This window comes from Manis pentadactyla (assembly GCF_030020395.1).
Source record: "Manis pentadactyla isolate mManPen7 chromosome 15 unlocalized genomic scaffold, mManPen7.hap1 SUPER_15_unloc_1, whole genome shotgun sequence".
Classification (NCBI taxonomy): Eukaryota; Metazoa; Chordata; class Mammalia; order Pholidota; family Manidae; genus Manis; species Manis pentadactyla.
Window position 1 is genome coordinate 4,344,579 of NW_026644588.1, and position 288,358 is coordinate 4,632,936.

Genomic DNA, 288,358 nt, shown 5'->3' on the forward strand with positions numbered 1-288,358 from the left:
TTTGTTTTCTTCTTATGGCTGAATAATATTCCATTGTGTATATGTACCACATCTTCTTTATCCACTCATCTACTGATGGACACTTAGGTTGCTTCCATATCTTGGCTATTGTAAATAGTGCTGCAATAAATATAGGGGTGCATCTGTCTTTTTGAATCTGACATCTTTCTTGCTTCAGGGAAACTCCTAGGAGTGGGATTCCTGGGTCAAATGTATTTCTTTTTCTTTTATTAGGGTATTATTGATATACACTCTTATGAATGTTTCATATGAAGTACAATGTGGTTACTACATTCACCGATATTGTCAAGTACCCCCCATGCCCCAATGCTGTCACTGTCCATCAGTGTAGTAAGATGCCACAGATTCGCTATTTGCCTTCTCTGTGCTACACTGTCTTCCCCGTGAACCCCCCCACACCATGTGTACTAAACAATACCCCTCAATCCCCTTCTCCCCCTCCCCACCCAGCCTCCCCACCCCTCCCTTTGGTAACTGCTAGTTCCTCCTTGGGGTCTGTGAGTGTGCCGCTGTGTTGTTCCTTCAGCTTTGCTTGTTGTTATTCACCACAAACGTTCCTCTGGAGAATTTGCCTTGTAGCCGACTACAGTCTTTGTCTTCTCTCACTGACACTTGGAGCAGTTCTTGTTGGCATTCTATGCCTGTCAGGGTGTAGATTCAGCCCGTGTCTGCACCCCTTAAGCTCCTCCATGCCCACTCGTCTCGTGGACCCCGTTGGGCACCTCATGGGAGTGCACCCAGCGGTCCACTTCCTTCCAGCCACCTGATCCTGGAAGGGGGTTTTTGTGATGTGCATTGTCCTAATTTAAGTGCCCCTTAAATTCCCAGACTGTTTTCTGTATGGCTCTACCCCACATGGGTGTTCTTTAATAGTCCAGTTTTCTCTTGCCCATTGATCTGACCACATAACCAACCTACTAGCTACAGTGTGGGTCAGTAAATATCTAAACATAGAGACTTTTATCATGTTAAATTCTTAATTCACAACCAGGAACACAGCATGCAGTCCAGCCCACTGAGCTGATTTGTTCTCTTTCTCCACCAGTCTTGCCATTTGCTGGTCTTAGGGCAGCAGCTTTCCAAATGACTGTCCTTTCTTCTTGGAACTGCCATCTGTAAACCAAGCAGCTCTGCTGTTCCACCGAGAGCTGTTCACAGGGCATGGCCCATGTAGTATCGGTTCTGCCATCACATCAGGGGGCTCCGTTGTCAGTCCTGGAGGGAAAGAGGCCGCCCGCTCATGCACTTGGTGTGGGCCTCCTTGCATTCCCCCAGCAGCCTCATCCTGTACAAACCATTTCCATTTCTCTATGGAACTCTTCCGAGCACTGCCTGCCTTATTAGAGCATTTCTCTGACATCACCCAAGATATTGTGGATATGTCAGGCTTCAGGATTATTTTATGTCCTTCAGTCAGGCAGTCTGAATTAATGCCCAATAACATGCTAGTAACTGTCTCTCAGGTAGCATGTACGGGCAGCAGCATTTGGGAATGTTCTTGTCCAAAATCCCAATGGTTGCTGCTGTCTGGGGATTATAGGCTTTTTAATAAGCTCCAACCTGCATGGGTTTGGGTGGCAGATACTTCCAGAATCATTCGTGAGTGGTGGTCATAGGGGACCAAACGTGTCAAGTGCATGACTGCCTTTTGTACTTCAGACATGGTTTGCTTTTTTTCAGGTCCCCACTCAAATACAGATTTCCTTCAGTTAGTCTTATAGTTGGGAGCAAGCATGTTCCCAGGTGTGGAGCAAGCATTCTTAATTATGTTAATGCTCTTGATACCAGTAAGAAGCATCCAGGGAAGCTGAGATAACAAATAAGGTGTCTGGAACTTTTTTGATTTTCTAGCAGTAACATTACAGGGGTTCCATGTAATGGGCCCCCTCAATCACAGCATCACCATAACCTGAGTGACAGGAATATGCAGTGGGTGAGTATCTTGGTTGTCATAAAGCCAATCCCACATGGCCAGCGTTCAAAGCATGTCAGCCGCTTCATCTGGGGTGTGGTATTTCGCATTTATATGGGGAGTCAGGCAAACCCACTTCACGGGATAAACCTTATTCTGGCTTTTATCCATTTCACCAGGCTGGCTGTTCCCATCTGTGACTGTCCAATAGTGACCTGTGGGTCCTGTATCAGCCCAAACATGCTCTCTGGTCTGAAACATTTGAAACCAAAGATAGAGCCCTCAAACTGGTCATTCTCACAATCCACTTTAGCAAAAGTTCTTCAGGAAGCTGGCGATGCTGATCTACAAAATGAGCTATTTCCTTCACACTATATCCCCTGGTTTCACTTCCTCATGTATTAACGTTTTTGTGACCAGTGGTCTTAGATGTACTTCCTGTTTTTTGACAATTTCCCCTTTCCAGACGGCTTTGAGGGTGATGGCCATAGCTCAGGTTGATCCAAGTTCAAGTTTGGTTCAGCATCAAGCCCTTACCCAGCTCTCAATTTTATTTTCAATTTAGCTATTAACAAGAATATATTCCAGCATGTAGGATGCCTTTTTGTTCTGCTATGGTGTCCTTTGCTGTACAGAAGCTTTTTATTTGATGTAATCCTGTTTGTTCATTTTGCTTTTGTTTCCCTTGCCCGAGAAGTGTTTAGGTAAAAGTTGCTCATATTTATATTCAAGCGATTTTTGCCTGTTTTTTTCTGTGAGTCTTATGGTTTCGTGACTTACATTCAGGTGTTTGATCCATACTGAGTTTACTTCTGTGTATGTCACACAATAATCCAGTTTCATTTTCTCTCTGTAGCTGTCCAGCTGTGCCAAGACTGGTTGTTGAAGAGGCTCTCTTTCTCTCATTGTGTATCATGGCCCCTTTATCACACTGGCCATGTATGTGTGGGTTTATATCTGAGCTCTTATTCTGTCCCACTGATCTATGGGTCTGTTCTTGTTCCAATACCAGTTGTCTTGATTACTGTGGCTTTGTAGTAGAGCTTGGAGTCGGGGAGCATAATCCCCCCAGCTTTATTCTTCCTTCTCAGGATTGCTCTGGCAATTTGGGGTCTTTTGTGGTTCCATATGAATTTTAGAACCGTTTGTTCTAGTTTATTGAAGAATGCTGATGGTGTTTTGATAGGGAGAGCATTGAATCTGTAAATGGCTTTAGGCAGGATGGCCTTTTTGACAATATTGTTCTGATCCTTGGACTCAGGATGTCTTTCCCATTTATTGGTGTCTAAATTCTCACATGAGTGTCTTGTAGTTTTCTGAGTAGAGATCTTTCACCTCCTTAGGTTTATTCCTAGGTATTCCATTCTTTCAGATGCAATTGTAAATGGAGTTGTTTTCCTGATTTTTTTCCTGCTAATTCATTGTTCATATATAGGAATGCAATATCCTGCATTCTGTGTCCTGCAACTTTGCTGAATTCAGTTGTTCTAATACTTTTTTGGTTGATTCTTTAGGATTATCTGCAAACAGTGACAGTTTACCTTCTTCCTTACCAATTTGGATGCCTTTTCTTTCTTTCTGTTATCTAATTGCCATGTCTAGGACCTCCAGTACTATGTTGAATAAAAGTGGTGAGAGTGGATATCCTTGTCTTGTTCCTAATCTTAGAGGAAAAGCTTTCAGCTTTTTTGCTGTTAAGTATGATGATAGCTGTTGGTTTGTCGTATATGGCCTTTATTACATTAAGGTATGTACCCTTTATACCCGTTTTTTTTTTAGAGTTTTTATCATGAAAGGTGTTGAATTTTGTCAAATGCTTTTTCAGCATCTATTGACACAATCATGTGATTTTTGTTCTTTTTGTTGATGTTGGTAGATGATAATGGATTTTCTACTATTTTACCATCCTTGCATCCCTGGAATGAATCCCACTTTGTCATGATGGGTGATCTTTTTGATGTGTTTTTGAATGCAGTTTGCAAATATGTTGTTGAGGATTTTTCATGCTAGATTTTAACATACCTATTGTTCTTTATCATGCCTGCCCTGATAGGGTTATATGGTACATGAATATTCTACCTTATCCCTAACTGTTGCACCTGTTCTTGTAATTCATGTTCCATGAAGTGGGTGCCTTTATCAGTCTCAGTCACCCACAGTCTGCCATAGGCTGCAAGGACATGCTTCAGCCCTCTTTTGGTTGTCTGCTCAACTGCATGATGTACAGGAAAAGCAATCAAAAGTCCAGTAACTGTGCCATTGATGCCTTTCTGATCTGATAAGCCAGTGTGGAATCTGGTCAGAAAGTTCCATTTTCCCCACATTTAGTCTTCATCCACAGTTCCTAAAACTACTGCAGTCTTGAAGGTGATATCAGTGTCTTGTCATGTTAAGACTTTTGGACCCACCCAATGGTTCCAGCTAGAGGTTATACCAACTAACATCCATTAATGTTGTCAGTCAGTGAAGCCCTCACAAAAACACAAAAAGAGCTTATCACTCTAAGATACTGCTTCCGATTTGGAGAGAGCTTCTGTGCTTGGGGAACCAGAATCCCTCCACGTGCCACTGTGCTAGGCCCTAACCCCCACAAGGACAGAGCTTGTTAATATGAGATGTTGCCCTATGCGTCGCTTCAACTGGCTGTAACTTGTTTCTTTTACGATAGCCTTTATTAAACTATTAAATGTATTTTCCTGAGTTGTGAGCCACTATAGGAAATTAACTGAACCCTAGCTGAAGTTCATGGGAACCTCCAACCCATACTTGGTAGGTCAGAAGCACATGTAACTGCCTGGGTCTTGTGACTGGCATACGCAGTGGACGGCAGTCTCGTAGGACAGAACTTTTCACCTGTCTAACCTGGAGCTGATCCAGGCAGGCAGCATCAGAACTGTCACTGTGCAGGTGTTCAAGAACAGCTTGGTGTTGTCTGTGGGGGAAGACCTCACTGCCCCACACACACATTGGTATTCCGTCTGGGAACCTGAAGGGAGTTAAGCTATCCCATCTCATTTGCTTTCACCATAGTGGGATTTTCTAGTCCAGCCCAGGCTAATACAAATCTGTTTTTTTGAAGAGAAAGAATGAAAGGGTAGGAGATAAGGAAACTTAAATGCCTGGGTGGCTACCTAGTCATTAGTTTTATGAAAGATCAGCAAAGCAATCGTTTACTAAAGGTAAAAGTTGCCAGTGGAATTTAGAAATGGCAGTGGACACAACTCCAGTGGAGTTGGCTCATTGGGTATGTAAGGAAAGGGCAACTAATGTGAACCAAGTAAACTATTCCCTGGTTATTTGTAAATGACTCATATAATAAAGGGTTAACATTGAAGATGTATAAAGAACTGACATGTCTGAACACCCAAAAAACAACTGAAGGGAAGGGTTTGAACAAACACTTCTTTAAAGAAATAAAAATGGCCAACAGGCACATGAAAAGATGCTCCACATTGCCAATCATCAGGGGAATGGAAATTAAAGCCACAGTGAGGTATCACCACACTAGTTAGGATGGCCACCCTCCAAAAGACGAATAAGAAATGCTGGTGAGGATGCAGAGAAAGGGGAACCCTCCTATACTGCTGGTGGGATTGTAAATTTGTCTAACAGTTGGGAAGCTATATAGAGGTTCCTCAAAAAACTAAAAATAGAAATGCCACTTAACCCAGGAATTCAATTCACAGGTTATCATGCTCTGAAAAATTAGCCAGGTGGATAAAGACAAGTACCAAATAACTTCACTCATATGTACAGTATAAAAATGAAACAAATCTGAAGGAACAAAACAGCAGCAGACTCACAGACTCCGAGAAGGGACTAGTGGTTACCAAAGGGGTGGGGTTGGGGAGGGTGTGGAGGGGTGAAGATGGGGATCAGAGGCCCTGTAATTCACCATCACCATATAGGTAGGTCACAGGGAAGGCAGTACAGTATGGAGAAGACAAGTAATGACTAGCATCTTATATGTTGGTGGACAGTAACTGCAATGGGTGGGAAGGACTAGGAACACATTTCTGTTTTAAAACTGCCTGGTTTCTGGTAGTTTGTTTTTCATAGCCTTAACAGGCTAAGACAAAAATTAGTCTTCAGAAGTGAGGTTAAGCCTTTAAACAAAATAAAACCCAGAGGTACGGATGCAGCCTTGGAACTCTTCAGTGGGTGGAGGCCTGGTGGCGGGAGGGGGAGTTGGACATGCGTCCTAGAGAAAGCCTTCATTGCCGTAAAACCAGGCTGGTGAGAGCTCTCAGAAGGCCCAGCCCTCTTACTGAATACCGGTGGATACAACGAGCATGTTGGAAGTAGACAGTGAGGGGCATTCTGATGGGGTGTCAGGCAGAAATGACCACATTCGGGAAACTTGAAGTGTGCTCACTGTTCCAATGACAGGCATTCACTGCAACTGTGTCCCTGTCCTAGCAGTTTGGGCAGATAGACCTGAGCAATGAAGTTGAATCCTTACCTGAGGATATGTCTTAACGATTTAATAGAGAGATTTCTGTTGAAAGTTACTCTAAAACATAAAAACATTTTAAATATGGACATGGCCATCAAAGGGGAAGCAAAACATCAAAATCTGTAGAATTTAAGGTCATCCATCCTGATAAAGTGAAAAGGCCTGTCAGGGGCAACCCGCGGAGCCTGTGGCCAGCATCGGTGAGGGTTGCAGTGGGCCTGCTATCTCAGCAGAGGCCGGGAGCTTTTCTTCAGGAGGAGGGAAAGGTGAATCAGCCATCCGATCAGAAACGGCCTATTGTCCACGACACGACACGGAAAGAACTGCCCAGACAGCGATCTGGTGACCTGTGGCCTTTCCCACACTGTCTAGGCATGTAAGACTCGCTAGACCTCACTCTCCATCCAATGACTTTTAGACTGTGTTAGTCCTCCATGTCCGTCCTGTGCACGTTGGGCCCCCCCGTGCCTGTGAAAGGCCTCTCCCCCAGCACCAGCGCTCCCAGCCCAACCCTTCCCACCTTCCATGAGCTCTGCAGCCCCGCCGTCCAGCCGCTCCTTCCTGACCCTGATACCCACACATTCCAGTGACTAGTCCATTTCTTGTGTCCTCAATGACCAGTCCTCAAATGCACCCACCAGAGTGTCTGTCCGCAGCGTCCCTGCAGCCGCACCCCAAACCCTACAGTCCCTGACCCTCTCTTCCTGGCCTTTTTATCCCTCATACCGTGTCCTCCCTGGTCCCCTTCCTCACCCACTCCCCACTTTATCACCCTGCATCTGTTACGTCTCACCCTTCCTCTCAGGACACAATAGTTATTCCCCTCGCACCGTTACGTCCTCTGAACTCGGAGGCATTGTGAGTTCTGTGTCTTCTACCTGGGCTTGCCTCCTGGCCGCCTCTGCTGGTTGACTTGCTGTAGTAATAATGAGTTAAAAGAATATGTATTTGGTCACTGATACATATTTCTCAGGTATATTTCATCTTCATCCACAGTTCCTGGAAACAGCGGCAAGTCTGAAAAGTGAAATGGGTGTCTGGTCATGTTAATGAGACTTCTGGACCCCCACCCAAGGGCGGGGGCTGGAGGGTGGACCCGCCAATGGCCAATGATTTAGTCAGGCGGAGCTGTGGCATGAAGCCCTCACAAAAACCCCTGAGAAGAGCTCGCCACTCTCTTGGAACCTGCTTCTCAGTCTGACAGGTTCTGTGCTCGGGCAGCCAGACCACCTCCAGGTGCCACCGAGCCAGCCCTCAATCTCCATGAGGATAGAAGCTCCTTTATTTGGGACCTTGGCCTATGCATCTCTTCATCTGGCTGTTAACTTGTGTCCTTTAGGATACCTTTTATGAAACAGGTAAATGAGTTTTCCTGAGTTCTGTGAGCAGTTCTACTGAATTAATTGAACCTAAGGTAGAGGTTGTGGGAGCCTCCAATCTGTAGTCAGTGGGTCAGAAGCTCACAACCTGCCTGGGGCTTGTGATCAGGGTCTGGAGTCGGGGTCGGAGGTCAGTACTGTGGGTCAGAGCCCTTCACCTGGGGGATCGGTGCTATCCCTGGTCAGGCAGCATCAGGATTTAGTTGGGATCTAGGACACCCTGCTGGGGTTTGGGATTGTTACATGTGTGGGAAGATCCCTCCAACCCTTCCCCTGCCACACATTAGCATCTGGTCTGAGAACCCAAAAGGAATTATAACTCTTGTTACTGTTGCATAACCCTATTGTTTATATATGTGAAGGAAAACCATCACAGTCCCGTCTCCATTATCCCCTGCATTCCACTGTCCTCTCAACACAGGCTGTCTCCCGTACTTGCGCTGTTAGTAGGCCTTGCAAGCACTCACCCCGCTAAAGTGTAGTTACATTTTGCCTGTTGTGGGATGAATTGTGTGTCTCAAATATGCACAAATCCTAACCCCTGTTACCCACACATTGACCTTTACTTGGAGAGAGGGTCTTAGCAGATGTGATCAAATTAAAATGGTGTCACAGTTTACAGAATGGACCCTGCACCAGTGGTGACGGCCCCTCTAGGAAGAGGCAGATCTGGACATACTGAAATATGTCCATAGAGAAATGCTTGTGATGTGGAAGTAAAGATTAGAGCAATGAGTCTACCAGTGAGGGAGGACCAGGGACAGCTGGAAACGATGGAAGTTAGGAAGAGGGAAGAGAAGATTACCCTGAGACCTTTGGGTAGGGCACATCCTGCCATCACCTCGATTTTAGAGTTCTCCATTCCATAACCATGAGAGAAGACATTTGCATTGTTGCTAAAGCCACTTGTATTGATGGAAATTTGTTAGAGCAACTCTTGGGAAGTCATACGGACCCTCTGTGCTGTCTGTTACCCCGGGCCCTGGGCCCACTGGAGTTCCCCTCAATCCTCTGACGCCTTTTCACTGTGCTCTCTTGTATGCTGTGCTGTATTACTTACGTACTGTCACTTGTGCAAACATGACAAGTTCTGGGCCATGTGCCTCAGCTCATGTCGTGCTCATGGCAATTTTTGTGTTCAGCATGTTGGAAACAGTTTCCGCGTGGGCCGTTGCAGTGTAGATGCAGTGTGAAAGATGGAGGGGCGTCCGCAGTCAGGCGTCCAGACGACTGTGCTCAGCACTCTTTTTCCGTATATGCGCACCTTACTGAGATGCGCTCATTCCCGGTGATTGTTTATGAGCCTGAGTGTGACTGTGGGCTCAGTCATTGTGAGTGAGTGTCGTGGCCATGTGTGAATGTGAGCATGAGTATGTATGTGGTGAGTGTGTGACTGGGAGTGGGCGTGTATAAGCTTTGAGTATGTGATGGGGCACTTAAGAGAGTGTATCCATGCTGTGTGTGTCTGCACCTTTGGTGCATGTACAGTTGTGGGATGTGGGTGTTCTGTGCACAGTGCGGCTTCACCACCACCTCATGGGCTCTTTTTTGATGGAATGTCTCCTGTAATCTGATTCTTAGTTAAGATCTGGAACTATTCATTTGTCAGATGAAAAACCCCAAATATTTCTCCATAATGGTTACATTGTTTCAGGACACACAGTTTTATACTGCAGAGTCCTTGAACTTCTCTTTATCAAAGCTGTGAGCATTGATAAGATTCAACTGTGTGTCTGTACATGATAAATGCATACATTTCACTTACAAACACCATTACCATTTCCTGTTTATTACTGGGGCAGAAGTCCCATCTGTCTTGGTCTCACTACTTGCTTATAATGTGGGTTCTTTACAATGGACTTAGGACTCTATGAGAAGGGTAAAATAAATGTAATACTGTGATAATATACAGTTTACATTGTTGTGATAATTGGAGGGCAGTTTCTATTGGGTACACAGGCAAAGGGCCTGGATACTCTAGAAGTCTTTTGAGTGGTCAGACCCCCTTTGTGATGGGGCTGGCAGTGAAAAAAAACAAAAGTTAATTTTTCCTAACTGCTGGAGTGATTGCACATCTGCTCGCATAATTCCCATGAAATTTAACTGGAAAAGAGGACTGAATCTTTGTGTGATCAGCCTTACCTACTGGCAATAAAGGAACCTTCTAGACAGGGTGACAGAGGCTGATGTCTAACTTTCCAACAGATGTCACCTATAGAGTGACAACACTGTCCTCAGGGTAGAGGCGAATGACCTTTGTCTTCACTCACCTACTGACGGCAGATGTCAGGGGTGCTTGTGTCACTGACACTCCCTACCTTCACCTCCCCTGGAGAATGTGGATAAGTACAGAATCTCATACAAGTAGTGATGGCTGTGGAAAATGGTACAAACATTTTGAGGAATATTTGGAAGGATTGATGGAAGCTGAAGAGGCATAAGCCTATGACCCATGAAATTCATGACTAGATAAGCACCAAGAGAAATTTGTAAAAGTGTCATCAAAACACAAGTTCTAGAATTTACATTGCAGTCATTTTCATAACAACACCAGAGTGAAAACTCCCCACATGTGCATCAAGAGTGGAATGATTGAATTGTTAGATATTCACATGATGGAATCCTGTTCAACTCAATTTTAGAATTAACATAGTGGAACTATTGCTAAAATGACTCCCAACATGTGATGTTAAAGAAATTCACAAATGACATGTAGAATGGAAAAAAGGCAAATGTACATTTCACTCTGTAGTTACCATTTATATGAAGGACCAGATAAGTGATCAATACCGTTTGATGCCACGTTACTGTTTACTCGGGGTTAGTGACCAGGAAGGGCACAAGTCAGCATTGGGGGGCTGGCAACATTTTCTCTCCTCACTCGGGGATGGATAAAATGTATTCAGTTTGTGACATTGTGCTGCTTGCTTAAGACGTACTGTGTTTTTAAAGTTTAAAAAAAATACTTATCAATTTTTATTTTCAGGCGAATGCAGTTAGATTAATGTTAAGAGATGTTACAGATATAAAATTACACTCTAATTTGCTTTTAAATTTGCACTGAAATTTCTAGGTTAAAAACAAAAGATAGAGTGAGTATAAGACCTCCTAAAAGGGGGGTAAGATGCAGAATTATTTTAAAATAGGCATAGAAACTATTATACAGAAAGGAAGAAACCAGACCAGGGTTAATGAAGAAAATACAGTAAGTTGGCTGGTCTGTTATTTATGCCCTCTCTCCCCACCTCCTGAAAGTACAGCTTACACTGGATGGAATGTGTAGAATGTAGGCATGCAGCCGAATGTAAATACTGGTGGAAGTGCCCCTACCCCCTTCATGTCTGCCATTTAGCCAGTTTAAGTAGACCGTATTTTGTAGTGAGAAAGTACTTAATATGTTCTAGAATGGCTAAAATTAAAATACCTCGATCACACCAAATTTTGGTAAGAATATTGAGGAATGAGACTTCTCATGTATTACTAATAGGAGTGTAAAAAGTACATTAATTTTAGATAGTTTTTGGCATTTAAATATAAAATTCAACATTTCCCTACTGAAAAAGGAGCAAAACTCTCACCCAAAACATGTCCTTTTGGAATAAGGATTATTTTAGGCCGGTTATTTTTAAGAAACAACAGATGTACCTAGGATAAGCTCAGAAAACCAAGCAGGAGTTTCACTTTTACAAGAGACAGTTGTGTTTTAGAAGGGAAATTTTCACTAAGCGGGAGGAGCAGGTCTTATTAACCTCCATAAACTTCATTAGCGGGCACAGCATGGGGGAGGAGAGGGTCAAAACCTCCATAAACTCTTATCAATGGGGATAGCATGGACTTGAATCCGTGTAACACCCCATTCTTGACTCAAGTGCTAGCCCCAAACCGACCCCAACCCCAGCGTCTTTGGTCTTCCGGAAGAGATGGGATTGGAAGGGGGGACTCAGGCTAGTTCCGGGAAGTACTCAGTTTGCCTGGGTCTCTCCCATATCTTAGGATGTGTCTGTGTTAATAAGCATGTTTTCTTTTTTCCTGTTGATCTCCCTCTTATGGGAGAAGAGAAGACTGGGAAGTCCGAGTAGAAGGGGTTCCCAGGTCAGGGAACGGCGGTTCCAGAGGTTAGGAATCGGTGAGGGTGTCAACACAGGATGCAAAGGGTTGAAAGCAAAGGAATGAGACACTTCCGCTGAGACGGAAACACCTTGGTTGCCTGGGGTTTAACGCCCGGCGGGCAGTGTCAGCCCCCCTAGGGTCACCGCTACAGACCCAGACCCCGGACAGCGCCCGTCACTGACGGCCTGAGCCTCCCCGGCGCCCCGCCCTCCCTCAAACCTCAGGGGGCGGAGCCCCAGGTCGCTTTCGGGGCCTCGAGTGCGCGGGGAGACGCCGGCCCTGCTGCTCGGGCGTCCTGGCCCCGCCCCCGCGGGGAGGGCGGGTCCCGCTCCTGCTTCCGGACGGCGCGGCGGCGGGAGGCGTGGGTCCCGCGGTCGGGGCGGCGCGACTATGGGGCCTCTTCCCGGGGCTTCCCCTCCGCGCGCCCGGTGAGCTCGCCTGTCCCCGCGGGCCCCCGCCGGGTGCCGGGCCTGTGCACAGTTCCAGCTCCCTGCGGGGCGGAGCCGGTGCCCGCGGTCCCTGAGCCCCGCGCTCCCGCGTCCGTCCTGAGACCCGGGCCCGGAGGGCGGCCCGCGCCCCGTGTCAGGGTCCTGCCCGCGGCCGGCTGTCCGCGCATCGTCTCCGGGGCCGTGAGCCGTGTCCGCACAGCGCCCGGTGGGGGAGGAGCCCGAGCAGCCCGAGGCCGAGGCGGAGATGGCGGCCGCCCAGGTGAGGGTGCGTCCGGCCGGGGCTGGGCCCGCGTTTCCCCCTGAGCTGCTCTGCGTTTAGAACTGGCGCTCGGTTCCTTCTCTGCTTCTGACGTCCTGCCTTCCCAGTGTGCTCACCTGCTCTGAAACCTCTTTTAAAAATGCAACTCAGGCTTAGGTGTGTACAAGGGTCGGCCACCCCAAGATGTGCCATTGGGACAAAATGAGTAGTTTATGAGTTGCAAAACCATCAGGGCACGAAAGACTCAGAATGAATCTTTGACCTCCCACCCACAACTGCGTGAAAAGAATTTAGCTGGACGCATTACTCCAGGAGGAGGGCTGTCACCTAGATAGTTGTACCTACATAACGTAACCTGGGAGGGATGCGGGTGAGTCTGATCAGGAGCCAGATAATGTGTTTAAAACCTCATTGCTGCCGTTTACTGCCTGTTTGGCAAAATAATTTCATAAGAGAATATGCTTCTTACAGATAATTTTCGTTTTCTTGTATTAATTTATGAAAAGCTGTTAGAATGATGTAACTAGTAAATGTTCACTAAGGAGTATGTCCATTTTATTGGTATTATATTAGAATCTGAAATTGCCAGGAAAATGTTTCACAAGGGTTCTTTCACTGGAGTTCTCCCTCTTTGTTATTCAAAACGGAACCGGAGTTCTGGGCTAAGGCCTTCTTAGAAAAGCAGGCTCAAAGCCCATCCCAGAAATCCTGAATAAGCAGCTGCATTTTTAGATGTCCAGTTCCCTGTAGTGAAATTCTAATTCACGTTGGAATGTGAGGAGTGCATTTCTAAGTTACCTAAACTTTCCATCTAAGACAAATACACAAGTATTCTGTAGGCTCTAAACACAGTTCTCAACACTGTGTATGCCTGTGTCGGTGCCTGTAATGTGTAATTGATGTTGCGGAAAGACAGTCTTTGATGTAGTTCTGTGGGTCATAGGTCATATTCCCTGAGATTCACACAACACACTTCAGGGCGTCTTACTGTGCTGGGAATGGTCTCATGGGATAAAGCTGGACATTGACCTCGGTCAGAGCAAGTTTTTCTTGCTCTGTCTTCTCACCTTAGGAAAGATTATGACCTCTGGTGTTATCCACTCGGTAACTTATCTCACCTTCATGGTTGTGGCCGTAGAATTCTCCCAGGAGGAGTGGGAATGCCTGAACCCTGGTCAGCAGGAATTGCAACCAGGGATTATAGCTCTGAATTCTGGGGGGGAAAATATAGATTTGGAGAACTGTGGTCATCATCCAGTGCTTGTGAATTAAGTTGCACCGGCTTCTCTGACAGTTAAAAGTAGAACAAAATCTCTTTTAGATTTGACCTTCATCCTTTTGTGTTTTTCCCCTATGAACACTGTTCTGTTTCTACTTCTGGTCATGAGTGGGGTGTCAGCATTTGCTTATGTTTACTTGTTACAAAATATCTGTACCTGTTGGCACTGAATTGTGCAGATGAATCAAATTTAAGTGAAGCTGGGTTGTGTAAATCAGTCCACTGAAGTAGTGTAAACTATTGGTAGCATGTTCTAACTTCTACTTGAATCTCTCTGAAAATCCTGCTCAGGAGGTTCAGTTGTCTGCTGGTTAGAGTAGGCGGTTAGCAAGATACAAGCAGCAGAGAAAAAGGGAGACTTGGAAGCCAATGCCCTTCCTAGGTGGGCTTATACCTACCCTTTGCCTAAAGGGAAAAGGAGAACAGAGCTGGGAAATCCCGAAGCTGACATCCGAGCAAATGACACCAAGACTTGGGTGAGAATGACCTTTGCTCGTTCACTTGATCAGTAGAATTCCACACACACACACAGCCGCCCCCGTGGGTTTTCCTGTCTGCACTAGAGTCAGAGCCTGCACAGACCCGAGCAGTGATCTGATCTGAACCTGCTAACCCCGCCCTCCCACTTCCTGTAAAACCGAGCGTTCAGATAAGCGGGGCTGGGCCTGGCCCCCCGGCTGCCTGCACAGCGCACTGTCCCCTTGCTCAGTGACTCTCTCTCCTGGCCCTCCTCGCTTTGTGTCCTTGTCCGAGGCTGTGGAGGAGGGGGAGAAAGACCCCTTCCGGGACCTCGCTCAACTTAAATGTAGGAGCAGCTCAGAAGCCTGAAGGTCGGGAAGCCCCCACTCTGCTCGGTCACGTGACTCCTCCTGGAGGTTCTGGGAGGGGCCGTGAGACCCGCCTGCTGTGCTCCCGCCCCTCGGCCCAGCGCTCACTGTGCTGCTCACTTTGTGACAGGGTTGCCACGACTGTCCTCACACGGGTCACTTTCAGGTGTGTCCGCCTGCAGGATCCTGGAGAAAGGGTCACAAACACTCCAAAGGGCCCCGTGGAGAAGCTCCCTAGAAGCTTGTGATGGTTTTGTTTTTTTTGTAATTAGCAACTGAAAAAGGCTCTCTGAAGGTGTCCCCCCTAAGCCCGCGCTCCCTTAGCTGCTGTAGGGGAAGGGGCGGTGAGGTCACAGGATCCCGAGGCCTGGCTCTGCGTTTGCCCTGGGCACTTGCCCTTCCGAGGAGCTGGGCGTCCCCACAGCAGGAAAGAGGGGCTGTTTTGTATTTCTGCTGGAGAGGCGGGGTCTGTGATGAGAGCAGGGCTGTCAGGAGTCTGGTTCACTGATCCTGTTGGAAAGAAGTGATGCTCCCGGGTGTGAGCTCAGTCCAGTATCAAAGCCACGCAGGAAGGAGGAATAATTGCAGAGGCATGAGCTGAGCTAACAAGGCAGTTGGGGTCCCTCACCTCACACCCTTTTGAGATGGTTCCTAATGTGATTTCATATCATTGACAAGACAGTTTGGTGTTTAATCAACATGATAATGAAACCTGATTTTTAAGGGACGCAGAAAGGAATGCAGTTCTGAGATGAATGTCCTTGTCCAGCCGCCTTACAGGAATCAAAAACTAAATTTCAGGATTCCTAACTTTGTGCTTACAACCCGTTCATGCTTGTGATAAAAAGCAGGATGACTGTTTGGATCCTGTCATCCTGTGCAGAATCAGCGCATTTGAGTTCCTGCTGCCAGACTAGAAACGTTTTCTCTAACTCTGGACATGTTGTGATTAAGGGAGACACTAATTGTGGTCATGCTGAAAATCCCTGTAGCCTGTAAATTTGGGTCTGTTGACCCTCCTGAAGTTAGGGAAACAGCATGTGTAGAAAAGGTAACTTTCTGAGTTTCAGACAATAGCTGTTGGGATTGAATGGATCTTGTGATAATACATTTGGTTTAAAAATAGTCTAATACCAATTCACAAAAATCTGCAGATCATAAAACAACACCAGATTTCATGCTCTGGAGATACAATGTTGTGCATGGGTCACATTTTAATATCTTTTATAAGGCAATCATCATTGCTGTTTTCACATATTTGGATTCAAATTATGACTGACTATTGTTCTTGTTTTACACAATATCACAGCAGTGATGTGATCTGTGGGCCTCGGGCAGGTAATCACAGTTTGTGCTATTTGTATGTTGAACATCTGTCCACTTGGCTCAGGGGCTCTGTGCCATATCCTCCTGTTAGTAATTTCCCACTTGTCATTAAGGATCTCAGAGAATTTGCTGAGAGATGTTCACAAACCACCCTATTTAGTCTAGAAAACTCCATTTTCTTCTCAGTTTCACTGCACTTGTAGTTTGCTTTGGAAAATGAAGGGGGTCTCCTTTGCTCCCTGTTGATTTTGGCTCAAGTGGGGGTCTCCACCAGGCAGCCTGGGTTGTGCAAGTTTGCTTTTCATGCCCCACTCCTGTCACAGACCTACTGTTTCTTATTATATTTTGCATTTTCAAAAAGAAAAGAACATATATATCATATACTTAACATATGTATTAGTGTCTTCAAATTCTAAAACATAACTGGGCACCTATGATAAATGTAGCAAAAAGATTCAAGGAAATAGAAGAGTCAGAAACAGTAGCTTTAATTTTAGTTTTTATCATTTGTCTGGGTTTCCTTTATTTAAAGATAGAAAAAGCATCATCCATAAATGATAAATGGATTTGCAAATGAATATATGTCTTATTTTCTGACAGAATTTTTGGCCTTCTTAGTTTTAACTTGCATACTTAGGTTTTAATATAGGGATGTGTGTTCAAATGTAGAAGTTACTAGGTCAAGTCTGTGCTGGTTGGTTCGTTTGTGTCTGTTCCTCTCAGTTTAGGAAACTGCTGTGAGCCTCCTTTCAGGTTGATGACAATACTCATCTGTGTATTCCTCTTGATAAATTCTAGGTTGGATAAAGTGGGTTAAAACCAGGCTCTACTATTTACTGTGTGTTTAAAAAAATATCCTCATATGTCAGTGAGATTAATGTTCTTGTGGATTATTTTTGAGTACTGTGCATCAGTTCATGAAGAGCTGTTAGAGTACCATCTAGCATATAGTAAATGTCCTAAGTGGATTGTGGGTGCCCTTCTTGCTGTGATTTAAGAGACCCCTTTTGCCATAAAATGTTTAGTTCAGTGCTACTTATGAATATTTTCCCCATGGTATTTCACTGCTTTGTAATTCAAAAATGTGGCCCTTGGAGGGAGAGTTCTTAGCCTCACTGGTGAGCCTGCTGGAAATGCAGAAACTGAGGAACCAGGCAGAATACCTGAATCATTCTCTGCATTTTAAAATCAGGAGATCTTCATTGTTCTACATATTAAATTTGATAGGTAAACTTCTAGTGGACCATGACTGCCATTGAGAAATATATACAATTTAATAGGTACGTTATTGACTTGGTACTTAAAAATGTACATGCCTGTATTGATTCCTCAATTATATGCCTTATCTCCCATATAATTATAGTGTCTACAGTGGTTTTGTGGATTTACATCATCCTCTTTCCTCAACGTTAAAGGAACATTATAGAATATTGTTTTGTTGAAAATCCTTCCGGTCACTCACCCAGGCCCAGACCAGTTCTCTTACCTCTCACTGTCACTTTGACTCAGCTTGTGACTCTGTTTATAGCCACTTGGTAAACGTGGTTATTTTTGTTCCTTTGTTCTTTACACATCAGGGACTGTTGACCTTCGGGGACGTGGCCGTCAGGTTCTCCCAGGAGGAGTGGGAATGCCTGGCGCCTGCCCAGCGGGCCTTGTACAGGAGCGTGATGCAGGAGAACTACAGGAACCTGGTGTCTGTGGGTGAGAAATTGGATTAGGAATTGGGGTGTGGAGGTTGGAGGGGCAACTTCATGTCCTGGATGGAGGAAGACAAGGAGGTAAAGAATTACCTACTGGCCTTAACAGGCTGAGCTCCTTCAGTAACATTTTGTTGACTAACTTACTGGTGCCTCCAGGGGAAATGACCTGTGGTCCCTCATAACTGCCCATCTCTGTAAAGTGCCTTCTGACACTTTATTTTATTCTTATGGTTCCTGTTTGGTTGACAGTTGCCCTATTACTTTAATGATCAGTAACTTGTAAAGAATGTTTCTGGCCTATTTCAAGGGGCCCTGTTGAACATTATGTCCCCAGAAGTTAATTCGCATTATACTTGGGAATTGGTCATTTTAGTGTCCCCATTCCCCCCTCTCTCCGCCCACTGCAGCACCTGGCAACTACCAGTCTGTCCTGTTCCTTCGGGTTTGTTTTTTTTTAATATTCCACGTATGAGTGAGAACATGTGGTATTTCTGTTTCTCTGACTGACTTCATTTATCTCCAAGACCTCAAGATTTATCCACATGTGTGCAAATGGCTGGCTTTCCTCCTTGATGACTAAATAGGATTCCACTGTGTGTGTGTATGTGTGTGTAGATCTATGTCGCACACTTGATTTACCCATTGATGGACACTTGGCTTGTTTCCACGCCTTGGTTAATGTAAACAACAGTGCGGGGCATTATGGATGCATACATTTCTTTGCAATCCTGATTTTATCACCTTCAGATACACACCCAGAAGTGGAATTGCTGGATTACATGGTAGTTGTGTTTTTAATTTGTGAAGAGACCTCGTAACTCTTTTCCAAAGTCACTGCTACAGTTTGTAGTTCTGCAACACTACACAGGTTCCCTTTTTCTTTTTTTCTTTTTTTTTTTTGCGTCCTCACCAGCCCTTGTACCGCTCTCTGATAGGTACATTCTGACAGGTATGAAGGGAGAGTTACTGTGGGTTGGACGGGCATTTCCCTGATGAGCAGCAGTGTTGATCATCTTTTCATGTGTTTGTTGGTCATTCGAAATCTGTCTTGAAAAACGACTATTTGGGTCTTTTGCCCATTTTTTATCAGATTATTTTTTACCTATAGACTTATATGAAATCCTGTATTTGCTACTAAGCCCTTATCAGATACTTGGTCAGCCAATATTTTCTTCCATCCTGTAGGTTGCCTATTCATTTTTTTATTGTTTCTTTAGCTGTTGGGTAGCTTTTAATTCACTAGTTCGATGTCCTGTTGGTTTTTTCTTAGGAAGTCTGTGCTTTTGGTGCCATATCTGAAAACTCATTGCCGAGACCAGTATCAGAGAACATTCTCCAAATCTTTTCTTGTAGGAGTTTTGTTTTTTCACATCTTAAATTTAAGTCTTCAGTACATCTCAAGATAAATTTTTCGTGAGTAGGGGAGCTCCAGTTGCATTCTTTTGCATATGGTTATCCAGTTTTCCCATGGTATTTATTGAAGAGACTCTTTTTTTTCTTCATTGAATATTTTGCATCCTTTGTCAAATATTAGTTGAGTGTCTACACGCAGCCTTATGTTTGGGCCTTCAGTTCAGTTCCATTGGCATGTGTGTGTTTTCAAGGGTTGACATGACGTATGTCACTATTCCTTTGAGGTGTACAGCAGGTTGGTTTCACTGATATATGTTGTGAAATGATGAGCACATTTTCAACTAACAGCCATCTTTAATAGATGCAGTAAAAAGAAAAGAAGAAGAAAGAAAAAAATTGTCCTCCTGTGATGACCTCGCTTGGTACTTCGTCTCTGATCTCTCCTGTCTGTCACTGAGCAGTGTGGGCAGAAGGCCTCATGCTGTACGTTTTCTACCTAGTATTCATTTTTCATACAGCTGGAAGTTCTTAGCTTTTGACCACTTTCCCCTATTTCCCCCTCCTCCTATCCATTGTGTCCAGTCACCACAAGTCTTGTCTCTTTTTCTTTGAGTTTGTTTTTTTAATCCCACTGATAAGTGAGATCATATAGTATTTGTGTTTGACTGACTCACTGACTCCACTTAGCCTGTAACACCTTCACGGTCCAACTACGTTATTGCCAGGGCTAGGATTCCTTTTTAAGTTGCTGAGTAACATTCCATTTTATATATGTACTACAACATCTTCATCCGCACATCCGTCAGTGGACATTAGGTTCTTTCCATGTGTAGTCTGCTGTAAATAATGCTGCTGTTAACATGGGGTGGTGCTGATGCTTATGAATTTGCGGTTTATTTATTTATTTTTTTGTATATATTCCCAGAAGTACAATTTCTGGGTGATGATAGCTGTTCTCTTAATTTTTTAGGAATCCTTCCAATTGTTTCATAATGGCTGTAAGAGTTTACAGTCCCACCAACAGTCAACAAGAGCCCCCTTCACATCCATAGTAGCACGAGGTGTCTTTTGCCTGATGATGATGTTCCAACAGGCATGAGGTGCTGTTTATTGTGGTGTTGATCTGCATTTCCCTTCCCTAAGGACTACTGATGTTCAGCATGTTTTCTTATACCTTCTAGACTTTTCTAAATCTTTGGAGAAATGTCTGTTCAGGTCCTTTGCCTATTTTTTAATTGGGTCATTTCTCATTTTGCTTTTGAGTTGTATGGTTTCTTTATGTATTTTGGATATTGAACCCTTATCAAATAGAATGTTTGCAAATAGTTTTTCTCATTCCATATGTTTTCTTTTTACTTTGTTGCTATTTTCTTTTGCTGTGGAGATGCTTTTTCATGGGATGTAGTCTCATTTGTTTATTTTTGTGTTTGTTGCTTATGCTTCATGTGTCATATCCAAAAAATCACCAAGACCCAAGTCAAAGAGCATCATTCCTATGTTTTGTAACAGGAGTTATATGGTCTTTTTTTTTCCTTTTTTTAAAATTTTTTGTTTCGGTATCATTAATATACAATTACATGAGCAGCATTATGGTTACTAGACTCCCCCCATCATCAAGTCCCCACCACCTACCACATTACAGTCACTGTCCATCAGCGTAGTAAGATGCTATAGAATCACTACTTGTCTTCTCTGTGTTGCACAGCCCTCCCTGTGCCCCCCCCACATTATACATGCTAATCATAATGCCCCTTTTTCCCACTTATCCCTCCCTTCCCACCCACCCTCCCCAGTCCCTTTCCCTTTGGTAACTGTTAGTCCATTCTTGGGTTCTGTGAGTCTGCTGCTGTTTTGTTCCTTCAGTTTTTTTCTTTGTTCTTATACTCCACAGATGAGTGAAATCATTTGATACTTGTCTTTCTCTGCCTGGCTTATTTCACTGAGCATAATACCCTCTATCTCCACCCATGTTGTTGCAAATGGTAGGATTTGTTTTCTTCTTATGGCTGAATAATATTCCATTGTGTATATGTACCACATCTTCTTTATCCATTCATCTACTGATGGACACTTAGGTTGCTTCCATTTCTTGGCTATTGTAAATAGTGCTGCGATAAACATAGGGGTGATTCTGTCTTTTTGAATCTGGGATCCCGCATTCTTAGGGTAAATTCCTAGGAGTGGGATTCCTGGGTCAAATGGTATTTCTATTTTTAGTTTTTGAGGAACCGCCATACTGCTTTCCACAATGGTTGAACTAATTTACATTCCCACCAGCAATGTTAGGAGGGTTCCCCTTTCTCCACATCCTTGCCAACATTTGTTGTTGTTTGCTGGCACTATTTCTTGAAGATTGTCTTATCTCTGCTGAATATTCCTGGCACCTTTGTCAAATAATAGTTGATGCAGTATGATTCCATTTATTTCTGGGCTCTGTATTTTGGTTTATTGGTCTGTTTGTCTGTTTCCCTGCAAGTACCATATTGGTTTGATGACTAGCTTTATTGTACACCTTGAAGTCAGAGTGTGGTGCCTCTTAATTAGTGTTTCTCAGGATTTCTTTGGCTATTTGGGATCTTTTTTGTGGCTTCATGTAAATTTCAGGATTGTCTTTTCTAATTATGTAAATAATACCACTGGCATCTCTATAGGGATTGCATTGAAAATATAGATGGTGTATTGGAAGTACTGACATATTAATAATATCAGTCCTTCCAATCCATGAACATCGGATACTACTCCATTTATTCTTATCTTAGATTTCTTTCATCAATTGTTTTATTAGAGTTTTCAGAAAAGAGATCTTTGACCTCTTCAGTTTAATTTATTCTTAAGTATTTTATTGTTTTTGATGCTGTCATAAATGGGAGCAGGTCATTTTCTTTTCAGAAGACTCATTGTCCATGTATAGAAATTCTATTGATTTTTTTCTTTGTTGATTTTACATACTGCAACCTTACCAGATTCATTGACTAGAGCTAGGAGTTTGTTGGTTGAACCTTCAGAATTTTCTCTCTAAAATCATGTCATCTGCAAGTACAGAAAGTTCTTCCCTTCTAAACCTGATAACTTTTATTACTTCTTCCTAAAACTTGGACTTCCAGTAACTATTGGTAGGAATCCTATTCCAGTAGGATTGGTAGGAATGGGAAGGCTCCTTTTGTTCCTGATCTTAGAGGAAAAGGTTTCAACCTTTTACTATGGAGTATGTTACTGAGAACTTGGCAAATATGGCCTTTTATTATGAGATATGTTCCTTCTAGGCCTAATTTGTTAAGAGTTTTTATTATGAGTGGATGTTGAATTTTATCAAATGCTATTCTGTACCTATTGAGATAATCATAATGATGCTTTTTATTTTATTTTTCCATTAATGGAATCTATTACATCATTTGCCCATGTTGAACTATTCTTATGTTCCAGAATAAGTCCCACTTGATCATCGTGAAAGATCCATTTAATGAACTGCTGAATTCAGTTCAGCAATATTCTGTTGGGAATTTTCACATCTGTGTTGGTCGGTGATAATTGGCTTATACATTCTTTTCTTTTTTTTTTTTTTTTTTTTTTTATTGAAGGGTAGTTGACAACAGCATTGCATTACATTAGTTTCAGGTGTACAACACAGCGACTCAACATTTATATACATGATAGTTCTAGGTACCAGGTATCACCATACCAAGTTGTTACAATATTTTGACTATATTCCTTATGCTATACATTACATCCCGGTTACTTATTTATTTTACAATTGGAAGTGTGTTTATATATATATATATATATATATATATATATATATATTGTGAGGGCATCTCTCATATTTATTGATCAAATAGTTGTTAACCACAATAAATTTCTGTATAGGGGGGTCAATACTCAATGCACAATCATTAATCCACCCCAAGCCTAATTTTCGTCAGTCTCCAATCTTCTGATGCATAACGAACAAATTCTTACCTGGAGTACAAATTCTTACATAGTGAATAAGTTACATGGTGAACAGTGCAAGGGCAGTCATCACAGAAGCTTTCGGTTTTGTTAATGCATTATGAACTATACACAGTCAGTTCAAATATGAATATTCATTTGATTTTTAAACTTGATTTATATGTGGATACCACATTTCTCTATTATTATTATTTTTATATACATTCTTTTCTATAGTGTCCTTTCCTAGTTTTGGAGTCAGGGTGATGCTGGCCTGGCCAAGTGAATTTGGGTGGGTTTCTTCCTTTGTGATTTTTTGGAAGAGCGCAGAGGACTACTGTTAAGTCTTAAATGTTTGGTAAAATTTACCACTGAAGGCATCTGTTGCTGATCTTTGCTCTTTTGGAAGATTTTTTACTACTGAATCACTCTCCTTACTCTAGTAACTGATCTATTCAGATTTTGTATTTCTTACTGATTCAGTCTTGGTTATTGTATATTTTGAGAATTTTTCCACTTCTTCTAGGTTGTTTAATTTGTTGGTGTATAGTTGTTCATAGAGGCCGTTTTTCATCCCTTGAATATCTGTGGTGTCAGGAGGCACCTTTGTCATGTCCCGTTGTGTTGATTTGGTCCCTTCTCTATTTTGTTGGTCAGTGTGACAAATGGTTTCTCAATATTGTTCACCCAGGCAGTGAAACAAGTCTTACTTTCATTAATCCTTCCTGTTACTTATTTCTGTTTTTGATCTTTATTTCCTCCTTCTGCTAACTCTGGGCTCATTTTGTTCTTTTTTCTAGTTCCTTAAGGTGTAGAATTAGGTTGTGCATTTGAGATCTTTTTAATATGGGTCATTATTGTTATGAATTACCTTTTAGAACTGGTCTCATTACAACCTGTAAGGTGACAGATATGCCTCCTTTTTTGTCTCAAGGAACTTACTAATTTCCTCTCTTAATTTCTTCAGTCCCTGGGTTGTTGAAGAGTGTTGTTTAAGTTCCATGTGTTGGCGAATATTCTGGTTTTCCTCTTGTTTATTTCTAGTTTTATGCTCTTGTGATCAGAGAAGATAATCTGTATGACTACAGTCTTCTTTGATTTACTAAGACTTGTTTCCTGGCATAACATATATCATCTATCCTAGAGAATATTCTGTATGCACTTGAGGAAGCATATGGATTCTGCTGTTGTTGGGTGGGATGTTCCGTGTGTTTCTCTGAGGTCCGTTTGTTCTGTAGTGCTGTTCAGTTCCACTGTTGCCTTTATGATTCTGTGGATGATGCGTCCCTCTTTGAGAGTGCAGTATTCATGTCCCCAGTGTTGTATTTTTTAATACAATAATGTCTGTTAAATTTTGCTTTATATGTTTAGTTGCTCTAATGTTTGGTGCATATATATATAATTTTTGATGATCTTGATGTATTTACCTCTTTATCATAATGTAATGACCTTCTCTGTGTCTCTACCATTTTTAGTTTATGATCTATTTTGTCTGATAAAAACTACTTATCTGTCTTTTTGTTTTGCACACCATTTGCTTGAAATGTCTTTTCCCATCACTTCCGTCAGTCCATGAGTGCTTTTATAAGACAAAAGTGAATTTCTTCTGGCTGGCATATTCCTGACCTTGTCTGTCTTTTTATCCACTCAGCCTTTCTGTATCTTTTTAACTGGATATGAATCCCTTTGTGTTTAAAGTAACTGTTGATAGATAAGCCCTTAATATTGCCATTTCATAATTGCTTTGTGTACCTGTTGTCCTTGTTTCTTATCCTGCTGCCTTTTTTTCTGTTCTGATGTCTTTTCATATCCTATTGGCTGTGCCTTCTAATCTTTTGGGTAATTACTATAGCAGGTTCCCTCGTGTTCACCATGAGGCTTAGGTAAAATGCCTTGAATGCATAGCGCCTTATTTGAAGGTGATAATCACTTAAATTAGATGGAATATACAAACTTTACATTTCTCTTGTCTCCCTACTCATATTTTAGCTTTTTGGTGTTAATATCTATGTTTTTTAATATCATATATCTAGTAATAAATTGTTATGGTCAAGACTATTTTAATTTATTGTAAGTTTGGTGTGTCTTGCCAATGGGTTTCAGTCCCAGGCAAGTTCACTGTGGATTCAGTGTGACCAAAGAAAATGACAGCAAAACATTCTTGGGGATGAAAGGGTTATACCCAACTTTATTTCCAGGTGGCAGGTCAGTCACTAGAATCCCACTCACTCAGAGTGAGTCTGCATACAGCAAGCCCGTCTCTGCCTCTGGGTCCCTCTGTCCTCACAGCCGTCCCGCACATTTGCCCCACACAGCCATCCTCTGGGCCTCTGTCCTTGACGCTGCCACCACTCCAGCCTCTGCTCTGCTCTCCTGCAGCCTTGCAGCCGTGCCACCGCGTCGCACCCAGAGCACTGGGTGGAGCTCTTTTTATAGAGTCAACAGCCATGTATTGCCCACAGGTGTGCAGTGAGCCAGTCAACCAGGGCCAGGTGAGAATCCTGGCCACAGGAACCCTCATTTTATCCACAGATCTATAGGTGTAAAGGACACAACCACCATTACAATATTAGAGAATCTAACTTTGAGTATATATTTACCATGAGAAGTGAGTTTTTTTACACATTCGTATTTTTACACTTAGTATCTTTATTTCCACTTGAAGAATACTGGAAGAAGCGAGAAACTTTCTGTTCAGAAAACTGCCGTGTCAGAGAAAGACAAGTACCAAATGATTTCCCCTATTTCTAGAGTATAACAACGAAGCAAAACTGAAGGAACAAAACAGAGTAAAACCCCTTTACCAAAGTGGAGGGGTGTGGGAGGGCAGGTGGGGAGGGAGGGAGAAGGGGACTGAGGGGTGTTATGATTAGTACACATGGTGTGGGGGGGTCACGGGGAAGACAGTGCAGCACAGAGAGGACAAGTAGGAACTCTGTGGCATCTTACTACACTGATGGGCAGTGACTGCAATGGGGTGTGGGGGGGTGGGACTCAATAATATGGGTGAATGTAGTAACCACAGTGTTTTTCATGTGAAACCTTCATAAGTGTGTATATCAATGATACCTTAATAAAAAATAAAGAATACCAAAAATAAAAAGAGAGAGAAAGGGAAAACTGCCATGTATTTGGAATCGCTTGTACATGGTGAGTCAACTTCTCTTGATCCTTTCAAAATTTTTTGTTTCTTTTTGACTTTTGATAATTTAATTATAATGATTGTCAATCTTTTTGGATTTAACTTAAAGGGGGCCCCTTGTTGCTCAAGAATCTGTATGTACATTTTTCTCCCCAAGTTCGGGAAGTTCTCGCCCATCATGCCTAAAATAGCTTCTTGTTGTTTTGTCTTTCTCTTCCTCTGGGATTCCTAGAATGCATGTTTTTTTCTTTTGCTGAGTTTTGAGTCCTGTAAATTTTCTTGTCTTTTTTGTTCTTTTTGCTCTTAGTCTCTGACTCAGAAATTTCAAATTATCTCTCTTCTAATTCACCAATTCTTTTCTTTTGTTTGGTTAAGTCTAACGTTGAATTTGAGTTCACTTGCTGCAATCTCCAGCTCTAAGATTTGTGTGTGCGTGTGTGTGTGCGAGAGAGACAGGAAGAAATAATTTCTACTCCTTTACTGAACTTCTTGTTAGTTCATGCACTGTTTCCTAATTTCATGTAGTTGTCTATGTGGTTGGAGTTCACTGAACTTTTTTAATAAGAGAATTCTGGATTACTTGTCAGAAAGTTTCTGTATCTCTATGTCTAGGATTAGGTATTGGAGCATTAAGCATTTCCATTGGTGTCGTGATTGTCTCTACATGATCATTGATTCCTTGAATTAATATCAGTACACTTGCGGAAGTGGTTTTCTCTTCGACATTAAATAGTTCACTTCACCAGGAATAGACCTTCACCAGTCAGAACAGCTTGGGGTAATGGATGGCCCTTCTGAGAGTGTCCCTGGGCAGGCAGTGCTTGGTATCAGTTCCCTGTTTAGCCATTGCCTGGCCTCTGCAATCAGGATTGTAGCTGGGCGGCCCCGGGGTTGCACTCCTGCAGTCAGGGCCCCGGGTCAGCGCCCCTCCTGGGTGGGGGGTGTGCTCGCTGTGCTCTGTGACCAGGGAGCCGTTATCTGGGCCCTGCAGGCCTCACTGCTCTGGCTGGTCCCAGGCTGCCTGCTCAAGCAGGACGGGGCCACTGGGTGTACGTGATGCTTGGGCAGGAAGGGCTGGGCCCTGCAGGCCCTCGGGTCTGACGGGTGCCTGAGCAGACGGTGCCCCCGGCTGGATTCTGTGTCCAGGCCGGGCTGCAGGCCGGGCTTTGTGGTCAGAGAAGGCCGCTGTGTTCTGCTGTAGGACAAGGGCACCAGCTGTGCTGTCACTATAGAAGGGGGCCCCCAGCTGTGTCCCGAAGTTGGGTGGGGGTAGAAATGATGGTCCAGGGTCAGTCATGGATGCTGTCAGGGCCTCCTTGTTGTTTGAGTCCACGGGCTCTGCTCATGACGGTGGGGTTCCTGGCTGGTCTGTCTGCCTGGATGAGGCCGCGGATTGTGTTCCACGCTCAGAAAGTATTGATCTGGGCTCCGTCGTGGGTGGGGCGGTAGGCTGGGCTCCAGGGCTGGGTGGTGCCCTCTGCGTGGTACCAAGGCTGTCCAGGGTTACTGTTCAGGATCCCTGGGCATGTGGCCTCAGAGACTCTCCTGAACGGTTGGGCAGCACTGCCGGCCTGGCTCTGCGTCCGTGAGTGGCTGCAGGAAGGGCCCTTCAGCTCCCCGGGTTCTCTGCTCACGTGGGTCTGGGGGCTCCCTCAGCAGGTGGATGTGGCTGTGAGCTTGCCTGTCTGCCCAGGGAGGGGTAAGAAATGGTTTCCAGAGCCAGCCCAGCTCGTGGACTGTGGGCCCACAGGAGGCAGAAGTGCCACCTCTGCTCGTGGCCAGGTGGGGTCCTGGCTCGTCCCTGAATGTGCACAGAACCTGTGGTGTGTCTCTGCAGACAGTAGCATCGGGGTCCTGGTGCTTGTGAACTGTGCTCCCTTCTCTGTCTGACCCCACAGTCAGGCCTCAGGGATCCCGTGGTGATTTATGGGAGGAGCAATCTGAGTGGGCTTCCTGATCAATATGCAGCAGTGTTGGGGGGCAGGGTGTCCACCTGAGGCTCTTGTTCCCACTGAAGAGTCTGCAGGTCTGGGGGTCCTGCATGGTGGGCTGCCCAGTGCGGCCACTCCCCTCCCCCTTCTAATGCCACCCTCCCAGGCTCTGGGGTCGGGTCCTGAGCTCCCCCTGCCCAGACCACATGGTGTCTAGTCTGAGATGTTTAACTGGTCCATCTTCTTGTGAAGGGGATTGAAGTTTGGAATAACCCATGTCTCTGTCTTGATCTTGTCACTCCTCCAGATGACAGTGTTAAATTCAATATGTCTTAAGTAACTATGGAGGTGGATTTGTTCAGATATAATCAAACGTAGGTGTACTGCCAATAAACTGAGGTATGTAATTGTGTGACTGTGCCTGTCAACCCTATTTTGTTAATACCTTGTATTAACAATAGTTGATGGTTGTTTCAAAGTGGGTAAATACATTGGAAGTAGTCTTAATTCACCTCTATTTGTTTATCAATCTATATTCTCTGTGTGAGAGAAACACTTTTGTGTGATAGTTTCACTTTTCTAAGTCATATTTATTTTGTAATCCATAATGAGTTGATTTCTGTATAAGGAAATGTTATAAGGAAATTGTCCTACTTCATTTTTCCCATGACCAGAATTGATAAAAAAATCGTTTGCTTTGTGTACCATCGGCCCTCTTGTCACAGCTCACTTGACAGGACACGGGCATTTAATTCTGGCCTTTCTCCTTCAGTTAGTCTCTGTGTCTGCTTATGCAAGTCCTAGTCTCTCTGTGTTACTGTCACCTTCTTACATATTTGGGATTGACTGGAAGCCTTACGCCAACATCCTTGAAGTTTGTACTGACTATCCCTGGTCTCCAGATTTTCATGCATTTTAGGATTTGTTTTGTATTTCTGAGGGAAGAATGTCATTGAGATGATACGGGGACTGCATTGAATCTGATCAATGGTTTTGCTACTAAGGGCATCTTAACTATTCTCCCTATCCATGAATATGGGATGTCTTCCCTTTTATTCATGTCATTTTATTCCTTCTGCATAATTGGGTAAATTTTGTTTTTATTACCGAAAATTGTTTTGCTTTGGCCTTCCAGCGGTATGTTGAAAAGATGCAGTGAAAGAGTGAATCCTTCCTGTTCCTGAGTGAAAAGGAAAATCTTTGTTTCCACAGTTGAGTATAATGTTTGCCTTAGGCTTTACACATATAACCTTTATGATGTTGAGGTAGTTTACTTCTCTTCCTCCCTTGATAAGTGTTTTTATCTTTAAAAGATTGTTAAACTTCTCAAAAGCCTTCTCTACATCAGTTGAGATAATCACGTATTTTTCTTCCTGTCCTTCTTGTGCTGTAGTATAAGGGTTATTTTTTTCTTCTCTGTTGAAACATTCTGTACGTCAGGAATGACTCCCGCATTGTCCTGCTGCCTGAGCCTGCACTGTGCCATCCGATTGTGTGCTTGGATTTCTTGAGGGATTTTGCATCCGTAGTCATCAGAAGCTTTGAGTCACTTTCTGTTCTGGTTGTGTCTTGGCTCTGGTGCCAGTGTCACATTGGCCTTATAGGAAAGGGTTTGGAAATACTCCTGCCTTTTAAGTTACGGAATATTTTAGGGAGAATGGGTTTAATTTTTCTCTGTCAGTGTTAGGATTAACAGGGGAGGCCATCTCCAGTGCAAAAGGGCTCTTTTGGGAGCTGCTTTTAATCTCTTTTTCTAGTATATTCATGTCTTCAAGTTTAAATATTGGTATATTGTTTTTAGAATTTACCCATTTCTTCTACAAATCCAATTTCGTCTACATATCCAATTTTTTGGCATATTGTTTTTCTAAAAAAAAAATCTGTTGTCCATTTTAATTTTGCATCTGTTGTATTGTCTCATCTTTAACCTCGGATTTTGGTTGAGTCTTCTCCAGTTTTTTTTTGTTAATTTATATAAGGATTCTCAGTATTGATTTTTTTCCAAACAAGCACTATTCGATTCACTGAATATATTTTTCTCCTATTTATTTTCTATTTTCCATTTAATTTATTTCTGCCCTTATTTTATTTATTGTGGTAAATTTGGACTTAGTAATTATTATTTTTGTAGTTCGTAATGTATAAATTTTGGTTGTTGATTTGAGATGTTTGTCATTGCTTGATATAAGCACCCATTGGTATAAATTACCCTTTTTAATACTGCTTTCTGTTTATCCCAAATGTTTTGGTACATTGTGTGTTTGCTTTTGTTTGTCTCAAATGTGTTCTAATTTTCTTTGCCTGTGTCATCTCTGAACATTGGTGTTGTAAGATTGTGTAGTTTACTTACTGCAGTTTTTTTTACTTTCCTTCTTTTTGTTATTGTTTCTGGTTTCAAACCATCGTGATGAGAACTGATACTTTTTCTATAATTTCAAGTTTCTACCTTTCTATCCCCTTTTCCTATTTCACACATACACGTTCTGCCACCCCTGCAAAGGATACCAGCAGTCTATTGTCTCTGTTTTGGGGGCTACTTCTGTTTTATTTCTTCCATTCCACATAAAATTGAAATCCTAAGGTCATTGTCTTTCTATGTCTGGCTTACTAGTTAACATGATGTCCTCTTCATCCATCTATGTTGTTGTAAGTGGCAAGATTTTCTTTTTCATACCTGAGTAATACTCCATTATAAATATACTGCATAATTTTATCCATTTATTTATTATTGGATATAGGTAGCTATCATATCTTGGTTATTGTTAAAGTTGGAGATTTTCTTGTCTTCTCTAGATGCCCAGTAGTGGAATTAATGTTCATTAAGTGTTTTTTGTCATTAGTTTTTGAGAAGTCTCCAAACTTCTGTCAGTCACAGCCAGAACAGTTTACAATTCCACCAGAAGTGTAGGAGGTTCCCTTCCCCCACATCCTCACCACCACCTATTATGTCTTATATTTTTGATGTTATCCATTCTGACTGTTGTGAAGTGATAGCCCTGTTGATTAGTGAAGTTGAGCATCTTTTCATGTGTCTTTTTTGGAAAAACGTCTATTACAGTCCTTTGACCATTCTCTAGTTGGATTATTTCTTTTGCTGACCTTGATTTGTGTGAATTTATTCTACCTGTGGGTATTAGCCTCATAGGAGACAAATCATTTGCAAATACATAGTCCTACCCAGTACATCTTCCTTTAATTTGGTTGACTTCTTTTCCTTTTGCTCCTCAGAACCTTTAAGTCATCCCACTTTTTAATTTTTCTTTTGTTTTCCCTTTCCTGGACATAACATACCAAGAAAAAAAATTTGTAATGACTGTGTTGAAGAGTTAACTGCTCTGTTCTCTTCTGGTAATTCTATGGTTTCAGGTCACATATTTGAGTCTTTTAATCTCGCTTCAGTTTAGTTTTTGAGTGGTATACAACAATTATGTAGATTCATTCTCTTTTGCATGTACTGTCCAGCTTTTACAACAGTGTTTATTGGAGACTGTCTCTTCTCCATAGTATATTCCTGCTTCTTCTGTTTATTAATCAACCATATAAGTAACAGTTATGAGATGAAAAGACAGCATAGAGAATATAGCCAGTAAATACTCTAGTAACTTGGTTTGGTAACTGATGGAAACTACGCCACCATGGTGAGCATTTAGTTATGTCTAAACTGGTCCAATCACTCTGTTGTACACCTGAATCCAATGTGATATTACATATCAACTATACTTCAGTGAAAAGATCCAAAAAAGAAATGATACTTTGTAAGATGTACGTTTTCCTAAAACTGCTTACACTTGTTTTATGGGCTAGTGTGTCATCTGTTCTCTATCATATGCCATTTGTTTATTAAGATTGTTTTTTCTGTTGTTTGGTGAGTGTTCAGCATATTTATTATATCTCAATTACCTCTTCACCTTATTGATCTTCCTCCAGGTGTTCTATCCATTACTGATTGTGAGATATTGAGTTTTCCTCTTGTTATTTTGTTGCCGTTTTTCAATACTGTCACTATTTGTTTCCTTTATGTAGGAGCTCTGATATTGGATGCAGAAATACACAGTATTTCAGTAGTTTTCTGTGAGGGTCTCATTGATCATTATGTCATGGTTATCATTGTGTGCTTCATAGTGTTTCACAAAGTCCAGTTTAACTGGAATGGCCACTCCTACTACCTCATGGTTACCTTTCGTATTGACCATCATTTTCACTGTCAGCTTCTGTGTTTCTAGATCTGCAGTGAGTCCCTTGTCGACAGGCTTGCAGTTGGTCCTTGTCTTTTTAATCCACACAGCCTCTCTCCTCTTTTCCATGGGAGTTTAATCCCTTTTAAACTTAGTGAATGGGAAGGCAAGCATTGTCCATTGCTTTTCTGTAAAACTTTCTGTGTGTTTTCTGGTATCTGTTCCACATGGTCATCTCCCTCTGCGGTCCTTTGTGTTTAGTGATTTTTCCATGATTGTGCATTCTTTTCTTTATTGTTTCCCTTTGAGTGTCTTCTATGTGTATTTTCTTGGATATTACATAAAACATGTTAAATTTATAACAATCTCTTAAAAGTTGACAACAATTTCAGGTCGTAAAACTACTCCTGCATATGTGCAGCTCATCACTTAATGCTGTTGATGGCACATTATACCTTCTTATTGTAAGTTCATTAAGTGATCATGAGTATTAAACTCCATGCCAGTATTAAAAATATTTTCTGCTCAAGTAATATTAGAAGCTTCAATGTGTGTGTATCTATTTACCATCAGTAGAGTGACTTTTAAATTGAACTACAGTTGATGTACGTTACTTTGTTCAGGTGTAAAACACTTATGTAGATTACTAAATTCACTACAATACATGTATAGTATTAATTTTTACATAGATCTTTAAAGTTACATGTACCTGGTTCTTGTGGGATAATTTGATTTTCTTATATATTTCAGCAGTTTCTTCTCATTCCAAAACAGCCTTGTTACCCCAGCATGCCATAAAAGACTCCTTCCAAACAGTGCCACCTGGAAGATCTGGGAGCTGTGTCCATGGGCATTTACACCTAAGGGCATGCTGGAAAAGTGAGGCTGAGCGTGGAGGGCAGGACGGCCGTCACGGAGGAGTGCAGAGCCACGGGAGGAGCCCCCGGAACAAGCTCCTCCCTGTCTGTGGGGACCCGCATCCTGGGGTGACTCAGGACACCACCCAGTGCAAGTCAGTTACTGTTGTAGCACAGTATGTTACTGTGAATAAATGTCATCATCTAGTTTTGAAACCTAAATTATCTCAGAAAGAAAACTTGGAAAATCTTAAAATTGAGGACTACCATTGTGCAAATAATCATTTCAGCCATTTTAAATATAGCAGTACATTAGATATTCAGTCATATAATCCTCAGGACCAACTATACAATGAAGAAAAAATGTGCAAATACGTTGAAATTGAAAATACCTTAAAGAAGGATTCATTTTTCCTCTGTGAACCAGTAATGCCCACTCATGCTAAAACCTACAGATTTGATAACTATCAGAGAGACTCTCTCCACCCAACATTGCTTAGTGAATGTCAGTGTCTAGACAGTGAAGAAGAACCTTCCACATATAATAAAAATAAGCAGGCCTTTAGTAAGTGCTCTAAATTAAATAATTGCCAAGGTATTTACATTAAAGAGAGAACACATCAATCCAAAGAACCTGAAATAAATTATAACAGAGGATCAATCCATAGAGAACATCAGAGAGCTCAGATTCCAGAAAACCATTACCCATGTAGTAAATGTGGACAAGTCTTTGAGGAATGGTCAGACTTTATTGTGCATCAGGGAATCCACATTGGAGAGAAGCCTCCCAGATACAAAAGATGTGGGAAAACATTCAAACGTTTCCCAAAAGTGTTTAAGCATCACAGAATTCACACTGGTGAGAAAGCTTGCAAATGTAAAGACTATGGGAAAGCCTTTAGTGAATCTTCCCATTTAAATAGTCAAGAGAAAATCCATCCTGGAAAGCAACCGTACCAAGGTAAAGAATGCGAGGAATCCTTAACTTGTTCCTCAGTTCTTACTGTGCACGAGAGAATCAATACAGGAGAGAAACCTTACAAGTGTAAAGAATGTGGCAAATCGTTTAAGTGGGCCTCACACCTTACTCGGCATCAAAGAATTCATTCTGGTCAGAAACCTTACAAATGTAGAGAATGCAGGAAGTCCTTTGCTTGTCCATCAAGTCTCACTGTGCACCAGAGGATTCATACAGGAGACAAGCCTTACAAGTGTAAAGAATGTGGCAAAGCCTTTAAGCAGGGCTCACAACGTACTCGACATCAGAGAATTCATACTGGGCAGAAACCTTACAAATGCAAAGAATGCAGCAAATCCTTTACTTATTCCTCATATCTTACTGTGCATCATAGAATTCATACAGGTGAGAAACCTTACAAGTGTAAAGAATGCAGTAAATCGTTTACTTGTTCCTCAAGTCTTAATGTGCATGGGAGAATTCATACTGAAGAGAAGCCTTTCAAGTGTAAGGAATGTGGGAAAGCCTTCAAGGGGGCCAAACTACTTAATCGACACCAGATAGTTCATTCGGGACAGAAACCTTATAAATGTACAGAATGCAGCAAATCCTTTACTTGGTGCTCAAATCTTACTGTGCACTATCGAATTCATACTGGAGAGAAGCCTTACAAGTGTAAAGACTGTGGCAAAGCGTTTAAGCGGGGCTCACATCTTAATCGGCATCAGAGAATTCATTCTGGAGAGAAGCCTTACAAGTGTAAAGAATGCAGCAAGTCCTTTACTTGTTCCTCAAGTCTCACTGCACATAATAGAATTCATACTGGAGAGAAGCCTTACAAGTGTAAGGAATGTGGCAAAGCCTTTAAGTGGGGCTCACACCTTACTGAACATCAGAGAATTCATTCTGGAGAGAAACCTTTCAAGTGCAAAGAATGCAACAAATCCTTTACTTGTTCCTCAAGTCTTTCTGTGCATCACAGAGTGCATACAGGAGAGAAGCCGTACAAGTGTACGGAATGCAGCAAATATTTTACTTGTTCCTCAAGTCTTAGTGTGCATGAGAGAATTCATACAGGAGAGAAGCCTTACAAGTGTAAAGAATGTGGAAAAGCCTTTAAGCGGGACTCACATCTTTATCGACATCAGAGGATTCATTCTGGACAGAAACCTTATAAATGTACAGAATGCAGCAAATCCTTCACTTCTTCCTCAAATCTTACTGTGCATCATAGAATTCATACAGGAGAGAAACCTTACAAGTGTAAAGAATGTGGGAAAGCCTTTAAGCGACGCTCACACCTTACTCGGCATCAGAGAATTCATTCTGAACAGAAACCTTAACAAATGTAAAGAATGCAACAAATCCTTCTTCCTCACATGTTACTGCACATGAGAGATTTCATACAGAAGAGAAGCCTTACAAGTGTAAGGAATGTGGCAAAGCCTTTAAGTTGATCTCACTCTGTACCGAATATCAGAATTAATTCTTCGCAGAAACCTTGCAAATGTAAAGAATGCTTCAAATCCTTGTTCCTCAGGTCTTTCTGTGCACCATAGAATTCATACAGGAGAGAGACTTTACAAGTATAAAGAATGTGGTACAACCTTTTCTCTGAGCTTATGTCTTATTACACATCAGAGAATTCATTGTGGACAGAAAACTTACAAATGTAAAGAATGCAGCAAATCCTTTACTTCTCCCTCAATTCTTAATGTGCATGAGAGTTTGTATTGGAGAGAAGCCTTACAATTGCAAGGAGTGTGGCAAAGGCTTTAAGCTGTGCTCAAGCCTGTCTGCACGCCAGAAAACTCATATTAATTGAAAGTTGATAGACCCACTCATATAGGAATGAGTTTTGTGTATACTGTAAATATAGGGTAATGAAGGTTTTCAGATGGGAGAGAGAAAAAAATCTCCAAATGGAAGACCATGGCAAAGCTGTCAACATTTCCTCACATATTGTACCTAAGAAAATATATAGTAGAGAGAAAACATACCAGTATGATTAATATGGAAACACCATTGTCCAAGACACAACACCGTAAAAACATGACAGTCATCATAATGGAAAGTAACTTTACAGGTGCAACATATGTTAAAAATTATTTAAGTGAAAATCTAACCAGGGAAGTTTTTTGTAAGAAAGCACTAAGACACTAACTTTTTTGAGGTTACTCTCAGAGTATTTGTTATAAAAATGATCCGAATTAGTAGCAATCAGATAAGTGACTTGGTACTTTGTGTTAATCTAAAAAGGGATGTATTTTGGGTGAAATATAGTGCCCTCCGCCCCCACTCCAGATGCCGGGTTGCCAGCCCCAGGCACTTAACCTGCACTTCTGATCTGCCAGCTACAGTTTGGAGGTTCCCTCGTCTCCCCTTTCGGGTTGATTAATTTGCTAGTGTGGCTCACAACAGAGGAAAACACTTATGTTTACCAATTTATTGAAGGATATCATAAAGGGTACAAGTTAACACAGATGAAGAGCTAATAGGGTCAGGTCCTAAATAAAGAAGCTTCTATCCTCATGGAGTTGGGGGGCTAGCTCAGTGACAGGAAGGCATCTGGGTTCCCCAAGCTTAGAAGCTCTCTCAGACTGAAGGCCGAGACCCAAGAGAGAGGAGACAGCGACAAGCGCGTGCGGATTTTCGTGAGGGCTTCCTTCTATCGTCATGATTGGCTGAATTGGTGGCCATTGTCCGGTCAGCCTCCAGTCCCTGTCCTTGGGTCCAAAAGTCTCATTAACATGACAAAATACCCATTTCACCTTTTAAGACTGCCTTATTTTCAGGAACTATGGATGAACACCAAATATACTTGGGAAATACATATTTGTTGATGTGACTAACCAAATATGTATTTCTTACCACTCATTATATCAGTTTTCAAATACAGATTCCTTTCAGCAAAATGGTCATGCCTGTCGTCGCACGTACGTCTGGTATGGTATTTACACAGTAGAGCAGTAGGACCAGTGCAAGTAGGCTTAACATTTACTGAAGCCAGTGTGGGGTGGGGACAGTTTTAAAGAGGCAACTCATTTGTCCTATAAAGACTTATGACCGAATATTCTCCCAGAGCGATGTATCTCCAGCTTGCAGGCTGTCGGTCAACACTGTCTTGTTCCCAAAGGCAGAGGTCGTCTTGACACACACAGCGTCACCCCTCTGGGCGTCTGGCATGCTTTTGCTAAGAGGTAATTTATTCTCTTGCTCTGAGCCTCCCTCAAGGCATTAATAAAATGTTAGATTTCTCTCATTGCATAACCCTCTTATCCATCCCACCACCATCAGCTGTAATTTCTCCCTCTATCCATTTGTCACTTACCTTTACCCAGACTTTTCCCCCTGTGGGAGGGACATTAGGTTCAGCTACTCTGCTGGTCCCGTGTGCTGGCAGCAGTACCAATCTGGGAAGTGCCTCCCCGCCCCGCAGTCCGCCCCGCAGTCCGCCCCCGCTCACGTGAGGTACGGTTACACAGGAGCAGAGCTAGCGGGCTGTCCCGGCCCCTGGCAGCACAGCTGTGCTCACTGTCAGCCGCGACCTGGCCAGATGGGAGGAAGGCACAACCCACCCCGTCAGGCCCTTAGGGATTCTGACGTAAAGAGTTACGGTGGTGGTTACAGTTCCTTGCTTAGTAGTCTTCCCTGCTTCTGGTACCTGCGTATGCAGTCCTGGATTTGGGACCACTGCGTCCGGCAGGAAAAAAGCAAGTTGTGATGTTCTGAAGAATTGTATAGTCGCACTAGCATCTTCCCCCACTTGCCTTCCTCAAGTCCGCCAGCAAAGTAGAAAACTACCTAGCGGAGACCCTTCCTTAACAGGCCCATATGCCGAGCGCAAACGATAGCATGTAAGTCAGCCCTTAGTGCTTTTATGTGCCTCCCCCATCGGTTTTAGACAACAAATGTTTCCACGGCACATTCCTTTTTTATTAAACCACTGCTCTGAGGATTATATGCAGCAAGGTGCATCCATCTGGTGTGATGTTTCTTGGCCCCCTGTTGGACAGCATGGCTGTAAAGCATGTCCCTTGGTCTGAAGAGAGAGAACTTGCTGGGCTAAATTGGTACAGTATCTTTCATTTCAGTCATTTAGTGGTCCTTTGAGCATTTGCATCTCCGACTGGGTATGCAAAGCCCAGTCGAGAACAATTGTCTGTTCCAGTTAGGATCCATTTATAGCCCACAGGGGCTACTGGCATTCGTCCAATATAATCCACTTGCCAGCTTGTGTGGGGCTTTCCCCTTGGGGGATTTTTCCTATAGCCAGCTGCAGTCCTTGTCTCTCTCGTTGACAGAACTGTTCTTGTTGGCGTTTGGTGCCTCACAGTGCAAGAGGAATATGTCCGGATTCAGCCCATCTCTGCACTGCTGCAGCCACGTGTCCTGGACCCTGTTGGTCACCTCGTGGGAGCGCACCCACAGGTCTGCTTGATCCCAGTCACCTGATCCTGAAGGGGGTTCCTGTGATGGGCATTGACGTGCTGTGATTTAATTCCCACACCCGCACAGGCATTCTTTAATAGTCCCCTTTTCTCTTGCCCATCTACCTGACCGTGTAACCAAGCCATTACTTACAGCCTGCGAGTCAGTAAAAATCTAAACAAGGAGCTTCTAGCATTGTTCATTTCCTCCTGTCACTGCCAGGAACACAGCACCCATTCTGCCCACTGAGCTGATTTTTTCTTAACCTTCCTGTTGCCATGCCCTGGTCTTAAGGCAGCAGGTTTCCAAACAGGATATTGTCCATTCATCTTGGAACTGCCATGCGTAAACCAAGGAGTTCTTTGCTCAGCTGAGAGCTGTTCACGGGGCACAGTCGGTTCTTCGAACTCTTCAGGGGGCTTCAGTGTCAGCCCCGGAGGAGGAGGCTGCCTGCTCACAGCTGTGGTGCGGGTCTGCCTGCACTTCCCCGGCAGCCTGCCCCCGCAGGAACCATTTCCAGGCTGTGGAACACTTCCGGGCTCTGCCTGCCGTATTAGACTGCTTCTCTGGCCTCACCCAAGACCCGGGTATCTCGGTTTTCAAGATTATATTACATCCTTCGGTCAGTGAGGCAGTTTCAATGCCCAGTAGCGTACGTAAGATTGTCTTTCAAATGGTGTGTACTGGGTAGGAGCATCTGGGAGTTTTCTGGCCCCAAATCCCAACTGTTGCTGCTGGGAGGCGCTCATGGGCTTTTGCCACAGCCCCCCGTCTGCACGGGGACAGGTGGCAGATTCTTCCAAAATCATATCTGAATGGGGGTCATTAGGGCCCAGAGATGTCACGAGCACAGCTGCCTTTTACACCTCAGACGTGGCTTGCTTTTTTGTTCAGGTCCCCACTCAAATAGAGCTCTCTTTCATGCAGTGTTACAGGTAAGAGCTAACAGTATTCCCGGGTGTGGCATATGCGTCCTCCAATATGCAAAGAAGCCAGCCAAACACTGGGCTTCTTACTTCGTTCCAGGAGCGAGTAGTGACAGCAGTTTATTCTTTGTCACTTGTGGAATATCCCGGGTGGCTCCTGCCCATGTTACTCCTGAGAATCTCACTTTTTCAGCAGGCCCTTGGACTTTTGCTGGATTTATTAACTAGTCCTAGTTGGTCAGGTGCGTCACTGCCATGTTCAAACTAGTCCTCGCCTGCTCTTCTGTGTTCTGATGTTAACATCATCAATATGCTGTATTATCACACTGGAGACCTGCATCAGGTCCAAATCCCTCCTGACCAACTTGTGGCAATAGGCTTGTGAGTTCAGATACCCCTGCGTCAGCGTGGTAAACGCAAAATGGGGTCATTACCGCGTAAAGGTAAACTGTGGTTGGGTCTTTTCAGAGAGAAGAGCATTTGCAAGGTCCGTCACTGAGTACCAGCCTCCTTCAGCCTGCTGTTATTCTCTGTAGGGTTGAGACCATGTCTGGAACTACTGAGACTTCAGGCGATACAACCTTATTTAAACCACAAGTCTGCTGTTAGTGTCTGAGCCATCCTCCCTTTCCCAGGCCACCCAGGGCTACTGTACAGTGAATTCTTCGGCGCCAGCACTCCAGCTTGTAGCATGTCGGTAACTGAAGCACGTATCCTGTATTGCTTGAAGTTAGCCACCTGGATGGTCTCAGGCAGTTCATGAGGTCCCCACTTAGCATGACCGAGCAAAACCAGCCTGAGAGCGGGCTTACATTGCCTTCCGTCTTACAGTGCTAGGGAGGGGGAGCAACCCCCACTCGGACATAACATCCATCCCAAGAATACATACAGGTAAAGGGGATGCAGCCACCTCACACAAAAATCTCAATCCAATTTTCATCCAAAAGTTCACTTCAATCCCATCAACCACTGAATCTCCATATGCTCCCAATCTAACCGTAGCCCCTGATAAGTCATCACCAACAGGTTTTGGAGTCACTGCATTTGGGGTCCCGAAACAAGGAGTCCCAGGAAAGTTTCTTCCCATCCTTTGCCATTTTACCATTATATGTGCACATGGCCTCAGGTCCCCAGTTGGGCTTGTGGCCAGAAGACCCCGGTCCTTTTCTCCATCTAATCTGGATTAGCCCACCTGACCAATGGCCCAAGGGGTTCCTGGTCAAGGTTTTCATTGTGATCTTGACCTTGAGGCTTTTTCAATTCCTCCAAACTGGAGTAAATAGAGTGGGCTTGTTTGGGCCTCTGTAATGCTTGGGAGGGCATCGAAGGATCTCGTCATCCCACCCAGTCTCCAGTAGTGCTGCATTAACACTTGTTTCAAAACCATCAAGATCTGCTTTATTCATCCCACTTTTCAATACCATCTGAACCCTTCTACTCTGTTGGGCCAAGTCTCTTGACTTTCTGCTTTGACCCTCCCCATTTTCTTAATTCCATTCATGCTCTTGTTAGTGATGAGACTCATCAAAGGGAAGCTGAGATAACAGTTCTTGTAAAGGCTTCTCAAACTGTTTGATTTTGTAGCAGTAAAGTTAAATGGGGTGCCCACGTAACAGGTCCCCCTAATCACAGTATTCACCATAACCTGCTAACAAGAATATCCAGTGTGTATCTCAGTTACCATAAAGCCAGTCCCACATTGCCTGCATACAAAGCATATAAGGTGCTTCATGTGGGCTGTTCCATCTGGCATTGATAGGGGAAGATGGACAGTCCGTCTTCATAGGAGAGGCAGAGCTCACAGTGGCACTATTTATCCAGGCCACCAGGCGGGCTGTTCATCAGGAATAACCTCCCATGTGTCTGTGATAGTTCAGTAGTTACATGGGTCCTGCATCAGCCCAGATATGCTCTTCCTCTTGGAAATATTCAAAATCAAAGACACAGCGCCCAAACTGGTTATTCTCACAATTCACTGTAGTTAAGGGTTTTCGGGAAGCTGGTGATGCTCATCTACAAAATGGGCCAGTTCCCACTGTACATTGCGTTTCCTGGTTTTCACCTTTTTACATTAACTATCATCTTTATGACCAGAGGTCTTAGGGGTACTTTGTGTTTTTTGCATATAATATTTCCCTTTCTTGGCAGCTTTGAGGCTAATGACAAAGCTCAGGTTAGCACAAATTCAAGCTTGGTTTAGCATCAAGCCCTGACCCAGTTCTTTATTTCCGGTTCTGCTATTATAGGTAACCAGGAAATGGTGTATTTTACTTGCTTTGTATTAGTTTGCATTTTATTACAAACCCAATGAGTGGTAACTTGTACCATTAGTAACTGATTGCAGTGCATACCAATGATGACTAGGTATCCAGGCATTAAAATTATTGTATCTCCTGCTGTTTCATTCTCTCCAGAAACCATACACTTGCCTGAGCCTGCACTGGTCCAGCAAATCTCACTATTCTAACAAATGAGATGAGGTAGTTTAACTCCTTTCAGGTTCCCAGACCCAATACCAGTGTGTGTAGGGGGAGGATGATATGCCAACCCCTAGGGTTCATTTAATTTGCTTGAGTGGCTCACAGAACTCAGGAAAACATGTTTACCAGTTTAATGAAGGATACTGTAAAGGGCACAAGGTAACATTTGAGATACATAGGGCAAGGTCCCAAATAAACTTTTATACTGGTGGAGTTCAGGTGCTGGCTCGGTGGCATGTGGAGGGGTTGTGGTTCACTCTGAAGCGGGATCCCAGGGAGCAGAGAGAGATAATCTTTTCCTGGGTTTTTGTGAGTGTTTCGTTGCACTATCATGATTGCCTATATTATTGGTTATTGGCTAGTTCAACTTCCAGTGCATACCATTCATTCATCCAAGTCTCATTAACATGACAAAACACCCATTTCACTTTGAAGACTGCAGTTTTTTTAGGAACTGTGGAGGAAAGCCAAATGTGGGGAGAATGGAACTTTCTGACCTGATGCACTATTGGCATTAATAGGGTCGATTTTGTGTATAATAAGAGCATATTGCACATCTATGAGATGGGTACGAATGACAAAGCAGTCGGTCAGCCCCTGGATTGCCAGTCCAGGTCAGGGTGGAGAAGAAACACCCATTCCCTCCTCTGTTCTGTTCCTGGTTCATAATTGGTAAGGTGCTCTCCACTCACCAGGGACCCGCACAGTGTCCCCTCGGCGTGGCAGGGGGCTGGAGGGGGTCTGCAGCCAGGAGCCTGGGAGCCGTGCGGGAGGGGGTCTCCAGCAGTGCCCGAGATAGCTGCAGGTGTGAGCGTAAACCCTTTAATTCACAACTGCCTGCGCTTAGTTTCCTTCAGTCTCAGTGAATTCACAGGGAGATGAAGGCAGGTGGCGAAGCCCATTCTTGGTGCACCCAGCATGATAGGGTGAACTCAGAAGGCTGCCGTTGTGGCCTCAGAGCTTCAGTGAGCTGCCCTTGTGGGTGGTCGGGAGACGCGGGTATGCACCTGGGGATGGTGGGGACACCCCCAGGGATCCCCCAGTGGGGGTTTAGTCTGTGGTGGCTTCCTCCATAGAGGAGTGGGCTCCTCCGTGGAACGGGGAGGGGTGAGGATGCCTGAGGCGGTGGAGTTGGCCTTCCACAAAATAGGGGACTCGGGGGCTGAGTGCCCGTGCGGTGGCGGGCACTGTGGGTTGGATATTTCTCAGCACTCAGAAGGGCTACTGAGGAGAGCTGTGCTTCTGCAGGAAGGTGGACAGGAATGCAACTTGGGGGATTCTGTGCGGAGGCAAAATAAGGTGTTTTTAAAAACAGTGCTGCTGAGACGTGCTAATAGTACAGGAAGGGGCAGTAGATGGACGCTGGCTGTGAGATCCCATGATGGAGGTGACGGAAGGTGGGCCGTTCAGCCCGGAAATGGTAGAAACGTCGGGACGAGGAGCTCAGGAAGGATGGGGGGGCGGGGCCAAGGGCGTGGGAGCTGCCGGTCCGAGGCACGAGCCCCTCCCAGGTGAGAGCCGGTTGAAAGCCACACTTGTAGTTAAGGAAGTAAAAGTGCAACCACAGTGCGTGCCTCAGTGAGGGATGCAGCCCCCTCCCCAGGCCGTGGAGCGCTGATGCTCCACGTCTATATCCATGCTGAACTGGTGGACTTGAGCTCCCCGATGTCTGCAGGATCTCTCGGAGCCTATGTCAGCTGCCTTTTGTGCCTTTGGGACTCAGGAGTAGATGGAATTATTCCATCTGGGTCAGAAGTGGGGAAGCCGGCTTCCCTGACGACTGACGCCCCCGTCTGGCAGAGTTTGCACGGTGCTGCTCAGACCCCAGGGAGCCACAGCATTCTCAGTGGGAAGACACTGCTCAGAACCGGGCGGCCTGATCACAGTGGCTGCCATCTTTCCCTCTAGATGGAAGATGTGTGCTGAGCTCCTGCAGGTGTTATAGGAGTTGAGCATAAAGAATGTCCTTAATAACATGGAGCATCAGGGTCCAGATGAGTTATTCACCATAAGAATGAGAAATCTGGCCCTTCAAACAGCTCGTGCATCGCTCTTTAGGTCCCTTGTGGCTATTCTTGCCCCTCACTTAGGGAGACTCATAAATGAGGTCCCTGGTAGTGCAGCAGGTCTGGGAGAGCTTGAAACAATGAGCATGGAAGGAAATATGGTCTGCTGTTGATGCCGGGGTTCTTGTTTGCGGAGTCGAAGAATGAACTTAGCGAACACCCAAGGTAGGAGAGCCACGGCGAGGCTTTTATTTAGAAATAAAGGGAGAGGAAAGAGCTCCTGGCTCATGCCAGGAGGGGACAAGAGAGCCCGGGGTGGTGCCTTGTCTAGGGGATTTATAGGCAGTTGAGGATTTGGGGGAACTGAGGGCTTACGGTGTGGACTTGTACCACCTGCCCTGCCCTCAAGGTGGGCTGGGTTATGTCTGTTTGCCAGGGCTGTTTACAGTGAAGTCACTGGTTATGCTGAGATACCCTTGCGGAACACTCAAACATTCCAGGCCAAGTTGCTCCCGGCCTTCTGACCTTTAACTGATGTCACTGAAGATGTCTGTATTCCTAGTCTGGTATCTTTACCCTAGAGAATTAGTGTGACCTTGACTTTGCATAATGCTGAACACAGTGTTTCGACAGGGACTTTACATTGTTACATTGCTCTGACTGTAAATATCCTGCCTCGCTTTTTCCAGAGGCCCTCACCCTACTCTGTCTTAAGTTCATGGTCCCTGTCTTACTATGGAGAGAGAAGGTTTAATGGGTCTGTGAAATTCTCAAGGACTCAGATGTGGGTCGATTTGATAAAGGTGGCTGCAGTAAAAGGAATTAGAAGGGCAGCCCAATAAAGTCTTTCTAGAGCTCTGGCAACAATTAAAGCCAGAGCAGCGGCTCCATCCACCGAGGTGCAAGACTTGGAAGATGGAGGCAAAGCCGCATGCGTGTGTGCCTGCAGGGCCGCCGGAGGAGAGCGCTCGGACCCTGCCAGACACACACGGGAAGACGGGTGGGCGTTTCAGTCTGGGCACAGTATCAAGGCCCCTCCTGGTGGGACATGTTGGGAACCCGAGGCCACATGTTGAATTGGTATTTCATCAGTCCCCAGCGAACGTGCAATGTGTCCTGTCCCTGGTGGACCCCGGAGCTGAATGCTCTCTGGTCATGGGAACCCTGGGTGGGTTCCTGGGCCCTCCTGCCCCCACCGCTGTAATCGTTGGCTATGGGGGTAAGGCAATCAGAATGAAGAAATCCCATTGACAATAGGGCATCTGCTCTGAAGGGAGTATCCTGTGTGTCTCTCTCCCATCCCTGATTGTATCTTGGGGTGGACATCCTGCAGGGCCTGTGGTTACAAACACTGCAGGTGAGTTCAGACGGAGGGTACATGGGGTAAAGGCAGTTGTGAGGTGACATGCTGACCACCCACCCATAGTTCTGCCTGTGTCTCAGCAGGTGACAAATACTAAGCAGTATAAATTGCCTGGGGGACATAAATAAATTGGAGAAAGGCTCCAGGAGCTGGAGAAGGTGGACGTTATAAAGACCACTCACAGTCCTTTTAATTCCTTGGTGTGGCCAATGAGATGGGTCATTACTCGTCTCAGGGACAGATTTGCCTGGAATGGGACAATAATCCTTCAGGGCTCTGAGCCCCTCCTGTGGCTTTAGGGAAAGGACGGAGTGGGAGGCGGAGGTAGAGAGCTTCGGGCCGGCAGTTCTGACGGGAGAGGATGGCGAGGGGGCCTGGGGGAGGGTCGGCACCTTTGCAGCCTGGCCGGCTTCGGCTGCTCCTCTCAACTCTGAGAGCCTCAAGCAAGGTCTTACTAATTCCTCGCAGGGAAATGACGGTCATTTGCCCTTTGGATGCCTCTGAATACAAGTGGGAGCCGGCATCCCGGTGCGGCCGTGTATCCCACAAGCAGCTCTAGCTAATTGCACATGCAGAAGTACTAGCCTGGGCGAGTCGCAAGTGCCCCTCGTGGCCATTTCCGGGTGCAGCAGCCCCCTTCGGTGACCGTCCCGTTTAGGGAGCCACTTCCGCGTGTGAGCTCCGTCCGTATCACACGGACACCCTGCAGGGGCGCCGGCTGGAAGGCGGTCGGTTGGGTCCCAGAGGTGTTCGGCCCCAGGAGGCTGGTCTCCCATTCTGGTTCAGGAAACAAAGCTGGTGTAAGTGATTTGGGCCAGAACAGACTGCTTCCCAAAGCCGCGGAGCACGCTCTTCTGTGCCTCAGTTTCTCCACGGACAGCCTGAAACTACCGTGGGGCCCAGAGCACTGGATGACCCGCCCTTATGTGCATGTGCCCCGGTGAACCAGTTACTTGAGCGTAGTGGACGCCCCTGCGGGGTGCTGCCCATCGCGAGGATTAGACCTTCGACGTCTCCCCCAGAACGGCAGAGGGAGCGCGTGTCCCTTACCTTCGTCACCAGCTGGCGGGCTCCGAGTCCGCACACGGTCCCAGGTGGTCTCAGGCGGGCGGTTCTGGGTTCCTGCTGCTCACCAGCACTGCCGACTGAAGTCCACACAGACATTCCGAAAGAGACTCTCTCCGGAGTCTTAACAGGGCCGTGACCTGACATGACAGTTGGTCAGAGAGTTCTGATCACACTGCTCTGTCCTTTGTATGAAAACGTTTCATATGAGTTTATAGCAGGGGATAGGTGCTGGGAAGAAGTTACATTAATGAGTTCATCAGAGCACTGTATTAGGATACATTAGATTTAGTGACCTAAAAAGTACTCACAGTGCACATTCTGGTGCTGTCAGTGTGTGAGGGGTGCCAGGGGTTCAGACTGGTCACTGTTTCCTAAAGAATTCTTTCAAGTACATGAGCCTGACTCCCATTCAGTTCTGTTTCCTTTGGTCATTGGGGACCTTTTCTTGCTTGGCCCTGGGTGGGGGGCCGAAGGGTTGCAGAGCATCTTCCCAGCGCAGGAGGGGCTGTCCTGGCTGGCTCAGGGTCTCAGCAGCACACAAAGCTCTGCACATGTAGTCACTATTTTCCTCATAAAGCTATGCAGCAGGTACTACTATTCCTTTCATTACACAGATGAGGGGAGCATAGAAACACAGAGGGTAAGTATTTATTTTTTAAGTCACATGTCGTTTAAGGGAAAGATAGGGAATTTCCTCTGGCTATGCTGATTGCAAAGACTGAGAGTTTAGCCATCATACTATACTAAGAAAGCCACTTAATTCCATTCTTTGAATAATCCAAAGATAGTTTTGTTTTTATGTCTTGTCATTTTAATTAATATCACTGGCATGTTATTTTTCAGTTTTGATTGTAAGAAATTCCTGTTTATGTGTAAAGGCTTATTCTGTGGAAAATATCAATTATGCATGAAGATTAAGAGATCTTAGGAAAATGTAGAGGCACTGATCACAGTGTAAAATACTGGGATCCTGCCTGTTACTCCTGGAGGAGGGGGTTCCCCACCCAAGGCAAGTCTGCTATGAGCTCACTGAGACTGAATAGAGGGAAGGGAACGAGGTTGGGGGGTTTAACAAGGTACCAAGTTCATTCTCAGAGCTGTAGGTCTCAGTCCCTCCTGTCTCTGGTGCTGCCCCCTCTGCTCCCCAATATGAGCTGATCCAGCCCAAGCACCAGGGCTCTGTGGCTTCATTCTGCCGGCCACCGTTCTCTATGAGGTCTCCCTCCAGGCTTCCCCTCTCCACTCCCCAAGCTCTGCACCCATGTGCCCACCACCCAATCCCAGCTCTCCTGCTCTCTACCTCCCTGCCTCTAGCCCAAGGAGGAACTCTCTGGGCAGGTCCCTGGTGACGGGCAGACCCCTGACCAGTTACATAGCAGGAACCGAGGAGAGGAGAGAATGGGCGTTCCCTCCCCACCCCTCCTCTGAGCTGGTACTCCTGTGACTGACCACCCACTCTGTCCACAGTAAACATCCCATAGATGTGCAAACAGGCTCATATATATACACAATGGGTGCTACTAAGGCCAGGTGGGAATCCGGGTCAGAAATGCCCATTTTCCCCACACTCCAACCTTCCCCAGTTCTTGCCTCACAGTCTGTGTGCCCATAATCTATTGTTATGGTCTCCATGCAAGAAAGCTGGAGCACTGCAACCAGATTCCACATTAACAATGTATAAATGACAATGGAAATTATGATAAAGATAACAACAAAACCATGACAGTCCTCAAGCCTGAGGATCAAGCTGTGCTCAGACCAGTCCTCAGATGAGTCCATGACTCACACTCTCCATGCGAGGCCAGTATCCGAGCTGGCTGGGAGCTCTGTTAGCAAGCAGCAGCTGATAGGGGGGTCTGCCCAATCCACAGGGACTGGAGAGGAGATTAACCTTAAGGGCAATTAGGCATGTCTTAATGATACCAACATAGGCAAATCTTATCCATCACATAGGGTGCATGCAAGAGAGTGGTCCTGTCCTGTTCTAGTATATCAGACCTTCACCCCTCTCCCTGTGGGAGTTACTCATAGGTCTGTATGCAGCGCTACTGGAGGCACATGCAATGGCCACAATGATAAAACAAAACTATCCAGTAAGATGCTCTTACCTTCCGGCCATTTAGGGTGTACTACCATAGTCTTCAGGGGCCACTCTGCTGTTAGTCCAGGAACACACAGGAAGCCTGATTTCAGACCTTCTCTGCAAGGTGCTAGTAGGGCCAGACATCGCTGGTCCATGTGTCAAAATGTCCAAGGCCACATCCACTACCAGAGTTTCCTGTGTTTCCGTGGGACTCAGTCACACAATGCAGTGCTGCCAGGCTCTGCTGACTTCTTCACAGGTCAAAGGCAGGCCCCACCAATGGGCTACAACCTACATTGTCTTCTGCCCCAAGGCAGGCTGTCTTTCTAGCCAATGCATCTGCTTCATCATTTCCTGGGGATGTCAAAGGCAAATAATGTGGAAGTCACTGCCAGGAATCCAGCCACAACTATCTTCAGTCACACGGACGTCCAGCTCATGGCCTTAATGGATCTCTCTCACTCAAGGACTCCATTGTCTTTACTGTGCATTTTGCAACAGGAAAGGCAAATGAACAAGTTTCATCCCAGCCCCACTGGATGTCCGTTCATACCAAATGGCATAAGGGCCTCAGAATTTATGCCAAATGCAGGAATACACTGCCCAGTAGCCTTTAAGACACATAACCTCTTGCAATAATGCCATATTTATCTGTAGGAGAGTCAAAAGTAAGTATAACATCATACGTAGTATAGTCCTTTGGGAGTAGATGTACTAGTCCCAATGGGGTTTGGGCTTTCTTCACTCTAATAGTCTTATCCCATACCCAGTGATCAGAGTAGGGGTCCCAGGAAGCCACTCAGGGTTACCATAAGGCAGAGAGCAGTCAGCTCCTGTATCCATCAATGCAAGGACATGTTGCACATCCCCTGGGGACCAATGAATTGATAGTATAACATGTGGCTTCTGGTCCCCACCATGTCTGCCAAGGCGGGGAGTCTTGACCCTCCCTTCAGTCAAACCACAAAGCCCAGTCCTCTTCCTGTGAGGGTCCAGGTGGGGTCAGTTTACTCTCCCTCAGGAAGTCCGGTAGACACTCAGGCCAGATTTGTGACATTGTCTCCAGCTTACATTTCCGGGTCCTTAGCATCCAGAATTGCTGCTCCAGCTCAATTGCTGCCACAGCTCCAGCAAGATTTTATTTGACTTTCCATCCAATTTCTCTTTACTTCTTCTGCCTTTATCAGATGAACCCACATCTGGGTCCTTGTGACCTTCACAGGGCCTTTATACTCTCTCTCAGCGGATCACACTTTCTTCCACCCCCTCATTGCCTGTCTCTCCAATATCTGCTACACTGCATATAACCTCATTATGACTTGCCCTATGTGAGGGGCAAGAATAGCCATGAGGGACTCAGAAGGAGGGGGAGCTGTTTGAAGTACCAGATTCCTCATCCCCACTGTAAGCAGCTCCTCATCCAGGGCATGATGTTCTGGGTTATAAAAATCATTCTTCATGTAAAACTCCCAAAACACCTGTTGGAGTCAACATACATTTACCATCTAGCAGGGAAAGACATCAAATCACCGTTAGGCCATACTGCACGAAGAGCAGCCACAATGAATCAAGGAGGGAGTGGTTCCCCAGGGTCTGCTAAGCATGTTCTGATCTCTGCTGGAGGGCAGGATGGGTCATCAGGAAAGCCAGCTTCACCATTTCTGACTCAGACATGATAATTCCTTCCACCTTTAGGTGCCAAAGGCACAAAAGCCACGCTGACATAGGCTCTGAGGACTTCTCTTCAAATCCATGACCTCAGCCTGTGTATAGAGGTGGAGGATGGGGTGCTCTACAGCCTGTGGATGGGGCTGCATCTCTACCTGAGGAACCGCTGTTGTTGTGTCTACTTTTTAACTACAACTGGGCAGGCTTTCAGTAAGGGAGGGGCTGGTGTTTCCAGTGGAACTGATAACAGCCCCACCCTCATCCCTCCCCAGCTCCTCTGACCTCCCTTGTACCATTTCTGGAGCTGAGGTCACCACCACTTCCTTCACCTCCCCCAAGGCCGCTCCCAGCCTGTGTTCTCCTGCTCCCCTTCCCATGGCCCTGGCACATCATCCAGAAGCAATATCTCCGTCTTTGCCAACTTTCCTCCCTTCCTCATAGCATCTCATAACTCTCATTCCAGTTCCACCACTTCCTGCAGATGTGTGTCTGTCCCCACGGTAACACTTCCCAAAGCTGTGAGGAACATGCAGCCCACAGTTCCCCCAAGGAGCCCCTATTTTGCTGACACCAGCTGCAGTGCCTCAGGCATCGTGACCAGCTCCCAGCCCTTGGAAGGGGCCCAGTGCTCCTGGAGGTGAGCCACCCAAAGTCAGATCACCATGGGGGGCTTCCTAGGGGCGGCCACTGAAGCATCCCTGCCATTGGGTCAGTTCTTCAGTCTCAACACATCCTGCCAACGATGGCAATAATGTTGCTTGAGGAGGAGGGGGTTCCCCACCGGAGGCAAGTTCCCTATGAAATTGCTGAGACCAAATAAAGGCAAGGGCAAGAAGATGGAGGGTTTGAAAGGGATACCACACTTCCTCACATAGCAGGTGGTCTCAGGCCCTCATAACTCTGTTGCTGCTCCGTCTGGCTCCCCAGCAAGGGCTTACTCCTCTCCTGGCCCTGGGGCTCCATGGCTTCCCTCCGCCAGCCCACCAGGCTTCCCTTCTCCAAGCTCTCTGCCAGGTGCTCACATTGCTCTCAGCTTGCAATCCTGGCTCCCTGCCTCCCTGCCCCCAGCCTGAGGAGGAGCTCTGTGGGCTTGTCCCTGGTGACTGGTGGATGCCAGGCCAATTATATACCAGGAACCAAGGGGAGGAGACAATGGGGGACTCCTCTCCTCCCCTTCCCAGGTCTGGTACCCCCGTGACTGACATAGATGTGCAGACCAGTTTATATACATGTACAGTGGGTGCTATTAAAGCCGGGCAGGAATCCTGGTCCGAAATTTCTATTTTCTCCACACTGCCCCATGACAAGCTGGATTTAATGAATTCAAGTATTGCTCAGTATTAGGATGGCAAGAGAAAGATGTGTTTGCCTTCACACCAGGAAGAAGCATGCAGTGACAACTGTCACAGGAATTATGGGTCAGTCTCATGTCTTGCTTTAAAGTATGGGGCCAAACACTTGGTCTTTCAATGACCAAAATGCATTTCTCTGACATATTTGGTCTTTGTCCCCGGTTCCTGAAAACGCTCCAGAACCACAGAGATGAAATGGGCGTCTTGTCATGTTCATGAAACTTTTGGTCCCCGACCAAGTGCAGGGGCTGGTCGCCAGGGGGCCAGCCCTGTGGCTAGAGGGTGAGAGCTCTCGCCCCTCCTGAACCCCTGGGAGGGGAGAGGGCAGGTTGAGCCACCCAGTGGCCAACAGCTTAGTCAGTGATGACTGTGTAAATGAAGTCCTCAGAAAAATGCATGAGACCCCATTTTGGCCGTTTTCCCCTTTTTCCCTACTCAGGGAGCTACCAGGCTTGGGGAACAAGGACACATCCACCAGGGAGCCGGGCCCCAAGCTCCCCAAGGACAGAAGCTCCTTTATCTGGGACCTCACCCTACGCATCTCTTCATCTGGCTATTAACCTGTATCCTTTCAGTGTCCTTGACTGAACTGGTACATGTGTTTTCCTGAGTTCTGTGAGCGCCTCTAGCAAGTGAATCAGACCTGAAGAGGAGCTAATGGGAACCTGTCATCTACAGCTCGTTGGGTCAGAAGCACAGGTAACTGCCTGGGGCCTGCGACCTGCATCTGGCATGTGGGGTGGAGGGAAGTCTTGTAGAAAAGAGCCCTTCACTTGGGGAATTAGGTGCCGTCTCTGGGCATAAAGTATGAGAATTGGGCTGGATTCTTGGGCATCCTTGGGTGTCAGGGAATTTCTTCCCTTTGTGCATGGGGGAACCTTGCACTCCGTCCCCTGAAACACACTGAAATCTGGTCTGGGATCCCTAAGGAGCTGGGCACGGAACTCTGTGTATATAGTTACATTCTTTTAGTCCTTTAGGGCCATGGCTTCACTGTTTCTCACTTGCGTTATTTCCAGCGTTAACTTGGGGCACCCCGTCCTCATCATTGTTCTTCTGTATGGAACAAGTACTTTCTTTGGCTGGCTTTTAGATTTTTCTCCTTAAAAATATTTTTTATTGTAATAGTGTAAACTGATCTTGTTTCTTATGCTTGTTGAAATTCTTAAATCTGTGGATTTTATACTTTACATTAGGTTCATAATGCTTTCTGCCTCTATTTCTTCAGATATATTTTAGTGTCCCCCTCACCCTGCTGTCTCTTTTATGGAATCCAGTTATCCATATAGTAGTTTTCCAATATTTCATTGCTGTTCTTTTTGTTATTGTGGATTATTTTGTCTCTGAGTTTTGTTTTACATAGTTTTTCTGCCGTGCTTTCAAGTGGCTAATTTTGTTGTCTTGCAGTGTCAAATTAGCCATTGATCTCATCTAGAGTACTCTTCATCTCAGGAATTGTGCTTTTCATCTCTAAAAGTTGAACTTGAGTGACACTCAGGCACCGTCACTGAACATACAGGTGAAGTAATAATTGCACTTCTGTGGAAAACTGAGGTCACTGAGTCACACACCCATATCATGGGGTCTGGTGCCTTCCTCCCACACAAACAGGGGCTCATGAATGTCACACTAGGCCCATCATCCTGGCAGCAGAAAGAATTCAGTATTTTTCTATTTCAATCTGAGACACAGATTATGCACAGGACTAAGCCATACCAGGGTCTGCATAAATGCTTCTGTCTAGGAAAGGGATTTTTCTGGGGCAGAAATTGGTTTGGTGACATTCCCCACTCAGGAAGGAACCATTCATGAGGTCTAGGCTGACCTTGTGGACAGAGACGGGAGGTCTGAGACGCTACACTGATTTCTAATCATGTCTAATGAATTTTGATATAATCCTCACTGATTACAACTACTGGCATTTGATCTGAGCATTAATGGAGTATGGTCTTTATGATCCTTAAGACTGTACTTCTAGTCTGTAGAAATCACAGAGAAATTTCCACGATTTTTACTGTAGTTACTTCAGTGAAAGTCGCATGCACAGGAGAGTGAGTATGTTGGCCCTCGCTGCATCGCTCAGCCCTGTATAAACAACAGCATCAAGTCACATTTGCTGAGCTATAATTGCTCCTCTGTTACTTAGGTTTGATGTGTTTGATGGAGGTGCTGATTATGTCCCTTCTGGAAATGCTCACAGTCTGATGATCAAGAAGGGACGATTGTCCTTCACACAGTCAGGGAAGGCGCCGTAACCTGAAGGGCGCAGGTAGCAGTCAGCTAAGGCCTTAGCAGTTTTCCGCCTCAAAAGTGCCTTCTGACATTTCCAATGGATTTACAATGACCTAATGTCATTTTCAGGTTCATCCTTGTGTTTCCCCTGTTTGAATGTATTCAGTGCACAAGATTTTATGTCTCAAGTTCCATTTTGCATACTTATTTTATAGTTTATTACATAAAGACTAATTTAGACAAAATACTCAAAAATATTTTGTTATGTTTGCTTATGGGGAAAAAATCCCATTTTATCTAATAATTTGCATAGTTGATATCAACAGAAAAATAAATGCTACTCATTTTGTTGCCATCCCCATATTGACTCAATACCTGTCACTCGGTTTCATGATGGGGAATTATTTAGTGCACCTGCATTTTATGAAGATTCTTGAATAGTCATTCATAAGTGATATTAGTCAAAAGACTAAATAATAAAACATAATTAGCACAATTAAGCAAAAGGTACAAGTTTAAAATATGACAACGTGTATTTGGATTATTTACAGAACACAAGATATGAGAAAACACAATAGTAAATAGCAGTGTCACTGCAACCAGGCTGCTTGGGTTCAGACCTGACTCTATTGTCATTTATTTGAACCTTTAAGCCTTTTCAGCATAATTCTACCTGGCTGTACTAGACAAAATGGATATCTATGCCGGGATTGCTCACCTGGCTTTAATACCACCCATTATAGACCGGAAAGAGACTATTTTCATATCGATGGGATGTTTACTGGGACCGAGCCCCTGGCCAGTCAACAAGGGTACCAGCCTTGGGGAGGGGCGGGGAGGAAACAGCCGCTCTCCCACCCTTCACCATCGAGGCTGCTCTCAGAACCCCTCCCTGGGCGGGGTGCCCGGAAGTGGAGAGCAGAGGGGCTGGGGGAGGGGGCGGCAGCGGGAGCCCCGCAGGCCTGGGCCGGTCGGGGGAAGGGTTGAGCCCCTGCTGGGAAGCAGCCGGGGGGGCGGCGCTGAGGGGCAGAGCCTGTAGGTGCCCTGGGGAACGTGTTGGGGCTCGCCGCCTGCACACGGCTGGGTGACCACTACGGGAATGAACATGGATGAGCCCCTTTAAAACCCCCAGCTGCTTGCCCTTGCCTTTAGTGGTCTCTGGGAATTCACAGGGAACGGGCCTGCGGTGGGGAACCCCCTTCTCCCGGAGCAACACCATAAAAGGAGAATAATGTTAACTCAGAGAGTTGTAAATATTAAGTATGTTATCAGTAAAGCATTAACAAGTGACCCAACCATTTTAAATTTTATGTAAAGAAATACATCACACTTGGAAAATCTCCTAATCTCTTAACAAAAGAAAAATACATATTAGAAACAAGCCTATCAGGAGAACTAATAGTACATGCAGATTTGTCAATTTAATTCTAACTGAAAATTGTAACCCACACACGTCTCCATGCAGAATCCATGCAAGTATAAATATTGAGCCCTGGAAACTACTGAAAGGCCTCTGTGAATTTGAATATTGCAATAATCTTCCTGGTCCGGAATATCACTGGGATTATGGATAATTTCTCGCTCACATCATTACATGTCCCTGTACTTCAGCGGAGGCGGGGCACGTCCTGCAGGTCTGGTTCTCAGGTACTAACTATAGCCAACTCCCTGGTCATTCTACCAAGAGGAGCCCCAGAGACCATGGCAGCTTTGGGTGAGATGTTTTCTCAGTGACTTTGGATGCAAACTTTTTTGTGTTCACAGAGTGTTCTGGGGCATGTCCGCTAACCACCTGTCCCTTGAGTGTCTTCCAGGCCATGAGCATCAGCCCCAGGGGCTCCGGGTGGGCAGAGCTTAGAGTGAAGGTCCTGAAGCCCACCGGCCCCTCCGCCACCCTGTGCCAGGGGCTCCACGTGCTGGGGGACCTCACAGTGCCTCTGCGTGTGATTTAAACTATGTTCATCTCTGTTTTACAACAAAGGCACATACCTACTGTGTGCAGTGTCCGTGTCTGCCCCTGATGTCCCGTGTTTGGGGCTCACGCTCTGGGCCGGCGGCTCCGTGGTTTCCCTCCAGCTCAGGCACCCGCAGCGGGTCCTGCACATTCATAGGAACGGGCTCCCCAAGAGCCCCCCTGAGACCAGAGCCGCCCGCACCGTCCTGGCCCTGCTGATGCCTTTCTATCTTTTTTCCCCTCTCCCCCACCATTCACACTTATTTTTCTCATTTTGCTAATCCACTTGGTGGCCAGTGAGCTCCTCTGCCTTCCTCAGGGCACGTTCCCCACTGTCAGCCCCTTTGTGCCCTTGAGTTGTGAGCCTGTGTGTCCAGGTGCTTCTGTGCTCGTGCTGGAAGAAATGCACGGTGCTCTCACCTCATCCGAAATTAGAAATTGTGTGTTTCTCACCGTGTCACACCCACCGTGATGCCCTCGTTCTCAGTGGGATCTTAACAATCGCAGGCCAGTCACACTGCAGATGCGGGCAGGGGGCAAAGCATGAAGAAACCATATTGAAATAACTCCCGTTACATAAACACATATCCACAGTAAAATTAAGCAGGCACTTTATATAATGGTTGTAGATCTTAATTTGTTAAATTTAAGATACTAGTATTTATAAACACATGTGTTTCATACTTTTCTCACAGTCAATGTCCCATGAGGAAAAACCATATTCTATGTTAGATCTTGCACTTGGTGGAAAATCTCATTTTCCCAGTGAATGTGAGTGGCAGGCAGAAAACATACAAACATCAGAAAGAAAAGTGGTTTTGGACACTGTCTGGCTTCGTTTCCTCAGGAAGTCTTAAACTTACTATTCGCATTGCTGAAGTCCATCCGTGTGGGGCTCATGCTCTGGGCCAGCAGCTCAGTGGTCTTCCTCCTGCACAGGCACCAGCAGAGCGTCCAGCACGTCCACAGGACAGGTGCCTGCCCCACATCCTCCCCGGGACGAGAGCTCCCAAACCGTCCTCGGCCCGTGAGCACCGCCCTGTGTTTACCGTGTTCTCCTCCATCATCCAAGTTTGTCCGGCTGTTTTGCATAATCCCCGCAGGTTGCTCACTACTTCTCTGCCTTAATTGCTGTGCTTCCCAACTACCCGTGCCTTTTCAAGTGTGTGTAAGATTTCCCATGTTTCTTGTGGAAGGAGTAACTGTACCCTTAATCACATCAAAAACAAAAATAAAAATGAGTACTGCCTGTTCTGCACGGTGCCGACTCACAGATGCGCTCAGCTACTGTCGTTCCCCCCAAATGCCGGGGAGGCATGTTGAACCCTCGGCCCTGCTCCTTTAATTTCCTGTTTATAACTTGATTAAAAAGACTCCCTAGCCATCTCCTCTCCTCCCCTATGACCCAGAAAGTCTCATCCTGAAACTCCCTAAGCCCCCCTCTGCTCTTCACACCAGGTTTTTATCAGCTCTCGGTGTGGGAAAGTTACAGTCCTGCAGCCGGTTCACGGGAGCATCGCTTTGGGAACTTTCTCTGGGAACCTCGGCTCAAGCTGTTGGTAAATATTCCTGCATGTGCGTCAGCTCTGAGTTTGATGACTAGTGAGGACACCTCATACCTTGCGTGGTCACCTGACACACGAGCCAGACGAAGCTGCTGAATCTTGCGAACTTTTTGAAGTTAAATCTCGGGAGTCGGCAGTGAGGTCCGGGGCTCTGCGTGGAAGCTCTCTGCCCCCTGTGGCGGGTCCAAGGCGTAGTTCTTTTTGTGATTTGCACCGTTTGTCCCCAGGGGTCCCCTCCTGCCCGTGCTTCCTCTGCTGCCCTAGTCCCGTCTCCCAACCTCTCTCGGGGCGATGAATCCCAGAATGATCCCCTTTCCACAATAACGGTCCCCCTTCCTCTGTCTGGGGTGGTGACAGCACGTTCACAGGGCAGGGTCTCACCTGCGTGGCCCGAGTGCAGAGCTGCCCACTCCATCCTTGTCGTGGTGAGCACCACTGTATGTTTCCATATCCTGTCCTTCATTTACACACTTCTTGGGCAGGGGTTGTAAATTAGTAAAAACGGGACAAGGCTTGTTTATGCAGCCTTCTCAGACTGAATTCCCTGCATCTGGTGCTAAGGGTGTCTGTCTTCCTCCAGGTGCACAGGAGACCTATTTCCTATTTTCCTGAGGACACAGGTGTGTCAGAGTGTCCTTCTTGTACTGGCCACTTCTTCAGTCTCTTTAATTCAGAGTAATCAACATGCCATGGTGACACATCTTGGGGATGTTGATCCTAGGTCCCCACAGCTGTTAAGAATAAAATAGTTTCTAAGATAATTGCACCAGAAAACTGTTTACATTAAGTTGCTGGTTAATTTAGGTAAAGGGAACTCAAACAGCATGGCAGTTTTTCTGCTTGGCAAAGTTAGGAAGACACACCTGTGACCAGCACAGAGACATGGAGAGCAGAAGCTCCATGTCGTCTCTTGCCGCAGCCTTACCCACACCCACCCGCCTCTATGGCTGTGTCCAGGGGCAGGGCCCCTCCTCCCCTGCATCCTCCCATCACTGAACAAAAAGAGGCGGTAAGAGGTTTGTTTGGCTGCTCCTCCCACATCTCAGTCATTATTGAGGCAAATGTTGCTGAAGCCCAAAAGCAGATATACGGGACCACAGAGCTGTTTGTTTTGGTGACTTAATTTGTCTTTGTCATTGAGCTCAGCCCATCCAGCACCCTGCTGTCTGTTCTGCAGATCCAGTAGTTGCTCAAGGTTTACAAAGGAAACATGCATGTACATGGTGAAATGACTGCCATGGTCAAGCTAATTAATGGGTCATCTCACATGGTTCAGATTTTTTTAATGATGATGTTACTGGACCGTTGGCCTCTTCCCCGTCTCCGACCCGCAGACAAAGGAGGCGACGCGATGAGATAACGAAGACCTGAGTGGGCCAGCCAGGGGACTCGAGGCACACCAGCTCAAGAGCGGTGCCGGAAAGGCACCTCTCATATTTATTGATCAGGCATCACGTTCCTGAGTGGGTTAACAAGTTTCTAGACACAATGATTAACATGCTTTACTCCAGGAATGTAATTGCCCCCAGGTCGCTGGGGCAAGTCGTCCCTGGCACCAGGCAATGAGGGGGTAGAGATAACAAGAAACAGATCTCACTTTAGATTTAGTGAGCTGCAGCATGCACCACAGATAACAAGGAAGGCAAACAATTCCCATAGAAACAGAATCATCTATGGATGGCAACTTACACTGGACAGTGGCCCACTTCCAAACCCAAATTTAGTTCCTTGACTCTGGAGATGCAAGATCAAGAGACAAGTATTGGTGCAAAGAAAGTCGGCTTTACTCAGGAAGCCGGCCACCGAGCTGACGGGGACCAGCCTCCCAGGAACACCTATGCAGCACTGTTCAGAGGGAGAACGTTTGGAAGGGGAACTTCATGGGAACAGGAGGGGCTACAGGCAGAACTGACAGTTAATCAGTGTCTGCACCAGCCTGAGGGCAGATTGCTGGCGTCTAGGAAACTGTGCTTCAAAACTGCCACTTTTCTGTGGTTTCCAGGCATCCTGGGTGGATTCCTGAAACTCAGAGATGTCTGATTAGTGTTTTGTAAGACCCCAGAAGAGAGCATGGAAGAGGTTTGACTTCTTAGCTTATTTTTAAATGAATTGAATTAAGGTTTGTTAGGGCCTTTAATACTGAGAACTCTTAAGATACACTGTCTGAAATGTCAAGTGTCCGATACACTCATTAACTAGTTACCATGCTGTACATTAGATCTCCAGAATTTATTCATCCTCCGTAAGTAACCTTTTCAACATTTGACCCACTTGTCTCCGTTTCCCCCACCCACAGCCAGTGGCACCCAGCACTCTAATCTTCATCTTTATGAGTTCAACTTTTTTAGACCCACACATGTGTGATTTCATACAGCATCAGCTTATATCACTGAGCATGTTCCATTCATCCTCATTGTCTCAAATGGAAGGATTTCCTTGTTTTTTAAGGCTGGGTTATGTACTATTGCACTTTCTTTATTCATTTGATAGGGAGCAGAATAAATGCCCCCAAGACATGTTACTTTACAGGTGGGTTGTTTTGAGCTGGTTCAGAAAACGTATTTTTACTTACTTGCCTTAGGGGTCAAGGGCAGACTGCCCCCTAATGTGCCACTTTGGGGTATTGATGTCTTTGTATTAAAGCTAACAGAGAAAAAGCAGGTGCAAGAAGAACTCTCTGACCCTCCTGTTCCCCTGAAACCAGGAAATAAATCTCCCACAGGAAATATACCCTCCCTGTACCAGGAGGGTAGAAGGATCCTGATCACCAGAGACAGAAATTCAGAGCTGAGAAGTCTTCTTAAACCTATCTTATTACTTGTTTACTAATGTACTACACCACACCAAATGCCGATTAGAATTGCTTACTAATCTAAGCTCCCAAATTTCTTTGCCATGTCAATCTCTCTCAGATTTATTGTGCCTTTTTCTAAGATGTATATAAGCTGCCTGCGTGGGTCATTTCCTTGGGATTCAGTTTCATTATTGGGCCTCAATGTGTGTAATTAAACATTGGCTTTTTATCTCCTCTTAATTTGTCTCGTGTCAGTTTGACTCTTAAAACAGCTCAAAGAAACTTGCAAGGTAGAGGAAAAACTTCCTCCCCTACACTGCCTAAAATCATTTAGAGAGGGGGGCCTGCAGCAGGAAGTGACCTCATAGCAGAGATAGGTTCAGGGAAGTACTCAGTTTGCCTGGGTCTCTCCCATATCATCGGATGTTTCTGTGTTAATAAGCATCTGTTTTCTTTTCTCCTGTTAATCGCCCGCTTATGTAAGAGGAGGAGAAGACAGGGAAGGTCCGAGTAGGAGGGGTACCCAGGACGGAACAAAGGTTCAAGAGGTTAGGAATTGGTGAGGGTGTCAACACAGGATGCAAAGGGTTAAAAGCAAAGGAGTCGGAGAGTCCAGCTGACACCGACACACCTTGGTTGCCTGGGGTTTAACGCCCGGGCGGGCAGTGTCAGACCCCCTAGGGTCACCGCTACACACCCCGGACCCTGGACAGCGCCGGTCACTGATGGACCTGAGCCTCCCCGGCGCCCCGCCCTCCCTTAAACCTCAGGGGGCGGAGCCCCAGGCCGCTTCCGTGGCCGCTGGTGCGCGGAGAGACGCCGGCCCTGCTGCGCCTGCGCGGCTGCTACGTCCCGCGGGGAGGGCGGGTCCCGCTTCTGCTTCCGGGCGGCGGGAGGCGCGTGTCCCGCAGTGGGGGCGGTGCGGCCGTGGGGCCTCTTCCCGGGGCTCCCCTTCCGCGCGCCCGGTGAGCTCGTTTGTCCCCGCGGGCCCCCGCCGGGTGCCGAGCCTGTGCGCAGTCCCAGCCCCCTGCGGGGCGGAGCCGGTGCCCACGGTCCCTGAGCCCCGCGTCCCCGCGTCCGTTCTGAGAGCCGGGGGAGGCCCTGCCGCCGGCTGTCCGCGCATCTTCTCCGGGGCCGTGAGCCGTCTCCGCACAGCGCCCGGTGGGGGAGGAGCCCGAGCAGCCCGAGGCCGAGGCGGAGATGGCGGCCGCCCAGGTGAGGGTGCGTCCGGCCGGGGCTGGGCCCGCGTTTCCCCCTGAGCTGTTCTGCGTTTAGAACTGGCGCTCGGTTCCTTCTCTGCTTCTGCCGTCCTGTCTTCCATGTGTGCTCATTTGATTTGAAACCTCTTTAAAAAATGGATCTCAGGCTTAGCTGTGTAGGGACTGAGGGTCGGCCACCGCAAGATGTGCCATTGGGACATGCAGATAATTTCAGTTGCAAAACCATCAGGCACAAAAGACGCAGGAAGAATCTTTGACCTCCCACCCCAGAACTGGGTGAAAGGAATTTAGCTAGAGTGTTAGGAGGAAAATAGGTATGAGCGGGTGGAAAAAGAATAAAGTCAGGAAAGCCCACTGAAAAAGATCCAAAGTTAATGAGTTAATCACTTAAAGCTAAAAAACGAGGAGTAACCTCTTTAAAAAATGCAACTCAAGCTTAGCTGTGTAGGGACCAAGGGTCGGTCACCGCAATATGAGCCATTGGGACATGCAGATTATTTTCAGTTGCAAAAGCATCAGGGCACAAAGGTCTCGGGAAGAATCTTTGACCTCCACCGAACAACTTTGTGAAAAGAATTTAGCTAGAGGCATTACTCCTGGAGGAGAGATGACACCGTAGATGGCTGTACGTAGTGTAACCTGGGAGGGACGTGGGTGAGTCTGATGATGAGCCCGATAATCTGGTTAAAACCTCATTGCTGCCGTTTACTGCCTGTGTGAAAAAATTTTTTCTTAATATATTCTTCGTATATTTGTGCGTCTTCTTGCATTAATATATGAAAAGCACTTAGATTGATGTGTTTTAATAGTAAATGTTTACCAGGTATTGTTTCCGTTCTTGGTATTATGTTACAATCTGAAATTGCCAGAAAACTGTTTCAAAGTGTTCCCAGGATTCTTTCCCTGGAGTTACTAAAAAATGTACCAGCGGCCCAGGGCTAAGGTGTTGATATAAATGCACACTCAGGTTCCAGCCCAGAGCTCCTGAATTAACAGCTGCTTGTTAATAAGATCTCCAGTTTCCCGTAGTGAAATTCTAACTCACATTGGAATGTGAGTACATTTCTAACTCACCAAAACTTTCCCTATTGTACACAAGTAAATCTGTAGGCTCTAAACACAGCACTCAAAACTGCGTGTGCCTGTGTTGATACCTGTAATGTGTAACTGATCTTGAGGAGACACAGGTTTGCCGTGTGTCTGTGGGTCATAGGTCATATTCCCTGAAATGCATCCATACACTCAGGGCATTTTACTGTGCTGAGAATGGTCTTATGGGATAAAGCTGGGGATTGATCTCTGTCAGACCCATTTCTCCTAACATTTTTTAACCTTAGGAAAGATTATGACCTCTGCTGATGGCCACTTAGTAACTTATTTATTTCAGGGACTGCTCACCTTGAAGGCTGTGATCATAGAATTTTCTCAGGAGGCGTGGGAATGCCTGGACCTTGCTCAGCAGAAATTGCAACCAGGGCTTATTGCTCAAACTTCTGGGAAAAAAAATAGATTTTGAGGTCTGTGGTCATCATTCTGTGCTTCTGAATTAAATTGCACTGGCTTCTCTTACAATTAAAAGTAGAGGAAATTCTGCATCTTAGAATTTACCCTCATCCTTTTATTTGTGTTCTTCCCCCTGTGGACCCTGTTCTGTTCCTACTTCTGGTCATGGGTGGGGTGTCAGTATTTGCTTATGTTTACTTTCCTGCAAAATATCTCCCATCTGTTCGGTTTGAATTGTGCAGATGAGTCAAATTTAAGTGAAGCTGGGTTGTGTAAATCAGCCTACTGAACTACTGTAAAATATTGGTAGCATGTTCTTCCCTCTTGAATCTCTCTGAAAACCCTGCTCAGGAGATTTAGGTGTCTGCTGGTTAGAGTAGGCGGTTAGTAAGATATGAGTGGCTGAAAGGAAGGGAGACATGGAAGTGGTATTCTTTCTAGGTGGATTTATACCCGCCCTTTGCCTAAAGGGAAAAAGAAGACACATTCGGGAAATCCCCAAGCAGATGACACCAGTACTTCGGTGAGAATGACTTTTGCCAGTCAGGTGATAGTTAGAATTCCACCGCCCGTCCATGGCTTTTCTTGTCTCCATTGTGAGTCAGCCTGCACAGAGCTGGAGCAGTGAGCTGATCTGAACCTGCTAACCCGGCCCTCCCACTTCCTGTAAAACCCAGTGTTCAGATAAGCGGGGCTGGGCCTGGCGCCCCCCCCTGCTGGAGGTTCTGGGAGGGGCCGTGAGACCCGCCTGCTGCGCTCCCGCCCCTCCGCTCAGCGCTCACTGTCCTCACTTTGTGGCAGGGTCGCCACAACTGTCCTCACACGGGTCACTTTGAGAAGTGTCTGCCTCCAGGGTCATGGAGAAAGCGTCACAAACCTTCCAGAGGGCCCCAGGAGAAGCTCCCTAGAAGCTTGTGATGGCTGTTAATTTCTTTGTAATTACCAACCGAAAAAGGCTCTCAGAAGGTGTTCCCCCCAAGCCCGCGCTCCCTTAGCTGCTGTAGGGGAAGGGGCGTTGCAGCCCCGGGGGGGGCGGTGAGGTCACAGGATCCCGGAGGCCTGTCTCTGCATTCGCCCTGGGCGCCTGCCCTTCCCAGGAGCTGGGCGTCAGCAGGGAGGAGGGGCTGTTTTGTATTTCTGCTGGAGAGGCGGGTCTGTGATGAGAACAGGGCTGTCAGGAGTCTGGGTCAGTGATCCTGTTGGAAAAAAGTGATGCTCCCGGGTGAGAACTCAGTCCATTACCAAAGCCACACAGGAAGGAGGAATAATTGCAGAGGTGTGAGCTGAGGTAATAAAAAGGCAGATGGGGTCCCACACCTCACACCCATTGAGATGGCTCCTAATGTGATTTCATGTCATTGACACTGACAGTTTGGTGTTTAATCAATGTGATCATGAAACCGGATTTTTAAGGTCTCAGGAAGGACTGGTTCTGAAATGAATCTGCTTGTCCAACTACCTTACAGGAATTACAAACTAAATTTTAGGATTCCTGACTTTTTTCTTACAATGTGTGTGTGTTTGTGACAAAGAGGAGGATGAGTCTATTTGGATCATATAGTCCTGTGCAGAATCAGTGCATTTGAGTTACAACTGCCAGACTAGAAAAGTTTTCTCTAACTCTGGGCATGTGATGCAATTAATTGTGACATACTAATTGTGGTCATACTGAAAATATGTCTGGCCTGTAGATTTGGGTCTGTTTTCCCTCCTGAAGTGAGGGAAACAGCATGTGTGGAAAAGGTAGCTTTCTAGCTGAGTTTCACAGAATAGCTGTCAGAATTGAATCGATCTTGTGGGTTTAAAAGTAGTCTAATATCAATTCAGAAAAATCTGCAGATTATCAAATAAACAAGATTTCATGCTCTGGAGATATAATCTGCATATGTTAGTTACATTTTAATATCTTTTATAAACCATGCATTACTGCTGTTTTCTTATAATTGGATTCAGATAATGATTGACTATTGTTGTTCTGCCCACAGTATCACAGCGGCCGTGTGACCTGTGGGCCTCAGGCAGCTAATCTGCCATTATGGTCAGATGTTCACGTCTGTCCACTTGGCTCTGGGGCTCTGTGCCAGATCCTCCTGTTAGTAATTTCCCAGTTATCTTTCAGGATATTGGGTGATTTGCTGAGAGATGTTCACGAACCACCTCATTTATCTAGAAACTCCTTTGTCTTCTAGGTTTCCTATTGCTTGTAGTTTGCTCTGTACAGTGCAGGGCGTCTCCTGTGCCCCCGGAGGCTCTGGGCTGTGCAGATGGAGGGTTCCGTCAGGCAGCCTGGGCTGTGGGTTTGCCTTTCATTCCCCACTCCCGCCACAGACCTGCTGCTCCTTAGAACATTTTGCATCTTCAGAAAGATAAAGCAAGAACGAAATAATTACTATATATCTTAGTGTGTTATAATTCTAAAATGTAACTCAGCACCTGCAATAAATGTAGCAGAAAATTTCAAGGAAATAGAAGACTCCGAAACAATAGTTTTTATTTTAGTTTTTATCATGTGTTTGGATTTCCATAGTGTATTTAAAAAACAGAAAAAGCGTCATCTAGAAATGATTAATGGCTAATGCAATTGAAAATAAAATTTTCAACTGTAAATTTTAACGTGTGTAGTTACATTTAACATACAGATGTGTGTGTAAAATGTAGAAGTTACTAGATCAAGTCTGTGTTTTTTTTTTGTTTCTGCTACTCTCCTCAGTTTATGAAATGCTGTGAGCCTCCTTTCAGGTTGTCTACAATGCTGATCTGTGTATTCTTGTTGAATAAACTCTAGGTTAGATCACCTAGGTTAAAGCCCAGACTCTACCCTTTACAGGATGTTTACCAAAATATTCACATAAATGAGAAAAAGTAATATTAAAAAGAATATGGAGGTGTGAGAGGAGAGACAGAAACCGCCTCCGAAAACCATGTATAATATGAAAATATAGCAAATAAATAAAATTCTGAAAGCAACAGGAAAGTAGGCTGCGGCAGACTGTCTACACCTGGGGAAACGAGCAGACCTCAAGGAAAAGGGTAAAGTATCCAAGCCATGATCGGGAGGGACCAAAGCCCTTCCCCCACCCAAGCTTGCCGGAGGGAGGAAGAGAAATGGAGTGTGGAGGGGGTGGAGGCCTAGGACTGCTGAACACCCAGCCCTGGAGATTTGCTCAGGGAGCATGAAACTACATTGCATGGTGCTCTGGAGACTAGTGGGGTTGGAAAGCTAAGGCAGGCAGAATTCTTGGTGATTCTGAGATTTCAGCTGTTTGTGGAGGACAGGGATTCACATCCGGCTGCTCTGGGACAAAAGAAAGGCAGGCACTCTGAGAGACTTCCTAACAGCGAGAGAGCTGCTAAAGGGGCATGGATGGCACAGAGCTTGCTGCTCAGAAAAAAGGACAGGTGGAAAAAATTGTTCAGGTGCACTCTGCCCAGCACGTTGGGAAGTGTCAGGAGCTGCAGGCGCTCCATCCTCCTGGCTGGCAGCATATCTGTGAGGCTCCCAACCATGATATGCAGCCTGCTGCGCCTTCCAGCCAGCACCAGCTCGCAAACAGGCTGCCCCTGCCATTGCTCCAGGCCAGCCAGAGGGCCCCGCCTATGGCAGCTATAAGTGCAAAGTATACAGGCTTCTCTCTGTGCTCGTCCCACTGGCCCTGGCAGTGGGGACAGACCCTGCAGCCGGTAAACAGGAAAGAACTTTTCCCCTCCGTAGACACCAGTGCCGATCACCTGTGGCCACCATCATCACTCCAGGGGCTGAGCAGCTCCAGAGAATAGAGGTCCTGGGCACTAGAAGGTGCAACCTACAAATATGAAACGTCAAAGGAACCTGGTTGAAACCCAAATACCAGAAAGAGGGCCAAGGGAAACTGAACTCATCAATCTTCCTGAAAGAGATTTGAAAATGAAAATCATAAACATGCTTATGGTGCTACAGAAACATACTCAAGAGCACAGGAAAGAATTCAGGAATGAGAGACAAATGTTCAAGAATACAATATCTGAAATGAAACATACAGTGGAGGAATTTAAAAGCAAATTAGATGAAGTAGAGGAGACAGTAAATGAAATAGAAATTAGGGAACAGAAATACAAAGACGCCGAGACACAGAAAAAAAGGATCTCTAGGAATGAAAGAATACTGAGAAAATTGTGTGACCCATCCAAATGGAACAATATTCACATTATAGGGGGTATCAGAAGAAGAAAAGGAGAGAAACAGGGGTAGAAAGTGTCTTTGAGGAGGTAATTACTGAAACCTTCCCCAGTTTGGGGAAGGAGATAGCCTCTCAGGCCATGGAAGTACACAGATCTCGCAACACAAGGGACCCAAGGAAGAAAATACCGATACATAATAATTAAAATGCCAAAGATCAAGGATAAGGACAGAGTATTAAAAATAGCCAGGGAGAGAAAAAAGATCACATACAAAGGAAAACCCATCAGGCTATCATCAGACTTCTCAACAAAAAACATGACAGGACAGAAGGGAGGGGCATGATATATTTAACGCAGTGAAACAGCAGGGCCTTCAACCAAAAATACTCTACCCAGCAAGGTTATCATTTAAATTTGAAGCAGGGATTAAACAATTTCCAGATAAGCAAAAGCTGAGAGAATTTACCTCTTGCAAATAATCTCTGCAGTGTATTTTGGAGGGACTGCTATAGATGGCTAAGGCTAAATCACTGTCACCAGAGGAAATAAAACCACAGTAGACCAATTAATTGCTGAGCAGATGCAAAATCATATCAACTACCCCCAAAGTCAGTCAAGGCATAGACAGTACAGAATACAATACCTAATATATAAACAATGGAGGAGGAAGAAAAGGGGGAAAAAAAGAACCTTTAGATTGTGTTTGTCATGGCATACAAAGTGAGTTAAACTAGACTTTCGATAGTAAGAAAGTTATCCTTGGCCCTTTTGTAACCACGAATTTAAAGCCTACATTGGCAATAAGTACATACCTATCGATAATCACCCTAAATGTAAATGGACTGAACGCACCAATCAAAAGACACAGAGTCACTGAATGGATAAAAAACAAGACCCGTCTATATGCTGCCTACAAGAAACTCACTTCAAACCTGAAGACATACACAGACTAAAAGTGAAGGGATGGAAAAATATATTTCATGCAAGTAATAGGGAGAAGAATCAGGAGTTGCAGTACTTGTATTAGACAAAATAGACTTCAAAACAAAGAAAGTAGCAAGAGACAAGGTCATTGCATAATGATAAAGGGTTCAGTCCAACAAGAGGATATAACTATTGTAAATATGCACCCAAGACAAGGGCACCTACATATGTGAAACAAATACTAAAAAAAGGGTGAAATGGAATGCAATGCATTCATTTTAGGCGACTTCAACACACCACTCACTCCAAAGGACAGATAACCAGACAGAAAATAGGAGACAGAAGCACTGAACAACACATTAGAACAGATGGACCTAACAGACATCTACAGAACTCTCCACCCAAAAGCAGCAGGGTACACATAATTCTCAAATGCACATGGAACATTTTCAAGAATAGATCATATACTAGGCCACAAAAAGATCCTCAGTAAATTCAAAAACATTGAAATTGTACCAACCAACTTCTCAGACCACAAAGATATGAGACTAGAAATAAATTATTCAAAGAAAAGAAAAAAGCCCACAAACACATGGAGGCTTAATGAGATGCTACTAAATAATCAATGGATCAGTGACCAAATAAAAACAGAGATCAAGCAATATATGGAGATAAATCACAACAATAACTCAACACAGCAAAATCTGTGGGGTGCAGCCAAGGCTGTGCTAAGGGGGAAGTTTACTGCCTGTAATACAGGCTTACCTCAGGAAAGAAGAACAATCCTACATGAACAGTCTGAACTCACACTTAATGAAACTAGAAAAAGAAGAACAAATGAGGCCCAAAGTCAGTACAAGGAGGGACATAATAAAGATTAGAGCAGAAATAAATAAAATCGAAGAATAAAACAATAGAAAGAATAAATGAATGCAGGAGCCGGTTCTTTGAGAAAATAAACAAAATAGATAAACCCCTAACCTGACTTACTAAGAAAAAAAGAGTCTACACACATAAACAGAATTGGAAATGAGAAAGGGAAATCACTAAAGACACCAAAGAAATACAAAGAATTATTAGAGAATGCTGTGAAAAGTTATATTCTAACTAAGTGAATAACCTAGAAGACATGGACAACTTTCTAGAAAAATACAACTTTCCAAGGCTGACCCAGGAAGAAACAGAAAATGTGAACAGATCAGTTACCAGCAACAAAATTAAATGGGTAATAAAAAACTACCTAAGAACAAAATGCCTGGACCAGATGGCTTCACTGATGGTCTTTATCAAACATTTGGTGAAGACCTAATACCCATCCTCCTTAAAGTTTTCTAAAATATAAAAGAGGAATACTCCCAAACTCATTCTATGAGACCAGTATCACTCTACTACAAAACCAGACAAAGATACCACAAGAAAAAATTACAGACCAATATTCCCGATGAACCATAGATGCAAAAATACTCAACAAAATATTAGCAAACAATTCAAAAATACATCAAAAAGTTGATCCATTATGATCAAGTAGGATTTATTCCAGTGATGCAAGGATGGTATACTATTCGAAAATCCATCAACATCATCCACCACATCAACAAAAAGATGGACAAAAACCACATGATCATCTCCATAGATGCTGAAAAAGTATTCAACAACATTCAACATCCATTCATGATAAATACTCTTAACAAAATGGGTACAGAGGGCAAGTACCTCAACAAAATAAAGGCCATATATGACAAATCCACAGCGAGCATTATACTGAAAGCTTTTCCTTTAAGATCGGGAACAAGACAAGGATGCCCAGTCTCCCAGTTTTATTCAACATAGTTCTGGGGGTCCTAGCCTTGTCAATCAGAAAACACAAAGAAATAAAAGGCGTCCAGATTGGTAAGGAAGAAGTTAAACTCACTGTTTTCAGGTGACATGATATTGTACATTAAAAACCCTAAAGAATCCACCCCAAAACTATTAGAACTAATATTTGAATTCAGCAAAGCTGCAGGATACAGAATTAATACACAGAAATCTGTGGCATTCCTATATACTACTGATGAACTAGGAGAAAGAGAAATCAGGAAAACAGTTCCATTCACGATTGCAACAAAAAGAATAAAATTTCTAGGAATAAACCTAACCAAGGAAGTGAAAGACCTATACCCTGAAAACTACAAGATGCTCATGAGAGAAATTAAAGAAGACAACAATAAATGGGCATACATCCCATGCTCATGGATAGGAAGTATAGTATTGTCAAAATGGCCATCCTGCCTAAAGCAATGTACAGATTCAATGCAATCCCAATCGAAATACCAAGGGCATTTTTCAGTGAACTAGAGGAAATAGTTCTCAAATTCATATGGAACCACAGAAGACCCCATAGCCAAAGCAATCCTGAGAAGGAAGTGTAAAGCTGGAGGGATTACACTCCCTGCCTTCAAGCACTACTACAAAACCACAGTAATCAAGACAGTTTGGTACTGACAGAAGAACAGACTCATACATCAAAGGAACAGAATAGAGAGCCCAGATATAAATGCAAGATATATGGTCAATTAATATACGATAAACTAGCCATGGATATACAATGGGGAAATGACAGCCTCTTCAACAACTGGTGTTGGCAAAACTGGACAGCTACATGCAGGAGAATGAAACTAGATTATTGTCTAACCCCATATACAAAAGTAAACTCAAAATGGATCAAAGACCTAAACGTAAGACATGATACCGTAAAACTCTTAGAAGAAAACATAGGCAAAAATCTCTTGAATATAAATATGAGCAACTTTTTACTGAACTCATCTCCTCAGGCAAGGGAAACAAAATAAAAAATGAACAAATGGGACTACATCAAGCTAAAAGCTTCTGTACAGCAAAGGATACTATCAGCATAACAGAAAGGCATCCTACAGTATGGGAGGATATATTTGTAAATGACATATCTGACAAGGGGTTAACATCCAAAATATATAAAGAACTCACATGCCCCAAAACCCAAAAAGCAAATAACCCGATTAAAAAATGGGCAGAGGGTATGAACAGACAGTTCTCCAAAGAAGAAATTCAGATGGCCAACAGACACATGAAAAGATGCTCCACATCACTAATCATCAGGAAAATGCAAATTAAAACCACAATGAGATATCACCTCGCACCAGTTAGGGTGGTCAACATCAAAAATACTAGGAACAACAAATGCTGGCAAGGATGCAGAGAATAGGGAACCCTCTTATACTGCTTGTGGTAATATAAATTAGTTCAACCGTTGTGGAACGGAATATGGAGGTTCCTTAAAAAACTAAAAATAGAAATACCTTTTCATTCAGGAATTCCACTGCTAGGAATTTACCCAAAGAAAGAAAGATCTCAGATTCAAAAAGATTATGCACCCCTATGTTTATTGCAGCACTATTTACGATAGCCAAGATATGGAAGCAACCTAAGTGTCCATCAGTAGATGAATGGATAAATTAGAGGTGGTACATATACACAATGAAGTAGTATTCAGCCATAAGAAGAAAACAAGTCCTACCATTTGCAACAACATGGACGGAGCTAGAGGGTATTATGCTCAGTGACATAAGCCAGGCGGAGAAAGACAAGCACCGAATGATTTCACTCATATGTGGAGTATAACAATGAAGCAAAACTGAAGGAACAGAACAGCAGCAGAATCACAGACTCCAAGAAGCGACTAGCAGTTACCAAAGGGGAGGGATGGGGAGCGGGGGGAGAAGGGGATTGGGGGGTATTATGATTAGTACACATAGTGTCAGGGAATCATGGGGAAGACAGTGTAGCACAGAGAAGGCAAATAGGGACTCTGTGGCATCTTACTACACTGATGGACAGTGACTGTGATGGGGTAAGGGAGGGACTTGGTAATATAGGTGAATGTAGTGACCACAATGTTTTTCATGTGAAACCTTCATAAGAGTGTGTATCAATGATACCTTAATAAAAATATATACATATGTGCCTGTATTGATTCCTCGGTTATGTATTTCATCTCCCATACAATCAAAGTGTCTGTAGTGGTTTTGTGGATTTACCTCATCCTCTTTCCTCAGCATTCAGGGAATGTATACAGAGCAGTGCTTGGGTTGAAAGCGATGCAGTCACTCCCCCAGGTCCTGACCAGTTCCCTAGCTTTCTCTCTTTATTTTGGATCAGATTATGACCTGTGTTCCTAGCCAGTTGGTAACTTTGGTTGTTTTCCTTTTTTTTTTTTTCAACATTTCAGGGACTGTTGACCTTCGGGGACGTGGCAGTCAGGTTCTCGCAGGACGAGTGGGAATGCCTGGCGCCTGCCCAGCGGGCCTTGTACAGGAGCGTGATGCAGGAGAACTACAGGAACCTGGTCTCTGTGGGTGAGGATAAGGCTTCATTCCAGAACACAGAATCAATCCTCAAAATTTTTGTTTTCTTAGTTTGCAGAATGTCTCCTGGAAGCTTCTGCTTTGTAGGACATTATGTCAGATCCATGATTTTAAGGGAAAAATCAGGCATTTGTTGGTGTAGAAACAGTCTTCCTCATTTTGTGTTTTGACTTTAACCTCCCCTGTCTGCAGCGATGTGCATCCTTCACCCTAGGTTTGTGGTACTTCTAGAATTTCCGTGGCATAGAATAGGGTAGATTCCATCTTCAATTCTGAAATCTCCACTGTGGACTGAGAAAAGCAGACAAAACTGAAAAAAGAAAAGCCTTTATTTCGGGTCTTAAGACTTGCAATTTGGGGAGCACAGATAGAGCAGCAATGAGAAAGGGTGTCTTAGCTGTGCAGGGAAGCGGGGACTAGTTATGAGAAAGAGTAGATGGGGGTTAGGGGGGCAATTTCATGACCTGGATGGAGGAAGACAAGGAGAAAAAGAATTATCTACTGGCACTAACAGCCTGAGCTGCTTCCTTGACAGTTTGTGGACTAATTTCCTGGTGCGCCAAGTGAAAGCAGGCCTGCTGTTCCCTCCTTAACTGCCCATCTCTGTAAAATGCATCCTGACAGTTTGTTATTTTGTCTTTGTAGTGCCTGTTTGGGTGACCCTTGCCCTGTTAATTTTATGAGTAGTAACTTGTAAAAAGTCTTTTTCTGGCCCATTTCAAAGGGTCCTGTTGAACATTATGTTCCTGGAAATTAATTCTTCTTACACTTGGGAGTTGGTACAGTTTTAATATCCCCCTTCCTCCTCCCTGTCACCCCCTGCTCCTCCTGGCAGCTACCCGTCTGTTCTGTTTCTTCAGGTTTTTATTTTTTTAATCTCATATACATGAGAGCATGTCATATTTGTACCTCTCTGGCTTACTCTGCTTAGCATGAAGATCTCAAGATTCATCTATGTGGTTGCAAATGGCTGACTTCTTCCTTGATGACTAAATAGGATCCCATTGTATGTGTGCATGTGTGTGTGGAGATAATCTCATTTCATGTATCTATTGATGGGCACTTGAATTTTTAACATGTCTTGGTTAGTTTAAAACAACACTGTAGTGAAAATGGGGACCCATACATTTATTTGCAATCCTGATTTCATTACCTTCAGATACACACCCAGAAGTGGAATTGCTGGCTTGCACGGCTGTTCTGCTTTTAGTTTCTGAAGAGTCCTCATAACATTTCTAGCGTGACTATAACTTTTTACGTTTTTGAAACACTGTATGGGTTCCCTTCTTCCTTTTTATTTTCTTTTCATCCTTACTAGTCCATCTACCTCTCTTTGATAGGAGCCATTCAGTTAGATAGGAAGAGATATTTTACAGTGGTTTGGATGGGCATTTCCCTGATGAGCAGCGCTGTTGAACATCTTTCCATGCATTCATCGGTCATTCAAAATCTCTCTTGGAAAAAGGACTTTTTGAGCTTTTGCCCCCTTATGACTAAGATTTTTTTTGCTGTTGACTGATGTGAAATCCTGTATTTTGGATATTAACCCGTTATCAGGTATGTGGTCTGCCAGTATTTTTCAAATGCCATAGGTTGCCTATTCATTTTATTGACTGTTTCCTTAGCTGTTGGGTAGCTACAGTTTGATGTGGTCCTTCTTGTCTATTTTTAGTTAAATAGCTTGTGCTTTCAGTGGCATATCTGAAAAGTTATTGCCAAGACCACTATCAAAAATTTTTCTCCAAATATTTTCTTCCAGGACTTTTAAGGTTACCCATCTTAAATTTAAGTCTTCAGTACATCTGAACATAAATTTTTTGTAAGTAGGGTAAGATAGGGCTCCATTTGCATTCTTTTGCATGTGAACATCCAGTTTTCCCAGTGGCATTTATTGAAGATATTTTTTCTTCATTGAGTATTTTTCGTCCCTTGCCAAATATTAGTTGACTGTCTGCGCACAGGCTTATATTTGGGCTTTCAATTAGGTTCCATCAGTGTGTGCGTGTTTTCCAGTTTTCATGAGATAATTGACATACATCACTGTATTTGTTGAAGGTGTACAGCAGGATGGTTTTATTGATAAATATTTATTCATTTATTAATTTTCTTACTGATAAATATTGTGAAATGATTAGCACATGTTCAGCTAACATCCATTTTTAATAGATACAATAAAAAGAAAAGAATAAAGAAAACAGTGTTCCTCCTGTGGTGAGCACTCTCCACTTCCTCGCATACTCTCCTGTCCATCGTTCAGCAGTGTGAGCTGTAGGCCTCACGTTGTACGTTTCATCCCTGGTACTCATTTATCTTATGACTGGACGTGTGTAACTTCTGGCCACCTTCCCCAGTTTCCTCTGCCACTGTCCTTTGTCTCGTCACCACAAGTCTGTTCTCTTTTTCTGTGAGTTTGTTTTTTTACTTCCACTGAAAAGTGAGATCGTATATTATTAGTGTTTGTCTGACATAGTTCACTTAGTATAATGGCTTCAAGGTCCATCCACATTATTGCAAATGCTAGGATTTCCTTTTTTAAAAAACCAGTTTAGTATTCTATTGTATATATACACCACAACTTCTTCATCCATACATCCATTGATGGACATTTACATTTTTTCCATGCATAGTCTGTTGTAAATAATGCTGCTATTAACATGGGGTGGTGCCAATATTTAGGAATTAGTGTTTTTCTTTTGTATATGTTCCCAGAAGTGGAATTGCTGGGTGATACGGTAGTTCTATTAATATTTTAAGAATCCTCCATCATATTTTTTCCATAATGGCCATAAGAGTTTAGAATCCCACCAACAATGTGCAAGAATCCCTGTCCTCACATCCATGCCACCCTGTGCTAGCTCCTGACTCCCTGATGACCTTCTAACAGCCTGCGGTACCTACTGTCTCATGATGGTGTTCATCTGCACTTCCCCAGTAACCGGTGATGTTCAGCTTCTTGTCTTTTACCTGTAGGCCTTTTCTAAATCTTTGGAGAAAGGTCTTCAGTTTCTTGCCTACTTTTTAATTGGGTTATTTCTCTTCTTGCTGTTGAGTTGTAGGGGTTCTTTATGTATTTTGGATATTGACATCTTATCAGAGTGTTTGCCAATAGTTATTCTCATTCAGTAGGTTGTTCTTTTGCTTTGTTGCTGATTCTTTTGCTGTGGAGATACTTCTTCATGGGATGCAGTCTCACTTGTGTATTTTTGGTTTTGTTGCTTGTGTTTTAGGTGTCGTATCCAAAAATCACCAAGACCCATGTCAGGAAGTATCATTCCTATATTTTCTTACAGGAGTTTCATAGTCTAAGGCCTCATGTTTAAGTATTTAATCCATTTTAAGTTAATTTTTGTGAGTGGGATGAGGTATGGGTCTAGTTTCATTCTTTCACACAGGAATATCCAAGTAGCTTGGTGCCATTTCCTGAGAACTGTCTTTTCTCTGTTGAGTTTACCTGGCACCCTTGTTAAATACTAGTCGAGCCAGTGTGCTGCTGTTTATTTCTGGGCTCTGGACTCTGGTTCATTGGTCTTTTTGTCTGTTTCCCTGCCAATACTATGTTGGTTTTTGATAACTAGCTTTATCATACACCTTGAAATCAGAGTGTGGTGCCTCCTAATTAGTTTTTCTTTTTTGGGATTTCTTTGGTTATTTGGGGTCTTTTGTGGCTTCATATGAATTTTAAGAATGTCTTTTCTAATTATGAAAAAAGAATCACTAGAATCTCCGTAGGGATTGCGTTGAATATGTATATGGCACTTTGGAAGTACTGACATTTTAACAATATTAATCCTTCCAATCCATGAACATGCGATACTGTTCCATTTATCTGTGTCTTCAGTTTCTTTCATCAATTTTGTTAGTTTTCAGAATAGTTTTTTGACTTCCTCAGTTAAATTTATTCCTAAGAGTTTTACTGTTTTTGATTCTGTTATGTGTGGGATCAATTTATTACTTTTTCAGAAAATTCGCTGTTAGTATGTAGAAATACTTTTGACTTTTTTGTGTGTTGATTTTATATCCCCTTACTTTACTGAATTCATTGATTAGAGCTAAGAGTTCTTTGGTTAAGTCTTCAGGATTTTCTCTATAAAATCATGTCATCTGCAAATAGAGATACTTTAACTTCTTCCTCCTAAATTTGATGACTTTTATTTGTTCTTCCTGTAGCTAGGACTTCCAGTAACTATGTTGCATAGGAGTGGTAGGAATGGACACACGACCTTTGTTCCTGATCTTAGAGGAAAAGTTTTCAACCTTTTACCGTGGACTGTGTTAATGAGAACTTGGCATATATGGCCTTTTATTATGTTGAGATATGCTCCTCATAGGCCTAATTTGTTATGTTTTTACCATGAGTGGACATCACATTTCATAAAATGCTATTTCTGCATCTATTGAGATGATCATAATGTTGCTTTTTATTATTTTATTTTCTATTAATGGAATCTATCACATTGATTGATTTTGCCCATGGTGAACCATCCTTGCATTTCAGGAGGAAGTTCCACTTAATCATGCTGAATAGTGAATCCCTTTAGTTTCATTGAGAATTTTTGCATCTGTAGTGATCAGTGATGACTGGCTTATAGTTTCTTTCCTACAGTGACCTTCTCAGGACGATGCCGAGCCGGCTCAGTGAATTAGGGAGTATTACTTCCTTTTAGTTTTTTGGAAGAGGAAGGAAGTCTGGTGTTAAGTCTTCCCCAAATTTGGTAAAATTCACCTGTGAATGCATCTGTTTCTGGGCTTTTCTTTTTTGGCAGATTTCTGACTACTGATTCTTTCTCCTTACTCTAGTAATTGATCTACTCATATTTTGTATTTCTTCCCATTCTGTTTGGGTATTAATATGTTTTGAAATTTTTTCCATTTCTTCGAACTGGTTTAATTTGTTGGTGTCTAGTTGTTCATAGTACCATCCTCTCATCCCTTGAATTTCTGTGGTGTCAGTTATGAGGCTCCTTTGTCATGTCCAGTTGTGTTTATTTGTTCCTTTCTGTGTTTTCTTGGTTAGTCTAACAAGGGCTTCTCAAATTTGCTGACCTTGACAAAGAAACAACTCTTTCTTTGGTTGGTCCTTCCCATTACTTATTTCTGCTCTCGATATTTATTATTTCCTCCTTCTGCTTTGAGCTCAATTTGTTCTTTTTCTAGTTCTTAAGGCATAGAGTTAGGTTGTGTTCCAGATTTTTAAAATATGGGTCATTATTTTGAATTAGCCCTTTGAACTTCTCTTGTTGAGACCTATAAGTTCTGATTATGTTTTCATTTTTCTTTGTGTAAATAAACTTTTGTGACTTCATTTCTTTGATCCCTTGGGTGATCAAGAGAATTGTTTAATTTCCATTTGCTCGAGAATATTCCAGTTTTCCTCTTGTTTCCAGTTTTATGCCATTGTGATCACAGGAGATAGTCTGGGATCACAGTCTTCTTTGATTTGCCGAGACTTGTTTTCTGGCCTGACGTATGGTCTATCTCAGAAAATACTCCATGTGCCCTTGAGGAAGAATATGGATTCTCCTGTTTTTGGGTGGGATGTTCTGTATGTTTATATTAGGTCCATTTGGTCTATAATGCTGTTCCGTTCCACTGTTTCTTTTATGATTCTCTGGACAATGTATCCCTCCTGGAGAGTGCAGTATTTGAGTCCCCCGATTGTTGTGTTTTAAAGATTGTAAATATTACATCTGTCAGATTTTGCTTTATGTATTCAGTTGCTGTGATGTTGGGTACATATATATAATTGTTACATCATCTTGATGTATTGACCTCTTTGTCATTATGTAATGACCTTCTCTGTCTATTTTTACCATTTTTAGTTGATTACCTTTTTTGTCTCTTGTCTGATAAAGGTTTAGTTATCCTTGTCTTTTTTTCCATACCATTCTCTTGAAATGTCTTTTTCCATCCCTCACTCAGTCCATGAGTGCATTAATACTAAGACTAAAGTGAATCTCTTAGAGGTGGCCTATTGCTGAACTTCTTTTTATCCATTTAGTTCTTTCTTTATCTTCTTTATACAAATCATTTTGTTTAAAGTAATTGTTATAGATAAGCCCTTAATATTGCCATTTTCTAGTTGCTTTTTGGACCTATTCTCCCTGTTTCTTATCATGCTGCCTTTTTTTGTTGTTCTGATGTATTTTCATATCAGTAGTTGTGCCTTCTTAATTACAATATTTTGTGTAATTACTGTAGCAACTTCCCTTGTGGTTACCCTGAGGCTTAGGGAAAATATTTTAAATGTATAATGACACCTTATTTGAAGGTGATAATAACTTAAATTAGGTAGCATGTAGAAACTACAGTTTTACTTGTCCTCACTCAAATTTTACCGTTTGATGTCAAAATGCACATTTTTTTATATTGTGTATCTAGTAACACATTGTTATGGTTAAGGCTACTTTTAATGTATTGTATGTTTTGATCTGGAGGTATAAAGAACACAACCACCATTACAATATTAGACATGCAGACTTTGAATATATACTTACCACTGGAAGTGAGCTTTACACATTTATACTTTTATACTTTATTAGTATCTTTATTTCCACTTGAAGAATACTATTTAGCATTTGTTGTAAGGCAGATCTAGTGATGAAGTCACTTTGCTTTTGTTGGTTTGGGACAACCCTTATCTCAACTTTATCTCTGAAGGACAACTTTGCTGAGAATGGTATTCTTAGTGGACAGGTTTGTTCTTTCGATATTTTGAATGTCTGCCTACTCTCTCCCCTGGCCTGCAAACTTTCTGTTCAGAAAACTGCCGTGTATTTGGGATCATTTGTATGTGGTGAGTCAACTTTTCTCTTCATTCTTTCAAAGTCTTCTGTTTCTTTTTGACTTTTGACAATTTAATTATAATGATTCCCAGTGTAGCCTTTTTCAATGTAACTTAAAGAGGCTCCGTGTGCCTTAACTCTTGAGTTGATACACATCACCCAGATTTGGAATTACCTGTGTGACCGTCTTGAATTTCTCATTCCTCCAGATGACAGTGTTCAACTCAGTACACTTTAAGGGTGGTGCTGAATTCATTCAAATATGGTCAGACAGGTCTGTTGCCAATAAACTGAGGTATGTAATTGTGTGCCTGTGTGACTACCCTCTTTTGTTAATACCTTATAATATACTTATCGTAGCTGATGGTTGTTTCAGACTGGGTGTATACACTGGAAGTAGTCTTAATTCACCTCTGTTTGTTTATCAGTCTATATTCTGTGTAAGAGAAGCACTTCATATGATTGAAAGAGTTTTTTTGATTTGAAGGTATTATTTGAAAAGCTGTATGCCTTTCTTTCAGGCTTTATAAAAATTGCCTAATTGTGCAAAGAATACGTTGGAAAATTTGCCATGTTAACCATTTCAAGAGTATAGTGCAGTCACGCTGACCATATTCACCTTGCCGTGCACTGCCTCCCTAGAAATTTTTCTTCTTACAATAGTCACACCCAGCACCCATTAGAATAGCTGTCCCGTCCCCTCTCCTCCCGTCCCAGGGAAACGTCATTCCCTTTCCCTGGGGTTGACTTTAAACGCCCCACGTGTGGAATCATGGCATATCTGCCTCTTTGTGGCTGGTTATTTCAGTTTCTGTGATGTTCTCCGACTGGCTCCAAGGTGTAGTACATGAGGATATTTTCTCCTCCCTGTAGACGGAGGAATGGTCCATGGTGTGTGCGCCCCATTTTCCTCATGCATTCATCCTGGTGGTGGATGTGCGGACGGTGTCCTCCCCGGGCTGTTGTGAGAACTCTGCTGAGGACGGGGTCACAAGGGCACCATCATGTCTGGCCTTGATTGTTTGGGATGTGTATCAGGAGGTGGGATTGCTGGTCAGAGCAGTTCTGTTTGTAATTTTTCTCAGGCCTCCACACTGTTTTCCCTAGTGACTGAGCCTCTTTGTGTCACCACCCGTCCTGCACAAACGTTCCAGTTCCTGTACCTCCTCACAAGCATTGGTCATTTTGTTTGTTTGCTAGAAGCCAACCTAGTGGACACGAGCTAACTCATTCTGGTTTTCATTTGCATTTATCTAATGATTGGTGGTTTCAGCATCTTCTCATATGCTGGTTACCTGTTTGTACATTTTCCTTGATGCTATTTCTGTTCAGTCCTATGCCCTTCGTCTAATTTGGGGTAGTTTTTTGGGTTTTGAGTCTTAGATTTTAAGGTTGATCACTATAGACACTTGATAGAAATGCCACATGTCCTGTCTTTCTGTGGGTGACCTTTTCACGCTGGTGATTGTTTTCTCTGATGTGCAGACGTCTCTCAGGGAGATGTGGGCCCATTCATGGACTTTGGCTTTGTTCTCTTTCATTTTGTTCTTATATCCAAGAAATCAATGCAAAATGCAATGTTGTAAATCTCTACACCATGATTTCTACTAGTAGTTTTATTGTTACAAGTCTCAGGTATTTAATTTTTAAATCATACTGAGTTGATTTTTGTATGAGGAGAAGGTATAAGAAATGTGTCCTACTTACTGAGTTCTTTTGCATGTGGACATTTATCGAATCACCTGAGTTTATAAAAGACTCTTTTCTGTTATGTATGCTTCGTGCTCTTGTCAAGGCTCATGTGATCTGGACGTGGGGGGTTAATTCTGGCCTGTTTTCAGTTAGTCTGTATCACTGTTTAAGCAAGTCCTAGTCTCTTTGGGTTTCTGTCACCTTGTTATATATTTGAAATGAAGTAGATGACTTATAATAATGTCCTTTGAAGTTTCTGTCCACAATCCCTGGTCACCAGATTTTCATGCATTTTAGGATTTTTTCATTCCGTATTTTTGGTGGAAAATGTCATCGAGTTAAGAATTCCATTGAATCTGATCACCAGTTTTGCTAATAGGTGTCTTAGCTATTAATTCTTCCAATCTATGAATGTGGGATGTATTTCCTTTCATTCATGTCATCTTTAGTTTGTTTAAAAAATATTACTAATTTTCATTAAAAAAGGTTTTCACAAAATTGGTTGTTTATTGTTAAATGACTATTTGGAGTCTATTTTAAGTGCAATTGTCTTAATTCTGTTTTTGGAGAAGTGATGTTTTGTGTATGGATTTTTCTTCCGCTTCCTTTGCTGAATGTGCTTAGTAGACCTAATAGTGATTGTGTATTTGTGTAAATATTAGAATTTTTATTTATAATGCCATGTGTTCTGCCAACAGTGATACATAATTATATTATTCCTGCTACATAATTGGGTGAATTTTGTTTGTTTTTATTACCTAATTCTGCTTTGGGCCTCTGGCAATGTTGAGTAGATGTGATGAAATAGCGAATCCTTCCTGTTCCTGAGTGAGAAGGAAAATCTTTGTTTCCACAGTCGAGTATAATGTTTGCCTTGGGCTTTCCATGTATAACCTTTATGATGTTGAGGTAGTTTACTTCTCTTCCTTCCTTATTGACTGTTTCTATCTTAAAAGAATGTTGAACTTCTTAAATGCCGTCCATATGTCGGTTGGTATAATCAGGTATTTTTCTTCCTGTTTTATTTTAATGTTGTGAAGTGTAGCTGGGTATTTTTTCTTCTATGTTGAAACATTCTCCGTGTCAGGAATGACTCCCGCATTGTCCTGTTGCCTGAGCCTGCACTCTGCTGTCTAACTGTGTGCTTGGATTTCTTGTGGGATTTTGCATCCGCAGTCATCAGAAGTAGTGTGTCACTTTCTGTTCTGATCGTGTCTTTCTCTGACTGGTGTCAGTGGCACGTTGGCCTTCTAGGAAACGGTCTGGATGTATTCCCTCCCTTTTGTTATGGAAGTCATGAGGGAGGGCAAAGGGGTTTAATTTCTGTGCCAGTGTTTGTAGTGTTATCTGGTGAAGGTGTCTGCAATGCAACAGGGCTTCTTTGGGAACTTTTGGGGGTGGCTTTTAAACTCTTTCTCTACTGTATTCATGTATTCATGTCTATAAGATTCAATCTTTGTATATTGTTGGTCTTTTGCATTTACCCATTTGTTCTAAGTATCCAATTATTTGGAATAAAGTTTTCCTTAAAAAAGTCACCATTGTCCACTTTTATTTTGCATCAGTTGTATTATCTCAAATTCTGATTTTGGTTGAGTCTTCTCTCTTTTATTTTTGTTAATTTATATAAGGATTCTCAGTATTCATCTTCTCTAGAAACCGCTAATAGATTCATTAATTTTTTTTCCTTCCTAGTGATTTTATATTTTGCATTTCATTTATTTCTACCCTAATTTTATTTATTTCCTTGTGGTAAATTTGGCCTTAGTTGTTTTTTTTTGTAGATCTCTGATGTATAAATTTAGATTGTTGATTTTAGATGCTCCTTGTTGCTTAATGTAAACACTCATTGCTCTGAGTTTCCCTGTTGAATACCGCTTTCTCTCCATCCATGTTTCTGTATGTTGTGCATTTGCTTTCACTTTTGTCAAAATGTGTTCTAATTTTCTTTGTCTAGGTCATCTCTGAAAATTGGTGATATAAGTGTGTGTAGTTCACTTCCTGCAATTTTTGTGACTTCCCCTTTTCTTTCTGTTACTGTCTCTAGTTTCAATCCATCGTGGTAGAAAATGATACTGCATTTTTTAATTTGAAGTTTCTACCTCTCTATTCCCTTCCCCTATTTCACCCATACAGGCATTCCTTCTCCCCACCCTCTTCATCCTGCAGAGGATACCAAGAGTCCATTGTCTCTCTTTTGGGGTCTACTTGTCTTATATTCCACATAAAACTGAAATCCTAAGGTAAGTGTCTTTCTCTGTTTGTCTTACTGCAGTTAGTATAATGCCTTCCTTATCCATCCATGTTGCAAATGGCAAGCTTTCGTTCTTTTTCACAGCCGAGTAATACTCCATTGTAAACATACTGCATCTGTATCTATTCATTTATTGATGGACGTAGGTTGCTTCTATACTTCATTATTGTTAATGATGCTGCCATAAACTAACAGATCCATGTATCTTTCCAAGTGGGTGATTTTTTTGTCTTCTGTAGATTCCCAGAGGTGAAATTGATAATTCATTTAGTGTTTTCTATCTTCCACGAGAACTGGAGGAGGCTTCCCTTCCCTTTGCATCCTTACCGCCCTTATTATGTCTTGTATCTTTGATGTTAGCCATTCTGACTGGAGTGAGGTGATCCCCTGATGGTTAGTGAGGTTGGGCATCTTTTCACGTGTCGCCGTCTGTGTGTCTGTCTGTGAAAACAGTGTGTCCGGTGCTGTGACCGTTCTCTAGCTGGATTATTCCTTCTTTTGGTCTTGACTTGTATGAGTTCGTTCCATGGTTTCGGTATTAGCCCCGTAGGAGGTAAATCATTTGCAAATATATAACCCGACCCATACGTTTTCTTTGAATTTGTTGACTTTCTTTTTTCCTTTGGCTGTTCCGAACCTTTTAGTCGCCCCTTTTTTATTTTTCCTTTTTTCCCTTGCCTGGAAGTAGCACATCCAGAAGAAACATGATTCTGTTTATGTTGAAGAGTTAACTGCTGTGTTCTCTCCTAGCAGTTTCATGGTTTCAGGTCATATATCTGAGTCTTTTACTCCAGTTTGAGTTTATTTTTTGTATGGCATGAAACAGGGATGTAGGTTCATTCTTTGCGTATAGCTGTCCAGGTTCCACAGCACCACTTCCTGGAGATACTGTTTCTTTCCCATAATGTATCCTTTCCTCCTCTGTGTGCTAACCAACCCTGTAAGTATCAGCTAGTTACAGGATGCACGTAAAGCAGAGATAATGGAGCCAATGAATAATGTAGTGTCTTGGTTTGGTGACTGAAAGAAACTATACTATGGTGGTGAGCATCTAGTCATGTTTATAATTGTAGATCATTCTGTTGTACATCTGAAGCCAATATAATATTGCATATTAGCTGTTCTTCACTAAAAATACTCCAGAAAGAAATGGTAGTTTGTAAGATGTACATTTTCCTAAATTTACTTAGACTTGTTTTGTGGGCTAGTGTCTTATCTGCTCTCCATCATGTGTCATCTCACATTGAGAAGATTATTTTTTTCTGCCATTTGGTGAGGATTCTGCATGTTCATTATGTCCAATTACTTTATTGTGTTAAGTAATTCTTCTATTTTCATACTCTCTTTTCTTTCCCACTGCTGTTTGAGTGTTTTCCATGTTTATTTTCTTTGATATTGCATAAAACATGTTAAATTTATCACAGTCTCTTTAAGGATGGGAACAACTTCATGTCACAAAACTGCTGCTCATCTCTTAATACTATTGATGGCACATTGTATCTTCTTATTGTAAATCCATTAAGTGATTTATGATTATTTGTATAATTGGTCTTTTAAAAACCATGCCTGCAGTATTTTTTGCTCAAATATGACAGTATTACAGGTTTTTACACCTGTGTAAATATTTACCATCAACGGAGTGACTTGTAAATCTATAGTTAATCTACTATGTTATTGCTTTCAGTTGTACAACATAATGATTTGACAATTGTGTCGATTTCTAAATGCTCACCATGATACATGTACAGTATAAAGTTTCACACAGATGTTAAAATAAGTATGTTTATGTTGTGTGTGTGGTCACAGCAAATACAGTGTAGCACAGAGAAGACAAATAGTGACTCTATGTCATCTTACTACACTGATGGACAGTGACTGCAGTGGGTTATGGGGGGGTCTCGATAATAAGGGTGAATGTAATAACCACATTGTTTTTCTTGTGAAACCTTTATAAGAGTGTATATCAATGATAAACACTTATTTTATTTTATTCTTTTTTTAAATTAAGTTATGTGATTGTTGTGGGGTAATTTTTTCTCCTTATATATTTCAGCGGTGTCTTCTCAGTATGAAAAAGCCTTGTTACCCGAGCAAGCCGTAAAAGACTCATTCCAAAGAGTGCTCCTGGGAAGATGTGGGAGCTGTGACCCTGGGGACTCACACCTGAGGACACACTGGGACGGGGAGGCTGAGCATGGAGGGCAGGACGGCCGTCACGGAGGAGTGCAGAGCCACGGGAGGAGCCCATGGGATAAGCCCTTTCCCGTCAGTCGGGACCCACATCCCGGGGTGACTCAGGACAAAACCCAGTTCAAGTCAGTTACTGTTACAGAAGAATGTGTTTCTGTGAGTAAATGTCATCATCCAGTTTTGAAACATAACTTTTCTCCAAAAGAAATTTCTCCAAAAGAAAACCTGGAAAATCTGAAAATTGAGGAGGGCCATGGTGCAAATTATCAGTTGAATCATTTTAAGTATAGCAATTCACTAGACATCAAGTCATACCATTTGGATGACCAAAGATACAATGAGGAAAAATTGTGTAAAGATGCTAAAATTGCAATTTCCTTGATAAAGGATTCATTATTCTGTCATGAACAAATAATACCTAGTTGTGCCGAAACCTACAGTTTTGAGAACTCTCAGAGAGATTCCATCTACCCATCATTTTTTAATGAATATCAGTGTATAGATAATGAGGAAGAACCTTACATGCATAATAATACTAGGCAGGCCTTTAGGATGGGCTCGCTATTAAGTAATTGCCAAGGTATTTACATTCAGAAGAGAGCATATCAATCTGCAGAACATGGAGTAAAGTATAACAGAGGATCACTCCACAGAGAACAGCAGAGGGCTCAGATTCCAGAAAACCGTTGCCCGTGCAGTAACTGTGGACAAGTCCTTGAGGAATCGTCAAACATTATCAGGCACGACGGTGTCCACATTGGAGAGATGACTTACAAATATAAGGAGATTGGGAAAACTTTTAAACATTTCTCGAAAGTGATTAAACATCGGAGAACTCACACTGGTGAGAAAGCTTGCAGATGTAAAGAATGTGGGAAAGCCTTCAGTCAGTCTTCGCCCCTAGATTATCATGAGAGGATCCATCCTGGACAGAAACCATATGAATGTACAGAATGCAGCAAATCCTTTACTTGTTTTTCAGGTCTTTCTATCCACCTGAGAATTCATACGGGAGAGAAACCTTACAAGTGTAAAGAATGTACCAAATCCTTTAGTTTTCGCACAAGTCTTATTGTGCACCAGAGAACTCATACGGGAGAGAAACCCTACAAATGTAAAGAATGTGGCAAAACCTTTAAGTGGGGTTCATGCGTTACAGAACATGAGAGAATTCATTCTGGACAGAAACCTTACAAATGTAAAGAATGCAGCAAATCTTTTACTCGTTCATCACATCTAACTGAGCACCTGAGAATTCATACAGGAGAGAAACCTTATAAGTGTCAGGAATGTGGCAAAGCTTTTAGGTGGAGCTCCAAACTTACTGAACATCAGAGAGTTCATTCTGGACAAAAACCTTACAAATGTGAAGAATGTGGCAAGTCCTTCACTTACTTCTCAAGTCTTTTTGAGCACAGGAGAATTCATACAGGAGAGAAACCTCACATGTGTGAATTATGTGGCAAAGCCTTTATATGCAGGTCACACCTTTCTCGGCATCGGAGAATTCATTCTGGACAGAAGCCTTACAAATGTGCAGAATGCAGCAAATCCTTTACTTGTTCCTCAAGTCTTACTGTGCACCTGAGAATTCATACAGGAGAGAAACCTTACAAATGTGAGGAATGTGGCAAAGCATTTATATGCAGGTCATTCCTTACTCAACATCAGAGAACTCATTCTGGACAGAATCCTTACAAATGTAAAGAATGCAGCAAATCCTTTGCTCGTTCCTCACGTCTTACTATGCACCAGAGTATTCATACAGGAGAGAAACCTTATAAGTGTAAAGAATGTGACAAAGCCTTTATATATTCATCATCTCTAAGTAAACATAAGAAAGTCCATACTGTATAGAAATATCACCACTGTGAAGAATGTAGCAAAGACTTTAGTTATTCATTATATCTAAATGCACATAAGAAAATCCATAGTGGTGAGAGACCTTATAAATGTAAAGAATGCAGAAAATCTTTTTATGTACCTCAAAACTTACTCTCCACCAGAGAATTTATACAAGACAGAAACCTTACAAATGTATGGAATGTGGCAAAGCCTTTAACCTGTTCTCAAGCCTTACTGCACACCAGAGAACGCAGCATATACTGGAGACATCCTTGATCTACCCACTGATGTAGAAGTTTTGTGTAAAGCATAAAATGTAGAGATCCTGGAAATTTCCCAATGGGAGAAAAGTACAAGTAGAGAGTGGGAAAGCTCTCACCCGTCCCTCAAATATTATTGTATATGAGAAAATTCACAGCGGAGAGAAAACACCTATATGATTTATGTCGGAAGACCTTGATCAAGACATTCACCATAAAAACATGAGAGTCTTCATCATGGAAAGAAACTACAGGAGCAGAATATGTGGGAAAATAGGGAAAATATTTAACTGAACATCTGAATTAACCTCAAATGATTTACATAAGAAAGGACTAAGACACCACATTTTTTTCAGAGGTGACTCAAAGTATTTATTACAAAATTGTCAGGTAATTGATTATAATTTGTGTCAGTGAGAGGATGGATTTTGGATAGTATAATATTAACATGTTTCTTGTTTTGACATTATCTGAGACTTTGAAAATCTGGTATTATGGATGTCGTTGACCACTCATTTCAGTTGTCACTGTGCACCCTCTCCTAATATTTGTGATCATGTGTTCCGGTTGTTGCCGAGGAGAGCGAGAGCCCCTCCTCTGCGAGGTGTGCATCATCCGTCATTTCTCTTCCCAGCAGTACCAATAACACTTCGGTGTAAAATGTGTTCAGGAAAGCTAAATAGAGGTGCTTTTCAAATGGTGAGTTTTCATGAGGTTTAAGTAAGTGTGAATTATACCATCAGGGAATCATTCTTATGTATTTAAGAAATATCTAAATTTCAGAAATGAATCGTTATACCTGTTTCTCATTAAGGACAGTCCACTGGCTATTCCTTTAAAATGCTGGGACAGGAGCCATGGTGACATGAGTACAACAGTGGAAATCTCCTCCCAAAAACATACATATTTTTGAAAATACAACAAATACAACTATTCGTAAAAGAGACCAGAAGATACAGGACAACATCCAGACCACATCCGCACCTGAGAGAACCCAGCGCCTGGTGAAGGGGGTAAGATACAAGCCCCGGCCCGGCAGGACCAGAGCACCCCTCCCCCCAGCTCCCAGCGGGAGGAGAGGAGTCGGAGCTGGAGGGAGACAGAGCCCAGGACTGCCGAACACCCAGCCCCCGCCATCCGGGCCAGAGCGCAGACACAGGGCGTGGTGTGCTGGATACTAGGGAAACAGGGCAGCAAGACCTGTGGGGGGTCCCTGCAGCCGGCACACCTGGGACAAAAAAAAGCGAGTGCTCTTTGAACGTCTTAAAGGGACAGGGGCCCCACAGCTGGACGGAAGCATCCTGGGACACTCAGCCTAGCAGCTGGGAATCCAGGGAAACCCTTGGTGCACTAACCCCGTGGGCGACAGGGCAGCTCTAGGGCCCCTCACGGTAATAAACAGCCTCCCGCCCCTCCCCCCTCTGGTGCGGCCTCGCCATAGCGAATAGCAGCCGGGGCTGGCCACGCCCACATCAGCCACACGCAGCTGCACAGCGGCCCCGGCAAGAATCAGACCCGGTCTGCACGCAGCTGCCCAGCACAAGCCGCTAGGGGTCGCCGTTCTCCCAGGAGAGGAACGCGAGGAGCCGGCAGGAAGGGGTTTTGTTCTCACAGCTGACGCGCACCGTCTGCCCATCGCCACGAAAAGGCAGGAAATTTTGATTCAGACCAGAATCACACAGACATCCTCCCCTGAGAGGGAACCTGGGGAGATAGACCTAAATATCTTCCTGAAAAATAATTCAAAGTAAAGGTCATAACCATGCTGATGGACTTGCAGAGAAATATGCAAGAGCTAAGGAGGGAGAATACAGAAATAAAACAAGCTCTGGAAGGACTTCGAAGCAGAATGGACGAGGTGCAAATGGCCATTGATGGAATATAAATCAGAGAACAGGAACGCAGAGAAGCTGATGCAGACAGAGATAAAAGGATCGACAGGAATGAAAGAATATTGAGAACTGTGACCAATCAAAACACAGCAATATCTGCATTATATGGGTACCAGGAAGAAGAAGAGAAAGAAAAAAGGGATAGAAAGTGTATTTGAAGAAATAATTGCTGAAAACTTTCTCAAACTGGGGGAGGAAAAAGCCTCTGAGACCACAGAAGCACACAGAACTCCCAACACAAGGGACCCAAGGAGAACAAAACCAAGACACATAATAATTAAAATGGCAAAGATCAAGGACAAGGACAGAGTATTAAAGGCAGCCAGAGAGAAAAAAGGTCACTTGCAAAGGAAAACCCATCAGGCTATCATCAGCCTTCTCAACAGAAACCTTACAGGCCAGAAGAGAATGGCATGATATATTTAATGCAATGAAACAGAAGGGCCTTGAAACAAGGGTACTGTATCTAGCAAGATTACCATTTAAATACAAAAGAGGGATTAAACAATTTCCAGACAAGCAAAAGTTGAGGGAATTTCCCTCCACAGACTGCCTCTACAGGGAATTTTAGAGGGATTGCTCTAGATGGGAGCACTCCTAAGGCTAAACAGATGTCACCAGAGAAAATAAAATCACAGCAAAGAAAGCGGAACAGTCAAATACTAACTAAAGGCAAAAAATAAAATCAACTACCCACAAAAGCAGTCAAAGGAAACACTAAAGAGCACAGAATAAAACACCCAACATATAAAGAATGGAGGAGGAGGAACAAGAAGGGAGAGAAATAATCATCAGACAGTGTTTATAATAGCCCAATCAGTGAGTTAAGTTAGATAGTAAGATAGTAAAGAAGCTAACCTTGAACCTTTGGTAACCATGAATCTAAAGCCTGCAATGGCAATAAGTACATAACTTTCAGTAATCACCATAAATGTAAATGGACTGAATGCACCAATCAAAAGACAGAGTAATAGAATGGATAAAAAAGCAAGACCCATCTATATGCTGCTTACAACTCACCTCAAAACCAAAGACATGCACAGACTAAAAGTGAAGGGATGGAAAAAAATACTTCATGCAAACAACAAGCACAAAAAAGCAGGTGTTGCAGTACTAGTATCAGACAAAGTAGACTTCAAAACGAAGAGAGTAACAAGAGATAAAGAATGACATTACATAATGATAAAGGGCTCAGTCCAAGAAGAGGATATAACCTTTATAAATATATATGCACCTAGTACAGGAGCACCAGCATATGTGAAACAAATACTAACAGAATTAAAGGAGGAAATAGAATGCAGTGCATTCATTCTGGGAGACTTCAACACACCACTCACTTCAAAGGACAGATCCACCAGACAGAAAATAGGTAAGGACACAGGCACTGAACAACACACTAGAACAGATGGACCTAATAGACATCTACAGAACTCTACATCCAAAAGCAACAGAATGTACATTATTCTCAAGGGCACATGGAACATTCTCCAGAATAGACGACATACTAGGCCACAAAAGGAGCCTCAGTAAATTCCAAAAGATTGAAATCCTACCAACAGCTTCTCAGACCACAAAGATATAAAAATAGAAAAAATTTTACAAAGCAACAAAAAGGCTCACAAACACATGGAGGCCTAACAACATGCTCCTAAATAATCAATGGATCAACGAACAAATCAAAATGGAGATCCAGCAATATATGGAAACAAATGACAACAACAACACAAAGCCCCAACTTCTGTGGGACACAGCAAAAGCAGTCTTAACAGGAAAGTACATAGCAATCCAGGCATATTTAAAGAAGGAAGAACAATCCCAAATGAATAGTCTAATGTCACAATTATCGAAATTGGAAAAAGAACAAATGAAGCCTAAGGTCAGCATATGGAGGGACATAATAAAGATCAGAGACGAAATAAATAAAATTGAGAAGAATAAAATAATAGAAAATATCAATGAAACCAAGAGATAATTCTTCGAGAAAATAAACAAAATAGATAAGCCTCTAGCCAGACTTATTAAGAGAAAAAGAGAGTCTACACACATCAACAGAATCAGAAATGAGAAAGGAAAAATCATGACGGACCCCACAGAAATACAAAGGATTGTTAGGGAATACTATGAAAACCTATATGCTAACAAGCTGGCAAACCTAGGAGAAATGGACAACTTCCTAGAAAAATACAACCTTCCAAGACTGACCCAGAAAGAAACAGAAAATCTAAACAGACCAATTCCCAGCAATGAAATTGAAGCAGTAATCAAAAAACTACTCAAGAACAAAACCCCCTGGCCAGATGGATTTACCTCAGAATTTTATCAGACATACAGAGAAGACATAATACCCATTCTCCTTAAAGTTTTCCAAAAAAGACAAGAAGAGGGAATACTTCCAGACTTATTCTATGATGCCAGCATCACCCTAATACCAAAACCAGGCAAGGACACCACCAAAAAATAATAAAACTACAGACCAATATCCCTGATGAACATAGATGCAAAAATACTCAACAAAATATTAGCAAGGTGAATTAAAAAATACATCAAGAGGATCATACACCATGACCAAGTGGGATTCATCCCAGGGATGCAAGGATGGTACAACATTAGAAAATCCATCAACATCATCCACCACATCAACAAAAAGGACAATAATCACATGATCATCTCCATAGATGGTGAAAAAGCATTCGACAAAATTCCACATCCATTCATGATAAAAACTTTCAGCAAAATGGATATAGAGGGCAAGTACCTTAACATAATAAAAGCTATATATGAAAAACCCACAGCCAACATCATATTGAACAGCGAGAAGCTGAAAGCATTTCCTCTGAGATCGGGAACAAGACAGGGATGCCCACTCTCCCCACTGTTACTCAACATAGTACTGGAGGTCCTAGCCATGGCAATCAGACAAAACAAACAAATACTAGGAATCCAGATTGGTAAAGCAGAAGTTAAACTGTCACTATTTGCAGATGACATGATATTGTACATAAAAAACCAACCCTAAAGACTCCACTCTAAAACTACTAGAACTGATACAGGAGTACAGCAAAGTTGCAGGATACAAAATTAACACACAGAAATCTGTAGCTTTCCTATACACTAACAGTGAACTAAGAGAAAGAGAAATCAGGAAAACAATTCCATTCACAGTAGAATCAAAAGAATAAAATACCTAGGAATAAACCTAACCAAGGAAGTGAAAGACCTATACCCTGAAAACTATAAGACACTCTTAAGAGAAATTAAAAGGTCACTAACAAATGGAAACTCATCCCATGCTCTTGACTAGGGAGAATTAATATCATCAAAATAGCTATCCTGCCTAAAGCTATATACAGATTTGATGCAATCCCTATCAAACTACCAACAGCATTCTTCAATGAACTGGAAGAAATAGTTCAAAAATTCATATGGAAACACCAAAGACCCTGAATAGCCAAAGCAATCCTGAGAAGGAAGAATAAAATGGGGGGGGGGTGATCTCTCTCCCCAACTTCAAGCTCTACTACAAAACCCTAGTAATCAAGACAGTTTGGTACTAGCACAAGAACAGAGCCACAGACCAGTGGAACAAAATAGAGTCTCCAAACATTAACCCAAACATATATGGTCAATTAATATACAATAAAGAAGCCATGGACATGAAATGGGAGAAATGACAGCCTCTTAAACAGCTGGTGTTGGCAAAACTGGACAGTTGCATGTAAGAGAATGAAACTAGATCTCTGTCTAACCCCATACAGAAAAGTAAATTCAAAATGGATCATAGACCTGGATGTAATTCATGAAACCATAAAACTCTTAGAAAAAAACATAGGCAAAAATCTCTTGGACATAAACATGAGTGACTTCTTCATGAACATATCTCCCCGGGCAAGGGAAACAAATGCAAAAGTGAACAAGTGGGACTATATTAAGCTGAAAAGCTTCTGTACAGCAAAGGACACCATCAATAGAACAAAAAGGCATCCTACAGTATGGGAGAATATATTCATAAATGACCTATCTGGTAAAGGGTTGACATCCAAAATACATAAAGAGCTCACTCACCTCAACAAACAAAAAGTGAACAATCCAATTAATAAATGTGCAGAGGAGCTGAACAGATAGTTCTCCAAAGAAGAAATTCAGATGGCCAACAGACACATGAAAAGATGCTCCACATCGCTTGTCATCAGAGAAATGCAAATTAAAACCACAATGAGATATCACCTCACATCAGTAAGGATGGTTACCATCCAAAAGACAAACAACAACAAATGTTGGCGAGGCTGTGGAGAAAGGGGAACCCTCCTACACTGCAGGTGGGAATGTAAATTAGTTCAACCATTGTGGAAAGCAGTATGGAGGTTCCTCAAAAAGCTCAAAATAGAAATATCATTTGACCCAGGAATCCCACTTCTCGGAATTTACCCTAAGAATGCAGCAGCCCAGTTTGAAAAAGACAGATGCACCCCTATGTTTATTGCTGCACTATTTACAATAGCCAAGAAATGGAAGCAACCTAAGTGTCCATCAGTAGATGAATGGATAAAGAAGATGTGGTACATACACACAATGGAATATTATTCAGCCATAAGAAGAAAACAAATCCTACCATTTGCAACAACATGGATGGCGCTAGAGGGTATTATGGTCAGTGAAGTAAGCCAGGCAGAGAGACAAGTACCAAATGATTTCACTCATATGTGGAGTATAAGAAAAGGAAAACTGAAGGAACAAAACAGGAGCAGAATGACAGAACCCAAGAATGGACTAACAGTTACCAAGGGGAAAGGGACTGGGGAGGATGGGTGGGAAGGGAGGGATAAGGGCAGGGAAAAAGAAAGGGGGCCTTACGATTAGCATGTATAATGGGGGGGCATGGGGAGGGCTGTGCAACACAGAGAAGAGAAGTAGTGAGTCTACAGCATCTTACTATGCTGATTTACAGTGATTGTAATTGGGTTTTTTGGGGGGACCTGGTGAAGGGGGAAGCCCAGTAAACATAATGTTTTTCATGTAATTTTAGATTAATGATATCAAAATTTATAAATAAAGGAGAATGAGTGTTTCCATCACTCCTCTGCACCTGTGTCTGACCAGCCACTGTGTCCCCAGTAATCAACCCATAGTTTTGCAAACAGGCTCATATATATATATATATATACACACATACATACACAATGGGGCTATGAAGGCCATGTGGGGATCCTGGCATTTTTTCCACACTCAGCTGCTCTGGGAGTCTCGCCTCACAGTCTGCGTGCCCACAGTCATCCCCAGTGGTCCCTGTGCAAAACCTGGAGCACTGTAAGCAGATTCCACAACCACATCTGATACTATTAACAACATACAAATAACTGGAAATTATGATAAAGGTAACAAAACCATGACAGTCCTGAAGCTTGAGGATCAAGCTCTCCTCAGTCCTATTCATATGAGTCCATGACTCACACTCTCCATGGGACGCCAGTAGCTAAGCTGGTTGGGAGCTCCATACATACTTAGCAAGCAGCAGCGGTTGCTGGGGGGGCATGCCCAATCCGCAAGGATTGCCGAGGAGATTAACTGTAAGGGCAGTAAGACACATTTTTTAATGATACCAACAAAGGGAAATCTTGTCCATCAGGATGCACTGAAGAGAGTGGTCCTGTAATAGGACTGTGTCAGGAAGGGCGTCCCCTCCTGGTCTAGTATACCAGACCTTCCCCCCATTTCCTGTGGGTGTTACTGAGGTGTCTGTATGGGGTCCTATTGGAGGCACATGCGCAAGCCACAATGATAAGACAAAACTCCCTGATGAGATGCTCTTAGCATTCTGGCCATTTAGGGTACACTACCATAATCTTTGGGAACCACTCTGCAGTAAACTCCAGGAACACACAAGAGGTCAGCCTCCAGGCCATGTCCCAGAATGGCCAGCCATCACTGCTCCGTGTGTCAAAATATCCAAGGCCATGTCCACTGAATGGAGTCTAAACGGGTTCCTGTTGTATTCAGTCCCACCATGCACTGCTTCCAGGCTCTGCTCACTTCTTCGAAGGTCAAAGGCAGGTCCCACCAATTGGCTAGAGCCCACATTTTATTCTGCCTCAAAGCAGGTTGTTCTAGCAAATGCCCCTGGCGCAATGCACTTTGATTATCATTTTCTGTGGATGCCAAGGGCAAATGGCCAGCAAGCTGCTGCCAGAGGCCCCAGCAACAGCCATCTTCAGTCACAGACATCCAGCTCACAGGTCCTCAGTGGGTCTGTCTCAGGGCCTTCACAGCCTTGACTCCATTTTGCAACAGCAAAGGCAAGTTAACATGTTTCATCTGAGCACCACCTGATGCCCTTTCATACCAAACAGCCTAAGTTCCTCAGAATTTATGCGAAGTGCAGGATAAACACCCTCTAGTAGCCTACAAGACCTAAATTCTCTTGCAATACCGATACATTTACATGTAAAAAAATCAGGCATAAACAAATAGCATAATATCTTTACCCACTACCCATCTATAACAGCTGGGTGCTCAGGAAACCACTCAGGGTTCACATAATCAGGGCATTCACCTATATCCACCAGTGACAGGACACATTGCACATTCACTGAGGACAAATGAATTGATAATCCAACATGCGCTCTCTGGGCACCATCATGTCCCCCAAGGTGGGGGCCTTGAACCTCCCCTCACACAGCAACGCCCAGTCATCTTGCTGTGAGGGTCCAGGTGGGGTTGGCTTCCTCTCCCAGAGGAAGTCCTGCAGGCACACATGCCGGATGTGTGGCTTTGTCTCTGGTTCCCATTTCATGGTCGTCAACTTCTGGAACTGCTTCTCTGGTTTCAATTGCTGACACAGATCCAGCAAGATTTTGACTTCACATCCAATTTCTCTTTATCCATCCCTGCCTTTATCCGATCAGCCCACATCTGGGTGCTACAGACCTTCACAGGACCCCCTTAAACTCTTCCTCTGAGCATATCGCTCTGTCTTTCACACCCTCATTGCCCCTGTCTCTCGCAGATCTGCTACAGTGCAAGTAATGTCATTTATGGGTTGTCCTAAGTGAGGGGCAACAATAGCCACTAGGAGAGGGATTTGGGTGCTGTTTGAAGAGCCAGATTCCTCATCCCCACTGTAAACAACTCACTGGGGTCCTGATGTTCTGGGTTATAAATGGCATTCTTCATGCCCAACTCCCACAACACCTGTTGGAGCTAAGCATATGTCTGCCATCTAGCAGGGAAAATGGCAAATCATCCTGATTAGGGTATACTGCTTGAAAAGCGGTCTTAATCTAATGAAGGAAGAAGTGGTTCCCCGGGGTCTCATAGCCTTTTGTAATCTGCTGGAGGTTGGGGTGAGTCATCAGGGAAGCCAGCTTCCACATTTGTGACCCAGACAAAATAATTCCATCCACCACTAGGTCCCAGAGTTTCAAAAGCCAAGCTGACATAGGCTCCAAAGCACTCTGCTAAAACTGGGAACTCAGATCCCCCAACTCAGCCTGAATCGCTGGGGAAAGGGCTGCATCTCTTCCTGAGTAACCTGCTGTTGTCGTGTCTTTGCTTTCTTGATTATAACAGGGCAGCCTGTCCATAGGGGAGAGGCTGGTGCCTCTGGTGGCAACAGAAATGGCACTGCCCTCAGCACTCCCACTCCTCCCTCCCCAGCTCCTCTTCCCCTGGCTCCTCGTCTGATGTCTGTTCTGTCATTTCCAGAGCTGAAGGCAGAACCATTTCCTTCATCTTCCCCATGGCATCTTCCAGCCTGCATTCTCCTGCTGCCCCTTCCTGTGTCACTGTCACATCCTTTAGCAGCGCTAGCTCAGTCTTTAACAACTTTTTTACTTCCTCAGAGCATCCCAAAACTACATTCCTGTTCTGCCACTTCCCATGGAAGCACGTCTCTCTCCACAGTAACCTTTTCCAACTGAGTGAGAAACTTCCAACCCACAGCTCCCTCTGCCTTCTGGATACTTAGTTCCCACGAGGAGTCCCATATTTTGCAGAGCACCAGCTCCGGTGCCCAAGACATGACCACCCGTCAGTCCTGGGGAGGGGTCCAGTCCTCTAGCAGGCAAGCCACCCTACAACAAATCCCCAAGATGACGTACCAAGGTGTCTCCCTGCCCATAGGGCAACCCACTGAAGCTGCCCTGCCATTCGGGCGGGTCAGGCTCCACGAATCCTGCGGACTATACCAGTGATGTCGCTCCAGCACGAGGGGGTTCCCCGCCCTGGGCAAGTTCTCTGTTAATCTGAGGAGACCAAATAAAGGTAAGGGCAAGAATTCGGGGGCTTAAAAGGGGGCCATGTTTATCCTCATGGCGCTAGAGCTCAGTCCGTCCTGGCTGTGATGCTGCCCCCTCCTGTGGCCCAGCACGGGCTTGATTCTCTCTGAGCACTGCAGCTCTGGCTTCCCTGTCAGCAGATGTTCTCTCCCAGTTCTCCCTCCAGGCTTCCCGTCTTCGCTCCCCGTACTCTCTGCACCCATGCCCACTGCTCTGTCCCCACTCTCCAGCTGTCTACCGTCCCACCCCAGCACTGGCAGGAACTCTCTGAGCGAGTCCCTCATGACTGGCAGATGCCTGAACAGTGACCCACCAGGAACTGAGGAGAGGAGATAATGGGTGTTTCCTCTCCACCCTTCCCGTGCGTCGTATTCCTGTGACTGGTCAGCCACTCTGTACCCAGTAAACATCCCATAGATATGTAAACAGGCTCGTGTGTGTGTGTGTGTGTGTGTGTGTGTGTGTGTGTGTGTGTGTGCGTGCGTGCGTGCGTGCGTGCGTGCGTGCGTGTAATGGGATCTATTAAAGCCAGCCAGGAATCCAGGCCAGAAATACCCATGTTCTCCACCATTATACTTGATTAAACTATTAGCAATGAGGCAAGATTTATGAAAAATATTAAGACAAGACACAAAATGGAAGATATAAGGGATGGTGTCTTTTGCATTTGATGTATTTAAATTTTAGGTTTTTGGACTTATTTTGGAATATTTTTAAACCAGAGAATAGATCACAAGGTTACTTACTGTCTTCCTTAAATGCTGTTTCCTTAACTTCAAGGAGAAAACAGTCTCACAAACATCAATAGACAATGGGTGTTTTCACTGGAGATACAGTTACTGCCTCCATTAGGCACGTCACACTCCCAGAGTTGCAAACATTTCTATTCCAGCAATTTCTGTCAAATACAGTATTTCTTCATTGTATTAAATGACTTCTTGGATTTCACCCTACTTTTTATTGTAAGCATGGAAGTGTTATAAGGTGTCCCTCTAGTTATTCCCTGGGTGTGAGTCCTCTTACCGGGGGGTTTGGTTTTATCATCATGGCCAGTGCGTGCACCTGCAGTAGTAGCACTGTATGTAGACCCCTCAGTAACCCCCGCGGAGGAGGGGTAAAGGTTTGGTACACTAGACCTGGACAGGACCCCCTTCCTGCCACAGTCCTATTGCAGGACTGCTCTCTTGCATGCCTCCTTCCTGATGGACTTGCCTATGTGGGTATCATTAAAACATGTGTTTTATTGCCCTTAAATTTAGTCTCCTCTAATTTCTGTGTGGATTGGGCATGCCCCCTAGCAAAAGCCGTTACTCACTGGGGTGCATGGAGCTCCCTATGAGTACCACTGCTGGCCTCCCATGGAAAGTGTGAACTGTGAACTGGGACTGGTTTGAATATAGCTGGGATGACCGCTTGGTGGAAATTGATCTCCTCAGGCTGAAGCCGACTATTATAATTACCATTTTTGCTGTTGCAAGGTTCCAGCTTTCTTGCACAGGGACCATTTCAGAAGATTGATTTCTCCCATAGAAAACACAAGTCATGAACTCATCTGAGTAGCAATTTCTTGAATACAGCTGGAATGACCTCAGCCTTGCAGATTATTATGATTTTTGTTATAATCTGTATGTTTTCTTTATGTGCTGTTGCTGTTGTGAAATCTGGTTACAATGCTCAGCTTTCCACAGGGACCATCAGGGAAGACTGAGGGTGTGTAGGTTTTGAGGTGATAATCCTGGAGGGGTTGAATGTGGAGAAAATGGAATTTCCTATGGTGAGGATGCTCCCCTGATCCAAACTACTTGATGATTGTAATTGGCCTACTGCTCGTCAGCATGACAGTAGGATAGGTGGTTATTACCTTCATTGGGGCTGTTTCAGTGATAGGATCTATAGTCAGCTAGGTGTGATACACGGCAGCTGATTGTTTCTCTATCGAAGTGTATCGTACTCTGCCCCTTTCCAGAGTTGTGACTAGAATCCAGTAGGTGGGCAAGTTCGTTCAAGCTGCTGCCAGAGACCCCAGCCATAACCGTCTTTGGTTACATGACCGTGCAGCTCACAGCGCCTTGACGGGTCTGTCACACTCAGTGCCTGCCTGGCTCTGACTGTCTGTTTGGTGGCAGAAAAGCAGACACATGTCTCAACCATACCCATAGGCAAAAAGCTGTTACTGACTATCCCCCTTGTTTTCTTGAAAAATCATTCTCAGGCCGTTGTACCCTTACATTTCTCTGTTAAGATCCTTCCTCATTTTGTAGCTCAGGAGCCTGAGGGTCAACAGACGATCATATTTTAAGGAGAGTGAGCTTGTCAGGGAAGTGCAGCATCCAGTTACATACACAGGCTCTCCTATGATTCTGTCATGTGTCAGATCTCAGTGTTTCTCTGTCCCCACCAAGGAGACTCTGCCTCCGAGGCCTACGGAAAAGAAAACCACCTTGAAAAGACTCAACTGGGCTCTTCAGAGATGCTCACTAGAATTAGCATTGTTTCTGGGAATTGGAAACTGGGAGAAAGTTTTTAAATGTTTTAATTAATTGTTAAATTAATATCAAATTGTTAGTATTAAATAGCATCAAATTATTAAATGATTAATATCAAATTATTAAAATCAGTATCTTAATATTAATTTCAACTGTCCAATCACATAATGTCACTCTAAGTAGAGGTAAGGTGATAATTGCATTTCTGTGTAGAACTGAGGCCACTGAATCGCACACCCATATCGGGGTCTGGCGCCTCCCTCCTGCACAAGCAGGGGCTGTCATGATTGTACCCCTAAGCCCATCGCCCTGGCAGCTGAAATAATTTAATATTTTTCTATTTCAATCTGAGACAGATTATCCACAGGACTGAGGCATAAGAGGGTGTGGGTAAATGCTTGTGTCTAGAAAGGGGATTTTTCTTGGGTGGAAATTGGTTCGGTGTTATTCTCACACAGGAAGGAGTCGTTCATGAGGCACAGGTCCACCTGTGGACAGAGACGGCGGTCTGAGACCCTGCGCCAGTTGCTGATCACTCCTAATGAATTTTGATGTAATCCTTGCTGTTGGCCTCTGTTGGCATTTGATCTAAATATTAATGGGTTCTGGTTTCTATAATCCTGAAGACTATAATTCTGCTCTCTGGAAATTACAGAGAAACTTGCATGATTTTTAGTGTAGTTATTTCAGTAAAAGTCATACGAATATGATAATGAGTTTTATGGAGTTCATTGAATCACTCATCCCTGTATAAACAACATGATCAAGTTACATTTCCTGAAATACAATTAATTTTCTGTTACTTTGGTTTGATGTATTTGATGGAGGTGCTAATGATGTCTCTTCTGAAAATGCTCATAGTCTGTCAATCAGGGTAGGACAATTTTCTTTACACAGTTCATGAAAGAGCCTTCATGGAAGAGGTGACGTGAAGGATTTGTTGGGGGAGCGTTGGGTATTTTCCTCTGTCCTTGTCCCCCACCCACAACAAAGATTTGAAGGGCAGAGACAATAGTGAAGCAGAGTAAAAGTTGTTTTTTTAATCTTTTTTTTCCAAAGAGAGTTTTTTCTTATTAAGGTATCATTGATATACACTCTTACGAAGGTTTCACAAGAAAAACAGTGTAGTTACTATATTCACCCATATTACTGAGTCCCCCTCACACCTCATTGCAGTCACTGTCCATCAGTGCAGTAAAGATGCCACAGAGTCCCTATCTGTCTGCAGAGTAAGTATTATTGAAGTTACTTAAAGAGAAAAAGTGCAGGCGAACTCAGGGAGGAGAGGCAACCTGAAAGGTCGGAGGGAGAAAGTTTAAAGTTAAAAGGTTACGCACTTAGAAAGTACATGCAACCTCAGAGAGAGGAGCGCCCTGAAAGGTTGGGGGCTCCCCATTTTAAGGATTGTTCAGGAATGTGACCAAGGGCTGGGGGTGTGGATTTGTTAATCGTCTCAGCCCTACAGGTAATTCTGTAGACCGCTTAACACAAGACATTTGCTGCTCGGGCGGCCCCCCTCCCAGGGTAGCAACTTCCTGGCCTGGGAGCCTATCAATCCAGACCGCCTGCCCCTCCTCCAAGGTGGGCTGGATTATTGTCTGTTGGCTAAAGAGTGTGTTAAGAATCTAACTTTATAACTTCTAGGGTTTTTAAAAATGTGATTGTGGCTTTAAGATGGAATCTTCCTGTCTTTATTATGCTGTTTATAGCTGGGCCTTTTAGCAGGCAGGCTAGAGTAAATCTTAGAATGGCACATGATCTAATTGACACAGCGAAGACATGGGCTGTGTTCAGATACTTTTCCTAATCTGGGGAATATTCACACATTCAAGGCCAAGTTGCTCCTGACTTTTGAGCTTTAACTGATTAACTCTGAGTCTTCTGGCTTTCTGGTTTTAACTGGTTAACTGAGTCCTTTTTAGTGGGCTTTACTGACCTTACTCTCTTTCCACCCCACTCATATCTATTTTCCTGCCTAACAGATTCAGAGAGCAAAGTCAACTAAGGGCTTAGCATTTGTCAGCTTCAAGTGTGCCTTCTGATATTTTCAATGGTTTACAATGATCGAGTGTCATTTTCAGGCTCATCCTTGTGTTTCTCCTGTTTGAATTTATTCAGTGCACAAGATTTTATGTTTCAAATTCCATTTTGAAAAAAATTTTTATATAAAGACTAGTTTACTTTATACCCCCAAAATATATTCCTATTTATAATTCAAATCCAATTGCTTAGGGGGGAAAAAATTCCATGTTATGTAATAATTTATGTAGTTGATATAATACATGGAAAAATACATAATATTCATTTTGTTCCATCCCCATATTGACTCAATATCCGTACACTCGGTTTGATCATGAGAAATTATTTAGTGCATCTACATTTTACTAAGACCTTTGAATGTTCGTTTATAAGTGATAATGATCAAAAGACTAAATAATAAATCATAATTAGCACAATTAAAAATAAAGTACAAGTTTAAAATATGACAATGTATTAAGTATATTTGGATTATTTAAAGAACACAAGATATACCAGAGAACCACAAATGTAAATGCCAGCGTCACTGCAACCAGGCTGCTTGGGTTCAAACCTGACTCTGTGTCATTTATTTGAACCTTTAAGCCTTTTCAGCATAATTCTACCTGGCTGTACTAGACAGAATGGATATCTATGCCGGGATTGCTCACCTGGCTTTAATACCACCCACTATAGACCGGAAAGAGACTATTTTCATATCGATGGGATGTTTACTGGGACCGAGCCCCTGGCCAGTCAACAAGGGTACCAGCCTTGGGGAGGGGCGGGGAGGAAACAGCCGCTCTCCCACCCTTCACCATCGAGGCTGCTCTCAGAACCCCTCCCTGGGCGGGGTGCCCGGAAGTGGAGAGCAGAGGGGCTGGGGGAGGGGGTGGCAGCGGGAGCCCCGCAGGCCTGGGCCGGTCGGGGGAAGGGTTGAGCCCCTGCTGGGAAGCAGCCGGGGGGGCGGCGCTGAGGGGCAGAGCCTGTAGGTGCCCTGGGGAACGTGTTGGGGCTCGCCGCCTGCACACGGCTGGGTGACCACTACGGGAATGAACATGGATGAGCCCCTTTAAAACCCCCAGCTGCTTGCCCTTGCCTTTAGTGGTCTCTGGGAATTCACAGGGAACGGGCCTGCGGTGGGGAACCCCCTTCTCCCAGAGCAACACTGTAAAAGGAGAATAATGTTAGGTCTTAATTCCAAGATTACTAAATATTACGTATGTTATAAATAACTCATTAAAAACAGTGACCCCTATATTTTAAATTCCATAAAAGCAAATACATCACACTTGGAAAATCTCCTTATCTCTTAAAAGAAAAATACATATTAGAAATAAACTATCAGAGGGAAAGTAATATTAAGTGCAGATTTGTCAATTTAATTCTAACTAAAAATTGTAACCCACACTCACGTCTCCATGCGGAATCCATTAAATGTGAATATTGAGCCCTGAAAAGTAATTGAAAGGCCTCTGTGAATTTGAAAATTGCAGTGATCTTCCTGGTCCAGAATATCCTTGGAATCCTGGGTAATTACTCGCTCACATCATTACACGTCCTCTTCCTTCAGTGGAGACGGGTCACGGCCCCCGGGTCTGGTTCTCAGGTACCGACTGCAGACAATTCCTGGGCTGTTCTCTCAGGAGGGGCCCTGGGAACCGGGGCAGCTTTGGAGGGACAGGTTTTCTTATGCATTTTGGACACAAACTAGTTTTCTATGTTCACAGAGTAACCTGGGGCATGTCCACTAACCACCTGTCCCTTGAGTGTCTTCCAGGCCATACGCATCAGTCCCAGGGGCTCTGGTTGGACAGAGCTTAGAGTGAAGGTCCTGAAGCCCACCGGCCCCTCCGCCACCCTGTGCCTGGGGCTCCACGTGCTGGGGGACCTCACAGTGCCTCTGCATGTGATGGGAAACGGAGTCACGGGAACATCACTACTCTAGATTTTAACTACATTCATCTGTGCTTCACAACAAAGGCACAGACCTACTGTGTGCAGTGTCCGTGTCTGCCCCTGATGTCCCGTGTTTGGGGCTCACGCTCTGGGCCGGCAGCTCCGTGGTTTCCCTCCAGCTCAGGCACCCGCAGCGGGTCCTGCACATTCATAGGAACGGGCTCCCCAAGAGCCCCCCTGAGACCAGAGCCGCCCGCACCGTCCTGGCCTGCTGACGCCTTTCTATCCTTTTTCCCCTCTCCCCCACCATTCACACTTATTTTTCTCATTTTGCTAATCCACTTGGTGGCCGGTGAGCTCCTCTGCCTTCCTCAGGGCACGTTCCCCACTGTCAGCCCCTTTGTGCCCTTGAGTTGTGAGCCTGTGTGTCCAGGCGCTTCTGTGCTCGTGCTGGAAGAAATGCACGGTGCTCTCACCTCATCCGAAATTAGAAATTGTGTGTTTCTCACCGTGTCACACCCACCGTGATGCCCTCGTTCTCAGTGGGATCTTAACAATCGCAGGCCAGTCACACTGCAGATGCGGGCAGGGGGCAAAGCATGAAGAAACCATATTGAAATAACTCCCGTTACATAAACACATATCCACAAAATGAAGCAGGATCGTGAATGGAATATTTTCAGACCTTGATTTATTAAATATAAGATACTAGCATTTATGAACAGACATATTTTATGCTTTCCTGATAGTCAGTGTCCAGTGAGGGAAAACCATCCACTCGATGTGCTTCCTGTGGGGGGAAAATGCTGAGGCAGCACTAAGATCAGCTCCTCTCCGCAGCCGCTCACCTGCCCCCTGGCAGCAAGGAGAGCCGGGGAAGGGGGAGGGCTGGGTCCGGCAAGTCGTGTCTGTATCTTCTTTAGAAACAGCCTTTCCCATGGATAATTATTCCACTATGTTGCCTTATATCACTTCTGTTCCATTTTTTAAATTTGTCAAAACATCTTATGTTTGCCTTAATAGAATTCTTTTGTGTAGACTTCTTAATGTGTATGTTTCTTTTAATTTAGTTTTGTTCTGGCATAAAAATATATGCTGTCACCATTCATAAGAGTTTCTGGAGGCTTAAACCCACTCCTACCCCAGGTACAGAGGGGGACACCCTAACAATTGGAGATTTCCCTTCTAAATACACCTTGTCTCTTACAAAAAGGGAACTTCTGCTTGGTTTTCAGAGCTCATCGGGGCACATCTGTTGGTTAATAAAACATTATGTGGCACTATAGGTTTCAGTATGAAATGTTTTGTGAACATGAATAATCTAAAATTTTAGAAATGGAAGAACCTTGAAGGGTAGAGGAAAATCTCTTCTTCCCCCATGCTGTCTATAATAATTTAGAGTGGGTGGCTTTGATTTGGAAGAGAGCTGATACCACAGGTAACTTTATATCAGAAAGGCTTAGCTGCACGGCATGGCAGCTACTTACCAACCCTCTGCTCTTCCATCTTCTTGTGAATTGTCTTCCTGCTGTTTGAATGCCCAGACATCTACCCTCTTCTTTGAGGATGACATGGAAACCTCAATTGTCTGGTGGTCTCAGAACCTCATATTTTTGGGGTCCTTGTATGTATGAAATTAAATTTGTTCTTCATCTCCTAATGTCATGTTAATTCAATCAATAGCCCAGCCAAAGAACCTGGAGGGGAAAATGGGGAAAGGTTTCCTCCCCAAAATATTCATCCCAGTTGCTACGAAAACTGTATGAGACTGTTACAGGGGACAGGTCCTCGGTCTCATCAGGGGTAAGAAATCAGGAATGGACACAAGAAGCAGTTCAGCATGAAGAGTTTGTCCGGAGACTACAGTGTTAGAGAAAAAGTGAGAGTGCACACCTGAGTGTGAGGCACAGGCAGACCCACAAGGGGTGTGCAGAGGAAAGGAGAGAGCATTTTCATGGAAAGGAGTATGGATATTCACTAAGAGAGATGAGGTTGTAAAGGAACAGGTGGGGTTTCTCCTAGTTTGGGCTTGCTCCACCTCATGTCCCCCAGGGGTACTATTGCCTGTGTCTGGTTGTCACTGGAACTGTCATGGTGCGGGGAGGCTTGATACTTACTAAGGTAATGAGTGTATCACGTGTTGTGGGATGGAACTTGGGTCAAGTACTTCTCCACGTTGGAACCAGCTGGTTTTGGCTGGTCTGTCATCCAAACTCTCACTCCCCACTTCCTGCAAGGCCAGCTTCCTCGGATGGAATGGGTAGAATGTAGGCATCAGGCCCAACGTAAACACTGCTGGAGTCCCGGTACTCTCGTCATGTCGGCTATTTAGCTCATATACTACTAACAGGAGCATAGAAAGTACATTAATTTTAGAGAATTTTTTGGCATGTAATTATAAAATTCGACATTTTGGAAAACGAGCAAAATTTCTCAGCCAAAATATGTCCCTTTGGCATAGGATTACTTCAGGCTCTTTATTTTTAAGGAACAACAGATGTACCCGGGATGAGCTCTGACAACCAAGCAGGAGTTTCCTTTTTGTAAGAGGTAAGGTGTATTTAGAAGGGAAATCTCCAATTCCAAGTGTCGGCCTCCTCCCCGTCTCCGACCCGCAGATAGAGGAGGCGACGCGATGACTTGTCGAACATTTTAATAGGCCGGCCAGGGGACTCAAGGCATAATCAGCTCGAGTGGTGCCGAGAGGGCACGTCTCGTATTTATTAGTCACACAAATACATCCAAGGACAATTGGTGATCTCATGCATACAACCATAGGCTCGTTGTGATCTCAGTGCACAACTCCCTTCACAAGGCTTCTCAACACAACACAATAGGGAAGATAATGTTGCGGGAACTGGCCTTGGTTAAGACACAACATTCATTTAAGGAACACATCACATTCCTCAAGGCACACATCACTGATTAATAGAGAAGAACAGTTGAGTCATGAAGTTTTAAGCCCACATATAAGGGTGCCCCCTCTGTGCCTGGGGTAGGAGTGGGTTTAAGCCTCCGGAAACTCTTATGAATGGGGACAGCTTGGAGTTGAATCTGCATAACAACCGCATTGCTGTCCCAAGTGCTTATTGTGATAACCGCCCCAAACCGACCCCATCCGCAGCGTCTTTGGTCTTCAGGTAGAGATGGGATTGGAGGGCCGGACTGAGGCCGTTTCAGGGGCCTGGTCAGTGTGCCTGGGTCTTAGGCTGTATCTGTGTTAACAAGCTTATGCTTTCCTTCTCCTGTTAATCTCCCTCTAATGGGAGAAGAGAAGACAGGGAGGGTCCGAGTGGGTGGGGTACCCAGGACAGGAAACAGTGTGAGAGGTTAGGAGTCGGTGAGGGTGTCAACATAGGGAAGCAAAGGGTTGAAAGCAAAGGAGTCGGAGAGTCCCGCTGACACCGAAACACCTTGGTTGCCTGGGGTTTAACGCCCGGGCGGGCAGTGTCAGCCCCCCTAAGGTCACCGCTACTGACCCCTGACCCATGACAGCGCCGGTCCCTAACAGACCCGAGCCTCCCCGGCGCCCCGCCCTCCATTAAACGTCAGGGGGCGGAGCCCCAGGCCGCTTCCGGAGCCGCGGGTGCGCGGGGAGACGCCGGCCCTGCTGCGCGTGCGCGCTGGCTCCGCCCGCGGGGAGGGCGGGTCCCGCTCCTGCTTCCGGGCAGCACGCGGTGGAAGGTGCGTGTCTCGCGGTCGGAGCAGCGCGGCCGTGGGTCCTCTTCCCGGGTCTCCCCTTCCGCGCGCCCGGTGAGCTCGCCTGTCCCCGCGGGTCCCCGCCACTTGCAGAGCCTGTGCTCAGTTCCAGCCCCCTGCGGGGCGGAGCCGGTGCCCGCGGTCGCCGCGCCACGCGCCCCTGCGTCCGTCCTGAGACCCGGGCCCTGAGGGCGGCCCGCGCCCCGTGTCAGGGCCCTGCCCGCGGCTGGCGGGCAGCCGGGGGTCCCTGCCGCCGCTGTCCGCGCATCTTCTCCGGGGCCGTGAGCCGTGTCCGCACAGCGCCCGGTGGTGGGAGGAGCCCGAGCAGCCCGAGGCCGAGGCGGAGATGGCGGCCGCCCAGGTGAGGGTGCGTCCGCCCGGGGCTGGGCCCGCGTTTCCCCCTGAGCTGCTCTGCGTTTAGAACTGGCGCTCGGTTCCTTCTCTGCTTCTGACGTCCTGTCTTCCGAGTGTGCTCACCTGCTCTGAAACCTTTAAAAAATACAGCTCAGGCTTAGCTGTGTGGGGACAGAGGTTCGGCCACCCCACGATGTGCCACTGGGACATGCAGATTGTTCTCAGTTGTAAAACCGTCAAGGCACAAAAGACGCAGGAAGAATCTTTGACCTCTCACCCCAGAACTGCGTGAAAAGAGTTTAGCTGGAGGCATCACTCCCGGAGGAGCGCGTCACCTTGGACGGCTGTATATGAAGTGACCAGGGAGGGATGCGGGTGAGTCTGGTGACGAGCCAGATAATCTGGTTAAAACCTCATTGCTGCCATTTAGTGAATGTTTGGCAGAATAGTTTGATAATGTGCTGCTTCTTATTCATAATTTCTGTGGGGTTTATTGTCTTAAATTAGGAAAAACTTAGAATGATACCTAGTAACTAGTAAATGTTTTCCATGGATTGTTTCTATTACTTTATTTTATTAGAAACTGAAATTGCCGGAAAACACTTTCAACGTCTTCCTCCTATTCTTTTCCTGGAGTCCTACCTCTTTGTCATTCACCAGTGGACTCCCGGCTTCGGGCACGGCCTTGTGAGAAATAGACCCAGAGCCCCTTAATGAGCAAGTTCATTTTGACAAGATCTCCAATTCCCTGTACTGAAATTGTAATTCACATTTTAATGTGACGAGTACATTTCTAAGTCACCAAAGCCTTCCATGTTGATGCCGGGGTTCTTGTTGGCGGATTCGAAGGAACTTAGCCAACAGTCAAGGCGGGAGAGCCTGGAAGAGGGTTTTATTTAGAGATACAGTGAGAGGACACAGCTCCGGGCTCATGCCGGGAAGGGACAGGAGAGCCGTAGTTGTGCGTTGTCTAGGGGGTTTATAGGCAGTTCTTGATCTTTGGAAACCGGATAAGGGGCTTAGGGCTGTGGACTTTGAATATTTAGAATTAACTTAACACAAGGAATTTCCTGCTCTGATGATTTCTCCCTGAGATACCAGAGTCTTGGTCTGAAAGCTCATCAAACAAGGCGGGTTGCCCATCCCCCAAGGTGGGCAGAGGTGGTGTTTGCTAGTTAAGAATCCTACTTCTTAACTTCCTGGGTGTTAAAATGCAATCTTATTTTTAAGGTGGAATCCTTCCTGCCTTTTACTACGTTGTTTATGGCTGGGCCTGCGTGCTGAATTAGTTGCTAAGTTTGCAGATCACCTTACCAGCACGTAGGCCTGGGCCTTTAGGCATGCTAAAGTGAATCTCACAGATGATTATAAATGATTAGCATAATAAAAACATGTGCTACTTTCTTTTATCTGGGGAATATTAACTGATCTCACTGAAGAATGACTCTAGAGCCGAATGTTTAGCACAGAGTTTTAGTAGGGGGTTTCCTTGCATGTAGGTACATTGCTCTGACTGCAAATATCCTGCCTTTTTTCTGGAGGCCCTCACCTTACTGTGACCACACCCCCCCTTCCTTGTCTCAATAATGAAACCTGATTTTTAAGGGACTCCGGAAGGAGTGTATTTCTGAGGTGAATTTGCTTCTACAGGTACCTTATACGAATCAAAAGGTAAATTTCAGGATTTCTAACTGTATTTACAACCTGTTCATGCTTATGATAAAGAGCAGGATGAATCTATTTGGATCATATCATCCTGTGCAGAATGAGTGCATTTGAGTTATAACTGCCAACTAGAAAAGTTTCCTGTAACTCTGGGTGTAGGATGCAATTAACGGAGACACTATCCATCGTCATACTGAAAATACTTGTGACCTGTAGATTTGGGTCTGTTTTCCCTCCTGAAGCTAGGGAAACACCGTGAATGGGAAAGGTAACTGTTATGCCCAGAATCCGTGATCCCCAAAGACTGCCAGGGATCCGAGTCCGGTGCAAAGGCAAAGAGCCTTTATTCGAGCTCTGTGTCCTTTGTGCACTGACACAGCGGCGAGATGCCGGAGACAGACCACGGTTCAAAAGCACAACGGTTTTATAGGGGTCTAGGGGCAGTTGGCGGGGTGAGGGTCGTGGCTTTAGCTGATTGGCTGGGGAAGGGTCAGGGCCCTGTTGCGCAGGTTGCCGGGTGTGGTTTGAGCGGGAATGGGGCCGTGTTGGGGACACAGTTACTCAACATGGAGGACAGAATAAAGTGGAGTCGGTCCCGGTTTGCTCTGTCAGTAATATTTTGAGTTTGGGACTATAGCTGATAGGATTAAATGGATCTGTGGTAATATTCTTGGTGTAAAATCAGTCTAATAATTCAGAAAAATCTCCAGTTCATAAAATACACAAGATTTTACACCCTGGAGGTACAGTTTTGTGCATATGTGCTTATATTTTAATATCTTTTATAAACCCTGCATCAGTGCTGTTTTCTCATAATTACGATTGACTGTTCTTTCCCCCACAGTATCAACAGTGGTGTGACCGGTGGTCTCAGGCAGCTGACAGCAGTTTGTGCCATTACAGAACTCTCATGTGTTCCCTTGGCTCTGGGGCTCAGTGCCCGATTCCTGTTAGTAATTTCCCAGTTATCATTAAGGATCTCAGAAGGATTTGCTGAGAATGTTCACAAACCACCTCATTTAGTCTAGAAACTCCCCTTTCTCCTCGGTTTCCCGCAGCGTGGAAGTGGCTTTGGGAAATGAAGTGGGTCTCCTTTGTCGCCTGGAGAGTCTGCGCGTGGGGGTTTCCGTCAGGCAGCGTGGGTCGTGGGAGTTTGCCTTTCATTCTCCACTCTAGTCACAGGTCTACTGCTTCTTATTTCATTTTGCATTTTCAGAAAAAGAAAACGAGAACCACATATTTAATGTATGTATTAGTGTCCTTAAATTCTAACACATAACTCAGTACCTATAATAAATGTAGCAAAAAATTTGAAGGAAATAGAAAACTCAGAAATGGTAGCTTTTATTATAGTTTTTATCATGCGTGTGGCTTTTGATAGCACATTTGGAGACAGAAAAAGCATCCGTATGTAATTAATGGATACGCAAATGAAAATTTTTTATTTTCTGAGAATAACATTTTCAACTCTATTAGTTTTAACATGCATATGTTTACATTTTAATAAATGGATGCATGTGTAAAATTACATGTAAAACTTACCAGATCAAGTGTGTGCTGTTTAGATCATTTGTTACTATTCCTCTGATAAGGAAACTGCTGTGAGCTTCCCTTCAGGTTGTCTAGAATGTTCATCATTGTGTCCCCTTGATACATTCTAGGTTATAAAGTGGGTTAAAACCGAGCCTCTTAGCATTTACTGGATGTTTAACAAAATATCCTCATAAATGAGATAAAATTGTATTCTCATGGATTATTTTTGTGTGTTGTGCGTCAGCCCATGAAAAGCTATTTGTAATATCTGGCAAATGTTCTAAATGGACTGTGTTTGCCCTTCTCGCTATGTTCTAAGGGACTGCATTTGCCATAAAAGTTTTAGTTCAAAACCACCCACGAATATTTCCCATGGCATTTCACTACTTTGTAATTAAAAAATGGGGCCCCTGGAGGAAGGGTCCTTAGCATCACCAGTGAGCCTGCTGGAAATGCAGAAACTCAGGACCCAGCCTAGAAAACCTGAATCCTCATCTGCACTTTGAAGGTCTCCAGTTCATTGCTGCACATATTAAATTGGAGAGGTACACTTCTGATGCACCATGCCTTTGCCATTGGGAACCATGGACAATTAACAGTTCAGCTATAAAATTAGTAGTTAAAAAATACAACCCTGTATTGATTCCTCAATTATATATTTTATCTCCCATATAATCATAGTGTCTCTAGTGGTTTTGTGGATTTCCGTCATCCTCTTTCCTCAGCACTAAGGGAACACTATAGAGTATTTGTGTTAAAAATGCTTCAGGTCACTGACCCAGGCCCAAAGCAGTTCTCTTACCTCCCACTCTTCATTTTGGGTCATATTACAAACTCTGTTCACAGCCACTGGGGAAACATCGTTATTTTTGTTTCTTTGTTTTTTTACACATCAGGGACTGTTGACCTTCGGGGACGTGGCCGTCAGGTTCTCCCAGGAGGAGTGGGAATGCCTGGCGCCTGCCCAGCGGGCCTTGTACAGGAGCGTGATGCAGGAGAACTACAGCAACCTGGTCTCTGTGGGTGAGGAAAAGAGCTTCTTTCCAGAATTCCTAATCCAAATTTCAAGCTTTTATTTTCTTAGTTGATGGAATGGCTCCCATAAACTTCAGCTTTGTATGAAAGTGTGTCAGATCCATGAATTCAAGGGAAAAATTGGGGATTGTTGGTGTAGAAACAATTCTCTTGATGTATTTTGACTTAGACCTCCCCTCTCTGCAGGGACCTGCATCCTTCACCCTAGGTTCCTAGTAGTTCCCGAGTTCAGGGGCATAAAGTATGTTCACCCCATGTTCAGTCCTGAAATCCACAGTGATGGAGAAGCCGCAGGAAAACCGAGAAAGAACAAGGTCTTATCTGGGGTCTTGGAATTGCCACTTGGGGAGCACAGATGGAGCAGCAACCAGAATAAGTGTCGCCCCTGTGCAGGGAAGCAAGGAATTTGTATGAGAAAGGAGTGGGTGGGGGGCATTTCATGACCTGGATGGAGGAAGACAAGGAGATAAGAGCTGCCTACTGCCCCTGAGAGGCTGAGCCGCTTCACCAATGCCTTGTTGACTAACTTACTGGTGCCTCCAGGGGAAACGACTCGTGGTCCCTCATAACTGCCCATCTCTGCAAAGTGCATTCTGACAGTTTGTTGTTTTGTTTTTATGGTTCCTGTTTGGTTGACTGTTGCCCTGTTAATTTCATGAGCAGTAACGTGTGAAAACTGTTTCTGGTCCAGTTGAAAAGGTCCTGTTGACCATTATGTCCCTGGAAGTTAATTCGTCTTACTCTTGGGAGTTGGTACAGTCTTAGTAGACCTTTCCTTCTTTTCTCACCCCCTGCGACCCCTGTCAACTACCGTCTGCTCTCTTACGGGGTTTTTTTTTTTCAATACTCCCACTCTTAAGTGAGATCATGTGGTATTTGTGGTTCTGTGACTTATTTTGCTTAGCGTAAACACCTCAAGATTTCTCCATGTGGTCGGGAATGGCAGAGTTCTCTCTCTGATGACTAAATAGGATTCCATTGTGTGTGTGCATGTGCGTGTGGAGGTATGTGACACACTTGATTTATCCAGTGATGGACACTTGGCTTGTTCCCAGGCCTTGGTTAATGTAAGCACAGTGCAGTGAATATGTGGATGCACATAATTCTTTGCAGTCCTGATTTTATCACCTTAAGATACACACCAGCGGTGGAATTGCTGGATGAAGTGGTAGTTTTGTTTTTACTTTGTCGAGAGTCCTCAGAAGTCTCTTCCAGTGTCCCTGTAACAGTTTGCATTCCTGCGCCATGGTAGGGATTCCCGTTTTCTTTTTTTTCATCCTCACCAGCCCTCGTACCTCTCTCTGATAGGTGCATTCTAGCAGGTATGGAAGGAGATTTTTACAATGGTTTGGACGCCATTTCCCTGATGAGTAGCCGTGTTGTGAACTTCTTTTCATGTGCTTCTTGGTCATTCAAAAATCCCTCTTTGGAAAAGGGCTTTTGGGTCATTAGCTCATTTTTTATTCAGATAGTTTTTTTCTTATAGGCTTACTTGAAATCCTATATTTTGGATGTTAACCCCTCATTACACATGTGGCCTGCCGATATTTTCTTCCCTGCTGTAGGTTGCCTATTCATTTCATCGATTCTTTAGCTGTTGGGCAGTGTTTCACTGACTAGTCTGATGTGGTCCTACTTGTCTATTTTTACTTAAGAAGCTGGTGCTTTTGGTGCTGTATCTGAAAAATCGTTACCAAGCCCAGTATCAAAGAACTTTCTCCAGATGTTTTCCTCTAGGAGTTATATGGTTGCAAGTCTTAAAGTTAAGTCTTCAGTACATCTCAAGGTAAATTCCTTAGTGAGTGGGGTAAGATAGAGCTCCAGGTTTCCATGTGGGATGTATTGAAAAGACTCTTTTGTTCTTCATTTGAGTATTTGGCATCCCTTGTGAAATACTAGTTGAGTGTCTACACACAGCCTTGTGTTTGGGCTTTCAGTTTTCCTCCCTTGACATGTGTGTGTTTTCCATTTTGTTGAAAAATAATTGATGTACATCACTGTGTTCATTTGAGTTGTTCAGCAGGATGGTTTTATTGATGTATTTTTTTTAAGTTATTAAAATGTTAGAGTCCCTAGTAAGAGGCAGGGATAATTTTTTTAAATTTTGGTATCATTAATATAAAATTACATGAGCGACATTCTGGTTAGTAGATTTCCCGCATTATCAAGTCCCCCCCACATACCCCATTACAGTCACTGTCCATCAGCGTAGTAAGATGCTATGGAGTCACTACTTGTCTTCTCCCTGCTGTACTTCCTCCTCCCTGCCCCCTGCCTACATTATGTCTGCTAATCTTAATGACCGTTTTTCCCCCTAACCCTCCCTTCCCACCCATCCTCCCCAGTGCCTTTCCTGTTGGTCACCGTCCATTCTTGGGTTCTGTGAATCTGCTGCTGTTTTGTTCCTTCAGTTTTTTCTTTGTTCTTATGCTCCACAGAGGACTGAATTCATTTGTCACTTGTCTTTCTCCACCTCGCTTATTTCACTGAACATAATACCCTCTAGCTCCGTCCATGTTGTTGCAAATGGTAGGATTTTTTTCTTTTTTTTGTTTGTCGGCTTTTTCATTTTCTTTGTGTTATTTATTTCTAGTTTCATGCTGTTGTTATCTGAGAAATTGGTTGGTAACAATTTCAATCTTTTTTAATTTACTGAGGCTCTTTTTGTGGCCCTGTATATGATCTATTCTTGAAAGTTCCATGTGCACTTGAGAAGAATGTGTATCCTGTTGCTTTTGGATGGAGTGTTCTGTAGATGTCCATCTGTTCTAATACATTGTTCAGTGCCTTTGTGTCCCTACTTATGTTCTGTCTGGTGGATCTGTCCTTTGGAGTGAGTGGTGTGTTGAAGTCTCCTAAAATGAATGTGTCGCATTCTATTTCCTCCTTTCATTCTGTTAGTATTTGTTTCACATATGCTGGTGCTCCAGTGTTGGGTGCATGGATATTTATAATGGTTATATCCTCTTGTTGGACTGACCCCGGTATCATTATTTAAAGTCCTTCTTTGTCTCTTGTTACTTTCTTTGTTTTGAAGTCTATTTTGTGTGATACAAGTACTGCAACACCTGCTTTTTTTCTCCCTGTTAATTTGCATGAAATATCTTTCTCCATCCCTTCATTTTTAGTCTGTGTATGTCTTTGGGTTTGAACTGAGTTTCTTGTAGGCAGCATATTGGTGGGTCTTGCTTATATCCATTCTATTAGTCTGTGTCTTCTGATTGGTATGTTCAGTCCATTTACATTTAGGGTGACTATTGTTAGATATGTACTTACTGTCATTGCAGGCTTTGGATTCATGGGTACCAGAGGTTCAAAGGCAGCTTCTTTACTATCTAACTGTCTAACTTAAGTCTCTTATGAAGCTGTTATAAAACACAGTCTGATGATTCTTTTTCATTTCTCTCCCTATTTTCCTTCCTCCTCCACTCTTTATATGTTACATGTTTTATTCTGTAATTTCTGTGTTTCCCTTGATTGATTTTGTGGATAGTTGATTTGATTTTGCCTTTAGTTAGTATTTCGTTGTTCTGTGTCATTTCCTGTGGTTTTATTTTCTCTGGTGACATCTTTTTAACCTTAGCAGTGCTCCCATCTAGAGCAGTCCCTTTAAATACCCTGTAGAGGTGGTTTGTGGGAGGCAAATTCCCTCAAATTTTGCTCGTCTGGGAATTGTTTAATCCCTCCTTCATATTTAAATGATAATCATGCTGGATACAGTATCCTTGGTTCAAGGCCCTTCTGTTTCATTGCATTAAATATATCATGCCATTCTCTTCTGGCCTGTAAGGTTTCTGTTGAGAAGTCTGATGATAGCTTGATAAGTTTTCCTTTGTCGGTGACCTTTTTTCTCTCTCTAGCTGCCTTTAAAGCTCTGTCATTGCCCTTGATCTTTGCCATTTTAATTATTATGTGTCTTGGTGTTGTCCTTCTTAGGTCCCTTCTGTTGGGAGTTCTGTGTACTTCCGTGGTCTGAACGAGTATTTACTTCCCCTGATTGGGGAAGCTTTCAGCAATTATTTCTTCAAAGACACCTTCTATCCCTTTTTCTCACTCTTCTTCTGGTTCCCCTATAATGCGAATATTGTTCCTTTTGGATTGGTCATACTGTTCTCTTAATATTGTTTCATTCCCGGAGATCAGTTTATCTCTCTCTGCATCAGCTTTAATGCATACCTGTTGTCTGGTTTCTATTCCATCAATGGCCTCTTGCATCTTATTCATTCTGCTTATAAATCCTTCCAGAGATTGTTTCATTTCTGTAATCTTCCAGACTTCATCCCTTATTAGCTCTTGCATATTTCTCTGCAGCTCCATCAGCATGATTATGACCTTTATTTTGAATTCTTTTACAGGGAGATTGGTTAGGTCTATCTCCCCAGATTCCTTCTCAGGGGAAGATGTCTGGGTTAGTCTGGTGTGTATCAAATTCTTCTGCCTTTTCATGGCCATAGAGGTTGTTGTGGGGAGCTGGGGCATGTGTTGGTTGGGAGAACGTCCCTTCTTGCTCGTTTGTGGCCTTCCTCTCCTGGGAGAATGGCGACCCCTAGCGGTTTTGGTGGGCAGCTGCTTGCAGACAGGGTCTCTGATTCTTGCCCCGCCGCTGTGCAGTTAACCTCCGGGATTGCTGTGGGTGTGGCTGGCTTCAGGCTGCTGCTCCACTATGGCGGAGCCACATCAGAGGGGAAACGGGCAGGAGGCTGCTTATCTCCGTGAGGGGCCTCCGAGCTGTGCTGCCACCCAGGGAGTTCGGGTGCCCGAAGTTCCCTGGGATTCCCAGCTGCTGGGCTAAGTGTCCCGGGACGCTTCCATCCGGTGGTGGGGTCCCTGTCCCTTTAACTCTTTCAAAAAGCACTCGTTTTTCTTTGTCTCAAGGGCACCGGCTGCGGATACCTGCTCACAGGTCTTACTGTCCTTTTTCCCTAGTTTTCGGCACCGCACGCACGCACTGTGTCTGCGCTCTGGCCCGGATGGCTGGGGCTGGGTGCTCGGCAGTCCTGGGCTCCCGCCCCCTCCTGCTCCGACTCCTCTCCTCTCGCCGGGAGCTGGGGGGAGGGGCGCTCGGGTCCCGCAGTTTGTATCTTACCCCCTTTGCGAGACTGGGTTCTCCCAGGTTTAGATGTAGCCTGTCTGTTGTCCTGTATCTTCTGGTCTCTCTTTTAGGGATAGTTGTTTTTGTTGTATTTTCAAAAATACATATGGTTTTGGGAGGAGTTTCTGCTGCTCTACTCACGCCGCCGTCTTGGCTCTGACTCTGCAGCAGTATACTTTCAATCCAGACACTGTGTCTTAAATCTTTTCTTTGGACATTTTGTCACATTAAACTTAATTAATGAAGGGGAAGGCAAGCTTTCTCTACTGCTTTTCTGTAAAACTTTTTTCTGTGTGAATTTGAGGTGTCTTTTCCATGTGTTTATCTGCCTATGTCTTCCTTTGTGTTTAGTGATTTTCTACTCTCCTGCTTTATTTTATTTCTCATTTCTCTTTAATTTTCTTAACATGTGTGTTTTCTTGGGTATTACATAATACTTGTTAAGTTTATAACAAACTCTTTAAAGATGGGAACAATTTCAGGTAGAAAAACGACTTCTTTATGTATGCTGCTCATCACTTGATGCTGCTGACGGCACATTGTATCTTATTGTAAATCCAGTAAGTGATTCAAGAGTATTGAACTTCATGCTTGTATTAAAAATATTTTCTGCTCGATTACAACAATACCACAAGTTTCAAAATTTGTGTTTACATTTACCAACAGCAGAGTGACATTTAAATTGAACTAGAGTTGATATACAATATTACTTCTTTCAAGCGTAAAACAATTTTGTAGGATACTGAATGTTCGCAATACTACATGTGCAGTATTACTTTTTATATAGATTTTTAAAGTATGTGTAACTGATTGTTGTGGGGTAACTTGATGTTTTTATGTATTTCAGCAGTGTCTTCTCATTACAAAAAAGCCTTGTTACCCCAGCAAGCCATAAAAGACTCATTCCAAACAGTGCTCCTGGAAAGATATGGGAGCTGTGACCTTGGGGACTCACACTCGAGTACACACCAGGATGGGGACGCTGAGCGTGGATGGCAGGACGGCTGTCACGAAGGAGTGCAGGGTCACGGAAAGTATCCCCGGGACAAGGCCCTCCGCATCTGTGGCATCCCACATCCTGGGGTGACTCAGGACACAACCCAGTTTGAGTCAGTTACTGCTGCAGAAGAATGTGCTTCTGTGAGTAGATGTCATCATCCAGTTTGGAAGCATAACTTTTCTCTTAAAGGACACTTGGAAAATCTCAGAATGCAGTATTGCTATGGTGTAGGTAAGAACTTCAATCATTTAAAATACATTACATTAGACACTCAGTCATATGATTCTGAGGACCAACGGTGTAATGAAGAAAAAATGTGTAAATATGTCAAAATTGAAAGTTCCTTGGTCAAGGATTTATTATTCTTACATGAACCAGTAACGCCCACTCATGCTGAAACCTACAGTTTTAAGAACTGTCAGAGAGACTGTCTCCACCCATCATTGCTTAGTGAATATAAGTGTACAGACAGTGAGCAAGAACCTTACATGTATAATAAAACTAAGCAGGCCTTTAGGAAGGGCTCTCTATTAAATGATTGGCAAGGTATTTACATTCGAGAGAGAACATACCCCTCTATGAAACTTGGAATAAATAATAACAAAGGATCAGTCCATCAACAACATCAGAGAACTGAGATTCCAGGAAACCACTACCAAAGCAGTAAATGTGGACAAGTCTTCAAGGAGTGGTCAAACGCTGTTACACCTCAGGATATCCACATTGGAGAGACACGTCACAAATACAAGGAATATGGCAAAACTTTTAAACATTTCGCAGAAGTGGTTGTGCATGACAGAATTCACACTGGTGAGAAAGCTTGCAAATACAAAGAATATGGGAAAGACTTTAGTGAATCTTCCCATCGAAGTAGTCACGAGAGAATCTGTACTGCAGAACAACCAAACAAATGTAAAGAATGTAGCATATCCTTTACTTATTCCTCAGGTCTTACTTTGAGCCAGAGAATTCATAAGGAAGAGAGGCCTTACAAGTGTAAAGAATGTGGCAAAGCCTTTAAGTGGGACTCATCTCTTAATCGGCATCAGACAGTTCATTCTGGACAGAGACCTTACAAATGTAAAGATTGCAGTAAGTCCTTTACCTGTTTCGCATACTTGACTCAGCACCGGAAAGTTCATACAGGACAGATGCCTTACAAGTGTAAAGAATGTGCAAAAGCCTTTAGGTGGTCCTCACACTTTATTCGGCATCACAGAAGTCATTCTGGACAGAGACCTTACAAATGTAAAGAATGTGGCAAATGCTTTTCTACATCCTCAATTCTTAAGAAGCATGAGACAATTCACACTGTAGAGAAGCCATACAAGTGTAAAGAATGTGGCAAAGCCTTTAAGTGGGGCTCATACTTGAATGAACATCTGAGAGTTCATTCTGGAGAGAAACCTTTCCAGTGTGAGGAATGTGGCAAAGCCTTTAAACGGGGCTCAACCCTTACTAAACATCAGAGAATTCATTCTGCTGAGCATTAGAGAATTCATTCTTGACAGAAACATTTCAAATGTGTAGAATGCAGCAGGTCCTTTTGTTGTTCCTCACGTCTAACTTTGAACCAGAGAATTCATACTGGAGAGAAGCCTTACAAGGGTGAAGAATGTGGGAATGACCTTACGTGGGGCTCATCTCTTACTCAGCATCAGAGAATTCATTCATGGCAGAGACATTGCAAATGTAAGAACTGCAGTGAGTCCTTTTCCTTATTGACTGAGCACCAGAGAGTTCATACAGGAGAGACGCCTTACAAGTGTACAGAATGTGGAAGAGCCTTTATGTGGTCCTCAAACTTTTCTTGGCATCAGAGAAGTCATTCTAGACAGAAGCCTTACAAATGTACAGAAGGTGGCAAGTCCTTTACTGCATCCTTAAATCTTAAGAAGCATGAGATAATTCATACTGTAGAGAAGCCTTAGAAGGGTAAGGAATGTGTCAATGCCTTTAAGTGCAATTTACATCTTACTGAACAGGAGAGAATTCATTCTGGACAGAAGCCTTAACAAATGCACAGTATGTAGCAACTCCTTTACTGGTTCCTCAAATCTTCCTGTGAATGAGAGAATTCATAGTGGAGAGGTGCTTACTAGTGTAAGCAATGTGGAAAAGGTTTTAGTAGTTCATCAAGTGTTAATAAACAGAAGAACATTGAAACTGGAGTGAAATTTTACAAGTGCAAACAATGTAACAGCATTTGCCCAGTCCTCAGTCCCTACTCCATATGAGGGAATTCACTCTGGAGAGAAACCTTACAAATGTAAAATAAAGAATGCAGGAAATGTGTTTCTTTGTGTAAAGTATAAATATAGGGAGCATGAAAGTTTTCAGATGGGAGAAAACAATCTACAAATTGAAAGACCGTGGCAAAGATGTCTAGAGTTTCTCACATATTGTATGTGAGAAATTCATTGTGGAGAGGAAACATACCAGTATAATGAATATGGAAAGACCAGTAGCTAAGAAATGCCCCTTAAAAACATGACAGACTTCATGATGTAAAGAATCTTAAGAGGTGCAAAGTAGTTTGGAAAATCTTTAATTGAAAATCTAAATTAGCCATGAAAGATTTATATGAGAAAGCACTAAGAGACCAACTTTTTTCAAGATTACTCTAAAAATATTTGTTACAAAAATGATCCAAATTAAGAAGGGATCTGATAATTGACTTGGTACTTTATGTCTGCCTAAAAGGGGATGTATTTTGCATAGTAGAGTGCCCTCCACCCCGCAGTTGAGGTGCCAGTTGTAAGCCCCAGGCAGTTAACCTGTGCTGCCAGTGACCTCCCCTTTCGGTTCGGTTAGTTTCCTAAACAGGCTCACTGAGCTCAGGCAAACACATTTACCCGTTTAATGAAGGACACCGTAGAGGATACACGTAACAGGCACATCAGGAGACACAGGACGAGGTCCCAAATAAAGGAACTCCTGTCCTTGTGGACCTTGGGGCGTGGTGGGGTGGCACGTGGAGGCGGTCTGGTTCCCCAAGCTTAGACGCTCTGACTGAGAAACAGGATGCAAGAGCAGACAAGAATCATAAGGTCGTCTCAGTTTTTTTGTTTTCTTGAGGGCACCATTCCATAGCCATAACTGATCAAATTATTGTTCATTGGCTGGTACACCCACCAGCCCCCATCAATATGAAGAGACACCCATTTCACCTGTTAGACTGCAGTGTCTTCAGGAGCTGTGGGTGAAGACCATATATATCTTGGAAATACATGCTCATGTGAATGACCAAATATGTATTTCTTAGGACTAATTATATCACAGTCCACCTCCTGTCTTCAAATACAGATCTATTACAGCAAAATGATTGTGCCGGTCAGAGCATTTGTATCTGGCATGGTATTTACACAACATAATAGGATCAGTTCAAATAGGTCTAACATTTCATGAAGCAAGTGTTTTTGACCTGATATCCTACCAGAGCGATGTAACTGCAGCTTGAAGGCTGTCAGTCAACTTGTCATGTTCCCAAAAGCAGAGGTGGTCTTGGAAAACATACATTCACCCTTGTGGGTGTCGGGTGTTCTTTTGCTAAGACATAATTAACATTCCATTGCCCTGAGCCTCTCTTGAGGTGTTAATAAAATGTTGGATTTCTGTCTTTGCATAACTGACTTACCCATCCTTTTACCTTCAGGTATAATTTCTCTGTCCATTTCTCATTTAACTTACCCAGACTTTTCCCCCTGTGGAAGGGACATTAGGTTCAGCTGCTGTGCTTGTGGTCCTGATTGGTCTAGAAAGTGTCTGCCCTGCAGTCCTCCTGCTCACATAAGCTGGGGTTACACAGGTGCAGAGCTAGTGGGCTGTCCCAGCCATGGGGCAGCACAGCCATGCTCACTGTCAGGCCCAACTTGGCAGATGGGGTGAAGGCCCAACCCACACCATCAGACCCTTAGGGATTCTGACAAAGATTCAAGGGTAAGGTTACAGTTTCTTGCTTAGTACTCTTGCCTGCTTCTGGTTCCCACAGTTGCAGCCCTGGACCTGGGACCACTGCGTCCGGGAGGAATAAAGGAAGTTGTGCTGGTGTTGATGAAGAACTGCATAGTTGAAGTAACATCCTCCCCAACCTCCTTCCACAAATGCTCCTGAAAAGTGGATTAATCTATCCAGTGGGACCCTCCTTCAACCTCTCTCATGTGAGCACATACTCTTAAAGGCGGGTAAACCAGCCCTTCATGCCTTTATCTCCCATTTTAGACTGACTGACTGAACTGCACATGCAGTGTTATTAAGTCACCGCTCTGAGGATGGCATGCACCGTGGTATGTCCGTGTCATGTTTCATAGCCCCCTGCTGGACTCCCTGGGCTTCTGTAAAGCAGGTCCCTTGGTCTGAAGAGATGTGAATTGCTGGTCTACATTTGTACTAAGTCTTTTTCCTACTCATTTAATAGTATTTTGAGCATTTGCATCTACCACTGGGTATGTAACGCCCAGTCCAGAATAATTGTCTATTCCAACTAGGACCCATTTATAGCCTCCAGGGGCTACTAACATTGGTCCAGTGTCATCCACTTGCCAGATTGTGCAGGGCATTTCCCTAGGGGAGTGTTTCCCATAGCCACCTGCAGTCTTTCTCTTTACTGACGACAATCCCTGCTGGCATTCTGTGCCTATAGGATGGAAGAGGGCTATGTCCAGATGAAGCCCATCTCTGCATTTCTGCTCTTCCATTCATTTCAAGGACTCAGGTGGCCACCAAATGGGAGCACACACAGGTCCCCTTGGTGGCTCCAGTCACCACCTGATCCTGGGTGGGGGTCCTGCTGGGCATCCATGTGTCCTACTTTAATGTGTACCTTCAATAACCGGAGATAATTCCATACAGTTGTACCCCACGTGGGCTTTCCTTTATTAGTCCAGTTTTCCCTGGCACATCTACCCAACCACACAGGTCATGGGCAACAGTGCCCATCAGTAAAGATTGAAACGCGGTTTCTATCATTGTTCACCTCTTCATCGTTGCCAGGAACACAGCATGCAGTTTATCCTACTAGCTGGATTTTTCTTACCTTTCAACCACTCTTGGCCATCTGCTGTTCTTAAAGCTTACATTTCTATACAGGTCATTCATCTTTCATGTGTCATCTCTAATCCAAGCAGCTCTGTTGTTCAACGGAGAGCTGTTCATAGGGCACAGCCTATGTAGCAATCAGTTCTTAAAACTCCAGGTAGCATTAATGTCACTTCCTTAATAGGGCGTTTATCTGTCATCATCCGAGACGTGAGTATCTCAGGCCTCAACGTTACTTATGTCCTTCAGTCAGTGAGGCAGTCTCAGTGCCCAAACACATGCTCGTAATCATCTCTCAAATGATGTGTACCAGGTAGCAGCGTCTGGAAATTCTCTGGTCCAAAATCCCAACAGTCCCTGCTGGGAGTGCTCTTGGGCTGTTGCCAGAATCTCCAGTCTGTGTGGGTACAGGTGGCAGATTCTTTCAAAGTATGTCTGAGTGGAGGTCTTAAGGGCCCAAAGGTGTACAGAGGGCAACTGTCTTTCTTAAGACATGGCTTCCTTTTGTTCAGGTCCCAGTCAAATAATAGCTCTTTCATGTAATAGATGGAATATAACAAGTGTCCTCAGGTGTGGCGTAGGCATCCTCCACAATCCAAGATAAGCCAACCGAATACTGGGCTGCTTGTTTGGGCCTTGGTGGGTAGTGACGGTTTATTTTTTGTCCCTTGTGGAAGATCCCGGTGCCTTTGCCCATTCCTAATAATTTTGCTGTTTGAGCAGGACCTCGGGTCTTTGCTGGATTCATTAACCAGCCCTGGTTGGTCATGTGTGTCACTATTGTGTTCAAGTCAATCCCAGCCTGCTCATGTGTTTCTGGTAGTATCATAATGTCATCAGTATAGTGTGTTACTACACTCAAGACCTGCATCATGTACAAATCACTCCTCACCAAGCAGTGACCACAAGGTGGTGAGTTCAGATACCGTTGTGTCAGCACGGTAAATATAAATTGGGGTCCCGATCACGTGAAGGAAAATTGGTTGACTCTTCAGACATGGAGATAGAGAAGAAAGCATTTTCAAGGACAGTGCCTGAGTACCACCCTCTTTCAGCCTGCTGTGTTTACTCTAGGGTTAAACCCTGTCTGGAACTGCTGGACGGTATAATGTTAAGCCACAGTATTCTGTGAGTGTCTCAGGCATCTGCCATTTCTCAGTGTACACAGGGCTATTATTGTATCGTGAATTCTTGGGCACCAGCAGTCCAGCTTGTAGCACATCAGTAATTAAATCAGTGTCTACAGTGCTTCAAATTAGCCACCCGTGTGTGCTCGGGCAAGTGATGGGGTTCCCACTCAGTATGCCAAGTAAAACGGGCCTGAGGGCAGGCTTACATACTTTCTGTGTTAGTGTGCTAGCGAGGGGGAGCGATCCCCTGTCAAACATAATATCCATCCTAATAATATATTCAGGTAAAGGAGATGCAACCACCTTGCACAAAATCTCAAAAACCCCAATTTTCACCCAAGCTTTCACTTTAAACCTGTGAACCATTGACTCTCCATATCCTCCAAATCTAACCTTAACCATTGTATAGTTGACAACAGGTTTTGGAATCGCTGTATATTGGTGTCCCAAAACAAGGAGTCCCAGGGAAGTCTCTAACCCTCCTTGGTGATTTTACGTTCCATGTGCAAATGGCTTCAGGTCCCTGTTGGGGATGTGGCCACAAGACAGCCATTTGTCCAATGGATTCCTAGGGGAATTTGCTCTGGGAGGATGACTGCCTATGAATCCGGGGAAACCAAGGGACGGCAAAGGGAAGGGCGCCTTGGGAGGAACCGTTTATATTGCTCACAGCTTGGCAGAATTCACTGCCTAGGCATGGTGCTACATTGCTCATGGCCAGGGTGCATGCTCACCAAGTCCTCGTCCACTGGCTCCTCCGTGCAAACACGCGCTGCGCACTCTTTTCCAGCAGCTGCAGCACGTTCTCTGCTTCCCTGCCTGCCCCTTCTAGGGGGAGCCCCACGGGCCATTCCTTGGTGGCTACAAGACGGCAGACCAATTACATGCCAGGAATGGAGGGGAAAGAGAGTGCCCATTTTCTGTGCCTCCTCCTAGCCGCTCAGGCTGAAGGCTGTAGAGTGGTAAACAATCATTGTTATGTAAATGGCTAGGCGAGATTCTGGAAATTGCCATTTACTGCGCAGCCACCCTCATGGGTGCAGAGCTTCAGCAGGCTGCCATTACGTATGGTTAGGAGACCCCTGAGGATCCCCGTAGGGATGGTGAGCAAACACCCTGGGATACCCCAGGGGGGATTCAGCGCGTGGTGTCTTGCCTCCTAGAGGATTGGGTGCCTCCCTAGTACTGGGGAGAGATGGGGATACCTGAGGCAGTGGAGTTGGCCCTGCACAAAATCGGGGGCTCCTTAGGGGAACTTGAGTGTCCATGAGGTGTTGGGAACGGTCACCGAGAGCGGGGAGGGGCTTTGGCAGGAACTGTCAGAACAGCAGGGCAAGTTGTGGGATACTAAGGGGAAGGGAAGGAAGGTACTGAGAACTGACCCGGTGCTGCTGAGAGAGAAACTAAAGGCAGAGGAAGTGGAAATGGGAGAAGAAGGCTCCAAGACGGCCTGGGGGAGGTGAAGGAAGGGCTGGGCCCTTCAGCCCCAGAAACGGTAGAAGAGACGTCGGGGGCGTAGGAGCTCGGGAAGAGGACGGTGTAGCAGCCGCTGGTGCCCGGAGGGCTGGACTGACCGCAGCCAGGCGCCCGCCCCGCCCATCTGAGAGCCTGCGCAGGCGCAGTTAAGTGACACAACAGCGGGTCCCGCAGGGGGAGAGGCTGCTTCCTCCGCCGGGTTGTGCAGCGCTCCACGATCTTATTTTTGCCTTCATGGAATTGTTTTGTGTGGACTTCTTAACGTGTATATTTGTTTTAATTTAGTTTTGTCCTGGCATAAGCATTTAAATATGCTATATCTTTACACATTGTCTGGCACTATAGGTTTCATTATGAAACGTTTTGTGAATACGAATATTCTAAAATTTTAGAAATGGAAGAACCTTGAAGGGTAGAGGAAACTCTCTTCTTCCCCCGTGCTGTCTATAATGATTTAGAGTGGGTGGCTTGGACCTGGAAGAGAGCTGATACCAGAGGAAACTTTATATCAGAAAGGCTTAGCTGCACGGCATGGCAGCTACTTACCAACCCTCTGCTCTTCCATCTTCTTGTGAATTGTCTTCTGCTGTTTGAATGCCCAGACATCTACCCTCTTCTTTGAGGATGACATGGAAACCTCAATTGTCTGGTGGTCTCAGAGCCTCATATTTTTGGGGTCCTTGTATGTATGAAATTAAATTTGTTCTTCATCTCCTAATGTCATGTTAATTCAATCAATAGCCCAGCCAAAGAACCTGGAGGGGAAAATGGGGAAAGGTTTCCTCCCCAAAATATTCATCCCAGTTGCTACGAAAACTGTATGAGACTGTTACAGGGGACAGGTCCTCGGTCTCATCAGGGGTAAGAAATCAGGAATGGACACAAGAAGCAGTTCAGCATGAAGAGTTTGTCCGGAGACTACAGTGTTAGAGAAAAAGTGAGAGTGCACACCTGAGTGTGAGGCACAGGCAGACCCACAAGGGGTGTGCAGAGGAAAGGAGAGAGCATTTTCATGGAAAGGAGTATGGATATTCACTAAGAGAGATGAGGTTGTAAAGGAACAGGTGGGGTTTCTCCTAGTTTGGGCTTGCTCCACCTCATGTCCCCCAGGGGTACTATTGCCTGTGTCTGGTTGTCACTGGAACTGTCATGGTGCGGGGAGGCTTGATACTTACTAAGGTAATGAGTGTATCACGTGTTGTGGGATGGAACTTGGGTCAAGTACTTCTCCACGTTGGAACCAGCTGGTTTTGGCTGGTCTGTCATCCAAACTCTCACTCCCCACTTCCTGCAAGGCCAGCTTCCATGGATGGAATGGGTAGAATGTAGGCATCCGGCCCAACGTAAACACTGCTGGAGTCCCGGTACCCTCTGTAAGATAAATTCTAGCCAAAATAAGCAGGCGACGAGTCATCAAAGCGCCAGGCAGTTTATTTGAGTGCAATTTCCGGGTGATATTCCCCCGTCTGCCTATCACAGGCCGTGGAAGTCACACAGCAGGGCAGGCAGTGAGTTTTTAAAGAAGGCAGGGGGAGGCAGAGCTTAGATTTACAGCAGCGCCAGGATTGGCTGGCCTAAGGCGCATTTTTTCAGGTTGGGAGGGGGCAGCAGCCGGGGACTTTTTCAGGTCATCAGTGTCTGACGTGCTCCCCCCTCCCCTCAGTGCCTTCAACCTTACATTCCAGCCTTTTGGTCATAATGGCGACAACTTGATCTTGCTTCTTTTGGCTGACAAGGGGCGTCATGGGGTGGGGTTTTCGTAGCATGTAGTTATATTGCTCTGACTGTAAATATCTTGCCTTGCTTTCTCCAGAGCCTCTCACTTTATTCTGTCTAAGCTTGTGGTCCCTGTCTCATTTTCCCCTCTACAGATAGAGCCTCTAGCTGCTGCCAGGGAAAAGGGGCAATGACCACTCTGGCTGCTTCATACTGAGAAGGGGCACAGTAAAGGGTGCAGCTAGGTTTCTGTCACTGGTCAGTTGAGAGGGCGTCAGAAAGTTGGCACTTCTATTCTGGAAGTACAAACTTGATTAGATTAAAAATGCATGGTTGAATATGAGAACTAGAAATATGAAGAGTCTAATTGAGAATCATAGCCAGGTATCATGGGGAAACTAAAATGTTGGATCGAGTTTACATCTCAATGACTAGTATTAGGATTTAGTATAGATAAGACTGCATTATTGAAACAATATTTTTCTCTAAAATCACCCTCTTTTTTATTACAAGTCACCGATTAAGAAAATAATTAACAGTTGGCTTGATTATTTGCATAAGTGCAGCAAGAAGAGCAATTGATTACATAGGCTCTTTTAAATGTGCTTTGCTGGAACTTTGTGTAAGGAATATCAGATTGAACTTTTAAAGGCCTCTTGAGGCCAGAAAGCCAAGTCAGACTTGCCATCAGGTTTTGCCTGCAGTACCTGTAGATTTGGGTGAATTCCTCTCTTCTCAAGGTCCTCAAGACATCTTGAGGTTCCTGCACCTGCCAGAAAGTGATCTTCCTTAGTCAACTGGTAAGGCTGCTGGGAACCCTGTAAGCAAGGTACCAGGCCAGTTCTTCCAAGGGGCTTTTTTGGCTTTATAAAGTTAATCTTAGTTTCTTAAAGTTGTCTGTTCATATCTGAGTTTACACACGTGTCCCTCAGGTATGATGTTCCAGTTAAAGCTTTTTAATATAACTAGTGTTTTTAATTGGTCTTCTTACAAGGAAAGCAGATTCTTATTGAACTTGTGCAAATAAACATTCTGCCATGAAATATAAAAATAGTCACTGAGAGTTTTTAAATTCTGGAGGGATCAGGTAGAGAGAAAGATAAATTTTCAGTTCTTCTTATAAAGGCTGTCATTTACTAAACTGTTGTCAGCTTAAGAGAAAAAGCTTAAAACACTTTGTCAACATTTGAAACAGAAAGCCACAAAATCATCTTCTTTAGTTTACTTAATCTTATGTATTTAATACTTGTTCTGCTGAAATCTAGTTCTTTACTAGCTTAAGAGTAATAAAACAGTGAATATAAATAATAAAAGACTTACAAAGGACAATGGTTAAAGATCTGATGAGAGCTTACTGTAAGACAGTTGACATAAGGAAATTCTGATATTTCTGTAACACAAAACATTCAGTAACAAAGTTTAGTATTATTCCTTTTGACAGTGCTTTCTAGGTAATTAAGTAGGTAATTATATATCAGATAAATAAGCTAAATTAGCCAAATACTTTCTCCAATAAGAAAATGTTCCTCTGACATGTTCCACGGGCCCTCTGGAAAATATCAGAGTTAACTAGAGGTAAAAAGTACCTTTTTGAATGTGATTTTGGGAGGCTGTTAAAAGTTTTAAGGCACTTGCTTAAATAGGATTATAGGTTGCTATGAAGCAATACTTATCTATTTAACCAGAATGACAACAAAATACCTCAAAGCAAATAAAGTTTACACAGTTTTTAGCAAACTTTTGCTTTTAATCTTTTTAATATTAAGATCTCATTTTCTTAAATACTCTGACAACTCATTGAGACTTTAAGCATGAGAAACTGCTTTGATAAAACAATTAGAGAACTTTTTGCAATCTTTCAATATTAAGAGCAGACTAACAGTTAAGAAAACTTTGTCTTTTTAACTGAAAACAAAATTCTAATTTTGCTGTGTACTTGATATCAAGACTCACTTGCTTTAATTTTATATAGCATGACCATATTAAATTCTTCCACAAACTTTCTACAACCTTTTTACATTTAGATTTCTCCCTCTAAATAAACTGTACTTTAGAACAAAGTTACTTTCTTTTATCAAAAGACACATTCTTTAGCATGCAGAAATGTTTTCCTTATTACTTTAAGTGGTTTTAATTAGAACTTAAAACTATTGGGTACCTTAATTTTTTGTGAACACTGAGAAGTAGGCTATCATAAACTGTTACACTAGAATTCTTTGGATTGACAAATTTATGAACATTTTATAATTTCTGTTAACCATGAGCTTTACAACACAATCTCTCACTAAGCACAAAGTATATCTTTTTGTTGTTGTTATCAGTAATCTACAATTACATGAAGAACATTATGTTTACTAGGCTCCCCCCTTCACCAAGTCCCCCCCACATACCCTTTCACAGTCACTGTCCATCTGCGTAGTAAGATGCTGTATAATCACTACTTGTCTTCTCTGTTGCGCAGCCCTCCCCATGCCCCCCAAATACTATACATGCTAATCATAATGTCCCCTTTCTTTTTCCCCGCCCTTATCCCTCCCTTTCCACCCACCCTCCCCAGTCCCTTTCCCTTTGGTAACTGTTAGTCCATTCTTGGGTTCTGTGATTCTGCTGCTGTTTTGTTCCTTCAGTTTTCCTTTGTTCTTATACTCCACATATGAGTAAAATCATTTGGTACTTGTCTTTCTCCGCCTGGCTTATTTCACTGAGCATAATACCCTCTTGTTCCATCCATGTTGTTGCGAATGGTAGAATCTGTTTTTTTCTTATGGCTGAATAATATTCCACTGTGTATATGTACCACATCTTCTTTATCCAGTCATCTACTGATGGACACTTAGGTTGCTTCCATATCTTGGCTATTGTAAATAGTGCAGCAATAAACATAGGGGTGCATATGTCTTTTTCAAACTGGGCTGCTGCATTCTTAGGGTAAATTCTTAGAAGTGGAATTCCTGGGTCAAATGGTATTTCCATTTTGAGCATTCTGAGGAACCTCCGTACTGCTTTCCACAATGGTTGAACTAATTTACATTCCCACCAGCAGTGTAGGAGGGTTCCCCTGTCTCCACAACCTCGCTAACATTTGTTGTTCTTTGTCTTTTGGATGATGGCGATCCTTACTGGTGTGAGGTGATATCTCATTGTGGTTTTAATTTGCATTTCTCTGATAATTAGCGATGTGGAGCATCTTTTCATGTGTCTGTTGGCCATCTGAATTTCTTTAGCGAACTGTCTATTCAGCTCCTCTGCCCATTTTTTAATTGGATTATTTGCTTTTCGTTTGTTGAGGTGTGTGAGCTCTTTATATATTTCGGATGTCAGTCCTTTATCGGATCTGTCATTTATGAATATATTCTCCCATACTGTAGGATGCCTTTTTGTTCTATTGATGGTGTCCTTTGCTGTACAGAAGCTTTTTAGCTTGATGTAGTCCCAATTGTTCATTTTTGCTTTTGTTTCCCTTGCCCAGGGAGATATGTTCATGAAGAAGTCACTCATGTTTATGTCCATGAGATTTTTGCCTATGTTTTTTTCTAATAAGAGTTTTATGGTTTCATGACTTACATTCAGGTCTTTGATCCATTTCGAATTTACTTTTGTGTATGGGGTTAGACAGCGATCTAGTTTCATTCTCTTACATGTAGCTGTCCAGTTTTGCCAGCACCATCTCATGAAGAGACTGTCATTTTCCCATTGTATGTCCATGGCTCCTTTATCATATATCAATTGGTCATATATGTTTGGGTTAATGTTTGGAGTGTCTATTCTGTTCCACTGGTCTGAGGCTCTGTTCTTGTGCCAGTACCAAATTGTCTTGATTACTGTGGCTTTGTAGTAGAGCTTGAAGTTGGGGAGTGAGATCCCCCCCACTTTATTCTTCCTTTTCAGGATTGTTTTGGCTATTCGGGGTCTTTGGTGGTTCCCTATGAATTTTTGAACTATTTGGTCCAATTCATTGAAGAATGCTGTTGGTAATTTGATAGGGATTGCATCGAATCTGTATATTGTTTGGGCAGGATGGTCATTTTGACGATATTAATTCTTCCTAGCCAGGAGCATGGGATGAGTTTCCATTTGTTAGTGTCCTCTTTAATTTCTCTTAAGAGTGTCTTGTAGTTTTCAGGGTATAGGTCTTTCACTACCTTGGTTAGGTTTAATCCTATGTATTTTATTCTTCTTGATACTATTGTGAGTGGAATTGTTTTCCTGATTTCTCTTTCTATTAGCTCATTGTTAGTCTATAGGAAAGCCACAGATTTCTGTGTGTTAATTTTGTATCCTGCAACTTTGTGAATTCCGATATTAGTTCTACTAGTTTTGGAGTGGAGTCTTTAGGGTTTTTTATGTACAATATCATGTTATCTGCAAATAGTGACAGTTTGACTTCTTCTTTACGAATCTGGACTCCTTGTATTTCTTTGTTTTGTCTAATTGCCATGACTAGGACCTCCAGTACTATGTTGAATAACAGTGGGGAGAGTGGGCATCCCTGTCTTGTTCTCGATCTCAGAGGAAAAGCTTTCAGCCTCTCACTGTTCATTATGATGTTAGTTGTGGGTTTATCATATATGGCCTTTATTATGTTGAGGTACTTGCCCTCTATGCCCATTTTGTTGAGAGTTTTTATCATGAATGGGTGTTGAATTTTGTCGAACACTTTTTCAGCATGTATGGAATGATCATGTGTTTTTTTATCTTGTTTTTGTTGATGTGGTGTATGATGTTGATGGATTTTCGAATGTTGTACCATCCTTGCATCCCTGGGATGAATCCCACTTGCTCATGGTGTATGATCCTTTTGATGTATTTTTAAATTCGGTTTGCTAATATTTTGTTGAGTATTTTTGCATCTATGTTCATCAGGGATAGTGGTCTGCAGTTTTCTTTTTTGGTGGGGTCTTTGCCTGGTTTTGGTATTAGGGTGATGTTTGGGAGTATTCCGTCCTCTTCTCTTTTTTGGAAAACTTTAAGGAGAATTGGTATTATGTCTTCTCTGTATGTCTGATAAAGTTCTGAGGTAAATCCATCTGGCCAGGGGGTTTTGTTCTTGGGTAGTTTTTTGATTACTGATTCAATTTCGTTGCTGGTAATTGGTCTGTTTAGCTTTTCTGTTTCTTTCTGGGTCAGTCTTGGCAGGTTGTATTTTTCTAGGAAGTTGTCCATTTCTCCTAGGTTTTCCAGCTTGTTATCAAGCTGTTTTCATAGTATTCTTTAATAATTCTTTTTATTTCTGTGGTTATACAAAGTGATTTTTTGTGGTTCCGTCATGATTTTTCCTTTCTCATTTCTGTTTCTGTTGATGTGTGTTAACTCTCTTTTTCTCTTAATAAGTCTGGCTGGAGGCTTATCTATTTTGTTTATTTTCTTGACGAACCAGCTCTTGGTTTCATTGATCATTTCTATTGTTTTATTCTTCTCAATTTTATTTTTTTCTTCTCTGATCTTTATTATGTCCCTTCGTCTGCTGACCTTAGGCCTCATTTGTTCTTCTTTTTTCAATTTTGATAATTGTGACATTAGACTATTCATTTGGGATTGTTCTTCCTTCTATAAATATGCCTGGATTGCTATACACTTTCCTCTTAAGACTGCTTTTACTGCATCCCACAGAAGTTGGGGCTTTGTGTTGTTGTCATTTGTTTTCATATATTGCTGGATCTGCATTTTAATTTGGTCGTTGATCCATTGATTATTTAGGTGCATGTTGTTAAGCCTCCATGTGCTTGTGATCCTTTTTGCTTTCTTTATACAGTTTATTTCTAGTTTTATACCTTTGTGGTCTGAAAAGTTGGTTGGTAGGATTTCAATCTTTTTGAATTTACTGAGGTTCTTTTTGTGGCCTTGCATGTGGTCTATTCTGGAGAATGTTCCATGTGCACTTGAGAAGAATGTGTATCCTGTTGCTTTTGGATGTAGAGTTCTACAGATGTCTGTTAGGTCCATCTGTTCTAGTGTGTTGTTCAGTGCCTCTGTGTCCTTACGTATTTTCTGTCTGGTGGATCTATCCTTTGGAGTGAGTGGTGTGTTAAAGTCTCCCAAAATGAATGCATTGCATTCTATTTCCTCCTTTAATTCTGTTACTATTTGTTTCACATATGTAGGTGCTCCTGTGTTGGGTGCATGGATATTTATAATGGTTATATCCTCTTGTTGGACTGACCCCCTTATTATTTAAAGTCCATCTTTGTCTCTTGTTACTTTCTTTGTTTTGAAGTCTATTTTGTTTGATACAAGTACTGCAACACCTGCTTTTTTCTCCCTATTGTTTACATGAAATATCGTTTTCCATCCCTTGACTTTTAGTCTGTGCATGTCTTTGGTTTTGAGGTGAGTTGTAAGCAGCATAGAGATGGGTCTTGCTTTTTTATCCATTCTATTACTCTGTGTCTTTTGATTGGTGCATTCAGTCCATTTACATTTAGGGTGATTATTGAAAGATATGTACTTATTGCCATTGCAGGCTTTAGATTCGTGGTTATGAAAGGTTCAAGGTTATCTTCTTTAGTATCTTACTGTCTAACTTAACTCACTTATTGAGCTATTATAAACACAGTCTGATGATTATTTCTCTCCCTTCTTTTTCCTCCTCCTCCATTCTTCATATGCTGGGTGTTCTGTGCTCTTTTTAGGAGTGCTCCCATCTAGAACAGTCCCTTTAAGATACCCTGTGAAGGTGGTTTGTGGGAGGCAAATTTCCTCAACTTTTCCTTGTCTTGATATTGTTTAATCCCTCCTTCATATTTAAATGATAATCATGCTGGATACAGTATCCTTGGTTCAAGGCCCTTCTGTTTCATTGCATTAAATATATCATGCCATTCTCTTCTGGCCTGTAAGGTTTCTGTTGAGAAGTCTGATGATAGCCTGAATGGGTTTTCCTTTATAGGTGACCGTTTTTCTCTCTCTGGCTGCCTTTAATACTCTGTCCTTGTCCTTGATCTTTGCCATTTTAATTATTATGTGTCTTGGTTTTGTCCTCTTTGGGTCCCATCTCTCAGGAGTTCTGTGTATTTCCGTAGTCTGAGCAACTATTTCCTCCCCCAGTTTGGGGAAGTTCTCAGCAATTATTTCTTCAAAGACACTTTCTATCCCTTTTTCTCTCTCTTCTTCCTCTGGTACCCCTATAATGCGGATATTGTTCCTTTTGGATTGGTCACACAGTTCTCTTAATATTGTTTCATTCCTGGAGATCATTTTATCTCTCTCTATGTCAGCTTCTATGCGTTCCTGTTCTCTGGTTTCTATCCATCAATGGCCTCTTGCATCCTATCCATTCTGCTTATAAACCCTTCCAGAGTTTGTTTCACTTCTGTGATCTCCCTCTGGATGTCATCCCTTAGCTCTTGCATATTTCTCTGCAGCTCTTTCAGCAAGTTTATGATTTTTATTTTGAATTCTTTTTCAGGGAGACTGGTTAGGTCTGCCTCTGTAGATCCTTTCTCAGGTGTAACTATCTTGGTCTGGTTCAGAATTTTTTGCCTTTTCATGGTGATTGCAGTGGCTGTAGGCAGGTTGCGGGTGTGTCAGCTGGGAGATGAAAGTCCTTTTCTGCTTGCTGGATGCCTTGTCCTTCTCTGCTGCCTGTGACCACTACCTGCACTCCTGGAGCAGCCACCAGGTTAATCCCCTAAGCTGAGGTGGGCGGGGTCTCCATCAGAGCTGTGGGGAGCCGTGCAGGGAGTGGCAGGCATGCCAGGTGCACTCCTCTGCAATAGCGGCGCCCCTGCCAGGCAGCTGTGTGTCAGCAGCGGTCTTTGGGTCTGGCCCAGGTGGCTATGCATTGGGTTGGGTTTCTGGTCGGCTGCTGGGAGCGCAGCTGCTCCCTCTGGCACTGCTGCAGGTGCTCATGGGCCTCTCCTGCGCAGAACTCTCCTGGGCTCCTCTGCCTCCATTGCTGCCAGCATCCGCGTGGGCCACATACGGGCTCTTCGATCGCCACCGTGGCGGGCTCGCACAAGTTGCTCCCGGTCCCCTCTTGTGTTGCCAGCGCACGTTATCTGCTCCTGGTCCCCTCCAGCACCGCTGCCCCTGGCGCGCGCTGGCAATGTCCCAGTACTGGGCCGGTGTGTCGGGGTCCAGACTCTTTGAGGAATGACTGGCAGGCTGCTTAGTGCTGTGAGGGACTTCAGAGCTGCGCTGCTGCCCCAAGGTTAAGGGTGCCTAATGTTCCCCGGGATTCCTAGCTGCTGGCTCAGTGTGCCAGGATGACTTCATCCAGCTGTGAGGTCCCTGTTTCTTTAAGAACTGCAGAAAGCACTCGCTTTTCTTTTTTCTTAGGGGCGCTGGTTGTGGGGACCTGCCCACAGGTTTTACTTTTCCGTTTCTCTAATATCCAGCACCCCGTGCACCTTGTGTCTGCGCTCCGGGTGTGGATTTCTGGAGCTGGTTGTTTAGCAGTCCTGGGCTTTCACTCCCTCCCCGTTGTGACTTGTTTCTTCCTGCCAGGTTCTGGGGTGGGGGAGCGTTCGGGTGCCGCCTGGCTGCAGCTTCGGGTGCCACCTGGCCGCGGCTTGTATCTTACCCCCTTCGTGTGATGTTGAGTTCTTGCAGATGTAGATGTATCCTGGCTGTTGTACTGTATCCACTGGTGTCTCTTTTAGGAATAGTTTGTATTTATTGTATTTTCATAAATATGTATGTTTTGGGGAGGAGATTTCCACTGAAGTACTCACGCTGCCATCTTCCCGTGATCCCAAAGTATATCCTTTTAACTTAGCAAAATTTTAAGGTTTTAGGTTACCACAAATATTTCTAGGCTGTAGATAGGTATACACACTGTAACACACAATTAAAAAGGTGTTCACTTGCCATACTTATTTATTTCACTCATTCATAACAACTATGCTAGATTACTTACAAGACCTTTACTGAATATTAGACAAAGCCAAGCCTTTAAGCATTTTATTCTTAAAAGTTTTAGCAGATAACATCAACTTAAATGACCTTAGGAAAACTTAGGCAGCTGATAACCACAAGGACATGCCTGCCTCAGCCAAAGTCAAATTAACATTAATGCTTAACATTTTTTATTAGATTTTCTGGAAGTTTTGGAATGCCCAATTTTCACAAGTGCTTGTTTTTAAATCAATTTTTATTAATACCATCTGGAGGTAGGAAAATATTTTTCATCTACACACCTAGACACACAAATATACAAACTGAGACACGACTACAGTCAGCAACACCTTCCACACAAAAACATATACACCGACAGACAAACCGATATAAAGACTTGAGTCACTGATATCGAATTGCTTTCTCTTCCTTCAACTTCCTGTCCGTGGCTTCCAGAACCAGAGGGTGGGAGGGGCGTGTTCTGGTGGGGGAAGCGGGCGGTGAAGGCGGAAGGAGAGGGGGAGGGGGTGGGGCAGCCACCGGAAGAGGAGAGCAGGACAACGGCATGGTTGAGAATGTAGGACTTTAAGATGGAGGCGACACGGGGGAGGACAAAGGATTAGAGATGGTGGTGGAGAGAGGGGGAGGGGATTGCGAGCTGAGGGAGGCGGGCGACTGAGGTCCTCCAGCAGATCTGAAAAGGAAGAAGGACTGGGCAGAGTAAGAGGCTGACAATCTTTAACTGGAGATCCGGCCAGGAGAACCTGGGTCATTGAACACTTAGCATAACGGTCTGGGTGGGAGGGCAAAGTTCAAAAAGTCTGCACATACGGGATTTCACTCCACCCTCTGCTCCAGTGGCAATATTTAATCAAGTCGGTGAGGAGGCGAAAATTGAAAGTTCCCTCAGGGAGCCATTAAGATTGATTGTCCAAGGGATACTGAGGCCCGGCCTCAGAGCAAAGAAAGACTAGCTTCTATTTGTGAACTTCCTGGGACAAATATAGAGTAGCCAGATTAGAAATGAGACACCACAGCAGGGTCTGAGCCTCTGCTTTTGAGGGCTGGTTCCCCATGTCTGTGTCACCCCCCAACTAATCCCGCTGAGAGAAGCGCCCAGCGTCCCATGTGTGCCAAGTCAGGGGAGACGTCCTGGGAGCCTGGGTGAGGGACGCCTCCCCCACTGCAGGGGGCCAGGGATGGGCTGGATGTCCGCAGAGGGTGGGCCGAATGCCCAGGGGCCGGGTGCCCCACTCTGGACGTAGCTACGATTTCTAATGGACCAGGTGAAATGGAGTTAGGGAGGGAAACAGACTGGGGGAAACTGAGGGACTCACTGGAAAATAGTCCACGCAGCGGAGAGCAGGCTGAGGTCCCAGTTTGGGGAAGGAGGGGTCAGGGCCACCGGTGGCCAGTCGGGGCCTGCGCTCACGCTCCTTCCCAGGATTTCGGCACCAAATGTAAGATAAATTCTAGCCCAAATAAGCAGTGACGAGAGGCAACAAAGGGCCAGGGAGTTTATTTGAGCGCAATTCCCGGGTGATATTCCCCCGTCTGGCTATCACAGGCTGGGGACTTCACACTCAGCAGGGCAGGCAGTGAGTTTTTAAAGAAGGCAGGGGAAGGCAGAGCTTAGATTTACAGCTGCGCCAGGATCGGCTAGCCTAAGGCACATTTTTTCAGGTTGGGAGGGGGCAGCAGCCGGGGACTTTCGCAGGTCATCAGTGTCTGTAGTGCTCCCCCCTCCCCTCAGTGCCTTCAACCTTACACCCTCCTCATGTCGGCTCTTTAGCTCCTATATTACTAACAGGAGCGTAGAAAGTACATTAATTTTAGAGGATTTTCGGCATTTAATTATAAAATTCAATATTTTGGAAAACGAGCAAAATTTGTCAGCCAAAATATGTCCCTTTGGCATAAGGATTACTTCATGCTGTTTATTTTTATGAAACAACAGATGTACCCGGGATGAGCTCTGAAAACCAAGCAGGAGTTTCCTTTTTGTAAGAGACAAGGTGTATTTAGAAGGGAAATCTCCAATTGTAAGGGTGTCCCCCTCTGTACCTGGGGTAGGGGTGGGTGTAAGCCTCCAGAAACTCTTATGAATGGGGACAGCATGGAGTTGAATCTGCGTAAGAACCGCATTCCTGACCCAAGTGCTTATTCTGATAACCGCCCCAAACCGACCGCATCCGCAGCGTCTGTGGTCTTCAGGTAGAGATGGGAGTGAAGGGGGGGTCTCAGGCCGTTTAGGGGCCTGGTCAGTGTGCCTGGGTCTTAGGCTGTATCTGTGTTAACAAGCTTATGCTTTCCTTTCTCCGAATCTCCCTCTTATGGGAGAATTGAAGACAAGAGGGTCCGAGTAGAAGGGGGGTACCCAAGACAGGGAACAGCGTGAGAGGTTAGGAATGAACAGTGGAATTACAGAATGCAGAGTTAAAAGCAAAGAAGTCAGTTCCGCTGAGATCGGAACACCTTGGTTGCCTGGGGTTTAACGCCTGGCGGGCAGTGTCAGCCCCCCTAGGGTCACCGCTACAGACCCCCGGCCCCGGACAGCGCCCGTCTCTGACGGACCCGAGCCTCCCCGGCGCCCCACACTTCCTCAAACCTCAGGGGGCGGAGCCGCAGGCCGCTTCCGGGGCCGCGGGTGCGCGGGGAGACGCCAGCCCTGCTGCGCGTGCGCCCTGGCCCCGTCCCGCGAGGAGGGCGGGTCCCGCTCCTGCTTCCGGGCGGCGCGGCGGCGGGAGGCGGGTGTCTCGCGTTTGGGGCCGTGCTGCCGTGGGGCCTCTTCCCGGGGCTCCCCCTCCGCGCGCCCGGTGAGCTCGCCTTTCCCCGCCGGGTGCCGGGCCTGTGCGCAGACCCAGCCCCTTGCAGGGCGGAGCCGGTGCCCGCGGTCCCCGAGTCCCGCGTCGGTCCTGAGACCCGGGCCCGGGGGGCGGCCTGGGCCCCGTGTCAGGGTCCTGCCCGCGGCCGGCGGGGAGCCGGGGGAGGCCCTGCCTCCGGCTGTCCACGCATCTTCTCCGGGGCCGTGAGCCGTGTCCGCACAGCGCCCGGTGGGGGAGGCGCCCGAGCAGCCCGAGGCCGAGGCGGAGATGGCGGCCGCCCAGGTGAGGGTGCGTCCGGCCGGGGCTGGGCCCGCGTTTCCCCCTGAGCTGCTCTGCGTTTAGAACTGGCACCCGGTTCCTTCTCTGCTTCTGACGTCCTGTCTTCCGAGTGTGCTCACCTGCTCTGAAACCTTTAAAAAATACAGCTCAGGCTTAGCTGTGTGGGGACCGAGGGTCGGCCACCCCAAGGTGAGCCTTTGGGACATGCAGATAATTTTCAGTTGCAAAACCATCAGGGCACAAAAGACTCAGGAAGAATCTTTCACCTCTCACCCCAAAACTGCGTGAAAAGAGTTTAGCTGGAGGCATCACTCCGGTGGGGGGGCACTGTCAACTTAGACGGCTGTACGTAGTGTAATCTGGGAGGGATGCTGGTGAGTCTGATGTTGAACCAGATAATCTGGTTAAAACCTCATTGCTGGTGTTTATGTTTGGCAAAATAATTTCATAAAAGAAGAGAATATACTTATAGGTAATTTTTGTGGGGTTTTTGGGCATAAATTTATGAAAAGCTTTTAGAATGATGTTTAGTAACATGCTTGTTTACATTCTTGATGTTGTTTTAAAACCTGAAATTGTCAGAAAACAGTCCTCCAAAGAATCTTAACCTAGATTTCTGTTAGGAGGGCGTTTTCTATTTTCTTCAGTTCTTGTCCGCACCGTAACAAAGAGACAGAGTAGTGAAGCAGAGTAAAAGTTTTTAAATTAATTTTTAATTTTTTAATTAAGGTGTCACTGATACGCACTCTTATGAAGGTGTCATATGAAAAACATTGTGGTTACTACATTCACCCTCATTATCGAGTCCTCCACCCCCATGCCCAATTGCATTCACTGCCCATTAGCATGTAAGGGGCCAGAGTCACTACTTGCCTTCTCTGATATAGTGCCTATCTTGTGGTTCCCCCTACAGCAAGTGTACTAATCACTATACACCTTCACCCTACCTCCCCACCCACTGCCTTTGGTTACTGCTTGGCCCTTCTTGGAGTCTGAGTCGCCTGCTGCTTTGTTCCTTCAGTTTTGCTTCATTGTTACCCTCCACAAAGTAGGGAAATCATTTGGCACTTGTCTTTCTACGCCTGGCTTATTTCACTGAGCATAATACCCTCTAGCTCCATCCATGTTGTTGCAAATGGTGGGATTTGTTTTCTTCTTATGGCTGAATAATATTCCATTGTGTATATGTACCACCTCTTCTTTATCCATTCATCTACTGAGGGACACTTAGGTTGCTTCCATTTCTTGGCTCTTGTAAATAGTGCTGCGATAAACATAGGGGTGCATCTGTCTTTTTCAAACTGGGTTGCTGCATTCTTAGGCAGGCTGTCATTTCCCCATTGCATATCCATGGCTCCTTTAGTGTATATTAATTGACCATATATCTGTGGGTGTATATCTGGGCTCTCTGTTCTGTTCCATTTATCTGTGGGTCTGTTCTGTGTCAGTACCAAGTTGTCTTGATTACTGTGGCTTTCTAGTAGAGCTTGAAGTCGGGGAGCATTAACCCCCAGCTTTATTCTTCATTTTCAGGATTGCTTTGGCTATTTGGGGTCTTTTGTGGTTCCGTATGAATTTTAGAACTATTTGCTCTAGTTTGTTGAAGAATGATGTTGGTATTTTGATAGGGATCACATTGAATCTGTAGATTGCTTTAGGCCGGATGGCCATTTTGACAATATTAGTTCTTCATTTCCATGAGCATGTGATGTATTTCCATTTATTGGTGTCTTCTTTAATTTCTGTCTTGAGTGTCTTGTAGTTTTCAGGGTACAGGTCTTCCATCTCCTTGGTTAGGTTTATATTCCTAGGTTTTTTATTCTTTTTGATGCAATTGTGAATGGAATTGTTTTTCTGATTTCTCTTTCTGCTAGTTCATCATTAGTATATAGGAATGCAACAGATTTCTGTCTATTAATTTTGTATCCTGCAACTTTGCTAAATTCAGCTATTCTAATAGTTTTGGGGTGGGTTCTTTAAGGTATTTTATGTACAATATCATTAATCTGCAAACAGTGACAGTTTAACTTTTTCTTACCTATCTGGATGCCTTTTATTTCTTTGTGTTGTCTATTGCTGTGGCTAGAACCCCCAGAAGTATGTTGAATAAAAGTGGGAAGACTGGGCATCCTTGTCTTCTTCCCAATATTAAAGGGAGAGCTTGCAGCTTATCACTGCTAAGTATGATATTGGCTGTGGGTTTGTCATATACGGCCTTTATTATGTTGAGGTACTTGCCCTCTATACCCATTTTGTTGAGAGTTTTTATCATGAATGGATGTTGAATTTTGTCACATGCTTTTTCAGCGTCTATGGAGATGATCATGTGGTTTTTGTCCTTTTTGATGATGTGGTTTATGATGTTGATGAATTTTTAAATATTGTACCATCCTTGCATTCCTGGAATAAATCCTACTTGATCATGATGGATGAACTTTTTGATGTATTTTGGAATTATATTTGCTTATATTTTGTTGAGTATTTTTGCATCTATGTTCATAAGGGATACTGGTCTGTAATTTCCTTTTATTGTTGTGTCTTTGACTGGTTTTGGTAGTAGAGTGATGCTGGCCTCATAGAATGACTTTGGAAGTATTCCCTCTGCTTCTACTTTTTAGAAAACTTTAAGGAGGATGGGTATTATGTCTTCACTAAATGTTTGATAAAATTCAGCAGTGAAGCCATCTGGTCCAGAGGTTTTGTTCTTAGATAGTTTTTTTATTATCAGTATGATTTCATTGCTGGAATTGGTCTGTTCAGATTTTCTGTTTCTTCCTTGGTCAGCCTTGGAAGGTTGTATTTTTCTAGAAAGTTTTCCATTTCTTCTGTGTTATCCAGTTTGTTAGCATATAATTTTTCATAGTATTCTCTAATAGTTCTTCGTATTTCTGTGGTGTATGTAGTGATTTTTCCTTTCTCATTTCTGATTCTGTTTATATGTGCAGACTCTCTTTTATTCTTGATCAGTCTGGCTAGGGGGTTATCTATTTTGTATATTTTCTCAAAGAACCAGCTCTTGCTTACTTTGATTCTTTCTATTGTTTTATTCCTCTCAATTTTATTTCTGCCCTAAGCTTTATTATGTTCCTCCTTCTACTGACTTTTGGCCTCATTTGTTCTTGTTTTTCTAGTTTTGTTAATTGTGAGTTTAGACTGTTCATATGGGATTGTTCTTCTTTCCTGAGGTAGGCCTAGGCCTGTGCTGCAATATACTTCCCTCTTAGCATGGCCCTCTCTGCATTCAACAGATTTTGCAGTGTTGGATTATTGTTGTCATTTGTCTCCATATACTGCTTGATTTCTGTTTTTGTTTGGTCATCGATCCATTGATTACTTAGGAGCATGTTGTTAAACCTCCATGTGTTTGTGGTCTTTTTTGTTTTCTTTGTGTAAATTATTTCTAGTTTCATACCTTTGTGGTCTGAGAAGCTGGTTGGTACAATTTCAATCTTTTTGAATTTACTGAGGCTCTTTTTGTGGCCTAGTATATGATCTGTTCTTGAAAATATTCCATGTGTATCCTGTTGCTTTTGGATAGAGTATTCTGTAAATGTCTGTTAAGTCCATCTGTTCTAATGTGTTGTTCAGTGCCTCTGTATCCTTACTTAATTTTCTGTCTGGTTGATCTGTCTTTTAGAGTGAGTGGAGTGTTGAAGTGTCCTAAAATGAATGCATTACATTCTATTTCCCCCTTCAATTCTGTTAGTATTTGTTACACATATGTTCGTGCTCCTGTGTTGGGTGCATATATGTTTATAATGGTTATATCCTCTTGTTGGACTGACTTTTCCAACTCCTGCTTTTTTCTCCCTATTAGTTCCATGAAATACCTTTTTCCATCCCTTCACTTTTAGTCTGTGTATGTCTTTGGGTTTAAAGTGAGTCTCTTGTAGGCAGCATATAGATGGGTCTTGTTTTTTTATCCATTCAGTGACTCTGTGTCTTTTGATTGGTGCATTTAGACTATTTACATTTAGGGTAATTATCAATAGGTATGTACTTATTGACATTGCTATTACTGGCTTTAGATTTGTGGTTTCCAAAGGTACAAGGTAAGTTCTTTGCTATCTAACAGTCTAACTTAACTCACTTAGTGCACTATTTCAAACACAATTTAAAGGGTTTTACTTTTAGTTCCTTTTTCTTCCTTCTCCATTCTTTATATATTAGCTGTCATATTCTGTACTCTGTCCATCCCTTGACTGACTTTGGGGGTAGTTGATTTAATTTTGCATTTGCTTAGTAATTAATTGGTCTTCTTTCTTTACTGTGGTTTTATTTTCTCTGCTGACAGCTATTTAGCCTCAGGACCACTTCCATCTATAAGCAGTCCCTCCAATATACACTGTAGAGATGGTTTCTAGGATGTAAATTCTTTCAGCTTTTGCTCATCTGCAAATGGTTTAGTCCCTGATTCAAATTTAAATGATAATCTTGCCAGGTAGAATATTCCTAGTTTGAGGCCCTTCTGTTTCATTGCATTAAATACATACATCATGCCACTTCCTTCTGGCCTGTAAGGTTTCTGTTTAGAAGTCTGATGATCGCCTGATGAGTTTTCCTTTGTATGTGATCTTTTTTCTCTCTTTAGCTGCTTTTAATACTCTTTCCTTATCCTTGATCTTTGCCATTTTAATTATTATATGTGTTGGTATTGTCTTCCTTGGGTCCCTTGTGTTTGGATATCTGTGTACCTCCATGGCTATCTCCTTCTCCAGATTGGGGAAGTTTTCAGCAATTACCTTCTCAAAGACAGTTTCTGTCCCTTTTTCTCTCTCTTCTCCTGTTACCCTGTAATACAAATATTGTTGCATTTTTATTGGTCCCACAATTCTCTCAATATTCTTTCATTCCTAGAGATCCTTTTTTCTCTCTGTGCCTCGGCGTCTTTGTATTCCTGTTCTCTAATTTCTATTTCATTTGCCATCTTGTCTACTTCATCTAATCTGCTTTTAAATCCCTCCATTTTATGTTTTATTTGAGATACTGTATTCTTGAATGTTTTTATCTTACTCCTGAATTCCTTCCTGAGGTCTTGATTGTTTTTCTGTAACTCTGGCATGTTTATTATTTTTATTTTGAAATCTCTTTCAGGAAGATTGGTGAGTTCAGTTTCACCTGGCCCTCTTTCTGGTGCTTGTGGGATTTTGGTTTGAACCAGGTTCCTTTGACGTTTCATATTTGTATGTGGCACTCTGTAGTGCCTGCAAGTTCTACTTTCTGGAGCTTCTCAGCCCCTGGAGCTATGGCCGGGGTCGCAGGTGAGTGGCAGTGGTGCCTGTCAGGAGGAAAGATCTCTTTCTTGCTTCCCGGCTGCAGTGCCTGCCTCCACTCCCAGGGCCAGTGGGCCAGTCATGCAGGGAGGAGGCTCAATGCTGTTGTAGCTCCTGTAAGCAGGGCCGCCCTGTGGTTGGCATGGCGCAGTTGTGGGGGCAGCCAGCTTGCAAGCCAGTGCTGGCAAGGACGAAGGAGCAGCAGTCTGCATATTGCACTGGGGGTCCTCACAGCTGCATTTCCAGCCAGGGGAATGGAGTACCTGAAGCTCCTGAAAGTTCCCAACGTACTGGGCTGTGTGTGCCAGGACAACTTAGTCCACCTGTCCTTTCTGCTGAGCAGCAAGCCCCATGCAATCCTTGCCTCTTTAACAGCCGTCTTGCTGTTGGGAAGTCTCTCAGAGTGCCTGCCTTTCTTTTATTCCAGAGCAGCCAGTTGTGGGTACCTGCTCTCCCCAAGCATCTGAAATCCCAGTCTTTCCAAGTATTCTGCCTGTCTTAGCTTTCCAACCACTCCAGTCTCCAGAGCCGCATGCTATTCAGGTTTGTGCTCCCAGAGCAGCTCTCCAGGGCTGGGTGTTCAGCAGTCCTAGGCCTCCACTCCCTGCTGTGTTTCTGTTCCTCCCTCTGGTGAGCTAGGGTGGGGGAGGGGCTCAGGTCCCACTGGATCATGGCTTTGGTACTTTATCCTTTTCCGTGATGTCTAATCTGTTCTCCAGGTGTAGGAAGCCTTCTTTCCTGTTGCTCTTTCAGGGTTAGTTGTATTTGCTATATTTTCACATCATATGTGTTTTGGGGAGAAAATTTCTGTCTCACCTCTCTTGTTGCCATCTTTAAGCCTCAGTAAAAGTTTTATTTAAAGTTATGCACTTAGAGAGAAGGTGTGGGTGAACTCAGGAGGTGACCCCTGAAAGGTTTGGGGTTCCCTCTTTTAAGGATTTTTCAGGACTGTTATAAAGGGCTAGGGGTATGGACTTTTTAAGTGGTCTCAATGTTTATCTTTGATGAGAGACATTATGTCTCTTCTGTTATCAGTCCTCCAGGTAATTCCGCAAAATTAACTTTACACAAATTTACTGATATGGTTCCTCCTCAGGATAGCAGCTGCCCTCTGGGAGCATATCAATCAAGATTGCCTGCCCTGCCTCCAAGGTGGGCTGAATTGTTTTCTGTTTGTTAAAGAATATATTAGGAATCTTCCTACCCCCCTGGGTTTTAAAATGCAATCTTAGCTTTAAGATGGAATCTGTCCTGTTTTTACTGTTCTGTTTATATCTGGGCTTGTTTGGAAAATGAATCATGATGGTTGTCTGCTGTCAAGGTTGCAGATGACTTGATTAGAGGCTGGAGGAGGAGGAAAACACAGCATATAGTTTAAGTTAAAGAATAAGCTGGGCCTTTTAGCTGGCTACAATAAATCTTACAATGCATGATGTAATTCACAGAGTGAAGACATGGGCTGTGCTCAGATACTTTTCTTCCTCTGGGGAATATCTGGACATTCCAAGTTGCTTCTGGCCTTTGGAGCTTCAATTGATTAGCTCATTAACTCTGAGTCTTTTCTGGCATTCTAGTTTTCACTGGTTAACTTTCGGAGGCCCTTTAGTGGTCTTTACTGGCCTTATTCTCTTTAGTTTTCACTCGTATCTATTTTTCTGCCTAACAGTTCTGCATTTTTGTTATTCAAAAATGGACCCATGGTCCTGGGCCAGGGCCTTGTTGGAAGTGCAGACTCAGCCCAACCCTGAGCCCCCGAATGAGCGGCTGCATCTTAACAAGATCTCCAATTCCTTGTACTCTAAATTCTGATTCACTTTCGAATGTTAGGAGTACATTTCTAACTCATCAAAACTCTCCATATAAGACATATACACAAGTAAATCTGTAGGCTGTAAATGCAGCACTCAGAACTGTATGTGCCTGTGTCCCTACCTGTAATGCATAATTGATCTTGAGGAAACAGCTTTTTCAGTGGTTCTGTGGGTCATAGGTCATCTTCCCTGAGAATCAGACAACACACTCAGGGCATCTTACTGTGCTGGGGGGGGTGTCTTTGGATAAATCTATAGATTACCCGCAGTTAGAGTCAGTTCTACTAACTGTGTCTTCTCACTTTAGGAAAGATTATGACCTCTGCTGAAGGCCAACCTGTAAATGCTATTTATTTCAGGGACTGCTCACCTTCAGGGTTGTGGCCACAGAATTCTCTCAATGCCTGGACCCTGCTCAGCAGGAATTGCATCCAGGGCTTATTGCTCAGAATTCAGGAAAAATAATAGATTTGAAGAACTATGGTCATCATTCAGTGCTTATGAATTAAGTTTTACCAGCTTCTCTGACAGTTAAACATAGAGCAAAAGCTGCCTCTTATATGTGACCTTCGTGCTTTTATTTGTGATCTTCCCCCTCCGGATGCTGTTCTGTTCCTACTGCTGGTCATGACTGGGGTGTCAGTATTTACTTATGTTTACTTTTCTACAGAATCATCTGTACCTGTTGGCATTGAATTGTGCAGGTGAGTCAAATTTAAGTGAAGCTGGGTTGTGTAAATCAGTCCACTGAACTAGTATAAAATTTTGGCAGCATTTTCTTCCTCTTACATGCATCTCTGAAAATCCTGCTCAGGAGATTTAGGTCTTTGCTTGTTAGAGTAGGCAGTAAGATACAAGCAGCAGAAAGGAAGGGAGAGGTGAAAGCCAGTAGCCATTCTAGGTAGGTTTACACCCTCTCTTTGCCTAAAAAGAAATGAAAGACATTTGGGAAATACCCAAGGGTGACTCCTGCTCAAAGGACACTGAGACTTAGTTTGCGAATGACCTTTCCTCATTCTCAGATCATTAAAATCTGCCCTGTCCCCGACGGTGGGTTTTCCTGTCTGCATTAGAGTCGGAGCCTGCACAGAGCCCGAGCAGTGAGCTGATTTGAACCTGCTAACCCGGCCCTTCCACTTCCTGTAAAACCGAGCGTTCAGATAAGCGGGGCTGGCCCACCCCCACCCCCACCCCGGATGCCCGCGCTCTCTGCACAGCGCACTGTCCCCTTGCTCAGCGACTCTCTCTCCTGTCCCTCCTCGCTTTGTGTCCTTGTCCGAGGGTGTGGAGGAGGGGGAGAAAGACCCCTCCCGGGACCTTGCTCATAACTTAATGTAGGAGTAGCTGTAAGTCCAGGGAGAGGAAATCCCGGGGCGAAATACCTTTAAAAACCAAAATCAGTCAAAGGGAGAAATAAAGTTTAAAAAAATCCGTTTATTGCTCACAAACTGCAGTCCTGGGCTTTCTCCTCTGTTCTGGAAGAAGCCAGCAAGCAAGCAAGCAAGCCCCCTCCTCTTAACCTCTCAGGTTCAGACGCGCCCTCGCCCTCGGTTGCCCAGGTAATTACCCATTGACATGGAGATGAACTTCTCTCCACCCTGGAGGATGTGCAGATGCAGTAAAGCCAAGTGAGATATTCTGGAAATGTAACAATTTTACCCACAGGCCACCCCTCCAGAAATCTCACTTTACAATCTACTCATTCCCCTCCTCCATCCAAACAAACATACAATAGCAACAGCAATAAAATCATGATAATCCTCAAGCCAGAGGATTCGTCCTATGCAAATTAAGTAAATGTACTTTACAGCACAATCTCTCATGAGAGCACAAAATATGTTTCTACACTTGTTTACACATTCCTAACAACCATGCTAGATTGCTTACAAAACTTTTACCAAACATTAGACAAAGTCAGGCCTCTCTTAAGCACTTTTTTCTTGACAAGAGCAACACAAACTAGAGGATTCAGCTAGGTTCAAAGTCCCATGAATTTGTTTGGACCATATTGTCTGAATAGAGTCAGTCAGTGCATTTGGGTTATAACTGCCAGACTAGAAAAGTTTTCTCTGATTGGACATGAGATGCAATTAATGGAGACATTTATTGTGGTCATACTGATTACACTTGTGGTCTGTAGATTTTTGTTTGACTTTTCCCTCCTGAATTTAGGGAAACAGCATTTATGGAAAAGGTAACTTTCTGAGTTTTATACAATAGGTGTCAGGATTGAATGGTTTTGTGATCATCTATTTGATTGAAAAATAGTCTAATATCAATTCAGAAAAATGTTAATGAAATATACAAGAATTTATGCCTTGGAGATTCAGTTTTGTGCATATGTCACTAATATTTTAATATCTTTCAAAAGCCATCATCATTGCTTATAATTTTATATATATGGGTATTAGGAAGCATGTGGTATACAATCTGAGAATAGTCATAATTTAATTTCTACCCTACACTATTTTATCATGCTGTATTGTTTCAGGTCTGTAACTTGGGATATGGCATGAGTTTATTCAATAGTTGCTATGATGGTTTCCAGTTCAAGTTTTTTCCTGGCGTCAATGCAAGTGAATCTTTTTACCCCCCTTCTCAGGTCAAGCCATTCTTCCCTTCATCAAGTTCATCTCAGTCTGGGGCAGGTTCCTGTAGTATTAAACTTTCAAACCATGCATCTGCATTTATTAAGGTTTCTAATTCTTCATCCATCATTGATTTTGGTCTATAGAACAAACCTATGCATATACATGGAACCTTGTTAAGTTCAAATTGTAAAATTATCACCAATCTAAAACCAAACAACAAAGCTATGACAAAGTATCAACACTAAATGCACATGTGTATCTGACAAGCTAGTTTAGGGACCAAGGGCAGGCTGCCCCAAGTTGTGCCGTTGTGACGTGCAGAGTATTTTGAGTTAAAAACTGTCAAGGCACAAAAGAATCTACAAGGTACCTTGACCTCCCTCCCTGTCCCCCAACAACTGCATAAAAAATGAGGTGGAGGAGGTGCCCCCGGAGGCGAGCTCACACCATGGACAGCTGCATTAGAATGTGAACTGGGCGGGTGGGCTGGGAAGCGTGTGCCTGAGTCTGGTTCTTAAAATTTCTCTCAGTACTCCACTAGTTCTGTGTGGCCTGTCAAGTATTTTGTTTACCAAATCTTTACTCTCTTCATAGCCCTGTGAACTGCTTCCCTTTTCCCTTGATGTCTCAGGCCCCTACCCGCTTCTGGGGTCAGGATGACGTACACCCCTCATTCTCCCTGACTGCAGTGGGACCCATATCTGTGGCTTCCCCAGACATAGGAAGCTAAACTTTGGCTCTTTTCCCCTGTTAATCTGTCTCAGTTTCATTCCTAGACCAGCTAGAATAACAGGGGTAGAGGAAATTTCTTCCTCCCCAACAGTGGCTAACAGGCTCCACTGTGTAGCTCACAGTCTCATGCACTGGTTTTGTACCAGCCAGGCATTTTCACATGCCATGTGCTGCCCCAGCCAGTACCGGAATTCAGGCAAATATTTTAACCCATCTGTGTCTAAGTTCCCTTTATATTTATAATGTAATGGTAGTTTGGGTGTCTAATTTATGAAGAATAAATAAGACACCACACATACAGTCTTCATAGCACTGATCGATACATTGTAAGTTCTCTCTGAAGGCTATGTATTCAACTTTTGAAAGTCTCTTAATAAACACAAAAAATTTAAAAACTATGAACAAATGGAGAATATTGGAATTCAGTTGGCACTCTGCATGGAGCCTGTGTCTCTTTTTTCCATGCAGGATCCCTTGGCTTTGAGGACAAGTATCAGTCACTGAGAGCTGACGGGATGGCTGCCCTGCCATGGGTGTGGCACTAGGGATGATCTTCTTTCCCAGCCTCTACTTGGAATCATGAGGAATTTCTCTCTTTACCATGATCTCTTCTGGCACCTCACTGGGGGCAGGATAAGATGCAAATCCTTTGTCATTCTCTCCAAATCTGAATTCTGCAGACAACGGCAGCTTTTGGGTTGAGACATTTCCCCAAAGACATTAGATACAGACTTCATTTCTGTGATGATCGTAGTGTGGCCAGGGCTGTGTCCATTGAAAGCACCTGCCTCCTGAGTGTCTCCCAGGCCATCACCCATCAGCCCCTGGACCCCCAGGTGGGCGGAGCTGAAGGGGAATGCCCCGGGTTGCATGGGCCCCTCCAGCATCCTGTGCTGGATTCTGACCATGCTGATCCACGCCATTTTCCCTGGTGGCGTGACTGGCAAGTGGATCAGCACGAGCATCACCAGGAAACGACAGTGTGGGCGCTGCTCTGTTGGACTGAAGGACAAGATCGGAGTCTCCCTGTTTACAGCATTGCTGCCACACCTGGACATTGTGTGTGTGGGGCTCGTGCTCTGGGCCAGAGGCTCCGTTGTTCTCACCCTGTACAGGGGCTGCCACACGTTCACAGGACAAATATCCCCTGCAGATCTTCCCCCGAGTCCAGAGCCACCTGGAGCATCCTTGCTCTGCTGAGGAAATCTGTAGCTTTTTACTCTAATTCTCTCATCTTTCACATACGCTGGGCTCTTATTTAATCATCCCATCGGGTGATAGTGAACATGTCTGCACTCTTTGCTCTGTTTTTTCCATGTCAGCCCCTTTGTGCTCGTGACCTGCAACTCTAGTGTATCCTGGTTCTGCTTTACCTGAATAAGGAATAAAAAAACACTCTCATCTTATCAGAAACATGAATATTGCATGTGTTTTCACAATATCCAGTTGTTGACTCACTCATTATGAGGCAGGGCTGGGATGTGGGACAAGCATCAGGATTAATTTTTCCTGTGTATGATGAAAAATGCTGGGATACAAACAGTATAGTAAGAACAGGAGGGACTCCATACTAAGGCTAAGATTCCATTTTAAAAACCAAGAAGTTAGGAAGTGAGATTCCTAACACATTTTATGGTCATCAGCCAATAACTGACCTCAGGCAGGGTGAGCAGTCCTAACTGATCTGTCCCCACTGCTTGAGGGGAACCACCATCTTGGGGAAGAACAGGATCAAGAAATCCCTGTGTTAAGTTTATCTTACAGAATATCTAGAGGACAGGCTGGATAATGACATAAATGTCTCTCACTGGAGAGAGACATCATGAGACCACATGTCAAAAATGTTTAAAATTACATGGAATGAATTTTTAACTTCCTACTTTAACTCTTACATTTTATTATGTGTCTTGAGAGTAATTGAATGTAGTCAAAACAATTGATTTTCACAGGAATGTTCAAGTTTATGTGTGTCTAGAATAACAATAAATATTTGGGATTGGATGTATTAACTCACTGTGTGCTCTTCACAGCACTGTTCTATTTCCTCATTTTGTTTTCTGTGTTAAGTTTTTAGATTATTGTTCAATCTATTTTTGGATGTTGTATTTTCTGTACCTCAAAGGTCTTAACCTAGATACTGCTGCATACTTTGAGAAACTGATCAGTGTGGAGTTATTTAGTACTTTTCACGATGCCTTGATAATATAAGAGAATAATTACATCTATTCACATCCCTCCAAATTTTTTTTTAATTGCTGACGTGTATTAAAAAAATGAATTGCTATGCATCAGTGGTCATCCGTGGAGGACTAGGTAAAATTCCACAGACTGAACTGCCTCTACACAATTCCTTTTCAAATAACGGGAGAGTGTTGGGCAGACAGCTCCTCCCAGTCACTGTCCTTAGGGTGGCTGATATTGTGACCCGGAACATCTAAATCTCTTACCCCTTTTCCAGTTCATATAAATGGAATCATAACATGAACCCTGCTATTTTGATTTCTGACACGTATTGTTTGTGATTTATTGGTGGTGGTGTTAGTGATCATTCATTCCTGTTGGTGGTTGAATCTCACTGTGAAGTCATGCAGTTGAGTCACACTGATGAAGCACATGTGAGTGATTTTCTGTTTGGCCCTGTTGTGAGCAGCGCTGTTTTGCAAGTGCTGGAATGTGTGTCGACTTGGTAGCACTTTCCCTTTGATCTATGCCCAGTTGTGGTGATGTTGGTTCTGAGGTTTACATCTGTTCAGCTTTAAGAGACAATTTTCCAAAAATGTGTGTGTTTGTTTCACACCCAGCAGCAGGTGATGATATTCTTGGTTTACTTGCCTCCTCATTCCCCTGTGATGTTCTCTGTCATTTCTGTTGTAGCATCGGGTGACTGTGCAGGGGTCCCTGGTGGTGGCTTTATTTGCACTTGCTTGATGAGTAAGGAACGTGAGCAGCCTTTCCCATGTCTATTAACCACTGGGTAAACCCTTCTTTTGAAGTGTCTGTTCATTTATTTCACCATTTTTTCCCAGTTGTGCCACCTGTCTTTCCCTTGTGATTTACAGGAGACACTCACATATGCAGACTGTGAGTCTATTCCTGGTGCCCGTTCCACCCCTCCGCCATGTGTCCAGCTAATACCTGTCTAGGTGCCTTTTGATGAGCACCAACTCTTAATTCTAATAGGATCAATTTGTCATTTCTTCTTTATGGTTAAGGTGTTTTGTTCTTTTGAAGAAGTCTTTTCCCATGCTAAGGTGACCCCGTGTCCTTGCCTGGCCGGCTCCTGCCGGAGACCCTCAGCCTGCCCGTCAGGCCGGAGCAAGAACCCTGTAAGCTTTCACAGTTCTCTCGGGATTATTTCCTAAAGTTTTTCAGGGAAGAAAGTGACGATGTTTTCTTCACACCTTCGGTTGAAACTCAAGTGAAAATAGTCTAAACACATAGTAGAAGTGGAGTGATTCTGGTGAGGAAGACAGAAGCCTTGAAGAGGGAATCCGTAATACAGGTTCACAGGTTTGACTCATAATGGAAGTAGTTTTCGATCTACCAAAGAAAAAGGCAGGCATTAATAAAACAAGTAGAGGTCATTAGGTTTGTTTGAGCATTGTATGCATAATGATGCATTTGCATTGAAACTAATGTGGGATGGAATCTGTCCACACCAGGGCGGTGGGAGTGGCTTTCCACAAGGTGTGGTCTCCGCAGGGTCTTTTTCCCATTTATTTATATTTCCTTATCTTTTACAAGTACATGATTTAAGGTACATATTTAAAAGTTAAGCATGACTGCGTCCCATGTTGTAACATTTACTTTTTTTCAAACATCACATCATATTGACTGTAGTCCCTGCATCTTTGTAGGTAATCAACTAATTGCTTTTTCCCCTGATGCTTATATTTCAAATTTTTCCATCTAAGCAATATTTAGAAATGCTTAGATATTCAGAAATCTAAGAGGTTAGATGAGTTTTCTTTTATAAGCTCTGTTTTTAATCTATTCTATACTTAACATTAGTTTCATATTCACATAAAAGTTTCCGTATCATTTTATAAATAGCAGTAACTAAGAATGGATTTGAAAATCAGGGACTAGAAATAAAATAACAAAGCCAAGCCCCCTCCCGGACCCCTTATGCTCCGCTCTTCAGGAGGCCCCACTCCGGTGCGATGCTCTGAGCTTTGTGTCCTCGTGGGCATCACGGGAGGTGGCCTGCCGTGGAGGCCGCAGAAGCTCCGGGGGTGGGGGTCCGGGTCGGCAACCCTGCAGTCCCCTCTCGTGTGGCTTCCGCCACATGGTTTATCTGTGCGTCTGTTTGTGCATCTGTTCCCCCGTCTGTAAAACGGGTATTGTATTTAGAGTCCCTACCACAGGATCACGGTGTGTTAGTATTGCTTAACGTAAATACTGTTTTCTGTATCGTTGCGTGTTGTAGGCTAATTTGGAGATGTTTCCATAGGAGGACTTACTGAGCCATCTGTGCGGTACCAGTGATTAGTACTGTTGAAGTATGGGAATGTACTAAAGTTTCTGGAATTTGCTCCCTAATTTTTGGTCATTAGTCCTTTTCATGGTATTTGCGATCCAAACCCACCTGGAGTGAACATTAGTCAGCTTACGTCTATGCCTGTTAATGTGAGTCTCGATGGAGATGTCCTTCTGTGACTATGCAGTCAAGTCCTGGCTGAAGAGCCTGTTCTGTAAATGAGAAAAATCTGACTGGACAATAAATCCAGTGTGACAGTATGGTTGTAAATATTGATACAAGTGCCTTCTTGGATAAATTCTAGGTTAGGTAAACTGGGTTAAAACCCAGGCTCTATCATTTATTGGATGTTTAACAAAATATTCTCATCAATGAGGGAGATTAATATTTTTTTCATGGATTATTCTTGTGTATTGTGCATCAATTCATGAAAAGCTGTTAGAGTAATATCTAGCATATAGTAAATTCTAAAAGGGTTATGGTTGCCTCTCTTGCTGTGATACTAGAGACTGCATTTGCCATAAAGCTTCTAGTTCAAAGCCCCATGAATATTTTCCCATGCTTTGTAACTCAAAAATGTGGCCCTTAGCATCATTAGTGAGCCTGCTGGAAATACAGAAACTCAGGACCCAGCCCAGAAAACCTGAATCATCATCTCACTTTAAAGATCTCTAGTGCATTGTTGTATTGTATTAAATTTGAGAGGTACACTTTAATGCACCATGACTTTGCCATTGAGAAATAAAACAGGTCAGCTATAAATTAAGTACATAAAAATATATATGCCTATATTGATTCCTCAATTATATATTTCATCCCCCATATAATCATAGGATCTAATCATAGGATCTATAGTGGTTTTGTGGATTTACATCATCCTTTTTGCTCAGCATTAAGGGAAGATCATATAGATGAGTGCTTGTGTAAGGTGGTGCAGGTCACCCCCCCAGGTCCTAACCAGTGCCCTTACCCTTCTCTGTGCACTTTGGGTTAAATTATGAACTCTCTTCATAGCCACTGTGTAAACTTGGTCGTTCTTTTCTTTGTTCTTTACACATCAGGGACTGCTGACCTTCAGGGACGTGGCCGTCAGGTTCTCCCAGGAGGAGTGGGAATGCCTGGACCCTGCCCAGCGGGCCTTGTATCGGGACGTGATGCAGGAGAACTACAGGAACATGGTCTTTGTGGGTGAGGATAAGAGCTGCTTTCCAGAATTCCTGATCTGCTCTCAAAACTTTTATTTCCTTAGTTTGAAGAAAGTCTCCTGGAGGCTTCTGCTTTGTAGGACAGTGTGTCAGATCCCTGATGTTAAGGAAAAGATCAGGGGTTTTCTGGTCTAGAAACAATCTTTGTGATGTTGTATTTTGACTTTAACCTCCCCTTTCTGCAGTGATCTGCATCTTTCACCCTAGATTCGTGGTACTTTCAGAAATTCAGTGGCGTAAGATAGTGTTAACCCCATCTTAAATTCTGAAATCCACACTACAGACAGAGAAAGAGCAGGAAAAACTGAAAAAGAAAACAAGGCCTTTATTTGGGGGTCTTAGAATTGCAATTTGGGGACTGCAGAGCAGCCACCAGAAAAAATGTCTCACCTGTGCAGGGAAGCAAGGACTTTTTATGAGAAAGGAGTGGGTGGGAGGCCGTTTCATGACCTGGATGGAGGATGGCATGAAGATAAAGAATTGCACTGGCACCAACAGGCTGAGCCGCTTCATTAATGCCTTGTTGACTAACTCACTGGCGCCTCCAGGGGAAACGGCTCAGTGGTCCCTCATAACTGCCCATCTTTGTTAAGTGTCTTCTGACAGTTTGTTATTTTTATGGTCCCTGTTTGGGTGACAGTTTCCCTGTTAATTTTATGAGCAGTAACTTGTAAAAACTCTGTTTCTGGCCCATTTCAAAGGGTTGTGTTAAACATTTAATGTCCCCAGAAGTTAATCCATATTATACTTGGGAGTTGGTACAGTTTCCATGTTCCCCTTCCTCCCATCCCCCCACCCCCCGCAGCCCCCTGGCAACTACCTGTCTGCTTTGTGCCTTTGTTTTTTTTTTTTTTTAATATTCTACATATAAGTGCAATCATGTAGTATCTGTGTTTCTCTGGCTTATTTCACTTAGCTTAAAGACCTCAAGATTTATCCACTGGTTACAAATGACAGACTCCCCTCCTTGATAACTAAATAGAATTCCATTGTATGTGTGCATGTGTGTTTAAAGATATAGCTCACATTTCATGCATCCATTGATGGACGCTTGAGTTTTTTCCATGTCTTAGTAGTTTATGGAAACAACAGTGCAGTGGATACACAGACTGCATGCATTTCTTTGCAATCCTGATTTCATCACCTTCAGATACACACCCAGAAGTGGAATTGCTGGATTACATGGTAGTTGTGGTTCTGATTTGTGAAGAGTCCTCATAACTTTTCCAGAGTGACCATAACAGTTGACATTCCTGTGACACTACACAGGATCCCTTTTTTTTTCCTGCACCCTCACCAGCCCTTGTACCTCCCTTTGATAGTAGCCATTCTAACAGGTATGAAGAGAGAGTTTACTGTGGTTTCTATGGGCATTTCCCTGATGAGCAGCAGTGTTGAACATCTTTTCATGTGTTTGTTGGTCATTCAAAATCTGTCTTGGGAAAAGGACTATTTGGGTCTTCTGCCCATTTTTTAATCAGATTTTTTTTCCTATCGTCTTATGGGAAATCGTATATGTTGGATATTAACCCCTTATCAGGTCCATGTTCTGCCAGTACTTTCTTACATGCTGTAGGTTGCCTATTCACTTTATTGATTGTTTCTTTAGCTATTGGGTAGCTTTTAATTTTTTACCAGTTTGATGTGGTCCTACTTGTCTGTTTTTACTTACATAGCTTCTGTTCTTGCTGCCGTATCTGACATTGCCAAGACCAGTATCAAAGAACTTTTCTTCAGATGTTTTCTTCTAGGAGTTTTATGGTTTCAAGTCTTAAGTTGAAGTCTTCAGTACATCTCAAGATAAATTTTTAGTGAGTTGGGTAAAATAGGGCTGCAGTTGCATTCTTTTGCATATGAATATCCAGATTTCTCTTTGGTATTTATTGAAGAGGCTGCTTTTTCTTCATTGAGTATTCTGCATCCCTTGTCAAATGTTGGTTGACTGCGCACAGGCGCACGTTAGGGCCTTCAGTTTGGTCCCGTGGAAGTGTGCTTCCCAGTTCTCTTGCGCAGTGAGTGACGTACATCAGCGTATTTGATCCGGGTGTACAGAAGGATGGTTTTATGGACATACATTGTGAAATGATCAGCACATGTTCTGCTAACATCCATATTTAGTAGATGAGTAAAAAGAAAAGAAAAAGAAGAGAAGGGATTTCTGCCGGTGCTGACGCCTCTCAGGACCGACCCCCTGAGCTCCCCCGCCTCGTTCAGCCGGGTTAGCGGCCCCCCTGTGTTTACGGTTCCTCCCCTCCCCCGTTCTCGTGTACCTTACAGCTGGATGTTTGTACCTTTTGACCACCTTCCCCCAGTTCCCTCTGCCCCTACACCTTGTCTCCATTCACCACAAGTCTGATACCTTTTTCTGTGAGTTTTTTTTTCAATTCCACAGGTAAGTGAGATCATGAAGTATTTGTGTTCGTCTGTCTTCTCCCACTTAGCATAATCTTTTCAAGGTCCATCCACATTATTGCAAATGCTGGGATTTCCTTTTTCTTTTAAATGGCTGAAAAAATACATACATGGCATTGAATATATGTACCGCAACTTCTTCAGTCATGCATGCATATATTGACGGCCATTTAGGTTTTTCCATACATAAGCTGTTGTAAATAATGCTGCTTTTAACATGTGGGGGTGGGGGTGCTGATATTTTCAAGTTAGTGTTGTGTTTCATTTGTATAGTTCCCAGAATTAGAATCGCTCTATGATAAGGCATTTTTAGTTTTTGAGAATGCCCTGTATTTTCTCATAATAGCTGCCGCAATGTAGAACCCCACCAGCAGTGCCAAGGGTTCCCTGGCCAGCCCGTGTTGGCTCTTGTCTGTTTGGTGACCATTCTGACAGGTGTGAGGTGCTGTCTCACGGTGATGTGAGTCTGCATTTCCCTAATGATGGGTGATGGTCAGCATCTTTTCTTGTACTTGTTGGGGTTTTCTATGTCTGGTGAAATGTCTAGTCAGGTCGTTTGTCTATTTTTTAATTGGGTTGTTTCTCTTTTTGCTATTGAGTTGTATGGGTTCTTTATGTAATTTGGATATTGACACCTTATCAGATAGATGACTTACAAATATTTTTTCTCATTCCATAGATTGTCTTTTCGCTTTGTTGCTGGTTTCTTTTGCCATGGAGATACTTTTTCATGGGATGTAGCCTCACTGGTTTATTTTTGCTTTTGTTGCTTGTGTTCTTTAGGTGTCATATCCAAACAGTCAGAGCCGAGACCCGTGTCAGGGATGATCGTTCCTGTTTTCTTACAGGAGTTTCATGGTCTCAGGCCTTAAGTCTCATCCATATCAAGTTAATTTCTGTGAGTGAGATAAGATAGGGGTCTAGTTTTGTTCTTTCACATATGAGTATCCAGTTAGCTCGGCACCATTTATTGAAGATTGTCTTTTTTCATTTTAGTATTCTTGGCCTCCTTGTCAAATTTTAGTTGATCCAATATGGTTTTCTGGGCTCTTGATTCTGGTTCACTGTCTGTTGTTTTCCTGCCAATATCATATTGGACTGGTGACCAGTTTTATTGTGCAGCTTAAAATCAGAGTGTGGTGCCTCCTAATTTGTTTTCCTTTATTAGGATTTCTTTGGCTATTTGGGGTCCTTTGTGGCTTCATATAAATTTTATGGCTGTCTATTCTAATTATGTAAAAAACATAACTGGAACCTAGATAGGGATTGCATTGACTATATAGGTGGCAGTTTGGAAGCACTGACATTTTAACTTTAATCCTTCCAATCCATGAATTTATGTTCCATTTACTTATGTCTTCGATTTCGTTTTTTTTCCCTCTTTTTTCTTTTGCTATCATTAATGTACAATTACATGAGCAACATTTATGGTTACTAGACTCCCTCTATTATCAAGTCCCCCCCACATACCCCATTATAGTCACTGTCCATCAGCGTAGTAAGATGCTATGGAGTCACTACTTGTCTTCTCCCTGTTGTACAGCCCTCCCTGTGCCCCCCCCCACATTATGTCTGCTAATCGTAATCCCTTTTTCCCCTTTGTCCCTCCTTTCCCACCCATCCTCCCCAGTCCCTTTCCCTTTGGTAACTGTTAGTCCATTCTTGGGTTCTGTGATTCTGCTGCTGTTTTGTTCCTTCAGTTTTTTCTTTGTTCTTATACTCCACATATGAGTGAAATCATTTGATACTTGTCTTTCTCCACCTGGCTTATTTCACTGAGCATACTACCCTCTAGCTCCATCCATGTTGTTGCAAAGAAGTGGGATTATTGGATCATATCACAATTCTGTTTTTAATTTTCCTGGGCCCTCCATACCATTTTCCATAGTGACTGAACCATTTTGTATCACCACCAATCCTATATAAATGCTTCAGTTTCTGTACATCATCGCAAAACATCGGTCATTTTCTGATTGATAAAAGTGAGTGTAACAGATAAGAGCTAACTCATTTTGGTTTTGACTTGCATTTATCTAATTATTGGTACAGTAATTATCTAGTTATTGGTATATCTTTTCTTGTGCTGGTTTCCTATTCACATGTTTTCCTTGGCATGTCTGTTCAGTCCTATGCTCATCATTTAAATTGCAGCTTTTAGATTTTGAGGTTTATCATTACACACACTTGATAGGAACATCTTAACAGGTCTGTGGTTTGAACATATGTCCTCTCTTTCTGTAGGTGTCCTCTTCAGTGTCAATTGTTTTCTTTGATGTGCAGGTATTTTTCAGTTGTATGTAGTTCATTTATGTACTTTGGTTTTGTTCTCTTTCATTTTGATATTACATGCAAGAAATTGGTGCTAAATGCAGTGTTGTAAACCTTTCCCCCATAATTTCTGCTACTAGATTTATTTACTGTTACAAGTGTTGCATATTTACTTTTAATCCACAGTGAGTTAGTTGATTTTTGTGTTAGGAAATGATATAAGCAAACTGTCCTACTTCATTCTTTTGCATGTGTATATTCCATTTTCCCTGCACCATTGTTGATTAAAAAAAAACAACTCCTTTCCATTATGTACACTTGGCGCTCTGTCAAAGCTCATTTGATCAGGATGTGGGGGTTTCTTTCTGGCATCTGTTTCATTCAGGTACTCTGTATATCTCTGTTTATGCAAGTCCTGGTCTCTGGTTTACTGTCACCTTGTTAGGTATTTGGAATCGAGTCGAAGCCTTACTTCCTTTGAAGTTTGTTTTCACTGTGCTTGGTCTCCAGATTTTCATGCACTTTAGGATTTGTTCTGTATTTCTGGGGGAAAAAAGTGATTGAGATGATACAGATTGCGTTGCATCTGGTCGCCACTTTTGCTAATATGGGCATCTTTATATTAATTCCATGAATATGGGATGTCTTTCCTTTTATTCTTATCATCTTTAGTTTTAGAAATATTACTCATTTTCATTCAAACAGACTTTCACATAGTTGGTTGAGTTTATTCCTAAGTGACTTACCATTTGGATTCTCTTGTAAATGGAACTAATTTTTTGGACAAGTGATACTTTGTTTATGGATTTTTTATTTCCTTTGCTGAATTTGTTTAAACAGATCTGACAGTGATTGTGTATGTGTGTGAATATTAGAGATTTCTATATATAATGTCATGTCATCTGCAGACAGATACTTTTATTTCTTGTACATAAACTTGAGTGGAGTTTGTTTTTATTACCCAGTTGTTCTGCTCTGGGCTTCCCGCAGTACGTTGAGTAGATGAGGTGACGGGGTTGCCCTTGCCTGCCCCCGTGTGGACACGGAAATCTTTGGTTTGACAGTTGAGCATGTTTGCCTTGGGCTTTACATATAATCTTTATGATGTTGAGGTAGTTTACTTCTGTTCCTTTTTTCTTTTGAGGATTTTTATTTTAAAAGAATGTTGAACTTCTTAAAAGCCTTGTCTGTGTTAGTTGAGATAATCATGTATTTTTCTTTTTGTGTTCTTCTTATGTGGTGTAGTGTAGTAGTTGATTTTTTTCCTATGTTGAAACATTCTCAGTGTCAGGAATGACTCCTGCTTCCTCATGTCACCTAATCCTGCACTGTGCTATTGTTTACTTTTATTTCTTGAGGGTTTTACATCCATAGTCTTCAGATGTGTATCTCTGACTTTGAGAGAAATTCTCCCCAAAAGCTCCTTGGGGAATTTAGGGAGTGCTGTTTTTACTCTCCATTCTAGTATGTTCATATTTTCATGTCTTCAAGATTCAATCTTGGTCCATTGTATGTTTTTTGGAATTTACCTGTGTGTTCTAAGTATCCAATATTTTACATCAGTTATATTGTCTCATCTTTAACCTCTGATTTTTGTTTAGTCTTCATTTTATTTTTGTTAATTTATATAAGGTTTCTCAGTATTGACCTTTTCAGGAAACCACTACTAGATTTGGTGGTTCCTTTTTACCTTCCTACTAATTTTCTATTTTCCATTTCATTTATATCTGCCCCGATTTTATTATTTCCTGGTGGTAAATTTGGACTTAGGTGTTACTATTTTTGTAGTTCCCTGATGTGTAAAATTAGGTGGTTGATTTGAGATGCTTCTCATTTTTTAATAAAAGCACTTACTTGCTATGAATTTCTCTTTTTAATATTGGTTTCTCTGCATCCGATGTGTTTTGATGTCTGCTTTTTTGTGTCTTTGTTTTCAATGGTCTTGATGTATTTTAAATTTCTTTGCCTATGTCATCTCTGAAAATTGGTGTAAGAGTGTGTAGTTTAATTCCTGCAGTTTTTTGGACTTCACTAATCTTCTTCTGTTATTGTTTCTAGATTCAATCCATTGTGGTAAAAAGTGATACTGTTTTATAATTTTAAGTTTGTACTTCTTTATCCCCCTCCAATATTTCACCCATACACCCCATCCCAATTCCCCCACAAAGGATACCAACAGTCCATGGTCTCTGTCTACTTCTGCTTTGTTTCTTATATTCCACATATAAGTGAAATCCTGAGGTAATTGTTTTTGTCTGGCTTACTACAGTTAGCATAATGCCCTCTAAGTACATCATGTTGTTGCAAATGGCAAGGTTTATTTATTTTTCATGGCTGAGTAATATTCCATTATAAATACATACCACATTTTATCCATTTATTGATGGATGTAAGTTGCTACAATAGGCTGATTATTGTAAATAATGTTGCAATAAATTGATGGGATATGTATCTTTTCAAATTGGTGATTGGTTCTGTAGATTCCCAGTAGTGGAATTGATGTTCATTATTTTCTTCAGTTACTAAGAAATCTCAATCCTGCTTTCTGCAGTGGCTGTACCAATTTGCAATTCCACCAGAAGTATATGAGGGTTCCCTTATCTCCGTATCCTCACCAACACTTATTAATTTTTTTATCTTTGATACTAGCCATTCTCACTGGTGTGAGGTGATATCTTTTTGTGGTTTTGGTGTGCTTTTCAATAACTAGTGAGGGTGAGCATCTTTTCATGTGTCTCTGGCCATGTGCATGTCTTCTCTGGAAAAAAGTCTGTTCAGGTCCTCGTTCTTGGTTTTGTATGAGTTCATTATGTATTTTGGATATTAGCTCCATAGGAGATAAATCATTTGCAAATACATAAACCAACTGTCTACATTTTTTTTCAATTTTGCTCACTTTTTTCCTTTTGCTGTTCAGATCTTTTAGTAGTCCCACCTTTTTAGTTCTGCTTTTGTTTCCGTTGCCTGGAGAGCACATATCTGAAAAAAAATTAGTAATGCTTATGTTGAAGACTTTTAACTGCTCTGTTCTCTTCTAGGAGTTTTCTGGTTTTAAGTCATATATTTGAATCTTCTAATCCACTTTGATTTTATTTTTTGTATGACATAAAACAGTGATCTAGGTTTGTTCTTTTTCATATAGCTGTCCAGCAATTTATTGAAGAGGCTGTCTCTTTCCATTGCATATTCTTCCTTCTGTATATTAACCAGCCAGTTAAGCATCAGTTAGTTACAGGATGGAGGTACAGCATAGGAAATGCAGCTCATAGGTGCTGTATTATCTTGGTTTGGTGACTGATGGGAACCACACTCTCAGGGTGAGCAGTTAGTAATCCATATAATTGTCAAATAACTCTGCTGTACATGTGAAACCAGTGTAATATATCAACTGTACTTCAATAAAAATATCCAAAAAAGGGAAGGTATTTTGTAAGATGTAAATGTTCCTACAATTGCTTAGGCTTGTTTTGTGGGCTGATGTGTCATCTGTCCTCCATCATGTTCCATTTGACCTTGAGAAGATTGTTTTTTTTGCTGTTTGGTGAGTGTTGTGCATACTTGTTATGTCTAGTTGGTGTCTTGTGTGTTTCAAGTTGTCTGCTTCCTTACTGATCTTCCCTTCTGGTATTCTATCCATTATCGAAAATGGGATATTGGATTTTCCTATTATTATTTTGTTCCTATTTGTTTAATTATGTCAGCATTTGTTTTCTTTATATGCAAGCTCTGATATTGGATGCAGAAATACAGATAACATGAATATTTTCCTCTGTCTCATTGATCATTACACTGCAACTATCTTCGTGTCCTGTGAGTTTTTCACAAAGTCTATTTTAACTGAAATGGCCTCTCCTACCATGTCATGGTTACCTTTTGTACTGAATATCATTTTCCAACCTTTTCACTGTCCGCGTCTATGTATTTCTAGAGCTGGAGTTAGTCTCCTGTAGACATCCTGCAGTTGGACTTTATCTTTTTAATCCACTCAGCCACTCTCCTTTTCCTTGGGTATTTTAGTCCCTTTACACCTAATTGCTGAAGTGGAAGTTAAGGATTGTCAATTGACTTTCTAAAATCTTTCTCTGTGTTTCTTCTAGGTGTCTTTTCCATGTGTTCATCTGTGCCATCCTTTCTGCTTAGTGATTTTTCTGTGGTCATGCTTTTTTTTCTTTCTCGTTCCCTTTAAGTGTCTTCCATGTGTATTTTCTTTGATATTGTGTAGAATACGTTAAATTTTTAACAATCTGCCTAAAGCTGGGAACAACTTCATGTAGCAAAACTACTCCTTAATATATGCTGCTCATCACTTAGTGTTATTGGAGGCACATTATATCTTGTAAATCCATTGATTCATAATTATTTGTATGCTTTGCATTTTAAATTCTTGCCAGTATAAAAGTAGTTTCCTCACAGTATAACAGTACTACAAGCTTCTATATCTGTGTATATATTTACTATTGGCAGTGTCTTTTAAATTGAACTGCAGTTGATATACAATGTTATTGTTTTCAGGTATACAACATAGTGATTTGACAACTGATTACTAAATGTTCACCACAATACATGTACAGACTTGTACAGTATTAAGTTTAACATAGGTTTTTAAAGTATACGTACTTGATTCTTGTAGGATAATTTATTCATTTTATGTATTTCAGTGGTGTCTTCTCATTACCAAAAAGACTTGTTACCCCTCAGGAAGACATAAGAGACTCATTCCAAAAACTGTTATTGGGAAGATCTGGGAGCTGTGTCCATGGGGATTTGCACTTAAGGACACACAGGGACAGTGAGGCTGAGCGTGGAGGGCAGGACGGCTGTCATGAAGGAGTGCAGAGCCACGGGAGGAGCCCCCGGGACAAGCCCCTCCCGCATGGGGACCCGCATCATAAAGAGTGTTGGAACAAAACCCAGTTTAAGTCAGTTACTGCTGCAGAAAACAGTGTTACTGTGAGTAAATGTCATCATCCAGTTTGGAAACATAACTTTTCTCAGAAATAAAACTTGGAAAATCTTAAAATTGAGGTGGGCCATCATGCTAATGATAATTTCAATCATTTTAAATCTAGCAATGCATAGATAATCAGTCATATAATTATGAGAACCAAAGCTATAATGGAGAAAAAAATGTGTCAGTATGTTGAAATTGAAATTTTCCTGATGAAAGGTTCATTCTTCCATGAGCAGGTGGTAATTCCCACTCGTGCTAACATCTACAGTTTTGATAACAGACTCTTTCCACCCAATATTGCTTAATTAATGTCAGTGTACAGACAATGAGGAAGAACCTTACATGTATTATAATAAAAGTAAGCAGACCTTTAGGAAGGGCTCTATATTAAATAATTTCCAAGGTATTAACATTCAGGAGAGAACATTTCAATCTATGGAACCTGGAATAAATTATAACAGAGGACCACTCCATAGAGAACATCAGAGAGCTCAGAGTCCAGAAAAACCATTACCCACGTAATAAATGAGGACAAGTCTTCAAGGAATGGTCAGACTTAATTATGCATCAGGGTGTCCACATTGGAGAGAAGCCTCCCAAATATAAGGAAAGTGGCAAAATTTTTAAACATTTCTCAGAAGTTATTAATTCACACTGGTGAGACAGCTTGCAAATGTAAAGAATATGGGAAAGTCTTTAGTCAGTCTTCCTATCTAAATAATTATGAGAGAATCTGTACTGGAAAGCAACCATACAAATGTAAAGAATGCAGCATATCCTTTACTTATTCCTCAGGTCTTACTGTGCGCAAGAGAATTCATAAGGAAGAGAAGCCTTACAAGTGTAAAGAATGTGGCAAAGCCTTTAAGTGGGACTCACACTTTACTGAACATCTGAGAATTCATTCTGGAGAGAAACCTTTCAAGTGTGAGGAATGTGGCAAAGCCTTTAAACGGGGCTCACACCTTACTCAACATCAGATAATTCATTCTGGACAGAAACCTTACAGATGTAAACAATGCAGCAGGTCCTTTGCTCGTTCCTCAAGTCTTACTTTGCACCAGAGAATTCATTCGGAAGAGAAACCTTACAAGTGTAACGAATGTGACAAAGCCTTTAAGTGGGGCTCACAACTTACTGAACATCTGAGAATTCATTCTGGGCAGACACCTTACAGATGTAAAGAGTGCAGCAAGCCCTTCACTTCTTCCTCAAGTCTTACTGTGCATGAGAGAATTCATACAGGAGAGAAGCCTTACAAGTGTAAAGAATGTGACAAAACCTTTAAGTGGGGCTCACAATTTACTCAACATCAGAGAATTCATTCTGGGCAGAAACCTTATAAATGCAAAAAATGTGGCAAAGCCTTTAAGCTGTGCTCAAGCCTTACTGCACATCAGAAAACTCACACTAGAGAGAAACTTGATCTACCCACTGATGTAGGAAAGAGTTTTGTGTGAAATATAAAATGTAGAGAGCATGAAAGTTTTCAGATGGGAGAAAAATTGTACAGATTGAAAGACAAAGTGGCAAAGCTGTCACCCAGCCCTCACATATTACTGAACATAAGAAAATGCATAGTGGATAGAAAACACCAATATGACTAATGTGGAAAGACCATTGCCCATTAAAAACATGGATCTTCATCATGGAAGGAAACTTTACAGATGCAATAATGTGGGAAAATACTTGAATGAAAAGTTAAACCTCAAAAGAGTCACTCAAGAAAGTACTAAGACACAAAATTTTTTTCAGTGGTTACTTTCCGAGTGTTTGTTTAAAATCAGATAATTTGGTAATTTGTATCAGTCAGCAGTGGGATGGATTTTCAGGTAGTATCCTTAACGCCGAACATATTTTTTGTTTTGACGTTATCTGAGACTTTTTGAAGAGCCGATTCGTGGGTGTCGATCACTCAGGCCGTCCGGCACTGCGCGTCCTCTGCTGGGTTTATGTAGCCCCCCGCTGCTCCGTCTGGGGCTCCCAGCTGCTCATGCTGGGAACGCATTTCTGTTGTTTAGAAACTACCCAGCTCTGGTAGCTTGTTTTCGTAGACTAAACAGGCTAAGAGAAAAGTCAGGCTTCAGAAGTTAGAGTGACCCTTTTAGCAAAATAAAGCCCAGAAATGTGGAAGCAGCATTGGAATTCTTGAATGGATGGCGGCCGGGGCGGGGGTGGGCAGTGCGTCCTGCAGGAAGCCTGCGCACCGTGAAAAGGAGAGCCGGGCCGGGGGAGCCCAGGGGACTAAGGAGAGCCGCACAGAAGCCCAGCCTTCTTGGAAAGTACTGGTCCTCATGAGAAGAGTGCTGATAGAAATATAGACATGGAGGGTCATTTTGATGAGGTCTCAGACTGAAATGAGGACCGTGTTTACGGAAACAGTGGAAAATGTGCTCATTGTCGTAACGGCAGACGGTTGCCTGAACTGTGCTGCTGTCCTAGTGGCGTGGGCAGGCAGACCCTCTGAGCAGTGAAGCTGAGCCTTCAGCTGAGGGTATGTCTAAGTAACGTGTCGGTGGAGAGGCCGAATTTCTGTTGAATGTTGCACGTGCCCCTGCGCCAGGCCCCACGTGGGGAGAAGCTCCTTTGTGTGGGACCACGTCCTGTGCATCTCCTCATCTGGGTGTTAACTTGTAGATTTTACAGTGTCCTTTATTAAACTGGTTGATATGTTTTCCTGAGTTCTGTGAGCCGCTGTAGCAAATTAATTGAACTTGAGGGGGAGGTTGTGGAAACCTCCCATCTGTGGCCGGTAGGTCAGAGGCACAGGGACTGCCTGAGGTGTGTGACTGGCGTCTGTGATTGGGGGAGGCCTTCTAGGACGCAGCCCTTCATCTGGGGAATCTGGGGCTGTCTCTGGGCAGATAGCATCACAGTAGAGTTGACACCATACCAGTGCTCAAGAACTGCTTGGTATTGTGTGTGTGGAAAGACTCCCCCCGCCCCCACACACACACACTGGGAAAGGAGTATGCTGTTACTGCTTGTATAACAAACTATTATTGCTGTTGTATGTGGAAAAAACATACAACAGCTTGATAATCAAAAATGCGCTTTGCCATGCAGTAACAATGAATAGAATTTGAACTGACTCAGCCACCTCCCTCCCAGTCTGTCACCCCTATTTTACATTATAATATAGCTAAGGGTATATAGATCTTTCTGGGAGCACATGATCTAAATTCTTCCATGCAGTTGTAGGGTGGGAGGCCAAAGATTCTTCCTGAGGCTTTTATGCCTTGATGTTTTTGCAACTTAAAACAACTTGCATGTCACAATGGCACATTTTAGGATGGTCTACCCTTGGTCCCTATAGACTAGGCTTTAGTTTCTTTTTTTTTTTTTAAGTTTTCAAAGCAGGTGAGCACACTTGGAAGGCAGGACATCAGAAGCAGTCAAGTAGCCGTGTGCAAGTTCTAAACGCAGAGCAGCTCAGGGGGAAACGCCGGCCCAGCCCCGGCCTGATGCGCCCTCACCTGGGCGGCCGCCATCTCCGCCTCTCCCATCGGGTGCTGTGCGGACACGGCTCACGGCCCCGGAGAAGATGCGCGGCTGGCCGGTGGCAGGGCCTCTGCAGGCAGGACCTTGAAATGCAGAAAAGGCCACCTTCCAGGCCCTGGATCTCAGGACAGACGCAGGAACAAGCAGCTCAGTTACCACAGCCAATGGCTTCATACCTTATTGAGCATTAACTGCAAAGGCCCGATACCAAGCAAGGGCCAGCTAGGACAAGCTTTCTTACTGGGCACAAGTAATGAGAGCCCTGGAAATAGTTCCCAAAGCAGAGTGTTTCCAAAGGCAGGTGTCCCAGCTTCCCGTGCAGCTCTGCCTGGGAAGCAGGATCAGGGCCAGCCCTCCACCGCACTGCCCCAGAGCAGGACCAGCCGTGCAGGCGCCCCTGGGCCAGCTGCTTTGTGTGCAGCCACTGTCCAGGAAGCAGCCTGGAGCTCCTCCCGGCAAGATTAGAGGAAGAAGTTTTGCTTTGGACAGCTCGGGTCTCCTTGGAAACTGGCTCTGTGCTCACCCAGCCGTGTGCAAGCACCTGGTGCTCTGCTATCTCCTGCTGCTCCCCAACACAGGGTTCAGTCTCCTGTCCCAGTACTGGGGCTCTGGGGCTTCCTTTCCTTGCTTCCTGTGCCGGCCCCCCCTGCGCCCCCAGTCTCTAAGTTCCCTCCCTGCTGCTGCTCAGCAGAACCAGGGCGCTGGGCTTCCCTCTGCTCACATCGGTGTCTCCTGGCTCTCCCTCTAGGATTCCCTCTTCTGCCCCTCACTTCCCTGCCCCGAGCCCCATAAGGCGCTCTCTGTGTGGGTCCCTAGTGACTGGCAGACACCTGACAAATTACAAACCAGGAACTGATGAGAGAATGGGTATTTCCCCTCCGCCACGCCCCTGGGCCAGTACTCCTGTGACTGGCCAGCTGCTCTGTCAGTCCTGCTGCCCGGAGATATGCAGACAAGTTCTTTCAGGTCTGCAATGGGCAATATTAGAATCATGCAATGCAAGAATTCTGGCCATAATTTCTATTTTCTCTGCACCTCACCCCTCCAGGATTCTCGCCTCAGAGTTCACACACCCGTAATCTTACATGATGGTCGCTGTGCAAGAAAGCTGAGATGCTGTAACCAGATTTCACAACAGCAACAGGGATTGTTAACAATATATAAATAACAACAGAACAACAAAACAAGGACAGTCCTCAAGCCTGAGGATCCAGCCATATTCACACCAGTCCTACTCAGATGAGTCCGTGACTCACTCAGAGGGAGAAGAGCTGAACCAGCCAGCAGCCCCTCGCACACCCAGCCAGCAGCAGCTGTTGGTAGGGGGCGTACCTGGTCCACAAACACTAGATTAACCTTACGGGAGGTCAGACTCATGTTTTAATGACACCAACACAGGCAAATTCGTCTGTCAGGATGCATGCAAGGAGTGGTCCTGTGCTGGGACCATGGCAGGAAGGGGGTCCCGCCTGGTTCTGTTTACCAGACCTTCACCCCTCTCCCTGTGGGGGTGGTTGAGGGTCTGTATGTAGGGCTGTGGGAGGGACATGCAATGATAAGACAGAACTCTGGTAATTTGCTCTCACCTTCTGGCCATTTTGGGTACGCTGATCTTTGGGGACCACTGTGCTGTTACTGCAGGAACACACAGGAGGCCAGCTCCCAGGCCTTGTCCCCAGGGTGCCAGCAGGGCCAGTGTGTGTCAGAATGTCCAGGGCCACCTCCACCCAAGTCTCTCCAGGGTACAGTCTGTGCTGGCAGCAAGATGTTATTCTGGTGGCCAATCCCTGCCTTCCACAACTCCTTGGTTTGTACAGGCAGTTTCACAGGGGAGGCAGCAATGTGTGTGAGCGTGTCCACAGAGCTTCGTGCCCCCTCCTGGGCTTCTCCTTCACACGCTGCAGCACTGCCCGTAGTGGCCTGACCAGGCCCACAGACTATTGGTCTCTGACTCCAGGCCAGATTTTAGCAAACCACTGTGTCTATCATGCCTGCCCTGACAGGGTTATATGGTGTATGAAACTTCGAGCTTACATCTACTTGTTGCACCCATCCTGTAATCCACGTCCGGTAAAGTGGGAGTGTCACTCCGATCGCTGTGTTTAGCTGCCGTAGGCTGCAGAGACACTCTACACCTCGTTTGGTCATTTGCTGATCTGCGCAACATGTAGGCAAAGCAACCAGAGGTCCAGTACCTGTGTCCACACGAGTCATGGCATACCGATATCCTTCTGATGTGGGCAGAGGCCCAGTATAGTCTATCTGCCACCAGACAAGGGGTATTGGCCCCCTTACTATTGTCCCATGTTGCTCCATGTTGCTGTGGGACTCGGTGTAAGTCCCTCTTAGAGCACACAAGGCACTCCTCTGTTCTGCTGACTTCTTCAGAGGTCAATGGCAAGCCCCATCTATGGGCTACAGCCCACATTGTCATGCCCTGGGTGCAACAAACGCTGGTGTAGCCATTGGGCCACATCAGAGGCAGGCTTTCCTTCTAGCCAGCACACCTGGGCCAGTGTGTCTGCTTCATTATTCCCTGGGGATGCCAAAGGCAGGTGGCCTGTCACATGATATACGGTAACTGTCTTGGTCTCACCAGAGTCCCATATATTTTGCCAGAACCCTTACCCCCAGATGGGTCAGGGATCAACCAACCAGTTGGCATGGTACTACATCGGTAGCCCCAGAGTCAAGCCTTGATCTGGCCCAGTTGTCAGTGCAACTATTTGGGAGGGCTGCTGGTTTACCATAAGCCACACTGCCCACAATTGTGCCCACTGACTGCTCTTCTCCTCACCATCTTCCATCCATATTGTCCCAGTCTTAGGATGAAAAGCCACAGCCCTCCATTTTGGGGGCTGCATGTGGCTGGAGCATTCTCTTTACCATGCATCTTCGGGTAGAGGGGCTCTTGTCTCCTGATAAGGGCTCTCTGCTACTAATGACTTCAAGTTCTTCCTGCCTGTCACGGGCCCCAGTAACCATTAGAGTTCTCCACTAAGGGGCAAGTAGGGTGCTGCGCTGCTGCAGGTATGTGCCCTACTTGGCTAGTGTAGGCTTCTGTGCCACACCGCTCTGTGGCTTTTGGGTTCAGTGTTGTACCCACACCACGATGGGATAGGTGGTTATTACCTTTGTTGGGGCTGTTCCGGCAGTGGACTCTGCAGCCAGCAAGGGTGTGGTACATGGCAGCAAATTCCTTCTCTGTTTAAAGTGTACTGAACCTCTGCTCCTTTCCAGAGCTGTGACCAGAATCTAACAGGTTGGCAAGTTCATTCAAACCACTGCCAGAATCCCATCCCTAACCATCTTCAGTTACATGAACATCCAGCCCACAGGGCCTTGAGGAGTCCATCACATTCAATGTCGGCACGGCCTTGACTGCCCACTTGGCAGCAGCAAAGGCAGATGCACATTTTTCATCCCAGTCCCACCTGATGCCCTTTCATACCAAACAGTATAAAGTCCTCAGAATTTGTGCCAAGTATGGGATAAACACTTTCCAGTAACCCAAAAGACCCCAAAACTCTTGTAATACTGCCAGTTTCAGGGGCAGGGAAAGCCTGGACCTTGTCTATGACTGCTTCTGGGATAACTTTAGTCTTACCTGACCAGACAACACCCCCAAGGACATTACTGACAAGCCAGGTGCTGAACCTGGGTGCTGTTGAACCTGGGTGCTGTTCACAGCCCATCCTTTCTCCTGTAGGTGCTGCAGCAGCCTAGGAGCTGCCCCTTCTAAGTCTGCAGGGGAATCAGATGTGAGCATCTCATCAATGTATTGATACAGCCTCACCATTGATAGTTTCTCACATGCTGACGAGTGCTGGCTACGAGGCTGACATGGTGGGACTGTGGAGGTGTCCCCGTGGGAGGACAGTGAACGTCCACTGCCAGCCTTCTCACGTGAAGGCAAACTGTTCCTGGCTTTCCTGTGCCATGTCAGTAGAGAAGAAAGCATTCGCAAGGTCCATAGCATAATGATGTGTCCCTAGTTGGTGACTGAGGGTGTCCATATGGGCTGCTCTAGAGGGGACAGCAGCGTGTGGAGGGGCTGTGATTTTATTCAATTCCCGGTAATCCATGGTCATATGCGAGGAGCTATCCAGCTTTGTCACTGGTCACACCAGGGAATTAAAAGGGTTATGAGTGGGCTTTATAATGCCCACCTTCTCCAGTTCCTGGAGAGTTCCTCCGAGTTCTTTTTGGCCCCCAGGCTATTTGTATTTCTTTGTGTTTATCACCCACAGAGGCACAGGCAAAGCAATAGGTGGGCGCTTAACATGTCCCTGAGAGCTGCCTTTACCGCATATGCACTCAGTCTGGAGTCTCCCATGGTGTCTGCAGGATACCATTCCCCAAAATACACTCAGATGGGAGGGAGAGACACAGTATTTCCCTTTGGGGGCCTGTGCCCTACTCTCAGGGTTCCCAGGCGGCTTTCTCTGTAGGAGACTTACCCCAGTGCCCGTCTGGAATAGCAGGGGTCCCCAGAAGCACTCAGCATTGCCACAAATCATAGAACATTCTGCCCCTGGGTCCGCCAGAGCCAGGAAATGTACAGTCACTGGGGGCCAGTGAATTGACAGTTCAGCACGTGGCCTCTGTTCCCTCACCTCTGTCCCCCATGGTGGGGCCGTGACCCTCCACTCAGTCAAACCGTAACACCCACTCATCTTGTGAGGGCCCAGGTGGGGTTGGTTCACGCTCCAACAGGAAGTCTGCAGGCACATGGGCTGGGCTTGTGGCTTTGTCTCCAGCTTCCGTTTATTGGTTGTCAGCAGCTGGAACGACTGCCCTGGCTTTCATTGTTGCCACAGCTCCAGCAGGATCTTACTCGACTTCCCACCAATTTCTTTTCATCTGCCGCTGCTTTTAATCAACTCACCTCTGGCTTTTCATGACGTCCATGCGGCCCTTTAAACCTCCTCGCAGACCGCACTGCCTCTCCCAGATCTGCTGAAAGATCTAACCTTATTTATGGGCTGCCCCGAGTGAGGGGCAAGACCAGCCACCAGGAACCCGATGAGGGAGATGTTTGAAGCACCAGATTCCTCATCCCCATTGTGAATAAAACACCTCTTCTGGGCCATGGTCTTTTGGCTTATAAATGACATTTTTCATGCCCAACTCCCATAACACCTGTTGGAGCTCAGCATACATCCGCCATATACTGGACAAAGATGGCCAGTCACCTTGATTAGGCCACACACCACAAAGCACAGCCAGCAGCCAGTCAAGTAAGGAGGGGTTCCCCAGAGTTTTTTACACATTTTGTCATCACTGTTGCAGGGTGGTGTGAGTCATCAGGCAAGCCAGCTTTCCCATTTCTAACCCAGACAGAGCGATTCCATCAACTCCTAAATCCCAGACAAGCAGAAGCTCATTGGATATCAGCTCTGAGGGCTTCTGCCGAAACTGAGAGCCCAGCCCCACAAGCTGTGGCTGAGCACCGGAGAACACGGAGCGCCCCGTGACCTGGGGAGGCGGCTGCGCCTCTCCCAGGAACGCGCTGCTGCTGCTGCGTCCTTCCTGCCTGCACCCGGTGGAGCTTTCAACTAGCTTCCAGCGGGAGGGGCTGGTGCCTCCACCACTGGCAGCAGCACTGCCCTCCCCTCCCCGGCCCCTCGTCATCTGATGCGCCTTCTGCCATTTCCAGTGCTGGAGGACCCCGACTGCTAGTCCTCACTTCCGCCATGGCGTCTCACAGCCTGCATTCCGCTGCGCTTTCCCGTGACACTGGTGCGTCCTTCATCTGCAGTGGCTCTCGGCAAGGCTGTCTCAGTCTTCCGCGACTTTCTGTCCTGCCCCGTAGAATCCCACACCTTGTGTTCTTGTTCTGCCGCTTCTCCCCGGTAGCCCTTTTCAGCACTGAGAAACATCGCACATTTCCTGCTGCCTTCTGGACGTCAGTTCCCCTGAGGAATCTCCTGTTTTGCAGAGGGTCAGCTCCCCTGCCTTAGGGGTCATGACCTCCCCCCAGTCCTGGGGTGGAGGCCAGTCCTCTAGAGGCAAGCCACCTCAGAGCACACCCCCATTAGGTGATACACAGGTGTCTCCCTATTCACAGGGGCCACAAATGGAAGTTTCCCTCCCATTTGGTCGGTCCCTTTGACTCAATGAATCCTGCCAACTACACCAATAATGTTGCTCTGGAAGGAGGAAGTTCCCCACCTCTGGAACATTCATTGCGAATCTGATTAGACCAAATTGGAGGGGGGCTGTTAAAAGTGGTTCATGCCACGTTCATTCTCTCAGCAGCCACCCAGCCACGTACAGGTCACAGAGACAGCCCTGTCTCTCCGGGCACTGGCCCTGGCCCCTCTGGCCCCCAGCACAGCCTCAATCCTCCCCTAGCACCAGGGCTCCGGGGCTCCCCGTTGCCAGCCCTGGTTCCCTCCTGGTTCTCCGCTCAGGCTCCCTTCCTCACTGGCACCGTCCTCCCCAGCCCTCCCCCTCTTCCTCCTCCCTCCCCTGCTCTCTGGGCGGGTCTGTATGCTGACAAGATGCCTGACAAATTATGTGCCAGGAACTGAGGAGAGGAGAGAATGGGTGCTTCCCCTGCTGCCCACAGATATGTGGACAGGCTCTTGGGACACAGTGGGCGGTATCCTGGTCAGGAACGTCCTACATTAGATAAGGAAGGGATTTACATTAAAGAGAGTAGCAGTGAATGCAGGGAGGAACAGAGGAAAGTGAAGCTTACTGCGCTTGCACTGGGCAGATGCCCTGCCAACTCCTAACGCCAGGGCCACCTGGCTCCAGTGTCTGCTTGGATCTGCAGCATGTGAACAAAGCCCCGACCACGCCAGGACTTGGGGGAGAGCTGCAGAGCTCTGGAGGGAGGTGACGTTCTGGTAACGTCCCAGAGGCAAAGGAGATACTCAGACAGGGTATTAAAGAGCACGATCATACAGCTGCTGTCCGGTCCAGGTCACCCAGGTGATCCGAATTTGCAAGCCCAGATCAGAGATCTCAGGAGCCCCTCCCTACTTGTCTGAAGTGGAACAGAGAGAGAGAGAGGAGACTTGTGCTTAAGTCTAGAGAATTGAATGAAATAGCAAACTAACAAAGATGCTAAAACACTGGAAGACCACAGAGACAAAGCACAGTTGCGCAGTGAGAAGACTAAGGCAAAAAGTACACACTCGAAGGGGAGTACATGCACCCTCAGAGAGCAGGCACTCGGAGTCTATCTTCTAAGGCTTTCAGGAATGGGACAAAATGCTGGTGGGGGGCGGGTGGCATAGGCTTGGCGTGTGAACTCCTGAGGTCTGTCTCCAGTGAGAGGCTGTGTCACCATCCGTAGTCAGTCCTCTAGGTAATTTTGTAAGATAAACTTAACACAAGGAATGTATCGATCCTGTTCTCCAGGACAGAGGTTACCCTCAGGCGCTGGGAGCATACCGGTGAGGTCTGCTTGCCCTGCCTTAAGGCAGGTTGTTGGAATATATGTTAGTAGGAATCTTACCTCCTAACTTACTGGTTTTTAAAATGGAAATTTAGCCTTAAGGTGGAGTCCCTCCTGTTCTTACTATACTGTTTATATCCTGGCATTTTTCATCATAGGCAGGAAAAGATCATCATGATGCTTGTCCCATGTCCCTGGTCTACCTTGAAGTGGTACAACGATTATAGAAAAGAGGATAGAGGTGGGGTTGCTAATAAAATTGCAAACAGAACACCACATGATCCAGGAAATCCTGCTCCTTGGTACGTAGTCAAGAGAAATTGAATCAGGATCTCAAAAGATGTCTGCAGTCCCATGTTCATGGCAGAATTATTCACAGCAGTCAAGATACAGAAATAACCTAACTGTCCATCTCCAGATAAGTGGATAAAGAAGAAGTGGTCCAAATACACAGTGGGATATTGTTCAGCTGGGGGAAAGAAGATCCAGACATTTGTGGTAGCATGGATGAACCTAGACAGCATTATGCTAAGTGAGATAAGCCAGACAAAGATGAATATTGTATGGAATCACTTACATGTGGAATCTAATTTTTTTTTTTAGCAAGCTGGTCTCTTAGAAACAGTCGAATGGTGGTGGTGGTGGTTGCAGGGGGACGGGTATGGGGATGGGGGGTGGGTCAGAGGGAACACATTTTCAGTTATAGAATGAAAAAGTTCTGAGGATCTGATGTACAGCTTGGTAACTATAGTTAATACTATCTTATTGTATACTCAGAATTTGCTAATAGATCTTAAGCATTCTGACAAAAAAAGAAAAAGGTAACTGCAGTGAAGGATGTGTTAATATATCACTTCACAATGTATGTCTATCAAATCACATTGTATATTTTATATTACAATTTTCTGTTTCTGCTTTATTTCAATAAACTGGGGAGAATAAAATTACATTCTTCATAGACATGACAGCATTAGAAAGTGACATATATCTATAGTTGAAAAAAATCACAAAAATCCAACTTGCCCAAAATTCAAATGTAATTCAATTAATTTGTCTAAATCTTAAAAGATTTTTCTTTTTTTTTTTTTAAGTGTAGTGTTGTTATTTTATGGAGTTATAATTGACATATAACATTCTATTAGTTCCAGGTATACAATATGATTATCTGATATTTGTATATATTGCAAAATGATAACCACAGTAAGTTAGTTAACATCTGTCACTGTGCATAGTTACAAAACTGTTTTTCTTGTGATGAGAACTTTAAGATCTTTTCTCTTAGCAACTTTCAAATATGCACTGCAGTATTACTAACTGCAGTCATCATGCTGTACATCATATCCTCTCATGACTTATTTATTTTATAACCAGAAGTCTGTCCCTTTCGACTCCCATCACCCACCCAAGTTTATATAGTTTGAATGGCAGTGATGTTCCTACGAGCTTCTTTTGCTGGCTTCTGTGATTGGTGCAGGGCTGGGCACTCGGCCTGCTTCGGAGCAATGAGAGTCTGACCTAGGACCTCTGTTAGGAGAGTTGTGGAGGGAAGAAGCTCTTCCTACTGACTTTACTCTCAGGAGAGACTGTATACATGGAACTCTAGGCAGTCATCTTGTTACCACAACATAGGATCCTGTCTGGGAATGGGGCAGTGTAAGAAAAGCAGATCTAAAGATGCAAAGAGACAGCTTCCTGAAGACACTGCCTGCACTCCTGGATCCAGCCATGCCTGAAGCCAGTGCCTTTGGATTTTACAATTACATGAGCCCATAAATTTCCCTTTCTACTTAAGACAGTTTGAGTTGGGTTTCCTGCCTATTACAACTAAGATTCCTGACTGATACGTCCACCTCTTCTTCAAATGCTAGTCCTCACTGACCCCACTTTCTTCTGCATTCTCATGGCCCTTATTGTTTAAACCATGAGACTCAAAAGTCCATATTTACCTGATCATGACCACACATGCCCTCATTAATAGTTATTCTTTATGGAGCACTTGCTATGTACCAGGTACCACATGAAGCACTTTATATATAATATTTTAATCTACACAACCATGATGTAGGTATTTAACCCCCATTCTACAGATAAGGAAACTAAAACTCAGAGTGGTTAAGCTCTCATAGCCAACAGTGACAGGGCTAGGATTCAAATATAGCTCTGTTGGACCCCAGAGGCCATATTCTGGACTACTGTGCCACCCTGCTTCTCAGGACACAGCATGTGTGAGCGTGAGATGGGAGAAGAGGCCACTGAGATCCGCAGCCTCCTGAGCCCACACTCTCTATCCTCCGCCTCTTTCAGGGCTCTTGCCATTGCCCTGTGCTGCCTGCAGATGCAGGAGAAAGGTGAAAACAAAGTGAGAACAAGAAGAGTTCTAAGGGTCAAGCTGATGAGGTCACGGAAACCCAGAGACAGGCTCCCGAATAGTAATGGAATAAAATAACTTGATGTGCCCATTAAACTTCCTCTGTGATTCATGCTGTGTTTTCCCTGGTGACTCAGGCTTCTGAGACTGTTGGAAGATACCATCCACGCTCACCCTACCTCCCAACCCTTCTCTCCCACTTACTAGACAGACATTATTTTACATCCTGGGTATTCTTTGTAAAAAAGATACACCAGGTCTGTGTCCTCATTGTGCTTATAGCCAAATGGGAAAGGCAGACCCCATATTAGTACACAGGTAAATGGAAGACTGGGTTGAGTTCTATAAAGAAAACAAACAGGGAACTTATGTACGATGGTTCCATTTACCAAGAGGAGACTGGGGGGAGCCAGGGAAAGATGTCACGAGTTCCAGCCACACGTGTCATCCAAAGAGATGATGTTAGTTACCATTGGAAAACAGGCAGGGAAGGGAGTCAGGGAGGGCAGGAGAAGGGAGGAAGTAGGATTTGTAAATAGGATGGCTAGGGAAGGCCCTACCAAGAAGGTCGCACTTAAGCACTTAAGACTTGAAAGAGGGGTATCTCTAAATGAGACTCTACATGAGTTTTTGACCCCTTCAGGCAGCCCGCCCCTCACCTTCCCTGTATGTCAGAGCCTTGGCCCTGACTGCTTTGGACTGCAGAGTTCCCTGAGGGTCCTTCATTGGCTATGGTCTCCCCAAGTCAGGAATTCTGTTTCATCCTTCCTTGTCTCACGTAACAACAACAGAAGCTGCCATTTACTAAGCACTCGTATCACACTGGGCCCACCTCTTGGCATGTGGCACACATATTGGGTCACCTAAGCCACACAGCAAGCGCCGCCATCTTGGCTCCGCCCTGAACAGATTTTTCTTAGACTATAAAAAGGCAATTCAAAACAACAAACAACTACACAGGGACAAATAGAGCAAACTTGAACAACCACACTGAGGAGTCCCCCCCCATAAACTGTCATTTATGTTAATAAATAGCAGTAAACAGAAGGTGAGAGCGTCATAATAAGAAACCCGGAGTTCCTGCTGGCCCACTTCCCTTTCCCACAGCCCGGGCTCCGCACCCACCTTCTCCTGAGCCACCCTCCCCCCGTGCTCGCACCCTTCCCTGCTGTGTCACACGCCTGTGCACGGTCACGCCCCCAACACCGTGTTCCTAGTGCCTTACCTGCGGTGATCATGTACCCATCACCTGGTAACTGGACATTGTAATGTCACCCTCCTGAGTTGGGGTAGAGTTGGGAGGAAAATAGAGGGCAGATGGATAAAAGACGTCTGGAAATACAATTCTTTTGTTCATGTACAAACATGGTATCAACGTACAAGCATATGTTATATGATTTTGATTTTTTAATGAAAACATGGCTGTAAGTTTGCACGGATATATGTGACACTGAATGTGTATTAAGGTGACTGTACTTCTATATAGTCAAGTCTGTGGAGGAGCGTGTTGGTAGTGGAATGTGTGTGTGAGGTATAAACAAAAGGATGTGAGGGTATGTGACTGAATATTTGAATGTGCACGCACATGTGTCTGTATCTGTGGGTCACTGTGTGTGTGCTGGGCTGGGTGGGTGCATTTTGGGCCACCCACCATGTTGGCTTTAATGCCCGAGTTGGAAATTGAGAGAAATTAGATAATTGTCTTGAATCAAATGTAGATTTGTTTGTAGGAAAACAAAAGATTGGATTTGAATTCATGTTGTGTATTTCTTTTTACAAAAGTATTCAGTGTTTGATACCGAAAATGCACCAATAAACAAGTGTAAAGGACGGGGCAATTCAGAGGGGTGACCTACAGCATCGCCTGCTTCTGTTTGTGCAGCTCTCGCATTTCCATGGTTCATTGTTCTACATAGGCCTCCTCTCACTACTGTGTGTTCAACATCAGTACAGTACATTTTGTACAAAATTTCCCTATCTAGAGTTCCAAACTAATTATCAATATATCCTTGAGTTCATGTTTTTTCCTTGTATTGCATCTCCTTGAAATCTTTCCCAGGTGTTCTGTGTGACTGTTTCTCGGCTCACGCCTTACACCATGCTGTGCCTTAGTGGATGGAAGGTTACGGGGGGTCACACTCTGGGGGGCAGGATTTCCCAGGGAAGCAGAGCACCCAGTGGGACCCATGCCTCCTGCCCGTCCTTCCCACGTCAAACCTCAGCACGCGGGCTCTTCCACGTGAGCCCCTTCCTGTCCCTGAATTATGGAGAAGTAAGGGCCTTTCCCACACATTTCAGTGGCTCCCCGGAGATTATAAACTTTTATAGTGGCTAATTATAAACTTTTAATTTGTTTTGGTAATTAGCAACTGGGGAAAGTTTCCCAGAAGTGTTCTCAGCTCCCCAGGCCTATACTGTCAGTGCCACTACAGATGACATGATAATTGGGTTTCTATGGGGAGGTGGGGTCACAGAAGCACACGCCTGTTACCTCAGGGTCTGCCCCTGCCCCCCACGGAGTACTGCCCGTCACGGTCTCCACAGGGAGCTCACCGTCCAGACGGATGGAGTCTGGGGAGTATATTCTGTGTCAGTGTGACAGGCAGAGTCTGTCAGGGGAGTCGGTGGACCAGAAGTCTGAGGGGGTGATCACAGTGGAAATGAATTCTTTTGGGTTTGAAACTGATCCAGTGTGAAAACCCCACAGGGGGCAGAAATCATTCCTGGGGCATCGGCTGCACTGGAAAGAGAAGTGCGGGCCCCAGCCCCCCCTGAAGCATTCACGGGCTGCAGATGTGACAATGTAATCTTCCCTGAGTGACCGCTGATCTCTAATACAAATGATAATAAAACCTGGTTTGTAATGGGCTGCCGGACCGTGGGAGTCCTTACAGGACCCATACCCGGGGAATGACTAGACGGACACCTTGTAACACCTCCGTGCTTACAGTAAAGTGTATGCTGAATCCACGTTTCTTATCCAATGAAGAACAGTGGATCTGAACAGAAATTGCTGGAACACAAATGTTTTCAACTCTGGGAGTGTGAAGTGCTTAATGGAGGCAATAATTGTATCTCCACTGAGAACATCCCTTGTCTATTGATGTTTGTGAGACTGTTCTCTCTTTGAAGTTAAGGAAACAGCATTTAAAGAAAACAGTATGTGTATGTCTGCATTTCCTATCTTGTGATCTATATTCTGGTCTATAAATACTCCAATATAATTCTAAAATTTAAATTTTTTAAATGAAAAACTGCCATCCCTTACAAATTCCATTTTGTATGTGTCTTGTGTTTTATTATCTTTATTTCTTGCCTCATGGCTAACAGTTTTACTTAATCAGGTATAATGAATAGATAATTATATGATCTGAAATTAATAGTTTCTAATCCAAAATAATTTTCTCCAGGATTAATGTTTATATCTCATAGTTTAAAGTAAGATATGAGACCGACTGGTAACTCCTGGGACAGGTGTCACTGCACACTTCTTCCTGGTGTGAAGGCAAACACATCTTTCTCTTGCCATCGTAACACTGAGCAATACTTTTAATTCGTTAAGTCCAGCGTGTCATGGGGCAGGTCCGGCTGTATTGCACTATGACCCGTGCCTCTACATTTTCCTAAGATCTCTAAATCTTCATGCATAATTGATATTGTGCACAAAATAAGTCTTTACACATAAATAGAAACTTTCTTACAATCAAAATTGAAAAATAACATACCAGCAATATAATATAAAATGACAAGATATAAAAACAAAATAAATATCTTTGGATTATTCAAAGAATGGCTGAATGTGGCTTTCTCATTATAACATGATGGCTAAATGCTCTGTCTTTCCAATCAGCATAGCCAGGGGAAATTCCCTATTTTTCCCTAAACAACATGTGAATTAAAAACAAAAATATTTAACCTCTGTGTGTCTATGTTCTCCTCATCTGTATAATGAAAGTAATAATAGTGCGTGCTGCACAGATTTATAAGGACAAGAAAGAGTTACTACGTGTGTGGAGCTTTGCAAGCTGCAGGCCTGGGAAGCCAGGACAGCCCCTCCTGTGCTGGGAAGATGCCGCGGCCCTTCTCCCCTCTGTCAGCCCCACACCCAAGAAAGAAGGAAAAGCTCGTGAAAGACCAAAGAAGTGAGATAATCTGGAAAAATACGGGCTCCTATCTCCTTCACCTCCAAGGGGGAATGTATTCAACCTTACAGCACCCAGAAGCGATGGCAACCTCAAAGGCAGTGCTAACTCTGGCCCCAGCATCAGGACTTCCAAATGACGATTTGGCATCCTTTTGGTCTGTGCGTGGAAGCAGTGGGACAGCATCTGGAGTGTGAGCCCAGAAACATGGAGACCGTCGCAGGCCTACGGGTGACTGCGGCCAACCGCTGGGCCCCACGGTGAGGAGTCTTCCGTCTTGCCTGAGAGCTGTAACTGCCTTTGCAGCGTTATGTCAGGTTGTAGAAGAAACGAAGTCACCAGTTTTCCTTGCCCCGCCACAGAGCCTTGCTCAGTTCACAGAACACTCTGCACAGTCCCGCTAGCGGGCTAGCCACCTGTGAAGTTACCTTGTTCTCTCCTAACGTAGCCTTGCTATGTGGTAACAGGTTGAATCCAGCCACTTAGCTTCTGGAGGAAACAACAGAAATAGAAGGTGGCTGTGTGACTGATCAGCTCCTCACTCCTCACAGTGACCCCCAGGAAACCACACTGGCTGTGATGCAGAACTTGTTTTATTTACAGATGGTTCCACCTTAAAGGACCCAAGGGAAATACCAGGCTGGCTATGCAGTAACTTCACTGGTCTCTGTCCTTGAAAGTGCCCGTCACCTGAGATTCATTCTGCCCAGCAGGCTGAACTTAGAGCTTTAATGAAAACCTGCCAACCAGCCAAAGGAACAACAGCAAACATTTATACCAACAGTCACTGTGGGTTTGGTGTGGCACACGATTTTGGAATGTTCTGGAAACAGAGGTTTCTTAACTTCAACTGGACAACCTATTAAAAATGGAAAACTGGTGGCAGCCTTGTTGGAAATTATTCCCCTCCCACACACACAGACACACAAAAAACTGGCCGTAATAAGATACACGGACACTCCAGGGCAGACACCGCTGAAGTCGAAGGAAATCACCTGGCTCTTCAAGCTGCAAAAAGCAGCTTAACAGCCAATAACTTGCCCAACAAAAAACCTGTGTTTTCTTACCCACTAATTTAACTGAACCTCGCTTGATTTTCAAAAATATCTAATAGAAAAGGAAAAACAGTTAAGGATCCAATAGGGAGAACATTTGACTCTCTTGGAAATGTATGGGTTGGGCCAAATCAGTGGCCAACACTCACCTTTGAGGCCCAGTTAACCTTTCTTACAATATATACCTGATGCGACTCCCTGGGGACCTGTCAGATGATACTGCGGGGAAAAATACTGGGAGACCCTTACACAATCCTAAAGGAATTCATCCTTAACCAGTTGGACTTTTCCAAGTCTTACGATTGGATTTTACACAAATGCTTCCCTGTCGAGGTTATCAGTACATACTGATGTTTTGTTACTGGGTTGAAGCATTTCCTTGTGGAAGAGCAACAGCCCAAATAGTAAGCAAATTATTACGGCCATGAATCATTCCAGTATGGGGAATTCCTGCTGAACAACATGGTGATTGAGGAACTCGTTTCACAGGGCAATTTATCACAGAAATTTGTAAAATTTAGCCTATTATTCAATATTTCCACTGTGCCACTCACCCACAGTCATCACGCCTAGTGGAAAGGACAAATGGTACAATTAAAACCCAGCCGGCGGCCTCCTCCTCTCTGAGGTTGCCCGCACGTGCCTTTCTTCGAGTGTGTCACACTATCTCATTTCAGGTTAGTAGGGAGGGGCTGCTGAGAGCTCTGATTTGGGCTTGTAAGTCCCCATTAGCGGGGTGACCTGGACAGAACTGCAGCTATACAATCACTCTCTTTAGTTTCCTGCCTGAAAATACCTTTTCTTTGCCTTTAGGCACTTCTCAGAACATAATCCCCTCCATCCAGTGCTCTGTGGCCCGCCCAATCCTCACGTGGTGGGGACTTGGTTCCCATGCTGTGCAGATCCAAGCGGACACTGGATGCCATGTGACCCTGGCTTTAGGAGTTGGCAAGGGATTATGCCCTATCCCACGCCTGCTTCCCTTTCCTCCATCTGCTTTTCCTTCTTCTCTGTTTTATTTCAAGTAAATCTGCCTTTCTCTTCCTTGAATCTAGTCCATTCCTCCCTTAGAGTACATTCAAGTAAAACTTATTTTCTGCTTCAAAAAAAAAAAAAAGAAAAAACCCAACTGGCAAAACTGATACTTTCTCATTGCCATGGCCAAAAGTTCTCCCCTTGATACTGCTCAACCTAAGATCAATACCTTTTGGTAAACATATACTATCACCTTTTCAAATTAGCATGTGCAGGTCCATGAGAACGAACGAAGGGCTGTGTGAGCCCACACCGCTAAAGGGGAGGCGCCGCATCACTGTGAACTGCTACCTAAGCTACTGAAGGAATATTCAAAGTTGGTTACTGATGTCTATCACAAATTTACCTACAGAGGAGGAAATTCAGACTCCTGACTGTCAATCAGGTGACTATATACTGTGAACACCACTAGTTAAAAAAAAATCCTTGCAGCCCGAATGAAAAGGAACTTCCCAGGTCCTTCTAATACTTGTGCAGAAAAACTACAGAGAGTTAACTCCTGGATCCGTGCCTCTCACTTAAGGGCACCTACTCTGGAGAGGTCTGCAGAAAGAATATGAGATCTGAGGCTGAAACAGTAGTAATGAGACCAGGCTGAGAAGTAGGTGAGAGCCGATGTGGACGGCTTTCCCAGAAGTGGGACTTGAGTTACCGCTGCTTTTCATTTCCCTATGCACCACCCATATGCCTCCCCAAACCCCCTCTTTTGCTGGCCCCCGCAGAAACTCAAACGTTATCTTGGTAAAAGCCACTGTATGGGATCCCCAAAGGGAAAACACACTCATGACACTGAGTCAAGTTTTCCTGTATGATGCCAGGACTCAGAGCTTGGGGTCTCCTTTATATGAACCCATACATAGTCTTCCTATCAGTCCTAACATCATGGGATGGATTTATCACACCGAGTTCCCCGGGAGAGGGCTCCGTAGAAGTCTTGCCAGGAAACAGGACTGGAAGGACAACCACATGGACTGAACAGACTGCTATCAGACGTACCGTGTGGCTATACAAATTGTTGACAAACCTCCTGAAACTTTACTGGGGTATGCTGATGTAAATCCTGTAACTACACTGTGTTTCCTGTCACAGCACCATGTGTCCCCACTCCCTTTCACCCTGTTTTTGTGGGTGATCCCCAACCTCCACTAAAGAGAAAAGGCCACAAGATTCAATAAAACCTGTTAGAGTGATGTAGTGGACAATCATAGACACTCATCTCCCCAGATTCACACAGGACGATTTTTGGAAGCCCTTTGGTCAACATAAACTTCTCTCTATTTAGGCATTGCAACAACCCATTTGGATCTAGTGTGGGGAAGTCAGTCCTTTTGGGTCAACGCCTTGTATCCAAATTGCAGCCAGATGGAAAGATGGCAAAATAGGAAGGCAAGAAGGAAACCTCCTCCAAAAACAACATAAAAGAAGAAAATACAGCAAATGCAACTAGACCTGAAAATGACCTGAAGACTACAGAACAGACCCCCAACACCTGAGGATGAAGAGGACCACACAGAAAAGGGGGAGGCGGCAAAGCTGAGACGGAGTGGGACCCAAGGCCTCCTCCCGCCCCAGCCTACAGACGGGAGAAGGTGGAGTGGAGCAGGGGGGGGCTACGAGCCCAGGAGCGCTGCACACCTGGCTGTGGAGATCCGCTCTGGGAGCACGGGCCCACATCACATTGCGTTCTGGTGATTACCGGGGCTGGACACCAGGGGCAGGTGGAGCCCTCCGGGAGGCTGACCCTCCAGCCACTGTGCAGGGCGGGCGTGCTCTGCCAGTCCTGAGACCCACGGCAGAGGCGGCAGCCTGAAAGAGTTGCCAGCAGTGGAAGGGGTAGCAGAGGGGACGAGGGTTGGACGGAACTCTGTCCTCAGGAGAAAGGGCAGCAAGTGGAGGATACGTCCTTGGCCCTTGCTCGGCCCAAGAGGTCAGGAACTCTCGGGAGCTTGTGACGCTCCATCTCCCTTGCTGGCAGTGCAGCCCCGAGGCTCCTCCCTGTGCTTGCCCACAGACAGTCCACTTGGCCCAGGGGCAGCACCAGATTTTGCCGCCTGGCAGGCAGAGGGAGACTCCCAGCTTGCTTGGCTCCATTTCAGCCCAACTAGAGAAGTGCCTGGAGGGGCCAGCCCCACGGGCTCCTTCCTCCCTGCGGGTGTCCAGAGCCAGTGCTGCACGTCCAGCCAGGGCACATAGATCTGCCAGCTCCATCAACCCTACAATCCCACCATTGCTGCAGGCCAGGCAGAGGGTGGCCCTGCCTGCAGCGAGGTCGACAGAGATTCCTGAGTTTATTACAAAGGCAGCACCTCAAGCAAACTACCCACCAAGACTGAGACCATTACAGACGCCAGACAGGAAGGTGTCTAACCACAGCATGACAACAACGGGGGCCCCTGAAAAATAGAACCAGGCACTGGGGAGTACGGAATCAGAAGCTTCTGGGCACCACTGAACGCCTTCTTCATAAAGCTATTACTCTTTAGACCAGAAAGCATAGCAGAGGCATCTAATACAAAGGAAGAAACACAGAATCCCTGACAAAATGAGCAGGCAGAGGAATTTGACCCAAACAAAACTACAAGACAGAACCCCAGAAACAGGGCTAAATGAAACAGAGGCCACGTCTTCTTAGTAAAGATTTCAAAATAAAAGTCATAAACATGCTCACAGATTTACAGAAAAGTATTCAAGATCTCAGGGAGGACTTCAATAAAGATATAGAAAACCTGAAAAAGAGCCACTCAGAGCTGAAGAATACAGTAGCTGAAATGAAACACATGATGGAGGGATTTAAAAGTAGATTGCAAAACCAATTGTACAATAAGTACAAAAATTAAAACATTCAATTACATACATTAAAGAAAATCATCAATAACAAGAGAAGAGTATGAGAGGAAGAAACGAACAGAGAGGAGACCAATAATCACCTTGAATGTAAATGGGTTGAATGCACCAATCAGAAGATAGAGTGGCAGAATAGATAAGGAAATAGACACATCTACATGTTGCCTACAAGAGACTCATTTCAAATCCAAAAACATACCCATAAAAGTTAAGGGATGGAAAAAGATATTCCATGCCAATAATAGGGAGAAAAAATCAGGATTAGCAGCACTTATATCAGACAAAATTGATTTCAATATCAGACAAAACTGATTTCAAAACAAAGAAAGTAACAAGACACAAAGAAGAACATTACATAATGATAAAGGGGTCAGCCTGAGAAGAGGATATAATCACTATAAATATCTATGTTCCCAACATAGGAGCACCTAAATATGTAAAGTACATACATAGAGAAAGCGGAAATAGACTGCAACACATCTATTTTAGGATATTTTAACACACCATTCACACCAATAGATTAACCAGCAAAAAATAAATAAGGGAACAGAGGCACTGAACAACATACTCTTATCAGATGAACTTAACAGATATCTACAGAACACTCCTCCCAAAAGCAACAGGATCTACATTTTTCTCATGTACATGGAATGTTCTCCAAAATAGATCACATACTAGGCCACAAGAAAAGTCTCAGTAAACTTAAAAAGACTGAAATTGTATCAAGCAGCTTCTCAGACCACAATGGTATGAAACTAGAAATAAATTACACAAAGAAAACAAAAAGACCTACAAACACATAGAGGCCAAACAACATGCTTCTGAATAATCAATAGCTCAATGAACAAATTAAATCAAGCAATAATGGAGACAATGAAAACAAAAACACAGTAGCCCCAAATCCGTGGGAGGCAACAAAGGCAGTTCTAAGAGGAAAGTACATGGCAATATAGGCTTACCTCAAAAATTGCAATTAAAGATACTAGAAAATGAAGAACAAATGAGGCCCAAAGTCAGTAAGAAGGAGGGACACAATAAAGATCAGAGCAGAAATAAAATAGAGAAGAATGAAACAATAGAAAAAAAATCACTGAAACCAGGAGCTAGTTCTTTGAGAAAATAAAATAGATAAACCCCTAGCCAGACTTACTGAGAAAAAAAAAAGTGTACACAGACAAACAGAAATGAAGAAGGAATAATCACAAAGGATACTACAAAAAAAATACAAAGAGTTGTTAGGGAATACTGTGAAAAAGTACATTCCAAAAAATTGGACAAAATAGAAGAAATGGACAACTTTCTAGAAAAATACATCTTCCAAGACTGACCAAAGAAGAAACAGAAAATTTGAACAGACCAATTACCAACAATGAAATTGAACTGGTAATCAAAGCACTCCATGTCCAGACAGCTTCACAGCTGAATTCTACCAAACATTTAAAGAAGAGGTGGTCTCCATTCTCAAAGTTTTCCAAAAACTAGAGGCGGAGGGAATACTTCCAAGTTCATTCTATGAGGCCAGCATCACTCTAATTATCAAGATCAAAGACACCACAAAAAAAACTATAGATCATTATTATGATAAATATAGATGTAAAAATCCTCAACAAAATATTACCAAACTGAATGCAAAAATACATTAAGAAGATGATCCAACTTGACCAAGTGGGATTTATTCCAGGGACGCAAGGATGGTATAATATTTGTATATCAGTTAGTATCATACACCACATTAACAAAAAGTATAAAAACCACAGTCCTTTCAATACGTGCTGAAAAAGCATTTGACAAAATTCAACATCCACTAATGATCAGAAAAAAACAAAATGGGTACAGAGGATCTGTACCTTAACATTATGACATTATGACAAACCCACAGCCATTATCATACTTTCAGCTTTTCATCTATGATAGGGAACAAGACAAGGATGTCCACTCTCACCACTTTTATTCAACATAGGACTGGAGGTCCTAGCCGCAGCAGTCAGACACAAAAGAAGAGATAAAAGGCACCCAAATTGGTAAGGAAGAAGTTAAACTCTATTTGCAGATGACATGATATTATACATAGAAAACCCTGGATGATCCACCAAAAAACTACTAGAATTAATAATTGGATCATCAAAGTTGCAGGATACTAAATACACAGAAATCTGTTGCATTCCTATATACTAACAATGAACTAGCAGAAAGAGAAATCAGGAAAACAACTCCATTGACAATTGCATCAAAAAGAATAAAATACCTAGGAATAAACCTAACCAAGGAAGTGAAAGCCCTATACCCTGAAAACTGCAAGACACTCATGAGAGAAATGAAAGAAGATACCAATAAATGGAAACATATCCTGTGCTCAGGGATAGGAAGAATTAGTATTGTCAAAATGGCCATCCTGCCCAAAGCAATTTAGAGTCAATGCAATCCCTATCAAAATACCAACAGCATTCTTCAAGGAACTAGAACAAATAGTTCTAAAATTTATATGGAACCACAAAAGACCCTGAATAGCCAAAGCAATCCTGAGAAAGAACAAAGCTGGGGGGATTATGCTCCCTGACTTCAAGCTCTGCTACAAAACTACAGTCATCAAAACAATTTGGTACTGCCATAAGAACAGACCCCTAGATCAATGGAATAGAATAGAGAGCCCAGAAATAAACCCACACATATATGGCCAATTAATATATGATAAAGGAGCCATTAATATGCAATGGGGAAATGACAGCCTCTTCAACAATTGGTGTTGGCAAAACTGGACAGCTACATGTAAGAGAATGAAACAATTATTGTCTAACTCCATACACAAAAGTAAACTCAAAATGGATCAACGACCTGAATGTAAGTCATGAAGCCATAAAATTCTTAGAAGAAAACATAAACAGAAATCTCTTGAATATAAACATGAGCAACTTTTTACTGAACACAACTCCGTGGGCAACAGAAACAAAAAACAAGTGGGACTCCATCAAACTAAAAAGCTCCTATATAACAAAGGACACCATCAGTAAAACAAAAAGGCATCCTACAGTATGGGAGAATATATTCATAAACAATTCATCTGATAAGGGGTTAACATCCAAAATATGTAAAGAAGTCATATGCCTAAACACCCAAAAAAACAACCTGATTAAGAAATGGGTGGAGGACCTGAGGAGACACTTCTCCAAAGAAATACAAACAGCCAACAGGTACATTAAAAGATGCTCCACATCAGTAATCATCAGGGAAATGTAAATCAAAAGCACAGTGAGTTATCACCTCACACTGGTTAGAATGGCCACTTTCTATATCCCACTGTTGGTGGGAATGCAAATTGGTGCAACTGCTGTGGAAAGCAGTATGGAGGTTCCTCAGAAACCTAACAACAGAAATACCATTTGACCCAGAAATTCCACTCCTAGGAATTTACCCAAGGAAAACAAAATCCCTGATTTGAAAAGATATATGCACCCCTGTTTTTCACTGCACTGTTTGCAATAGCCAAGGTATGGAAGCAACCTAAATGTCCATAAATAGATGACTAAAGAAGATGTGGTACATATACACAATGGGATTTTATTCATTCATAGAAAGAAAAGAAAAATTCTGACATTTGCAACAACATGGATGGATCTAAAGGGTATTATGCTCAGTGAAATAAGCCAGGCGGAAAAAGACAAGTACCATGTGATTTCCCTTTTTTATGTAAAATAACAAAGCAAAAGAGAATTAGACTCATAGACACTGAGAAGTGACTAGTATTTACCAAGGAGGAAGGTAGTAAGCAGGGGAGGGAGACTGTTGAACCACTGCGATGTGCATTTGATTAAATAAATAAATGGGAAAGCCTTCCTGTCCCTTTGGTCTCCCTCCTCTCCTTCTGGTGCCCCTATTATGTGAGTATTGTTCTGTGTGGATTGGTCGCACAGATGTCTTATTATTTCCGTCCTAGAGATCTTTTTTGTGTGTGTTCTTCAGTTTCCTTGTTTTCCTGTGCCATGATTTCCATTTATTTACAGCTTCTTCAGTCTGAAGTAATGTCCTCTTAAATCCCTCCACTGAATGTCTCTTTTCAGATGCTGTATTCTTCAGCTCTGAGTGGCTTTTTTTTAAGTCTCTTGGTTGTAGTCCTCCCCGAGATCTTGAATATTTTTCTGAGATCTCATTTTGTCAGGGTTTCTGTGTTTCTTCCTTTGTATTAGATGGGTCTGCTGCTTCTTGACCTATGGAGTACTACCTTCATGAAGGAGGTGTCCTCTGGTGCCCAGAAGCTCGACTCTTTACCACCCAGTGCAGGAGCCCCTGCTGTTGGCACATGGGCGATGCTGCCTTTCTGTCTGGCTTGCAGTGGCCTCAGTCTGGGCGGGGAGTTTGCCCCAGCTGCACCTTTGTGATCACTGCAGAAGTCTCTGCTGGATGGGCGGCACCACCCTCTGCCTGGCCTGCAAGGTTGATGGGGTGGGTGGGCTGACGAGTGGCTCTGTCCTGTTCTACCACACAGCACCAGGACTGGACACCCACAGGGAGGAAGGGGCTCTTGGGGCTGGCTCCTGCTGGCACCTTCCCAGGTGGGCTGAAATGGAGCTGAGAAAACTGGGAGGGTCTCCCTCTACCAAGCAGCAAAATCTGGCACTCCTGCGGGGCCCGGTGGGTTGTCTGCCAGCGGTGCACGCAGGGGAGAGCCTCGGGTCTGCATTGCCAGCAAGGAGATGGAACGTCCCAAGCTCCAAGAGTTCCCAACCTGTTGGGCTGGGGCGGGCTCGGGGGAGTCTGTCCAGCACTTGCCCCTCCGGTACCCCTCCCACTGCTCAGAAGTCTTGCAAAGTGCTCGCTTTGCTTTTGTCTCGGGGGGCCTGTCCTCCCCAGGCAGCTGGGGTCTCAGTCTCCCAGGTGTTCCACCTGCGCCCAGTATCCAGCTACGCTGATCAGCAGAGCCCCACATCCTGTGGGCTTGTGTTCCCGAGCAGCTCTCCAGTCCTGGGCGTTCGGCGGTCCTGGACCCCTGCCCACCCTGCTCCATTCCTCGTTGCCCCGTCTGTGGGCTGGGGTGGTGGTGGGGCTCGGGGCCCGCTGGATCGCGGCGTTGCCACTCTGCCCTTTTCTGTGAGGTCTTCTCCCCTAGATATGGGTGGTCTGTTTTGTAATCTTCAGGTTGTTTTCTGGTTTAGTTATATTTGCTGTATTTTCATGTTTCATATGTTTTGGGGAGATTTCTGCCTTGCCTTCATACTCCACCATCTTTTTTGAAAATTACACACCTCTGCTTTTTCAATTGCTTGTTAAGAACTCGTTTTGACTTTCTGATCCCTGTTCTTAAGGGAAAGATAGAAGCTTTGTTGAATCAGAAATTTAAAAAACTGCAATGGCGCCTCAGAATTTGTCTTTCCCTCTCTTTGGATGACTTGCTCCATTTCATGAAGGATGAGTGGCAGTTCAGCTGAGAATCCACCGATCTGTCAGACACTTTAAACACCCAGTTCTCTGGTTCTACCCATGTGCCCCTGAATCAGTTCTCAGAAATAGAGTAGATGCATATTTCTAGGGATGTGGGCATATCCCATTTACAATGCGCTTTAAAGATTTAGGAGGTGATGAGTAGACAGTTTTAAGTTTTAGATTCATTTATAATGTTCTTTATTCTTACATGTACAAAAAGCCAGGCTCAGTTTTGTAAAAGTCACAGCACACCATGTTGCCTTGAACTTTTTACTCTGAAGTAGTCATAGATGCATAGGCCCGGGAGTGTCCTTTGTGACCTTCATCCAGTGACCTCTGAGTGGTCTGCCATGAACGAAGTACAGCATCACTACGTGAACACAGTACTTAAATCTGCATCCAGAATCACCTGAGAAAATGTCTCTGCCCAAAAGCTGTCGTTGTTTTAGTGATTCCACTGAAGATGATGACTAAGGAGTTGGCTGCAAACAGGTGCTTGACACTCAAATCTGTGGACCTGAACCTTCACCTGGTTAAGAGGAGAAGAGAAATCCCCAGGATTCTTAACCAGTTTGTGATAAGATCACTCCTACTACCAAAAACCCAGGGGTCACATTGTCACTTTTCAATGACTGAAATGACTTCTGTGGGATGCTGTGTGGGAACCGGAACCAGGGGCTACCTTTATCATTTCAACTAAAATACAGTGCTCTGCATTTACTTCCACTGAGAAATAGTCACTTAAATCTTACCTCCACTAAGTCACAAGAGCTGAATATGTAACTTTCAAAGAAAACTTACAATGCAAGAAACACTACTATGAAAGCTGGAAACATCTTTATTCTTTACAAATCTGAAGGTAGGAACTACTATTTACATTCTAAAGAGAACTCAGGCACAGAGAGTTAAGTGATTTCACTAAATTCACACCTTGGTTAGTAGCAGATTCAGGACTTAGTAGAGATAGTAACAAAGTATGGTACTACACAGTCATGATATACTGAAAAGGCTGGTTAGCTATGTTCTTCCAAAAATCTAGAACTATATATAGTTTTCAAAATTTATCATACTGTAGATTGGTGGCATGTTATTCTATAATTTTGTGACAAGTATCCATTTATGTGCAAAGATTTATTCTATATGCCAATACTAACTTATATATAGCTTTTGAAATCTTAGTAAAATGCAGATATTCTGATTAAAACACAGGACAACAGGAACCTGGCCCAAGACCAAGCTGGACTTAATGACTGTGAGACTGGCCTGATATTAGTGTGGTATAAGAGACTCATTTATTTTTATGTCAGAACAAAAAGAGTAGAACCTAACACAAGAATTATTGAACAATCTCCTATGATGCCCTAAAGTATGATACATAAAACACCAATATGCAGTTATAGCATGGTTGCAGGACACAAGGTAAATGTGCAAAACTAAACTGATTTTATATATACCAGCAATAAGTAGAATTGAAAATTAAAAGAAAAATTCCTTACATTAGACCCAAAAATAAGGTTCCTTCACAGACACCATCATGACAATGCAAGAAAGGTCTATGATGACAACATCACATCAAGAGATTTTGAACCTTAAGTTGAAAGTCAATAATGTAGCCTTATCATGAGACCTTAAAGAATAAAAGTAACTTTTAAACTGAAGAGGCCTTTTCCACAGTTGTCCTTGCACTTTTGATACCCTTCACCTCATGAATTATGAATGATTTTGAATTTCAGTTTTCTGGTAAGTACATTTGATTTGATTAATCTTCAAGAGAGACTAGACTTAGTTCTTCCAAGTAAGAATTCTGTGAAGCCTAGTACACTGTGAAACCTGCTTGAACAATTCGCCATACTGACATTTCTGAGGGTCTCCTCCGGGAGGACACCTTTGGAGCGTCCTCAGGCCGGGCCATGGCGTGAAGGCCTTGCTGCATTCTGCTGTCCGGTTCCTTTCCAGTGTGAGATCTCTCGTGACTCCCAAACTGTGAGCACTTATAAAAGCCTTCCCACATCTTACGTCTTCACTCCATGTGTATCCTGGTGTCTGCTGAGGCTTGAGGAATGCTTAAAGGCTTTGCCACATTCCTGACATTTGTAAGGTTTCTCCCCAGTATGAATTCTTTGATGAACTGTAACACCTGAATTCTGACTAAAGGCCTTGCCACATATGTTACATTTACATGGTTTCTCTCCAGTATGAATTTTCTTATGTTGACTAAGGTTTGAGCTCCTGGCGAAGGCTTTGCCACACTCATTACATTTGTAAGGTTTCTCTCCAGTATGGATTCTCTTATGTTGAGAAAGATTTGAACACACAGAAAAAGATTTACCACACTCATTACATTTGTAAGGTTTCTCTCCAGTATGAATTCGCCCGTGACGCCAAAGATGAGAACATGTCATAAAATCCTTACCACATACATCACATTTATATGGTTTCTCTCCAGTATGGATTCTCTGATGTCTTGTGAGACTTGAGAACCTGTTAAAGGCCTTGCCACACTCATTACATTTGTGAAGTCGCTGCTCAGAATGAATTCTTTGGTGACTAGCTAAGGATGAGCAATGGCTAAATGCCTTTCCACACTTGCTACATTTGTAAGCTTTTTCTCTAATGTGTGTTTTCTGGTGTTGTATAAGCAATGAAGGATGCCTAAGAACCTTTCCATTTTTATCACAAAAGTTGGTTTTGACACTAGAAGAAATCCTGTGAAGTGGTGAAATTGTAGAACAATTTTTGATAGAATTCTCAACTTGATTACATTTATAAGCTTTCTTTTCAGTTTGAAATCTCTGCAGTTCAGCCAAATGTGAATGAAAGCTTAATTCAAGCCTGTTTTCCAAATATCCCATAGACTTGTTTCCTGAACAGTCTTCGTTATTTGTTTGTTCCTTATTCCTCATATATAATGTGTCATATTTGTAATATTGAGATGTATTTCTTCTTATAGAAACATTGTGCTCTACAGGGAAATTATTGCAGCATTTATGATGATGTTGATCTCTTCTACCAGTGGGATTTTTGTAAAGGGTTGTAGTCACTCCTTTGTGGTATTTTCCTTCATATACCCACTGGCTCTCAAATGTGTGCATACTTCGCTGGACTTCCCTGAAATCAAAATCATCGAAATCATGACTTAGGTGTCTTTCCAAAACCAGTATTTGGAGTAATTCTCCATTATTAATGTGCTCTTTTGGTGATGATTCTTTGGTCACACATCTAGTAGAAACATCTGTAGGGTACAAATAATCACAGGTTTCCCATTAACCACTTGGAATAATTATTTTATATTGAAAATTATTATACCAAAACTCATAATTAACAGTAATCAAGAGTCTCAACCATTGGGGGTGGAGAGCAAATGTTCACAAAAGCAAAGGAAGTAAGATTCTTCAGTAAAGGAAGGGTGATTACATGTACTTCAAATGATTTTCAGGGAGGCCTGTTTTCAAATGCTCTGTGATCAAAAGATAGATAGGACAGCTCAGAAAGAAGAGGAATATTGCAGAGGCACCCCAAAACACGAAACTCACAGGAGACATATAGGTGTCCCACACTTGAGAAAACATAGATCTTAGAGCTAATTACTAAACACTACTGAATACAACATCAAAACAACACTTTAACTATTCTTCTGTATACTTGTTACAAAACTATCCGTGCAAACTACGCATACTGCAATATTTACTGCACTGTGGTTATATTAACAATTATGTTGTAATCATAATAAAAAGTAATAAACATTTTAATAACCTGACACAAATGCAGTAGTAAGAAGAAATATTGTTTTATGCACACACACACACACACACACACACACAAAGACAGACACACCTACTGGGATCTAAAGAATTTACCCGTAAGTACAAAAGGAAGGACTTATATTTCAGAAGGAATATGTAAGATGAAAACTGGAAAATGTGTTGAAAATTACTGACTCTGAAATAAGAGGTTCATACAGATACATGAAATCATAGGTGTCGACAATGGGAAATGGGAAAAAGCTGGTAACTCCAAAATGTATCTCCTACAATAGCAGGAAATGAACTATCAAAACTCTCAGACTCAAATTCATAAGAACGCTCAAAGTTAATGAGAAAGGATTCCAGCAACGAGGCACACTCAAGAGACGAGCAACTGTTTAAACGTGTCCTGACCCAATCCCTGTTCTTCAGCTTGGCAGTGGCCTTGAAGACAGCAGCCCACAAGCTGGCACAGGCTTCTAGGACTAGAGGAGACAGAACAGACCTTATAAAGATTTGTGGCATTTTGTTTTTAATCTGCCTACGGTCCTACTGAAGGACTGGTTCAGAGTGCTTGCATTTGTTTGGTCTACCTTAGAACTCCTATCTACATGATGGTGCAAACATGGGACATTTGTCAAAAACACTTAATGGCAAATGTATCAGCCACTACCACCTAGGGCAAGAGATAACTAGGGCAAACAACATACAAACCAAAGACCTTGAGAAAAAATTGGAGAGAAAGAGTTTTGAAAATCCTTAACATAGTCCAGAGATTCCAGGAGGTTACCAGTATGCCCAGGACTGGACATATAAGAAAAGACCTGAGACGTCCCTAAACTTACCTCTGGAACCATCAGATTCTGAGCAAGCAGGAATTGAATGCTAAGGCAGAGCTGTAAACTTCCTGCCTGAGTGCATAGGATGTCTCCAGGACACACACACAGGCCGGCTATAAACAATGATATAAGGTGGTTTTGATTTTACCTCCAGGTGTTTAAGGAAATTTGTCCAATCATTAGCTGACCAATAAGCAAACCAAAGACTTCAGTAGCCATGCAAATAAAACACACCAAACAGAAGTAGTTGAGATAAATTAAAAAACACAGAACACAAAAAAACAATCATGTAATTTCCAAAGCTTCAACATAATTTGAATGTCCTGTTTTTTTTTTCACAAAAAGCTACAAATCAGGCAAACCAAGAATAAAGTATGCCCCGTACAGAATAAACACACACACAAATAAGTAACAGAAACTGTCCCTAAGGAAATCCAAGCTTGGGGCTTGTTGAACAAGCACTGTACCTATTCAATGTAAAGGGAATGATGGACAAAGAATTAAAGTCAGGAAAATAGCATTAAAACAAATACAGAATGTCAACACAGAGATAGAGGTTATAAAAAGAAATAGGATTCTGGAACTGAAATGTAAAACAACTGAAACAAAAAGTTTCCTAGAGAGGTACAATATCAAATTTGACCAGGCAGAAGAAAGGCCTATCAAACTTGTAGACACATCAGTTGAGATAACCCTGTCTGAGGGGCATAAAGAAAAAGACTAGATGGATACGAAAAGAATTTAAGAGACCTGTAGGATACCACCAAGTGGACCAATAGGTGCGTATTGTGAGTCACAAAAAGACAGGAGAAAGAAAGATTATTAGAAATACAGTAAAAAATTTCTTAAAGGTGAATAAAGACATGTTCTACAAGTAGGATAACTCAAAGAGATCCACACCTTGACAAATTATAATCAAACTGTTGAAAGACAAAGGCAGAGAGAATCTTGAAAGCAGCAAGGGAGAAGGTACTCATCATATACGGGGGAGCAACAAGTTGAAGGGCTGATTTCTCAGCCAAAATCACAGAGTCCAGACACAGTGGGATGACGTATTTCAAATGCTGGTACAGAAAAAAAACTGTCAACCAATTCCATTAGTGAAATTCTTTTAAAAATGAGGCAGAAATTAAGACTGCCAATAACAAAAGGGGAGAGACTTCCTTATAACTAGACTTGCCTTCAATAAAAAGAGGGAACACTTCTTAATTGATTCTGAGGCCAACATTACAATACCAAAGCCAAATAAAGGCATCTGAAGAAAACTACAGACCAATTTCCCTGCTGAATATAGATGCAAAAAATCCTTGACAAAATACTGGCCAAATGAATATAAAGCATATTAAGATTATGTACCATAAGGAAAGGGACTTACTCCAAGAGTTCAAAGTGGTTCACCAAAGAAATCTACCAATGTAATAACCCACACTAATAGTAAGAAAAGAGAAAAAAAAGTAAAGGAAAAAAGCCCTACACAATCATCTCTTTGCATACAGAATTGCTATTTGACTATTTTCATGATAAAAACACTTAGCATACTAAAATAGAAGTAAAATTCCTCAACACCATACAGATCATTTTTGAAAACCCACAGCTAATATCATAGTCTGTGGTGAAAGAATAAAGGCTTCCGCCCTAAATAAGGAAAAAGACAGGGGTGTCAACTTCCATCACTGCTACCTAATGTTGTACTGGAAATTCTACATTATTAGGCAAGAAAAGGAAATTAAAGTATACAAACTGGAGAAGTAAAAGGCAGATTATCTCTGTATGTATAGAAAGCTCCGCAAAACACACACGCGCACGCACACGCACACACACACACATTTAGCATGATAAATGTCAGAAAAGTTGCAGGATACAGTATCAACACATAAAATCAGATGTATTTCATACTCCAAAAAGAACTGAAAAGGAAATTCAAAAGGTAATTCCATGAATAATGTTAACATTCAGATAATAAAATACTAGGAATAGTTTAACCAAGGAGATGAAAGACATGTAGATGGATGACTACACAGTATTTTTGAGAATTAAATAATACCTAAATAAATGGAAAGATACTCTGTATTTGTGGATTAGAAGATTTCATATTTTTGAAGATGGTAATATTCACAACTTTGGTGGTCTACAGATTCTACACAGACACTATCAGAATTCCAAGAATGATTTTGGAGAAATGGAAAAGATGACCAAATTCATGTGGAAGTGCTTTGGCCCTGAAGAATCAAGACAATACTGAGAAAGGTATCTAGAGAACAGAGGGACAGGATGTAGACCAGGAGTTTCCAGGGACTGGGGACAGAAGAAAATGTGCAGAACGCTTAATGGGTAATGGATGCTACCTTGGAGTGGTGGAAATGCTGTGGAACCAGTACAGGTGGCAGTTGTACAACTGGTAAATGCACATTTTAAATGCCCCCGAATAGTTGACTTTCAAATGCTTAATTTTATGTTACATGAATTCACTTTAATAACTGTTTTTTTCAAAATAACATGTGATTAATTTCACAATGTCTTTTTAAAATTGATATTTGCCAATAATGACATGTTGAAAGTTTGAAGCCAAGTCTCTTTATTATTATAAAAAATGATAGTTTCTCTTAGAATTTCAGCTAATTGGAGGAGGCCAGCCTATCCCTGGCTCTCACATGAAAAAGACCTGAGAGATGTACTCCTACTGTATGAACTAGTAAACAGAACTATCATAAATAAAATTTAATGTGCACAAACCCAAAATGAATAACTGACTTCACAAAGATCATCAGGATGTAAGTACCTTTACGGGCCATACGACCAGGAGCAAGGAATGACTTCTAACGAAGGCAGAACTACTAGCAGCAGCAGCAATGAATCACCAAAACAGGTTTTGACAGTTCAGGAGATGCATGGAGGAGATGGGCCGTGCAGAGGGGATCAGTGACATAAGCAGCCGGTGACACCAGAGAGCAACAGGAGAGCGGTGGGAATGGGTCAACAAGGACAAGGTGACCTTCACACAGAATTCAGGTCAAGTGGAAGAATGGGAACAAAACAGTCCTCATGGGTTGATGTCCAAAACTTAAAAGCAGTTTCCAGCATGTTAGAAATGCTGTGGGGAAAACTACTGTAAGTAATGGTGATGAGTAAGTACATGTAGTCCGAGAAATTGGCTGTTTCCCATAAAATAAAATCAGATATTTAAATATTAGTTTAGGATACCAAAAGTTTAGGTGGTGAGTCTAGACAGGGATATGATTTATTACATTATAGCAGTTGGGCCAAAATACAAAAAGTCCATAATATTCACACAAAACCCAACGGTATGTTTAGAAAACTTCAAAGATACCAAAGGAAAACTTGGTTTTACTATAGCAAAACCAAGGTATTTCCTGTAACACATCACCACCAATCAATGTAATCGCGCATTTCTGGGATGAAGATGGTACCTTGACAAACTATATTCTCAAATAGCCAGTATTTGCCATTTTAAAATTCCAAGTTGATTCAAACAAAGTATTTGTTAATAGTAGGTATTAAGTTGAGCAAAACAGATGTAAAAGAAATCACTTTGATATTTTAGTAAATTCTAGAGATATGTGTGTTTGGGGGAAACTACTGCTGAGCCGTAACCCTCAACACTCAAGAAGGGAATTTTGTAAAATACATTCATTCCTTGATCTAACAGTCCCACAAATTACAGACACAAAACAAATAATACTATGAATGTCATCGAGGATATGTAATGAATGATGAAATAAAGAGATGACAAATTCACATATAATACATGGAAATGTGGACTTAGAACTGAGCCCAGACTGAGAGGCCAAGGAAGGAAGAGGTCCCCTTGTGGAGGCCCTTCCTGTGCCCCGGGGCCGACCCGGAAGAGGGCAGCGGGGCGGGCGGCAGGGGGATGCTGCGGGGCGGGGTGGAGACCCGCCTCTGTCCCCCCTACCCCGGGGCTGGACGGAGGGCCCCTGCGGGGAGGGCGGGCACTTCACGCATGAAGACAGCGCCGGACCGGGGGAAGAAGTGGTTCCTCTGGCAGCTCACAGGAAATAAACTTGCAGTTTCTAACAGACCTCTCACTGTGGGGGAGAATCTCCCAAGGAGTGGGGCTCATGAAGCCACTTCCTCTGTGCCGCCTGAGCCCTTGCGCCCACATCTTTGGCACATTCCCACCCACCTGGGTTTTTCCACCATTTTCACCTCCCTCCTCACAGTCTGGGCCTCCCCTTGCTCTAACATGGAGCTAGCGTGCCGCTCAGGAGCCTCCTGCCTGCGTGGGGGGAGGCAGAGGCGGGCGGGCTTTCCTGTGGCGGAGGCCCAGCCCTCTGCTCACCGGGATGCAAGGACATGACAGACGGGCGTGAAGTAACTGCGCGAACTTTTTCGGAGTTTCTTCCACGAATACTTTAAGTATACAGACTCTTTTCCCAGAACCGCTGACCCCAAAGGAGAGGAGTGAAACCAGGCAGCCAGACATCTGACAGTTTTCCTACAGGGCTTCCTGCTGCCTGGGCTTCTAGAACCACCAGCCCAGCACCTGAGGAGAGGGGAAGTTCTGGGTCCGGATCCTGCATTATGAAGCTTTCATTCCGAAATTAACACGGCTTCACCCTGGGCAAGCGAGAGGGCTCCCAAGACACAAGAAAACGCAGACACCCAGGGGCAGATCCCAGCTTCTGGAAGGAAACAGTCCTCACCCAGGAAGACCAGGTTGCTGTAGTTCTCCCGCATCACGTCCCGGTACAAGGCCCGCTGGGCAGGCGCCAGGCATTCCCACTCCTCCTCGGAGAATTCGACGGCCACGTCCCTGAAGGTCAGCAGTTCCTGAAATGGAAACACATTTCCAAGGGGCCATTAGGAGAGTACTTAGAGTGAAGGGAAGGGAGACCGCGGTCATTTAGAAAGGAGTGTTCTGTCGGCTCCACTAAGGATTGTTTTGAGTGAGTCCTAGATCCCTAATTCTCCTTTATTCTTACACTTTTCCATTAGAGGATTACATCACCTAAATTACCAGGATCTTAGAATTTTGTGCAATACAAAACATACACGTGAAAAAAATCCAGCAGTGGGCACACAAGTTGTAGACATTACTCTCCCTACACCAAACGGCGGCTAATTTCTAGGCAAGCTGGGCTATGAGCGCCTTCACGAGAGCAAGTCCACCGCAGCTTCAGGTCAGAACTGAAAAGACGGGGTGATGGGAGGGGTGACGAGTAAGCAGCAGGTGTTGTGAGCACTCCCCACACCAGAAGCGTCACTCCTGACACTTCACAAGTATTAACTCTTACGAAGCACCTCACCAGAGACTTCTTCTCACTTTAAAGACGACCCGCAGGACCCGCTCTGTCAAAGGCACTCTAAGAAACTTGCCTGGGGTCAACTAGCTAATAAACGGCAGTCGGCACCCGAACCCAGGGCTCACACCAGAACCAACCCTGCGGCATCACACAGTTGGGCAAGAGGCGGAACATCCCAAGTACGCTTGACGGTCGGTTTCCTCACTGAGAAGGCCCGAAACAAGCTGGAGGCAGAAAACGGGGACCTGGCACCAGGGCAGCACATCCGTACGCACATTCACACAGCGAGCTGCCAGTCATACTGCTGTTAACTCATTATGCAGAAGAAACTCGAGGCCGTGGAAGACACGTAAGACATAGTTCCAAACTTAAAACGTATTTATGAGATGATGGAATGACATACCATGGGTTCCTGGTCACAGACACAAACACGTACACTGAAATACCCGAAATAAATGTAGCTGCCACCAAATGACACCTTTTGTTAGATGAAGCTTCACCACATTTTCGGTACAATGAGCATATATACATGGTACTGAATGTAAATAAGACTGTCTACATTATTCTGTATTAGCCTAGCTATAAAAACAACGCTGCAAAAAATAAAACAAGAGCCCCTAACTTCAATCTTCCTTAAATACATACATGCGAAGATGCCAGGCGGCAGCTGCATGGAGCTGTGAGGTGCTGAGGGCAGGCCCGGGGTGGGCGCGAGCCCACCGCAGGGCAGGAGCGAGAGATCCACAGGCCCGAGTGGCCGTTCGGGACAGAGAAGACGAGCAGCCGCCCGAGAACATGCCTTACCTGGGAAAGAGTCATTCCTGACTCCTCTCGCCTCCTCTGGGCTGCTTTCTCAGGCCAGTTGAGTCTTGACAGGTCAATCTTGAGTGTCAAAGATACGCTGTTTAATGCTTCTGACCGACACACTCCTTCCTGTTCCGCAACCGCGCGCGCAGGGAGGACCTCACCATGTGGGGAAAAGGGTCCCCCGCTGCCCACTGCTCCGGAGGGAGGTGGTCAGGGACAGCCCACTCGGACACGGACGCCGCCGGTCGAGGCTTGACTGCAGAACCTGCTCCCCTCCTCGGCGCCCTCGCACCAGCCACAGCAGTGGGCAACTGCGCCGGACTGACCCTCGAAGCCACAGACCCGGCCCTGGTCACCCCCCTGCAGAGGGCAGCCGCCTTCCCTCCCGATTAGGGGCCGCTTCCCGTCCTCAGACGGAGGACCGAGAGCCCTGGGGGACAGACAGCAGAGTCGCCTAGACACTTGAACCGTCATGAGGCTCACCCGTCTCCCCGGACCCTGAGAGGGGAAGCCTGGGGACTGGGCACAGGGGTGTCTGCAGAAACGCCTCAGCCATCCAGTCAAGTCTCGGCTGAGCGCCCCCCAGAGGAGGCAAGCCCGGCACACATCCACCTGCTGGCTCTGCCCTCTCCTGGGGCCCCGGCCCGTCTGCGGACGGCGGAGGAGAAGGGGCGGAAACCTGCAGAGTAGGCGCTGCGGGCCCGGCTGGGGCAGAGGTGTGGCTGGAGTGGTAAGTGATCGCGTGGAGAAGGTACCAGAACAGGGACTGGGGGAGGAAGGTCAGCGGAGCTCCAGGCAGAGGGGCCCGTGGGAAAGCCCCGAGGCGGTGCGGCCGCGGCCCCAGGAAGGGCAGACGCTGTGGCTCCGTCCCAGCCGAGGGGGCTTTGGGGGGCGCCGAGCAGGACTCGGGCGGCTGCGGGCGCGGGGCAGCAGGAGGGCGTCGGGGCCTGCGAGCCCCGGGGCCACCCTACCGGCCGGCCCGGCGCGGGGGGCAGGAGGCAGCCTGCCCGGAGGACGAGCCCCAGGCGCCAACGGCCTCAGGGTTTCTCCGGAAACGAAAGCGCACACCCGGCTCGGCGGCGCGGGTGCGGGGTGTTCACGTACGCGGCGACCCCCGGACCGCAGGCGCGGAGGGCCGCGAACTCACACGCTCGGGTTTAAAGCGTTAAGACCGAAACTTACAGGCGCCGGCCGGGCCCTCACTCCGCGAGAGCCGCTTCCGCGTCTGCCAGAAACCGCGCGTGCGCGCCGCTGGGGAGCCGGGCCTGGCGGGGCGGGGCGCTCCGCGGCCGCTGGGTCCCAGGGCCTCCCGCTCCCGCAATTTGCTACCGTTAGACTTTGTTTCGCGTCCCGTGGAACAGGGCTGCCCCCTGCTAATTCTAACTCAAGGTTTCAAACTGTTTCGGGTGAAAGCTTAGAAGGTGCGAGCCGCGCAGTGGAAAGCATCCCAGCTTACGTTTAACAATTGGAAAACGGCTGTTAGGCTAAAGCTGTTTTTTGCGAAGGGGTGAGGCTCGCGTCCCGGGAGAGGCCAGCGGGGCTCGGAGGGCTGGGAGCGCGGACCTCGTGCGGTTGCGGCGGGGACAGTCAACTCGGATGCTTTTACCCAGGAACGTCTCCTGCAATTAGAATTGCACTTGTCCGTGCGGGGATGCAATCTTGAATGTGAGAAGCAAAACTGCCTGAGCGAATGTGCCAACATCTGTCAGAACATCTTCACGTTTGTTGCCCATCCGCTCACCCTGTGCCCAGTTCCAGAGCAAGACCTGGGCTGAGGGAGTTGGAGGATGACGCAGGTGATCATTTCGGCCTCTGGTCATTGCTTTTTAAAGAGAAAAAGCAGTAACTTAAAAAAAATAGATGTAAGTTTGCGTCGTTCTTTATACTTAACACTATTACACACTAGGTGAATGGCACTCAAATACGTTTGAGGTAAACCTTTGTGACAATTTATCAATTTCTAAATACAGTTTCAAAGTCATTACACATGTATTCAACAAGACAATTATATTTGTTCATCTAAGGAATAGTTTTGTGATGTTTCCAGGGGCATTTGATGGGGATATGTTTTCTTTTATATGAACGCTAAAGAATGAAAAGCTAGATTATCAAATTTCCCATGGTTTCATACATAACCATCAACAATGTTTAAGGCAAGACCATGAGTTTATACCATGAAATATATGTTTGTTTTCAAATCCATGCATATGGGAGATTTCTCTTCAGGAAGAATTTTTTGACAAGCTTAAGGCATTTCTGAATTTTAAAAAAGCCTTTTTAACATAGCTTAAGTTTATAAGGAACTTGATGGACACATCTTTGAATGACATTGAAGGGTCCCCCGTCTTTATTTATGGCTATGTTGTGTCTGTTCCTGTCATATATACAAGACATCATTGTATTATGGAAGATGCTGCCTAAATTACCCAAGTCAGAGGTCTATGTAACTGTTATGTTGAACCAGAAGAACTCAGAGGCTAAAAAAACCTTTTTTCCCTTTGCCATTTTTCTGAAGCTCATGGAAAAACCCTGCAGCCAACATCACAAATTTTTATGATCATGATCAGACAATTATAACTAATTAAAATGTCAGAGCCAGATGACATTCAAAACTTTGTATTATCCTGGTATTCTCTCTTCTACCAATTGAGCTGCAGACAGGGGAAGTTCTTTTCCCCCCTCATAGTCCCTTCCTCTTTCTCATTCCAAGGTTTCTACTGGATGACTTGATAGCTTCATGACTCTGTTCTAAAGTCAAAAAATAAAAAAGGAAAAATAGAGGAAATAACCTCTCCCGATGTTTGCATAGTAGCATGAGTTGTGACACTCCCTTAATGCCTAGCCAGGCCACTCACCACTCTGCCTTCACCTTCACTTTGGGCAAAGCCAGAGGAAATCAGTCACGGTTTTCTCAGGTACTTTATTCCCCAGTACATGTGGACAACTTGAAAAGCCCTTCTTCCACACACACCTTTTTTTCTGTCATTCCCCATGCTTTTGGCATTTCTGTGGCTTATCCCACTCTCCCTTGCCCTAGTCCACTGAGACCCAACTTATGCTTTTAAATGCTGTATGATTCTCACTGAAGTCTGCCAGTAAGAAAAACCTATATAGAATTTGGAAGGCAGAAGTAAAGCAGAGAATGTCAGTCTCAGAAGAATCCAGTGACCAGGTTAAAAGACTTTGAGAAAACCTCCCCACCATCTCTAACGACACATTTAAGGCAGTCAGAAGCAGTAACTTTTTAGATATATCCATGATCGTGGGCTTCCACCCATCCTAGGATTTCAGTATGTAGTTGCCAGTATCTCTATGATCCACCATTCTTCCATACATTTCATTGCTCATACTCCTTCTAAATCCTTTCCTTTATATAATAATGCTTACTCTCAAATAATTGTATTGTTTTCCCGACCAAAGAGTGTTACAATCATTCAAATAATACCATTCCTGTTTCCAAAGTCAACCAGCATGACCATAATTTGTCTCATAGTCCTTTGGTCTTCTTATTACAACTCAATCAAAGAGTGTTTCTGATGTTTTTTAAAAATCTAGTAAAGTAACTCTGATGCTTAAAAATAGATGGGACAACTGAGTACACGGAAAAGAATGAAGTTGGACCCCTGTATCACACCACATACAAAAGTTATTCAAATCGAGTCAAAGAACTTAATGAAATAACTATAACTATGAAATACTTGGAAGAAAACATAGGTATAAATTTTCCAGCATCGGAAGTGTATCTAAGAACCAAAACTCAGGCAACCCCTCCCCCAAATTTAAAACTCGTGTCAAAGGACATTATCAATAAAGTGAAAAGACAATCCACAAAGCAGGAGAAAATATTTTCAAATCATATAGCCAATAAGGGTATAAAAATTCTTAAACAAGAACAAAATAACTCAATTTAAAAACAAAGCATGGCATTTGAACTTCTTCAAGGTATATCAATGGCCAAGAAACACATGAAAAGATACTTAACATCAGTCACTAGAGAATACTGATCAAAACGATACCCCTTTATCTGCTGGGATAGCTATAATCTAAAAGATGGAAAATAACTATTAATGAGGAAGTGGAGAAACTGAAACCTTTGTGCATCACTGGTGAGAATGGAAAATCATGCAGTTGCTTTAGAAAAGTTTGGCAGTTCCTCAAAAAGATGAAACCGAGTTCTTATTCTTGTGACACAGCAATTCCATCCTATTTATATAACCTGAGAACTGAAAATGTTCACCAGAAACAAACACAGAAAACTTTGTAAATGACATAGCCAAGAAGTGGAAGGAGCCCAAAGAATTTCCCACAATGAAATATTATTCAGCCACAAAAGGGAATGAAGTAATCACCCGTGACATGGATGAGCCTTGAAAACATATCTCACTGAAAGCAGGTAGGCATAAGAGGCGATAATAGACTGCATGGCTTCACTTACATGAAATGTTCAGAACAGGGACAGACTCCGACGGGGGCCGGGACAGGAGTGCGAAAGGGTGGGCTTTCCTTTTGAGTGATGGAAATGTTCTGGAGTTAGTGCTGATGCTTTTACAAAATTATGAAACCCATTTAATTGTACACTGTCAAGGGGTCAACTTTATGGCATAGGAGTTATAAACTAAAATCTAATGTTTAGGTTGAATTCAAGAAAGTATTCTGATCTACTGACTCATGCCTGCAAGACCTCGGAGATCCGGGGACCTGTACCCACGGCAACAATGCAAGAGAGAATAATAATCTGACAAGGAAAAGAATTTGAGATAATTTTAATGTAAAGTGAGCATATTTTTAACAAAAACCCAGTTAGCAATAGGTCTCCTGCCTCCACAATATATGAGATTTCAGTTCACCATTTTGTGTCATCCCGGTTCTTTCACTGAACTGAAAATATAAAGGGCCCTCTTTTCTTAATTCTTTAAACAACTACTTTGTACCTGTCATTGTTCTATTAACATTTTTTTGTTACATTTCAAAACCACCCCTAAGTATGCTCCAAATTTTTTCGCTGACTGCAGAAATGAAATGTAAATAAAATATAGTTGATTTAAAAGGTGTGTGTGTGGGGAAGTGGCAGGGAAAAATTTTTATAATATAAAGATGAATTTTAACATAGTTGAAAAAGGAACATGAACCATAAAGCTTACTAAATAACTCCATCATCTCAGACTGGGATTTGTATAGCCTCTGAATTGCTCTCCTAGTAAAATTACCAAATCATAATTTGTCTGATAAGCATTTCTACACATTTTCATGAAACTACCACAAAAATATCAATTTATCTAAACAGTATTTCACACTTTCAACAATCACATTGTATACAGGATTCTGTATGCAGTATTAAATAAAGGACAAGTAAACAATTACCAGCATGAGAAAAACTGATCTTCCTCAACCAAGGAGGGAGAAACTTCAATAAACATTCAGTGTTGAGTTAGTCTGACTTCATTCTTTGTTATTTGACTGCTAACAGCTTTTCGGTCTCCCCGCTCTTCCCATTCTACCTCACGTCCTGGTGACCTGATGAGAAAGCCAGCAGGCTCCTTTCTTAGGCAGTGGTGGAAAGTGTAAATCATAGTTCTGGTACCTTCAGGCTCTGCCCCTCAACCACCGTAAAAACCCCATACCAGCAAATCCGGAGAAGAGGGCCTTCACGACCAGTTAGATCACAGTTCTACATCGATTATAAGCCACTCAGGCTGCCACTCCGATTTATACCATATTGTATCATAAATCCAGCACTCCTGGTCTTTGAGAAAATGCACCTAATGAACCTCACCTAATGAAGTATCCCCTTTCATCTAAATAAACCCTTCCTAGACACCTTCATAGTGACATATGAAAGGACTGTCATCAAGGCATAACAGATTTCAACCCTCAGGTTGAAAATCATCAATAGTAACATAGCCTTTTCAAAAACCTCAAATAAATATTAAGATGAAGGTTACAAGTCCTTTCCACAGGTATCCTTGTAACTTTGACAGCTATTAGGGCTTTATGATTTTGATTTCTAATTACTCTGCAGAATTTAACTTGAATAATCTGAAAAGAATTTAAGAGACTTAGTTTTCTCTAGTATGAATTATCTGCATGTGGCCTGTTGTAATGATGATAAACAATTTTTCACATTATTACATTTTTAAGATTTCTCTACAACATAAAATTCTTTGATGAATCCTGAAGTCAGACCTTTGTCTAACAGCCTTCACACACTCAGTGCATGTGTTTTCTCTCCAATGGAATTCTCTCATGACTCCAAAGGTATAAACATCTGATGAAAGCTTAGCACATTTGTTACAAGGTTTCTCTCCAGCAGGAATTCTAGTATCACATAATGCTTTGACCTATGGCTAAAAGCCTTGCCAAACCCATTACATTTACGTTGTTTCTTTCAAAGATCTATGTTCTGGTGGGTAGTTCTGTGTGAGCCCTGGGTACAGGCTTTGCCAAATACATGACCTTTATACAGTTTCTGTAGAGTATGGACTCTGATGTTGAGTAAGGCTGGAATACATATTAACGGTTTTGCCACATACATTTGCGAGGTTTCTCTGTACTGTGAATTCTCTGATGACCCCTAATGCTTGATCTTTGGATAAAAACATTGTCACATATATTAGGTTTACAATGTTTTTTTTCAGTATGCTTTTTCTGACGTCTAGTAAGGTCTGCAAATTGGGTAAAGGGCTTGCCACACTCATTACATTTGTAAGGCTTCCCCAGTATGGGCTCTTTTATGTCGGGTGAGTCTTGAACACACAATGAAGGCTCTGCCACTCATTACACTTGAAAGGCTTCTCTCCAGTACGAATTATCTGATGTATGACGAGGATGGAGGGCTGGCTAAAGGCTTTGTCACATTCTTTACATTTGTAAGGCCTTTCTCCACTCCGGAGGCTCTTACATCGAACAAGGCTTGACTGTTCCATAAAGGCTCTGCCACACTCGTTACATGTGTAAGGCTTCTCTCCCGTATGAACTCTCTGATGAACTACAAGATACGAATGTTGACTATGGACCTTGCCACATATATTGTTTATATGACTTCTCTCCAGTATGGATTCTCTGGTGTGTAGTGAGGTATGACATGCGGTTGAAGGATTTGTCACTCATTACATTTGTAAGGTCTCAGCCCAGAATGAACTCTCTGATGAGAAGTGAGATTCCTGTTTGCTCTAAAAGCCTTTCCACACTCATTACATTTGTAAGGTTTCTCTTTAGTATGGATTTTCTTATGTTTAATCACGTTTGAATGCCCAGAAAAGGCTCTGCCACACTCGTTACATTTGTAAGGCTTCTCTCCCGTATGAACTCTCTGATGAACTACAAGATTTGCATGTTGAGTAAAGCCCTTGCCACATACATTACATTTATATGGCTTCTCTCCAGTATGGATTCTCCGGTGTGTAGTGAGGTGTGACATGAGGTTAAAAGCTCTACCACACTCATTACATTTGTAAGGCTTCTCTCCGGTATGAACTCTCTGATGAACTACAAGATTTGCACGTTGAGTAAAGCCCTTGTCACATACATTACATTTATATGGCTTCTCTCCAGTATGGATTATCCGGTGTCTAGTGAGGTGTGACATGCGGTTAAAAGCTCTGCCACACTCATTACATTTGTAAGCCTTCTCATGTTCCATATGAATTATCTGACGATTCACAAGATAAGAATTTTGGCTATAGCCCTTGCCATATATTTTACATTTATATGGCTTCTCTCTGGTATGGATTCTCTGATGTCTGGTAAGGTCTGAAAATTGGGTAAAGGATTTGTCACACTCACTACAAGGTCTCTGCCCAGAGTAAATTCTCTGATGACTAGTGTGGTGTGAGCTTTCTCTAAAAGCCTTCCCACAATCATTATATTTGTGAGGCTTTTCACTGATATATGTTTTCTGATGTTGTGGACGTAATGAAGAATGCATAAAATTTTCCCCAGATTTATTATAAATGTTGATGTTGACATTACGAGGAATTCTCTGAAGTGGTAAAGCAGGACTATTGGTGACCAACTTCTTAACTTTGTTACAATCATAAATTTTCTCTTCAGCTTGAAACTTGTGGAGTTCAGCCCTGTGTAACTGAAACCTTAATCCAATCCCATTTTCAGAACATTTCATATACTTGTTTCCTCCATAGGTTATGTCACTTTTTAGTTTCAACAAATACATTATATACGACGCCTCATGTTTATCATATTGATCGGCACTTTTTCTTACAGAAACACTCTGCCTTAGAGGAACATTATTCCAGGATTTGTTACGCTGTTGGTCTCTTCTACCAAAGAGACTGCTGTTTGGGGTGACTGTCATTCCTTCGTAACCTGTTTCGTCATCTCCACACTGACTCTCAAGCTCATGCATGTTTTGCCAGACTTCCCTGAAATCAAAATCCTTGATGTCATTGCTTTTGTGTCGTTGCAACATCAAAGTCTGGCATGATTCCCCTTTGCTGGCATCCTCTTTTGATAATTCCTTGAGAACACATCTAGCAGAGTTCTCTAAAAGATATAAAGAACCACAGCTATACAATTAACGACAGTTGTAAACAAATTGTTTTATATTGAAAACATAGTATTAGAGCAAAAGTAACATTAATAGTTGTGAAACTTCTCAACCATAGTATGCAAATATTTAGGAATTTAAATATTTAGGAATTCAAAGGGAATGTATTATTCCTCAATAAGGAAAGGGTGATTACACGGAGATGGATATTATTTTCAGGACAGCCTAGTTCTAACACCCTGTGACCATATCCCTCAGTATTTATGTAGGCCCTGAAACAAGGGGTACCTTTCTGCAAAGTACACACCAATTGGCAGTAGACATATTTGAAGAAAAGCAGCATTCTATCAATGAATATTTACTGTATAATTATTGTATTCAAATAAAGCAGAGCACTGTATACTGCAATGGTAAATAACCTCAAACAAACTGACCTAATAAGACAAATAAATGGCAGTTCACAACTACAAAATAAAAACAGCACTGACAAAATAATTTAACAGAATACTGTTGTAAGAATACCAAAATAATATTCTGAATTCCTATAATAAAAAATACCTATACTCCCTCATGCTGAATAGGCATTTTGCAACATTAACCACTGGCAAATGACAGTCATAATATATCAGATATTGAAAAATCATTATCTGTAAATTGTAATAAAAAGGAATCAAATATTTTAGAAACTCATGATAAATGCAAAAGGTAAATAAGTAAACATAATTATACAATCATAATTGGCAGCATTCTAAAGGCTTCTTTCTTCAGAACAAAGGAAAAGATCTCTGCTCCAGGAGCCCAAAATGAGATTTGGGAAGCATGTTAAGAACTGTTGACTTTTGAAATATCTGGTTCAGGCAAATACAGAGTACTTTAAAGAATGATAACTGGGGAAGACAATCAGAAATCAGAATTATGATTTCATGCCTGCAGTAAAGTAACCACAATAAATAGAGCAATTTCCTAACTTTACAACAGTCTTTAATTATGTGATGCTGCAGTCACAACGTACATGTACCACAGAGTGTGTGCTTTGGAAATGTATTAAGTAATGTCAGAGACAACTCTGATCAGGAACAAATTATAAAACGAACACAGACAAAATGTAAGGTAAACAAAGGCCAATCACGTATTAAACAGAAAGTTAAGAAATCTTGGTAAACAGAGGAAAATCTCCAGTCCTCACTGTATGCTGCAGTGCTCCAAGACCTCTGGCAACATTAATGTATTTAAATACGCTCGAGATGAAGCACCACAATGTTTCAGAGAAAAGCAGCGGGCCCGTGGTGTTTATGTGGCCACCGTGAACTCACACAAGAAGTAAATCTGAATGCCAGGATCTGAACGTGGGCCTGCGGGATTAGACATGTTCTTAAGCCCTGGACACCGCTGGGCACTCAGGAAGTGAGAGAGGTTGACAGCAAGTCGCAGTGCCATACACAGCAATGCTTCAGCAGGTGACAGGGACGGAGCCCCCTCCCTGGCCTCGCCCAGTTACCTGAGAGCACCCAATACAGCCACTGGCGTGAAGAGGCGGGAGGTGAGGGACGCTCTCCCTGTATGTGTGAGTGGACACTGAGCTGTTACTATGAATCAATGGACATTAATTTGTCCTTACCCAGAATTCATCAATTCTGACTTCACAATGACCACAACAGAAGCAACCTCAGGGGGAAAATAACTGAATGACCCATGGTGGGGACTGGATTCTACTGAAGGGCGGTGTTAGTAACGGGATGGTAGAAACAACTTTCGGCGACGCTTCAGAAGAGGCTGATGTGCAGCGAGATGGGAAGAGCACAGCCAGAGACAGGCCGGCCCTGGGACGTGGGCCACCGAGGCCGGGTGAGCTTTGCAGGGGATCCGGGTCAAAAGATAAAGATCGGCATGGCCTTCAAGCGTTACCTGAAAAATGTAATTTCTAGGACATTAGAAATTCTGGGGAAAACACACTTGTGTGCAAGCAACAGTGGTGAGGACACAGGCGGAGTGGAGAGGACCAGCTGAGTTCTCAACAAAATACAATGATGTGTCTGAATATTAGTTTAGTACAAGAAGATGTACATAATGGATCTAGACAGGGAGGTTAATTATTAGAATAAAGCATTCGTACCAAAATGCTGTCAGTAACATTCAAATAAAATGCAAGCAGCTGTATTTAGAAAATTTAAAATATACTACAGAAAAAGCAAGCTATCTTACATTGTGGCAAGTAAACTTAAAGGTACTTCTGGGATGAATACAGTAACGCAATAAAAAAAAAAAAGCTTATTCTGAAGATAGCCAATATTCCCAATTTAAAAAATCCATAAAGTACTTTGAGTAAAAGGTACTTTAATAGTAGGTACTAAATAAGGTAAAAGAGAAATAAAGGGACTAAGATAAACTTTTCCATAAAATTTGCAAGTTGGAATAGGTTTTGGGGAATCTGCTACTGAGCTATAACTCTGAACACTCAAAAAAGAAATCCTGTAAAATGTATTTAAAAGAAATTTTACTCAATCCAATAGCCCCACAAATTGCAAATACAGAACAGAGTGTCAACAAAATATGGAATTACTGATACATGAATTTTTTTAAGTTCATTTATGATACTCAGAAATGCACACGATGAAAACAGCTGTGGCCTAAACATAACAAATTAGAGTCTGAAAACGAAGGCGTCATTTAACCTTTTTAAGTTCCCTCAGTGTGCTGCACAAACACATTTGAAGGAGAATGAACAAGCGGCACGAACACGTTTGGTCAAAGCCTCAGACATGCAGTGGTGATGACGTTCTCCCTGGGGTGAATGCGCACACCTCTGATCACTGGCTCAAAGGGGATGATAGTTAGATATTTGATCAATATTGCCTTGCTGCCCTTGGGAGACATTGTGACACCCCACAAGGAGCAGAAAGACAACCAAACCCACTTCTCAGACTCTCCCGATACTTTCTCAGCGTGCCAGGACTTGCTGACCATTCGAGTCAGCAGCTTAAATGGGCATTTCTCTAAGTAGCAGGATGGCACTGTAAGACAGTCATCACTGTGCTCCCAGTAAACCCCTCTGTGGGTATAGACACCAGAAGTTGTCCATCCTCCACAAGGGGACTGTCACAGCAGAAAGGAGGTTATTTCAGACCCGAAGATAGCAAGTTTCAGAAGCAACATTACATAAACAGGAGACTACAAAATCTAGAAAAGCTGAGGTCTGTCTACACTCCCAAACGAGGCGGAGCTCTGGAAGGAGAAAGAGGCAGGATCTAGAGGTAGGGTGAGAGGGTCGGATGTTGCAGGATGTGCAGCTGTGTGCTCTGCACATGAACCCCAGGCTAAGCCCCTGAGGCACTGAATTATGCTCCCCGAGGAGGACTGGGTGACAAAGAGCCAGTCTCTGTCCTGTGTGCACAGTACTGCTAGGTGACAGTCTGAGAAGGGGCACCCCACTGCCCTGTCACACACTCCTGTTGTGTGGCCGAAGCAGGCCTGAAGAACGTCTCCGAGGCCTGATGAGGCAGGGAGGCCTTGAGGCAGCTCCATGCGGTTTCTGGGGGCCTCAAATGCAATGGGGGAACAGCTCATGGTTCCCCATCTCCTACGAAGCTCTCCCAAATACAGGAAATGAGGATGGAACCCAGACGGGTCCTGGAGTCAGGACTACTGTGGTGCTGATGCATCAGTTGGGATCAAACACAGAGAGACCAAGGAGGAAAGGGGACCCTTTGAAACATCCCCCCCATCCCTCCCAAAACCAGAAATGTCGTGTGAGTGCTGTCAGTCATGATGAGGACTCTGCCTCTCTCTCTGGAGTGGCTGGACCACGTCTGGTGGGCTGGGGAAGGCCTCTACACGTGTCTGCAGAACAGAGTACCAGGGATGAGCCTTCTGCTTGCAAGGGCCCTTCCCTCCCCGCAGACCTCTCCTATCGGGGGTGAGTTTCTCAAATAGTATTTGATGACGTAGCTTCGTCTCTGACCATCTGTTCTCTTATCTGCATTCACATCTTTGACAGTTCCAGCCACCTGGTTTTTTCACTATTTTCACCTCATCCTCCACAGCCTGGGAGTCTCTGCTCCAAAATGGAGAAAATATTCAGTTCAGAAAGAGAGATTCCTCATAAGAAAGGAATGTGATGCACTGGGGCTTTTCAGAACACAAGCCATGTCCTCCGTTCAGCTGAGGACAGAGGATGCCATACATGCGTCTATAAAAATACCTCGCCAATTTGTCCACGGACTGCCTTCTTGAATGTTTAAGGAGTATTTTAGAGATACAGATATCTAGCTCTCTTCTGAGAACTACTAAGTTTTGAGCACAGAGGTAAAACCAGGTAAAATCAGTTATTTTAAAATTTTGTTACAAGGTTTTAAGATGCCTCAGACAGTGGAGGCACCACTAATCTAGTGTGGAGAGGGCAGATCATCTCAAGACAGAGAAGATGAGAGCTGAGGTCAGGGAGCGCGCCCTGTCTGCACCCACATGGCTTCCATCCCTCCCCGAAAGACAAGGACCTGAACCTCAGTCAGGAAAGCAGGGGTCCCGAGGAGATTATCAGGGGAAAATGCACAGAGGCACAGGGCGGACCACACTTCAAAGGAGACGCCATCCTCACCCAGGGACACCAGGTTCCTGTAGTTCTCCTGCATCACGTCCCGGTACAAGGCCCGCTGGGCAGGCGCCAGGCATTCCCACTCCTCCTGGGAGAACCTGACAGCCACGTCCCTGAAGGTCAGAAGCCCCTAAAACAGAAACACTTTTCGTGAAGGGGCTGTGGGGAGTGTTCTTATCTTCACACAAAAAGACAGGAGAGGAATAAGGAGTGTTTCAACAGATTAATTTAAGATAATTTTGAGCAAGTCATATATCCTTAATTTTGTCTTATGCTTTTCACCCAGAGGACAAAATCATTGTACACTGCACAATTTTGTGAAGAAAATGCATTTATAAATAAATTCATCACAAGGTGGTCTATACAGAAGTGCTAGATAATATGTTCCATATGCTGATATTTAATTTCTCTTACAAGTTAGCACATGAGTCATGCCTTTAGGGAAGACAAAGTTTACAGTGCCATTAAAGAAAATTTAGAATCTGAAAACTGTGAGAATGATTATAATGGCAGACAAAAAGGTTTTGATCATTTACCATGGCTATGCATTATTCTAAATATGTATTATTTCATGGAATAACATTAGAGATACATCGGTTACCACCTTAGAGAGGAGATAACTTGTCACAGACTCTAAGAAGCTTGCCTTGGGCCAAACAGCTAAGAAATGGCAGAGCGAGCCAGCCCCTCAACCAGGCGGTCAGAGTTTAGAATCACAACTGAAAACCACACAGTTAAGTAACAGACAGTATCAGAAGCACTTTGACTGTGGGTTTCCTAAATCAGAAAACCTGAAACAACTTCTGGGGTAACAAGGAACTGCATGGAAGGTCATTATACAGTACACATCATACACATGCATGCACGCAATTCCTGATTGTCCTTGCTACTATTAATTCACCAGTGCAACAGTGTAGGGAAAAAACCCAAGGCCATGGAAAACATCTAAGAACAATTTGCCAGGATAGAAATATAAATTTGTTATGTATGAAATGACAATGTGTCTTATACACACCACAGGTTTCTGCTTGCATACACACACATCCACACACACTTTCAATAAAAAGTCACCTCTGACTAAATGGAACATTTTGTAACCATGCAATAGGTGAGGTTTTCCAAAACAAGATAAAAAAATCACAGGGCATGCATTAAAATTCTATGTTCTAATGCTGTGTAATAAAGAATCTGGCAGGCCTTGGTCCTCAGCTGCTGGAAGTTAACCTCTGAACTCCGAGAATTTCTTTAGTGATCAGAGTGTCTATTACTCATGGTGGGTTCTGATGATTTATGCTAATAAGGTGACTTGCGGTGGGCCCCTAGCGCATGATAATGGGGTGACTCAGGCTGGGGGTTTGGCCATTTAAGAAAGACCAACCATGTGATGAGAGGCTGGGGTCTTTGAGTCATGTGGTATCAGCCTGCCCTCTGGGGAGGGGAGACTGCTGGAGATTCAGTCCAGTCATGTGGCCAATGGGTCAATCAATCATGCCTGTAGTAAGGCCCCAATACAAACTCCGGATTTCACAGTCTGAGTGAGCTTTGCCTGGCAACACGATGTGTCTTGTCACACAACAATGTGCCAGGAGAGTTACGTGTCTCTTAGGATGATGGAAGCTTCCTATTTGGAATCCTCTCAGACCTCAAGCTGTTTCTCTCCCCTTGGCTGGTTTGGATTTGCATCCTTTTGCAATAATAAAGCTGTAATCCTAGGTATAAGTACTTTCCTGAGTGTTGTGAGTCTTTCTAGCAAATTTTTGAATCAGAGGGTAGTGGAAACCCCTGATTTTGTAGCCAATTGGTAGTAAATGAGAGTGGCTGGTGTCCAAAGTGAACGCATTCCTGTGGAGGACTTGTTTAACCTCTGGAGTGTGGCCCTGTTAGGGGGGCATTGTTTATTTTCCTTGGTTCTTATTTCCACCACAACAAAGAATAGAAGGGCAGAGACACATTACTGAAGCAAAGTAAAAAGTTTTATTAAAAGTTACTTTCTTAAAGAGAGAAGAAGTATGGCAACCTCAGGGAGGAGAGGTGCCCTGAAAGGTTTAAGATGTATTTAAGGCAAAAAGGTGCACACTTAGAGAAAAGGGAGTGTGCACTATCTCAGAGGAGAGGCGCTGGAAGGTTTAAGTTTCATTTAAGGTTACGGGTGACCTGAGGGAGGTGTGCCATGAAAGGTTGGGGGTTCCCCCTTGTAGGTAAAATTGTAACATTTCCAGGGTATCTCGCCTGGCTTTAGTGCATCTGCATATCCTCTGGAGTGGAGAGTTCATCTCCATGCAATGGGTAATTGCCTGGGCAACCGAGGGCGAGTCTGAACCTGACAGTTTAAAGGGAGGGGCTGGCTTGCTCGCTTGCTTGCTTCTACCGGAGCAGAGGAGAGAGATGGCCCTGAACTACAGTTTGTAAGCAATAAACAGGTTTTAAACTTTATTTCTCCCTTTGACTGATTCGGTTTTTAGAGGTATTTTGCCCCAGGATTTCCTCTCCCCAGACTTACATCTGGCGTAGTCGGCAGGGTTCCTCTGAACCCGAAATCTGTCATAATGGGTGCAACCTTTGGGAGAGCCACCCCTAGAAATGATGGGGAGAAGTGGCACTCGCGCCGAGGAACATGTGTCTGCACTCGTGTGGTCATGGAGGCACCACTACCGCTGCTGGCCACACCGACCCCGGCCCGTGACCCGGGCCTGAGGCTACTGCTTCTGCTGCCGGCTGGAGCCTGGTCACTGCCATGGGAAGGGGCAGAGGTCCCATACATCTTGATGGAGAAGCAACTGGCTGCTCTGTACCACGCCTTGCTGGCTATGGAGCCCATTGCCAGAAAAGCTCCCACCAAGGTGATAACCACCTAACTGATTAACTTACTAACTCTGAGTCTTTTCTGGTTCTCTATAGTTTTACCTGGTTAACTCTTTGAGTCCCTTCTAGTGGGCTTTACTGGTCTTATTCTCTTTCCACCCCGCTCATATTTATTTTCCTGCCTAACGTCCCAACTATGGGGAACTACTAACTATAAAAGAATATAAACTATATAAAGAACTAAACTACAGGATATAAAACTTCCCAAAATAGATCAAAGAAAAACCACAAAATATGAAAATCCCTTTTGCATTTCCACAAAATAATGACATTTACTCAGATTCACAAGTAGCAGGGAAATGGAAAGAGGTGCCATTTTTCTCAGATTTTCAAAATAAAAAAGGTGTACAGTGCTCCAAGTTTTGCTTAAATCTTGAGAAAACTCACATGTTGGCTGGAAGGATCTCTGTAATTTTGGAGAAGCGTATCTTCCACAAATCTATCAATATATGAAAGGCATCGTCCTTGACCCAGCAATCAAGCTTCAATTTGCCCAGCCCAGAACCCTCAGGCATCTGCAGAGGTCAACCAGCTTAGAAGCGGTCATGCGGCATTTGTCACCACAGCAAAAAAGGGCAGAGGACCCACGTGTCTTCATCCAGAGAAGGCGTGAACAAGGAGCTAAAAGAACAAGCTATCTCTATTTTTACTGTACTGTGTTTAGCATGAGAAGAACTCTGAGATCCATGTGCAGAATAAACGATCACAGTATAACATTCGCTGAAAATTTTTAACTAAAATCACTTAACAATCAGTAATTACATTTTTAAGACGTACTCTTAATCTTGCTCAGAGCTGACAAGAGTGGTTCCGAACAAAGACAGTGAGTGATGATGAGATGGAGGACAGCATAGGAAAGGAGATGTTTAACTTCTTCGCCTCTAACCTGCATCGTTTGTGGAGTTTCACCTCAACACAAAGATGTATGTTGTATGTTAGGCAATGTTCCAGACAGACGAAAACATCAAATTTAGTAACAACTGGAGCCAGAATTTGGCCCCAGTCACTGTGATCACGAGGGTGAAGTTCTCTGCTTCAACGCTATGGCTGAATTATAAACATTTTTACCTACAACAATGCTGCACAAAAGTCTCCATGGATGGATATGCTGTGAATGATTTTTAAAGAACCTCTTACTGTTAAAAGCAAATTATGCAATAAAACATCTTCACCACTGATACCTGTTTTCAGAGTGTTCCATTCTAATCCAAATAACCAACACTTTGAAGCCCGAAACACAGATTCACTCGTTAGCGTCGAATGCCTTGCAAAAAGCCAGGGAGAAGAGATTCCCCCTTATCAGTCTTATTTTCCAGCTGTTTCTGCACATCAATGGTGCACAGAAATGTGCGGTTGTTTTTAATGCTGTCTACAAGCTGACGGTGCCTTCCTGCACAACCCCTCTGCCAAGCTCACTCACACCACAGGGCCCACTTCCAGCCTGCTCCGTGCCTGAGCAGGGCACCCCCCTCTTGAGAATCCCCCAAAAGAATCTCTTCACAGCTTCATGTCACTGGATCAAAGTGAGAAGGAATCCACCTGGAGTGGGGGAAGGCCAGGCGTGTGTCGGAGCAACGTGTTAGGTGGGGTACTCAAGAGTCTGACATCATCAAACCCAAATAACAGCATTTCAGGAAAGAAACAGAAGACAGAACCCGGAAGATGACTTTACCTGGAAACGAGTCATTTCTGATTCCTCTTTCTTTCCTCTTCCTCTGGGCTTCCTGCCCAGGTAAGGTGAGTCCTGAGAAGCGAATCCTGTGTTGAAGAGGCCGTTTCATGGTGAGAATCAACACAAACCCTTCCTGTGCCGCCACCCCACACGGAGGGAAGACCTCAACCCGTGGAAAAGTCGGGCCTCCGCTGCCCACTGTCACAGGAGGGTCCGGGAACGGGAGACGAACGAGCGAGGGGCCTTCCCCCCTTTCTTCAGCACTCGCCGCTCGCCCGGAGACCCCACAGGCTCTGCCGCCGCCGCAGGTCTCGGGGGGGTGCCTGACCCTCCCCTTCAGGACACAGCCCCGGCCCCGATCAAACCCCACACAAAACCGAGCGCCCTCACCTCTTCCCGGGTCAGGGACCAGGAGCCGAGGCCGTTTAATATTTTAGGCGGAGGTCTGTGCAGGGTCGCAGGCAGGACTGCCGGCGGAGGGTCCGGACCTCAGAGCGACTTGTAACCGGAAGCGGACACGGACCCCGGGACCCGGCAGCGGGGCTACCGGCTCGGAACTTCTCACGGCGACGCGGGGACTCTCCGTGGGTAGGAAGGTGGGCACAGCAGTTTCAGCGTCCGGAGAGGCACGCGAACCCCAGGAGTGGAGGACAGGCGCCTGCGGCGCCCTGAAGCGCGGGTCAAAAACAGGGCGAGAAAAGACTCTCACCCGCATGCGTCCTTCCCTCAGCTCGATTCACTTCCGGGTCTGCAGGAAACTGCACGTGCGCGGGCGGGGGAGTTCAGGGAGGCGGGGCCCGGGCGGGGCTTGGCCGGCCAGAGGCAAGCTGTGGAGGGTTGGGACTGGGCGGGAAGCGTTCGGGGGGCGGGGCCGTCTTGGGGGCGGGGCTTGGCATTACCTGGCTCCGCCCCTGGCTGTACAGCGTGGGGTTCCGCTGTTTTTCTCTGCTGTTTGATTCCTTCAAATCCCTCTGGTTTCCGGTGGAGCGGAGCTGCTTCTGAGACAGGGACCGTGGGTTTAGACAGAGTAGAGGGAGGGCCTCCGGAAAAAGCAAGGCAAGATAATTACAGTTAGAGCAGTGTTAACATTATGCAAAGAAACCCCCTACCAAAACTCCCTGTTAAACATGAAGCTTTAGAGTCATTCTTCAGTGAGATCAGTTAATATTCCCCAGATAAAGGGAAGTACCTCAGCACAGCCCATGTTTTTATTATGTTAGTCATTTGTAATCATGTGTAAGATTCCCTTTAGCATGCTAAAAGGCCCAGGCCTACATGCTGTTTTTCCTCCTTCAGTCCTAATCAAGTAATTTGCAACCTGGGCAATTGATAACATCAAGCATAGTAAAAGCAAGAAAGATTCCACCTAGACTGCCTTTTAAAACCCAGGAAGTTAAGAAGTATGGTTCTTAACAAACTCTTTAGCAAACAGACAATAACTCAGCCTACCTTGAGGACAGGGCTGGCAGTCTTGATCGATATGCTCCCCAACCAAGAAGCTGCTATTCTGGGAAGGAATCTGCTGTAAATTTCATATGTTAATTTTGCAGAATTATCTGGAAGACGGATGAGAATGTCCACTTAACAGGTCCACACCCCTAGCCCTTTATCACATTCCTGAAAATCCTCAACTGCCTATAAAACCCCTAGACAGTGCACAACCACGGACTCTCTTGTCCCCTCCTGGTGTGAACCAGGAGCTCTGTCCTCTCACTTTATCTCTAAATAAAAACCTCTCCCTTGCTCTCCTACCTTGAGTTTGCAAAGTTCATTCTTCAACTCTGTGAACAAGAACCCCGGCATCACTTCCTACCTGTTCCAAGTTCATGTTTCTAACAATTTAAGGTTAAAGAGTAGAAGTGTGAGTGAAACTTTTATTGGAGCTGAGGTGTTTTCTTCTGAAGTTAAAAATGGCCAAACTCAAAAGTGCTTTGTGCGAGTGCATGGAGATGCACATCTTGTAACTGATGGCAACAGGGGCAGTGATCGCCCAGGGGATCCGCTGGAAGGCACCTCGGGGACGGTTCCCTCCGTGGGCCTGCTTACATCGGGGCAGCTGGCTTCCCCAGAGCGAGTGATGCCTGGAAGAGAGCAAGACCAAGATGGAATCCATGGTGTCCTATGACCTATCCTCAGAATGACTTGTCACCTGCCAGATTCTGTTGGTCACACCGACTATTGCAGGTAATTTCCACTGCCCTGCTGCTGCTCAGGCAACCAACTGTCCTGCTGTTCCTGGAAATGAACAGTTCCCAAGAAGCAGGACTTTTTGTGCTAAAGTTGGGGAAGTCCTGGGCAAACCGGGAAAGCTGATCACGTTAGCTGCTGTGCCGCTCACCTTCCCAGCCCCGCTCCTCCTTCTAGCCCTTTCCTGTTTCTCCAGCCCTTCTTATTTCTCTCCCCTGCACTCCCCACCATTGCTTTCTCACCCTTTCTTGCCTCCTCTCCTCTTCTCTCTCACCTTCTCCAGTTTCCCACCTCCACATGTTGTTTTCTGTCCACTCCCTTTCCTCCTCTCCTCGTCCTATTTCTTCACTTCCGTGTGAGGAGAGAAGATGGAAGGGAGAGGGGGGGTGTTACCCTAGAGTGTGAAGCTTGTCAGGCACCATTGCAGGAAATGAAAGCTGAAGATGAGAAACCAAGCCCTCAAGAGCTTTTCTACCAGACACACCAGGTAAGGGTAGACAACCCCTCTCTCTTCAGGCCATCCTAGTGTCTCCAACCCTGGTGGTTGGTGTCTCACTGGACTGTTGACAGACATTAGCTGCCGGTGTGTATGGGGCGGGTGGCCGGTTGCTCCAATACCAGGCAACTCATCAATTGATGGAATCAATGAAGCAACGTAAGGTGTTTCCCTGAGGTCCCCAAACAGAGTAGGGTGTTACCTGCCAGTGATAAAGGCTTTGCTTACTGAATCAGCCTCCACGGACAGAAATTCATGGAGGCTTAGACTGCAGGCTCTGAGACCAGGTTACAACATCTGTTTGGCCAGCAGAAATTTCATCCATTAGACAAAAGCCAAAACCATGCTTATTTAGGCACTAAATCTGATCCCCCATGTATGGGAAACCTAGCCTAACAGGAAGCAAACAAGCAGAAAGAAAGGTGATGGCACTGAGGGGCAGCTGCAATTATAGGCCATCTTCCTGTGCAGAAAGAAAGTTAAGGGAGTGGGTGTCAGAGGTGGGATTTGTTGCTGCAGAATTCAGTAATACCTGGTCTCTTTCTAAGCTGAGCATGGTGGAGGAATGTGGAAAGGTGATGAGGCCAGATGGCTTTGAGACATGCATGGGGTCACTGTGGACTTCATCTTTGTAAGCAGTTAACCCACAAGCAGGAAATCGAGATGGCAATGAGACAAGTGACCTTGAGTCACCAGGGACCATGGTCTGCCGTATTAATCAGGGCAACGGCTGAAGTGATGTAGGCTATGCTGGTGACATGTTGGAACTGGAGCGCTGGGACTGACAAGTTCTCTGTACAGTAGCTTTGAGGGAAGTGGATGGCTCATGGAGACTAACAGCAGACTATTAAATGAAGCAACACTGAACATATTATCAGTGGTTCCCATATGATTCAGCAGGTCAATAAGTGTAGCAGGCCGTAGGAGACTGGGCTTCAGTGATTGTGCAAATGCTTCTTTTCTCAGTATTGACCTCAGAAAAGAGCTGTAGTGGATCTTTGGGTGAGAAGGATCGTAATTTACATTTACTCTGTTGCTATTGCTAGTTATTTGAATTGACCAGTTGATTGTCACAGGTTGGTTAGAAGGGTTTGGGATTTGATAGAGGTCCTGAGCGTAACAATACACTATGTTGATTATATCATAATAATGTCAGAAACTGAGGAACAGACTAGGGACATTTAGGTAGGATCTAAATGTGTGATGGTGACGCTAAAAGAAACTGGTTGCCAAATCTAGCCAAGGCCCAAGGACTTGCCCAAAAGGTGAAATTCTTAGGCATAATCTAGGCAGGAGCCACCCGTGACACTCCACAGGTGACTATAAAGAAACCACTCTCCTTACTTAACCCTAGAACTCAGTAAGAAGTCCGGTACTTGGTTGGTGAATTTGGATTTTGGGGGATGCATATTCTACATTTGGGAGTTTTGCTAACTCCTATCCTTGAAACTATCCCAAAGAAGGCCATGTTTGAATTAGGGCCTGAACAAAGACAGGTCATGTCTAGTTTGCAGAAAGTGGCCTGTCTCTCTCGGATGCCTGCGGATGCTCATACTCCACATTCAGACACGATTTTGCAGTGGCTGCAATGCAGTTATGCAGACCAGAGCTTGTGGCCAAAGCTTTGGAGCACCACCTAGGGCGACTGCGAGGATTTGGGACCAGAAAATGTCTGGATGCTGTGGCATGATATACACCTTCTGAGATACAACTACTAGCTTGCTGTTGGGCATTAATTGAGCCTGCCCCTAGGACTGAAGGACACAGCATAATACTGAGACATGAAAGAGACGTAATGTTTTGGGTGACATCGGAGAAACACCCTACGAAGGAGTGTGGTAGAGTCCCATAACAAAACGGAGACCATTTATTCAGGCGCCTGCTGCTGGGGGGATGCAAGGAGACAGCTCTTATATCCACAAACTGGCTGCTGCTTCTCTTCCAGAAGCGACTTTGGAACCACCTGAGGAACTGCCAGACCCTGTTGCCATTGTTTCTGCAGGCGGAACGCTGTCAAACAGAATAGGAAGAAGCAGTGGTTTCCGATGGGCAGTAGGCATCCTCTGTGGGTCTGAACTCCCCCGGGAAACCGCCTCACCCTGCGATAAGGAAGGCAGTGGGTGGCCTAATGGCATCCCCAAACCAAACCGCACCTTCGGTATAGCCGATCCGGTTGACTGGCCGGCTCTTGAACACCTCGGCTCCAATAACTTCATTTTTCCCAGCACTGAATTCATTCACCTCTAGGAGGGGGCACCCACGTTTGGGAACAGAACATGTATCACCGACACACACATATGCCAAATTCTGTGGCCCTTTATTAGTGTTGCACTGAGTGTGTAGATAACTTGCTAAGAATTTATGTATTCAGGCCATGATGCCTTCCCACCCGTGAAGATGCCCTTTCTTCAAGGATTTCTCATATCCCGTCACTCTGATGCTGACTCTTGACATTTGGCCCGTGCAGATACTTCAAGAGAATCGCTTCTCAAAATCTTTAACCTGATAACCTCTACAAAGTCCTATTTGCCATTTGAGGTAACATATTCACAGGTTCCAGAAATTAGAATACAGGTATCCTGGGGGGCTGTGAGGGCGGGAGACCATCAACCATTATTCTATCTACCGCAGATGCTCAACTTCTCTATTACGACAATTAATCACATGGAAAATGTGTGAGCACTGAGCACAATATTTTGGTCAGCACCTGCTGTCCCCACTAAATTATGAATCTCAGGTGGGCAGAGGCTCAGCCTGTTGTTCACAGTCTCCCCGTCACGTGACGGTTCACTGTGAAGTGTAAAACTCTGAGACGGATGAATGAATAAATGACTGCAATTGTGGGGAGAAACGCAATTAGATCCTTCATGTAAGATTAAGAGATTTTACTGTGGCATCTTACTACACCGATGGACACTGCCTGCGTTGGGGTGTGGGTGCGGACTTGATAATATGGGTGAATGTAGTAACCACATTGTTTTTTCATGTGAAACCTTCATAAGAGTGAATATCAATAATCCCTTAATAGAAAAAAAAGATTTAAAGAGATTTTATATTACCTCCATAGGTAAAGAAGACACAACAGAGCCAGGATAAATGGGCATGCCAGCTCAGGACAAAGGGGCGGACAGAGACTTGGGAAAACATGAAGTCCTGCAGCTGAGGTGTCCAAAGGCCAGCAACTGGGATTCTCCAGTCACCACCTACATTGAAAAGAGGAAAGAGATGATGCAAAAATTGAAAGGAGGGAAGAGAGGAGGCTCTGCTATCACTGGAGGACTTGGCGCGGGAAGTCGGTCCTATGTACTTGTCTGTGTCTGTACAGACCGGAAATCATGGAGCACTTCCTGCGTTCCAAACACGCAACATCAGGGGAGGATGACAGCTGTGCCTGTGCTAACTGTTCCAGAAAAGTGCACCAAATCCTGCCTCTTTGTGACGTTTTTGCTGTCCCGTGGTCAGACACGTAAACAGCAGTTCGGACATTCACCAGCATTTGCAGAGCCTAGCCGAGGGTAAAGCCAAGGTGCCCAGCAGCGTTCACTTTGAGCTCGGTCTGCCCCACGTTCCCCAGGCTGAGGGTGACGGCCTGGAACACACTCAGGTAGCAAGTGGTGCCTGTGGACACACCCCTGGCCGCTATCAACAGGCGGACCAAGTTTACACCCAAAACTACGGAAGAAATGTTTTAAACCCAAAGCTCTGTTGTATGGAGGACTCCTCAAAGAGTGTAAACAAGGAGTTGGCTATAAAGTCAGCGCTTGAGAATCACATCTACAGGCCTTAATAATATGCGTCCAGTGAAGCAAAGGTCCCTGCAGAGGTAAAGAAGGAAGAAATTTCCCAGGATTCCAACTCCAATGTGTGATAAGAAGCTTGCCAAATTCCCAGTGGCCATTCTGTTATTTCCTGGTGAATAATATTCAGAATCCTTTATGGAAATTGGAGGTTTGGGTTATTATTATGATAGCAACTGAAACTCAATATTCTCCATGTACAATTTTTTTTCCCACTCATGAAGCCTTACTAAGATATATTTCCATTGGTATGAGACTTTCTACCTTTGTACACGTTAACCAAGGGGAACCCCTTTTACATGTGTGAGCAATGAACTGCGTGGATTCTTGATAAGCCTCCTTTGCTTCCAGACTCTGTCACTCAGACCAAAACAGAACGTGCTCACCCGACCCCTTCCTGTTGTCATGGCCTCCCCACCAGGCTCAGTCTCTGGTGATCCTCCACCCAAGTCTCCCGGCAGAGCCAGCAGACAATTACATTTAAGACACTTTCAGCTGTTTGGACGCTGTATCAGGACGAGGTTATTTGCTTCTGGAGGAGGCGATTCAGAAAGACAAACTATCATAACACCCCCTTCCTCCCCTGTACGTCCTGGGGCTAAGGTATTCCCAAACCAGGTGACAGTTTTTTCTCCCTTTGGCTTCAAAGAATCAGTGTGCCCCACTGCAAGATCTATAGTTTCTCTTTTTTCTCACTCAACCCTTATTTCCACCCGGACATTTCATCCCACAGAGCCAGGGGTAACAGGGATAAGTTCTTTTCTGTAAAACTTAACTAGACTTACCTTGGGGTCCCGAAACCCTGCTTTTGGCTAGGCTGCGTCTCAAAGGATGTACAAACTGGGCTGGCCTAGTGTGGCTCCCCAGGGAAGGAAAAACACATTCTGCCCAGGAATGGTCCATGCAGAATGCAAATTGGGAAAATAGACCCATGCAATCTCCACTACTCCTCTCCTCCTTTTCCTAGAAGCAGCTGAGAAAAGATAATCCTTTTTGAAAGACAGCCAGATCCAGTCCCCAAATTACCTACCCAGGACGCTAGACCACCAGGAGGTAGTCAAATCAGACTGTCAGCTCATTTTTTAGTTGTTGTGATAAAAGGCACAACACAGCCAAGGTGCAAATGGACTGCAAAGTCTAAAAGGTGACCCAGATTGATGTCAAGGGCAACAGAGGTGTGGCTGGAATCAACCTCTCTGAAGGTGTCAGCAGTGGGGAGGCTTGACCAACACCCTGGAGAGGCAGGTCAGATGTCCCATAGTTCTGCCGGAGTGGCCGGGGACCTCCCTGACCAGAGGCAAACAGGCCAACTTCTTCCTGAAACCACGAGCCTGGCAGGGAGTGATGGCTCTGCAGAGGCCAGAGCTGGGCTTGATCAGCTCCTTGAACGCGGTCAGTCTCTTCAGAGAACAGGCCCCTTACCCCGGGCTTCCACATGAGTGAACCAGAAGCTGATTGATTTCCAGGCTGCAGCCCCAGAGAGGGTGTCCTTAACCAGACAGTCTAAAATTGTCCACATGGACGATCAAAATAGAAGACGAGCAGTAACCCCAAACCCGGAGTTCTGATGGCTGAGCAGAGTGATAACACCTGCTCTCAGTCTGCGTGGCTGGCTCACGGGGCTGAACAGCCATGGTGGTCCAGTGGACGTTAGGTGTCAGCTCGTGTGTGACCCGTCAGTGAACCAGGGTCAGGCATTTAGTAAGCGCTTGGTGAATGATGGACCCCCCTAGAACCGCTTCGCTTCAGGCAGTGGAGAGAGGGCATAAAATTCCCACCACAGACAGTGCCCAGTCTTTCCCATAGAGCTGAGAACTTGCCGGGTAAGTCAGGTCTCCTTTTAAATAAAGCACATCCATTTGGCAAACAAAGCTTTAGGCCTTCCCTACCTCAGAGTCGGGGAGCCCAAGTCTACCTACCTGCCAATGGGACTGTCAGGCTGGAGAGGTCCACCTCTACAGGTCAGGCTTCAGTGGTGAACAGAGCTTTGCAGCGACCGAACAGCCCTCTTCACAAATCCTTGCAGCTCGGAGCTGTGTCAGGATGGCTACGAGTCCAAGACATTCAGGGGGTTCCCTGACGGGGGGCTGCCTCCCCCGCCAGAGGCTCCAAATGACAAAATCAGGTTATCTCTGACTGCTGGAAAAACTGAGTGTGGTAAGTCTGCCCACATAGTTCTGAGAAACTTCCACTGGAAAACAGGACTCTAGTTATTTTGGGGTTTTATCAGTCACCCCTAGTGCCAGGGACCTGATGCAAACAGCTCAGTGCTTTGATACGGAGGTCTCAGTTCATAAGGAAGTGTTTGAGCTGCACTGGGAAAAAGTCAACCTCCAGCCACACCACATAAAAATTAATTCTTAACGGTCTGCAGATCTGAATTTTAAAGACAGATAATGAGGTTTTTAGAGGAAAGCACAAGAGAATATATCTGTGGTCTTAGACTAGGAAGAGATGCCTTAAACAGGAAGAAACACTCCCTATAAAGGGAAAAAATGACACATTAGATCATATTGATATCAAGAGCCTCAAATAAGTCAGTGTTATTTTATCAAATAACACTGACTTATTTACATAGTAATTATATATCATTTCATTTTTAGTTGGTATTATTATTATCAGGGCAGAAACCCAGTCTCTCTTGTTCAGACTCTTTTCAATGGGACTGTTTCATAATCATGCTTATGATGCTTTCCGGGAGCAAATAAACAACATTGTGCAAAAACATACATTTACATATTTCATATAAGGTGAGGGGATTTTGTGTTCCTTATCCAGGTAGAGCAGAACCTGGATACGCTGTGGGCACGATTCATGAGCAGAAAGGGACTGACAGCTGGGAAACACACAGCAGCCACAGCAGAGAGGGTCATCAGCCACCAGCCAGGGTTATGAGAGAGGGCGATACACATGTGTAAGATGGAGGAGAGGAGGTAAAAACCCACGAAGGTGCTCCCCAGGACAAGGACCCTCTGGGTGGCTCTGGACTCGGCAGACAACCTGGGGGAGACATTAGTGCTGTGAATGTGCTGGACCCGCTGCTTGTGCCTGTGCAGGATGAGCACCATGCAGCTGGAGGCCCCGAGCATGAGCCCCAAGCACACAACGTCAGGGAATGACAGCAGTGCTGCAAAGACTGAGTCTGTGGCTTTGTCGTGACGAACAGCAGAACAGGGTCCAAACTTTTTATAGTTTGTGATGTTTTTGGTGCTCCAGTCGGCAGTCAAATATATAGGAAAAACTGTATTTACCAGCATGTAGACGACCCAGCACAGGAAAATAAGGAAACTGACATGCTTTGGGGCTTTTACTTTAAGCATTGCCCACCTGCGGTTCAAGGGGCTGATGGTGATGGCCTGGAGGACACTCAGGAGGCAGGTGGTGCTGATGGACACTCCCCTGCCCACTCTGTGAACATATAAAAGGAGTTTGCATCCGAAGTCATTGAGCAAATATTTCCCCCCAAGAGCCTCCATTGTGTGGGGGACTCCTTTAGCGAGAAGGACCAAGGAGTTGGCTACAGTGAGGTGCTGGAGAATCAGATCTGTGGGTCTGAGCATGCACTCAGTGAAGTAAAGGAAGACGTAATGATACAGAAGATAGAAATTCCCCAGAATTCCAAATACAGTCTGTGATAAGAAGACCGTTCCTATTGCCGTATCTCTGGAGGTCATTATGTCAGTTCCAAATGACTGTCGACATTTGACTTCAGATCCTGAGGATCCTGCATAAAATATGGGACAGGGGGGGTTCATCTATCAAAACCCAAATCCAGTATTCTCTTACTGTTAGTCTACGCTTAAAACTGTTAAAGTTTTACTCTCATTAAGAAGCACCTGAGAGTTGAATGTAGAACCTTTAAAGACAGTTTATAGTGTGTGAGTCACTACCACAAAGTCTGTAGTCCCTTCTTTAGTCTTCGGCAGACACTGATACCATTTTCATGGGAAAGATTAGGGCGATTTAGGCAGACGGAGGTTAAGCAATCTGTCTAATTCATACGCAGTTAGAGGTACAGTGGGGCAAGCACGGTGAGTGGTAGTGCATGGAAGCTAGCGGCCTCTGTCCTTCCAGTAACCCAGATCTACTGAATTATTTTTTTAATACCATGTCATTTTATTTTACTTTGTAGTTTTGGTTATAAAATGTTTCTACTCATGTGTAAACTTTATTCTATAAACCAGTATCAATTGTAAATAAAAAGCTACAGGTCATAATAAAATGTTGATACACTATGCTGTATTCTTGAAACCAATATATTGTATATCAACTATACTTCAAAACAAAATAACAACAAAATGTTGATGCACTGATCACAGTTAATACTCTAGGTACCTGCCCCCATGACAGATTGGATTTAATGAATTCAAGATGGTCTCTTCATTGGGGTGTGTCAAAAATCCGGCAGCAGCAAAATTAAAACTACCAGGTCCATAAACAGTATGTAGTAAGAACTTATTGTGCATATAAAACAGTTCACAACCTGGATGTTTGTACTTTAGTCTTGTACCTTATGTTTATAAGTATCTATGGATGTACATATATGTGATTTTTTTAAAGCTCTATTTAATTGGCTTAAAGAAAAACAAGCACTTATATAAATCAACTATTCCTAAAACTCTCAAATACAGAAACTAACCCTCAAATATAACTCTAAAACATAGAAATATTTTTCGGGTTCATGGTGTCTGGGATAATCTTTGCTAAGTAAAAGCTGATTTAAATTTGTTGATCTAATCAAAACACACATGCCTTCAGAATTGTTGACATTAAACATAATGCAAATATACAACTTTTTCTACCCGGGTTGAATAGTCAAATATGCTCATGTTATCTCTGTGCTACAAAATTTGTCTACAAGAAAAATAACAAGATGATGGTTGGGTGTTTAGTGTCTAATCTAAGCATAACTGTTAAAGACAAGTAACTTAAATAGATATAAGATAAAAGTTTATACTAAGTTATACTAAATAATGGATATTCATTGAATATTAAATCATTTCCAAAGAAGATAATATAAATAGACACAGAGATCTTAGAACTCATTTAAAAAGGTTAGCCAGTGTCTCAGGCACAATAATATAAAATACAGAACAGCTGGATCCAAATTGTGTTTCTGGCAGACGGACCAAGGAAGCTAAGGATATGCTCAGGTGGCCAAGTTTTTATTACAGCTTTTTATTTGCAAGCTTAAGGATTCTTTTAGAGAAGCTATTTTTGGAGTCATTGTACCTGTTAGAAGCTTCTGCATACAAATCAAAGAATGCATTTCACTGTCTCTGAGAGCTTGGGGATCCTCTCTTTTCAAGCATTCCTGAAAGTGGCCTGTCTTTTCCAAGTTAAAGGCTCCCCCTCAGTGGCTGCTACAGTTCCAGATCATCCCATCTGGATCACCCCTTTACCAAAAAGGCATAAGATCCTGGTCCACAGTGAGTATACATACAGGAAGCAAGAGTTTTTGAGAAAGGCGGAGAAAGAGTTTTAAACCAGGGGGATTTATCTTTACCTTTAGATTCCCGAAGATGTCTTACCTGTACAAGGCCCCATTTTTCTAGAGCTGTTCCCAAACACAGGGAACCATGTTTCCCCCCATCTTTTGAAAACAGCATAGGGTAACTGTCTAAGAAGCTTCAACAAGCAAAATACAGGTAGACGCAATAAAGTCAGAGAGCTAAAAACAAACAGAGCATGGCTTGAATCCAAGAGACCCAAGCGCCAGTGAGAAAGCAGCGAGGTCTGCAGGCCCCGTGGGTACCAGCCCATTTGCTCGCCAGCCTCCGAGTCATCAGCCACTTCTGATGCCAGGAATTGTCAAAAATCCAGAAATAGAAAAATTGAAACCACCAAATTAACAAATAGTATTTACTATGAGTTTACTACACGTATAAAACAGTTCACAAACTGAGGGCTTTTAAATTCAAAAACTGATATGAAGCTCAGGAACATGACATTACACGCTGGCTTATATGGTAACAAGGAGGACCTTGTTTAACTTTGTAATGATTGATTGGTTATTATGATCAGGGCTTCCGGACGGCAGGACATTGGTTAAAAGTGATTACCTTACACAGTTTTCAGGAAGAGGACCTAAGTTTCATGACTATCAGAGGCATTTACAAGAAGGGGCCCAAGGTAAGTTTCACTTACTTTGCAGAAGAAGCTAAATCAAGTTTCATTTACGTGGCTTAAATGTTTTTGTCTGCTCAGGAAATTTTCAGGTCCATCCCCATTTTGTATGTAATTTTAATAATGTGTTTTTATTTCAGAAACAAAGGTGCAAAGACACATCTCCCAAGAATTATTTCACAGTATTATGCTGTGCCCTAAAGAATGAGACACAAAACACTAACGTGTGATAAAATAGTGGAGAATGAAGCTAAGTTGTTGCTGACTTCAGATCATATACTTATCTACTCATTAATCTCTGAATTAAGTAAAACAATTAGCAATACTTTGTGAAAGATATTAAAACATAAGGCACAAATATAAAATAGAATTTGTAAGGGGAGAAATCTTGTACATTATATAACTAGAAAAAATGGCCCTTGGGGTTGATATAAGAGTATTTTAAAGTCAGAAAGCATATACAAGGTAAAAAAAAAAAGAAAAGAAAAAAGAAAGCATATGCAAGGTAACTTTCAGCTAAACAGATTCTCTTGGAAACCAGGAATTGCAAAGCTACGTTTTCATTAAATGCTGATTCCCTAACTACAAGAGGGAAAACAGTCCCACCATAACCAGCAGACACAGGTGCTTTCGGTAGAGACACATTCACTGTCTCCTGAAGCACTTCATACGCCCAGATTTGGAGAAAGTTTTTCTATTCTATCATCTGCCATTCAGATACACTGTTTCTGCACAGAATTCAATGATGCCTATACTCTTTATTATGTCACAGGTATGTTTCCAGCAATTTCTGAAAATACAGTCTACGATTCCTGTAAAGTTACACTGAACAACAGATTTTGGAACTACTGCCTTAAGCATAAAATCTGTAAGCATAAAGTCAGATTTCATGATCATTTGGATTAAATTCCAACAATCAATGTCACTGTGGGTTACTCCAAATTAGTTAAGAGGTCATCGGAGATCAGTATAGGGTCTTGGACTCCCATCTCTAGCTCAGCTCATACCTCAGAAATTACTCTTCCCTTCTTTGTGTCTTTGGCACTGAATCAGTTTCAAACCCAGAAGAATCACTCTCCTTGCTGTAATAATTTGCCCAGATTCCTGCTACACCTTCTTCCTTTATAGACTCTGCCTCCGATATTGACATAAGACAGACTCACCTGATTCCTTCCATGGCCAGGACTCTGGCCTCAGTATGACGGTCCTGACATCCAGTGCGCATGTGGGAGAGAGAAAATCAGTCCCTGAGATATGGCTTTTGATTGTGTGTCCTCTCTTCCCCAGGGAACATCATTATCATGTCACCGTGGCAGCAATGGGAGTACGGTCTTAGGGAGATGAGAATATTCCTGAAAACCTTTTCCCAGTTACCAATTACTGAAAACAGTGACAAGTTTGTAGTTAGCATCTCCCAGGAGGCCATCGGAGGGCTTGGATAAGGCTCTTCCCTTTCTGTCAACCCCAGATTCCAAACAGATCTCACAGAGAGGAAGCAGATGAGGGGCTGACAGCAAGGAAGGTGTCTCACGAGTTTCTCCACTTCCCTGAGAGAACCTCCTACCCCAAATTTACTTCTTCCTAATCTTCAGGCCACTTAGCAGCACCATCATTTACGAGCAGATACAGAATCAGCCAAAATACCAGAGGATTTTCAAAGAGCTACAGAGAAAAGGAAGAACATAATACCAATAATTTACTTTAGAAACCAATGGATTCCTTTGCACAACTCAGTGACAGTTACTTTGGACATGTAGACCATATGGAAATTTTGTAGGAAAACGATTTGTTTTTACATATTATTACATTTGTTTTATATCTTTTGTATATTATCATTTTCTGTTTGAATTTTCCACTAGTATTTTGAACTCTTTATTCATAAATAATTATATAATGTATAGTTAAATGCATAATGTGTGTATGTTTATGAAGCAAAAATAAAATAGAATTGTTTGCGTATTGACCCCAGCATTTGCCCTTATTGACTTATTACATAATGAACTAATATTATTATTATTCTAGTTTTATATTATCATTTTTATATTATCAGTAATTGTGTATTTCATCCACATAGACTTCAGTTTACTGGATGTGTGAGGTAAAGAGCAGCTCTCTCCACACCTGGCTTCATCTCCACCCCATGCTCCCTGGACCCCAATATTGTAGATACGGCAAAGCCATTTATCATTCCAGTGGACAGAGTCAGTTCCTCAAAGACATAATACAAATCTGTTTAAACCCATGCCATGACTTCAAATCATACTAAGCAAAAACGGACAGAGTTAAAGTGAGAAACAAACTCACAGCAGCAGTGTGAGGATATAACGCCCCTCAATCATGAACTGATAAAACAAATCGTTTTTTTTTTAATCTGTAGGAATGCAGGAGACATGAACAACCCTATTAACCTCCTTGGCCAATGGACAAAAAGACATCTCTGTCCCCCCAAATGAAAGTATCTACTTTTTTCCTCCAATGGGCATGAATGACAGTTACTGAAATCGACTTCAGGTGGGGCCATAAAAAAAAGTCAACAGATTCTGATAGATTGAAATAATCAAGAGTATATTTTCTAACTACAATAAAATTGGACTATAAATCAATAAAAGAGGTAAGAAAATTCCCAACTGCTCAGATACTTTAAAACCACCTTCCTCTAACCCATCCACCAAACAACACATCACAAGACAAACTAGAAGAGATTTGAACTGAATCATACTAAAGATACAAAAAAGCAAAATGTTTAGGATCCAAATAAAACACTATGTAAGAGGGAAAGAGCAGAGAAGGCTTAAAGATGGCTCTGTGAGAGGTGAGACAGAAACCTCCTCCCAAATCACATATAATATGAAAATACAGGAAATACATCTAATCCTAAAAGAGCATCAGGAAAGAAGGCTACAGCAGACTGCCCATGTCTGTACTGGGAAAAGAGCAGACCTCGAGGAAAAGGGTAAAATACCACAGCCAAGATCCACAGGGACCCAAGCCCTACCACCACCCCTGCTCACTGGAAGGAGGAAGAAAAATGGAGCAGGGGGAGGGGGAGGGGTCCTGCTGACCACCCAGCCCTGGAGAGCTGCTCTGGAGCAGGAACCTACATTGCATGCTGCTCTGGAGATTAGTGGGGTTGAAAGCTAAGACAGGCAGAATACTTGCAGAGACTGAGATTCCAGCCACTTATGGAAAACACATATCCACAACCGGCCGCTCTGGAACAAAAGAAAGGCAGGCAGTCTGGGAGACTTCCTAACAGCAAAAGGGCTGCTAAACAAGCAAGGACTGCACAGAACTGGCTGCTCAGGAGAAAGGACAGGTGGACAAAATTGTCCAGGCACACTCAGCCCAGCAAGTTGGGAACTTTCAAGAGCTTCAGTTGCTCCATCCCTCTGGCTGGCTATGCAGTTACAAGGCCCCCCACCATGATATGCAGCCTGCTGCGCCTTCTTCCCAGCCAGCACCAGCTCTCACAACAGCTGCCCCCACCATTGAACCAGGCCAGCCAGAGGGCAGCCCCGCCTACCGCACCTACAAGCGCAAACAATAGAGGCTTCTCTCTGCACACTCAGCCTACAGGCACTGGCAGTGGAGGCAGGCACTGAAGCTGGGAAGCAGGAAAGAGCTCTTTCCTCCTGACAGGCACCAGTGCTGCTTGCCTGTGACCCCCGCCATCGCTCCCAGGGGCTGAGCAGCTCCAGAGAGTAGAGCTTCTGAGCACTAGTGGGTGCCACCTAAAAATATGAAATGTCAAAGGAACCTGGTTGAAACCATAATCCCACAAACACCAGAAAGAGGGCCAAGTGAAATGGAACTCACCAATCTTCGTGAAAGAGATTTCAAAATAAAAATCATAAACATGCATATGGAGCTACAGAAAAATATTCAAGACCTCAGGGAGGAATTCAAGAATGAGATACAAACATTGAAAAATACACTATCTGAAATGAAACATACAATGGAGGGATTTAAAAGCAGATTAGATGAAGTAGAGGAGACGGTAAATGAAACAGAAATTATAGAACAGGAATAGAAGCTGAGGCAGAGAATAAAAACTATCTTTAGGAATGAACTGTATGACCAGTCCAAATGGAACAATATTTGCATCATACGGGTACTAGAAGAAGAAGAGAGACAAAAAAGGGATAGAAAGTGTGAGGAGGTAATCGATGAGAGCTTCCGCAATCTGGGGAAGGATATGACCTCCCAGGCCATGGCGGTGCACAGATCTCCCAACACAAGGGACCAAAGGAGGACAACACCAAGACATATAGTAATTAAAATGGTAAAGATCAAGGATAAAGACAGAGTATTAAAAGCAGCCAGAGAGAGAAAAAAGATCACCTACAAAGGAAAACCCATCAGGCTATCATCAGACTTCTCAACAGAAACCTTACAGGCCAGAAGGGAGTGGCATGATGTATTTAATGCAATGAAACAGAAGGGCCTGGAACCAAGAATACTCCACTTGGTAAGATTATCATTTAAATTTAAAGAAAGGATTAAACAATTTCCAGATAAGCAAAAGCTGAGAGAATTTACCTCCCACAAACCATCTCTACAGTGTATTTTGGAGGGACTTCTATAGATGGAAGTGTTCCTAAGGTTTAATAGTTGTCAGCAGAGAAAATTAAACCACAGTAAAGAAAGCAGGCCAATTAATTACTAAGCAAGTACAAAATCAAATCAACTACCCCCAACATCAGTCAAGAGGTAGACAAAGAGTACAGAATAAGATACTTAATATATAAAGAATGGAGGAGGAGGAAAAAAGAACCTATAGATTGTGTTTGTAATAGCACACTAAGTGAGTTAAATTAGACTGTGAGATAGTAAGGAAGTTACTCTTGAACCTTTGGTAACCATGAATCTAAAGCCAGCAATGACAATAAGTACATACCTATCAATAATCACCCTAAATGTAAATGGTCTGAATGCACCAATGAAAAGACATAGAGTCCCTAAATGGATAAAAAGCAAGACCTGTCTATATACTGCCTACAAGAGACTCACGTCAAACCCAAAGACATATACAGATAAAAAGAGAAGGGATGGAAAAACATATTTCATACAAAGAAAACAGAGAAAAAAGCAGGAGTCACAATACTTGTATCAGACAAAATAGACTTCAAAACAAAGAAAGTAATGAGACAAAGAAGGACATTACATAATGATAAAGGGGTCAGTCTCACAAAAGGATATAGCTGTTCTAATAACTATGCACCTAACATTGGAACACCCAAATATGTGCAACAAATACTAACAGAATTAAAGGGGGAAGTAGAATGCAATGCATTCATTTTAGGAGACTTCAACACACCACTCACTCCAAAGGACAGATTAACCAGACAGAAAATAAGTAAAGAGACAGAAGCACTGAACAATACATTAGAACAGATGGACCTAATGGACATCTACAGAACACTCTACCCAAAAGCAACAGGATATACATTCTTCTCAAGTGCACATGGAACACTTTCAAGAATAGATCATATACTAGGCCACAAAAAGAGCCTCAGTAAATTCAAAAAGATTGAAATTGTACCATCCAGCTTCTTAGACCACAAAGGTATGAAACTAGAAATAAATTACACAGATAATACAAAAAATCCCACAAACACATGGAGGCTTAACAACATGCTCCTAAATAATCGATGGATCGATGACCAAATAAAAACAGAGATCAAGCAATATAAGGAGACAAATGACAACAATAACTCAACACCACAAAAATCTGTGGGATGCAGTGAAGGCTGTGCTAAGAGGGAAGTATACTGCAATACAGGCCTACCTCAGGAAAGAACAATCCCATATGAACAGTCTAGATTCACAATTAATGAAACTAGAAAGAGAAGAACAAATAAGGCCCAAAGTCAGTAGAAGGAGGGTCATGGTAAAAAAACAGATCATAAAAAAATAAAATCAATAAGAATAAAACAATAGAAAGAATGCATGAAACCAGAAGTGGGCTCTTTGAGAAAATAAACAAAACAGATAAACCCCTAGCCAGACTGATCAAGGAAAAAAAGAGAGTCCACACACATAAACAGAATCAGAAATGAGAAAGTAAAAATCACTACAGACACCAGAGAAATACAAAGAATTATTAGAGAATTCTATGAAAACTATATGCTAACAAACTGGATAACCTAGAAGAAAGAGACAACTTTCTAGAAAAATACAACCTTACAAGGCTGACCCAGGAAGAAACAGAAAATCAGAACAGACCAATTACCAGCAACTAAATTGAACTGGTAATCAAAAAACTACCTAAGAACAAAACCCCTGGACCAGATGGCTTCACCACTGAAGGTTATCAAACATTTAGTGAAGGCCTAATACCCATCCTCCTTAAACTTTTCCAAAAAGTTGAAGTGGAGGAAATACCTCCAAACTCATTCTATGAGGCCAGCATCACACTAATACCAAAACCAGACAAACACCACAAAAAAAGAAAATTACAGACCAATATCCCTGATGAACATAGATGCAAAAATACTCAATAAAATATTAGCAAATCAAACTCGAAAATACATCAAAAATGTCCTCCATCATGATCAAGTGGGATTTATTCCAGGCATGCAAGAATGGCACAATATTTGAAAATCCATTAATGTCATCCAGCACATCAACAAAAAGGACAAAAACCACATGATCATCTCCATAGATGCTGAAAAAGCATTTGACAAAATTCAATACCCATTCATTGTAAAAACTCTCAACAAAATGTATATAGAGGACAAGTACCTCAACATAATAAAGGCCATATATGACAAACCCATGGCCAAAATTATATCTAACAGTGAAAAGCTGAAAGCTTTTCCTCTAAGATCAGGAACAAGACAAGGATGCCCACTCTCCCCACTTTTATTCAACATAGTACTGGAGGTCCTAGCCACGGCAATCACACAAAACAAAGAAATACAAGGCATCCAGATTGGTAAGGAAGAAGTTAAACATTGTTTATAGATGACATGATATTGTACATAAAAAACCCTAAAGAATCCACCCCAAAACTACTAGAACTAATAACTGAATTCAGTAAAGTTGTAGGATACAAAGTCAATACACAGAAATCTGTTGCATTCCTATATACTAACAATGAACTAGCAGAAAGAGAAATCAGGGAAACTGTTTCAATCACAACTGCATCAAAAAGAATAAACCTAACCAAGGAGGTGAAAGACCTGTACCCTGAAAACTACAAGACACTCATGAGAGAAATTAAAGAAGACAACAATAAATGGAAACACATACCATGTTCATGGATAGAAAGAATTAATATTGTCAAAATGGCCATCCTGCCTAATGCAATGTACATATTCAATGCACTCCCTATCAAAATACCAATGGCATTCTTCAACGAACTAGAACAAATAGTTCTAAAATTCATATGGAACCACAAAAGACCCCTAATAGCCAAAGCAATCTTGAGAAGGAAGAATAAAGTGGGGAGTATTGTGCTCCCTGACTGCAAGCTCTACTACAAAGTCACAGTAATTAAGACAATTTGGTATCGGCACAAGAACAGACAGACCCATAGGTCAATGGAATAGAATAGAGAGCCCAGATATAAACCCAAGCATATTCGGTCAATTAATATATGATGAAGGAGCCATGGATATACAGTGGGGAAATGACAGCCTCTGCAACAACTGGTGTTGGCAAAACTGGACAGCTACATGTAAGAGAATTAAACTGAATTGTTGTCTAACCCCATACACAAAAGTAAACTCGAAATGGATCAAAGACCTGAACGTAGGTCATGAAACCATAAAACTCTTAGAAGAAAACATAGGCAATACTCTCTTTAATATAAACATGAACTTTTTCCTGAATGCATCTCCTCAGGCAAGGGAAACAAGAGCAAAAATGAACACATGGAACTACATCAAACTAAAAAGTTTCTGTACAGCAAAGGACACCATCAGTAGAACAAAAAGGCATCCTACAGTATGGGAGAATATATTTGTAAATGACATATCCGACAAGGGGTTAACATCCAAAACATATAAAGAACTCACACGCCTCAACACCCAAAAAGCAAATAACCCTATTAAAAAATGGGTGGAAGATATGAACAGACAATTCTCCAAAGAATAAATTCATATGGCCAACAGGCACATGAAAAGATGCTCCACTTCACTAATTTACAGGGAAATGCAAATTAAAACCACAGTGAGATATCACCTCACACCAGTTAGTACAGCCAACATTGAAATGACTAGGAACAAATGCTGATGAGAATGAAGAGAAAGAGGAACGCTCCTACACTGCTGGTGGGAATGTAAATTAGTTCAGCCATTGTGGAAAGCACTATGGAGGTTCCTCAAAAAACTAAAAATAGAAATACCATTTGACCCAGAAATTCCACTCCTAGGAATTTACTCAAAGAAAGGAAGATCTCAGATTCAAAAAGAGATACGCACCCATATGTTTATTGCAACACTATTTACAAAAGCCAAGATATGGAAGAAACCTAAGTGTCCATCAGTAGATGAATGGATAAAGAAGATGTGGTACATATACACAATGGAATACTATTCAGCCATAATAAAGAAACAAATCCTACCATTTTCAATAACGTGGATGGAGCTGGAGGGTATTATGCTCAGTGAAATAAGCCAGGCAGAGAAAGACAAATACCAAATGATTTCCCTCATTTGTGGAGTATAACAATGAAGCAAAACTGAAGGAACAAAACAGCAGCAGACTCAGAGACTCCAAGAAGGAACTATGGGTTACCAAAATGGTGGGGTGGCGGAGGGTGTGGGGGGAGGGAGGGAGAAGGGGATTGAGGGGTATCATGATTAGTACACGTGGTATGGGGGGGTCACAGGGAGGAGAGTGTAGCACAAAGAAGACAAGTAGTGACTGCGGCATCTTACCACACTGATAACAGTGACTGCAATGGGGCATGGGGGGGGGGGACTTGATAATATGGGTGAATGTAGTAACCACAAAGTTTTTCATGTGAAACCTTCATAATAGTGTATATCAATGATACCTTAATTTAAAAAATCTAAAAAATAGAGGAGGGAAAGAGCAAAAGGAATCTGTTACTGGCATGGGATAGTTCATGATAAAAATGTCACTCATTCACTACTCAGAGGACTCTTAGCCTCCCACCTGATACAGTGTTCAGGGCTCATGGTCTGGGCCCATGTTTCCATGGATTTTATTCTACACAGACACAAGCAGCAGGTCCAATATATTCATGGAAACAGCATCTCCTTCTGATCCTTTCCAGAAACCAGAGCCTCCCAATGCTTCCTTGTACCTGGGAGCATCTTCATATCTTTTAACACCCTCTCCTTCCTCTTTTCAACTTTTTGATAATCCCAGTTGGTGGTTAGTGAACACATACCCTAATGGATCGATGGTTTCCAAATGTCAGCCTTTTTGCGTGCATAAACTATAGATACCAGGGTATCTTTGTTCTGTTGCATTTACGTTGCCAGGGGAAGAAATACAAAATACCCTACTCTTGTCAGAAAGATGTAATGTTTTCCCCCACAATGTGCATTTATCTATTTATTCATTCATTGCACAGGTTTAAGCACTAAAAATTTTCATTATCCAAGGCAGCATGAAAAACCACGTGAATCTCTGCTGTCATAGAATTTATAATGCGTAGGGATAGTTGATGCTTAACCAAATCTTATTCTTAATGATATATAATTTTCATGATATTAATTATTGCAATGGAGAAGTTTTAAGTCTTTGAATAAGTACAAGAAATTGGTGATATCTGAAATTATGAATATGTAAGTTTCAACCTGATAAATCAAATATTCCCTGGATTTAATAGAGCAGAAGAGTAAGGAAAGTTTAATTAAAAGGAAAAGTAAGTGTAATAATAAGTCAAGGACCTGAGAAGGAAAAGCAGGGACGTGTCCACAAGTGGCATGGGATGGAGCTGGTGGGTTAGTATCAGAAATTGCAGGACTTTTAAAGCCAGATCATACAAATCTATCCCCACAAATGTGATAACCTAGATTAAACGGATCAAGTCCTTAAAAGACACAATCACACAGGGAGAAATAAGTCATCTGAATATGCTTATATATATTAAATAAATTGAATCAATAATTAATAACCTTCCAAACAGAAAGCACCAGGTCAAGCATTAAGGAAGAAATGGAACAATTCTCCAATGTATCTTCCAGAATATAGAAGCATAGATACTACTTCCTAACTCATTCTGTGGTGCCAGCATTACCCTAATACTCAAAACAGGCAGACATTATGAAAAAGGAAAATCATAGATCAATATCTCCCATTAACATAGGTACAAATATCCACCACAAGTTTTTTTGCACGTTGAATCCAACAATGTGTGAAAAAAATTATACACCTTGAGCACGTGGGTTTTATCTCTAATGTGCAAGACATGTTTAATATTTGAAAATCAATTAATGTAATCCACATCAATAGGCTAAAGAAGAAAAAATCAAATGATCTTATCAATGGATGCATAAAAAACATTTGAAAAAAGCTAACACATTCATGATAAAAATTCTCAGCAAAGTGGGAATAGAGGGGAACTTCCTCAACTTGATAAAGAACATCTTCACAAAACTTTCAGCTAACACCATACTTAATGGTGAGAAACAAGAAAGTGTTCCTTCTAAAAAGAGGGGCAAGACAAGAATGCCCCATCTCACCACTTGTCTTCAACATTGTAATGGAAGTCCTAACTAATCCAAAAAACACAAGAAAAGGAAAATTAAAAATACGTATAAGGAAAGAAGAAATTAAACTACCTTTGTTTGCACATGACATGGTTGTTTACATAGAAAATCCCAAAGAATCATCATCAACAACAAAACCTCCTGGAATTTAAGAGGGATTATCGTAAGGCTGCAGGATATAAGGTTAATATACAAATGTTAATTGCTTTCCTATATGCTAGAAATTAACAACTGGATTTTGAAATTAGAAACCTAACACCATTTACATTAACACTCCAAAATGAAATACTTAAGTATAAATCTAACAGATATGTACAGGACCCATGTGAGGAAAACTATAATAGTCTGATGAAAGAAATCAAAGATGTAAATCAATGGAGAGATAATCTATGATCATGGAGAGGACAGTTCAGTATCACCAAGGTGTTCATTCTTCCCAACTTAATCCATAGATTCACCACAGCTCCAATTAAAATTCTAGCTATTTTGGATATCAACTAATGGAGTCTGAAGTTTACAGGGAAAGGCAAAAGACCCAGAATAGCAAGCACAGTAATGAAGAAGAACAAAGTCAGAGAACTGGTAATATCCAAATTCAAGACTATAAAGCTATAGTACTTGAGACAACTGTGGTATTGGTGATGCAACAGTCAAATAGTTCAGTGGAACAGAATAGACAGTCCATATTCAACTGATCCATGAGAAAAGAACAAAGGCAACTCAACAGAGAAAGGATGGTTTTTTCAAAAATAGTTGAAAAGATGCAAAGCAACTGGACATCCACAAGCAAAAAAATAAAAAAGCTAGACACAGACCCTACACCTCTCTCCAAATTAATTCAAAATGGATCACAAACCTAAGTGCAAAATGCAAATGCAAAATTATAAAACTTCTGGAAGATAACTTAGGAGTACACCTCAGTGATGAGTTTCTGGATTCAATAACAAAGGTACAGTCTGTGAAAGAAAGAATGGTAAGTTGGACTTCATCAAAATTAAAATTTTCTGCTCTGTGAAAGACACTGTTCAAAGGATGAATAGGCAAGGCACAGACTGAGAGAAAATGTTTGCAAAACAGATCTGATAAAGGCTGGTACATCAAAATATTCAAACAACACTTAAATCTCAACCATATGAAAACAAATGAGCCAATTAAAAATGAGCAAGAAATCTAGACACCAAAGAAGATATAGACAGACAAATAAATATATTTGAAGATCTTGAATACCAAATGCTACTATGGAATTGCAAATCAAACAAGTTACCAGTACACACCAATTAGAGTGGCTAGTATCCACAACACTGACAACACTAAATGCTGGTGAGCATGTGGAGTCACAGGAACTCTTATTCATTGCTAATGGGGATGCAAAATGGTGCAGCCACTTTGACAGTGTTTTACAGAACTAACCACAGTCTTGTCATATGATACATCAACCACACTCCCTGGTGTTATCCCAAAGGGGTTGAAAATTTATGTCCACAAAAAAATTGCACAGGAATATTTATAGCAGCTTTACTTATAATTGTCAAAAATAGGAGCCAACCAATATGTCCTTCAATAGGTAATACACAAACTGTGGTACATCTGCACAGTGGAATATTACTAGGTGATAAAAAGAAATGAGCTATCAAGCTGCAAAAAAGACATGGAACAACCTTAAATGCACATTGACCAGTGGGAGAAGCCAGTCTGAAAAGGCTACCTACTATATGATTCCAACCACATGACATTCTGGAAAAAGCAGATTTATAGAGATAGTACCAGAATTACTAGTGGCTAGGCTTTCAAGGGTAGGGAGATGTAGATGAATAGATGGACACAGGGGTTCTAGGGTAGCCAAACTATGCTGTATGGTACAGAAATGACAGATGTATGATAAACACTTGTCAAAACCTGTAGGCATGTATAACACAGTAATTCTTAATGTAAACTGTGGACCTTTGGACTTTAGTTAGTAATAAATAATGTACCAGAATGGCATCATCAGTTGTAACAAATATGCTACATTAATGAAAGATGTTAATAATTGGGGAAGTTGTAAACAGGGAGGGAGGAGGGGAGAGAGGTGTATGGGAAATCTGTGCTTTCTGCCCAAATTTTCTGGAAACCTAAAATTGCTCTAAAAATAGTCTATTAATCTAAAGATGTGGCAACAATTCTAGGTAATTGAAATAAAGAGAGTAGACGACCAAGTGCAATCCATGAATTTTGAGTGCCAGCTTCATGAGATTAAAAAAAAGAGCACAGCTGCACTGCTGAGGAAATCTGGTTATGAGAATGTGACGTCAGTGTTAGTCCATTGACGGTGATAATGGTGTTTCACTTATTTAGGAGGACGACCTTGAGCTTAAGGGATAAATGCTCAAATACTGGGGAACGGAGCATCCAGACGTCTGCAAGTGATAAACAGCAAGTACATGTACACAGAGCAAGAACACCTGCTGAATCGAGATGAAGAATATTCCATTGTTCTCTCTTATCCTTGCACACTTCCTGTAGTTCGGTTTTCAAAATGAAAAGGGATCCCCAAAATGAAAAGAGGGATTTTTAGGTATACAATTAATGAGATAATTATATTTCACAGTCATTTTCAGGGGAAATTTGGGAATTACCAGAACAGCTCCCCACACACACATACATACACAGTGAAATTGCATTCAAAAGGGTGCATAATCTCCCCTCTCAGAACCTAGATAATACACTTGGAAAGATCCGTTTGTTCAACAATCTACATTTTATGATGTGCATGATACCAGGAAACAGACTGACTCAATACTGCGGCTCTAACCTGGTTCTCCAACGCACAGGTGTCCAGAGGCAGGGGCTTGCTGCAGAAGCCGTAGCATCCTGAACTCAGGCCCGGGCAAGCCCAGGGTGGCGGACCTGCCCTCCTCAACGTCGGAGAAGCACAGTTTAGCTCAGCGGTCTTCCACTCTGGTCTCAGTTAGAATCACCTGGACAAGAACTATCACCTCTTCTGGGGTCACCTCCCAACCCGTATTCTGTCCATGGATGTGGGGTGGGGCCCGGCATCAGTTTTGTGAACAGTTGTATTGAGGTATAATTCGATACCATACAATTCACCTACGTAAATTGTATGACTCGATGGTTTTCCGTATGTTTACAGATATGGGCAACCATCACCACAGTCAATTTAGAATATTTTTGTCACCTCAAGAAAAAGCCTGTATCACTTAGATACCCACCCACAGTCCCAAGCAGCCGTCAGGACGGCTCCCACCCAACTCTGTGCATATCTTGAACCTTTGTGCCCCAAATCTGACATGATGAAAATATTTTCTTTTATTGTGATATTTCTAAAATATAATAACTGGGTTTATTAACAAAATTAAATATAAGGCATAATTTAAATTCTGCTATTTATTCTTGCTTTTCCCTTATCAGAAACCATTCCAAAAGGTAAAAGTGATAATATTTTTCTAATTACATTAACAATTGTTTTTATTAAGTAGAGTTGATATAATATTCAGAGTGTACAATGTAGTGATTTGATGTTTACATACATTACAAAATGCTCGCTATGGTAAGTGTGGTTACCATCTGTCACCATGTCAAATTATTACAATATTATTGACTATATTCCCTATGCTATACCTTTTACCCTGTGACTTTAACCGGGAGTTTATACCTCTGAATCCCCTTCACCTATTTTGCTCATCTCCACACCCTTCTCCCCTCTGGCAACCACCAGTTTGTTCTCTGTATTTATGAGTCTGTTTCTGGGTTTATTTGCTTGTTTGTTTTGTTTATAGATTCCACATAGAAGTGAAATAACACAGCATTTGTCTTTCTCTGTCTGACATAATTCATTTAACATAATGCCCTCTAGGTCCATCCATGTCATCGCAAAGTCAAGACTTCATTCTTTTTTGTGGCTGAATAATATTCCACTGTGTATATGTATCACATCTTCTTTATCCATTCTTCTATTGATGGACATTTAGGACACATCTTGGCTATTGTAATAATGCTGCAATAAACTTAGGGGTGCATGTGTCTTTCCAATCTATATTTTGTTTTCTTCAGGTAAATACCCAGGAGTAGATATTAACAATTTTTGAAAAAGTTTTTTTCTTCACACAAAAAATGTATTAGTAATAGGCATATTTCTAACCATGGGTCTGAGCTCAGAGTTCAGGCCCACCTAAGATGAGAATCCAGCCCAAACCATTTCTCCCATTAAACCCTGCTGCCCCATCCAGGGGTTCTTGCTTGCCCCTTAGCAATTTCATCCTCTTCCAGCCAATCTGTGGCACCTATGCACACAGGGCATCCAAGGTAGCTTCTCAGGGCCTGGAAACCAGCATCTCCTTCAATCCACACGCCCCCATATCCATCATCAAAGCCCCAGGGCTGGACACCCAGAACCATCCTGCAAGGAAGCATGCCGAGCACCTATCAGGCCCTGTTCCAAAGAGGAAATGATAAATTAGATTATATGGTAATTAAGAGCTGATCCTCACCAAAAATGAGAGAAAACCAAGAAAGGACGTGTATCCAACATACATAAAGAAATAACTCTTACAAAGAAACAGGAATAAAACAGACAAAACAGTAGGAAAAAATGGAAAATATAATCCAGAAAATACTTAAAAAAAAAAAAGATCATCTAAAGTTATTTAAGATGTGAAAAGATGATCCCAATTCATTGCTCATTAAGGAAATGTGAATAAGATCACCACCTAGACCCCAAAGACAGCAAAAAGAAGAGTAAAATGAAATGACAGAATCACAGGTGTTGACAGGATGTGGATGAACCAGGAATCTCGTACAGTGCTGGCAGGTGTGAACATGAGTATGAAAAATATGTTTTGGAAAATATTTCAAAGTATCTAATAATGTTGAACAGAAGTGAACCATATGGCTCAACAATTCCACTACCATGTACATACTCAACAGACATTTGTATATTTATCACCAAAGGAAAGTTCTAGAATTTACATACCAGTACTCCTCCTGATAATTAGCCCCAAACTGAAAACCACAAACATGAACATCAACGAACAAGTGGACTGCATAGACTAGCCCTTTGATAGTCACACAATAAAGTGTTATACAGCTATGTTAATGAAGGAAACCCACAACATTACACAACAACACAGGTAAATTCACAACTAACATAAGGCAAGAAATGGCCCCAAACCATTTAATACTGTATTAGTTCATTTACAAAAAATAAAAAAGCAGATCAAATATTATCTGTTCTCTTAGATGTCAGAAGAGTGGTTCACCTTTCGAGTAGTGACTAGGAGGGACAAATGTGACTTTTCATGGGGCTGACGATATTATGTTTTATAAGCTACATGTTACTTACAGACACATGTTCCATTTGTGACATTTCATTAACTTGTGCATTCTGACCTATGTGTGTGACACTAATTTTTGGGGACAAGATCAACTCACAAAAAAAAGTTGGGAGAAGTTTAACAGACCCGTGTTGGATGCCATCATACCGCACCGTGGAAGTTCCATGTATTGAATAATTACATTTGACTCACTTTTTTAAAGTATGTCATAATTTCTAGATTAAACTATACTGAATATACCATGCCTAAGTAAAAGGGTAAAATGTGGAATTGTTTTTAAAATAATGTGGCATAAGAGTGAAAAACTAAAACCATGCAATAGGTGTAATGAAAAGCTCACGATAAATTGTTAAATCCAATCCCGAATATATCTATTATTATGTTGAACATAAATAGACTGATTACTCATATTAATGTCAAATTTATTTTCATATATTCAGTTGCATACTGTTCTAAGATACACAGCTAAAACATATAGATTAAAATAGAAAAAAGAAAAACTATGTTCCATGTAATTTTAACCAATTAAACAAGTAACGTGGTGCTATACATATCAAACTTTGTACAAGTTGGCTAGGGCTGCCGTAACAAAATACCACCGACTAGCTGGCTTAAATAATAACAATTTATTTCCTCACCAATGGGGGCTGGAAGTCCAAGATCAAGATGCCAGCAGGGCTGATACCTCCTGAGGCCTCCCTCCTTGGCTTACAAACAGCGGTCTCTTTGATGAAATTTTCCAAGACTATGTCTCCGTGCCTACGCACTCCTGGTGTCCCTTCTTATAAGGACACTGGTTCTACTGCCCTAGGGCTCCACCTTTATGACCCTTAATTACCTTTTTAAAGGCCTTATCTCCAAATACAGTCACACTGGGGGTTAGAGATTCAACATACAAATGGAGGGGGGGACCCTGGGGGTGGAGGACACAATTTAGTCCATTACATAATTTAAGCTTAAAGCAACATTAGTATTAACTTTTATTTATAATTTTAAAATTTCCAGTAAATTTTCAACATGTCAATTGATAAAAAACAAACATAATCTGACTGATTTTGTATATATTCATACGTGCATCCACCCATATATGTAGACAAACATATATATATATATACACATATGAATACATATAAAATATGTTACATATGTTTCTTGCTTTGTGGTCTAATGGGTGATAAATATTTTTAAGTTTCTCCCGTGAGCTAAAAAAATATGTGTTTCTGCATTTTGTGGCACAAGTTTCAATATATATCCTTCAGGTTGAATTAATTCTTTTTTCAGTTTTTAAAATCCTGAATACATTCCATCAGCTTTATAATTACAGACAGAGCTATATTATAATATCAGTTGCAATGGATAAAATTGTAATCCTTTGAAATTCTACAGGCCAAAGGCCCCATAAAGTGGATTCGTGACTCATGCCTCCAAATGGCTCTTCCTCCACGGCTGCAAAGTCACCGAAAGACTCCAGGATGAACTTATTTCCTCACCTGAGACAAGAGAGTGCGCCATGGAGCCTGTTTCTTTCCAATGTACCAGTTGGCACCTTCACATCATAGAAAAAAATCTACCTTCTACAAATCCCCAAATCCACATCATTTTATGCTAGACAGCATGCATTTTTTTGAGACCTTTCTTCTTCTTTTTAAAATTAAGGTATCATTGCTATGCAATCTTATGAAGGTTTCACATGAGCAACATTGAGGTTTCAACATTCACCCATATTATCCAGGCCTCACCCCCCACTGCAGTCACTGTCCATCAGCGTGGTAAGGTGCCATAGAGTCATTACTTCTCTTCTCCCTGCTGTACTGCCTTCCCTGTGCCCCCCCTACATTATGCGTGCTAATCATTATGCCCCTTAATCCCCTTCTCCCTCCCTTCCCAACTCCCTCCCTTTGGTAACCAATAGTCCCTTCTTGGACTCTGTGTGAGTCTGCTGCAGACAGTGTGCATTTTTTACATTTATTACTCACTTGAGGTCTTTAAACAAACAGCAAAAACATACTTGTGCTCTCCTTCTCCCACTGTTGGTCAAGCGGGCCCTTTCTACATGAAAATGTTTGAACTGTTCCATCATCATGTCAATCTCAAATGACTACCATCTCCCAAGGTTACAATATACCAAACTCTACAGGGCCCGCAAAGCCCTTTCTCTGAAACTGAATTTACACTCCTACTAAAACCCATGCTATTCATGATTCTGTGGAATAACCTTCCTTCAGTTTCTTGAAGGAACATCAGAAATGATCTTCCTGGTCTATGGGATCTTTCCTACAGTCCCGTTAAATAGTTTAAGCCTGGAAAAAATTATTATATCAGAAAGAAAGCAACAAATTCAATGACTTCTCCATATTCTCAAAATTGTTTTAAAAAAAAAAACACTGTTTAATACTGCATAGGCTCAGACTCTTGCACTGCAATATTAAGGAAATTTCAATTACATAAGTACTATCATGATAATTATATAATATTCCACAACAATGGTTATTCATCCTATTGTTTATCTAGGAGAATTGTCTTGTGCACCAGTCTTTTCTACTGTGACAGTTTCATAAATATGCTGGAACTCTGAGAGGAATTAATAATAAATAATTAATCATTTTAATGTTGATTAAACATTAGCCACTGTGAATACACATGCTATTTATGTTTATGATATGTTTAGGGGATTTTGTGTTCCTTTCCAGGCAAAGCAGGGCCTAGACACCGTGGAGTCATGGCTCATGAGAACGTAGGGGCTGACGGTCGGGAAGCCTGCGGCAATCAGTGCAGAGGTGTTCACCACTGTCCAGTGTTACTCACTTCCTTAAAGTAGCCAAACAAACGTGAAGGATAGAGGAGACCGTGCACAGACACACAAAGGTGCTCACTAGGACGAGGATGCTCTGGGTGGCTCTGGTCTCAGGGGAGGATCTGGGGGAGACACGGTTCCTGTAAATGTGTTGGACCTGCTGCTTGTGTCTGAGTAGGATGAACACCGTGGAGCCGCTGGCCCAGAGCATGAGCACCAAACAGAAACCGTCGTGGAATAATACCAATGTGACATAAATGTGCCTACGGTCTTCTCGTGAAGAACAGCAGAACAATAGCCATAGTCATTTTTGTCAGTGATACTGTCTTTGCCAGCCACATACACGAGAACTATGATGTTTACGGTCATGTTCAGCACCCAGCAGAAGATAATGGAAGTGCCTATGAACTTGGGAGCTTTTACTGCCAGCTCTGCACACCTGCAGGTCCTGGGGCTGATCGTAATTGCCTGGAAGATGTTCAAGAGGCATGTGGTGCCAAGGGACACATCCCTGCTCACTCTGTGAACATAGAAAACAAGCTTGCATCCTGTATCATTGAGGAAATCTTCTACCCCCAAAGCTGCCATCGTTTGAGGGATTCCTTTAGAGAGAATCACTAAGAGGTTGGCTATAGTCAGGTGCTTGAGGATCAGATCTGTGGACCTCACCCTGCATCCTGTGAAGTGAAAGGAGAGGTAATGGCAAAAAAGAGAGAAATTCCCCAGGATTCCAAATGCAGTCTGTGACAAGAAGATCATTCTTATGGTCAAATCCCTGGAGGTCATTCTGTCACTGATATTGGTCTTCTGAGCCAGAATATGTCCTGCATGGGAAAATGAGGCACGTGCTACATGGATTATGTCAACTGAGATTCAATATTCTCATCTTATATTATTTCTCACTTAGAAATACATATTTAAAGTTCTTTTATTAGCAGGTTTTCAATAGTTGAATGTATAACCTTTAGAGGGAACTTACCATAGTTTCTTTATATATATATAGTTCTGTGAAAAATGCTATTGGGTTCTTATTAGGATTACACTGAATCTGTAGATCACTTTTGGGACTATGAACAGTTTAGCAGCACTAAATATTCCAACCCATTAGCAGGGATATCTTTGTATTTATTTGTGTCAATTTCTTTCATCAATGTCTGATAGTTTTAAGTATACAGTTCTTTCACTACCTTGGTTAAATTTATTCCCAAGCACACTTAATTTTTTTAAATGTAATTGTAAATAGGACTTTTTTCTTAATTTCTTCTTTGTATGGTTTTTTTAGTGTACAGAAACACAATTGACTTTGTATATGATTTTGGATCCTGCAGCTCTACTGAATTCATTTAATAGCTCTAATAGTTTTTTGGTAGGGTCTTTAGGGTTTTCTATATATAAGATCATGTCATCTGCAAATAGGGTCAATTTTATTCCTTCTTCCCAATTTGAATTCCTTTTATTTCTCTGTCTTGCCTAACAGTTCTGGCTAGTACTGGCTAATACCTTGTGGGATAGAAGAGGAAAGAGTGGACATCCTTCTCTTATACCTGATCTCAGAGACCCTGAGTGACCCAACCAATCTTAGCAAGAGGAACAAAGCTGGAGGCATCACAATTCTTAATTTAAAATTATATTACAAAGGTACAGTTATAAAAACAGTATGGTACTAGCATAAAAAGAGGCACACAGGTCAGTGGAAGAAAATAGAGAGCCCTGAAAAAAAAACCATGCATATATGGTCACCTAATTTTACACAAGGGTGTCAAGAATACAAAACAGGGAAAGGATAGTTTCTTCAATAATGAACGTTGGGAAAGGTGGACATCCACATGCAAAAGAATGGAATTGGACCCTTACTTTATACCATACACAAAAATGAACTCAAAGTGGATTAAAGACTTACATGTAAGACCTGAAACTCTAAAACTCTTAGAAGAAGACATAGGGAAAAAAAACTCCATGGCATTTGTCTTGGCAATCATTTCTTGGATATGACACCAAAATACAAATTACAAGGGAAAAAGTGGGATTATGTCAAATCTAAAAACTGCCGTACAGAAAAGGAAACAATCACTAAAATGAAAGGAAACTTAAGGAATGGGAGAAAATATTTGCAAACCATATATCTGATAAGGAGTTAATGACCAAAGTATGCAAGGAATTTTACAACACAATAACCAACAGTAAACAAATAAATAACCTGAATTTTTTAAATGGGCAAAGGACCTGAATAGGCATTTCTCCAAAGACATACAAATGAAACAAAGGGTATGTGGAAAAATACTCAATGTTACTGATTGATTTTAATATATGCCAACCCAAACCACAGTGAAATACCACCTCACGCCTGTTAGTGTAGCTGATACCAAAACAAAACAAAGATAGGCAATCAAGTTCTGGGGAGGGTTCATAGAAAAAAGAATCCTCATACAGTGTTAGGGGGATGGTAAATCATAATAGTGATTGTGGAAAACAGTACGAAGTTTCTTAAAAAATTAAAAGTAGAACTACCATATAATCCAACAATCCCACTCCTGGGTGTATATCCAAGGGGATTGAAATCAGGATCTTGAAGAGATATCTGCACTTTGTGTTCACTGCAGCATTATTCACAATAGCCAGGATAAAGGAACAACTAAATGTCCATTGACCGAATGGACCCAGAAAATGTATGTATGTGCAACAGAATATTATTCAGCCTTTAAAAAGAAGGAAATCCTGACCTTTGTGACAACATGTACGGACCTAGAGGGCAATATGCTTAGGGAACTAAGCCAGACACAGAAAGACACATACTGTATGACCTCACTTCTATGTGGAATCTAAAATGGTCAGACTCATAAAAGGGTAGAATGATGGTTGCCAGCAGCTAGGGGGAGGAGGAAACAGTAGATGATGGTCAAAGGATATAAAGTTTCAGTTATAAAAAATAAATAATTTCTGGACATCTACTATATAAATAGTGCCTACAGCTAACAATAGTGAACTGTAGGCTTCAATTTTTCTAAGATGTAGATCTTATATTAAGTATTCATAGTGCAAAAACCACCACCACCAATAATAATAAAGGTAGGAGAAAACTTTGTGAAATGATGGATATGTTTATGGCCTTGATGGTGGTGATGGTTTTATGCTTCTATGCCTATCCCCAGACTGGTCAAGTTGCATGCATTAAATATGTACACCCACTTAGATGTCAATCAAACTTCATTAAAGTGTATTAAAAATAAAAAAGGGCACAGGGAGGAGCCTCTACGCTATGCACTTGTAGCTGCTGTGGGCTGGGCCACCCTCTGGCTGGCCTGGTGCAATGGCGGGGGCAGCCTGTTTACAAGCTGGTGCTTGCCGGGAGGAAGGCGCAGCAGGCTGCATATCGCAGTGGGGGGCCTCGTAGCTGCATAGCCAGCCAGGGGGATGGAGCACCTGAAGCTCCTGCAAGTTCCCAACCTGCCGAGCTGAGAGCACCCAGACAATTTTGTCCACCTGTCCTTTCTCCGGAGCAGCAAGCTCTGTGCAATCCTTGCCCCTTATCAGCCCTCTCGCTGTTAGGAAGTCTCACAGATTGCCCACTTTTCTTTTGTCTCAGGGCAGCTGGTTGTGGGTATCTGTTCTCTGCAGGTGGCTGGAATCTCAGTCTCTCCAAGTATTCTGCCTGTCCTAGCTTTCCAACCCCACTAATCTCCAGAGCAGCATGTAATGTAGGTTCCTGCTCCCAGAGCAGCTCTCCAGGGCCGGGTGTTCAGCAGTCCTAGGCCTCCACCCCGTCCCTACTCTGTTTCTCTCTTCCTCCCACTGTTGAGCTGGGGTTCGGAAAGGGCTTGGGTCCCACCAGATCACAGCTTTGGTATGCTACCTTTTTCCATGAGGTCTGCTCTGTTCCTTCTGCTGCAGCCTTCTTTCAGGTTGCTCTTTCAGAATTAGTTGTATCTGCTATATTTTCATATCATAAGTGATTTTGGGAGGAGGTTTCTCTCTCACCTCTCATGCCGCCATCTTTAAGCCCTCCCCATAAGCAAACGCCTACAATGAATCTTTACACACAAATGGAAACTTGTTACAAAAAGTATGATAAAATGAAATACTGCAAAGGTAAAATAAAATGACAGTGTATTCATTACAACAGAATTACTAGCCAGCATAGCATGTATTGAAATGCATTGCCTTTTCATCAGTTCAGTCAGGATTAAGTCCATACCTTGCCCATAAACAAGGTTTGAATGAAGAATACAAGATTTACTACCTGTAACAACAATAACCATTACTCATAATTTGATAGTGACATTGTTGTGGAGAATGGGTACCCACAACCGGCTGCTCTGGGACGAAAGAAAGGCGGGCACTCTGAGAGACTTCCTAACAGTGAGAGGGCTGCTACAGGGGCAGGATTGCCCAGTCAGGAGAAAGGACAGGTGGACAAAATTGTCCCAGACACTCATCCCAGCATGTTGGGAACATTAAGGAGCTTCAGGCACTCTGTCTCCCGGGCTGGCAATGCAGCTACGAGACCCCCTACTGTGATTCAGAGCCTGCCGCCCCTTCCTCCCAGCTGGCACCAGCTTGCAAACTGGCCAACCCCGCCACTGAACCAGGCCAGCCAGAGGGCGGCCCCGCCTATAGCAGCTACAAATGCATAGCATAGAGGACCCTCCCTGTGCACACGGCCCCCCTGGCCTTGGCAGTGGAGGAAGGCACTGCAGCTGTGAAGCAGGAAAGAGCTCTTCCCTCCTGGAAAGCACCAGTGCTGCTCACCTGTGACCCTGCCATCACTTCAGGGGCTGAGCAGCTCCAAAAAGTAGAGCTTCTGGACACTAGAGGGCATCACCTACAAAAGGAGTCATCATAAACATGCTCATGGAGCTATAGAAAAATATTAAAGATCTCAGGGAGGAATCCAAGAATGAGATACAAACTTTGAAAAAGACAGTATCTGAAATGAAACATACAAAGGAGGGATTTAAAAGCAGATCAGATGAAGTAGAGGAGATGGTAAATGAAACAGAAATTATAGAACAGAACTACAAAGAAGCTGAGGCACAGAGACAAAAGGATCTCTAGAAATGAACAAATATTGAGAGAACTGTGTGACCAACCCAAATGGAACAATATTCCCCAGAAGAAGAAGAAGAGAGAAAAAGGGATAGAAAGTGTCTTTGAGGAGGTAGTTGCTGAAAACTTCCCCAATCTGGGGAAGAACATAGTCTCTCAGGCCATGGAAATCCACAGATCCCCCTACACAAGGGACCCAAGGAAGACAACATCAAGACATATAATAATTAAAATGGCAAAGATCAAGGATAAGGACAGACTGTTAAAAGCAGCCAGAGAGAGAAATAAGATCACATACAAAGGAAAGCCCATCAGGCTATCATCAGACTTCTCAGCAGAAACCTTACAGGCCAGAAGGGAGTGGCATGATGTATTTAATACAATGACACAGAAGGGCCTCGAACTAAGAATACTCTATCTGGCAAGATTACCATTTAAATTTGAAGGAAGGACTAAACAATTACCAGATAAGCAAAAGTTGAAAGAATTTACCTCCCACAAACAATTCTACAGTGTATTTTGCAGGGACTGCTATAGATAGAGGTGTCCCTAAGGCTAAATAGCTGTCACCAGAGAAAATAAAACCACAGTAAAGAAAGTAGATCAATTAATTACTAAGAAAATGCAAAATTAAATCAACTACCCCCAAAGTCAGGCAATGGATACACAAAGAGTACAGAATATGAGACTTAATATATAAAGAATGGAGGAGGAAGAAAAAGGATGGAAAAAAAGAAACTTAAGATTGTGTTTGTAATAGTGTACTAAGTGAGTTAAGTTAGACTGTTAGATAGTAAAGAAGTTACCTTTGAACCTTTGGTAACCACAAATCTAAAGCCTGCAATGGCAATAAGTACATACCTATTGATAATCACCCTAAATGTAAATGGTCTGAATGCACCAATCAAAAGACACAGAGTTACTGAATGGATAAAAAAAACAAGACCCATCTATATGCTGCCTACAGGAGACTCACTTCAAATCCAAAGACATACACAGACTAAAAATGAAGGGATGGAAAAAGATATTTCATAAAAGAATAGGGAGAAAAAAGCAGGAGCAGGAATTGCAGTATTTGTGTCAGACAAAACAGACTTCAAAACAAAGAAAGTAACAAGAGATAAAGAAGGACACTACATAATGATAAAGGGGTCAGTCCCACAAGAGGATATAACCGTTCTAAATATATATGCTCCCAACACGGGAGCACCAGCATATGTGAAACACATACTAATGGAATTAACGGGGAAAATAGAATGCAATGCATTCATTTTAGGAGACTTCAAAACACCACTCACTCCAAAAGACAGATTAACCAGACAGAAGATAAGTAAGGAGACAGAAGCACTGAACAATGTATTAGAACAGATGGACCTAATGGACATCTACAGAACACTCCATCCAAAAGCAACAGGATACACATCCTTCTCAAGTGCACATGCAACATTTTCAAGAATAGATCACATACTAGGCCACAAAAAGAGCCTCAGTAAATTCAAAAAGATTGAAATTGTACCAACCAGCTTCTTAGACCACAGAGGTATGAAACTAGAAATAAATTACACAAAGAAAACAAAAAAGATTACAAACACATGGAAGTTTAACAACATGCTCCTAAAAAATCAATGGATCAATGACCAAACAAAAACAGAGATCAAGCAATATATGGAGACAAATGACAACAATAATTCAACACTGCAAAATCTGTGGAATGCAGAGAAGGCCATGCTAAGAGGGAAGTATATTGCAATACAGGCCTACCTCAGGAAAGAAGAACAATCCCATATGAACAGTCTAAACTCACAATTAATAAAACTAGAAAAACAAGAACAAATGAGGCCAAAGGACAGGAGATGGAGGGACATAATAAAGATTAGAGCAGAAATAAATAAAATCAAGAAGAATAAAACAATAGAAAGATTCAATGAAACCAGGAGTGGGTTCTTTGAGAAAATAAACAAAATAGATAAACCCCTAGCCAGACTGATCAAGAAAAAAAGAGAGTCCACACACATAGACAGAATCAGAAATAAGAAAGGAAAAAGCACTACAGATACCACAGAAATACAAAGAATTATTAAAGAATACTATGAAAAATTATATGCTAACAAACTGGATAACCTAGAAGAAATGGACAACTTTCTAGAAAAATACAACCTTCCAAGGCTGACCCAGGAAGACACAGAAAATCAGAACAGACCAATGACCAGCAACTAAACTGAACTGTAATAAAAAAACTACCTAAGAACAAAATTCCTGGACTGGATGGCTTCACCACTGAATTTTATCAAACATTTAGTGAAGACCTAATACCCATCCTCCTTAAAGTTTTCCAAAAAGTAGAAGTGGAGGGAATACTTCCAAACTCATTTATGAAGCCAGCATCACTCTAATACCAAAACCAGGCAAAGACACCACAAAAAAAAAAAAAAGAAAAATACAGACCAATATCCCTGATGAACATAGATGCAAAAATACTCAACAAAATATTAACAAACCGAATTTTAAAATACATCAAAAAGATCACCCATCATGATCAAGTAGGATTTATTACAGGGATTCAAGGATGGCACAATATTCAAAAATCCATAAATGTCATACACCGATCACATCAACAAAAAGAAGGACAAAAACCACATGATCATCTCCAAAGATGCTGAAAACGCCAACAAAATTTAACATCCATTCATGATAAAAACTCTCAACAAAATGGGAATAGAGGGTAGGTACCTCAACATAATAAAGGCCATATGTGATAAACCCACAGCCAACATCATACTGAACAGCAAGAAGCTGAAAGCTTTTCCTTTCAGATCAGGAACGAGACAGGGATGCCCACTCTCTCCACTGTTATTTAACATAGTACTGGAGGTCCTAGCCACGGCAATCAGACAAAACAAAGAAATACAAGGCATCCAGATTGGTAAAGAAATCAAACTGTCACTATTTGCAGATGACATGATATTGTACATAAAAAACCCTAAAGAATCCACCCCAAAACTATTAGAACTAATATCTGAATTCGGCAAAGCTGCAGGATACAAAATCAATACACAGAAATACATGGCATTCCTATATACTAATGATGAACTAGTAGAAAGAGAAATCAGGAAAACAATTCCATTTACAATTGCATCAAAAATAATAAAATATCTAGGAATAAACCTAACCAAGGAAGTGAAAGACCTATACTCTGAAAACTATAAGACACTCATGAGAGAAATTTAAAAAGACAACAATAAATAGAAATACATCCTGTGCTCATGGATAGGAGGAATTAATATCGTCAAAATGGCCATCCTGCCTAAAGCAATGTACAGATTCAATACAATCCCTATCAAAATACCAATGGCATTTTTCAATGAACTAGAGCAAATAGTTCTAAAATTCATATGGAATGACAAAAGACCCCGAATAGCCACAGCAATCCTGAGAAGGAAGAAAAAACTGGGGGGGAATTATGCTCCCTGACTTCAAGCTCTACTGCAAAGCCACGGTAATCAAGACAATTTGGTACTGGCACAAGGACAGGCCCATAGATAATCCCATAGAGTAGAGAGCCCAGATATAAACTCGAGCATATATGGTCAATTAATATACAATAAAAGAGCCATGGATATACAATGGGGGAAATGACAGCCTCTTCAACAACTAGTGTTGGCAAAACTGGACAGCTACATATAAGAGAATGAAACTGGATTATGGTGTAACTCCATATACAAAAGTAAACTCGAAATGGATCAAAGACCTGAACGTAAGTCATGAAACCATAAAACTCTAAGAAGAAAACAGAGGCAAAAATCTCTTGAATATAAACATGAGCAACTTTTTTCTGAGCACATATGCTCGGGCAAAACAAAAGCAAAAATGAACAAATGGGACTACATCAAACTAAAAAGCTTCTGTACAGCAAAGGACACCATCAGCAGAACAAAGAGGCATCCTACAGTATGGGAGAATATATTCGTAAATGACATATCCGACAAGGGGTTAACATCCAAAATATATAAAGAACTTACACCTCAACACCCAAAAAGTAAATAAACCAATTAAGGAATGGGTAGAGGATAGATATGGACAGACATTTCTCTAAAGAAGAAATTCAGATGGCCAACAGGCACATGAAAAGATACTCCGCATCGCTAATTATCAGGGAAATGCAAATTAAAACCACAATGAGATACCACTTCACACCAGTTAGGATGGCCACCATCCAAAAGAAAAACAACAACAAATGTTGGCGAGGCTGTGGAGAAAGGGGAACCCTCCTACACTGCTGGTGGGAATGTAAATTAGTTCAGCCATTGTGGAAAGCAGTATGGAGGTTCCTCAAAAAACTCAAAATAGAAATACCATTTGACCCAGGAATTCCACTCTTAGGAATTTACCCAAAGAAAACAAGTTCTCAGATTCAAAAAAACATATGCACCCCTATGTTTATTGCAGCACTATTTACAATAGCCAAGATATGGAAGCAACCTAAGTGTCCATCAGTAGATGAATGGATAAAGATGTGGTACATATACACAATGGAATATTATTGAGCCATAAGAAGAAAACAAATACTCCCATTTGCAACAAAATGAATGGAGCTAGGGGGTAGGGGGAGGATGGGTGTGAGGGAGGGAGAAGGGGATTGAGGGGCATTATGGTTGGTACACACAGTGTGTGGGGGGGTTCGTTACAGGGAAGACAGTGTAGCACACAGAAAACAAGTAGTGACTCTGTGGCATCTCACTACACTGCTGGACAGTGACTGCAATGGGGTGTGGGGAGGGCTTGGTAATATGGGTGAATGTAGTGACCACAATGTTTTTCATGTGAAAGCTTCAGAAGAGTGTGTATCAGTGATATCTTAATAAAAAATACATTAATTAATTTTAAAAAGATACATCATAGAGGCCAAATTTTGAATATTTAGATAAATTTTATTAAATCTTATTCACTTTATAAAATGTAGGTGCACTGATTATAATGTAATTCTATACAAACCCTGTATGACAAATTTTATTGAATGAATCCATTATTAGCTCTGTATTGAGATGGCAGTAGAAGCACTTGTTTGCTTTTATACCAGGAACAAAAGGGTGCTTCGCACAGGAGTCTGTGAATGCTACATTGTGTCCTGAAACTATGTCTCCTGAGAAACCAGTTAAGCGACCCGTCTGTTTAATAACACATGACAAAATTATGAGCAATAAGGTGAGATTTGTGAAGGATGCTAAAATAGCACACACTTACAAATTGGCATCTCAAGGGGGGAAATATTTTCATTTTATAAATGTAAATAGTTGAGATGGATTTGAGAATATTTTGAAACCAGGGAATATATCACAATACGTATGCGTGACGGTGGCCATCGGAAACCCATTTTTGTCATGGGGCTTTTTCCTTAAATGCTGCTTCCTTAACCTTATCACATAAAACAGTCTCACCAGAATCAACAGACCCTGCGTGTTTTCACTACGGTCTTCATTAAGACCTTTTTGCACCCAGCATTAGAGAAAAGATTTCAATCACAGCAGCTGCCATTCAGACAAGATGAGCTGATTCCTGTAGATTTATCTTGATCTTTGTTACACGCCTGGAGGTGTTACAGGCACACCTCTAGTAATCCTGAAAATGTAGGCTGTGATATGCAGAATGTAGGCTGAACAGCAGACTGATTTCAGAACTAGAGTCCTTAAAACACTTTAAAATCAGGTTTCACTGTCCCTTATCTTAAACACCAACAACCACTGTCTTTGTAGATTATCTAAGTCACAGGAGGAGGCTTTGGGGATTGGTGTGAGGTGTAGGACACCTCCTCTCTTTCCTAGCTCAGCTCCTGTCTCAGAAATTAGTCCTCCTTCCTGTGTGGCTTTGACACCGGACCAAGTTCAAACGCAGAAGAATCACATTTGCAATATGATCGATTACCCAGACTCCAGCTAGCCCTCCTTGCTTGCAGACCCTGCGTCTGAGGGTGAAATAACTACTACTCACCCGACTGCTCTGGCTGCCCGGCCGAGGATCAGTGCCCGGAAATGCCAGACGGTGCTGTGTGGGGGAGAGAGCGGCGGCCAGACCCAGGGATATGCGTGTGTGCTTGTGACCCGGCCTCCCCACGGACCTGCAGTCACGTTCTCACCTGCACCTGTGCGAGGACAGCTGTGGGAGCTGAGAATACTGGCGAGAAACTTCTTTTTTCCCAGTTGCTTATTACCAAAGAACAAGTCCAGATTTCTACTGATCTTCCCCAAAGAGCCCGCAGCGGTGTCTGGGAGAGGCTGTTTCCTGGATCCCTGGAGGCAGACAGGCTCTCAGCGGGAAGGAGCAGGGAATTCCGGAGTCTGACAGGCGAGGGACGGGAGGGGTAGTTGCAGGGTCCCCCTGAATTCTCTCCTCCCCAGCGGAGTTCTTTTTTGCCCCCAAAGTGAGTTCCTTCCTAACCTGCAGACCACTGAGAGGCGCCGTCATTAAATTAACGGCAAAGCGATGGAGACAGAGTGTCTGAGAAGGATTTTGAAAGAGAAGAAAGAAGAAAACGGAGGAGCATGACAACAATCACATACATGAGAAACCAGTGGACTTATTTGGACACAGCACAGTGCCAGTTAATTTGGATGTCTAAATAATATGAAAATATTTTATAAAAATATGCTTTACATGTACCCATCTTTCCGTAACATCCTCAAGTAGGAACAGAAATTGTACACATAACAGGGTTCGTAGAAAGCGGTAGGCCTGGACAGGAGCCCACCTGCCATCTCGGAGAGACTTAGATTTCACTTTACTTAGGCCGCGAGCATTTTCTGGTGCTGCAGGCCCACCTTTTCCCTGACCCGTTCCCTCAAAAGCCCAACAAAAAACCTGGCCACAAAAAGCCCCTCAGCCTGCCGGAGACGCCTTTGGTCTGCTGGCCAGGACAGAGAGGTCCCTCTCGGGTCCAGCGGTGAACCTGCTCGGACTGTGGCCTTCACGTCCCTTCTTTTCCTTGTACCTGGTGCTGCAGCCCGGGAGGGAGGGCCGAGAGCGGGAGCCCTTTTGCAGCCCGGGAAGCAGTGGGCAGGGCAGCTGGTCCTGGGCTGAGCCCCAGATCCGAGGGCCCCCTGGGTCTCGCCCCGTTTCCCTTCCCTCCCAGAGAGTCAGTTGCAAGGGGTCAACTGCCCTCCACGGCGGGACTGCAAGGCCCCGGCCCAGGCCACCCTTCCATGAGCTCTCAAAACCCCTGGAGGCAACTTTCGAGCCCCAACCTCCCCACTGGGTCATGGGCTCGCCCTTCCCTCCCTCCCCCAGCACGCCCCTCGCCAGCTCCAGTCCGGGGACCATCCTGCCAACCTCAGTCTACGCAGCCAGCACTGGCCACTGACCCATCGCCGTTCGCAGGAGGGTAAGATTCTGGCCTTACCAGCTTTCTCCCGGTGCCCAGAGGAAGCCGATCTGCTGCCCCCGGCCCTCGCCCCTTTTCTCCCTTCCCTTCCTCTCTGTGCTCCACTTGAGACCGTGACTACATGGCAACCCCTGCGCCCTGCGTGGGGGGCGCTTCCCGCCAGCGTGCAGGACAGTCCGGGTGCCCACGGACTCCGGCTGGGGAGCCGGCCACAGGGAGACGTCCCGGGGGCCTGTGTCCCGACCTCGGCCGCCTCTCTCACCCCGCCCACGAGGGGCAATTCTCCCTCAGAAACATCGGGAGACACCCCCTCAGCTGTCTCCTACATAATCTTTCCTAGTTGGGATTAAAGGAGACATGAAACCAAAAAAAATTGCTCTTTTACTCCATTTCTGTGTGGCCCCACTACAAACTCGGTAACGGGCCATGCTGGCAGCCGAGGGCACTTTGATTTCCAGACCCTCCGAGACCTTGACAACCTCCTCCAGGGGCCTGGCCGGTGGTCGGAGGCCCCCGTGTCCGAGCCCCCTTCACCCTCTGCCCGCAGCCTGCCCTTTGGACTCTCTCTCCTCTCTTCAAGTCCTTCTTACTGAGCAAACACCCCCAAACCTCCTCGCCAGACAAAACCCGCTCCCCCTCCCCTGACAGCAGCGCGCCTTTGCCCCCCCCTCCCCGTGCCCTCCTCTGTGGGCAGTTCAACCCAGCTGACGCCCCTCGGCCTTACCATCCTCTGCGTCCCCAACAGCCTCAGCAAAGCCCAAGTCCCTCCCCACCGTCGGCTCCCCCTGAGCACCCCAGCCCCTCCTCCTTTCCCCTATCCCCAGACCCATCTGCCCCTCTTAACCCAAGCCCCTCTCCAAATCCACCGTTTCCACCCCCCCCCAGACCAGACACGCTCTCACACTCCCGCTTCCCATCCAGCACCCCCCAGACCGCCTCTCACCCTGTCCCACCCCTCCGGGAGGTAGCCAGCACCCAAGTGTCCATTTGTGTTCACATCTCCTTTTCAATTAATGATCTGGAATGCATTGAAGAAAAGATGGGGTCCTTCTCAGCAAATCCCAGTAAATTCAGGAAAGAGTCCCTCTGTGTTACTCAAATGTATGACCTCACTTGGGGGGACATTTACCTGATCCTCCCGTCCACCCTCACGGATGATGAGAAGGAACGCATTTGGCGTGTGGCCCAAAATCATGCTGATGAGCCGCACCGCCAGCACCCTGCTGATCGCGCTGCGGCAGCTCGAGCCGTCCCCAGGGCTGAGCCCCAAACCCAAGCGGACACGCCCTCTCGGTGACCCTGGTAAGGCAAGTCGTGATCACATGATCACTTGCCTCCTGGCAGGGATGGAAAGAAATAGAAGTAAACAGGTCAACTGTGAGCACCTCAGAGAAATTACCCAGGGGGCAGATGCAAACCCAGCCCTCTTTATGGACCGCCTTTCCGAGGCGATGACCAAATACACAAACAGCAGCCCTAACTCTCCCGAGGGTCTCATTCTCCTGCACCTCCACTTCATTTCCCAGTCTTACCCAGGTATTCGTAAAAAGCTCCAAAAATTAGAAAATGTAGACCTTGCCTTTAAAGTTTTCAACAACCAGGATGAGGAACAAAAAACTCAGAAAGAAAAACAGGCTAAAGCTAAATATCAGATTCTGGCTTCCCTAGTTCGACCTCCCACCGACAAGCCTGCAAAAGGCTCCACCCCACACCCGCCTGGCAACTGCTTCTGCTGTGGCCCTGATCCCAGGCCTCCTACAAAGCCACGTCCGCACTGCGCACAGTGGGGTCACTAGAAAATGGCAGCCCTCATGGCCTTGTCTTCAGTGACCGACTGACACAGCCCAGATCCCACAGCCCCCTCCACGAGGACACCAGCGGATCCCTGGGCGACAGTGGCAGCAGCCCGAAGGCAGGTTTCCTTTCTGGTCCACACCGGGGCCAGCCTCTGTCTGTGCTTAATGAATATTCGGGGCCTTTGCTCCCCTCCTGTATCTCAGTTGTTGGGATGAAAGGCTTAATAGAAACACCAGCCCAAACCTCCCCCTTATATTGTTCCTTGGGCCATATTACTTTCACTCCCTCCCTCCTGGTAATGCCCCACTGCCCCACGCCTCCGGGAAGGGACATCCTCCACAGCCTGGGGGCATCCTTACACCTTCCCTCACTTCCCTGGGGACCCTCCCTCATTCTCCCTGTCATACCCCTAAAGAGGCCTCCCCTCTGAGGTGGTTCAGCTTATTACATCACAAGTTGACCCTATTGTTTAGGACACAAAAAACCCTTCTATAGCCTCACATCACCAACCCCTCAAAACAGCCCCGAGAGACCCTACCCGAGCTGTCGCAGTTAACCGATACCCCCTGAGCCCCAAGGGCCATCTTGGCCTCCAGCCCATCGTCAACCGCCTTCTTAAGGCCCAAAGCCTCATCCCTGCTCACTCCCCCCACAATACTCCCATCCTTCCTGTAAAAAGAAAACCTGATGGCTCCTTCCGATTAGTCCAAGATCTCCAAATGATTAATGAAGCTGTTGTTCCCACCCACCCAGTAGTCCCCAACCCCTACACCCTCCTCGCTCATATACCCCCCAGTACTCAGCACCTCACTGTCCTAGACCTCAAGGACGCCTTCTCTACTAGCCCCCTCAGCCCTAATTCCTAACACCCATTCGCCTTCACCTGGACAGACCCCATATCTCTGTTCACCCAACAACTCACACTGTCAGTTCTTTCCCAGGGATTTCGGGACAGCCCCCACTTCTTCGGCCGAGCACTACGACAGGACCTCCAGTCCCTTAAACTCACCCCTAGCCGCCTCCTCCGATATACTGGTGACCTCTTGCACGGCAGCCCCTCACAAAATGATTGTATACCCCACACGATCTCCCTCTGCAAATTCCTGGGAAAAAAGGGATACTGTGTCTCAGAATACAAAGCTCAACTGGTACAGAAAAAAGTCACTTAACCTTGTCCTTGACCTCACCCCTACCACTCGCTGCATACCCGCCTTCCAAAAACAGGCCTACATGTGAATGCCCAGATCTGGCGTGGGAGAGGATTCCTAACAGGAAAAAACACCTCTATGAATAATGGACCCCTAATTCAAGATCTCCTGGAGGCAGCACTTCGACCCCATAGAGCTGCTGTCAGTCATTGCAAGGACGGCCATCAAAGACCTAAACTCACAGGATAAAAATCTCGGACACATCGTTTGTGGAAACAGCGAAGCTGACAGAGTAGGAAAGCAGGCAGCTACCGACCTTCTCTCGGTTCCCTGCTCCCTCTTATGGCCTCCTACTCACCCCGAGAATCGGCTCTACTCAAAGCACAGGGGATGCTACAAGGACAATGGTGTCCCTCCACGGAAAATCGGTCCTTCCTGAAGGCTCACAAAATAAATTCCTTTCGTCTTTCTATGACCGGCTCCATGCTGGATCCCTCCCTCTGCTCCGATTCCTCCAGGCCCACGTATATCTTACTCCTGGTCTTAGACCTCCCTACAAAAGCTCATCACCCAGTGCTCCATATGCCAAAGCACCAACCCTCAAACCAACCGCAGACCTCCGCCCTTCCCCACCCATCAGTTCCGGGAATCCCTTCCTGGCACTGACTGGCAAATAGAGTTTGCCCATATGCCTCCAGTAAAGAAACAAAGATACCTCCTTGTCCTGGCTGACGCCTTCTCCAGATGGATAGAAGCCTTTTCTACATCAAATGGAAGATCCTCCACAGCAGCACATATCCTACGCACTGAAGCCATGCCCTGCTGCAGACCCCCAACCTCTATCCAACATCTGATCTACCCGTCCCTGTCTCCCCCATAACCCATGTCCGGGCACAGGGTGCCATACAGCTAGTCCCCTTAACAGCCACCTTGGGAATAATCACAGGCACTGGGACAGGGATTGGGGCCCTAGGAGTCTGTCTTTCCGAGTCCACCAGGCTGTCCAAAGAACTTGCCGAGGGACTCAAACAGGTTTCCGACCAACTGGGACGCTTACAAGATCAAGTGGACCCCCTGGCTTGCGTCGCCCGCCAAACCCGCAGTGGCCTTGATCTCTGACAGCTTCCCAGGGCGGCCTGTGTGCTCTGCTCCAAGAACAAGATTCGGCTGTTACACCCACACTCCGGCCTCGTCGGGGCTGCGGCAACACGCCTTCGTGGGCAAGCTTCCAGACTTCTTGAAGGCTCCGTCAATAACCCATATCCTCGCCCCCTTCATAGGCTCCAACCTCTCCTGCCCCGTTAGCCTTTCTCACCCTTCTCTTTCTTTTCCTTCCCTGCTTAATTAACCGATTCCAGATATTTTTTCAGGACCAAATGGCAGCCATCTCCCGGACAACTACTCGAGAACACCTCCAAACAGCCTTCCTGCTTCCAAATATCAGAAAACCCCTTTGGTCACCCCCTCTTAGCAGGAAGTAGCCAAGAAAAGAGCAGTGACCCGTCTTCCTACACCCCCATAGAGCCAGGAATGAGAGAGCCCAGACAGCAGTACCACCAGCTTGCATGCCCACCACCATCTCAGAGAGGCTTAGGTGTCATTTTGCTTAGGTCACAAGCATTTTCCAGAAGACGCATCAGCGAACCACAAACCTGCCCGTTCCCTGACCTGTCCCCTCAAAAGCCCGCCAAAAAAAGCCTCTTAGCCTGTAAGGGAGGCCTTCATTCTGCTCGCGAGAACAGAGAGGTCCCTCTCAGCTTTAGCAATAAACCTGCTTGGACTGCTGCGTTTGTGGGCCGCCTTTTCCTTTTGGAAAGAAGTTTATGAGCCCTTCACAAAGCGTGAATTAACTTACAAATAACTTGGTTTTTATAGTAACTTTAACTATCAGAAAAAACCAAGGTCACTTGCTGAATTCTAGAATATGGAGTGATTCCTGACGTCTTCTTGCTTTATTTTCCTTCTTACATAACTAAGGAGCCTTATTTCCCTGTGTAACTACTTAAGAAAATAAAATATGAGTTCCAGTTACTCCACTGATTAAGTTTATCATTAAATATGCTACTGCATGTATTAGTTTTTCACTTGTGACATAACAAATCACAACAACCTAACATCTTAATACAATCTAAACACCATCCATTTCCTCACACACGATAGACTAATAAATTGGACTCCCACCTCTGAAGGTGTTCGTTTTGACCTCCAGATCTGGAATCCTGATGGCCCTCTTTCCAGAGCCCCCAGCCCAACATGCCGCCAGGTCCTGCCCTTGAACGAGGCATCCTCCATGCCCTCCCCATGCATGCCAGGTGTGTAATGAGTTATAAGAACTACATATTTGGCCATTCAAGTATATATTTCCCAGGTATATTTGGTCTTCATCCACAGGTCCTGAAAACACTTCAGAGTCTTAAAGGTGAAATGGGTGTCTTGTCATGTTAATGAGAGCGGCATTTGGACCCCCACCCAAGGGCAGGGGCTGGAGGGTGAATCAGCCAAAGGCCAGTAATTTAGTCAATCATGACCGTGCAATGAAGTCCTCACAAAACTCCCTGAGAGGAGGTTATCTCTGTCTGCTCGGCTCTGCTCAAGCTGAGGATCCTGCTTCTTGGTCGGGGAGAGCTTCCATGCTTGGGGCACCAGACCGCCTCCACATGCCACCGAGCCAGGCCCCAGGCCCCACCAGGATAGAAGCTCCTTTATTCGGGACCTTGCCCCATGTCTCCCTTCATCTGGCTGCAGGCTTGCATCCTTTATTAAACTGGTAAGTGTTAATTATTCGAACCTAAGGGGGAGGTTGTGGGAGCCTCTAGTCTGTAGCTGGTAGGTCAGAAGCCCAGGGAACTGCCTGGGGCTCGCAAGGGGCATCTGGAGTGGGGTGTCCTGCGGGATGGAGCCCTTCACCCGGGGAATCTGGCACTGTCCCTGGGCAGACAGCATCAGAGGTGAGTTCTTGGACACCCTGCTGATGTTCGAGAACTGCTTGGTGTCATGTATGTGGCAGGCCCCCTCCCACATGCTTCCACACTTTGGGACCATGTCTGGAAACATGAATAAGTTTTACTACTGTTACTGCTGTGTATAATATTGTTGTCATAGATACATGTGGGAAAAGAACAAACCACTGCACCAGGTCTCAGCCCATTTCCAGTGTTGTCCGTGGCCCTAGACCTCAGACTCCCAGCCCTCAAGTGCTGGGCTTCCTCCTCCTCCCGGGACCCACGTGCGTTCTCCCAGCCCTAAATCCCTACCTTTTTCTCGTGGGCTTTAACCCTTCATACGCCCTCTATTTTCCCCAGCCACCTGCACCCCAACCCCACTTGGCCTCTGTGCCCAGAGTACCTCGCCTGAGGCCCCATCTGCCCTCTATCCGCACCCACTCCCCGCCTTCGGCCACTAGCTACAAACAACCGCATGCCCCCTGTTCTTCCACTTTATCTGTTCTTTTACTCCTCACACACGTCACATCTCCTGTGCCTTTTACCCACTCTTGGTCTTTAAGCACCTTTCTCATGATCTCCTGTCCCCAGGAACCCATTGGTACCACTTACCAGCGCAGCCGCAGATCTCCACACCCTTTCGTGAAGCCCCAGAGCCTCAAGCCCTGCCCTCGGGGCACTTGGGGACTTAATCTCCTTGTGCTTTTTAACTTTGCCTTTCTCCCCATCCCCTCTTTATCCTTCCACTGCTCCCATGCCCTCTGCACCCTCCTTCTACACCCCTTCCCCAAGTCCCCCTCATTTTACCTTGCACTATCACACATACACACACTATACAGAGTCGCTGTGCCCGGACCTCAAGTGGCAATGCTTAACAGCACCTTTGCGAAGTTGTGTCTTGCAAATACCATCTTCACTGGGTGTTGCAGGGATGGCAGGCAGAGCCGGGATGAGAAGGGCCCTCTTCTGGGCATCTAGATGTGTGATGACACCACGGTTCTTCCATACGTGAACGCCTTACCCAGGCACACATGCCCGTGTGGATGGTGTGAGTGTGACTTGATGAAGGTGAGCAGGGCTGGGTGGCTGGGTGTCGGTCTGTGTACATGTGAATGCGTGTTTGTTCTGTGGCCTGCTGAGAATGAGGCTGAGTTTATTAAGGAAAGTGTAGGTGAGTATATAGTTAAGTATATGAATGTATGAGATTGTGTATTTGTGTAGGCGCCATGCACATGTGTGTTTGCATCTGTGTGTGTGTGTGTGTGTGTGTGTGTGTAAAGTATGGGTCACTGACCATTGTGGTTTTAATCCCTGACTGGGGAGTGGTGAGGAAAGGTGAATATGGGAAGAAGTATACTTTGGTTACAAAACTTCCAAATCATATAGACTTAAAAATCGATGGCCCTTGAGTCGTGGGCTTCTAGTCCCGAGTAACCTCACACTGACATCTCTACTCTTAAAATCCTTCCCAGAAATGTTGTCTGTTTCCATTCCTCTGCTATTCATTAAATGATGGTTCAGCTCAGTGGTCTGAAGATTAAGAAAGAACTCGCTTTGAAGTAAAAACAAAAACCTCTGGGGTGCAGAGAATCCAGGGACACCTCTGCGCCCTCACATGTTAGAGCTCAGAATTTGTTGCTCTTTCCATCAGAGATCCTGTCTAACTCCAGGGAGGAGGGAGGGAGCCCCTCCCAGACACCTCCACAGTGTCTTTGGAGTGAGAAGTAGAAACTTATAATTGTTTTCTGGTAATTAGCAACTGGGGAACAAGTTTCTCAGCAATATTCTCAGCTCCCAGTCCCGCCTTCTCACGGCAGCTACGGGTGAGAACATAACTGCAGCCCCGCGGGGAGGGGCGGTCACAGTCACAAACCCATATCTGGGGGTCTGGCGGCCTGCCTCCCTCCCACACGAGTGCCGACCACCACGCTGAGCCGCGTCCTGGCAGCTGAAAGGGGTCGGGTGAGTATTTTCTATTTCAGTCCGACAGGCAGATGCTGGAGGCAGGGAGGGTTATCAGGAGTCCGGGTTAGGAAAACGGATTCTTCTGGGGTTGAACTTAGTCCAGGGCCAAACCACACAGGAAGGATGGGTTGTGCTGAGGCTGGAGCTGATCTGGGAGAGATGGGGTCCTGCACCCACACCACCCCTGAGGGCTCCCAGTGTCATTCAGTGTAATCCTCGCTGACAGTCTTGGCTGGTGTTTACTCCAAGTGGTTAATTTTTAATGGCAATCACAGCTCTAGTTTTAAATAGATCTGCACCAGGCTGTGGGCGATCGTACACTACACTTTCAGGGTTGCAAGACGTGTGCCTATAACATCTTCATGCTGCATTAAAGCTCGAATAAATCCGCAGTTATCAAATCCTTTACAGAAGCAGTACATACAAATGACAACTGCCGGAAGAGAAAGGTTTTTCTCTAACTCTGGGTGTATGAAATGATTAGCAGAGGCATTAGGTTTTTTGACGGAAGATGCCCATGATCTGTTGATGCCAGTGAGACCAGGGAAGGAGCATTTAAAGAAATGGAGATGTTTCAAAATGGATTTCAGATAGCATTTAGACAGAAGTATCTTGTGATTCGTTCACAGGCATACAAATATTCTCCTGTCAATCACAAGCTCTGAAATTTCAGTTTATAAAACACCGAGTTTTCCCACCTTAGAGATTTCATTTTGTATGTATGTCATATGGAAATATTTCACAAAGCTTGCTTTTTCTTAAATGATGTTCATAAACACATTCTCTTATGCTTCTGAAATTGCTAATACTGGGTTTCTACTCACAGCAGTATGTCACATATTGGTACCTACTATACATGAGGGCGCCTTAGAAGTGTGACTGCTGTGATAGATGTCATTTCATTGATGACATAAAAGCAAATCAGTGTTTCTGTGGCCAATCCAGTATAAAGCCCATAGTGTATTCTTTCCATACGACTGGCCGTGGATCAGGTCCACACCCACTTATACTACAACCTGGGCATCTGAATTGCATTAAGATGTTTCAGACTTTATTGCAAATTGGAATTGGCCTCTGCAAGCAATAAAAATGTATGCAACAATATCAAATAAAATACCACCAAGTGTAAAATAAGGCAAAGGCACGAAAACATCTAAATAAACTCCTGGACTTTGAAGACTACATCTAAGTAGCTTTGTTAGGAGATTGTTGTGTTTAAATGCACTGCCATTCTGCGAACCCAGCCGGGTCCCAATCTCCCCATTCCCATAAAACAGGTTTCAGTTTGATGAATCTTTGCCCGTCATCTGCCCCAGTACTCAGTGAAAATCAAAAGGCACCACCCAGAACCAGTGCCCAGTCGGCCTCTCATGAAGTCGTCAAGAATACAGGATGCATGTAGTACACACACAGCCTTTAGAATCGCCAATCATACCCTGTAAAAAGCACTTTAAAAATGTGCAACAGCCAGTACTTGGACACCCGTTAACACTAAAGAGGGAATATCGAACCAGTTGACACGATGTGGGTATAGCTCATGCCTTATATTCCCGCACGGGACCTCTGGCTCACAAGAATTTCACTCCCTGGGAATTGATTGAATGGCCAACTGGGCTCTGGCCGTAACTGTGATCATTTTGTTGCAGACCATAGTTGGAATTCTGGGGAATTTCTCTGTCCTTTATCATTACATCCTCCTTCACTTGAGTGGATGTAGGGTGAATTCCACAGATCTGATCCTCAAGCACCTGACTGTAGCCAACCTCTTAGTCATTCTCTCTAAAGGGGTCCCCCAGACGATGGCAGATTTGGGGTGGGAGCATCTCCTTAGTGATCTCGAATGTAGACTGCTTTTCTATCTTCACAGAGTGGGCAGGGATGTGGCCATTGGAACCACCTGCCTCTTGAGCGTCTGCCAAATGATTATAATCAGTCCCAGGACCTCCGGGTGGGCACAGTTTAAAGTGCACGCTGCCAAGTATATGGGCACCGCCAGCGTCCTCGGGTGGGTCCTGAACATGCTCCTCAACGTTATGGTTCTTCTGTATATGACCAGCAGAGAGGGCGGCCGGAACATCACCAGGAAAAGAGAGTATCACTACTGCCACTCCGTGACCCCCAGCCACACAGCCCAGTCAGTGTACGTGGTGTTGTTGGTTTTCCACAACGGCTTCTGTTTGGGACTGATGCTCTGGGCCAGCGGCTCCCTGGTTTTCTTCCTGTTCAGACACAAGCAGCGGCTGCAATACATTCACAGCCATCATCGGCCCCCCAGGCCCTCCCCCGAGACCAGGGCTGTGCAAGGCGTCGTCGTCCTGGTGACGTTCTTCGTCTCTTTTTGGGGCCTCTCCATGCTCTTCCACATCTGCCTGGTGGTCCTCAGCAGCCCCAGCTGGTGGCTGGAGGACGCCTCCACCCTCATCACCGCGGGCTTCCCGACCGTCAGCCCCTACATCCTCATGGGCCGCGACCCCAGAGTGTCCCCGCTCTGCCTTCCTACTAGGACAGGGGCCCTAAGTCACTGAAACCTAGCAGAAACGTGTACCGTGTATGTTCATCCCCATGGTTACTCATTACTCCCTGTCGGTGTATAAACACAGCAGGGAACAGTCACGGGACAAGAGAGCGGCCACCGGGCCACCGAGAATGACTGACGGCTGCTCTGCAAGGCTCGGTAACATGAACGTGACTCCAACGAAATAAAACCGTTACGTTAATATTATGTTATTCGCATGGGGGAAAGTCTGCGGTGGCGTTTAGGTTCTACGCAGCAGTTAGCACAGTGGTTCCGGGTAACAATCTGAAGATTAAAAAGAAGGCACTAAAAATGTAACTTTCCATCTGATAGAACACTTTCCTGACATAAACTCCTTATGGGTCTGGAGGAAGAGTTCCTTGAACCAGGTACACCAGCGGAGATGGCCATTCAAGAGACTGAACGAAGGGAACCTGCCACAGAAAAATGAAAAGCATTAAGTGAAACCGGAGGGTCAGTTCAGTTCCAGAGAGGACAGTCTCCGAGGGATGGGGAACAGGCGCACCTCACACCCCTAGAGAGCCTGCAGCCGTGTGAAACCAGGCACTCTAAAGGGAGATGAGTATTTTTAAACCGTTTTCATGTAGCGATGTCCATTTAAACTGGTATCAGACATACGACACAACGAAAAGAGATTTTTGCAGGGTTTAAAAAGATATGGTGTGAAACGTTGCTGATGAAAATACGTTCTTGTCTGGGATAAAGTTATATGGATTTGGGACTCTCTGGAAGGTAGATTGTTATCTGTAATGTGAAGATGCCAACTGGGCATGTGGGTACAAACAGGATCCAAGGTGCAACCCCATGGCTCAAAGAGGAGGAATGAGGCCCTTGTGGAGCCTTGCAGACCCCTGAAGCCAGGGGCAATGGTCATTTGGAGGGTAAGCCAGAATCCATGTTGTTGATGTGTGATTTTTTAGCCTGTGGCTATTCAAAGGAATAAAATGGATATTTCCTTTATTTTGCAAATTATTTTAATATTGGTCTCTTTATATTTACATTATAAAGCTGATACGAAGACTTGAGGTTTCAAATGCTAGAAACAAAGAATTTATTTTGCCTGAGAGATATATATTAAATTTCCTGTCAAAAAAAATAGAGGAACACATGTTGTAAGCACACAGTATACTTAGAAATATTTACTACATATTAGGCATGAAACTGTGTGCTTGTGTGTGTGTATATATATACATATGTACACATCTATGGTTGTATCGGAATGTATATACATATGTATGTTTGTGATTCTCATGTTTATGTATCTCCATATGTGTAAATTTTAAGTCAAATTGTTTTTCATCCATAAATTGGAAAATTATAAATTCAGAAATGAAAGTAATAGTAGCAGCCATAATAGCAAACTGCTTTAATAGTAAAGTCTGTATTATTTGACGTATATATAGAGAGTTTAGGTCCTTCAATATTTAAAAGTGCATGGAATATATTTTCGTTTTTCTGTATGAATCCTTATATTTTAGGTGTGTCCTTGGAAAAATATCCAAATGAATATACTAAAATGTTTTTACTTAATTAGGAGTAGTCTGTAAGGAAAATACAAAACTTGATCTATTTGGGAATAGATTCAACAACTTCTATGCCCTTCAGCATACCTGTTCAATTTTCTTATGCTTCCTAAATAAATGTTACCTGTATTAACTATTTGAAAGAACTCTGTTTTACTTATTTCCTTTAGAGATTGTATAATCAACTAGTTAAATTGCATGGAATGAATTTTTCCCTTGTTAAAAAAAAAGTATCATTGATACACAATCTTATGATGGTTTCATATAAACAATACTGTGGTCTCAACATTCACCCATATTATCAAGTCCCCTCCACGTACCCCATTGTAGTCACTGTCCATCAGCGCAGTAAGACGCTGCAGAGTCATTACTTGTCTTCTCTATGCTATACTGCCTTCCCTGTGACCTACCTATATTGTGACTACAAATTATAGTGCCCCTTAATCCACTTTTCCCTCCCTACTCCCTTCCCTTTGGTAACCTAGTCCCTACTTGGGTTCTGTGAGTCTGCTGCTGTTTTTTTCCTTCAGTTTTGCTTTGTTCTTATACTCCACAGATGAGTGAAATCATTTGGCACTTGTCTTTCTCCGCCTGGCTTATTTCACTGAGCATAATACCCTCTAGCTTCATCCATGTTGTTGCAAATGGTAGGATTTGTTTTCTTCTTATGGCTGAATAGTATTCCATTGTGTACATGTACCACATCTTCTTTATCCATTCATCTACTGATGGACACTTAGTTGCATCCTTTTCTTGGTTATTGCAAATAGTGTTGCAATAAACATACGGGTGCATATATCTTTTTGAATCTGGGATCCTGTATTCTTAAGGTAAATTCCTAGTAGTGGGATTCCTGGGTCAAATGGTATTTCTATTTACAGTTTTTTGAGGAACTCCATGCTGCTTTCCACAATAGTTGAACCAATTTGCAGTTCCACCAGTAGTGTAGGAGGGTTCCCCTTTCTCCACAACCTCGCCAGCATTTGTTGCTCCTTGTCTTTTGGATGGCAGCCATCATTACTGGTGTGAGGTGATACCTCATTGTGGTTTTAATTTGCATTTCCCTGATCATTAGCGATGTGGAGCATCTTTTCATGTGCCTGTTGGCCATCTGTATTTCTTCTTTGGAGAAGTGTCTGCTTATAGCCTCCACCCATTTTTTTAATCAGGTTATTTGTTTTTTGGATGTGGAGGCATGTGAGTGAGTTCCTTATATATTTTGAATGTTAACCCCTTATCAGATAAATCATTTGCGACTATATTCTCCCATATTTTGTCCTGCTGATGGTGTCCTTTGCTGTACAGAAGCTTTTTAGCATGATGTAGTCCCATTTGTTCAGTTTTTATTTTGCTTCCCTTGCTTGAGGAGACATGTTCAGGAAAAAATTGCGCATGTTTATATTCAAGAGATTTTTGCTCAAGTTTTCTTCTAAGAGTTTTATGGTTTCATGACTTACATTCAACTCTTTGATCCATTTCCAGTTTACTTCTTTGTATGGAGTTAGACAATCATGCAGTTTCATTCTCTTACATGTAGTTATCAAATTTTCCCTTATTTTAATCCTCGTATTTTAGCTATATTTCTTGAAAAAATACCCACTTGAATATTGTCAAATATGTTTAACCTTAGCAAGAGCGATTTGTGTAGCTGTACGTAATCCACTAATGGTTGTGTCGGGGATTCTCACTATTAGTTTATAGCGTGCTCTTCACTTCACCAGTTAAGTGTTCTTGGTTTTTCTATCACCTTTCATCTTTATTGATTTTTTAAAATAATTCTACATTTTGCCATTTCAATTGATAGTTGTACAATTCTTTGATTTTTAACTTACAAATGGCAGCACCTTTTTAAAAAGCGACCCAAGAGTAGTTATGTAGTGTACTGCATGCCAGCAATCCGACAATGGTCCATGGAGCCCTGCCAACGTGCTGTATGGTTGGCTGGTATTTTAAGTGTCGGTATCCTGGGTACATTGATGCCGGGGTTCTTGTTCACGAAGCCGAAGAATGAGCTTCACAAACAGTCAAGGTAGGAGAGCCAGGAAGAGGCTTTTATTTAGAGATAAAGTGAGAGGACAGAGCTCCCGGCTCACGCCAGGAGGGAACAAGAGAGCCCGTGGTGGTGCGTTGTCCAGGGGTTTTATAGGCCGTTGAGGATATTTGGGAACGTGAAAAAGAGCTTAGGGGTGTGGACTTGTTATGTGGTCCCTGAACATTAAAAATTAACTTAACATAAGGAATTTCCTGCCTTGATTTCTCTCTGGGACCCCGGAGCCTTGGTCTGGGAGCATCAGAAGGCCGCCTGCCAGACCCCAAGGTGGGCCGAGGTATTGTCTGTTTGCTAAAGAATCCTGCCTCTTGAACTTCCTGGGTGTTAAAATGCAATTTTATCTTTAAGATGGAATTTCTTCCTACCTTTTACTATGCCGTCTACAGCTGGGTCTGCCTGCTAAGTTAGTTGCTCAGTTTGCAAAATCACCTCCTCAGATCTGAAGGAGGAAAGACAGCACATAGGCCTGGGCCTTTTAGCATGCTAAAGTGAATCTTACACATGATTACAAATGATTAGCATAATAAAACGTGCTACTCTTCTTTATGTGGGGAACGTTAACTGATCTCACTGAAGAATGATTCTAGAGCTTAATGTTTAACACAGTTTTAGCAGGGGGTTTCCTTGCATGTAGTTACACTGCTCTGACTGCAAATATCCTGCCTTGCTCTTTGCGGAGGCCCTCACCCTACTCTGACTACATCCACGGTCCCTGTCTCAACATGTCATGAAGGTCCAGCTCAGTGAAATTTCACAAACTGAATATACCTCTGTATTCAATACCTGGATCAAAAACGCACATAAGTATAACGTTGGCAGCGTTCGGCAGAAACCACATGGTTCCCCAACAGGGCACTGCCTCCACTAGGTCACCCATATTCTCATGGCTGAGAGCAGACAAATCTTTCAGGGTGGTCTTAATTTTACACAAAGGAAAGAATACAGCATTAGTTTGGCTTGTTTTGGTTTGTTTTCATTCCATCGGTTGTTTGGGAATGTATCACTATTGAATATCGAAGAATGAATTTAATCATTTCTCTGTTACTGTTCGTGTGAGTGGTTTTCAGTTTGAACAATTAGAAATATTCTATGCACATTTTTTCTCTTTGTGAGACATGTATATATATCTCCTGGGTCTACATGGCAGTGGGATTTTTGAGCATACACTTCAATCCTCCAGCTTTATCACATACTGTGAAATGTTATCCAGAAGGCTCTTTTTTTTTGTATCATTAATATAAAATCACATGGGTAACACTGTGGTTACTAGACTCCCCCCATTATCAAGTCCCCACCACAATCCCCATTACAGTCACTGTCCATCAGCGTAGTAAATGCTACAGAGTTGAGACAGGGACTGAGGATGTAGGCAGAATAGGGTGAGGGCCTCCGGAGGGGGCAGGGCAGGATATTTGCAACCAGAGCAATGTAACTACATCCAAGGAAATCCCCTACTAAAACTCTATGTTAAACATTAAGCTCTAGAGTCATTCTTCAGTGACATCAGCTAACGTTCCCCACATAAAGAAGTGTAGCACATTTTATTATGCTAATCATTTGTAACCATGTGTAAGATTCACTTTAGCATGCTAAAAGGCCCAGGCCTATGTGCTGTCTTTCCTCCTTCAGATCTGACAAAGTGATTTTGCAAACTGAGCAACTGACTTAGCATGCAGACCCAGCTGTAGACGGCATGGTAAAAGGCAGGAAGAATTCCATCTTAAAGGTAAGATTGCATTTTTAACACCCAGGAAGTTCAAGAGGCAAGATTCTTTAGCAAGTAGACAATACCTCGGCCCACCTTGGGGGCTGGGCAGGCAGCCTTTTGATGCTCCCGGACCCAGGCGCCAGTGTCCCAGAGAGAAATCAAGGCAGGGAAATTCATTATGTTAAGTTAATTTTTAATATTCAGGGATCATTTAATAAGCCCACACCCCTAAGCTCTTTTTCACGTTCTCGAAAAATCCTCAACTGTCTATAAAACCCCCTAGACAGCGCACCACCACAGGCTCTCTTGTCCCCTCCTGGCGTGAGCCGGGAGCCCTGTCCTCTCACTGTATCTCTAAATAAAAGCCTCTCCCTGGCTCTCCCGCCTTGACTGTTTGTGAAGCTAATTCTTCGGCTCCGCAAAAAAGAACCCCGACATCAGAGTCACTACTTGTCTTCTCCAAAAGCCTCTTTTTTAAACTAACTCTCACAGCCCTGGCGAAGCAGGAGATTCCTGGTTTATCCACACCGTGCCAGCATTGGGCATTTTCTGTCGTGGTCGTCTTGTTTAGTACTCTTAGTGGTGTATGACAGGCCAGGTAAGGGTTTTATTTGCCCTTCCTTGGTAACTAAAGAAGCGGAATATCTTTTCACATATCAAATAGACCTTTTTAAAGAAGTGTCCTTGGCATGTTTTTTGCCACTTTTATATTGTGTCGCATTTTCTAGTTGACTGGCAGAAGTTCGTTATATGTGCTGGATATAGTCTTTTCCTGGTTCTGCTCTCTCTCTCTCTCTCTCTCTCTCTCTCCATATATTTAATGCAGACCAGTTCTTAATTTTACTAGAACCTGTCATTTCATCTGTTTTATGCAATATATTTTGTTCTGTCAGAAGTGTTATCCCATAGTAATGTTAGGCAGGAAAATAGATATAAGCGGGGTGAAAAAGAAAAAGATCCAAAATTAATCAATTAAAGCTCAAAAAGCCAAGAGCAACTTGGCCTGGAATGTTTGATCATTTCCCAGATAAAGGAAGGTCCCTCAGCATAGCCCGTGTCTTTATTGTGTTAATCATTCGGGCCCATCCGTAAACAACCTAGTGAAAGGCAGGAAGGATTCCAGCTTAAAGACTGTATTTTAATACCCAGGAAGTTAAAATTGTAAGATTCTTCAGTTTCTCTTAGCAAACAGACAATAGCTCAGCCCACCCTGGGGGCTGGCAGGCAGGCTGTTTGATCTGCCCCCAGACCCAGACGCGGGTATCCCAGGGGGAACGTCCCTGTGTTGATTCTAAATATTCAAAGACCACTTAACACGTCTGCACCCCCAGCCCTTAGTCACGTTCCTAAAGAATCCTTAAACGGGGGAACCCCCAGCCTTTGGAGGTGCTCCTCTCTCTGGGGTCGCCCGCACTTTCTAGGTGCGTATCCTTTTCATCTCTTCCCAGCCTTTCAGGGGCGCCTCTTCTCCAGGGCAGCCCGCACCCCCCTTTCTCCAAGTGCTCCTTTTGCCTTAAGTAAGCTTCTCACTTAAACGCCTTGTCTCTGCGCCTTTCCAGGAGTAAGTGTTTTATTACTTTGCTTTGTCACTCCAGTCCTCCGAATTCCGGCTTCAGCCTCCCCTCTGTCCTCTCCCAGACACGCAGGGAGGGGCTGCTGGGAGCTCAGACCCGGGCTTGCAAGTTACCGTCGCCTGGGTGGCCGGGGACCGCGGCTCACAGTCATGCTCTTCAGTCACCTGCCTGAGGGTCTCCCTTCTTTACCTACAGGAAGTTCGCAGAACACAATCTCACTCCACCCAGTGCTCTGCGGCTCCCCCAAAGCCTGGGGTGGTGGGGACTCAGTTCCCAGGGGTGCAGATCCAGGCAGAGGCTGGACGCCAGGGGACCCTGGCTTAGGGAGCTAGCAGGGGTCGCGCCCCATGCTGAGGAGCTGCTCAGTGAACTTCCTTTATCATTCTGATGTGCTTCCCTGACCCTCGCTTTGATGAATTCCTTCCGCACCTTGTCCTCTGACTTCCTGCGTCCCCGAACCGGACTGTCCCTGACACCAAGAATGCAGAAATCCTTCTATTTTCTCCCATAAATTCATTCTTCATTTTCGTCACTACATTATGGTTTAGAAGTTCATTCGTAATCACTTTGTTGTGATGTGCATAGCGATTAATACTGTTTTCCATGAAGATCGACACACTTCAATTTATTTACAATTATCTTCTGATTTCTTTCCTCTCACCTGTTACTTCCTCACAAGGTAATGCCGCATCTGGCTTGGCACTGGTCTTTCTGTGTAATCTGGTGACCATTCTGCCCCCCTGCCCGCCTCCTGAAGACTTCAGCATGGAATCCCAGGACACTACCATTCAAGGTCCTGGTGTCCAGGCTCTTCAATGGGCCTTTTTGCCAGAGGATCCGTTGTTCTCACATTTAAGGGAGAAACCCACTGAGTTGTGACCTATTTTAGTCATTCCTCTCTCTTGCTTTGCTTATCTTTTCTCAGCTCCTGTTGCAAACCATCTCCCCAAGGGTAAGGTAACAATCTGTGTAAGAGAGAGCCTGCAAAGCCTGGCTGATTTTCTCCTGGGTCAAAGGACTGATGAAGCCCTTGACCAGTGTAACAGATACAGGCTTCATCCGAGGCAGAAGCTAGCCAGGCTGGCTTATGGCCCCTTCGGTTTTGGGGTTTCTTGTGTTTGTAGGTCCTCAGCTGTGATTCTGACCTCCAGGGCGTTCAGGACCACCCCCCACCTCCCCCAAAGCAATTGGAAAGGGAACAACCGCCAACAGGAAGCTCTTGCTGAGAGCTGTGGCCTGAGAAATTAGTTCTTTTGTTGCAGATGCAGGAATCCCAATAATTCTGTCCCCTTCCGGGAAGCAGGCAACCGAATTACTTTGCTACCCACTAGTGTGATTGTGAGACTCCCTCCTTCCGTTAGGTTCTGCAGACCCCAGGCTGGCAGAGGGACTGGTGTCTTGGGTGAAGCTTTGAGGGACTCTTGAGTTCTGGGCTGACCATTGTGTCACAGGTGGAGAATGTGACCACCAGGTGGCCTGAGAGCTGGACCTGGGCCATCGGAGGCCCCATGTCCTTGCTTGCGAGCTCTGCCTACCATCCCAGCGGGAGCTGTTCCGAGGACACAGCCTTGGGGAAGCAGGGCGTTGCTGAGACCATCTGGATGGGGTCCATGACTGAACCCAGGTAAGGCCCTACGATAAGCCCTAGAGATCCTGGGGTGCGGGAGGGGAGCAGGCATCTACCACCCTCCGGCACGGAAGAGAAGGCTCTCCCGCCCCCTGCTTCTTGAAACTGTCACCTCCCAAACTGGAGGGCCTGGGCTCTTCCTCAGTCTCTCCTTATCTATCTATGGGGGCCAGTTTCTGATTTCACCTGGGAAGCTCGCAAGATTGCAACCTAACAGATTTTTCTAAAAGCTCCAGGAAGTCAGTGGGGACTTGCTAAGGGTCCTCCATGGAATAGGTTCTGTGGTGAGTCTTATTCATGTACGCTACCAGGGTGGTGCTGGGCATCTGGTCCCAGGACCTTGATCTGCCTTCCAGGCGAACAGCTCAAAGCTGGTAGGTGGTGCTGGGCACCGGCCCTTGGGCACCCTGTGCGTGCCTGCCTCTTGGACCGCTCCTGTGCATGCATCCATCCCTCCGGAGGAAGGAAGGACTTAAAGCAGGGGAGGAACCATCGAGGACCCATGGAGGGGACAGGGCAGGGCTGGCGGCAGGAATAGTTTGGACTGGAGATTTTGGTTTTTACTAGGGCCTGGACCCTGACTCATACCTGCGGTCTTGAAGTCCACGGCATCCTAGGTGAGGGGCTCGTAGGCTGAGGGGTTGGAGGGGCCAGTGTGCTCAGTCCTTCTGCTCGGGCCACGCTCGGGGGGTGGGATGTGCCGGGAGTCTTTTGGACACAATCTAACGTGTGGCACTTGTGTGGGGTCCACTGGAAGCCCTCGCACAGCGAGGAGGGACTCCCTCGGTCTGTGTGGGTCCTGCAGGGGTGCAGTCCCACCGCTGCTCTGGAACATGCCTGGGTCTGTGGGGTAGGGGACACCCATATTTTAAGGTCCTCTCTCTGGACCACTCTTCCTGGGAGGCCTCCGTGCTTTTGGAGGCCCCACCACACTGGGGAAAGATATAAAGGAAGCTTAGGAACAGAAAAGGAACCAAAAAATATAAGGCCTTCCAGGTAGGGTCACCGTCGGTGGGATATTCTATTTTATACAAGCGCCTGTTAGCAATTCCCCAGCAAAGGGACCGTGTGTACTCAGGATGGTGAAGGGATCCCAGGCCTCAGAATCACGTGGATGCATGATCTCCAGACGCACAAAGAAACATGATTAAGGGTATCTTTGTCTCAAGGTGTTAGCAGGAGACCGGCAGACTTTCACCTCAAGAACTGTATGAGCAGCAAGTCTTTCAGTAAACGTGGTTCAGTGGTGTGGATAATGTGAAGGTTCCTGTGGCCAGGATTCCCACCTGGCCCTGGTCGGATAGCTCACTGCACACGTGTGGGCAATACATTGCTGTTGACTCTGTATAAAGAGCTCCACCCTCTGCTCTGGATGGCATGGTGGCATGGCGACACAGCTGTTGCATGGCTGCAGAGCTGCAAGGCTGCAGGAGAAGAGACACTGGCATGGTGGCAGTGCCCAGAACAGAGACTGAGACGGCTGCAGGGGCTGAGAAGTCCAGAGGCAGAGACCAGCTTGCTGCCTGCAGACTCACTCTGAGTGGATGGGATTCTAGCGATTGACTGGCCACCGTGGGAATAAAGTTGTTAGTATTGATATTTTGATGTCTCCCCATGAATCACGAATGTTCCGAATGACATCTGGTGTGGTGAATCCTTGGCAGAAGGTTTTCAACTGACTTCGCCCACATGTGTCAGGAGAATCACCAGCTACTACAGATCTAGCCTTTTGAATTGTATTTCTGAAATAATAAGACTTGGAAGTCAAAATGCCTCCTTCACACACAGGCCGCAGAGTGGATGTTGCTTAAGCAGGCATGAAAACCACCGGAATCTCGTCCATCTCCATCAGAGTCCCAGGACGACCCGGTGCATTATCACTGGAGAGTGGTATTTTGAAAGGACTCTTTCTGGGTAGTAATTCTCAACAGTGGACTTGAAATATTCCGTAAGCCATGCCGCAAACAGACGTGTGGTCACCCGGGCTTTGTTGTCTCACTGACAGAGCACAGACAGCGTAGATTTAGCACGATCCTTAAGGGCCCTAGGATTTTCAGAATGGTCAGTGAGCACTGGCTTCCACTTACAGTCACCAGCTGCATTAGCCCCTGACAGGAGAGTCAGTCTGTCCTTTGAAGCTTGAAGCCAGACACTGACTTCTCCTCTCTAGCTATGGAAGTTCTAGATGACATCTTCCAAGAGAAAGCTGTTTCATCTAGGCTGGAAGCCCGTTGTTCAGTGTAGCCACTTCATTCTCTCTCGGAGCTGATCTGCTGGGTGCCTCGCTGCAGCTTCTCCATCAGCACCTGCCGCTCCCCCTGCGCTTTTCGGTTAAGGAGACGACTTCTTTCCTTAAGCCTCTCAAACCAGCTTCTGCTGGCTTCACAGTTTCCTTCTGCAGTTCCCACCCCCCCCTCAGCCTTCCTAGGATTGAAGCGAGTGAGGGCCTTGCTCTGGATTAGGTTTTGGCTTAAGGGAATGTTGTATCTGGTATGATATTCTCTGCAGACCACTAAAATTTTCTCTTTATCAGCATAAGTTGTGTGTTCCCTGGAATAGTCCTGTTAAGTTCTTCTGAGACCTTTTCCTTTGCTTTCCCAGCTTGGCTAATTGCTTGGCACAAGAGGCCCAGGTTTGGGCCCATCTCAGCTCTCGACATGCCTTCTTCGCCAAGCTTAACTATTTTCAGCTTCTGATTTAAGGTGGGAGACATACGACTCCTCCTTTGAATTGAACACTTAAAGGCCATTGTAGGGTTACTATATTTGAGTGTGTTGGCAGCTCTGTGTGTAAATTTACAGTTGCAGATCTGTGTGTGTGTGTGTGTGTGTGTGTGACTAGGGTCTGTCGCCATTATGACGCTAATCTGTGATTCACAAGCTGGGGAATGGCATAGGGGAGTAGGGTCAAATATTGGGTTTGTTTCTTGAAAAACAAAAGAATTGATTAAGTGTGGAGGTTCCCAGTAACCATTCAGTGGTCTTGAATTAAGGAAATAATAATCTCAGTTTATTACAGTCAAGACAGTTGTAGAATCAGCTGATTCACCATCTAATCTGGGCACTTTTCTTTGTGAGAGACACCTATCCATTGCTACATTTCCATGATATTGTTCTGTCTAGACTTCCTATCCCCACTGGAGGTAAAAAGAAAGATCCACATTCATAAAGTATATTTTACTAGAAAACTTCCATATCACCTAGACTACCAAATTCACTGACAAATTCTACAAAAGTCCAGGGTTTTTTCTCGAATCCTACCATTTGCAACAACATGGATGGAGCTAGAGGGTATTATGCTCAGTGAAACAAGCCGGGTGGAGAAAGACAAGTGCCACATGATTTCATTCATTTGTGGAGGATAACAGTGAAGCAAAACTGAAGGAACAAAACAGCAGCAGAATCACAGAACCCAAGAAGGGACTAGTGGTTACGAAGGGGAGGGGCTGCGGAGGGTGGGTGGGGAGGGAGGGAGACGGGGACGGAGGAGCATTATGATTGGCACACATAATGTAGGGGGGCGCGGGACAGCAGTTTAGCACAAAGACAAGCAGTGACTGTAGCACCTTACTACGCTCATGGGCAGTGACTGCAATGGGGTGTGTTGGGGGGGACTTGATAATATGGGTGAGTGTTGTAATCACGATGTTGCTCATGTGACACTTTCATAAGATTGTAGTATACATATCTTAATTTTAAAAGTCCAGTGTTATTTCTAATATGAACTATTGTCATCAAATTCCTCCTCTCACCTGCCACACTTGAAGGTACGCTGTCTGGTTTAATTTGTCGCCCATGACCCAAGTGACGGGACAGAGCGGTGGTCTGGGAGCGGCTCATTCTGGGGATGAACGGCTTCTCAGGGGGCAGAATACGCAGGGAGATCCCTGAGCCTCTCGGCCAGTCCCACAGGTGTCAGGCCGCAGTATTGCCTGCTGCCCCATGCGAGGCCCCATCTAACTCGGGGAATCAAGGAAAAGAAAGTTTTCCCCATACACTGCGACAGACAGTGTCTTTGGAGATGAGAAGTAGAAACTTATAATTGTTTTCTGGTAATTAGCAACTGGGGAACAAGTTTCTCAGCAATATTCTCAGCTCCCAGTCCCGCCTTCTCACGGCAGCTACGGGTGAGAACATAACTGCAGCCCCGCGGGGAGGGGCGGTCACAGTCACAAACCCATATCTGGGGGTCTGGCGGCCTGCCTCCCTCCCACACGAGTGCCGACCACCACGCTGAGCCGCGTCCTGGCAGCTGAAAGGGGTCGGGTGAGTATTTTCTATTTCAGTCCGACAGGCAGATGCTGGAGGCAGGGAGGGTTATCAGGAGTCCGGGTTAGGAAAACGGATTCTTCTGGGGTTGAACTTAGTCCAGGGCCAAACCACACAGGAAGGATGGGTTGTGCTGAGGCTGGAGCTGATCTG

General features: G+C 43.8%; 7 protein-coding genes and 1 pseudogene across 9 annotated transcripts; 5 read left to right on the forward strand and 3 right to left on the reverse strand.

The window, feature by feature from the left end:
- The first annotated feature begins 12,438 nt into the window (after positions 1–12,438).
- On the forward strand, positions 12,439–35,675 carry LOC118909797 (zinc finger protein 420-like). The gene is given in 5 exon segments (XM_057496417.1): positions 12,439–12,586; positions 17,596–17,722; positions 33,000–35,404; positions 35,406–35,434; positions 35,436–35,675. Coding segments are annotated over 5 exon segments (2,691 nt in total). The 5' UTR covers positions 12,439–12,571; the 3' UTR covers positions 35,551–35,675.
- Positions 35,676–60,510: 24,835 nt separating this feature from the next.
- On the forward strand, positions 60,511–94,160 carry LOC118909819 (zinc finger protein 345-like). The gene is made up of 3 exons (XM_057496385.1): positions 60,511–60,951; positions 72,038–72,164; positions 84,955–94,160. The coding sequence occupies exons 1-3, from the start codon at positions 60,712–60,714 to the stop codon at positions 86,946–86,948; spliced, it is 2,361 nt and encodes a 786-aa protein (XP_057352368.1). The 5' UTR covers positions 60,511–60,711; the 3' UTR covers positions 86,949–94,160.
- On the forward strand, positions 60,877–120,432 carry LOC118910019 (zinc finger protein 345-like). The gene is given in 4 exon segments (XM_057496389.1): positions 60,877–61,002; positions 107,565–107,819; positions 111,907–112,033; positions 117,988–120,432. Coding segments are annotated over 3 exon segments (2,223 nt in total). The 5' UTR covers positions 60,877–61,002; positions 107,565–107,804; the 3' UTR covers positions 120,069–120,432.
- An 18,849-nt stretch (positions 120,433–139,281) lies between these two features.
- LOC118909879 (putative zinc finger protein 56) lies at positions 139,282–167,832 on the forward strand. 3 transcript variants are annotated; one of them, XM_057496414.1, is made up of 4 exons: positions 139,301–139,438; positions 147,190–147,223; positions 155,384–155,510; positions 165,954–167,832. In XM_057496414.1, the coding sequence occupies exons 3-4, from the start codon at positions 155,477–155,479 to the stop codon at positions 166,616–166,618; spliced, it is 699 nt and encodes a 232-aa protein (XP_057352397.1). In that variant the 5' UTR covers positions 139,301–139,438; positions 147,190–147,223; positions 155,384–155,476; the 3' UTR covers positions 166,619–167,832. The 3 variants fall into 3 exon arrangements, with proteins under 3 accessions (XP_036736552.1, XP_057352397.1, XP_057352398.1); XM_036880657.2 differs by lacking the exon at positions 147,190–147,223 and having other exon boundaries at positions 139,282–139,438; XM_057496415.1 differs by lacking the exons at positions 139,301–139,438; positions 147,190–147,223 and adding an exon at positions 145,807–145,860.
- A 25,905-nt stretch (positions 167,833–193,737) lies between these two features.
- On the reverse strand, positions 193,738–221,680 carry LOC118909952 (zinc finger protein 665-like). Its single transcript, XM_057496681.1, is given in 12 exon segments — positions 193,738–196,161; positions 202,197–202,323; positions 203,601–203,678; positions 204,786–204,982; positions 210,119–210,315; positions 210,317–210,373; positions 210,375–210,632; positions 210,634–210,705; positions 210,707–212,102; positions 216,701–216,827; positions 221,232–221,317; positions 221,622–221,680. Coding segments are annotated over 11 exon segments (3,744 nt in total). The 5' UTR covers positions 221,247–221,317; positions 221,622–221,680; the 3' UTR covers positions 193,738–194,941.
- Positions 221,681–230,419: 8,739 nt separating this feature from the next.
- Positions 230,420–231,385, reverse strand: LOC118909857 (vomeronasal type-1 receptor 4-like). The gene has a single exon (XM_036880626.2). It carries the CDS (start codon positions 231,383–231,385, stop codon positions 230,453–230,455), a length of 933 nt encoding a protein of 310 aa, XP_036736521.1. The 3' UTR covers positions 230,420–230,452.
- A 21,126-nt stretch (positions 231,386–252,511) lies between these two features.
- LOC118910016 (vomeronasal type-1 receptor 4-like) lies at positions 252,512–253,438 on the reverse strand (annotated as a pseudogene).
- A 21,280-nt stretch (positions 253,439–274,718) lies between these two features.
- Positions 274,719–275,444, forward strand: LOC130682298 (vomeronasal type-1 receptor 2-like). The gene has a single exon (XM_057496682.1). The coding sequence runs from the start codon at positions 274,719–274,721 to the stop codon at positions 275,442–275,444; it is 726 nt and encodes a 241-aa protein (XP_057352665.1).
- Positions 275,445–288,358: the final 12,914 nt, after the last annotated feature.

Excerpts from the sequence above, each read along its gene's own strand:
- LOC118909819 (XM_057496385.1), top strand. The coding sequence starts at position 60,712 with ATGGACCTGAGCCTCCCCGGCGCCCCGCCCTCCCTTAAACCTCAGGGG. Across the intron at positions 60,952-72,037 it reads GCTCCCCTTCCGCGCGCCCG|GGACTGTTGACCTTCGGGGA; the intron begins GTGAGCTCGTTT and ends TCAACATTTCAG. Across the intron at positions 72,165-84,954 it reads CAGGAACCTGGTCTCTGTGG|CGGTGTCTTCTCAGTATGAA; the intron begins GTGAGGATAAGG and ends TATATATTTCAG.
- LOC118909857 (XM_036880626.2), bottom strand. The coding sequence starts at position 231,385 with ATGACCTCCAGAGATACGGCAATAGGAACGGTCTTCTTATCACAGACT.
- LOC118909879 (XM_036880657.2), top strand. Across the intron at positions 155,511-165,953 it reads CAGGAACATGGTCTTTGTGG|GTCTTACTGTGCGCAAGAGA; the intron begins GTGAGGATAAGA and ends CTTATTCCTCAG.
- LOC130682298 (XM_057496682.1), top strand. The coding sequence starts at position 274,719 with ATGGCAGATTTGGGGTGGGAGCATCTCCTTAGTGATCTCGAATGTAGA.